Below are 220000 nucleotides of genomic sequence, written 5' to 3'. Positions count from 1 at the left end.
AATATGCCGTGACTTTTGTATGCTATGAACATATGCAACCTTTTTTTTAAATCTGAGTCAAAATTTTCAATATTTTTTGACAGACTGTACCTCAAGGGCGAGCACTACATAACGAACAATGACGTCATCACTGCCCTTGCTGACTTTCCGTTTACAAGACAAAGGCTTCTCTAGCAACGGCATCGAGGGTTTGAGGCACAGGTGCAACAAGTATGTGCAGGTCCGAGGGGTCTAAAACTAAACTTCTTCTAGTCTCGTAAGTCAGCTCCTTCCTAGTCAGGCCCGGAACTTTTCAGCCGACCCTCGTACCGTTTGAAAGCTTGTAAGTGCCTAGCAAGAAGTGGATATATATCTCACTCTAGAAAATAATGTGTATGGTTCTTGTATAGATACATGTTTGAATTATAAAGCCACGTCTGAAATTAACTTAATCTTTCTCCAAACATATCAAATAATCATTAGTCACTTGTAAAATGAGATCTTCAAATACATCTTGAATGCAAAATGCGTCTTTTCTCAAATGATTGATAGTCTTTTAATATTTCTCCACGATTCCAAACACACACACACACACACACACACACACACACACACACACACACACACACACACACACACACACACACACACACACTGACATATATATATATATATATGCACACGCAAAGAAACAAACTCAATGACATATGCAGCAATAATGACTTTTACAATGGAAGTTTTAATGCGTTTGTGTGTGATGGTTGATGAATTTTGCTTGGAACTTGCAATTAATCCCGTGCTATTTAACCATTTTCTTCAGAAAGGAGTTATACTTCAACGTGTCTCATGCTTTCTCGGGGTGGTGCCCATCTCTTCTCCCTCGCTGCCTTCACTTTCCCCGTCAGGTGTCTGTGTTATCATTTCCATAGCGCAAATTCCCCCGTTCTCCGTTCTTTTTAACGGTCTGTCTGTGAGAGACATTGAATAAACAGGCATGACTGTGAAACGATCGGTGATGGTAATTCAGTGGACAAAACTTACTTAAAAACGGAAAAGTAATTGTACCTTGTTTGGATCCGCGGTATCTATTGCGATACTACACTACCCGTCATAAAAAAGTACACAGATACATTTTGCTGTAGATCTTTGTGATGCGGGCAGTTATATTAAAACCAAGTACGTAGGCTGTTCCATAATTATTTAGAATCTCAGAAACGGAAACATGTATATCAACAATCTAACCAGGCCATTTTCTAGACCAATCCTTTCCCAGCCGACACCCAACTGGCCATCCTCTCAAATGTTCTCATTCAGGCCTGGGACCACGCGACATGAGCTATACCTGGTCTGGCCCTCGTGAAGGCTCGGACAGAGTCTTCAGGGGTCTCAACCCGTGTTTCCGCGGTTATTTCTTAAAATCCGAGAACAGGCTGAACTAGCATGGGGAGATGTCAAGAAAATAGGGTGGATGCAACCAGCAGCAGTGCTTCCTTTGGCACCAAGAAATCTGTTGTCGCAAAGGCAGTATACACAGGTGCGTTGTCATGTTACAGCATAAGCCCTCGAATACCCGTGTTTGGACGTTGTTTGTGCCAAGCCTCTAATATTTTCGACTATTAGTGGTGGACACAGCAGTCAGACGTGACGGTATGCCTGTCCTCAAGAGTCACAGTATTAAAATACCTTGATCTAGTGACGAAAGATGCACAACATTTTTTAGGGCTTCTTGTTATTTGAACTTGACAGGGGTTGGGCCACCTGGTTAAACACCCGAACAGACGACAGTTGTTTGGTTTAAAATTGGAACTAATTAACCCAGGTTTCGTCACCACTGACGATATTCCATGTTGATTTGGACAAGCCATTGTTGATTTTGTTCAAGTATTGTCAGGCAACACTCTGCCCTACCCCTCTTGTTCCCGTCACTAGGTTCACGTGGTACCCAACCGGCAAATCGCTTTGGGGCCATTAAGTATGTGTGTAAGATTCCTTCAAATGCAGAGCTTTTAATGCCAAGGGCATATTGCATCTCTCTAAATATAATTAAGTGATCTTCTCTTATTATCTGTTCAACAGCGCCAATGTTTTCGAGGATAACGGATGAAATGAGTAGACCAGGGTGGGTATCATTTTCGAGGCTCCGTCTGCCCGGCTTGAAATTGCTGTACCAGTTTAACACCACGGCTCTACAAAGAGCGTTCATCCTAAAACATTTGTCATTTCATCACACTTTCATGCAAATCGGCCTCTTTTAACCCTTAGTTTGTAGTTATTGTAAGTTATCGGTCCGAAATCGCGAATTTGAGCTTCATGACGCAATTTCATACATTGCGCGGTGAGTATCTTCCCGAGTCGACCATATGAAAACGACATAACTCTGGAACTTCATTTTTTGTGTCAAGCCTCACAAAAGTCTATTATTTGACGGCATGATTTTGTATGTAACGCCATATTGCCAGGAGCCTGGATTCTAAATAATAATGGAACAGCCCTCGTATATTGCCAGAAAGGCCATTCATTCCCCTACCGTATGACGGGTAGTGTAGAACGTGTCGCCGGTGTAATAAAAAGAAAAGAACTCCACGAAACATTTGCTCTGGCGTGAAATTCTCGTCACGCAATTTTAACACTTGTACGAGCGAAACTAAATACTCCCAACATGAAATTTGTACAAATAACGCAACGAGATTTTTGATCCGGAGTACATAAACTCGGAACACACAAAATTTTACCAATTTTCGCATCCCAACTAAAGCATTAATTCCCGTGTCAATTCATTCAAACTTTATATGCTATTAAAGGTCATTAAAGGCCTTCCATTTGGCTATCTGGGACATTTTTAGGATCAAAGATTTCATTTTCAGATGTCACGCGACCGCCGCCCAAATAAGGGTACCAACAAAATCGACCCGACAAAAACGACGTTAGGTACCAATTAAAAATCAACGACAATTCACAACTTGGCAACTTTTACATAAGAGGAGAAAGCCAAGTCAATTATCTATGCAGAACAGGTTGTTTTGTTTCGCTATCTTGCGTATTTCTTGTGTTATGTTATTTCTACTGATGCAGGCTAGGTGATGTCGATGCCGTGAGCAATCAAAAAGGGGATGTTTTGCGTCAATTTTGAGGGGTACCATCATGACAAAAGCATTGTATCTCAGCGATGACCCGGTGGATTGCCAAGTTATTTGAAGATAAAAAAAATACTCCATATTCAAGTTGAAGTGGCCGGCACATTTTGCTTCTGAATATAGAAAACACTCATGGAGACGTTTCCTACAAACACGAGAAAGGGATTCCAACTTCTGCTCTTTTCTGCCACGTTGCAGTTCTGTACATGTACTGTTGTGTCAGCTCCAACCGTTGACAGTCACAACTATACATACTTTGCCATGTCAACAGAGAGCCTACCAACAACTCATCGTACAAAGGCTCCTTGCAGTGTCTCAGCATTTCTCAGGAACACGACAGCCAACGATCCTAAAAGTTCTAAAACAGTGAGACAAATGACAAGCCAAGTCTCGGTCAACGCAGATTCAGACGCGCCAGCAACAACATTTACAGAACTAAACGGCCCTGGTGATTCTAAAACCGACAGAGCAACAAACGCACAATCAGTCAACGCCAGTTCATATATCTCGGTAACCACTCATGTGGAACTGGGGCTCAGTGATCAGACTATGTCCTCCAACCTGAGCAGGCAAACCAAAGAGTTTGTCTTATCCCTGCGATCGTGCTTCAATGACGAAAAGCCGAGGTTTTCTGGGACCAGTTTTGTGCTTCGCGGGATCGTAAACGAGCACGGTTTGGAGGGCACCCCCGATGCAAGATGTCAGTGGAGCGTCCACGCCCCCGAGAGGCATTATCTGATAGGCAGGTTACAGCTACTGCATGAAGAGTGTTCTGAATTTGATGTTATCATAACCAGTACAATAGGATTTATTAAAAGAAATTTATTTTTTGATTGCAATAAGAAGTCTATTCTGGCACCTCTCTTAGTGGAGTCAGTGCTTTATTTTCAAACAGATTCCCAATTCGCGAATGTTCTCTTTCATTTTGAGGCCACCAAGGAAGACGTTCGACAGAAACTGGAAGTGGTCTTTACGTCATTGACGACAGGCTACGTCACACCGTGGAACTATGACGGCGTGCATCAAGTCATGTGTGACGTCAACGCTTCCCACCTGTTGGTCGTGCCCCAAAACCACGTGGTCATGGTCAGTTTCCCTAGAATGGACATGGACAGGCAGTATTCAAAGTGCGAAATACAGTATGGCCTTGAACTGTACACTGTTCAGGAAAACGGCACCAGAAGCCAGGTGAGGGAATATTGTGGTACACACGTCATACCCGTGCACATTTTCAACACATCGTTGCTCATCTGGTTCGATACGAGGTACGGCGACAACTGTGATGTAACTGGTACAGGGTTTAAAATGCTTTTTTCCTTTCACCCGCGCTCTCAAAGTCCCCTCCAGCTGGACAATGGACTCTTCCAGTGCTCGACACCGCTGTACAGCACCTTTCGTCAGCACGTGCACTGCAACATGGAGAGGGAGTGTGAGGGGGGAGAGGATGAGGGTGGCCACTGTCCCTTCAGCAGCCCTGCGTGCAAGGGAATGGTGGCCTCAGGACACAAGTGCTACCAACTCACCGACTGGGGAACTAACCTGGCGTGGATAGCAGCCAAAGTGCACTGTCAGAGGCTGGGCGGACAACTGGCCATGATGAAGACGGATGCTGAGTGGAACGACTTCTCCAAGCTCTATCTCCACGGCAAGAACGTTCTTCGCGCCTTTGTTGGTCTGACATCGGCAGACCCCTATGCCCCGGACGTCTACAAACGCTCGTTGTTTTGGGTGGACAGGTCAGTGGCACAAAACATGAATATATCCCTTGATGTCCATTTAAGTTTGCGTGCTGTCTCCTTCAACATTGAGAAAAAAGCGTGCTTCAACGTTGAGTTCAAAGGGACAGTGGAGCTGGCGCTAATGGCTATGGTAGCGCCGTGTGTTCACAGCGAGATATACCGATGTTTTGCCTGTCAGTATGATGTGCGGCCTGCAGATCAGTCAAACATGACGTCAACATTCCCCACAATACCCTTTCCTTGGTCCAACCCACGTGCAACCAACATCTCGTTTTTTGCTTGTTGGAGTGGTCACGTGACCCACGACTTCCTGTCCTGTGACCTAGAGACGAAGTGCGAGCGGACTGACGACCTTCAGTTCTGTCCCGTGCAAAGCACGCATCGCAACGCAATCCTTGGTCTGACAGATGATGACGTTTCTGTCGTGAGCCAAAGCGTCACGGTGGCCATGTTTTTGTGTGATGACGTCAGGATAGTCTTGCCCTACAGCTTAGTGTGTGACTTCAGGGAGGACTGTGACGACGCGTCAGACGAGGCGTGGTGTGTGCACAGAGAGCAGTGTGGGGGCTTCACGTGCCACAATGGTCAATGTGTGTCACACGATCAACACTGCGACATGTACAAGGACTGTTGGGACGGCTCAGACGAGCAGTGCAGTACGTACAAAACGGTAGAGATCCCCGTCACCTACCGCTATCCTCCCCCTGTTCTCATTGACTTTGACAGCATGGGGTACTTATCCCAGCGACGGCAGAGCAGCCTCACCTTAGAATGTCCTGAAACCCACTTTTCCTGCTCAGACGGTTACTGCCTGCCCGTGTACCTGTTCTGTAACGGCGTGGGGGACTGCCCGGGCAAGGAGGACGAGGTGGACTGCCTGCAGCACCAGTGTCCAGGCTTCTACCGCTGCCGCTCGTCCAGCGTGTGCGTGCACCCTGACCACCTGTGTGACGGCTGGCCCCAGTGTCCGCAGCGTGACGACGAGTGGCTGTGTCAGGCCCTGTGTCCCTCCCACTGCAGCTGCCATGGACACGCCTTCGTCTGTTCCCGTCCCTTCCCCGCCCCCGCTTTCCCTCAGTTGCGCTACCTTGACGCGTCGGGGTCTGGCATGACGATGAATGACGTCAGCACCAACGTGTATCTGACGTGGCTCAGGCTAGCGTCGTGTGGGATAGTGGAGCTGCCGGTAATGGATCTGCCCAACCTGAGAGTGCTGGACCTGAGTGAAAACCGACTGACGAATCTTCGGATGGATATGTTGCACAAGCTGCAGAATCTGCGAGAGATTGTTCTGGCTGGAAATTTTCTCTTTCACATTGAAAAAACCCATTTGTTCTCGAAGAAGCAAAATAATGTGCAAACTGTAGACCTCTCGCGAAACCGTCTTCACATTTTTAACAGCAAAGTGTTTGCTACCTATCCTGGCATTCAGACATTGAACTTGTCATTCAATGACATTAACGTGGTCCATGATGACGGGTTTCAGTTTCTGCCGGGCATTGTGAACGTTGATATCAGAGGGAACCCTCTCAAAACTTATCCCAAAGACCTTTTGAAAGAATCCATCCATTTAAGATCGATCTTCTCTGATGACTACAGACTGTGCTGTCGCGAAACTCTTCACGCTACTTTCGACGCTCTCGGGACATGCAAGGCACCGGAAGACAAGGTGTCATCCTGTGAAAACCTTCTGAAATCAGAGAGTCATCGGACACTGCTGTGGTTTGTGTTGACCATGATATGTTTGGGGAATGTATTATTTCTGTCGGTTCGGGTTTTGGTGCGCAAAACGGCATTATCCACTGCGTTTAACATTATTTTGACCAACCTCAACGTGGCGGATCTGTTAATGGGGGCTTACTTGCTCATTGTTGGCACAGCCGATGCTGCCTACAGAGGGCGCTATTTGTCTGTGGAAGAGGAATGGAGGTTTAGTCCAACGTGCATCTTTGCTGGCTTTCTGGCTTTTCTGTCGTTCGAAGTGTCTCTTTTCCTCACGTTCCTTCTCTTGCTGGAGAGACTGGTCTGCCTCTTTCCTTCAGTTAGACAGGTCAAGGTGGATCGTCGCGCTGCGGTGGTGACGTCAGCCGTTGTCTGGGCTGTGGTACTCGTCATTGTTGCCGTCACCGTGTTGCCAATAACGTCACACTGGGAGTTATACAGCCAGAACGGCATCTGTGCGCCACTACCGACAACGGATGGAGATTTTCCTGGAGCAAAATATGCTTTCGGGGTCAGAACGGTGCTTAATATGACACTGAGCATCGCTTTGGCTGTAGGGCAAGGGTTTCTCTTCTGGTCGCTGCGGCCTGGTTCTGTTCTGGACAGGACAGGCAGCATGGAATCTGAAGTCGCCAGGACGCGTCGAGTAACCACCATCATCGTCACACAAATCGTCAGCCATTTTGCTATCGCGGTTCTGGGTCTGATGGGATATGGGAGTTCTTCTGGGTTCATTGACAACGAGGTGATTGTTCTTGCTGCGCTAATGGTCGTTCCTTTGAATTCAGCCCTGGACCCGTATTTGTTTTGTGCTAAGATTTTCTTTGAGAAACGACAAAAGAGGAAGAGGGAGCTTTTACTGGAAAGGTTGAAAGCTCAGTCGCTGCAAACGAAGACAACAAGCAGCTTGACGAATTAAATCGATGGCTTAAGAGATTTCATGATACATGTATTGGGAACCTAACCAAGGAAGAGATGAAACCGCAACCGCGTGCAGGTTTGTTGTTGCATATATAAAGGATATTGTCCGACTTCCATAGAAATATGGAATTATTGCCGAAATAGGGTTGTGTGAGACTACCCATGCCGATTACAACCCCTGAATTCCCCCCCCCCCCCCCCCCCCACGTGTCTATCAGAATAGCAATATTGTCTAATCAATGCTTGACGTTTACTTTTGTGTTAACCTCTTCCTACGTTTTCTTTTGTTTTTTGTTAAAGGATCTAAGGTATTGTAATACAAAAGGCCTTTCTTTTTTTCAGACCACACAATGTTCTCGCTTTCAATAGTTAGCCGAGCCTTTTTTGCACACTCAACGCACTCACAACAGTTCAAATATCATTCCACCGGTATGTGGTCTGACTCCACTCTCTCACCGACCAAAAGCCTTTGGAAGCAAGGCACCAGGCAGCTTCACACATTAAATCTACAAGGCTACTACCGTTCTTGGATTTAAAAGTAAATGTCCCTTTCCTGCCCCCCTCCCTCCCCCCTCAAAACATCCATTGTGGACACAAATGTCAAAACAGGAGCAAAATTAAAACAACGTTTTACCAAATCCGTTTGTCTCTGTGTCTTGGTACTGTCCTTGTTTTGTGGGAATGTGTTCTTCAAACATTAAGTCTTCAAAACACGCGACCGCTTCAAAACCATCACACACAAGCTGCTAGAGGAGAGGGGGTGATAACACTTCGACGGCCCAAATCCAATGCTCAGTGGTAATTTCAGTAGAGGAATATCACTTTCACCAACTTCCATACTGTCAGCGTAAACACTTTAGGGTGTCAAGTCGTCAGGATTGATCTTTGGTGTGGCATACACGTGATCTGTGCCTATATGGATCACTGCACGCCGCTTCTACGCTGCTCATAATCACAGCTACTACTGTCACCTACGTAACTTCAACAGGACCGACGACGCACTGCAGATTATCTCAGTCCGCTACACGTTGCATGAAAGGAAAACAGGCCAAGTACTCGTCATAATCCCTATCGCGGCATAGATAATAGCCCGTGCGTCGTCTGTGCCGCTGAAACTGCGCAGGTATATTTCGCCCATTAGGACTGTTGTGTTTAACTTGAGCCCGCCTCTGTTGTTTCGTCATTCGTTTTTGGCATGCCACTCCCACCTACTTCTGTACTGCAAGCGTTAGCACTGTGACCTGTTTGTGGGGTGTGACCCACTTCGGCTATCAGTCCGTGCAACCCGTTGAGGCAAGGGTGATCAGGATTGATGTCTGTTGTGGCGTTCACGCGATCTGTCCCTGGGTCACTATACGCCACCAGTACCAGGACCAGTACCTGTTGCGACTTGGGCCCGCCTCTGCTGTTTCCTCGATCGTTGTTACGTCCACCCTGCGAATCGTAGATGTTGTTGTTGTTGTTGTTGTTATTGTTGTTGTTGGGGTTACTGTGGGAACTCTGATGACTCTTCATCTTGTTCCATCCATCACGCTGTGACCTGCCTGCTGCTGCCTTGCTGGAGGGTTGCTAGGGGCAGTGTTGGGGTAGGAGGGATGTTTAGAAATAAGGGGGGGGGGGGGTAGTACTGGTTGACTATCGCTGCTGTTGCCGTTTGCTGCAGGGGACCCTGGCGGTGTAGGAATGGCCCGGTTAAAACCAGACGCTTGCCTTTAAAGTAGACGTGCTCCCCTTGCGCTGGTTGGTGTTGGATGAACGTTGTGTTGTCGTCTGGTCAGGTCGTCGGCCATCCTAATTGTGTTCCACAGTGGCTCCCTGCCGTCTTTGAGGATGTCCATCTTGTCTTGTCATTATCTCAACTGGACGCTCATCATCTTGAACACACGGCCAGTACCGTGTAACTGGCCTTGATACGGAACGATCCAAGGGGGGCAATCTCAGTCATCTGAAAGATGGAAATCCAAACGCAATCCGCTTTGTTCGATTTTATGGGCTTGGACGACAGATAGAAATAAGAAAAGCAAAAGCTGGAGTCCAGTCTGGACGAAACTGCTATCAAGAACGCAAAATTGATTTTTTTCTGAGGGTTTTTTTTAGCCATAAGCGCCATTTCTCATTTCGAATTTCTCATAACTGCTGTTCACAATGCGGCCGCAGTGAAACCAACAAAGGGGCCTCACTCTGGAAGAGTTTCCTGCTCCGATAAACATGGCGCTTACGGCTAAAAAAAAAACTCAGAAAAAATCAATTCTGCGTTCTTGATAGCAGTTTCGTCCAGACTGGACTCCAGCTTTTGCTTTTCTTATTTTTCTCTATCGTCCAAGCCCATAAAATCGAACAAAGCGGATTGCGTTTGGATTTCCCTCTTTCAGATGACTGAGATTGCCCCCCTTGGATCGTTCCGTATCAAGGCCAGTTACACGGTACTGGCCGTGTGTTCAAGATGGACGCTCATAAGCTGGTCACGCATCTCCTGTTCCGTCTGCGCGCTCCATCGGCCGCCGTCATTGTTGTCGTGTTTGCCATTGTTGCTAACACGATGAGCACTGACGATGTTGTCTTTCTTCCAGTCTCTGTGCTTGTTGCAAAGCTTGGATCACAGACCCCACACACGTACCGTTGTATTGTTTTCGCCGTCACTCGGTGCTAAGCCGAAGAATTTCAGGTTTTCACGTCTTTTCTTTATTTGATGTTTAACGTCGTTTTCAACCACGAAGGTTATATCGCGACGGTTTTCACGTCTGGAGTAGTCCACTATGTGTCAATGTTTGTGTCGAGCTCACAAAGCTGGTCATGTAGCTCATGTTAAATGTGTTCAGATTTGAATCAAGATTATTTATGGTTGGTTGGTTGGTTGGTTGGTTGGTTATTAAGGTTTATCGAGAGTATTAATGGAACGATGATTGCCCTCACACGTACACACTTCCAAAAGATTCGTTATGCACTTAATTCAGATCGTCCAGATGTCAACTGACTTGTGTTGCAGGTTAGCAATGATGAGGTCAATTTCTTCCTTTATCTTTGCAACCTGCAATCTTGACCCTTGTGACCTTTTCGGACGCTGTTTGTCAAACAGATCTCCAAATACCTGTTTCAGTGCTTTGGGCATCATCTTCACTAATTCGTCCACGTCGAGCATATCTCCAGGGACAAAGTTAGAGTTAATATCGCCACTGTGATTGATCATTAACACGATCACGAGCAGTACTTAACACGCATCTATCCTAAAAACGGCTGTGCAGTTTCTGTACGCGCAACCGCTTTGCTACGATTTCGACTTTTCTCTACAATTCTGTTCATTGTACTGCTACAGTGTGTGTGTGTGTGTGTGTGTGTGTGTGTGTGTGTGTGTGTGTGTGTGTGTGTGTGTGTGTGTGTATATGTTTGTGTGTGTGTGTGTGTGTGTACGGTGTGGGATCTGATGAGCTGTTTGTGTGTGTACGTTGTGGGATCTGATGAGCTGTTTGTGTGTGTGTTCTTCTGTGTGTCTGTGTTTGTTTGTTTTCTCCAGCATATGTTTAAGTACTAACCTGAGAATGTGAAAACGCCTCAAGGAATAATTTCTTGTGTGTGTAAGGCAAGGCTAACTGTCAGAAAAGGTTAAACCAATCATCCCTACAAAAAGGTTTACTTGTAACCAAAGAAAGTTAATCCATCACAGATGTTATTCACCGCCGACCAGATGTTCACTTTCCTCTCCCTTGACGTTGATATGTCGTAAACCTATGAATGTATATATGCAAGTGTGTACGTGTGCGAGTGTGCATACGTGTATGTACGTGCGGGTGAGTGTTTGTGTCTGTGTGTGTGTGCGTGTGTGTGTGTGTGTGGGGGGGTTATTTGGACTGAGCTGTGTTTGAAGCGCCTTGCAACTGACAGGGTTTCCTGCTTGTGATTAATGGTCAGTCCTGTTGCTCCGTTTATGATATGTTTAAAATAATGATCATAATTAGAAAGACAGAGAGATGGGCAGCCAAACAGGCCTAATTCTGATGTTTGTTCTGTCTTTGGTTTGGTTGGTTTCCTTTGGTGTTGTCTGGCGGGTTCATTAAAACAACGAAACAATGAAAAAGGCTGGAGTCCGTGGACTGAACACACACTACATGTACTTACTTCATTAAAGACACGTGTTGGTGGCGATGGTGATAGTCCTTTGACCTGTGTAGATGTATCATCTTGTATTTTATTAAAAGAATGCTTATATTGGCCAAGCAAGAAGTCTGTATCAAATAATTTTGTGTAATCCAGATGAGGGGGGGTTTATGTGTGTGTGCGTGTATGTTTTTGAATGTGTGTGTGTGTGTTTGAGTGTATGTTTTTGAGTGTGTGTGTGTGTGTGTGTGTGTGTGTGTGTGTGTGTGTACGTATGTGTATGTTTTTGAGTGTGTGTGTGTGTGTGTGTGTGTGTGTGTGTGTGTGTGTGTGTGTGTGTGTGTGTGTGTGTGTGTGTGTATGTGTGTATGTGTGTATGTGTTTAACGCGTTGTCCCAAAACACTGGTGTTTCGTTGGAATAAACAGAGTGAGTGCAAGACTTCTAAGCTTTGCCTCTGTGCTGATAGAATGCAATGGACTCGAAAGTGTTCATGTGAAAGACACAGACTCGTGTTTTGCATTTATTTTACAGAAACTTCTGTCAAAATACAATTACGTCTGTACACCATACAACAACAACAAAATAGGAGGAGAAATAATTCACTGTAAACCCCATTTTCACTTAAACTTGACGTCCAGTTGAACATATCTGGCCCGGTAGGGGTCCTGGTAGCTCAGTTGGTAGAGCACTGGACTTGTGATCCTTAGGTCGCAGGTTCGAATCCGGGCCGGGACGGACACGGGTTAACTTTATGTGCAGACCTAGAGACGGTATCCATGTTCCACCCCCGTGTGACCACTTTGGCACGTAAAAGACCTGGGTCATTCTGCCATAAGTGCAGGTGGCTGATTACACCTAAACACGCATACACCTAGGTAACGCGACTCTGTTGCTGTTAGCTTTCCACTGGGAGGAAGCGACCCGATTTTCCCAGCGATGGGACAATAAAGTAATGAACATAAAATGAAATGGAAAATGAAAATATCTTGTTTTCTTCTTTTTTGTATATCTTTTTTGCATATCCGATCCTGTCGAAAAACGAGCTCCTTATGTTTCCCAAAAGAGAATAGTAAGCAATGCAAGTGGAACACACCACAGACACGTGAAAACGTTTGCTACTTGTCGGATGCCCACTGAAGAGGTAGCTGTTCGGGGTTTGGTGAACTGTTTAGCGAACTGACGAACAACCTCCTGCTCGTTAACATCCATCTTGTTCTCTTCGTCTTTGCTGACTCTCTTCTTGATCGCAGAATCCACGGCTTCCCTCATTTCCGTGATAGGCCTCCAGTTCTTCATCAGGTCAATCACTTTTATTTTTGGCGTTCGGGCAAGGTCACCGTTTTTATGGATTTTGGAAGTCTGTGTCGCGTTCAGTACTTTGTGCTCTTTTCCGACAGTTTTTCTTACAGGTAAAAGTTGAGAGGGCTTGAGAAGACTTTGAGGTGGTTGAGAGGGCTTGAGAAGACTTTGAGGTGGTTGAGACTGAGATGATGTATGTGAAGGTTCTTCAGCCTCTGAGCTGGTGGATCTCTTCTCCAGCATGTCTTTGAGTTCCTCCCTGACTCTCTGGCGGAACCCTTTCCTTGTCAAGAGTTCCTGCGAGATGTTCTGACCGGGGAACATTTTCATCAACATCTCAGGGGGTATCGGAGGTGGAGGCGGAGGTCGCCGCGGCTGCGCCTTGCAGACGCACTTTGTTTCCGCTCCCAGTTCGACGTCACCAGAGGTCAGGGTTTCACGTGACCTAAATTCTTTGGCAGACGAGGGCATGTCCGGTGCCTCCGCCTGTTGAAGTTGTTCCACGCTAGGTGACTCGCGAACTTGCTGCGTGGTGTTGGCAGCTCTGTCTTCCTTATCTGAAAGTATTGTTTTCACTTATTTTTCATTCGCGCAAAGGTTTGCATTACAGTTTCCAACGTTTAAATCACTAACATACAAAAGTTCCGGCTTTCACCTAACGCTACATAATCACTGACCAAAAAAAATCGAGCAACAGAATTTTATGAGGGTTTTTTATGAGCCCGCTTTTGGGATCCGCGTTGAAATATAATGCCTTTAATTTGTTGTTTCACACTTTTCCTGGCCGTTATGGCTTTATGGTAATTTAATGTAAAAGTAATGACGCATTCAAAGATCGTTCATTCCTGAGACCATCTAGACTTGAAATGACTCATAGTGTTTGGTTACGCAAGACCGTATTCCTGAGATTATTTTGACCCTAAGCAACTCACAGTGAATGACTGTGATTTACAACGTCTGAGTATTTCTAGTTCTATATTAAACACATCGATGACCTCAAATTAACTTTTTATGCTTGCGTTTCGTTTATGACTTAACGTTGATAGGGCATACAATGTGTTTGTGATCAGGTTTATGATGCGCAATGAAGTAGTGGGCCATGGCCAACTTTGTTTCTACTTTTCTAAATAAAATCAGAATTACTTGGCAAGAAGTGTTAAACAGACCTTTGAGGAACAAAGTATACAGACGTTTCATGGAGCAGCCTTTGTACCAAAACTGATAAAATTATACAATAGACGAGAGTAAAGACAGTGGGTGGTGGGGTAAGAAAACGTTGATACGCAGAAACGAAAGGGTAGCTAAGTGTGGAAGCTTATTTTGCTATTTTGCTGGTGTTTTCAATTCAGGTGGCGTTTGTTTAAAAAAAAAAGGAGTACTTTGTTTCATCTAAAAAGTAACGCAGGGTTATCATTTCTGACAAATGGCACTCGGACCAAATTCATTGAGGATATTGTCTAAATTGCTTCTTATTTTGCAGACCCAATGAACTTTTTTTCTTCTTTGTTTTGTAATTAAAAACTAATGTCAACAACATATATACGTGGATATCAGCGTATGACGCGAACACTACTGGCACTCACTCAAACAAACGTTTGCATTATGTTATGAATATTAAAATGATAATGAAGAATTGATTTCCATTCAGGTGCAAATTATAGATTGACAGTAAATGCATTATACAGGTACATTAGTCGGAAAATGGTTTCACTCACATATCATAAGCTCACAATCATGTATCATATAGATATATATATATATAAACAACACAATAAAAAGTCCAAAACCAAGCCAGAATGTCGCATCTTTTTAAATCCAAATTTTCGGCCCGCAGACCTTCTTCAAGGTGCACAGACCAAGCGTCTATAGTTACAACACACATAAAATAAATAAGTAAATAGTTGTGTTGTAACTATAGACGCTTGGTCTGTGCACCTTGAAGAAGGCCTGCGGGCCGAAAATTTGGATTTAAAAAGATGCGACATTCTGGCTTGGTTTTGGACTTTTTATTGTGTTGTTTAAATAAGCTTTTTTAAGTTTTAAAAAGTTTTCCAGCCTTCATTGTGTGGAGTGGTGCAGAGGAAAAAGAGTTTCTTGAATTCTGTATATATATATATATATATATATAGATATATATATATCAAAAGTAAGAATCATTCAGAAAAGTAAAAGGTACATATGGCAGTCAGTCATAGACAGTAATGCATTTGTTCGCACATTCACAACCACGATACAGTGCTAATCAATAACAGTGTATACAATGTGCATGACTTTCCTGTAATTAATATGTAACCAATACCTATAATGCGAGACTGAATACGATAATATCATGGAAATGATCCATTCTGTGCGCAAGTGACATAACACATTACGTACCTACGATTCTCTTTTCATCCCATGACTATTCTGGGACGGGTCATGGTAAGGAAGGAGACGATTCTAAACCCTGTTTCAACGGTATACAACTAATGACTAACCTGAGATGAGCAGGTAACTTAACAGTATTATTCTGTGAACAAATAGCATCATTCCATAGTGTTGTTGACATTCTACTGCATGATTTTTAATCGATTGCGGTTCCTGTGAAACCGACCTCATAGTATTTATATTCTATATATATATATATATACGACTTGTGTCTGTCTTAGTGTGTGTGTGTGTGTCCGCGATGCACGCCCAAGGTTCTCGATGGATCTGTTTCAAATTTGGTGGGCATATTCAGGTAGACCCCGGACACAACCTGCTCGATGAGATATTTCAACACGTGCTCTCAGCGCGCAGCGCTCAACCGATTTTGCTTTTTCTCTGGATCCATTCCCAGTAACTCTTCCTTATCTTCTCCAGTATGCCGACTGCTTCCTTTTACTGAGTGAGATTTTGTTGTTGGTGGTGAATTTATTTCTGAAAAAGCCCCCCGTGTCCGTTTATACATTATGTCATTAAAAAAATCCAACTCTGCGCAAAAAGCACACAGAATTTGTCATATGTGTACACATTGAGGGATAGTCCTGTTCCAAGCAGAAGCCTGGCCACATTTGAGATGGTAAGTTGAATTGTTCGCATGGAAAGGGCTGTGCCTTAAAAAGATGGAAGCACTATGAATAAAATGTTAACAAGTAACAATTTTCTGGGAGGATTATGTTGTCAGTTGTTCGGAATACCAGACAATATACACAGTCACGATAGTAGTGTAAAATAATACTGTAAAATGTCACTAAAACATAATGTCAACGTCATTTCATTCAAAATAGCAGTGATAATATCGGTGATAAATAATGCACAATTGTCATTTCTCAAACAAGTGGTCCCCTTCCTGCAGCCCTCCAATCATCTTCTTGGTTTTCGTTTCTGCGGGGCTGTGATGTGTGACGACATGCTTGTTTTCTGCGGAGCTGTGACTGATGACTTCATGTGTCTCTTCTTTGATGCTGTGTTTTGTGACGTCATGCTATCCGTTTCCTGGCTTTGAGTGTTCTGGTCAGCCAAAGTTTCGAAGCGGGTGAAGAGAGGTGACTGTGACAAGTCAGACTCTGTGCAAAGTGACAAGCAGAAATGTGTCAGGTCATTCCCGGCATGCTAGGCAATGCAAAATAGATGGATGTTGCGTGCTCAGTGTTGTACAGTCAGTGTGTGTGTGTGTGTGTGTGTGTGTGTGTGTGTGTGTCTGTGTGTGTATGTGTGTGTGCGTGCGTGTGTGTGTGTGTTGTGTGTGTGTGTGTGTGTGTGTGTGTGTGTGTGTGTGTGTGTGTGTGTGTGTGTGTGAGCGTACGTTCGTGCGTGCGTGCGTGCGTGTGTGTGTGTGTGTGTGTGTGTGTGTTTGTCAGGCTGTCTGTCTAGATATGTGTGTATGTCTGTGTGTGCCTATGTGTGTATCTGTGTCACTGGGTGTGTATGTCTGCGTGTCCCTCTCTGTCTGTCTGTGTCTCTGTCTTTGCGTCTTGAATTTGTGTCCGTCTCCTGTCCGCTTTTCTGTATTTCTGTCTGTCTGTGTGTCTGTCTTTCTGTGTAAGTGCACCCATGCAATTGCGTACGAGCGCATACATATGTACATATATCAGTTTGCAAGCGAAACACACAGTTCTACCATGGAGGCTGAGGCTCATGCAGTCGTGCGGGTGTATATACATAATACACGGAACAACTCACACACACATACACACACACACTAAGAAACACATACACGCACACACACACAAACACACACACACACACAAACACACACACACACATAAACTAAGAAACACACACACTCACTCACTCACACACACACACACACACACACACACACACAAACACACACATGCACACACGCACTCTTCAGCGACACAGTACTCCCCACCTGATAGCCTGAGGAAGATCTCCTCAAGGAGAACGACCCGTTTCTGCAGGATGTCGAAGTGGTCCGTCAACTTGAGGGAAGCGTTGAGAACGCCTTGCAGCAACGCAAGCTCTCCCTCCAGATCCTGTGGCAGAGACGAGAAACAAGAAGAGCAAATGCTTGATCGACTCACTAACGCAGTGGAAGGATGCAGCTCGCTTGGAAGAGCATCAAAAGGCACCTTGACAGAATACACGGGTTAATTTTATCTAAACAATGTGTGAAGGTGCTGTGGGGGCCATAATTTCTGAAAGTTTCAAAGCCATGGCTTAAAAACAACATTCTGAGAAAAAAAAGATTTTTTTTATTTTTAAAGCGAACTCGAATGACACACAGCAGGGGGCCCGTCATGGAACTTTACGTACAGATTCACAGAAGACTGTGATGTTACGCTGAAGACTGTGAAGTCAAATCAAAGAGCTTAGGAGACAGAAGTAAATTTTGAGAATTAGAATGAGGACTAGATGGTTTCAGTTCAGACTTCAACGTTCGAGACTAACATTTGTCTGCTTGCTTTCATCTTTCTAACTTAATGTACAGTAGCCTATGTTTTTGCCTGTAAAAAAAGGATGGTCAGCCAAATTTATATTGTGAATTGTGTCTTGTCATTCTAAAGAGGTTCCATTAGAGGTTTCAGTTGTGTGTGTGTGTGTGTGTGTGTGTGTGTGTGTGTGTGTGTGTGTGTGTGTGTGTGTGTGTGTGTGTGTGTGTGTGTGTGTGTGTGTGTGTGTGTGTGTGTTCTCTGTGTGTGTCTCCTCTTTGTGTGTGTCCTCTGTGCGTGCGTGAGTGTGCACATGAGTGTTTGTGTGTGTGCGTGCGAGCATGCGTGCGTGTGTTTGCGTGCGAGCATGCGTGCGTCTGTTTGCGCGCGTCTGTTTGCGCGCGCGCGTGCGTGCTTGAGTGCGTGTGTGTGTGTTTGTAAATGTGTGTGCTTACTTTTGCTTAAATTTGTATGCAGATTTGGAGATGTCTTACCTGTACTCTGGACTGTAAATCAGCTATAAGTTTGTCCTGTTCTAGAGAGACAGAACAGTTTCTCATTAATATGAAAGACAAGATACAAAAGCTCAATGTAGAACTTTTCAAAGATCCGAAGAATATAGTCTATGCCATGCATCAACATGAAAATGTCGCACAACACTGACGAAAACTAAGTATTTTTGCGAGACCAGGAGCTAGAATCCCATTCATTATTATATGACTGCACAGACATAATTATGCATTCCGTTTGCAGAATCACACATTCAGAGTCGCCATTGGCAAGAAAGTCACTAACAGTTTAGCGAACGGTCTATCATGATATATCTGGGAAAATACACACAATTCAGCAAACAAACACAACCACACAAGATCACACACACCGTGCTACCTTTTTCCTTCTGCGCCTCCGCGGCAGATACTTTTCTTCGGGGTCCCCTTTTCCCACGGGGTCCCGGTAGTCCCTTATCACCGGTGTCCCCTTTCGGACCCCGAGGTCCCAAGGGCCCTGTGGGTCCTTCCCTTCCTGTGTCAGAGCCTGTAGTCCCTGAGCTGGCCCCTGGTGGGCCCTGGGGCCCGGAGGGTCCGGGAGAGCCCCTTTCCCCTTTGTGGCCTCGGGGGCAGTTGCAGTTGGCAAGGCTTAGAGGTTCAACATGCCTCAAGGATGATTTTTCGTTCTGAAACTGCACACAAAAAACAAAGAGTAGGTATTCGCGTTTAAAATGGCGCTTTAAAGGGATTTGTCATCTATATATATATATACGACTAGTGTCTGTCTGTCTGTCTGTTCGCGATGCACGGCCAAAGTTCTCGGTGGATCTTTTTCAAATTGGGACACCGTATTCAGCTACACCCCGGACACAACCTCATCGATGAGATATTTCAACACGTGCTCTCAGCGCGCAGCGCTGTGCGCGCTGAACCGATTTTTTTGTTTTTTTGTTGTTGTTGTCGGGATCCACTACCAGAAACTCTTCCTTATCTTCTCCAGTGTTTTCAGCCGCGATTATATCCCTTCCTCCGTGTGGCGTCAATCCATATTCCCGTTACTACGTTACTATTTTTAGAAGGTTACGGCACGTTACTATTTTTAGAAGGTCTCCAGTGTTTTGCGCGTTTATCTCCTTTCCTTCGTGCGCCGGCGAAGCCGGCGTACACCCAGCTTGCTGGGTCCCAGGCGCAGCCTGGTATTCGGCTCTACTTCTTCCCGGCGAAGCCGGTACCCGGCGAAGCGGGTAATCATCTAGTACATATATACATGTACGTTAGAGAGACCTCCCATGTCATAAAAAAACCAAAACACTCAGACGTTTGTATGTAAATAAGGTCGTGTCAAAGTAGTCTCATTTTCCACTCCTCATGATGACAATTTCCCCGAGAAAAACGTCAGTTTTGGGATTGCTGTTTCCCCTGGAAGAATTTTGAGATCTTACACGTCACGCTATACTTTCTAGAGTGACGTGCTTTTGCTTTGACGTCAAAGATTTCACGAGGCTTTGGAAGAGGTCGAGGTTTCAAAAGACGCGGGACGTTTGGAGCAAAATACAGGCAAGTACAGTATAGAGGATTAACATACTACCGGGTACTACATGGCTTACCGTGTCATATCAGATGACACTCGTTGCTTTTTCAAATATTTCAAATATTGAAAAGCTCGCTTTTGCTCGCATTTCAATATTTAAACAAACAGCCAGTGTAAATCTTATAATTATGGTCTTTTTGTCATTTAAAAACACCAAAACGTGTGCAGCCATTTGATTGTCATTTTAAATGGTAAATATCTGAAGCTATAGAGGGCAAAGATTGTCGTAGTCGGTCATCTTTTATCACGCACGCAAGAGTCTACCCTAATTAACAATTTTTTTTCTCTCGAAGTTTGACCAGATCTTCTGTGCGAATATTTCTTATACACCTGCATTTTCTCTATTACTAGTTGACTATTCAATCGGTGAATCAAGTAATCAATCAAGCAATCAATCAATCATTCAAACGTTCACTTAATAAAACAGTCTCTTGGATTAAAAACTGATTTATTTATGTTTAACTGCTCATGGAATTAACATTTATAAGTGTGTAAACAACAACAAACCTACGGATTATAGTGGTATCTTTACAAGAGTTATGGTCACATCAAACGTCTGTAGAAGTCTCTACGCCTTCAACGTCACCCAATTTACAGACGTTCAGCTTGTATGAAAGAAGTGGGGACAAATAATGAATATAAGAAACTTTCGCACTTGCCTTACCAAAACTGTCCCACTTACTTTTCTGACGATGTTTTCTGTTGCTGATAAACGAGACATGACGTCGTGAAGCATCGTGCAGTTAAAACACTCTGGAGAAGAAAATAAATAATTCATTATTAATTTGTTTTTGGGTTTTATCAACACCACACAAGATTCTTTGGTATAGTCCATTTCCAAATCAATGGACAGAACAATTCCAGGCGTGGGTTCAAACTCCTGACTTTTCCCCACAAGCCTACTTGTGTCATGAGGGAAAAAGTGAATGCGAAGACAGGTACTGACTTTTTGTGGAAGAGGAAATATCTTTAGTCGGTTAAGTCAACATTTTTGCACATAAGGTGCGATGTTCTTCCTTTTCAAATCGACAGTGACATCCAATGTCATTCATCTGAAAACAATGACATTTTGACAACTACGCACTAAAATATATGTCACTGAAGCCCTTCTTGGGTTGATAAAAATTGTTTTTGTTTTTGAAATTCCGTGTGCCTCGCTGAAACGAAATGCACAGACAATAATGATGTCAGTGGTGAAAAAAGGAAGTAGAATTTTTTTTTCTCTCATAGATTTCTCTTACGGTATGAAAATATATCTGTTGTTGTCTCTGTAAATTCAAAACTGCGGTGGCCACAGCTATTAAAACGCACTATACGGCTCACTAAAACTCTACTGGGCTAAAAGTGGACTGAGGTGAAATACTATAGGCTAAATATATTAAAATGCACAGAAATGATGCTCTTAAAGTACAAACATGGCACTGAGTCACTCAGACATATATCTCTAACAAGAGACTGGGCAAGAGTTGTCTTTGATGTTTCGTAAACCATGCAGTCTGTGTTTGGGGAAGATTAAATATTGTCCCTCCCTCTTGAGACATTTACACTTGATGTTCTCTTTTTTCATGTGTGTTTGCAGTAAGGAAAATATTTCTCCTTCACGCGTTAACGTACAGGTACATTCCATACAAAGAAACGTAATTTCCAGTTAAAATATGCAGGATGACTTAAAATGAAGTGTTCTCTGGCTTGTTTTGAAGGCCGTATCCTCTCTGTGTTCTGGACATATTACAACAAACCTTGGATAACCTGTGCGTCTGTTAAGACGTCTTTGTGCTCTTACTATCCTGTTTTTAATACACAATCATGTGGGGGTTTTAAGAAAAGTGAGCATATGTAGGCTTCCTTAGAAAGTTTACTTTACAAAGTATCTTCAAAGTCAGCAGGCATTTAAACTCTATTTTTAAATTCCCCGAAGTAAATCTTAAATAGATGACAGGTTGTTGGGTTCTTTAAATATGACATTCGGTTTGATCACTACAACAGCACTTTAAAGATACATGCACTATTGAAAACAAATTCAAGATGGCGGCGCCCGTAATTAATGTCAACATTCAGGCGAGAGTTCGGCTAAATATGCGTCTGATATCAAAGCTATGCAACGTACGTATATGATCATTATGTGAACTATAGATCTCAGTATATTATCTATGTCCCATTTTGACTTCATGACCCCTTGAAGTTGAACATCAAGGACTATGTTACCGGAAATGATGTACCTTGGTCACAGTTGTCCCCCTTGAAGCCAGGACAACAGCCCCATGCCACCTCCCGTTTCCATCGGAACACTCGCTTTCTGTGATGAATAGCTCTGGTGGACAGAATATTATTAGACGTGTGAAAAGAACGTTCCCGTCTGAGTAATATTCAGTTCTTGCGCTGCAAAACTGGAACTATATCAGTATTATCTTCTATGAATGTAATCTCCCACATTTTATGATAAATATATGAACTGATAACCCAAAAGTGTATGAGACAGAAACACGTGTTTTCTGAAAAATCACCGGAGCTTGAAGCTGGTGTTGGAAAGCTACAGATCGTGATAGGTGATTTGAAGACCGGTACCTTTTAAAAGGCAAAATAGATAATTCGAACTGGTAAAAATCTGTCATTTGGTCGCGGCAACCGGTCAAACTAAGTTGTAGGAACAGCGCATTAGCTTTCATTTTGATTAACACATACATACACACACGCGCGCACGCGCGCGCACGCACGCACGCACGCACACACACACACACACACACACACACACACACACACACACACACACACACACACACAAACTATTTCCTACCCCAATCCCAGTATTTTCATATAAAACTTGTAAAATAGAAAAACAATTCATATCAAAATACCAACAATCTTTAAAAAAAAAAAAAAATTAAAAAAAATACTACGGGCGCTGTTGCCTGGTGGATATGACATCGGCCTCCTAATCGGAAGGTCGTGAGTTCAAATCCCGGCTGCGGCCGCCGGGTGGGTTAAGGGTGGAGATGTTTCCGATCTTCCAGGTCAACTTAGGTGCAGACCTGCTAGTGCCTTATCCCCCTTTGTGTGTACACGCAAACACAAGACCAAGTGCGCACGGAAAAGATCCTGTAATCCATGTCAGAGTTCGGTGGGTTATAGAAACAAAAAATACCCAGCATGCCTCACCCGAAAGCAACTGCCTGAATGGCGGTGTAAAAACGGTCATACACGTAAAATCAACTTGTGCAAAAACATGAGTGAAAGTGGGAGTTTCAGCCCATGAACGAAGAAGAAGAAGAAGAAGAAGAAGAAGAAGAAGAAGAAGAAGAAGAAGAAGAAATAAAACAAGTAACGTGTAAGCAATTTCCATATAAAGCTAGCAAAGTAGCGGCAATGTTAATCTCAAACCATTAAAATACCGGAGAATTACAGTCAGCGTCTGCACTGGGTACGCCCTCCTGGCTTTGGCTAACTCACCTTCCATTGCTCCATTCCCACTGAGGCTGTAGACACGACACAAGACGGGTCGTTACGCGTGGACACCATCTCCTGAAAGATAAACCACATTCAAAACAAGGAACTTAGTCGATAAATATCGACAGGGGGCCGACTAATGGTTTAAATGTGAAATGTGTGTATAATAATGGGTGTGGGTCTGAAATGAAGTTAGGTAGTAGTTAACATTTGTTTTGAATAATTATTGGTATTTTGACAATGTGGGTAGCATGGAAATGTAAGCATTTGAATGTAAGTCTTAGGTACCATTGTACCCAGCAGGGCCGGACCCAGGGGGGGGGGTTCAAGGGGTTCCGGAACCCCACCCCTGGAAAAAGCATGTACCTTGCTTTGGGTGGGTTTTTTTTTTTTAAATAAATTTTGTGTGTGTCTCTAACAAATTTTATTCAATGTGAAATCCGATGAGAAAAAGGTACCCCCCCCCCCCACCAACTCACACTGACAGGCCTTAACCCTCAAAACAAGGCCCAGAATGCACCAGATAGCACAGATTTTAACCGTTTTTCAAAAAATTTTCGGGGGAGCATGCCCCCGGACCCCCCTTGTGGCTTCGCCACTTCGCTGATTTGCCCCCTCAAAAAAGGAGGAACCCCCCCCTTACAACTCATTTGGTCCGGCCCTGCCCAGGAAGAGAGACGAGAGATAGGAGTAGGTTGCAATAGCTTGTGTGGTCTTTGAGTTTTGTTTTTGGAAAGACATTGTTAAAGAAAAAGAAGACAAGTACAGTAATGCAATATTTATTGTGAAAACCAACGATTGTACAAAGAACATGTGAGGCAACATTATGTCTATGATGGTGTGAAGAAAATTAGTTATGATTTATACTATTATTATTTAGACTTGAGACTGAATAGCAAAAGGCGAAGTGTATGTTTTGTGGTGTGAATTGAAACAAAATGAAAAGTGTAAATATCTGGGAAATTGTGGTTAAAAGACTTCGTTATTTCTTGATTGTTATTTACTATTATATTGAAGTGAATAGCAAAACGCTGTATTTGAAAACAGCATGGGATTTATATAAATTTTTTTGGTATCAGGTAATGCCCTAGTTTTTACAAATTGTAGCAAAGTCGATTAACTTTACTATGTACGATGTTTGCTTGCAAATTACAACACAAACGCAAAAACTTAACTATTTGTAGAGTTCTAAGGCATTGCAGACAAAGCAACTGCAAGAAAGTCAGGTTTTAGCAGTGTGAAAATCCGCTGAAAACGGTCTTATATCCCTTCCGTTAACATGGCTTCGTCCGGCCATACATGTAGGCTCTAATTATGACACTGATCCTGAGCTGACCCTGAGGCACTGAAAAGGTTTTCACGGAAAAATTCTCTCGAAGAACCAAATGGGTTCGGTGCATTAGTCAGTCTGTCACATGTTGAAGGGCCCCATACGGGTTGAAAGAGATAAGGTACTGTCGTGTAATTTCCCAAACCTAGTGCACTACCGTTCTCACGAGATAAGTTACTTCTGTTTTGTTCCGGTTTTTTTTCCAATTGACACCATGTATGAGAGATGAAACAGAAAAGCCTGTTGTGAAAATGCAAAAATTTGGAGGAAAAAACGAAACAAAACAAAAGCAACTGTTCTCATGACAACGGCAAACAACGACACATGTTCACCGCCCTCAGTTAATTCAAGAAATCACCCCCCCCCCCCTCCCCCCCCCCCCTGCTAGGTACACGTGCACCCAAGTTAACCTCTGCTTTGCGACACATGTTCACCGCCCTCAGCTAATTCAAGAAATCACCCCCCTCTTGCTAGGTACACGTGCACTCAAGTTAACCTCTGCTTTGACCTGTGTGCCAAGAGTCAGATGAGAGAGAGAGAGAAAGCGAGAGCGAGAGAGAGAGAGACACACACACACACATAGACAGAGACAGACATAGAAAGACAGAAGCGGAGAGACTCAGAGGGAGACACAGACAAAGACATACATACAGACAGAGAGAGAGAGAGAGAAAATAAAATGTAACTGATCTCGTGATAACGGTTGAGGCCTTGCAAGGTTTTGACGGCAACAATAATTATTGTAGTTCTCTAAGACTTTATTTCTGTTTGATTTGTGATAGTTTGGGAAGACATATTTATCAATTGATCAACAAAATAAAACAAAATACAAAACGACACAACATTGTTAAAATCATTATTGGCCAACGTTGAACGTTTACGAAGGCCTCAATCTTCCCGCGCCGAAGACCAGATTAATAGGTGCTTGATTTTGGTATTTTGATTTACATAACATTAAACCTTTCTTGGGGTTCACGGTCATGGCAACAGCCATAATAATATTATATCATGTATAATATTACATTTCAGCATATGTGAATTACATGTCATCATACCAAACTGTCATACATTTTTATTCCCATATTATTCTGATTGATCACAACCAAACCTACTATCAGTGGACACATCCAAATGCAAGCGCCTGTTCTTGACAACTTGCCACTGATCTAAAAATATAGATCAGTGCAACTTGCTGGGTCCTTTGCCACAGACACTGTTTGGCCTGTAGGTAAAATGTACAATGTATTTTCTCATTTGTGCACAAAAGCTTTTTTTCTTTCTTTTTTTTAACATAACAATGTTTAATGTCACTGTATGTTTGAAAGACCATGGTCACATTTGTAAAACAAATGTTAAATTAGAAAATAAATAACATTTTGGTTCATGATTTTTCCTATACCTGTGCTGAAAATAAGAAATAAAATGTTGGTATATAAGTCACTCAGATGCAGTGTAGTATGAATGGTTTGAGTTTGTTGCGGTTGACCCTGCACATTTAGACCTATGATGATACTTTCGTTTTTGTTGAACAATTTTGCATAGGGTGACGTATTTCACAACTTCCTGTGTTACACAAACTCAGTGATGACCAATTTTGCCTTCACCCCTCCCATAGGGTGACGGATTTTACAACTTTCTACTGATGAACAATGTTGCCTTCACCCCTCCCAAAGGGTGACGGATGTCACAACTTCCTGTGTACACAAACTGATGACGTATTTCACAACAAAATGGCGCTGCCCATGGTCACCCTCGAAACTAACCGTATACATGGGGGCCTCCTGGCCCCCATAACAATGCCCTCCTTGTGACAACACTAGGTCTCCTAAAAATACTAATACTGGCAGTCGAACTTGTCCATAACGCCGGACCACCAACGGGAAAAAGTGTTTGATTCAGACAGGTGTTCGCTAATGGAAAGTTGAATGATATAGAAACAAGAAACTTGTCGGGGATCCTTTATGGTGGTCGTAATGGGGAGGTGGTCGTTATCAAGAGGTGGCCTCCAGGACAGGTTCGACTAAGCCGTGGTTAACTGCTGGCCAGGCTTACCATCACAGTCTAGCCTAGACCGTAGTAGTGATCGAGCGCCTCACTGTTGGGTGAACTCAGTATTACTACAGCGAAAGATTGAAAGAAGGCCATTTCGCAAATCAGACAAACTTACAGCGTAGCTCAATACGAGATTCGGGTTTTAGAATTGGTAGCAAATTACAATCAATAAGTGTGCAATAGTAATCGGGCATCCATCGCTACTAGTAATTCGGACCTACACCAAAACTCCGTATGTTACTGAAACTAGACCGTTTTAAAAAAAATGGAAGTTGAATGTGTCACGGCCCTGTCTGACCCAGTTTTTTTGTTATCACGGCCTCAAACAAACAAGAACCAATCAATTCCAGGTATGGCCTTGTTGATTTTCACACGTCTTCTGAGTATGTTCGGTACGGTCGCTTCAAACCCGCTTCTTTTTTCACGGCATCGTTTTATCGTCTAGTCTTTTCGGTACTAGGCTACTGGCTTAAACCTCTGTTCTATGATATTTTAAAGATCAAACTCTCTCTCTCTCTCTCTCTCTCTCTCTCTCTCTCTCTCTCTCTCTCTCTCTCTCTCTCTCTCTCTCTCTCTCTCTCTCTCTCTCTCTCCTTTCAGTTCTTATGAGTACATGTATATATAATACTGACTCATAATTTAAACTTGTATGACAACAATATGTTATGTACGGACGCATGCAAACACACACACACACACACACACACACACACACACACACCACCCTGCACACACAAACGCGCGCGCGTCCGCCACACACACACACACACACACACACACACATTCCTCCTTCCAGTCTTCTGGACCTAATTACCAGTAGACGCTTCCCACTCTGTTTGACACCTCCGCCTCCAAAGCGGGTGGTAACTCCCGCTCATTCACCCAAAGCTTTTCACAGTGACCTCCCCTAACCGAGCGAACGTGCTCATGAAAACACGGAACGAGATTGCAGCGAAACGAGGTCCCGTGGCCGCGGATCCCCTTCAAACAACTCTCGCCTGAATGAAAATAAACCACGAGTCTTTTCTCTCCGGCTTGTCGGGAACAGTGTAGCCCCAGGTTAGCGGGTACACGCTGTTAAGACAACACTAGCCTGGAATGCTGCAGAGTTCGAGCAGAAACTGACCCGCCTGAAAAGAACTCACCTCAGTGACTGAGGAACAAGTGCGGGGTTAGAAAAAATAAAAATAGAAATAAAAACTGAAGAATATTGAAGATATGGATTGAAGACGAAAATAAGAATGCTGAAGCGTCATTAAGAATTAAGTGAAACTAACCTACCATTTTTGTTTTTGTTTTTATTTTAAAGGTGAAAAGTTTTGAAAGAGTATAGGCCGAGCAGATAATAATATCTATGCTGAATCGGTCTCGTTTGACACCCTAGGTTCTTCAGACAAGAAACAACAATAAACAAAAAAAGCAGAAGAAAATGTAAGCTTTACGCCCTCACGGCAAAGCCATAAGGGGCATGTGAGACGGGAAAACCCGGCTTTGAAACTGAATACAACAAAAAAGCAAACAGGGTCCCATATTGTATTATTTTCGTGTGAACAGTCAACAGGATTGTCAGAGGACAGAAAACGAAATACCTTTCCACCGAACACAATCTACGCATAGGGTTAAGGGCCTACTATACTTATCTACCTAACTGTCTCTCCTTGACCTGCGAAGTGTTAATTACGGTAAGAAAAGTTAGCAGACTAGTTCACACTGCCGTGTCTACAGGCCAAACTCTTGAGACGCCCTAAAGACGATCGAGACCACTACTCAGAACGCAGGTCCCATCCGGCGCCTCTCTTGTGGTCAGGCTGTCGCTTTGATCTGGAACCCGTCAAATGTAATCAGCGTCTTCGAGTAGAGGCACGAAAAATACTCGGATTTGAATTATTACGACTGGTGTTTGGAGAGCGCGGTACCCATTACGACTGAAAGTTGAAGGACGTGTAAACATGTGAATGCGTGATGTATTGTGTAAAAAAAAATTCCATCTCACACGGCATAAATAAATCCCTGCGCGATATAAATTGCATAAAAATTTTTTTTTTAAATCCCTGCGCTTAGAACGGTACCTACGAAATACGCGCGATATAAGCCTCATATTGATTGATTGATTAATAAACTCTAGACAAGAGGGGGTAATGACGGGTACTAATAAAAGAGAGGATTAGTCATAGTGTGGGGAAGGGAAGAGAAAACCGAGTAAGAATATATGAAGCCTTTTCCGGGTCTGAGGTATAGTCTCAAGTCAGCATAGTACATTGCAGAAAATGTATTGCAATTAGGCAGGCAAAGATACAATAACAAAATAAAGAATGGACTTTATATGCTCAACAAAATTGAGGGGAAAAATTATGCCTTGGACAAAAGTGATGCTGACGTTAATCATATCACATACGTGAGAGATACCACACATGAGATAACAATATCGTTCAATTCACACGTTAGTATATCATGTAAAATAAGTTCCATGTCAAACTAGTCTGGCAGGGACAAGCATTAAGCCATGCAGTATTATTATCTCTATATCTATGATGTGTTCTAGAAAACGTAATTTACCACAAAGAAAACATACATTGTTCATTGTACGAGTTAAATTGTCCGAGCATAGGCCTAAATGTTGAGCACTAATTGCAACATGTCAAAAACAAAGGCTAAATAGTTGCCTTACTTGACAAACAAGGCAGATTTTAAGTCTATTTCATAATAAAAAAAAATGCAATTTATCTAAATTTCTGTTTCACGAATAAGGCAACTTTACATTTTACACACAACATATACGCGTCTATGTCAAATGAAACATATCTGCGTGTTGCATGTAAATTAAGACTTCACTTGAAAGTAAGGCGGAGACAAAATAATGCACATAATCTCTAACCTGACAAGGCAAATCTAAGCAGAAAGCACAGCACGACACTGATTAGCCACCCTGGCTTAGACTGGATTTGCTGTCATTAAGGGAAAGTGTTTGTGACAGGCTAAAGACAGAGAGACAACAAAATACGACACAAGCAAAGGAAAACACAAACAACAATGTAAGAAAACCGAAGGAGGAAAAGAGGAAATTTAAATACGACTTTGATCTGTCGGTCAGTTTATCTCTGTCTCTGTCTCTGTCTCTCTGTCTCTCTGTCTGTCTCTCTCTGTCTCTCTGTCTCTGTCTCTGTCTCTCTCTCTCTGTCTCTCTCTCTGTCTCTCTCTCTCTGTCATCTTTATTATCACGTTTTCCGACCTCCTTTTCTTGGTTAACTTTTTAACTTTTTAATTTTTAATTTTTTAACTATATAATTGTGTGTCTATGCGTCCCAAGGACAGATTGTAAGAAAAGGCGTAGCCTTAAATCTTAATCCTTGTTAAATAAAGTTCAATTCAATTCAATTCAATTCTCTCTCTCTCTCTCTCTCTCTCTCTCTCTCTCTCTCTCTCTCTCTCTCTCTCTCTCTCTCTCTCTCTCTCTCTCTCTCTCTCTCTCTCGTCATAAGACGTCCTTTTCTGAGGTGACATTACGAAAACAATTACTATATTAATGTTTTGTCGTGGTTAAGCCTCTCTTTCTTTACTACCGTTCGTTTTCTTCTTTTCTTTGTCTTTTTCTCTTTCTTAATGAACCAGTCCGTCCCATGACAAAAGTTGGGTTCACCATCTTCACATCTGTCCAAGACCATCCCTCTACTTTGACACATAACAAAACTCAATAGCCTCGGTGCTCCCTGAGCAGATTGAGATTTTGTGACCATTTATTTTCTTCCGTTTATTCTTCCAAACAAATCTCACTCTGCAAAGGAACCTGTCTGTCCGGATGTTGATTTTGTGTATGTGTTTAAGTCAACGGGCATTCCTATCCCGTGTCTTGGCAAGATCTGAGATGGCGATCCAAACTGATTTTAGTTAAAGGACTAGCTAGTCCAGAAGTCCAGTACCCGAACACAGCATTCAAAAACATTGTTTTCATTTTGGCGTGTGAGTGTCCTTCTCTTCCCCTTTTGTTATCGCAAGTTGACACTGAACACTTCCCTAGAACCCTCCAACGGACAGGTAGCCTACCCCGGCTTACCCTGTAAGGAACAATAAGCCCGTATCATGGAAAAGACAGGCAAGCGTGGGGTGAGTGAGATCTCACGCAAAGCATTGACCCTCAAAACCTCTATCAAAACTCAAGTGACGAATCCAGAGAAGAAAAAAAAAGCCTAATATTTTCATACAAGAATCACAAAGAAAACGACACATGCGGATGGGGTCAAGAAAACACAAGTGGACAGCCATCACCACACCCCGCCCCGCTCCCCCGCTTCCACACCCCTATTAACGTCACTGCCACCAACATGCAGAACAACCACGTGTGACCCTGCCCTCTTCCGAAGTTCCATCTCCCAACCCCAACGCCCTCCTTGTCATGTCTCAAACCAACATGCATGCGATGATGAAACTGTAAACAAAATAAAATTAAATACAAGGGAGAAAATATATAAAACCATTCAATTAAGCTAGCTACAAACAACCTCCTACAAACCCCCAACGCCCCCCCCCCCCCCCACCCTCCCTGAATCCCAACACACACCTATCTCAGCCCACACATCCCACCCCAAGAATGATGCCAACTCGAACAATCTGGTGCACTTAGGGGGCCTCCTCGGATTTGATCTTCGGAGGTTTGAAAATGCCTGCGGAATCTTATGCCTGTCCTCCCCTCAAACCATCGAGCACCATTTTACCCTTGGAATGCACAGAGAGAGGGAGAGATAGGGGAGAGAGAGAGGGGGGAGAGGAGAAAGGGGAGGGAGAACTCAGGTTTTGGGCAAAGCCTAATCTTACAACCTGTCCCTATATTACAAACAGACGCACATTTAAAGGAAGAAAAACACAAAATGAGAGAGAGAAAGAGGGAGGGAGATAGAGAGAAAGGGAGAGGGAGAGAGAAGAGAGAGACAGAGACAGAGACAGAGACAGAAACACAGAGACAGAGAGAACGGGACAGATGGACAAAACCACGCGCGGACAGTGCAAACTGTATGTCCAAGACTCTCGGGCCCCTGTGTGGTCGTCCCAGACCTTGTTGACCCATGTGGTGCTGATCACTCTGTTGTGGTCAGCCTATAAGGTGATATTTGGGAGGCTGGGTACACTTCACGGGTACAAGATGGTACGGGGGTGAGGTGGAGTCACAGTGGAAGGAGATCTGTGGATGGGACTGGGGGGGGGGGGGGGGTGGTGTAAGAAGGGAGGGGTAGAGAAGCGGTTGAAAATATGTGGAGGCACTAACATGCCACATGGGACTAATGGAAAAGTTGCTAAGATAAGTCTTGGTTTGTTTGTTTGTTTGTGTGTGTGTATGTGTGTGTGTATGTGTGCGTGCGGCCGAGTGGTAACGCACTTGCGCTCGGAAGCGAGAGGTTGCGTGTTCAGGCCTGGGTCAGGCCGCAATTTTCTCCCCCCTTTCCTAACCTAGGTGGTGGGTTCAAGTGCTAGTCTTTCGGATGAGACGAAAAACCGAGGTCCCTTCGTGTACACTACATTGGGGTGTGCACGTTAAAGATTCCACGATTGACAAAAGGGTCTTTCCTGGCAAAATTGTATAGGCATAGATAAAAATGTCCACCAAATACCCGTGTGACTTGAAATAAAGTGTAAAAAAAATTCCATCTCACACGGCATTAAGTCTCAGGGCTTGGAAACATGAATACACGCATGCAGGAAAAAATATAAAAAAAAATGGGTAGCGCCGTATACTGTATGGCAGCTCGCTTTCCCCAGGGAGAAAGCAGCCCGAATTTCTGTGAGGTTACCCTCATGGACTATATAAAATCTTATCCTTATCCTTATCCAGTGTGTGTGTGTGTGTGTGTGTGTGTGTGTGTGCGTGCGTGTGTGTGTGTTTTAAGTTTGTGTGTGTGTGTGCGTGCGTGCGTGCAGTGTGTACCAAAACTGGATCTGAACAAAAGCTCAAATAAACATATACATATATCAAAACAAGCGTGTATATCATCACTCACCCTGAGTTTGCGTTGTAGCTATGAGTAGTGCGCGGCATTTTAAGCAGGAAGATAGCCGCCAACCAGAAGAACACGCTCTGACACACCTTCCTGCATCCTGGCAAAGTCGTTGCCATGGTCACCAGAAGCAACAACGGCACCGTCAGTCAGCAACTGATGGGGGGGAAAAAAATCAAAATTCACAATGAGAGAATGATGACTTAGAATTTCAACAGAGCAGTAAAAGAATCCTTCTTTTATCAACAAAACTATTCGGTAGTTATTGCAAGTTATGATTATGGCGCTTCAAAGTCAAATCACTCAATGTATTGTACGCAGTTCAAAATGGGAATGAATAGTGTGAGAGTGGAAGAGAAAGCTCGAATCGAGGTTGTTTGCTCCGTATAGTGACTCTGCTGTACGTACAATAGGTAACCCATTCATTACTGACTGAAATAATAAGAGCGCGATTGTTCCCCGATAGAAACTGTGATAAATCAGAAATTGTTATTAAAACGTCTGTTTCTTTCACGCAATCACGCACAAACGCACACACACACACACATACACACACACACACACACACACACACACACACATACACACACACACACACACACACACACAAAGACAACAAAAAATGAAGACAGAAAGAAACAAGTCGCGTAAGGCGAAAATACAATATTTAGTCAAGTAGCTGTCGAACTCACAGAATGAAACTGAACGCAATGCAACGCAGCAAGACCGTATACTCGTGGTCCACCGCTCACGGCATAGGCAGTGAAATTGACAAGAAGAGCGGGGTAGTGGTTACGCTATGCTGCATAGCACGCTTTTCTGTACCTCTCTTCGTTTTAACTTTCTGAGCGTGTTTTTAATCCAAACATATCATATCTATATATTTTTGGAATCAGGAACCGACAAGGAATAAGATGAAAGTGTTTTTAAATTGATTTCGAAAAAAAAAATTGATAATAATTTTTATATATTTAATTTTCAGAGCTTGTTTTTAATCCGAATATAACATATTTATATGTTTTTGGAATCAGCAAATGATGGAGAATAAGATAAACGTAAATTTGGATCGTTTTATAAATTTTTATTTTTTTTTACAATTTTCCGATTTTTAATGACCAAAGTCATTAATTAATTTTTAAGCCACCAAGCTGAAATGCAATACCGAACCCCGGGCTTCGTCGAAGAGTACTTGACCAAAATTTCAACCAATTTGGTTGAAAAATGAGGGCGTGACAGTGCCGCCTCAACTTTCACGAAAAGCCGGATATGACGTCATCAAAGACATTTATCAAAAAAATGAAAAAAACGTTCCGGGATTTCATACCCAGGAACTCTCATGTCAAATTTCATAAAGATCGGTCCAGTAGTTTAGTCTGAATCGCTCTACACACACACACACACACACGCACGCACACACACACATACGCACATACACCACGACCCTCGTTTCGATTCCCCCTCGATGTTAAAATATTTAGTCAAAACTTGACTAAATATAAAAAGTGAGACGCCAAACAACAGAACAGGAGAGAGAAAAAATAATATAAATTTGAAAGAAAAACAATTATTAAAAACAAACGCGAAAGAGAAAAAGCAAACAAACAAAAAGATACACACATACACATACACGCAACACCAAAAGCGGAATAGCAATACTTCTCAATTATATGTATACCCACACGCTAACCTAACGTTGACCTAAAAGGGAACAATCTTGCAATTTTGATATCCATTTCTGAGCAGCCCTATAGTAACGCGCAAGCACCGTACACTCTTCCGGTTTCCCTATTGCCTATTTCCTTTCTACTGATTGCCAAGCATCAGCCTATTGCTGTGCTAGTGCCTGCCAAGCCCTCAAACTCTAAGTAGGTGGTCGTGTTTTTGTACAAAGCGGCAGAACATACGTATGAGCGGAACAAACTAATAAGCCTGTATAAGTATAACCTTTTTTGTGTGCTCAAAAATAACTTTGGAACAGCTGAGCTCTGAGAGGAGGAAATTATGACTTGGCATATACGTGACAATTGCACCTCAGGTTTTGTGTGTGTGATCGTACGTATGTGAGAAATGCCGAAGTAGTGTATGTGTTGTTGGCAGTTTTGGTCTGAATTCTTGTTAGCAAACCAATGCGTAGACCGCCCTTGGCCTTCATCCCGCTTCCCCACTCAGCCCCACCCACCCGGCCAAATTTGTTTTTCTCTCTGTCTAACATTTTGTGTCGTGTCGTTTTTCTTCTGTTCTGATGTTATCGCGTTGTGTTGTGCTAGCTTTTCCCTTATGAGTTTGTGTAAAAGAGTGTCACGACACGTCTTTCCCTTATTTATAGTGATTTTGTAGGTTTTCTGTCTTCTTTTTTCTTTTAATTGTTCTCTCCTTTTTCTTTTGATTTCGTTTCGTTAATTTGGTGGGGTTTTTTTTACTTGGTTATATTTGGGTGAGGGGTGGGAGTGGCCATGGCCATATATTCATCCTTTTTATTTGTGTAAATGAGCTGTTTTTCTTGTACTCGATTCGCTTGAATCATTCCTTTGTACCTTTAGGATCTGTGTATGCATGGCCCGGTATGTACTACTCTTAAAAATTACCTTCCATCAGACTGCTCTGGAAGATTAATTTCCCTTGACATGAGGGCGTCGTCTTCAGGGCTAATGTGAGAACATAATTATGCAGTGTAAAAAAAATGTCGGTGCCGCAGCATCATCAGGCTTAGCAGCATTAGGTGTTAGCATTGCTCAAACGGTGCAGTGACTGTAGTACACCCTCAAAAAATTCCTCAAATAATCTCTTTCTGTCAATTTCTCGATGATCTTATTCTTTACACTACATTGTAATTGTTTTTTTAGTCCGCGGTTTTATTGATTTTGTTGACAACATTTTATACATGTGTCTGTTTGAGTGGTTGCCTTTCTTAAGCGCAACGTGAGGATGAATTGCTAACCTTAGGTAATCAGATCCTCTGTGTTCTGTATTTGGTCTGAGAAATTAACGGGATGCAAGTCATTGATTCCTTGCAAACAAACAAACAAACAAACAAACGTAACAAACACAAGCTAAATGCTGCACACACACATAAATTATGCCCCAGCATCCACTTTTTTTCTCTCTAAAAACAATCAAATAATGTCTTGCCCGAAGAACACATACAATCGAATCCTGAACTGTCTTGGGACAATAAATATTTTAGACATCAAGCCGAGTAATCGTTTTTGACACAAAGAAAGAAAGAAGCAGAGACAAAATAAAACGTCCTTAGTACGGAAGGAAACAAAAAGTGAGATAATAAAACATAAAGAGCTAGGCTACGGCTGACGAACTTGTAAGAGGATAGAAAGCAGAAAGAAAGAAGAAATTACACATGAAAACTTTGCATGACAAACGCACTAACAAAACAGAAACAACATAGAGAGCGACGACAAAATGATGATGAATGCCACAAGATTACCAGCAGTGATGATGATGATGACCGTACACCACAAACAAGACTACGGGATGATAATAACGACAAGGACGACGATGATGATACAAACGACCAAAAAACAGAGAAATTCGACTTGCACAAAAAAAAGTTAATGAAAGACTGGCTGACAATTATAGATGATGCATAATAAGATAACCCATACATATTCCTTATACGATTTAAAGAACAGCTTACCTGCAGATTCGTTTGACACCACAGGCTGTCGTCAATGCAACACGTAGAAATTCAGCCTCATCACTGTGATTGCTTCAAATTCATGCTGCTCGTTCTGGACGTCATGCCAACGATTACATGAAAGTCAAATACGCAGGTGCCTGATAGCGATTCATTCTTCCATCCTGAGTGTAGACATCTAAATGACAAATCACCCCCAAGTGGTTGAGGTATTCTTCTTGTGTTTTTTTATGCCAGCTGCGGGCAAAGCAGCGATACTGATTCTGCCGGATCACCAAGTCTTGAACACTGAATTGCTTGTGCTGATGTTCGTTGTTTCACTGATGACACACAATTCGAACTGATAAACTACAATCCAGAAAGCGCACAACCGATTCACTTGCTGTAGAGTTCTTGGAGTCTATCACCAAGCTTCCTTTAATTGCTAAGCATAATTTCGTAGAGCTTCGTCATCAAACATCATACTACTGAAACGGCAAGCTGAAGTCCTTGTTCTGCTCTTCTTCAAAGTCGTGTACTAAGCATTCAAAACACACAAGTGTCTAAACCAGTCGTAAGGATTGCTGTCACATAGTACGTTGACACTAACTAATATAGCCTTATGATTCGGCTAATCGCATGGTGCTTTCAACGTCTTGGTGCGTACTCATCTTTAATGTAAACAATCCCCATAAAAAGATGAACGCGATTTTCTTTATTATTGTACTCAAACTATGTTCATCCGTTTTAGCATCAAACAATTTTCTTTTCGTTCTTTCTTGAAATCGCAAGTAACACGCTAGAGCGTCTGTCTGCCCCTGTTTTAGCTACAGTGACCAACGGATGCTCAATGTGAGCTAGCACTGATGCCTGTTACTTATTTACACTGCAGGCTACTTACTCTGGCCAGCCAGCCAGTCAGTCAGTCACACAGCGCTGCAGGCCAGCAAGGGTTCAAGCTGTGAGAAGGCTTCGCGTGACTGTACCAAGTGTTTTCTTGTTGCTAGCTGACCCTCTTGCTATATTATATATAAGTGGTTAAATACATACGTAGGCCCTACATACCTTTTTGCGCCCACTTCTACCAAACCGACAGTTCTTCCGGTATAATAAAGTCTCGCACTACCGCAGTCGCCAAAAGCATTCCATAGGATTATTCTGTTGCGACTGACCATTTCCAAAACTCTAATTATTGATGTAGGTGTTAAAACGCTAAGTTTTTCTTCTGAAGGTGAGCAATCTTTGTAGTGACACCAAAACCAAAAAAGAAAAAGAAAAAACACACACAAAAACACAAAAACAAGACCCCCCCCCCCCCCTCCAAAAAAAAAAAATAATAAAAAATTAAAGAGTAATTTTGAAAACCTAAAGGACAAAGCTAACAGAGTTCTTACTCTTCAAAATCTCTGGCGGCGTGTCCAGATCAAATCTATTTGTCGTAGACAAAATACCCAGAGACAGACAGAACAGGGAAGAGAGAAGGGGGTGGTGGGGGGGGGGGGGGAGAGAGAGAGAGAGAGAGAGAGGGGGGTATGTCTCTGTTCATTTTCCGACTGACTTTAATACCGATGAGTGGGATCTGTAACGGTGCACATTCGTGCACACGGGGGCGATGGAGGCCGGCAAAGTATGCACTGACACCAGGAATGTTTTAAAACAGTATCTCTGCCGACACCAACAAACAACCCGCACAAGGACGTGTGCGCAGCAAGCATGCACAGACTGACGCCGCTTGATTCTGAAAACCAGGGCCAGCGCCGAAGCCTGGGGATCGAACACACACATCCTGCCCGACTGGTGATCTCGTCATTTAGTTTCGAACTCCCAGTGCGCAAAACCACTGAGCTACATCACCGGTGTAACACGAAATTTTTACTCCACGAAAAATTTACTCCGGAGTAAATATTTCGTACGAAATTCTTACTCCGAGTACACTTTTCGTACGAGAAAAGAACTCCCCAAGGCACGAAAAAATGACTCCCTCCACGAAATTTTTACTCCCCATTTTTTTTACTTCCAGTAAAAATCTCGTACGCAAAAATGGGATGCGGGCGAAGGGATAATGCCAATAAGTGATCTCGCGCACACAAATGTCGCGCTACCCTCCTTCCACCCCTTCCACCACCAAGACTAACAGGGGACAAGGGAGTAAAAATTTCGTACACCTGGCATGGGAAGTTAAATTGCTCGTGTTGGGGTGAAGTAATTTATTCGTTATTTATTCGTCAGGGGAGTAACATTTTTGTACGAAATGTTTACTCGGAACTCACCTGTCTTGGGGAGTAATTTTCTCGTGCAATGGGGGAGTGCTTTTTTCGTAAAGGGAGTAACTTTTTCGTACGAAATGTTTACTCCGGAGTAAAAATCTCGTGGGAGTAATTTTCTCGTGTTACACCGGCGCAATGATACCCTCGGGGACACTCTAGCCGCTATCTTCACAGTAAGTTCCTAAATTGTCTTATCATTTACGAGAGCTAAATTGCCTGGGTGGTAAAGACGGCAAACAGGGATCACGTCAGCAGCGTGCCTTGTGCGAATCTGACGGTAAGGGTGTTCGCTACGATCTGCACACCTCCGTGTTTCCTGTACAGTGGAACCCATCTTTTAAGACCCCACACACACACACACAAACACACACACACACACAAACACACACACACAAACACACACACACAAACACACACACACACACACACACTCACACACACAACCCAAAAAGACTTCCGCCTTTTTCAAGACCTTGATTTTTGAGGTGTTCTGTTCATGTCATCAACAACTGTAGGGGCCGGGGATGTAGCTCAGTCAGTAGCGCGCTGGATTTGTATCCAGTTGGCCGCTGCCAGCGTGAGTTCGTCCCCACGTTCGGCGAGAGATTTATTTCTCAGAGTCAACTTTGTGTGCAGACTCTCGTCCTCGGTGTCCGAACTGGCACCCCCGTGTGTACACGCAAGCACAAGACCAACTGCGCACGAACAAGATCCTGAAATCCATGTCAGAGTTCGGTGGGTTATAGAAACACGAAAATACCCAGCATGCTTCCTACGAAAGCGGCGTATGGGCTGCCTAAATCAGTGGCGGGGTAAAAACGGTCATACACGTAAAAGCCGTGGGAGTTTCAGCCCATGAACGAACAAACAAACATCAACAACTGTACCCCTGTTTTCAGACCCCTTCTTATAGACTTGATTTTCTCAGAATGTTTGGAGGTCTTTAAAGGGTGCTTCTACTGCATCATTCGCTGTCATACTCTTGTCGCAAGCGTCGTAATTATGGGGACCATAGGCTTAATTGAATCCCCCCCCTCCTTCCTCTTCCCTCCATCCATCTTGTTATCAGAGCTTATCTTGCTTAACCCAATTGTATTTGAGATCAAGCAAAGCGTGGATACCTTATAAGTCGACTTCGATAAGTCTTCTTCACGAAGCTGGCTGAGCGAATTTTTGGCACTGACTTTTCTGTACAAGATTTCAGGCTCAATCAAGGACTGCCTGAATAGTATAGTGCTGCAGATAGTGAGGCGGGCTGTTCAGAGCAGGACACCGGGTTCTGCTGGGACATCAGACGTATTAAAGTAAACAGCATTGACAGAACAGGCGTATCTAATCCTTTAAGCCTAACATTAATTGGGCAAAGTCAACTTCGCGAAGTCTACTCCACGAAGATGGTTTCATAAAGCCGCTTCGGCATTGAATTTTTGCAGAGTCGAGTACGGACTCCATTTAGGACCGGCTTTACGAACCTCTGTACATTTCAGCAGGTCTTAAGCCTGATATTCATTGAGCGAAATCGACTTTACGAACCTCTGTACATTTCAGCAGGTCTTAAGCCTGATATTCATTGAGCGAAATCGACTTTACGAACCTCTGTACATTTCAGCAGGTCTTAAGCCTGATATTCATTGAGCGAAATCGACTGTACGAACCTCTGTACATTTCAGCAGGTCTTAAGCCTGATATTCATTGAGCGAAATCGACTGTACGAAGCTCTGTACATTTCAGCAGGTCTTAAGTCTGATATTCATTGAGCGAAATCGACTGTACGAAGCTCTGTACATTTCAGCAGGTCTTAAGTCTGATATTCATTGAGCGAAATCGACTTTGCGAAGTCGACTGTACGAAGCTCGATTCGCGAAGCTCAGTTTGACACTGAATTTTCGGTAACTGAAACATCTGAGACATCGCGAAGTGAACTTCAGACTTCATTAAGGACAGTCTTAACGGACAACCTAAGACTGACCCTCGAATGAAATTCAGTTACGCGGCAATAAGAAATGCACACGTTCACTCACCACAATCATACCTCCTCGTTATATAGTCCAACTTGTGAAGTAAGGAAATTCACATAATTATTTGACTCTGCACGCACTCCACTGATAATTGTGCTTTGTAACTTGATAGACAACAAGCTTTTTGACGAAGATTGAAACTCACACCGCCGTTAAGCTCCCTTCAAGGACTGTGACTAAGGTCCACACTCTTGTCTCCTACGATCTCTTGCAGCCCAGAAAGCCGGACAGCAAACATACATTTAGAGGCGGCCAATGAACTCTCCTCCCGTTTCATAGTTCTGGAGCGAAGGCGTAGGTTTCACTTTGTTCTGTAATGTGACTTCAGCTTTTCTTCTTCTTCACTGGTCTTAGTTGTACATCAACGTACAGACTTGGTCGTAATGCCACATCTATAGTTCTCTGTCTCAGTAAACTCTGCTACCATTCAAAGAGTTCTGGAGCGAAGTCGTGCGCTAAGTTCACTACCGCTTCTCATTCTTCTTCGTGACTCGTCTCTGTTGTACTTCAAGAATGTACCATCTTGTAAACTTTCTAATTTCAGAGTGCTGGAGCATAACCGTACATTTCGCTCAGTGTAATTTCGCTTCTAACTCAGTTCTGTATCAATTGAATTATATTTCAGCTTTCTGGAGCAAAATCGCACATTTTCGGATTTTGTTGCAATTCTCACTCTATTCTAATCTGAGAACATTTGACACCAGATTTGTGCTGTCTTTGGTGAGTAAAGATTTCTTTTGTTTATTTTTTTAACATTGTTTGTCTCACCAAAGGCAATTATTTTATTTTATTGTTTAGATTTTCAATGCTGATATATATAAACTGTCTCATGTCAGAGTTCTTAACTAATTTTAATGTCGCTTTTAACTGTCCTCTTCACCACTGAACCTTCTTGCTGAAACGCAGTGTATCAACAAAATGAGCCGGGTATCTCTCGCGAATGAATCTTTGCGAAACACAAAACTTGGTACATTCACGCGTCCAACCACAGGCGATAATAGTGGGGAAAGTGAAGTGTGGTTTCGAGAGAGAAAGAGATACGTGTTGGAGGTAAGTTAAAATGAAAGGGAGGTGGGGTTGTTGAGAGGAGGGGAGGGGAGGGGGGTGGGGGAGGTTACGGAAAGATGAAAGAGTGAAGGGAAAGGTAAGATTGAGGGGAGGAGGAGGGGAAGAGGAGGAGGAGGGGTGGTGGTGGTTGGAATGTCAATGGTAGGTTGGCGACCCGGTGCACCATTGAATACTATGCTAATGGGGAAAGGAGAGAGTGGCGCGAGAACCATTTCCATCAGTCTGACATGAAAGGTTGGCGTAATATGACTGTGTGTGTGTGTGTGTGTGTGTGTACGTGTGTGTGTGTGTGTATGTGTTAGTGTCAAGTGTGTGTGCGAGCGGCGTACGTGTGCGTGCATGCGTACGTACGTGCGTGTGTGTGTGTGTGTGTGTGTGATTGTGTGTGTGCGTTGTGTGTGTGTGTATGTGTGCTTGTGCATGTGTTTGTACGTGTGTGTATCACACTGTCTATTGTCCCAAATAGGCCAATTGGTTCTAAGAGGACGTTAAAACTAATTATCATCAACACTGTCTACTGTATGAATTGTTGTACCATCAAAGTCATCATGATTGTTTAGGTCACATTCGCTTGGTCTGCTCCTCGTTTACACTTACACTCACAGACAGACAGACAGACAGACAGACGGACACACACACACACACCATTTTTTCCTTAAAAAGAATAACGATTTGCTACAAATGTTAAAGAATCAAAATAGGCAATGTTGAAAGAGACGGGAGTTGTGGTTAAGAAAGATATAAAAAAAAAATCCTCAAAAATACCCCTCGATCAACAACAACAACAACAACTTAGTGTAAATATAGGCATGATAAAGGAAAATGCGTGCAGAAAGACACAAAGCGGTTGAGAAGGGCGGGTGGCGACAGGGAGGGAGGGAAGGAGGGAGGGAGGGAGAGAGGGGTGAATCCAAACACATTGAGTGTTTTTATTCATAAGCATGTATCGTTTTACTCAGGGGCAAACACAACGTGGCCCCCAGGCAATATTCAGAAGGGGAGGGAGGGTGAGGGTGGGAAGGGGAGGCCGGCTGAGGGGAGAGGGAGGCGGGGTGCAAGCCCTGAGGTGTGCGAAGCGGTTTCCAGTATCCAGAGGTCCTACCTGGGTGCGAAGGGCAGGTCTGATTCTTGTCACTGATAGCCTCCGGGTTGGGGGTGGGGGGGCGGGTGGGGGACCTACCCCTTGTGACACCGGTTCCTTTTCACCCTTTCTTATGCGTTCGTGTTGATACAAATACTCTTTTCCTTTTTCAGCGCATGAGGAAGAGGCGGAAAGGGAAACAGCAATTTCACAAACAATGAATTGAGACCCTCCGATCAATATGGATATTGATCCTGATCAAAACAGTAACCTTGATCAATTAACACTGGCTGTTTATCAGAAGACAGCTATCTAACGTCTAGCACCTCGATTTGTCATTGTTGTGCTGTATTCCGGCTAAAAGAAGATTCCAAACACATTTTTCTGCATGGTTAGGGTCAAACTTGACCTGCTAAAAAGGAATTATTTCAAGTGCTATTGGGTAGAGCTTGTTGCGATGCAAAACTCTTCAACTCTCTAAGACACATGCACACACACGCACACACACACACATGCGCATGCACACACATACACACAAAAACAGGCATGAAATGCACACATTCACACACAATCACCAACACATACACACACACACACACACGCACTGACAGACGCGAGAGACAGAAAGAGCTAACCCACACACCCACACCTACACCCACACCCACTGGGTTGGTTTCTTCAAAAAAATCAACATGACATCAGCTGCTGGTAAGAAATGTTTATTTCAGTCATTAAGATGAGAGACTAGAGGGATTGACTTTCACAGGACATGCACAATGATTTTGTTTGTATTTACTAGGAAACAGATGAATCATTTTGGTCTGTACACAATGGTGATTAAGTACATGCTACATACAATGATCACTACAGAACACAGAAGTATAGCAAGACCCACTTCGGAGGAGTTATCTAAGCCACACAAAAAACTACTGCCCTGAGGCTTCCTCACTGGCATCATTTCATTTTGAAAAAGACAAATGCAGCTGCTTAATTCAAATATAATTTAAGGTAAAACTTGAAGAAGAGCATCATAACATCGATTTATTTCTTGCAGTCTTTTTGTGAAAACAAGGGGAAAATATCAAATGAGACTTCTGCAAAGTATTTTATGTTTTTTCTTCTTCCTGTTTTTACTGTGAAATTCAGGTTCTAAATACATAAATAAATAAATAAATTGTAAATGAATAAATCAATGCATATATGATAAATAAATAAACACAAAAAGTTGACAACCTTACAAGAAAACAAAATTATTGCAATATTGGAAGATGATGCTAATCCAAGCGTGTATTTCTTATAGACAGTCATTGATAACAGAATCAGAAAGGACAAAAACTACAAAAGCACCCTTGATTAAAAGAACACCGCCGGCAAAAGCAAAACTTATGTGTCACTACCCACCAACAACTGATAGGAAACTAAAAGCCAGTGATCACCTAGAAAGCCTAAAAGCTAAAAGCTCTCATTTGAGTGTGTTTGGTCATGTTTATCAGAATCATAAAAGAAAGATACATATCTGACAAAACGTTTGAACAAAATGTTTGTTCAGTAGTTTGCTGAATGTCAGACAATACCTCAGCACTAAAAGTATGATGCAACAGATGTACACGGTGCTTGCAAGTTTCAAACAAAGTTTTCATTAAGAGAAGGGCTGGTTTTCAGCAAAGCAGCAATTCACTTTTATGTATAAATAAACATTGCAGAAGTTATATTAAATAACACAAGATGATCATAATCCCTAATTTTCATACACAGCGTAACACACGTACACGTGGTAAATACAAAAGTTTAAATATCTAGCTGGGCATGCAAATAAATTCATGCATTTAAGAGAAGAACGGAGGAGACACATGCAAAGAATGATATACAATGACTTTCTTCCGTTCTTTCTTTCTTTATTTGGTGTTTAACGTCGTTTTCAACCACGAAGGTTATATCGCGACGGGGAAAGGGGGGAGATGGGATAGAGCCACTTGTCAATTGTTTCTTGTTCACAAAAGCACTAATCAAAAATTTGCTCCAGGGGCTTGCAACGTAGTACAATGTATTACCTTACAGGGAGAATGCAAGTTTCCAGTACAAAGGACTTAACATTTCTTACATACTGCTTGACTAAAATCTTTACAAAAATTGACTATATTCTATACATGAAATACTTAACAAGGGTAAAAAGAGAAACAGAATCCGTTAGTCGCCTCTTACGACATGCTGGGGAGCATCGGGTAAATTCTTCCCCCTAACCCGTGGGGGGTACTTTCTTCCGTCCATAACTTTCATCTACTCTACTGTATGGTGGCATGCAGTCAAACAACCATGCAAAGAGGTTCATGCAAAAACAAGCAAACAAACAAAGTAAACAAATTCAAAGAAATCGACATGATCAGTCTTTTTCTTCTTATTCTCGTCAGGAGATAGTAATTGTTATGCAACCTTTTCATGATAGTCGGAGAGGGTTGTCCTTTGAAGCAGTACCCCCAACCTAAACCCAAACCCCCTAAAAATTGCCCTAACCCCCCTAAAAATTGCCCTAACCCCTAAAAATTGCCCTAACCCCCTAAAAATTGCCCTGCACCCAAATATCTATCTGTTTAAATGCTGCCTACCTTTTTTACAATGAGTAACTCTACGTAACCCATCTATTTCAAAACTGAGAAGCTAAACAAGTTGGACACTGCATCCAATTTTACTGACCTGGTAACTTCTAGCCTGAAACTGAGCCCCTGGTACGAACCATTTCATTTCATCAATATTTAGAACAAAGACAAAGGATTTTCCTTTCTTCATTTTCTTCCTTTAATGAATTAACAACTTGAGCAGGTAAATCATGCCCATTTCATCGAAAGTTCACTTCTTGCCAAAAAAAAGTCTTTAAGCAACAATAAATTCACTCATTTCATGCTTGGTTATTTATGCCCTACACCTCTACTATTCCATTTCTTCTGTGAGTTCACGTTATCATAATTACACGACAATCTCCAGTTCAATTTCAGGGCAATAAAAAATGTCCTCATTACTCTTGTAATGAGCAATACAGTGGTACCTGAAATGCAAGGCCCTTTCATGAAGGGTCACCTCCCAAAAAAGGACACCGACTTATCCGATTTTCTATTTGCATGGTCAAAAGATACCTGTCATGACAGGAGCCAGCTGCAATATGGGGACAATTTTGACTGATCCCCCGGGCGTAAGTTACCACTTTATTTGTCTGCAATATGAATGCTATACAGTGTCCTTGCATTGCAAGTGGCCTCTCATGGCAGGTTTATTTTTTCAAGATAATAGAAAAAGGGACAAGAGAAAGTGTCCTTTATTTGGAGGCGTCCTCTTGGCAGAGGGGCCACACATCGCAGGTACGGTTGAATTACGAAATGCTGCAAAAAGTCGCATCTGCAGTAATCATGCTCCACAGACACGCAGTCAAACACACAAGAAAATGACCTGATAATTTTCTCCCAACAAATCATAAGGTCTGTACAGTCATAATCATCTGAGTGAGTATCTACAAAAACAACTAGCTATGTATATGAACTACATACTCATAAAAATTGCACTTTGTTTTGTTTGTCAAGCGTCAAGGCAAACGCCAGCGACTTCACACAATCGATTCAACAGCCAGTCAGTCAGGAAGTCGAAGCGCAGCATGCAACAAGCAGTCAGCCATTTCATCATTTCACTCTCAATTGAACAGGTAGGCTCCATTGTCAGTTACAACAGTCATAATCGGTACATGTTAGCTCTCAAGGCATTTGCTCAGTGTCTAAATGCTGATCTTTATTGTTGAAATTTATATATGCAAGGTGTTCGCAAGCATTCATGTAATGTTCTCATGCTGAACAATTCCATCTCCAACAGAATCAGTAAGCTCCAGAATCAGTTACAACACTTTGTAGGAATTTACCCAGTGCATGCTGATGCTGAAGCTGGGTGGGTATATGCAGGTTGTTCACAAACATTCATGCCATGATTGGATGCTGAATAATCCAGCCTTACTTCACTGAACGGGTAGGAGTCAAGATCAATTCCAGTACTTTCTTTTGGCTAATTGACACAGGCTACATGCGATTGCTCCATGTCTGCAGACCGAGGCTGAAGCTCGGTGGGTATATGCTGTTAGTTCACAAACATACATGTAGTGATTAAATGCTGAATAATCCAGCCTTGCTTCACTGAATGGGTAAGCCATGATCAGTTCCAGCATTCTCATTTGACTGAATACTGGCTTAACTCTCGTGGACATTTGCTCAATCTTTGTATCCAGATGTTCATACACAGGTTCTTCACAAGCATTCATGTAATGATTTCTGAATCAGCATGCTCCATGTCAATTCATGCACTTTCGTTTGACCAGATACATGCTATCTTTGTGGGCATTTGTTCAATGACAATGTCTGTCCGCTGATGTTCAAGCTGCGTAGGTAGGTGTATGCAGGCTGATTACAATCATGCATGTCATGATTTGATGCCATTGAGTGGATTGAGTTTATTTTTTAACACACATCAACGTAAGATGATAACAATTAAGTTCTGAAAGTTGGAGCCATTTCGGTTGGGTGGTCCACATGTTAGCGACGCTGAAGGAGATGCTCCAAATGTCCACCGCGTTGAATGCGCTGTGCAAAATTGTCCACCACGCGGACACACTCTGCCCCTGGAATCCTCCTGATCTTTCTTGTTATTGCAGCTTTTAAGTCCATGATTGTCTGGGGGTTGTCCTCATAGACGTGGTCTTTCAAATAACCCCACAAATAGAAATTGGGGGGGGGGGGGGGGGGGGGTTAAGGTCAGGTGGACAATTTTGCACGGCGCATTCAGGAGTGTCTCCGTCAACGCGGTGGACATTTGGAGCATATCCTTCAACGTCGCTAACATGTGGACTACCCAATCGAAATGACTCCAACTTTCAGAACTTAATTGTTATCATCTTACGTTGATGTGTGTTAAAAATAAACTCAATCCATTCACATTTGTAGCAGTTGTGAGTACTTTTATGGGTTGCACTCATTTTGGGTCACCCTGTACTTCAACTTTTATACCCGACTTATAGCTACATTTCTTCCCATGTAAACAGGCATGTCAACCACCACAGATCTGTCTAGGCTTTTACAAGGGATAAGAGCATACTTGGACACATACCCAAAAACAACATCCTGGCTGATTCTTGTACAGCGTTTTTTTTTTATTTATTGGAATAATTTCATAACTGACACCAGTGCCAATCTGTGAAATGAATTCAACAAAAACCTCCCCCTCTGCACAGCAAGCAGCCAGGCTGCGGAGTTTTGTGGCGGATGCTTTTATCCCATGTAAATGTGGTGCTTGATATGATTGCTTAAACAAGAAGGAAGATATTTTCAATTAGGCAACATGCAAAGCTTGCTTCTGTCATTGTTCAAAACATTCTCACAAGCCATGCTGTGTCAAAACATTCTCACAAGCCATGCTGTGTCAAAACAGAGCTGATTAATAGTACCTTCATGAAACATGCAACAACAACAAAATCAACAGAAAATAAAGAAAAACAGGAAGGGGAAGGGCGCGGACAAAGAAGTATGAGAATAGAACACAGCTACGTGTATTATATTAGAAAGCAGTTAGCGCTTAAAGAATTTGAACACTTCTGCAAAGCGACAGGAATCCGTCATGATTTTAACTCCCGCTGTGACAAACTTGAATGGATTTCTCCTCCACACGGACATGACAGGTAACAAAGCAGTAAGCCTGCTCATTCACAAAGCATTTTCTCGCCAATCGTTCAGGTCAGTGCAATGAAAATGAGTCCATACTGTCTCCGTAATGCAGGTGATTTGTCTCTCATCGTCGGGGCTGGCAGTACCTGAACAAAAGTGATCCTTGGAGCTTCTTCATACACTCATGAGTGTTTGTTTTGCACTAGCTGTGCTACGGCTTTATGGACCTGATGGTAACATGTGCCGCCTAGCCATTTGGCCTTCTATTCCAATGTCGAATCAGCTTACACGACCACAAAGAGTGAAATGTTTCTAAGTTGGCAGCAGCATTATCAAGACCGCAAAAGCTTCCTTTAAAGAGCCTGTAGTGACTTGTTTTGTCTCCGCACTTTTAAGGCAATTTTTGTCCAGCGGCAAAAAGCCGCCCGTTTCTCTAAGTAAACTACACAGCATCTCAACTCCAAGTCGCCTTAAAGTTCACATTGAAAAGACAAAGAAGGCATTGTGTTCGTGAACAATTCTTCACTCACTTATATGTACGCATGCATTTGTTCAGACAAAAATCCTTCTTTCAGTTTTTGGGAAGTCATTGAAAGATGTCCACCTTCATACTGCTCTGGATGCTAAAGCCATTCCTTCGTCTGCAACTATTCAACCACTATCACACAAGCAGGAAACTGGACACAGCACATCTTGCTTTCATTCAAGCAACATGCGATATTGCTGCCTTCTTCATAGTGGTCAGGTTCACAACTTCAAGCTGAGTGGAAGATGGTGATTTGTAACATTGCCAAAGCAGGCACCTTTTCTCAAAGTTCCTCAGAAGAGGACGACTTTTCATGCGGTTTTGGCTCATCATACACAGGTGATGTTTATACATCAAAGCCTCTCAAAATGCCCCGGGTCATCAAAGAACAGCATCTTTTCATACTATTCAAATCTCATCAGCTGTGGACAACAGCAATTTTCATTTCATCTAAGCTCATTAAAAGAGGGTGACCAGTTCTTTTAGGCGGCCTCAAATGTACTAAACTTATGAAAAGGCTGCATCTTTTCATGCAAGTTCCAAGCTAATCACACGAAGACCAAAAAACAAGCTCCAAACAGTCCGAGCTCACTGGAAGAGTGTGACGAGTTTCTTGCCCAATCAAAACACACCTTCTCGTCCTTCTACTCAAAGCTCATAAACAAAAACGAGTCTCCATATGGTTCTAGCTCACTGGAAGAGGGTGACAAACTTATTGGCGGCATCGCAACGACTGAAACAGCATCGATTCATGCAACTCCAATGCTCCTCAGACAACAAACTGTTTCCAAATGGTCCTTGTCCAATGGAAGAAGGTAACAAGTTTCTTGGCAGCATCGCAACGACTGAAACAGCATCGATTCATGCAAGTCCAACGCTGATCACACGAAGACAACAAACTCTCCAAATGGTCCTTGTTTACTGGAAGAAGGTTACAAGTTTCTTGGCAGCATCGCAACGACTGAAACAGCATCGATTCATGCAAGTCCAACGCTGATCACACGAAGACAACAAACTCTCCAAATGGTCCTTGTTTACTGGAAGAAGGTTACAAGTTTCTTGGCTGCATTGCAACGACTGAAACAGCATCGATTCATGCAAGTTCAATGCTCATCAGACAACAAACTGTCTCCAAATGGTCCTTGTTCACTGGAAGAAGGTTGCAAGTTTCTTGGCAGCATCACAACGACTGAAACAGTATCGATTCATGCAAGTCCAACGCTGATCACACGAAGGCAACAAACTGTCTCCAAATGGTCCTTGTTCACTGGAAGAGGGTGACGAGTTTCTTGGCGGCCTTGGCGATGTCGTAGGCAAACTGGATGACCTGCTGGGTCTTGAGTCGAAAGTCTGGCTGCGGCTCCTGGTCAGGGGGAGGCGGCCAGTCCTTGCACTCCTCCCTTAGCCGCACGGCACTCATGGTCAGCTGGTTCAGGGCTTCTTGCACCTTGCGCGTGGAGCACTTCTGCACACAGCAAGAGAGATGTATGTGGTGACTGAGAGAGACTGGGGGAGGGACAGCGAGGGGAAAGCTAATCGGAGGCAAAAAACAAGCAAGGTTACATTTTTGGAAGATTTAATTCAAGACAGAACAACACGTCCACAAGAACCTCGACCTAACGGCCTTTCAAGTGGACAAACAAGAGACAACACCATGTTGGGCACATTCTAAGATAAGTCAAAGCAACATTTCTTTATTTTGCTGTTGTTGTAATGTCTCTTCTTTGTCCACTGCAAAGGCCGTTAGGTCGAGGTTCTTGTGAACGTGATTTTTTGTCTTGAATTAAACGTTCCAAAAATGTAACCTTTCTTGCGTTTTGATTCTTGATTTGGAACATGATCTGTTTTGGATAATTGGAGGCAGTTTTCCTTATTTATAAGGTCAACAGAATCATGAGAGTCTTGAAAAGGGAGAGGCAGGATTGAAAGGTGGTGGGAGGGTGGAGGGGGCATAAAGCTTCTTGTGTTCATGTTTTATATGTGTGTGTGTGTGTGTGTGTGTGTGTGTGTGTGTGTGTGTGTGTGTGTGTGTGTGTGTGTACATTTATGCCTATGAAGGTCTGTGGAAAATAAAATGTGTTACCCAGGTACCAAGCAACTCAAGTGTATTCTGTGTGTGTGTGTGTGTGTGTGTGTGTGTGTGTGTGTGTGTGTGTGTGTGTGTGTGTGTGTGTGTGTGTGTGTGTGTGTGTGTGTGTGTGTGTGTGTGTGTGTGTGATAGTGACTGTGTGGGCATGCTTGGGTGTCTGTCTTTGTCTGGCGTGTGTGCATGTAACAACAAATCTGTCAACATGCTGGTCTATAGCGAATGGTTTAGCATTGAGATTGGCTTATTGCCCCCTCCCCCCCCCCCAAAGCATTCTCATAAATACCATACTAATAACAGTATTCTAGAACACAACACAAAAGCAGAACAGCATTCTTCAAACAAACTAAAGGCAAAAACAAAATGTAAACTGCATTTGAGTGAAGTGTCTGACATTTAAAAATAAGAACAGAAAAGAAAGCAGGACTTCAACACTTGCTTACTCAAAACATATTTAATAAAAGTTAATACATAACTTTATACTTCAACATATCTGTAAAAATATTTCTCATTACAAACAACTTTAAAATAACAGTTTTAGTGAACAAAGGCAAAACCCGTTATAAAATGCAGTTCACATGTTCACATGTTCAAACTCTAACGATCACACATACTCGCACTCATGTCACACGTCCTTCCAAAAAGGCTTACGTTTGGAAACAGAGCAGCCATGTCGGTCACGGCGACATGAATTCTGTCCGAGCATGGAGCAAAACTGAAACGGATGCAAAGCGCAACATGTCACCTCTCTCTACTAGACAAATCATAGCTCAACAAAAATCTACGCAACAAAATCAGAACTCAACAAAATTGAACACAACATCCAGGTCTTGTCAGACAAGACAAAATCAGAACAAAGCTGGAGGCAACATGTAGGTTTCCGTGGACAACAACAAACAACAACAAAAATGACCACAACATCATAAAAGTCAAAAACCAACGCAACATCTGGATCTTGTCCCGACAAATCATGATTCAAACAAAATGATTACACAACTAAAATTAACACAACACCCAAGGCAAAAGGACATGAAAGAGAAAAGCTCATTAAGAACAGGGGAAAAAAAGTCACAGGCAAATAAATACAAAATATCAGTTTACACGAAAAGCCAAATTAAAAATGCTCAAATCAAAATGTAAATATTAAAAGCTTTTTTCCCCCAATTATCCCAGGCAATGTTTCCCTGACTATGAAGCCAAAGGTAACAGACAACACTTGCAAACCAGACTGAAGAGGACACAGTCATGCTTCAGAATACACAACACTGAAAGAATATTCATGCATCAACTGCACAGTTAGGCAGAACATGGGACTTCAGCTAGAAAACTGGCTCTAATAGCAGAGAAATGAAAAGGTCCACGTCGTGCACACATCACAAGCTAGAAGCACAAGGAAGTACAGGCTAATATATATAACAAAAGCAAGGCATTATCTCCAGAACTGGCCCCATGTGAGGTTTGTCGTCAAATTGAATAAATCTCAAAATGTTCACTCTTCTTTTAGTATGTGGCGTCACTTCCACTAGGCTAATACTGGAGATAGCCAAAAGCAAACCAAACGTATTTTCTGTTTTGGTTTTGGAGCCTTTGTGTAACTGTATACTGTCAAGTATGTGTGCTCACTATCAGTCATGTTTTTAGATGAACTAGTGACCCCTGTGTCAGTGTCTTAGCACATGAACGCTATTAAGAAATGCTGTAGTTAGTGTGAAAAAAGAGAGTTGAGCAATGTAGTTGAGCAATGTAGTTGAGCAATGTGTACGAAGGAGTAACAAAGTCAAGCTCAAGTCACACACACTTTCCACAAAGGTTTTCAGTGTCAAAATCATAATCACAGGCAAAATCCTTGTCAGTTTTAACATGGAAGGCACACTCCTCCTTCTGAAAACAGGTCGGATCACCATCATTTTTCTATCCTGCCAGGCTTTTTTTTCTTCTTTTTTTTAAAATCTTAAACATGTGATAAGACCATCCCTCCACTTGGTCGCAATGTTAGTACCATACATCAACACCCTCACTGCTTGCTGTGGTGAGTTGGAATTATTTTAAGAATTACATTTTTAGATTTTTTTTTTTATACAAAATTAACTCTTCAACAAGTCACATAAGGCGAAATTACTACATTTAGTCAAGCTGTGGAACTCACAGAATGAAACTGAACACATTGCATTTTTTCACAATGACCATAGTCCGCCGCTCGGGCAAGAGGCAGTGAAATTAACGAGCCTGTTTAGCGCGGTAGTGGTTGCGCTGTGCTGCATAGCACGCTTTTCTGTACCTCTCTTCGTTTTAACTTTTTGAGCGTGTTTTTAATCCAAACATATCATATCTATATGTTTTTGGAATCAGGAACCGACAAGGAATAAGATGAAATTGTTTTTAAATCGATTTCGGAAATTTTATTTTAATCATAATTTTTATATTTTTAATTTTCAGAGCTTGTTTTTAATTCAAATATGGCCAAGAATCTGTCAAGGAGTCCAAAAAGTGTTACAATTTTTAGACTTTTTTAAACCTCCTTAAATTTACATGAATAAACATCTCGGTATTCCTGTCCTTCAATTGCAGCATTTTATTTTCCAGTCAAGTGTTCGGTTTATCAAATATTTGCAGATAAAGCACAAATGACTATGTTACATTTACACCATAACATAATTTCAAGGTGCTGTCATTTTCCTAGGTTCAGCTTTAGGCAACTGTTTCACTATCCAATGGCTTGATGGCTGAATGTAGAGTTGATCTGTACTAAAGCAACACTTGAAAAAAGTTTCTCCTGTCTCAATATAAGCAAAATCATTTATCCGTTAGTTACTTTACACCAAAGCCCAGAATCAAAGTTACAATTCAACATTTACCTATTTACACTGTTTTTAAAACAATGAAATTCTCTATGGAAGTGCAGAAAAGGTTCCAGTAAATTTTCATGTAATTTGTTTTGCAAACCTTAACCTCAATCATCAGGTTATTGCTTAATTTGAAAAAAGCACGGTCAGCGGTGTAGAAATTATTATCAAATCACCCTCTTTAAATATTTTTACACTATTTTGGTCTGCAGTTTTTTGAGTTACAAACAAGAAATCATAACAAATCCTTTTCACGATAGAATAGTCAGGTTGGTACTCCACTACGGTACCAAATGTTAATTTTACCCATGATCTGTACGTTACTTTACACCAAACAGCAAGTACAAGGTACTGAATTTACATTTAATGGGCTATGCTCACATCAGTTAAACAGTATTTCTAACTTGTTTGTTCTAAGCTACCTGTCTCAAGTCAAAATAAAGGGTTAAATTAATGGTTGTGCCTTTTTGGTTGTGTGTAATGATCTTTACACAAAGGATGGTGTAAAGTAACATACAGGTCCATTTGAAGGGTAATTTGTCTTTTATTTAGCTCATAAACCCTCAACAGACTGTTATGTGCTGTTTTTAGCATTCTTATGTGCTGCTTATGGTCTCAGTAAAAAAACAAGGTGATGTATGTTACATTTACACCAAAATGTCCCAACAGTGGTCCTTCTGTGGTAAATTTTGTCATTCAGTGTGCTTGTTTTCATGTTGAAACAAAGGTTTGGTCTTGCTGGTTGTTCTTAAGCACTGATAAGTTATCTTCTGTCTCTAAAACAAATTCATTGTCATTTTCAAGTATTCTCAGTATGTACGTTACATTTACACCCTTGTCAGATGGCCTCACTTAAGTCTCTCTACAAGCCAACAGGTGCAAGCACTAGGAATCCTGTGACCATAGTTTAACTACCAGGTGTCTGAGGTATAAGAAAACACACACTTTTGTGTATTATGGCATTATTTAAAGACTGTGACAAAACTTGTTTGGGCAAGTAGATACAATTTCATTTACACCAAACGCATATTTTTAACTTAGAAATACAATTAAATTACATCAAACACAACTTTTTCGCTCCATTTAAAAAAAAATACAATCATCCTACCTAATGACTTTCCTCAATGATTTTTAAGTAAGTTTGACCAGAAACATTTTTTTAAGATAGTTTCCCTTTTTTCATGATTATTTACACCAAATGTAACGTACTGACCAGCTAAAAAAGACATTCAAAATCCAAAACCTATGTTCAGATCAAACTTTCATCAATCTAACATATGTTTCTCCATCCATTTCTGGACCTATTAAAAATTAGATTGAGATGATACCCTTATCAGTAACTTGGTTATTCAATGCCCAAGGTACCATGCGTTTCGCGTAATGCCTTGTGTGCCCAAAAAGGTGCTTTTTTTCTTGAACAAAGTCAATATTCTCAGCATCCAGACGACTGACAGACATAAATTTGGTATGGATAGACTCTGCATGAGGAATACTTCATAACTGTATTGTTTATATTGCAGTCATTTATAAACAGAATAAAATACAAAGTAATAAAAGTATCCAGAACAGGATTTTTGCATTTGGACACCTTGACAGATTCCTGACCATATAACATATTTATATGTTTTTGGAATCAGAAAATGATGAAGAATAAGATGAACGTACTTTTGGATCATTTTACAAAATATTTTTATCTTTATTACAATTTTCAGATTTTGAATGACCAAAGTCATTAATTAATTTTTAAGCCTCCAGGCTGAAATGCAATACCAAATTCCTTCAAGTGAAGGCACAAACAGGCATGCATTTGCCTCAAAATTAAAAACATCATGCAACGGATTGCTAACAAAATACAACGGTGGATGCCGGGGGTGGATGGGGGGTAAGAAATAGTTGGCATATGCCCGCTGCGCCGCGCTGGTAAGGACTGACCACAATGTGTTGCTCTCCCGTTCTTATAGACCCCCGCTGATGCATCACACGTGCAAGCCCCCCGGCAACATGGACATTGCGGCTGGGCTATTCTCCTTGACTTTCACAAGTCCTCCTCTCCCCTCTCTTTCTAATTACGGGCCTAAGTGTTGATATCCTGCTTTACTACCCTCTCTTCCCTACCTGCCAACACTGATCCCTTTAGGCCTACCTCAAGTATCTAACATCCTCCTCCTCCACCCGCGGCTAATCTGTCTCGTTTAAATAGAGTTTATCTGACGCTGTCCGCTCTATCTAAACTCACACTTAAACTACTCACTTATCGCCCCCCCCCCCCCCCCCCGGCGCAAATCAAGAGCACACGATAATCCCAAAGAAATGACACTCCTCTTTCTCTCCCTCTTATTACTTACAGTTATACTCACACACCTGCGCGCGCACACACTCACATACACCTGACACACACGCAATCACTCTCGTGCGCACATACATCACACATAGCGAAGTCATGTATTGATTTGGGCAAATAACGAGGGCAGTTTATTCAAGAGAATACCATCTGACAATGAGAGATATCATTGTGCAGTGATAAGTCCCAAATTAGAGGTACTACTCGTTATTCAGCCCAACTAAAGACAGTATACTAGGTTAGAGGTGGGAGGTTTAGGATTGTTGTGATGTTATACATGAAGGAGTTGCCTGGGCTACATGTGATCTGTAAGATGATCTTTTGTGGCAGCTGGTCTAAGTAGCCTAAGTACGCGTTGCTTTTCCAATCCCCCATCACCTTGACAATTTCCCCCGGCACACCACAACTCAACGCCCACGCGGCACCACCCCGCCGAAAGCTGTGGCTGGAGAAGTTTCCCCCAGCAACAGCGGTAGTCAAGCGCAGTTTCTTATTAAAGTCTGATCCTTTCATCGGGAAGACCTGCGCCTTGGGGTCCATCGGCCCCAACAAAGGTAACACAGCGGTCACGGCAGACACTGGACACAAGGGATGGAGTGACATTGCCGGGAGCTTAATTTCAACAGAGCGCTCTTTACGCTGAATCGTTTTGCTCCATTGGAGCGTTATTGACATGCCCGTACCCAGAATAACCACCTGGTCTCTTGTGAGCTGCTTACAAGGATCGAAGTTCCCGTTGTCCTGAAACAAGTTCGATCTCCGGAGAACTCCGAAAAAAAGCACCAAACACGCAGCCCAGAACACAATATCTTGCCTACACTCAAGGTCCAGCTGGCTTTTTATTATGTGTAGTAATTCAGGGGTGATTGGGGTTTTCTTATCAGTGGCACACCCCTTGCATTTTTCGATGCCCTTAAGTGTTGTCTGGACGTACCACGAGTCCCTGAATGGGTGCGGCACGCCGCTTTCAAGATGAAGAATGCGAATAATGTTGATGTATTGCTTGATGGAGGACGGTTTCAAACCTCGGGCTAGGTACGCTGCGTATTGCGCAACAGTCTGCTCGTTCACAGGCACTGACATTATGTCCATCTCCCCACAGAAACGTAAATACGAGGTAAGGTGGATGCGGTAAGTCTTCCTAGTGTTATCAGAAAAGGCACTTGCTCTGTAATCCAACACTTTGCCGTCAGTTGCGCCCCTAATGGGGGCTGCTGGTCTGAAAAACAAGGAACAACAGGGCTTGGTCAGACATATGGTCACACAGGTTGATGTCGGGGGGTCTCCCCCGGTGCCAGAATGTCAACAGACGCACTAAGTCTTCGCGCCGTCTGGGCTCATGGAGGCGGGAAATTGTGTCAGCCATGATGTTTACACTACCAGCCACATGTATCGCCGCGATTTTGCAGTTCACTTTTGCACATTCCCACGCCATTTTACGGAGCAGACTGTTCACATACTTATTAGTCGATCTGCCCTTATTAATGATAGCTTTTGCGACAGTACTATCGGTATGAATAATCACTTCTTGTCCGCACCACATCGGAGCCCATCGTGTCACTGCTTGCACCACAGCGCACACTTCTTTATAGTTAATATGTAGCTCCTTTGCTGCCTGCATGTCTTTTTCAAAGATGGTGTACTGCCAGTCACCTTGCCAAAAGGCACCCGCTGCAATATTACATGCATCTACATGAACATGCTGTTTTGCATTGTGAAAATAATATACTGTGCCGTTAAATACATGCATAAAAGAAAGCCACCATTGTACATCCTTATGAAATTCGCCAGATAGTTTCGCTTTGTGTCGCTGCTGCTGAAGGGGTTTAATCGTGTCCAGTATCCGCCGCAGAAAGAATTTTCCTCCTCTGACAGCCTGACAGGCCCAATTAAGGGACCCCGCTATGCTTTGTAGCTGAGTTTTTGTCGCGCGCTTCTTTCCTCGGATCTGGAGGAGTCGCTGCCGCAGTTGCTGCAACTTGTCACTTCCAAGTGACAGGGTGTTGTTTCGCGTGTCGATGTCGACACCGAGAAACGTGATACGTTGAGTAGGCCCCACCACCTTCTTCCAGCTAATGTTGAAACCCAGTTCCCTCAATAATCTAATTAAAGACAGTAACATGTCATTGCACTCTTGTCTGGTAGCTGCTACCAGAAGAAAATCATCAATATACGCTAACACACCTGGCATGCCTTTCCGTGCCATGCATCTGCGAATAGCTTGCGACAGGCGATGGAAGTGTGATGGCCCTACGTTGCTGCCAAAAGGCAGCCGACTGTCAAAGAGATAAGTAGGTTTCTTTTCACCTGTGAAATGCCATTTCAGCCCAGTCATACAATAATCGTCCGGACTGATGCATACTGACCGATAGGCGGACTGCAAGTCTACTTTTGCACACCAATACCCTGTCTTCGCTAGGGCGCACGCGTCAGATACGGTTTGAAATTTAGCTGACTCAGGTATAGAATAGTCGTTCATTGCCCTACCTGTGGGTTTGCTAGCGTCATGGATCAACCTGATGCTGCCATCATCCTTGGGAATCGCAGCGATAGCGCTTACCACAGTTGGTTTTCTACTAGCTACAATGTAATAACCTTTTTCTATCTGATCTAATAGCTCTTTTTCCACAGCTTTATGGTGTTCGTTCGATGACCTATGGTTTGTTTGCTCTACGTCTAGTACGCCTGCCCTACTCTCTTCTGTTACACGGAAACCGTTTCTTATGCCATCTAATAAAAAGGTTTTGTCGTGATCGCCTTCTAGCACCTTGTGCCACATTTGAGATTTAGCATTAATGGAATCACTATTTCCGAGAAATTCGCACTTATTGGAATCTAGCTGAGGGAACGGGCTGTTGAAGGTGGGGCCTACCGTTTTGTCGGCAATTCGTTGCGCTGTGTCCTAGGCTGGGGAGGTGGTAGCTGTCACTTTGTGGTCCTTGCCGGGGTGGCCCATGCCGCAGGTGTCGCAGACGTGGAGGAATCTGCAGCGGGACCCATAGGGACAGTCGCCTTTGTTGGTATACAATAAGCACACTTCCTTCCCGTTGGGTCCCGCTGGTCGCCGGGAACCGCCGCTGGCCGTCGTAGCCTTGCCGCCCTTGTTGTCTTGGACGCCATGCTGGAGCCGGTCCCGCAGGATCACCGTGGACAGGTGGGGGTTGGGGGTTCCCCACTTGAATCCGCTGGACGACTGGCGCCTTCTGTACTCGTCGTCGTACAGAAGCACCGACTGCCACAAGTATCTGGCCCCCAGCTCGCCTATCATCTCTGTGTACCGGAGGTAGGCGGTCGAGTCAAACCCGGGCTTCTCAGCACTCAACTTCGCCATGATGCGTGCGTTTGCCACAATCCAGTGGCAGGGGGAGACTTTGTCAAGTTTTGGTCTCTGGTTGAGTTTTAGGATGACACCTCCCCCGAGTGTCACCTCTTCCTCGGCCGCCATCGACCGCGGCACAAAATCCAGAATGGAGAGATAGGAGGTCTCACCTGTTGGCTGCAGTGACAAGCCGCCTAACAGTCCCTGGAGTGGTTCCACGCTTTTTTCCTCAGTCACCCGCTGGGATAGTGGCCCTCCCCCGCTTCGCTTTTGCAGGGCCGCCACTGCTACTCTCAGCGCTACGTAGTGGCCACGCTTGAGACCCAGGCCCTCCAAATCCTGGGCAGTCGCATTTCTCAGCACATTGAGGGTGTTCAACTCCTCATCCTGGAGAACTTTAACCACCGTTAAAGGCAGATCTGTTGCCCACGCTCCAAATTCGAAGTCCATTTTGCAGTAAGAAATAGTTGGCATATGCCCGCTGCGCCGCGCTGGTAAGGACTGACCACAATGTGTTGCTCTCCCGTTCTTATAGACCCCCGCTGATGCATCACACGTGCAAGCCCCCCGGCAACATGGACATTGCGGCTGGGCTATTCTCCTTGACTTTCACAAGTCCTCCTCTCCCCTCTCTTTCTAATTACGGGCCTAAGTGTTGATATCCTGCTTTACTACCCTCTCTTCCCTACCTGCCAACACTGATCCCTTTAGGCCTACCTCAAGTATCTAACATCCTCCTCCTCCACCCGCGGCTAATCTGTCTCGTTTAAATAGAGTTTATCTGACGCTGTCCGCTCTATCTAAACTCACACCTTGACTAAATGTAAAAAGGACCCCTGCTGTTCGTTTTTAGTATGTGACCAAGTGGCTGGCTGGTATTTATCCCATGTACAAGTCTAGCCAGATCAGTGACCAAGTGGCTGGCTGGTATTTATCCCATGAACAAGTCTAGCCAGATCAGTGACCAAGTGGCTGGCTGGTATTTATCCCATGTACAAGTCTAGCCAGATCAGAGACAACCAAGTGGCTGGCTGGTATTTATCCCATGTACAAGTCTAGCCAGATCAGAGACAACCAAGTGTCTGGCTGGTATTTATCCCATGTACAAGTCTAGCCAGATCAGAGACAACCAAGTGGCTGGCTGGTATTTATCCCATGTACAAGTCTAGCCAGATCAGTGACCAAGTGGCTGGCTGGTATTTATCCCATGTACAAGTCTGGCCAGGTCAGAGACAATGAGCCAAACTGTTAACACAGAAAGGAGTGTGCCTCTAAGCATCTGTTAATATGCAGGGATATGTTCATAACGTCAGCAGGACTGAAGTGAAATGGGGGTGTATGACAGTTTAGGAGAAAACAAGACAAATTCATTCTGGAAGGATCCAATCATAGGAAAACCATACATTGGAAACTTTAGGGAAATACCACACCACAGAAGGACACCTGGATCGGTTACAACCCACTACAGTGGAACGCCTCCCCCCCCTCTTCCATTTAAGACTTACCCCCTTTCAGACCTGGATTTTTCACATTTTCCATTCAAAACCTCTGTAAATTTACCTCTGTTTCAAAACTCCCCCCTTTTTCAATCTTGATTTCCTCATATTTGTTTAGGTCTTAATCAGGGGTTTCACCGTACTTAAAAGTGATCAAAAGTTCCATCAAGCATTTGACCCTTTTTTTTCTTCTCCAAAATGACCAATTCACCTGGATCCAGGTGTTCACTTGCAGTGTCACGAAGGAAACATGAAGGTGACACAGAAGTCATTCGTGGGGGAATGGAAAAGTGACATCAAAATAAAGGGAAAGTTTTCAGCTTCACCTTTCGTTGTTTGCCATCAACAGTCAGCAAAACCCTGAATTTTTTTTTATCAAATTGCTTAAAAAGTAACAACGTTGCTGTCATTTCAGCAAATCTGTCGATTTGTTTCTGAATTAAAGGACTGTCTTAAACCCTGAGAAACTGTCAAAACTTTCATAGCCTTTTGCCTACATCCAAGCAATATCCCAGTACCAGTGTAGAACTAGAGAAAACTGGCTTTGGAGAAACAGGACTACAGATACTCAGCTTTCCAAAACGACTCATTAGCTGGTGTCAATAATCTTTCTTCCTGTCAGTGTCTGTCTGTGTGTCTGGCATCTATCTCCTGGGTGTGTCAGCACCTCTCCAATGTCAGTAAAGGCTGTACTGAATTGAGCCCGAAGTCGACTTTGCAGACTTCAGTCTTTTTACCAAAAATTCAATGACAAAGCCTCGTGCAGCCAGCTTTGTGAAGTAGACTTCGTGACATCAATTTCGCCCAATTAATTTGCGGCTTTACCGTTGTGCTTTTCTGGTTTCAGTTTCAGTCATGACACTTGGCTCATGATCAGCTAAATTTGTAATTTCAGAAGAGTTTTTCGCATTTTACCTCAAAGAGCTGGAGCTCATGAATCTATTAAAACAAAAAAGGTGAAGCTGAAAGTGAACAAGGGGTTTTCAGTTTGGAAGATGAACATAATGTGCAAGAGGGAAATCAAATACAATCATTACACTGCAATAAAGATGGGATGAAATATGTTCCTTACCCATGCGTGTGAAAGAGAAAATGTGACATTTCTCAAAGAGAGTCCACTCATGTTAAAACCTCATACACATACTCATTACTGATTAGTCACACATACACAGAGAGAAATAGAGTAGAGAGACACACAGACACAAACAAGACATCAAAACCAGTCTCTGACAGTGCCAGGAAGAGTTATTAGTTATTCACAAAACATGAGAAAAGAAGGAGGCATTGAACTTCTTTTTAGCAGGGAGAAAATTGCTGGAAAAAAAACACACATCCAAACCATTCTTTTTCCGCAAGTACGATAGATTTATACTTGAAATTGTAGCAGCCACCACCCCGATCCAACCATCTACCAACTCACTCACCACCCCTCCCCCTCCCCCCCCCCCCCCACCCCTGAAAAAGCGGTGGCACCAGTCCCAAATCTGCAAAATCAAGACTGCAAGACATTTAAGCAAATCCTTCATGAAAATGATAAACTAAAATAAAAGTTTCCCTCAAAGCTTACCTGTTATGGTTGCCTTCCTGAGCAGTTTGCAAGAGCTCCTGGATTTTCTTGGTGACTTTCTCCGTCTTTTTCACCACCTCTTCTTGCGTAGGCATAGCCGGATCGTCGTCTCCCACTGCACCCTGGGAAGACACGGAGTCCTGGCCCTCACTTTCTGACGACTCGCGTATGGCTGATAGCACATCCTGTACCTGTCGCTCTCTGTGAAAGATAATGGTTTGATCAACATGAATGAGAGGTTGCTACACAAACTATTCTTCCAAATTTCCAATTTTTGCCCAAATGTGCCTGACAATAACTTCTGTTCACTTGTGTGCAAAAAATGTATAAACATGGTCAGATCTGTGAGAATGAACTGATTCAAATAAATCCAAAAAATAAACACCCTCCGGGGATGTAGCTAAGATTCATTTGTTTGAAAAAATGTGCCCCAAGTTGCCATAAAGTTCAGGCAATTTTCAGAAGTTTTGAACAGTCCTTGGTTCTAGTCCTTTCCCCTACCATGCAAAGAAGTTCGGCAAATCCACTAAATGGCGGCAAAGTTTCTGGCGTTCTGAAGTAACTGATATTTCACAATGTATTGAATAATTATAATACACTATGTCCAGACCTGTGCACACTCAAAACGCTCATCAGTAGTAAACAAACCAAATTTCAGTAGTTTTTAAAATGTTTCAGTAGTAAGCTGTAACGACAGTTCAAGACATAATTCTGCTCACAAAGCACACAAACTGAAACACTATGACGCAGTAGAATGGGAATTACTATTTACGGTATTAACAAGCCAAGGTGAAACATCAACACTGTTGCAACATTTGTTCTGACAATGTCTTTGAAGTGTGATTCGCACGCCTTACAAAAAGTGTATTGGTCTCCTTTGCTGGATTTTACGATCTCCAGGTTGTCTTGAGAATAACTGGACTTCCAGCACTGTTGTACCGTTTTCTTCTTCTTTGGTGACTGACAGAGTTGGTGTCTCCTCTTCACTATCTGAATCTCGCACTCTTTTTTTCTTTTGCATGTTTCACTTCAATCACGAGTTGCCACGCAGACGCTGGACGAACTAAGTCTAAGAACAAAGACTCAATGCTGAGAACAGAATCGGAAAATCGGAAAACGCAACGGCCAACTAATTGGTCAAAACATCTTAAAACAGAAAAAAAGTACAACCATTTTTGGGGGGAGTAAAACATCGGAATTTCGGACTTTTATTTAAAAATCCGTAGCACCGTATTCTGCATATAACAAGCGGAGAAATTACGGAGAAACCGTAGATGTGCACAGGTCTGTATGTCTAAACTATGTCTATACACTATGTCAAAACTGTCATTTGTGGGATATCATCGTTATAATTTTATGTTTTTGTGCAATATAGTTTTGTAATTGCGAGGCAGGTCTAAAGACAAGTTTCTGTTTTGTAAAGACAGACAATAAAGTATTTGTTCTTGTTCTTTTCAAGTAAGTTTTACCAACTGTTGACACAAAACCCCATCCATGGCTTCTAAAATTGATGAATTGAACATACTTTAGAGCCCCCTCCTACGTGTCATAAAAGGACAACTGCAATTTATGGTGATTGTTTGATCACCTGAAGGTGCAATCTCATCAAGTTACCACTGTAACTCTATGTGTTCCCTGTTTAATGCTTAATGCAAAGCAATGTAAAATCAAAACAAGCTAACAACAAAACAAAACAAATGTTGTACCATTTTGTCAATAATAACCTTGTTGGCTGCCATTAAATATCTGTATACAAAACATTACCTGTATTGACCTGAATTGACAACTTACAATGTGCCTTTGGTGTATAAATGAATACACCACATACATACACATTGTATGTTTGTTGTTGTTCTTCTTCTTTGTTGTTTATTGAACAATTTGTTGCCTGTAAAAGCAAGTTACCCAGGACATCAGCCGACAGCCTACATACAGCGAAAGTGTTCAAGGTTCCAACGATATACATTTAAGCTTTTTAATTCTTAAAACAAACAAACAAACGCAGCTTTTGCTGTATAATCACAATGTGTGCTGCAAATAATTGCATACCCATTAGATCCCTGAGGAAGCACTGGGTTTGGTACGTCATAGATCCCTTCGTTGGCGTTGAGACGATCTTCAAGGTTGGAGTTAGAGGAGCTCTGTTGAAAAGAAATTTTTTTTTTAAAGGTATCAGCTATTAATTTGTTGATTTGCTAGTGTGTGTGTGTGTGTGTGTCTGCTCTCGTGTGTGTGCTCTCGTGTGTGTGTGTGTGTGTGTGTGTGTGTGTGTGTGTGTGTGTGTGTGTGTGTACCTGTGTGTGTGGACACCTTGTGTATGTTTAACTCTGTGTGTGTGTTCATGTGTGTATGTGTGTGTGTGTGTGTGCATGCATGCCTGCACGTGTGCGTATGTGGGAAATGTGTGTGTGTGTGTGTTTGTCTGTATGCTAGATATGAAAGATTACACATACCTGTGCTGACCCGGCCAACATAATGTTGGACACAGAGGATGCCCCTGATATCTGACCACTAGACCCCGGGCTCTGCAACAGTTACACAAAGACTTTTATACAGGTAAAACCTCAGATATTGCACAACAAAGATGCTTGAATTCATGCAAGTGTAACTCCTTAGCTGAGGAGCAGAAACAAAAATCATTAAAGTTTTAGGGAAGTAAATCATGTCTCAATCATTGCACAATATCAGCAGCTTCTATTTTGATATGAAAACAAGTCCGCTGAAATCCAAAGTAGGACTGACCAGTAGGCAATATCCATTCTGGTATTTGCACACAAAACCAAGTAACATACTGGAACATTCTGGTTGGCGCAAGCACTGAAGTACACACTCACCGTCTGCATCAGCTGTCGGCTAGGATCCCTCATCTCGATCATGGAGGAGGGACGGATCTGCGGCTTGATCTGGCGGATCTGGATCAGCTCCGTCTCTGAGTCCTGGGCCTCATCATCAATGCCGTTGGCCATGTGTTCCACCATGGTGCTGTCACGGTGCGTCCGTAACGTCTGGTTCTCCATCAACAGCGACTCCATCTGTACAAATCAGATCATGCAATCAATTTTTTTATTTAAAGTTAAAATAAAAAAAGCCAGAGAAAGAGGAATCAACACACAAGCATACACACGCATGCATGCAAGAACACACACACACACACACACACACACACACACACACACACACACACACACACACACACACACACACTCACTCACACACACACAAAAATAAAGTAGAAACAGACTTTTCTCTAATCCAGGTTAAACACACAAAAATAAACAAAAATGACAACATATTCCTCCTAGCTCACCTCGTGATCAAACTTGTCAATAACAACAACCACACGCGTGCGCACGCACACACACACACACACACACACGAAGTAAAAACAGACTTTTCAGGTAAAAAAAAAAAATCAACTCACCTTGCTGTGCATGTCAGTCAGGTTTCTCTCCAAGTCGGACTTGACAGCCACCAGTTGCTCTATGGTGGCCTGTGACTCGGCCAGAGCGCGACGTACTGACATGAACTCTTCCGTCGTCACAGGCGCCTCGCAATGCTCTGCCGTCATACTCTGTGCAAGACAAACATTGAATAGCTGCCTTTTGAAAAACATAACACAGCCAGGGTATGAAATCTGTGTCAGTGATACTACAGTGGGAATTTAAAGGAATCCAAAAACTGAAAATAACCCGGTCTTAAAAGGGCAGTCGTGAATTAAAATGGAGGTCAATTTACTGAGGTCGTCAACAGTCATGAATTAAAATGGAGGTCAATTTACTGAGGTCGTCAACAGTCATGAATTAAAAATGGAGGTTAATTTACTGAGGTCATCAACAGTCATGAATTAAAATGGAGGTCAATTTACTGAGGTCGTCAACAGTCATGAATTAAAATGGAGGTCAATTTACTGAGGTCGTCAACAGTCATGAATTAAAATGAAGGTCAATTTACTGAGGTCGTCAACAGAAAATCTGAGAAAACAGTGTTTGAAATGGGGGGCGGGAAAGTTTTAAATTGGTGACTTTAAGAGAGGGGTTCCACCGTATCAACAAAACCAAAACCCACAAATATCAACAGCGCCATGAAAGAAAGGAGCCCAAGCGCAACGAGAATCTTTTAACCTTAAATCATAATCTTAAGTTATGAGCGTTACACTCAAAAAAGTTGAATAACTTAAGTAATTTCTGAAAATGGGAGATTTTATATGTTAGGATCAATAACTTCTGGAGATTGTACTACCTTACAACAAAAGTACAACAAATTCATGTCGCATAGAAAGAAAATTCATGACATTTAAACACATGTACATGAATGTCATGGCATGTGATTCTGACCCTGCCTCATCATAATCTGACCTAAACATGTCTTGAAAGATTTTACTGAAGTGAAAGAAAACACTGTGTTCAGATGGACACAATCACTTCCGCAAACTTAAAATCAACACTGTAAAACAAATCAGTTCTTAGAAATAAGCAAATAAAACTCAAACCAAACAAGCAATAACCAAAAATTGCACCAGAAAATCAGAACTAAAAACACTAAAACAAAAACAAACAAACAATTTAAAAAAAACTTACAACAAATAACAAACAAATTAGTATATTCTACAGAATCGAAACTTCTCAAAATTAAAACGAACTGTTACTGTTTGTCAGAACATTTCCATTAAATGTGAAGCTGGAAATGGGATTTAAAATGCACTCCGCAAACATCTGGAAAGGACAGAGGTCATAATGTGGGTACATGTAGCATGCACTTGAGTGATGGAAGCCCAGGGTTCACATCATTTCAGGCATGTACATAACACACACAGAAAGATGTGTGCTAACACACACACACATACACATGTACACACACACACACACACACAAACCCATGCATGCCCATACATATGCATGCACACACACACACACACACACACACACACACGCACAAAAGTACACAAAGAATGTACCCACATACCCACACACACAGACAGATGCGTGCACACACACACACATGTGCACTTACAGACACAGACACACATGCTCGTACGCACGCACGCACCCATCCACCCACACCACCACACACACACACAGTGGCCCTGGAGGAGAAACGAAAGTTGCAAGGATCTGCAGTGCATTGATCATACAATAATGTAAATAATGTTTAATTTTGCTTTCATAAAAACTTTTATGGACTAATGTCACTGGTCTCTTCCATTTTTGTGTCTGTGCTTACAAATAGATTTATCTTTAAAGCTTGACAAAAAAATATAACATAAAATTGAAAGGCAGCCTTTGATGGTACACAAGTTCCCAGACAGGCAGACAAACAGACAGACAAGAACACAGACACATACAGAAAGACAAAATTGAAGGACACAGAACTAACTGAACCAGTGAAGGAAGTTAACATGGGCAGGCTGAACTGTAAACTACTCGCTTAGGTTAGTTTTTGCACACAACCGATACCTTTTCTTCCCCTTATGCTGTGTTTTTTTCTCATAAACCTTGACTTCTTCTAGTTAGATTTTTGTTTTTGTTTTTGAATGCAGTAATATGAAAAAAGCTAGATTAACAAAGAAACTGTATCAGCAGATGGTAATTGCTTGAATGAATGACAGGGAAGGTGTATACATGCACAAGGCATACGTGACATTTCATGGCTTGCACCAGGACCAAAACAATGTTAGTAAACAAGCCTTAAATATCAGCCAGAGAACTCAGTATGATATCAATAAACTTACGTGAAAACACAGAGAAAAATAAAAGGTAAGATGGAAAAGAGGATGCAGGGGGGGGGGGGGGGGGGGGGGGGGGGGGGGGGGAAGAGGGACAAGAACAAACAGATGAAGAAAACAAAAACCCAATGTCTTTCAAAGGCAAGCTTCTAGGTTACATTTCCAAATGCAGATGTAGAAGATATACCCCAAGGATTCGTTACCTACTGTTAGAATGAAAGATAATTTAACAGATGCCAGAAGAAAAGCCATGCCTGATTATTTATTAGGCCATAAAAAGGAGCACTGAAAGATGCCGCCAATGGGGTCAAAGGTGGAAAAAACGCGCAATTCTCACCTCCGTAAAGGACATGATAGACGACGGCGTGGTCGACCGTTTGCTTGACAACATTGCCTAACAAACCACAGGTATTTGTCAATTAACTAACATCGCCTAACAAACCACAGGTATCTGTCAATAAACTAATGTTGCCTAACAAACCACAGGTATTTGTCAATAAACTAACAGCAATTTTAGCAGCTTTAACAGCTGTGTAAGAAACGGTCTTGATAGATCTACTGTCTGATTTATTTACATCCCAAAAGTCAGGGATCTGGCAAGCTATTACCCGACACTATTTCAAATGTTTCTAGAGTGACACTCAGTCTTTCTGTGAATTCTAACAAAAGGCAAATTTTAATTCAATTATTGAACATTGATTTTTAGCAAATTTTTAATGATTGTATACGTTAATAGTTTAGAGTATATACCTGTCATGACAGGCCACCTGCAATGTACGGACGCTTTGGGCTGTTCCCAAGTGTGTCCTTTCATCGCAGGTACCAAGGTAATAGTTTCTATACATGACCTCTTCTGATCTGAATTGTATCAAAATAGGTTTGTCCAAATACTGTCAAATAATCACCATGCATAAAATAAACACACAGAGCTAAACTGCAGTACAGGGCACATGAGATGCACAGAATTTAAACTGTTAAGATACACAAAACTTAAAATGTACTGCTAACATCCACGAAATCAAAACCAAGGGAGCTTAAAATATTGATTATGCACATAATCTAAAAAATCCAGAGTAAAGTTGCATAAAGAAAAGCTTTTCTATCAAAACAAAATCAGCAGATAGAAGCAATAAACGAGTTGAACAGTCCCAACACCCTTCTTTTCACACGCAATTCTTACCTCAGCAGTCATCTCCCCTTTGGTGTCCGTGTGCATACTGCGTATACTCTGCGAGTCGATGCTGCTGTAGTCTTCGTCTGATGGTACGCTGTCATACAGAGGTTCATCGTCGCTAATCGCACTTATCGTCTTGGATTCTCGGGGTTTCAGCAGACTCTTGCCCATAAACTTGTCTGCAAAAGCGGCAGAAGAGGATCATTATTTAGCTATCACGGTTTTGTATTGTATGTCCTGTCCTTGTATTGGTGAGTACAGAATTCTTTTGTTCTTCAAAACATAAGTTTTGTTAAAATGAACCTGCATGAAGATTATGTGTTCCTGTCTCCCTGATTCTTCCACCTCTCTCTGCAATATGTCAACTGATTTACGTGTCAGTTTAGAGGAACGATAAATTGTTTTTAAACTGAAGGTGAGGCGATGGTATTTAGGACTGGACAAGGATGGAGAGGAAGGGGGAAGGAATGGAGATAGCGGATGTGGGCGGGACCTAGAAGTAAGGAGGGAGGGGGGAGGGTGTTGTAGTGGAGGTTTTGGCGCCAAACGTTCTGGCAAGTGAGTGCCAGAGGATACACGCTCTTGCATTTAGCGGCAAAGCAGCAGCAGCAGCAGCATTGAAGTGCGCGCGTCAGCAAGTGAACATTATTTGTGATCATGTCCGAAATAGAACAATGGTGTAAGGAGTCAAACCTTCCTGCGGCGGTGATCAGCGTTCTCATCAAAGAGGGGTTCAATTCGTTGGCGGCCCTCAAATGTGTCGAGCCGGAGGATTTGGAATCTCTGAGTGCCAACATAACAAGAAGGGCAAAGCCCATACGACTCACATGCTTTACACATTTTTCCTACCAAAATACATGTGACCTTGACCCAAGGTCAAGGTCATCCAAGGTCATGCAACACAAAGCTGTTAATTCAAGACATAGGAAGTACAATGGTGCTTATTGGCTCTTTCTACCATGAGATATGGTCACTTTTAGTGGTTCACTACCTTATTTTGGTCACATTTCATAAGGGTCAAAGTGACCTTGACCTTGATCATATGTGACCAAATGTGTCTCATGATGAAAGCATAACATGTGCCCCACATAATTTTTAAGTTTGAAACAGTTATCTTCCATAGTTCAGGGTCAAGGTCACTTCAAAATATGTATACAATCCAACTTTGAAGAGCTCCTGTGACCTTGACCTTGAAGCAAGGTAAACCAAACTGGTATCAAAAGATGGGGCTTACTTTGCCCTATATATCATATATAGGCGAGGTATTAAATCTCAAAAACTTCAGAGAAAATGGGAAAAATGGGAAAAATAGCTGTTTTTTAGGCAACATTTATTGCCCCTGCGACCTTGACGCAAGGTCAAGATGCTATGTATGTTTTTTGGGGCCTTGTCATCATACACCATCTTGTCAAATTTGGTACTGATAGACTGAATAGTGTCCAAGAAATATCCAACATTAAAGTTTTCCGGACGGACGGACGGCCGGGACGGACGGACGGACGACTCGGGTGAGTACATAGACTCACTTTTGCTTCGCATGTGAGTCAAAAAGGGGGCATCTTGCCCTGCTTCGGGCAGGGATTAAAACCCTGCAAGCAAAAGATGGGGGAGGCCCCATGAGCAACGACACCGCCAGAGGTGCCAGTGGTTTGGCGGAATTGCTGGGGCGACTCAACATGGACGGTTCGCCAGTGACGCCGGCAAGACCAAAAGGTGAGGGTTTAAAGATCATCGACTTCGTTTCATCCTCGTTGGCTGTGGAGGAGGAGGTGTCTCTTGGCGGAGGGGTGACAATCAAATTACCCAATACAAAGCCGAAGTTAGATCGGGTGTCACCCTCCGCCTGGATTGTGGCAAATACCAGAATCATGGCCACACTCCTGTCCCGTGATAAAGACTTTGATGTAGCGGCCTATCTACGCTACACAAAGATGGTGGGGGAGTTAGGCTGCCGTTTCACCTGGCAGTCTGTGCTCATCTTCGATGACGAATATCGACAGCGTCAGGCGGCCGACAAATTGTCCTGGGGGACCGAAGCACCACACCTGGCGACAGTTGTGCTTCGGGAGCGGGCTACGCCAGCCACCAAGAAGTCTGGCGGCAACGGCGGAGCCGGTGGCGCGCACCGACAGCGACCGACAGGACCGGGGGGCAAAGAGGTGTGCCTGCAGTACAACAAGGGGTCATGCGCCTATGGTCCACGTTGTATCTATGAGCACGTGTGCAGCAGCTGCGGCAAGGACCATCCCACAACCCAGCACTCAGCGAACCCTGGCAGCCACCCCCTGATATAGGATCCAGCACAGCAAATTGCCTCTACGGCCAAGGTAGGCCCCAACCACTCTAGTCCTTATGCAGCACAGAACCCTGACAATCGTAACTTTCTCTGTGGTAGTTCTTCCATTAGCGCAAAACTTCATATTTGGCAAAATGAGCTTGTAGATGATAGCGATAAGACCTTTTTGTTGGATGGCATAGAACACGGTTTTCGTATTATTGAAAGAGGCAGTGTAGTAACACCAGTAGAACATAAGAACCACAGATCAGCAATACAGCATAAAGTAGCAGTAGAACAGGAACTCATAGATCAGATAAACAAAGGAAACTACGTTATTGCTTCAAAGAAGCCTACCATAGTTAGTGCCTTGGCAGCTATACCAAAAAACGATAAAGAAATTAGATTCATTCACGATGGCAGCAGACCTTATGGACAAGCAATGAACGATTACTCAATACCGGAAAGTGTTAAATTTCAAACATTAGGAGATGCCTGTAAATTAGATTATGTGTTCCTGTCTCCCTGATTCTTCCACCTCTCTCTGCAATATGTCAACTGATTTGCTTATCTTTTAAACAAAATGAATGTTGGCGACAAACCATGCTTAAAAAAACAAGACCTTTCTTAACTCACCAAGACAAAAACAGCAAAAATCCAGTATCAAATGTTTGCCTATGGAGGCTTCTTCGGATAAACATTTAGGAAAAGGAAAGTAAACCAAAAATCCAAAACAAGAGCAAACAGCAGTAAACCATCAAATGGAAAGAACGGGAAAAGATGAAACAAAATACTAGAGGGGAATAACTTATCCTTACCATCCTGATGAAGTCTGCGCTAGGCTGACCAAAAAATTGATAAAGAACTTTTCTAAACTGGTTGCTGTTGTGTTTTATTTTTGTTTTGGAAATAACTCTTAGTCTTTTTAGTGAACTCATAACCACAAATTGCAAATGAACACATGCAAATTTGCTGACCAGGATCCTTGGGCGTGTGTACAGGAGAAACAATGCCTGTTTGGCGGCGACGTGCGTCATTCAAAATGTCCATCACCAGTGTTGCAAACTCCCGAGCGTTGAACCGTGCTAACTTTTGTCTTCCCTGCAACACATGATATTTACAATGAATTATTAATCCGGACGAATTCCCAACCTTGGGTGATAAAATATTTTGTGTTATCTGTGGCAACACAACATGCGGATACTAAAACATTTCCTATAAGGCATGTTGCAATGTATTTAACAATTCATAATCAACACAGTTCACAAAAAAACTTTTCACAAGTTTTTGCTCAAAACCCACATTTACTTTTGCACAAAAAAAGAACATAACTCCATTTATGGCAAAGAACAACTGGAAAACTCTCCTGTGTAATACTTAATAGTTTCCATGTAAATTGCATGTATTCCATGCATCTCAAAACCAAAAAGGTTGGTTACAGGAGATGCAAGCACACACTAATACGGATTCTGTACCCAACTTCCAAAGGGAGATAAAACAACACACTAATACAGATTCTGTACCCAACTTCCAAAGGGAGATAAAACAACACACTAATACAGATTCTGTACCCAACTTCCAAAGGGAGATAAAACAACACACTAATACAGATTCTGTACCCAACTTCCAAAGGGAGATAAAACAACACACTAATACAGATTCTGTACCCAACTTCCAAAGGGAGATAAAACAACACACTAATACAGATTCTGTACCCAACTTCCAAAGGGAGATAAAACAACACACTAATACAGATTCTGTACCCAACTTCCAAAGGGAGATAAAACAACACACTAATACAGATTCTGTACCCAACTTCCAAAGGGAGATAAAACAACACACTAATACGGATTCTGTACCCAACTTCCAAAGGGAGATAAAACAACACACTAATACGGATTCTGTACCCAACTTCCAAAGGGAGATAAAACAACACACTAATACAGATTCTGTACCCAACTTCCAAAGGGAGATAAAACAACACACTAAAGTGGACCCCCATTTAAGACTACCTCCCCATTAAGAACCTCTTTTCTCAGACTTTCTCTTCCTAGCCTTTGCATACTGACCCCCAATTTAAGGCTCCTTACTCTTTAAGACCTGCTTTTCTCAGATTTGTGGAGGTCTTACCACATGACAACCAGAGAATAAACTATCCTGACCTGACCTCCACAGCATATCAGTGTTGCTACATCAGACGACATGACTATGCATGTGATTTTTTTAATTTATTAAGGCCCCATAATATAAGCGTTTGCTTCAAATCGTGACCTACTAGTTTGTCCTTTTAGTACTATCACTGGATTATGGTTTAGTCGGGGGCCCGGTAGCTCAGTTGGTAGAGCACTGGACTTGTGATGCACGGGTCATGGGTTGGAACCCGGGCAGGGGCGGACAACTTTATGTGCAGACTCAGAAATGTTATCCATGTTCTACCCCCATGTCACCATTGTGTGACGTTAAAGACCTGGGTTACACTGCCATAAGTGCAGGTGGCTGATTACACCTCAACATGCACACACCTGGGCAGAGCAACTCTGTTGCTACTAGTACTAGCTTTCCACTGGGACGATTTTCCAGTGATGGGACAATGAGGAAATGAAAATGAAAAAAACATGGAGAAAAAAATCTTGTTGAAACCAACTGACCTGATTGCGAGTGGTGGAGAGTTCTGGATTGACAGGTAAATGAGGGACCGTCAGTCGCTCGCTGACTATTGAGGTATGGTCATGGGTTGACAGCCAGACTGCACACAAAGAAGGTAAAATTTAAAGCCACACCCAAGCCCCTCAAAGAGATGTCATCTTAGCTTCGTGCTGCTGACCAACTGCATCAGAAAAGAAATCACAAAGGGAAACAACTGCTCAGATTGCAAGACAATGGTGTGCAAGAGTTGTGTAGAAGTATGCCCTTTGACATTTGAACAAAAAAATTCAAACAAGCAACATGACTTTCATCCTTTCCTATTTAGATTTGTTCAACTCTATCGATGAAATAATTTCAAGCGCAGTGACAAAGCTTAACAGAGAAGTCACGACTTTTGAATATGGATTATCAGAAATAATATTTGAAAACCTGTGACCTTGACCCTCTTCCCACACAACTCTACTCTGACTGTCTTCCAGAACTCCTCCCTTCTATTCCTAAAATCATCAACACTTCTCTGCAAACAGGCACTGTCCCCAACTCCTTTAAGACTGCTATTGTCAAACCTCTACTGAAGAAACCATCGCTTGACCCAAACACCCTCAGCAACTACCGCCCTGTCTCAAACCTTTCCTTCATCTCCAAACTCCTTGAAAGAGTCGTCCTGAAACAACTCAACTCTCACCTTCTTCGCAACAATCTTCTCTCTCCGCTTCAATCTGCCTATCGTCCTCACCACTCCACCGAAACTGCCCTTCTCAAAATCACTAATGATCTCCTCCTTGCCACTGACCAAGCTGAAATCTCTGCCGTCGCTCTACTTGATCTATCAGCGGCCTTTGACACAGTCGACCACAACATCCTCCTTCAACGCCTTCAGCACACCTTTGGTATCCATAGCACAGCTCTTTCTTGGTTCTCTTCTTATCTTACCGACCGCTACCAGACTGTTTCGATTGACAAACTGAACTCTGACCCCATCAGGCTTGAGTGCGGAGTCCCTCAAGGCTCAGCCCTTGGGCCTGTACTATTTACTCTCTACACTCAACCTCTTGACCACATCCTTGACCGACACAACGTTCTCCACCACTCTTTTGCCGACGACTCTCAACTTCACAACAGCTCTTCCCCTAACCAGTCTGAATCTCTTCTTTCCTCTATCTCTGACACTATCACTGACGTGCAGAATTGGATGACAGAAAACAAACTTCAGCTCAATAGCAACAAAACTGAAGCTATCCTAATAGGCACTACATCCAAACTCTCCAAAGCCACCTCCGACTCTCTTCAACTCTCTGACTCTTCTGTCCCTCTGTCTTCTGCTGTCAAAAACCTCGGAGTCACTCTAGACAACACCCTTTCCATGAAACAACACATCTCTTCTGTCTCTCGCACCTGCTACTTCCAACTCCGCCGCATCGCCACTATCCGCAAGTACCTCACCACAGATGCTACCGCCAAACTGGTCACTTCCACCATTCTCTCACGTCTTGACTATTGTAACTCTCTCTTGGCGGGTCTTCCCTCTTCTTCTATCTCTCGTCTCCAACGCATTCAAAATAGCTCTGCCCGTCTTGTCTTACGAAAGAAAAAGAGAGATCACATCACCCCCCTCCTAAATCAGCTCCACTGGTTGCCCGTTCCTGCCCGTATCACCTACAAAATCAACACTCTCACCTACAAATGCCTCCATGGTCTCGCCCCTGCCTATCTCTCCAACTCTCTCTCTCTCTATGTCCCTTCACGAGCACTCAGATCATCTGCCGACTCCCTCAAGCTCAACATCCCCCACACCAAACTCAAAACAGCAGGTCAACGCTCATTTTCTTTCCAAGCACCTAGCCAATGGAACACACTACCTCTCCCCCTCCGTCAACAACAGTCCCCCGAATCATTCAAATCTGCACTCAAGACATTCCTTTTTTCCAAATAATCCATGCATTCTACACTGCCCACCCCATCCCACCCTGAATAACTGTACATATTTTAATGGTTGATGGTGTGTGTGTGTTAGTGACTTTAAGTCTCCGTGTGTGTGAATGAGTGTATGTGCGCCTTGAGTCGCCTGTTGGTGAGATATGTGCGCGTTATAAATATTCGTATTATTATTATTATTATATGGAATAAAAGTGCCACAGAAAAGGCAAAATGCATGATCAACCTTCAAACTACCAAATTAAACACAATACACAGGTCACGCAAAAAATTGAACATACTTTTACAACCTCCATTTACATTATATAAGTAACATCTTTTAAGCAATTCCTGTCATTCAAACTGTCCCTCGTCATTTCATCTTTATCCCACAGTGACAAATGCAAGCTCAACCCAGCTTGACAGACCAGCCAAAGATTCACTTACTTGCATCATTTTCTCTTCTGTCAACTTCATCGTACACATCCATGGCCAACTCTTCAAACAGGTGATTGGGAAGCTGTTGCATGAACAAAAAGGGTTTAGACATAACTTTTTTTTAAAAAAGGAACACTTTAAACTACTTATAAATGATATACTTATAGTCGTGTCTCGCAGACCTTTTTGTCAAAGTGCAACGTAACACTTGGGTGTTGTTTTTCTTTTATTTCTTATTCTACTGATAGGTATTAAGAAATTTATAAAATTATATGTTTCTTTGTCACTGATGTGTAGAACACAACAAACAAACATAATACCAACGCGAGATGTCATTCCAGAGCAACATATTGACCTAACAACATTACAGTAATAATACAGACATTTCAAGCATATAGTGTCTTTGAGGTGAGACACAGGGGCTCACCTTTCCCCATCAGACTATGTTCTTAAAGAACTGTCAAGATTTTATGGGTTTTGGAAGAGGTGATCACCCTTGGAAATACATAAGCAACCAACACGTAACATTGTAGGCCAATCACTAGCAAGCGGCGTGTATCCCGACGTGGTCGGCAATCTCTCAAATTGAAAATTAGCTATGTTCTGTGTTTTCAGCACTGTCCGCTCAGCATAATGCTCTTTTCGTTCAAAAGTATGCATAAAGGAGCTGACAAATCGGCAATGCCTTTGTGATCGCGTCCCTCAGTGCACAGATCACCAAACAAGTGTGGAAACATGCTGCTCACTAGTGATTGGCCTACAATATCTTGTGGGTTTGTTTGCCTCGGTGTTTCCAAGAAAAAGCAACTCTTCTACAACCCACAAAGACCCGACAGTAGAACCCCCCCCCCCCCCCCCCCCGGCAAAAATCTGAGAAAATCAGATCTTAAAAAGGAGGGAGTCTTAAAATGGGGGTAAATTTACAGAGGTTATGAACAAAAAATCTGAGAAAACTGGGTCTTAAAAAGGATGGAGTCTAAAAAGGGGGGTTCCACTGTACTGGCTAATAGCAGGCTACTCACATCTTGTAGCTTTTTTTTGGCCTGCTTTGCCAGGTCAGACAAATCAGCAGTGCTGCAAGAAAGACAGACATTTTTTTCACATTTGAACAATTTCAGTCAATCCGGCAATGAAACATACAATATATATATTTCCCAAAGTGCAAATGGTTTACACAACCCAAAATTTACTCTGAACTACTGATATTTTTCGTGCTAATTCCTTCCGGTTTAATTCCCAGCGGGACGTGCTTGATTCATGTAAACCAACCACAAAAACCCATCAATACAATTTTTGTGTGTAATACACTTCTCTTACTTTACTCCAGTAACTTACTTACTGCTGGATTCAAGCAATGCCATTATTTGTGTAGTAAAAAAGAAAGTAATACATATTCATAGAAAGCCATAGAAAATTCTCTAACTGTTTTGCCCATTTCTTTTTCTGAATTGAATAAAAGAAACAAGCAAACAGACTTACTTGTCACCAATCTCAGGTATTTTGAAATGCTGTCCGATTCTGTGATCTGAAAAAAGAACCATACCCTACAGTCAAAAAAGGCAAGTTTTAGTGTATGAAACTAAGAAAAACAAACTGAACGGAAAGTACACTTGGCAATTTTAACATTGTATTTCTTGAACAAAAGTCCTCACTTTATCAATTCCCCTTTTCTTGCACTCTCCCAGAAAACTGAAAATGTAAATGACCATCTAAATAAACGAAAGTATACATAAACACTATCCGTGATCGACAAGAAGAAGAAGCAGATAAACACTATCCCATGAAACATATAGACCAAGAGATCAATACCGTTGAGCGTCTTTGGGGAGCCCTGAGGCATAACTTTTTTGTTTAAACTTTGACCCCTGTGCCGTTTTTTACCAGTTGCGCCTTGTGCTTTCATAAAATAAATCAATATCAAAAGATGGCTGGCAGAGTTGGACAGAAGAGCATACCTGGTTTGCGTCCACAGATGAAAAATGTGAGTCGGTCAGTCAGCTCGTACTGAAGTTCCACCAGTCGATCTGCCATGTCTGTGTACCCCTCCAGTCTGGATAAAACAAAAATGGTACATCAAATAAAAGTACTAATAGTAATACAGCATATATTATTGTCACCATTAGATGAGAGTCAAACTATGCTTCTTCCACTTTGAACAGAAAAAAAAATCAGAACTGAGACTGACGTTGAGCCATTGTAAAAATTATCTTTGCTGTTCAGCTCGCTGTGCATGCATCTCTGTGTGCGAGTAAGCATATCCTGGACATGATCGCAAGAAAAAGCGCAAGCTGACAACCAAGGAAAGAATAAACTCTTGCGCTGTAATAGTCAACAACAGTGTTGTTCCCAAACTCAAAGAAAAATCACACAAAAACATCTCATTTACTAACAGTTCAAAATTGCTCAGTTGGACCTGGCTTGAAAATGTCTATATGTCGGGATGTCCTGCCTACAATAAGATTGTTCATAAGAGAGCCTCATACATGTTAAACCTATCAGATGGTTGACCAGCCAGAGGTCAGACCATTGCGTCCGATCAAAACGTATGCGTCAATAACCAAAGGCCAGAGGACAACAGTGCATGAACATTGAACAACTCACTTTGCATAATCAATGGGCGTGCGTCCGTTGGCGTCCCTGGCCCCTGGGTCCGCTCCATACACGGCCAGCAACTCTACCTGTGCCGTCTGCCCTGCCTGTGCTGCTACGTGCATCGGGCAATTGCCTTTCTCCTGCAGTCACAGAAAGAAACAATTGTCTGATATGATATATAAGACATCAAACATGCTGTAAGACACTGTAGCAAACAAAGTGCTCTCGTTTCGTTCCTCTGTACGCAACTTCTGTTCTTAACCGAAATGATAATTATCTAGGCAAATAAATGCCACCAAAGAGATGAGAATGAAAAACAGCCAAAAAGGAGTAATAAGTTTGGAACCTTCAATGTAAAAAAAAAAAGTCAAGATTTGCCTAGTTTTCTCATTCCTGACTTCAGTTAAAAGCATTCCTTCTTGGCTCACTGTCTTAGCTTTTTTCAAGGCTTTTACATGGGATAAGACTTAATCACATACCAAAAATCAACACCCTGACTGCTCGAGTTGGACTTTTGTGATGAATTCACAACATTTATTTCATGAAATTAGTTCATTAAACAAATCTGACAGTGCACAGAGAGCACCCAGGCTGTTTATTGTTGTGACCAAGTAGAGGGATAGAGGGATGGTCTTATCAATCAATATGAGGCTTATATCGCGCGTATTCCGTGGGTACAGTTCTAAGCGCAGGGATTTATTTATTTTTATTTTTATTTTTATTTTTATTTTATGCCGTTTATATCGCGCATATATTCAAGGCACAGGGAATTATTTATGCCGTGTGAGATGGAATTTTTTTTTACACAATACATCACGCATTCACATCGGCCAGCAGATCGCAGCCATTTCGGCGCATATCCTACTTTTCACGGCCTATTATTCCAAGTCACACGGGTATTTTGGTGGACATTTTTATCTATGCCTATACAATTTTGCCAGGAAAGACCCTTTTGTCAATCGTGGGATCTTTAACGTGCACACCCCAATGTAGTGTACACGAAGGGACCTCGGTTTTTCGTCTCATCCGAAAGACTAGCACTTGAACCCACCACCTAGGTTAGGTTATCACAATGAGTGTACCTTCAAAATGCAAACAGTTAATGGATCACACATGACAATAGTGCTGATCACTGAAGAAACCTGTTCAAATTTCAGTTCAAACGCCAGTACCAGGAAGAGGAGATACCTTGGGGGAATTCCTCCAAAAGGGGGAAGATTCTTATGGCAAAATAAAAGTACAACCCAACTCTCCAGGTAAGATACGGACAAGCATACTTACCTTGTGGAAGTAGTTTGGGTCAGCACCTTTTGACAGCAGACGAAGGCAGGTTTCTACATTGTTTGTTCGTACACTAGAATGCAGCTCCTGAGGACAAAAGCAGAACATTTTAACACAAGTTATGTGCAATAACACCATAGAATTAACATGCACCACACACACACACACAAACACTTCAAGTTAAAAAAAAATCCAACATTGACTATTTTACTAGTTAATGCCATGACAATTTCCTCAGTAGTGAACAGTGGACATTTTTGACAATACATATAATTTGCAGAAGACTGTGAATGTTAAATAGTCTCCTCAAGCTGTATTCACTTTAAAAGATGGAAACTGGGAATAACATTACTCCTTTATTGCAACCCCTTAACTTTTTTGTCAGCAACTCAAGTTCTGCATTTCACCAGCTTCTGATTCACCCACTTAGAGTTAGAAGTACGACAGATGCCATTCAATGGCTTGTAATTGTACATGATGTATTTCTTCATTTTTACTTCCAGCACTTACTGAACTCGCCAGAAAGCAACCAAACAAACAAAATTGTGGCTATTAGTACTCAGCCTATACACACACAAGAAGGGCAAAGCCCATACGACTCACATGCTTTACACATTTTTCCTACCAAAACACATGTGACCTTGACCCAAGGTCAAGGTCATCCAAGGTCATGCAACACAAAGCTGGTAATTCAAGACATAGGAAGTACAATGGTGCTTATTGGCTCTTTCTACCATGAGATATGGTCACTTTTAGTGGTTCACTACCTTATTTTGGTCACATTTCATAAGGGTCAAAGTGACCTTGACCTTGATCATATGTGACCAAATGTGTCTCATGATGAAAGCATAACATGTGCCCCACATAATTTTTAAGTTTGAAACAGTTATCTTCCATAGTTCAGGGTCAAGGTCACTTCAAAATATGTATACAATCCAACTTTGAAGAGCTCCTGTGACCTTGACCTTGAAGCAAGGTAAACCAAACTGGTATCAAAAGATGGGGCTTACTTTGCCCTATATATCATATATAGGTGAGGTATTGAATCTCAAAAACTTCAGAGAAAATGGGAAAAATGTGAAAAATAGCTGTTTTTTAGGCAACATTTATGGCCCCTGCGACCTTGAAGCAAGGTCAAGATGCTATGTATGTTTCTTGGGGCCTTGTCATCATACACCATCTTGCCAAATTTGGTACTGATAGACTGAATAGTGTCCAAGAAATATCCAACGTTAAAGTTTTCCGGACGTCCGGACGGACGGACGGACGACTCGGGTGAGTACATAGACTCACTTTTGCTTCGCATGTGAGTCAATAAAAAGCAACAACTGCAGAATGTTTTGTACCTTGCTGACGTCATCAAGAGAGCTGGCATCACTGTCCTTCTGTTTGTTCACAAATGAGAGGAACTGGTATTTGGCGCGAATGAAGTCAGACTTGTTTGGACTGCACGAAAACAAACCATGAAATGATCAATTTGTTTTCATAAAATATACCACTGTGTCGGGTCATATGCAAAACTTTGCAGACTAAAACTCTGAGACAGTAAGATTGGTTTCCAGGGCTGGAGAAATATAATCCTACATGTACATTGTACATACTCCCTCTATGCTTGTTCTGAGGTCCCAAAGCCTTCTCCCACTTCTCCTGTACCCAGATAGCCACAATACCTAATAGTCAAGTACTGAGACAATTTCAAAAGTACAGTGGAACCCTCCTTTCAGGACCTCCACAAATCTGACAAAACCAGGTCTTAACAAGTCGCGTAAGGCGAAATTACTACATTTAGTCAAGCTGTCGAACTCACAGGATGAAACTGAACGCACTGTATTTTTTCACCAAGACAGTACAGCTTCGTCAATCCCCGCGTGAAGGAAATCGCTCACCTCCCACGTGCAAAACGTAGTGATATTGACACGCCAGATTAGAGCGGTAGCGTATTGTGCTAAGCAGGAAAGCGCGCTTTTCTGTATTCTTGTTAACTTTCTGAGCTTGTTTTGAATACAACCTATCATATCTATATGTTTTTGGAATCAGGAAATGATAAAGAATAAGATGAAATCATTTTTGGATCGATTTCTTAAATTTTAATCGTAAGACTAATTGATCTATTTTCGTTAATTGTGATCACATTTTAAGAGTAAACATAACATATGTACGTATATATTTTTAGATTCAGAATGTGATGAAGAATACGATGCAATCAATTTTAAATCTGTTTGCGAAAAATCGATTTTAATGACAACTTTAATGAGCAAACTCATTAATTAATTTTTAAGCCTCCAAGCTGAAATGCAATACCAAAGTCCGGGCTTCGTCGAAGATTACTTGACCAAAATTTCAACCAATTTGGTTGAAAAATGAGAGCGTGACAGTGCCGCCTCAACTTTCACGAAAAGCCGGATATGACGTCATCAAAGACATTTATCAAAAAAATGAAAAATATGTCTGGAGATACCATACTCAGGATCTCTCATGTCAAGTTTCATGAAGATCGGTCCAGTAGTTTTCTCTGAATCGCTCTCCACACACACACACACATACACCACGACCCTCGTCTCGATTCCCCCCTCTACGTTAAAACATTTAGTCAAAACTTGACTAAATGTAAAAAGGAGGAAGTCTTAACATGGGGGTAACTTTACGGAGGTTATGAATAGAAAGTCTCATAAAACAGGGTCTTTAAACTTAAAGGGAGGAAGTCTTAAATTGGGGGGTCTTAAAAGGGGGGTTCCACTGCACAGCAAACAATATTGGATTCTTTCACTTAAACAATGTATGTCAGTTTTGAATGAACAAGTCAATGATACAGGAACATGAACATCAACAAACAATCAATTCAGGATATTAACCGTAAATGATTGTGCTGTTCTTTGAAGATAACTACGACCAGACCCGGATCCGAAAAGCTCAGTTTCCCTGGACTGACTCATGCCACTACAAAGGGGTGAATTTTCAGGCTTAGTCAGAAACACTGACAAATGTCCTTCCTGTCAGGAAAACACGTTACTAGTGCGCTGAGCCTAAGTGTGAGTGGTGATATCTCATGGGATCTGATACACAAAGGGAAGTAAGCGCTCTATATGCATTTTTTTTTTTCATTTTCATTACTTTATTGTCTCATTGCTGGGAAATTCGGGTCGCTTCCTCCCAGTGGAAAGCTAGCAGCAACGGAGTCGCGCTACCCAGGTGTCTGCGTGTTTAGGTGTATTCAGCCACCTGCACTTATGGCAGAATGACCAAGGTCTTTTACGTGCCATTGTGATGACACGGGGGTGGGACATGGCTTCCGTCTCTGGGTCTGCACATAAAGTTGACCCGTGTCCGTCCCGGCCCGAATTCGAACCTGCGACCTTCCGATCACAAGTCCAGTGCTCTACCATCTGAGCTACCGGGCCCCCCATGCGACATGTGTAATAGTTTTGTTTTTGTTTTTTGGGTTTTAATGTCCCTTCAGCAGAGACATGTGTAATAGACAGAGTAAGTGAGATATATGCTGAACCATTCTCCTGGCACCTGAGAGAATAACAAGCATTGACATGAACAACCGACTTTCATCCTCATGGGTTCAGTTTGAAAGGCCTTGATAATGAGGAAAAATCCACAATAAATGATTGTTTTTAAAGGCCAACATGATCTTGCTTTGAGTGTAACTGACTTTTCGTCGAACTCCCAAGTACAAGCCCAAGTACCATCAGAAAAGTGTCTTTCACTATATGGAGTACGCTGGCACATGAAGGAGAAGGGGGGGGAGGGGGGAGGGAGTGCAAGAGGGGAAGGGGGAGAGGGGTGGGGGGTGGGACCACTGCACCAGCAGTAGCTTTTACCAACAAAGAACTACCCATACCACCCCAAAGTACAGCTGATGAACATGTACACATAACATATAAAACTATTACTTTCCCTGGAGTTTTCGACAGACTCTTTGTCGATAGTGTTACTGTCAGCAATACTCACTGAAGATTGTCCCGCGGACCAGGTTTCTTGCGACCATGTCTGTTCTGGGAAGGATCCAGCATGGTGTGTTCCCAGATGTTGTTGGCGCCGTTTGTGGCCAGCAAGTACACCATCTGATCAAATGCAACAATGGAAAGTCAATACATTGTCAGCGCTGAAAGTCCACAAAATGGGGCACTGGCCTTTGGCTAGTACTTCTCATAATTTACTTGCCATAGAGCAAATTTTACTTGCCAAACCAACCATTTCTTTCAGCAACTTTACTCGCATTTGGCGAGTAGATTAACATTTCTACTCGCCATTTACATGTTTGTCCTTGCCATTGCGAGTAAAATGCTCGCCACTTTCAGGCCTGATTGTATTCTTTTGTCTCAAGCAATGGCTAGGGGGAACTGTACTGATGTGAAGGAAGAACACAGAATGGGGAATAAAAAGGAAGACAGAAAGACAAGACATGCAGATGATTTTCTATTCTAACATGAACAAGAGGCGAAGCCTTCAAGGCTCCCGTAAGAAATCGACAAACAGTAACACAAACTCATTCACTCCGTCACACATACACACACACAGTAAGCATAGGTGACACGGTGCAAGAGTGGGAGACACTAGATCTAGATCTGTCTGTCTGTAGCCTACTTACGGGGACACGACTGCCAGATCGACACTGCGCTTTCGACAGCGCTTCCTCGCGCACACACTGGAAACACGCTGTGCAGATCAACCTGTAGGAAATCTCCTTTGGTATCTTCTTTATCTATTTTTCTGGGGCTACGAAACCGAACAATGTGAAATCGTCTTCCCCGAATCGGCAAACTGCAGCTGGGTGAGAACTGTATCTATACCACAATCCTTCACGCGATCTGACTTAACCTTGACCCCTGACCTGGTCTACATACCACACACGACACAAACCAGTCACCTGTTTTTACCTCCCCCCCCCCCCCCCCCAAACCCCCCACCACCCGTTTTCTTTGGATACACACTTTAACTACATACGTGCCGACGAAATGTTGATCATTGCTTCAATACTTTGAAGCTGTTGCTTGGATAATAACCAGGTAAAATTAGTATTTCGGTGTTCAGTCAAATGTTAAAGTTTCTATCACACACATACACACGCACAGACAGACAAAAGTTAGCATCGCATAGGCTACACTTACGTGAGCCAAAAATTGCTTACTTGTTTTTCTTATCTGAAAGTTAAATTCAAACTGACACAACCAAGAAGGAAGATCTTTTGCTGGGTAAAATAATCAAGGAGTAATTTGCAAGAACAATGACAGGAAGACTGTCCTTTCTTGCTAGGAGTTCATTGCGTTTTGGCTACCAAGAAAAAGAGGTTGGACTGGCAAGTAGTATGAATGGCATAGGGCGGGGATGTAGCTCAGTCGGTAGCGCGCTGGATTTGTATCCAGTTGGCCGCTGTCAGCGTGAGTTCGTCCCCACGTTCGGCGAGAGATTTATTTCTCAGCGTCAACTTTGTGTGCAGACTCTCCTCGGTGTCCGAACACCCCCATGTGTACACGCAAGCACAAGACCAAGTGCGCACGAAAAAGAACCTGTAATCCATGTCAGAGTTCGGTGGGTTATAGAAACACAAAAATACCCAGCATGCTTCCTCCGAAAACGGCGTATGGCTGCCTAAATGGCGGGGTAAAAAACGGTCATACACGTAAAATTCCACTCGTGCAAAAAAACACGAGTGTACGTGGGAGTTTCAGCCCACGAACACAGAAGAAGAAGAAGAAGAAGAATGGCATAGATCTACAAAAGTGTGGGATCCCCTGTTATTATCACAACATGCCCTCCAGCTACCCAACACATCGTGATCTTTGACATTTTAAAACTGTGGGTCACAGCTGTGATGGTATGTGTATGAGTCACACCATGCCCTTGTTTATGACACTAAATTGACTAATGCAGGAGTGTATTGACCAATGAAGAATAAGCTTGTCTGAAATACTAATGTGGTGAAAGAAGGGGTGTTGACTGAGCATGCCAGTTCGGCACACTGAGACAATAGGTTCAGAATCCAGTCAACGTAAGTTGAAAGAATCATTAATCACACTAGCTATTTCATGGACAAGTCAAAAGTAATAAAATAAGGAGTCTGACTCCCACAGTAACCATTCACTCAGTTGTGGTGATAGGTCATACTATGCAGCGATTCTGTTAAATCTGCCATTACAGTGGAACCTCCATTTTAAATTTAAAGGTCCTTGTCTACATTTTTATACCGAAATCGCCATTTGACCATTAAAATGCAGAGTCTATTATCTACAAATATCAACAATACACCCCCTTTCGATCAGGAAAGACGAAGCCAGTGTAGCCGTTTGAAAATTCATTGTAGTATTCCAGCGTAGTACTCATAGTAGGATATCCTTATTTGGAAAATGCCAAGCGCAAAACTCCTCTCAAATCCCGTGCATTTCGTGCGTTTAAAAAAAAAGCGTGGACAGCGCTCCAGTGTCAAACTGTTGCTGCACTTGTTTTGGCGTGGCTATAAGCACAGTGACATGAATTTGATTGGTCAGTATTTTTAGGCAAAGCACATGTTCTCAGCAAACAGAAAACAAAATATTGGAAGCGTGAGTCACGCTACCCAAAAATAAAATCTTTTTCTTCATATATTTTTGTTTCTATAACTTTTTTCCCCATGGTTCATTCATCATCTGACATAACTTTTTAGCGAAATCTAACCATAAGATTATTGAAAAAAAGCAAAAATGTAGACGACCACCTTTACGACCCTACGTTTTAAGACTCACAATTCTCAGACTTCCTCTCTTTTAATTTAAGACCTGATTTTCTCAGATTTTTGTTTAGGTCCTGAAATGGGAGTTTCAAAATATTTGGGAAATCATCAGTTGATGCTATCCCCAATACACTGAAACCTCCCTTTTAATACCCTTAACAAAGAGTAAGACGTCCTTTTTCGTTAGACCTTGATTTTTCTTTTCATAAAATTGGTCACCTATTTAAGACCTGGGTTTTTTTTCTCTCAGATAATTGGAGGTATTTAAAGGGAAGTTCCACTGTAGTATCAGAAATATAATACAGTGGAACCCCCCTTTTAAGACCTCAAAAAATCTAAGAAAATCAGGTCCTAAAAAAGAGGTACTGTAGTCTTAAAATAGAGTTGCATTTACACTTACAGACATCATGAACAGAAAGTCTAAAAAAGCAAGGTCTTAATTGACTTAAAAAGGGGGGAAGTCTTAAATTGGGGGTTCGTCTGTATATGTGCTTGAAAGGTGCAGTGTGTCGGTACCTGGTGTTGACTGGGACTCCATTGTCCTTTCTTCAGAGATTTAACCATTGAGATGTGCCGACCAAGACTGCGGTGAACACTACAGCACTCGTCACATATCAATACACCACGGTTGATTGACGCCCAAGTAGGATCTGCAAACAGATTTCATGGCATATCAGTTGTCACAGTACTACTAATAATACAAATAAAAAACAGATAGACTCTAAGACTGCTAACTTTCCAAAATTTGACTTGCTATGGTTCTTGTCAGCGACAGGGAAATTTTTTCTGAGCTAAGTTCAATAATCAATATCTCATTATCTGTATCAAAAGTGCTTGTATCTCGTCTTTAAAGACCCTTGGGCCAAAGTACTGTGATCGTAAAGTTTTGTTGTCACAAATCAAAAATAATACTTCCATATAATGATATATATATATATTCGATAACCGAACGTTAATTTTAAGTGAATGTCACTATCAGTATCATCACTATCAGTACACTATATTTAGCATCTAAAACTTATTCCCTGCATAGATGTATATATTTGACGAATTTGAAAATTGGTATCTTTTTCAAGCATTCATTAGCACACACAAAAATGTGCAGAAATTTGTTCTCATCTTTTTACAGTTACAACACCTTTGTTCTGACTCAACTATCAATAATGCCTAAAAATAACAAGATAGATTAGATGTAAGAATGTTGAGTTTGTGACATAAGGTCAAGGAGGTCAACACTCACAAATAATAGTGGTCTATATAGTGGGAAAAGTATATATAAGACAGTGGCCTGGCACAGATTGGAAGTACAGGCATTGCCTGACCTCAACCATTCTAATTTTTACGCAAAAACAGAGGGAAATTAACATAAAATTAAATTGAGAAAGTTGGCATGTTGGCATCAGCCTTCTCAGAGCCTGTTTTCTTTTACAATCGCTTTTTTTTTAATTTTCTAAAACATTCGATTCACAAACACAAGTGTGGAGTTTGACAACAAATGGCATTTTCTGATTTAGGTAGTAACTAGTATAGGTGTGTATTTTGTTAGTTTTCTCAGTATGCACACATTTTGCTCTGTGAAGCATTAACACCCCCCCCCCCCCCCCCCCCCCCCTTTGTTAAGTATGCCTGATGCGTTTATGTATATTTACACTACAGTCTTTGCTTGGTTCAAAGAGTGTTATATGTCTGTGTACCTGTCTTTAGCATACAGTATATATACACATCTCATATATGTTTAGTTAATATTATTGTAATTTGTAATTGTAATACTTGTATCCACTGATGAATGCAGTACACCACTTGTGGAACTTCACTATTTGACAAACTTGTAATAATTGTCCTTCATTTATCAGTCAACAGTAAATCATCCACACATGTAATCATGTTTATCTACTAATCTAGCCAACCAAAAAGGCTTGCATTGCTATTTGAAAATAACCTGGAACAAAAAGTTTATTCACAGACACCAAATTGTTCCTCATCATAAACTAAAGAATCCTTTCAGATTGTGCACATCAAATCATGGTAATATGAAATTAAGCAAACTTACCTGGAGCAGAGCAATCTGCACACACGGGTGGGGGGCGCACCCCTCCCCTTGACATAGTCATTGTGGCGTCTGCTGTTTCTGCCAAATTCGCTTGAAAACCAATCGCCAAAGTGATTCAAAATCCCTTTTCACACAGCTGCTCCAGAAATCTGCAAGGCAGTCAGAAGCGAATCCCGCGCTGCCTTTCCTATTATCACAGAGACAACCTCCTCCGAACCGTAATCTGATCCTTCGGCAGCAGCAAAGTCTGTAGGGTGCCTGCTTCAGCCGGCCAGAAGCGACTGTTCGACAGAAGTCAGTGACTGACTCATAAGCCAAGAAAGAATTCGGGATGTGAATTTCCAAACAGAAACCCAAAATACCTCATAATCGCCCCAGTATATATGAGCTGGCGTTGAACTTTGGTACCGCCAGAGTTTTGAGCTACGTGTAGCGCTCCGACGGATGAATCTTGTGCTTTTCCATCATCTGTTTTGTATCACATTTTCATCCAATTTTTGACAAGTTCCTGGACTATGTCATAAACCTTCCTCTCGATATCGTTAAAATTGTAGAGGGGTCCGTTTATCAAGGTTTAACGAGTATCTTCACATCAGTGATTATATTTAACTTAAATTAAGGAAATTCCGTTGATAACAAACAAACAGAATTAAAGAATCTGAGTCATGACACACAAAGAAAGATTTTACGACAACTTCCTGATGATGGTAATTAAGGGAGATAACACAGGAAACGTTGTGTGTCAAAAGTTATCCCCCGTGCCCAGAGAGGCGTGGCACGGAAGAGCCAGTTTGGGTTCACATTGCAAACACCAAAGGTCACAACATTTCTGTACTGCGACAGAAATTGTCTACCGTTCGGAATAAAATACATAATCTCGCTTGAGGTTATTTTGGGTTCACAATGACAATCAATCTGGCCTACTGTATAGTGTGTGTGTGTGCGTGTCTTGAGAGTCTAATTGAGACATGTAATGTATTTTGTTTTTCACTAATACATGCAATGCGCGACCGATTGTATACATTCAGGCAAATATGGCCAAATAAGGAGAAGAACATAGCCAGGAGTGGATTGTTGTTGTAGTGTTTCCTTTCCTCATTTTTCCTTAAAACAAATTAAGATCATTTCTTTTGCGCTAGAGTAGCCAGTAATAAAGTGTGTGTGTGTGTGTGTGTGTGTGTGTGTGTGTGTGATAATTTGCTATTGTCCACAGCAGCAACCCAGTTAGCAATTCTTTCTCAAAGATGCATGATAAGATCCCTATTGTCTTCTCTAATATTCAATACCTAGGCACTTGTCTTTATCTTTGTAATTACATGTAATTTGAGGTTAACACACACAAACCTACATGCACACACACACTTGACACACACACACACACACACACACACACACACACACACACACACACACACACACACTCACCCTCAGTAGAACACTTTTTCTTACATAAAGCATCAACAAACCATTTACTTGTTTTTAACAAAAATTTCAGGTACAAGCAAGTTATAAGCAAAGTAAACCAGTTGTTTAATCAAAAAAATACAAACAAAAAGTACAAACTTATCACACACAGTCAAAATATACACACTCCTCCCAACTACAATGTTCAACAAGTCACGTAAGACGAAATTACTACATTTAGTATGGAATTCACAGAATGAAACTGAACGCACTGCATTTTTTCACAATGACCGTAGTCCGCCGCAAAAGGCAGTGAAATTAACGAGCCTGTTTAGCGCGGGGGTGGTTGCGCTGTGCTGCATAGCACGCTTTTCTGTACCTCTCTTCGTTTTAACTTTCTGAGCGTGTTTGTAATCCAAACATATCATATCTATATGTTTTTGGAATTAGGAACCGACAAGGAATACGATGAAATTGTTTTTAAATCGATTTCGGAAATTTTGTTTTAATCATAATGTTTATATTTTTAATTTTCAGAGCTTGTTTTTAACCTGAATATAACATATGTATATGTTTTTGGAATCAGAAAATGATAAAGAATAAGATGAACGTAATTTTGGATCGTTTTATAAAAAAAATAATTTTAATTACAATTTTCAGATTTTTAATGACCAAAGTCATTAATTAATTTTTAAGCCTCCATTCCAAGCTGAAATGCAATACCGAAGTCTGGCCTGCGTCGAAGATTGCTTGGCCAAAATTTCAATCAATTTAATTGAAAAATGAGGGTGTGACAGTGCCGCCTCAACTTTTACAAAAAGCCGGATATGACGTCATCAAAGACATTTATCCAAAAAATGAAAAAAACGTCTGGGGATATCATACCCAGGAACTCTCATGTCAAATTTCATAAAGATCGGTCCAGTAGTTTACTCTGAATCGCTCTACACACACACACACAGACAGACAGACACACACACACACACACCACGGCCCTCGTCTCGATTCCCCCTCTATGTTAAAACATTTAGTCAAAACTTGACTAAATGTAAAAAGGACTATCAAAATAGAAATCTTGTCATGCGTAACAAAAATATCTGGTATAAGCAGCGAGAAACGAGAGGGGTAGCTAGGAGGTGAGGGTGGATATGTGGGTGTGTGTGTGTGGGAGGGGGGGGGGGGTGAGGGTAGGGAGCAGTGGTGTGGTGTCAACCGCAAGTAAACAGATTAATTACTCATCCTATATTAAAGGAATGAGCTTGATATATAGTGAACATCTACCACCTTCTACTCAAGCCCTTCACACCTCTGACCCAATAATTGTTGAAGCTAACACATTCATGATGTCTTCCTTTTTATATTTAGTCAAGTTTTGACTAAATATTTTAACATCGAGGGGGAATCGAAACGAGGGTCGTGGTGTATGTGCGTGTGTCTGTGTGTCTGTGTGTGTGTGTGTAGAGCGATTCAGACTAAACTACTGGACCGATCTTTATGAAATTTGACATGAGAGTTCCTGGGTATGAAATCCCCGAACGTTTTTTTCATTTTTTTGATAAATGTCTTTGATGACGTCATATCCGGCTTTTCGTGAAAGTTGAGGCGGCACTGTCACGCCCTCATTTTTCAACCAAATTGGTTGAAATTTTGGTCAAGTAATCTTCGACGAAGCCCGGACTTCGGTATTGCATTTCAGCTTGGTGGCTTAAAAATTAATTAATGACTTTGGTCATTAAAAATCTGAAAATTGTAAAAAAAAACAAAAATTTATAAAACGATCCAAATTTACGTTTATCTTATTCTCCATCATTTGCTGATTCCAAAAACATATAAATATGTTATATTCGGATTAAAAACAAGCTCTGAAAATTAAATATATAAAAATTATTATCAAAATTAAATTGTCGAAATCAATTTAAAAACACTTTCATCTTATTCCTTGTCGGTTCCTGATTCCAAAAACATATAGATATGATATGTTTGGATTAAAAACACGCTCAGAAAGTTAAAACAAAGAGAGGTACAGAAAAGCGTGCTATCCTTCTTAGCGCAACTGTTACCCCGCTCTTCTTGTCAATTTCACTGCCTTTGCCATGAGCGGTGGACTGACGATGCTACGAGTATACGGTCTTGCTGAAAAATGGCATTGCGTTCAGTTTCATTCTATGAGTTCGACAGCTACTTGACTAAATATTGTATTTTCGCCTTACGCGACTTGTTTAATAATAAACCTGTTCCTACAATGTACATTATAATGAAATAAAGTACTCAAAGCCATGTACATTTGCACATCTAAACCACAGCTATACTTGAACATATTATTTTTAATGAAAAAAAAGGTTAAAAAATAAAGGATACAGTAACTTTAATTCAAAACACTGTATACATTCACTTCCCCCACACCAGCGGGAGTTCATCTTTGTTCAAGTTTCCAAACTCAACAAAAACAACAACAAAAAACAGCATTTTTATGATTATTCCACATGCATGATCTTCAACACCATATTCATTCAACTCGACACACTTTTAAAAAACTGTTGCATTACACTTATTCAAACCAGAAAGCAAAGTTTACCACCAGAGTTAAAGCTTACCATATCTAAACGATCCAAACAACACAGCAACAACAACAAAAACAGATTACAGGATTCTTTTCATTTGGCGCATTTATCAAAAGGAAAAAAAAGAAAAAGAAAAAAAAACTCAACTAAAAAATTATATCAGCCACGACAAATTTAATGGTGCAGGTGTAATGGCAATTAAAAAACATCTCAAACAAAATTGATGACAGTTTTTATATCCGAATGATATGGGTTAAATAGTTAAGTCATCAGCAAAAGCATTCATACATTTAAATGGTCCCCTTCTCTCTCCACAAGCCCACTGTTCTGTAAACATAATGGTCACTCAATATATCACATTTTTTTAAGGGGAAGGTATTTAGGATTAGGCACAATTTGATTGAAGGCTATACAGAATTTTACTTCTCAAGCAGGGTTTGGATTCCTTCACTTCTTCGATCTTGCAGTAACGTAAACTGCGCACAGTAGCAATCACAATAACTTGTCTCTGAGGCACAGTGCTTATATACAGCTGCGGCATTTCTAAGCCGTAGTCAGGATTTAAGTTTGTACAACCATCAACGTAAGAATAATAAATAAAGCATACACAGAGGTCTTGAGTCTATCACTGACAAAAGCATTGGCAAAATCCTTCAAGATCTGATATCAACTTGATGATTTTTAGCAAGGAGTTAAAGCTCTCGGTTGGAAATCTGCCCGAAGTGTTTAACTTAATACTAGGTTTAGGAGGAAAATATAAATGGCATTTCAAATTTGAGCTCAGAGACAGCATTTGACAATTGTCAATGATGTTCTGGCCATTCAGGAGATACTTCAAAACTTGGTCTTTTCAAGTTTCAGGTCTCTGTTTGCTGTTGAGGCAGCATCTGAAAAGTGTGTGTCTGTTGGTAAACTGCTATCAGACACTGAAGTGATGCGTCTGGAATGCTGACACCAAGAGGCTGTTACAGCTTAGAGGTGACACTGTTTTTCACCGGAGCATTGGTGAAATCCTGCCAGTAGGATGGTCGCTCCATCACTTTCTCCCCTTGTAGCATGGCGCCGTACAGGTTCTTGTAGATCTGGGGGAGGAAGAAAGATAAAGTACATATACATACAGTACATTGGCTGCAGACAAGACCGCTCAACAGTTACAGTGGTCTAATGATCTGGGACATTATATCACTCAAATAAATTCAAAATGAAATAGGCTTATGGAATGTTACTACATTTAATTCCAAGTGAATTCCAGAAGAATTACAATTGCTTCAGTCAGCTACAAGTTTCGACTTCAGTCAATTGAATACGAACATTATTTTTAATCATCTGCTGTCCGAACTTTAACAAATGCTCACATTTGATCAAGGCTGACCCATACTGTTTGGAACGCATCTTTAACTGTTTAATTCCAATGTGTATGTTATTTTTTTTATTTATTCATTCTATTTTGTTTTGGGGGGGCCAACCGCTAGTCAAAGATGCTATAGATTGTAGGAGGATTAACATTAACAAAATTAGGAATTAAAGCTTATTCAATTGCTCAGTCACATGTGAATACTATCATTATCAAAACATATACAGCTGAAGTACTACCAAACATGAAAAAGAAACCACAAAAGCTTTTTAGGATCAACAATATGGTACACTTGTTTGTTATGACAGAATAGCTAGGGTAAACCTTCAGCGAATTCTCTCAATGCACTGCTTTTGAAACCATTATCATGCTGTGGACCATTCATGTTAAAGGCTATAAGTCTTCTTCTTATTCTTCTCATTCACTCCTGGGCGATAAGTGTTTTTTCAATGCTGAGGAGTTTAAAGTAAAATTATGCCAGGGGCAAGGGGCAAGGGGCAAGGGGCAAGGCACCCTGTGGGGATCAGAAGCTGATGGGTGTTACTAAATTAAGTGTGATTTGTCAACTTTTCCCAATAGACATTTTGCGAATATTGCACCATACATGCACAGTGTTACTTAAACTAGTTAAATGTCATACTCTGATGCGCTCAATTAGAACTTCCATCCCCGATGGGCTCATAGTATTTTTCCTATCAAGCCTGGCGTTTTTTTAATCTCCACCCATATCCCACCATGTGAGGCCAGGATCTGAACACTCAACCTACCGAAAGGGAGGCCAACGTCTTATCCACTTGGCTATTGCCCCTGTCACCTGTACAGTTTGAACCACAGCACAACCACTGAGAAAATGGTGGGTACGGAGACTTACCTCTCCGTCAGAGGCTCCGATGGGTGAGTTGAGGATGAAATCTGTGGGAGCAAGAACGTCGACCAGAGACACTGCCTGGTCCTTCAGCTCACCGCAGAGACGCAGAATAGCCTCACGAATGATGCGAGGGGCATTGCTTCCCGTGATGTAACCTCCTGTGAACAAAAGATGCATGTTGTTGTATGACGAGATCAGCTTCTCAGAGTCCTCAGACTCAAAAGAAACTGACAGGAAAAATAGTTAAATTAGAAAAAAAACACAGTAACCACCAAGTTCCAAAGACTTTCGGGCCACGCCCTTCTTCAGTGAAATGAATGTAAGCAAACAATGACGTAAAATTCTTGATTAAAAAAGAAAAAAATCGTCATGTAAAACGTCACTGCCAAACGTCATAAGTTTCGTTCTCTCTCTCTCTCTCTCTATCTCTCTCTCTAATAGGAAAAATAGTTGCATAACTTTAACACAAACTACTTTTGCTTGCTACCACTATTTCACATGTTTATTTCCAAATGAACAGTCTTTTGCAACCACATAGCAGACTCGTAGAAATGCCAAATATGTCAAACACAATTGAGTCTCCCTAACAGAACTGTGTTCCAAACAAGCCCCCACCTCTTTTCTCATCAACTTCCCCATCACACCAACACTCCAAATTTGTCCACTGTCCTATCTCGACTAAAGGGGGAAAAAATGGCATCTTTTATTTTCATGAGCCTTGTGTAGCTTATATTGTGATTTTGAACACCAGGTCACTCATATCATATAACAAAAATCCTTCTGCATAGTTCAGAAAGCAGTTGAATTCTGTGTCTCAGTTGCTGAATGCCAAGAAAGAGTAGATCAAACCAATCTGAACGAAGAAGCATTTCATACAAACCTTGGTAGAGGGAAGTGAGGTTCCTCTCCAGGCTCCACAATCCATACAAAGCACACATGCGCCTCAGAACAGGCTGAAGCTGTGCAGGGGTTGCCTCCCCATCTTTTTCCTCCAGAATGCCCATAAACCGTCGTATGACCTCATGCTACAGAAATCAGCAAAGAACAAACTGTACAGATACTATTTGACAAAGGGTCAAGGAATAAAGAAACATTGATATGCAATAATTGTACACACAAACAGATTGCATACATTCACGCATGCATACACACACGTACGCATGCACTCATGCATGCACACACACAAACACACACAAGCAAAGAAGAGCTCAGCTTGTGATCAAAATTGAAATGATTATCTACATTCCTCCGTCACAGAATAAATTTTTTCTTTGATACGACCAACTGGACCTCCGTTGATCCTTTGCTCTAAGTTTTTTGTGAAGCTAAAACTGTGGATGAAAACGAAACTCCCCAGATATGGGCGTATGGCTAAAAACCAGGATAAAAACAGTCAGAAGTGTACATTGGAGTTTCAGCCCACAAACGCAGAAAAAGAAGTAGAAGAAGACGACGAAGGAAACTGTATATGCAAAGCATCTGTCATACTCAGCTTCAACAGTAGGGCTCTAGCAACAACAATTACTGTGGCTATTTCCTCAGACAGACTGACCTCAATGTAGGCAATAGCCAGGGAGCGGCAGAAGTAAGTCTGGCTGTCGTTGCGGGCAGTGAACTGGTCTTTCCCACTGGCCAGCTGGCTCTGGAGCTTCTGGTCACTGTCTTTCAGCAGTCGGCACACTAGCCATTTGTACGCGTCAAGGCAAACTGCAGGCCAAAATGACAATGAGTAAGAAAATCAAATGACGGATGACATTTTTGACAGACTGACTCCTTAAAAAACAGAAAGGCAAGAATAAGGAACAAAACAACGTGGAAGTTAAGTACTCACGGACAGAGAGGTACTCATGAGTGCAGAAATAAACAAAGACGCTCAAGCAGTTGGACCCTCTCTTACCCTTCTACCCCCCTCTTAGCCCTCCTCTGCCTCCTTCTCCTCATACTGGTACTACTACAGTCAAACTTGTCTATAACGACCACACAAGGGACTGACCAAAAGTGGTCATTAAAGAAAGGTGAATCATAAAGAAGACAAACTAATCTGGGATCCTTGGGATGGTCGTTGTGGGCAGGCCGCCCCTTTCTAGAGGTGGTCACAAGGGTCAACTGTATCACCACAACCGCAACAACAACACAACTAACATTTTACACATGCGGTTTGAATCTTTCAATTCAAAGATGATTGGTTATAGTGTACAAACCAGTTGGGTCCATGCAGTCTTCCACAGTACGAGGACGGAATGAAGTGTTGAGCCAGGCGTCCATTTTACCCAGGAATTCCACACTGCCCAGAGGTGTCTCAATAGCTTCACCTGTCAAAATACATGTCCTCCAGCTATGATTATGAAAATCAGCAGTTTGTGTTTCCAAAACCAAATTTTGTTTTATTAGGTTTCAAAAGTGCAAAAAACAAATACCTATACACCTCCCACATCTTAAAATGGAGGAAAATGTACAGATGTCATGAACAGAAAATATGCACGAGTAGGGTCTTAAAAAAGGGGGAGGTGTTAAAAGCAGTGATCTTAAAAGGGAGGTCCCACAGTAGTTTGAAGTACAGTCAGGCGCTCAGACGATACAGATTCCATGTAATAAGAGTACATGATTGTATATTGCCACCAACTGAAGGCTGCGTTCTTGGTTTACTTGGAAACCTCCCTTTAAAAGACCTTCAAAATCTGAGAAAATCAAGTCTTAAAGGAGGGAGTCTCAAAATGGAGATACATGTAAATGAAAAGAGGTTATGAACAGAACATCTGCAAAAGCATGGTCTTAAAAAGGAGGAAGTCTTAAATCCGGGATCTTAAAAGAGGGATTCCACTGTACCGTCAGTGAACTGCCCAAAGAGTTTGCACAATTTTGCAGGGCAAGGATAAGTATTCAATGCTTTCTATTAGACTAACACTACACATTTGAAACAGCTAAACATTTTTTTAAAAAGGCCTGACTTCCCACACAGAACTGTTTCACTGACTCGGGAATAAAACAATTCATTAAACCAAAACAACAAAATCATCAACCATGTTGGGGTTGTTTTGTTTACCTGGCCTCTGCTTCACTGTGTCCAAAAAGGACAGCAAATAGTTTGACGTCTGCTGCAGAATGACGTTGTTGTCTCCCTCATAGGTCAGATTGGGGTCATGGTCATTGCGCAGGTCTCCTAGCCTATTCACTGCACACATTGAACATTTTAGCTATACAAAAACAAGAACATCTTCCACCAACCATCCGGAAAAAAGGGAACCTGTGAGCAATCGGTCCTGTAATGTGATATTTGTTATATATGCCTAGTGTGCAGGTCTTCTTTTGTATGATATACACCAATATCCTTTGTTTACACTTGAATTTACACACACAGACACACAGACACACAGACACAGACACACACAGACACAGACACAGACACACACACACACACACACACACACACAGAATGAAATAAAAGAACAAAACAAAACACCCCAGTCACCATGCATACAAATTCATTGCACATACAAATGTTACTGTGATATTTACCTTTAAAGTAGCCATGTCCTCCGCATGCCTCCCGACACTCTTGTATAGCATCACGCGCCGTCCAGCTGGAGATGGGCTTGCTAGCACATGACAGTGCATGAATCTCTCGCCCCAGGTCTCCCTGAGTGGTAGCGTTACAAATTTGAATAAAGTCAGAACAAAGTTTGAGCCATAGGTAAAGGAGGCAAATACAATGTTCCCAATAAAACTAAAAGCCTAATCAGACCTGACTGAAGACCATCCCCTCCCACCTCAACTCACACAAAAAAGCTTTCAAACAAGGAGATTCTGAACAATGGAAGAGAAGTTTTAGGTTTTAAAACAAGAAATTGTGAGAACAAAAATCTTTAAAAAAAATCTTTCCTTGGAGGTGTCAAAAATGTAAAATGATGATGATTTTTCAAGTCTCTGGTCCTATCCGTATGAAAGAGCTTGAAATTATTCAGAAAATGTCCATGAAAGCCAAGTGTATCACTACAGTACTTGCACAAACATTTTCCTGTACAGTCTCTTGAATGTGTCTCTCCCCTTCATCTCTGACTATAGTGTACATGTCTTTATCCCTGAAGACATAAAAAAGCTAGCAAGGCTCTCTTGTCTCTCTCTCTCTGATCGTGTTAAACTGCACTTCCAGGATTGTTCATAGATTCTGACATTTTGTTTATTACAAGTGATTGTTACTTTATAAGTTAGTTGTTACCTTTAGACTGTACCCTCACGGGCGAGGGCTGATAGTAAAAAAGCAGCAATTACTTACATCACTACTTTTGTAAATATAAAATTATCTTATCTTGTCTGATACAGTAGTCCCTTCCATTTCCGGCCCTTTCGTGGGCGTGAACCTGCCCGGAGCGGCCAGCTTTCCCATGACTAATGAGTTTTCCTTCTATAATTGACTCTTAATGGCCGTTAACCTGTCTGACGCGGTCAACGGTCACTGATTTTTGCCCTAAGGTGCCCCTCTTACTCGACAGGAGTGGCCACTTAACGGCCACTTGTCACTTTCGCGGGCGAGCGCCTGTGGTGTATGTGTGTGTTGTGTGCACAGACGGCACAGCACGAGCAGACGACATGAATACTTACGCATGCGCAAACTGTAAATACAGACATGCGCATACATGTACATTTACGGCAGTCACTTCCGGATCGATCACAGCTGATGTGAGTTTGAAACACTTGTTTATTTGACACTCAAATACATATATATAATAATCCAAACAACACACATAGAAACATACGAAACAATAGCTTAGCCAGGACGATCGAGTTAAACACGCAAATAATTAAGATGTATAAACGAAAGCAAAACTAACAGAGACAATGAATCGGCGGCTCGTGGATGATCGCTTTCTTTTCTTCATGAAAACTTGATCGTGTTTTTGGTTTTTTTTTGGAGGAGGAGGGGGCCTGTAATGAACGGCCACCTGATATTTGCGGTCACCTTTGCAATGACTAATGGGTGACCGGATATGGCAGGTACTACTGTATATATCTCTCTCGCATCCCCTGGTCTCTCTGACAAGCCAGTAGCCCATTGCCACATTACCAACAATAATCCAAAAATATCTTCACGTTTTTCTTACCTGTCTTTCACTTTTATCCCCCAACATCAGCCCTACCCTCAGGGACACCATATCCATGAAGAATGACATGGAGAAAATCTCCATGGCGTAGGCTGCTGCCACATACGGTATAAGTCGCCATTGCTGCACAGTAGCATTCAATTAATCAACTTATTCAAATAAGTGTAACTTATACCAATTCATCAGGTAGGTATTCTTTTCTGTTGGTAGACTCAAAATATAAACATGCCAGATTGTATCACTCACATTTATCACTGTGTGTTTTTATTGTCAAGATTTGATCAAAGGAGTAGACAGTAACATGCACGCAATCTGAAGGACAGAGGGAGCCCTTGATCAACACACTCAATCTTCATCATGGACTGGGTGGCCGAGTGGTAACACACTTGCGCTCAGAAGCAAGAGGTTGCGAGTTCGACCCTGGGTCAGGGCGTTAGCAATTTTCTCCCCCCTTTCCTAACCTTGGTGGTGGGTTCAAGTGCTAGTCTTTCGGATGAGACGAAAAATCGAGGTCCCTTCGTGTACACTACATTGGGGTGTGCACGTTAAAGATCCCACGATTGACAAAAGGGTCTTTCCTGGCAAAATTGTATAGGCATAGATAAAAATGTCCACCAAAATACCCGTGTGACTTGGAATAATAGGCCGTGAAAAGTAGGATATGCGCCGAAATGGCTGCGATCTGCTGGCCGATGTGAATGCGTGATGTATTGTGTGAAAAAAATTCCATCTCACACAGCATACATAAATCCCTGCGCCTTGAATATGTGCGCGATATAAATTGCATAAAAAATTTTTTTTTAAATAAATAAATAAAAATCCCTGCGCTTAGAACTGTACCCACGGAATACGTGCGATATAAGCCTCATATTGATTGATTGATTGATCATCATGTGAGAAAATACACCAAGGAAACCCTCACCTATGTGATAAGCGACACCAAGGTTATCACTGCAGTGTGACAATATGGATCCACATGCACCCCTAGTCAAGATAACATCAGATATGATAAGCACAACACGCCTCTTTTCATTTTCACTAAGGACCTAAGTGCATGAGTACCAAGTTCAAGGCAAATGCTCCTAAAAGAACCTTAACAGAACAGATTCATCACCTGAAATGTCAATATTTGTCTCTCTTACCTGGAGCTGGTACTCAATGACAGGTATCTCCTCGTCACTGGGTCCAAACTGCCGTCGCACTGCAGAATAGCGGATGGCAATGGTGATGGCATTCCTCAGGTTTGTGGCACACATGCCAGTAATGCCAACTCTGCCCCCTGACAAGGCCCCCAGAGAGGCCCCGAAACGTTTGTTGGGATCCTGAGAACCAGAAAGAAGATTCAAATGTTTTATGCTACACAGACAGCAATGGAAAGGAATTAGTTTGAAATGAACTTGCGAATGGATAAAATAAAAAGTCCCTGTTTCTATTTGTCTGCTCTCCCATCTGTGTTTGTGTGTGTGTGTGTGTGTGTGTGTGTGTGCGCATGCATGTGTGTGTGTCTGCATGCCTACATGCATGTGTGTGTGTGTGCAATTATTGTAATTTCTGAAAGATTTGTGTATAATTTTTACGGATGAAAGGAAGGATGAGTGGTGGAGGCAGGGGGGATAGTTGGTAGAATGATGGTATGTTTAAAAAAAATCAGTTCGCGGTCTGAGTTTATTTTCTTTCTTAAAATGTATTGTTTAGAGTCCTGGTCACAATGAAAAGTGTAAAGTGTAAACAGTCTCAACAGAACCATGCAAACAACGGTACCTTGAAAGGTGAGATGTATCTGCCATCCGGTGAGACGTCTCCAAACTTATCAAGCAGGTTCTCACGGGGGATGCGGAAATTGTTGAAAGCCACAAATCTGAAAGAAAACAGTTCAAGTTTACTGTAAAAAGTAAACTGTATCAAAATACATCAGTGTTTCAGATTCAAAATAACACATGCTGAGCAGTTAATACCCATTTCATGCATTGTCTGACCTAACATGCTATAACAAAACACTTAATTGTTTTGGTCCCAGACTCAGAAGACAATAGGTCAAGTGGACGTATAGGTCCAAATGCCCTGCCTACAGAAACATTGTTATGTCAGAAGGGCTCCTACATGTCAAAACTAGTGGTCAGTCGACCGGCAAGGAGTCACAACAATGCATCAGATCAAAAAAGAATGCATCAATGATCAAAGACAAAGGCCTGAGAACAACACTGACAAAATGCAACAGCTGATAAGAAGAGAAGAGAAGAAAACAGAATAACTGACATCTAGTGATAATGTTGTTTTACTGAGGTCTTTGGGACATGGATACCGTCTCTGTGTCTGCTCATTAAGTTGACCCGTGCCCGTCTTGGCCTGGATTCGAACCCGTGACCCTAGGATAACAAGTCCAGTGCTCTACCACCTGAGCTACCCGGCCCCCCCAAACTGACATCTAACAGCACACAGGTTACACATTTCTCACCCGTTGTCCAAGCCATTCAGACCAAGTTTCTCTCCCATGTCACCGACCATGACCCCTGGCAAGGCCGTCAGCGAGTGGGGGTCGCGAATCGGTGTGACAAAGCTGTGCAGTCCGTGACATGCTCCGTCTGGCGTGTAGAGTTGTGCGTACACGATAGCGTGTGTTGCCACTTTCCCCAGGTTCCCCACCCAGATTTTGGTGGCCTCAAAGTCCGGTGTGTTCAGCACAAACTCCTGAAGAAAAGAAAGTGATGATCCTTTTACTAACATGACTGAAAAATCTTATACACCTCTATTATCACTATCACTACAGATTTATAAATAATAATTAGGGTATTTGAATTATACTGATCCTTATAATAAAAAATTAACCTATTTGAGCTTTACGAAGACTAGGAGAGCTTGCAATGTAGAAGCCAAAAAGGCAGTGCATCAAAGCTTGTTAGTCTTAAATAATTTATCAGGTGTAGCCTGGCAGAATTTCTGTAGCACCTTAGCATTTCTTGAATATGAAGCATAGCTAGAATGGGCATGATTTAATTGAGGAAAGACACAGAAGAACACAAAAAGCAAGGCTTGTTTATAATTGTCTCTTGTCTGGATAACCCAGGGATCATGGGAGACAGATTCAAGCAACATCGATCTTATTCTCTGTTTTGTTGAGAAATCAGGTAAGACTTTATGATGGTGAAACTGACCTGAGTTTGTGGATCATACTTGGCTGTTGTTCTCATGGCTTTCGTGTTGCTCCCGTGAGACAACTCTGTCAGGGCAAAGCAGCCGAAGTTCTGCACAACAGACATAACATGGAATGAATTCTGGCTAAATTCTGCATTAAAGTACACACTTAAATAATTTCTGCTTTTGATGTGTTTAGGCCACAATGGCAATCTGTTGAATAGTGATGAGGCAGATCCATTCATCTTTCAGCCATTCTCATCCTAGCTGTTGCCATCTCAACATTAATTGCAGGTGGACTAATTGGTGTGTTACTTCGTGAAGATAGAAAGGTCACAAAAGGACGAGGTATGTTCGTGGGCAGTAGAGAGAAGCAGAAGTACAGTGTAGACTTGGTTCTTCTATCATAAGCAGGCAGACAACATGTTTAATGTCTGCAAAGGCTGTAACTAAATGAGTACCAGGCACCCATGTCTACTCAGAACCAGAGACTAAACTTGTGTATGTTGTGACTCTGCCACTAAGTCACTACTGTTTTGAGCCAATGTCCACATTTTTTCAGACCAAGAGCAATAAAAGTATGATGATTTCTTTTTCTCATTTTTTTATTACTTTATTGTCCCATCGCTTGGAAATTCGGGTCGCTTTCTTCCAGTGGAAAGCTTTGTAGCATCAGAGTCACGTTACACAGGTGTCTGCGTGTTTCGGTGTATTCAGCCACCTGCACTTATGGCAGAATGACCGAGGTCTTTTACATGCCACAATGGTGACACGGGGGTGGAACATGGATACCGTCTCTGAGTGCACATACATTTAACCCGTGTCTGTTCCGGCCTGGATTCGAACCTGCGACCATAGGATTAGGATCATAAGTCAAGTGCTCTACCAACTGAGCTACCGGGCCCCCGGTGAGAGACATTAGCTCACCTTAAAGTTACTGTTTTTGTCCACAAAATGTGAATGTCGCTCTGAGCCTGTTGACTGAATGGTGCCCGCAAACATCTGAAACATGTAAATGATAGTTATAATCACATTTTATTGCATATGCATGACAGTCAACCAACACAAACAACCAAAGAAGTGCATGAGCAAATGTTTATAAACACTGTGAGTATTAGCATTTGACCTGCCTGTGAATGATAATGACATAGTCGGTTCTGGTCCTAACAATCACGTGACAGTGGGAATTACATGCTTTCATGCTTTATGTGGGCGGCACCTATCTCCTCTTCCCTAGCTTGTGCCTTCACCTTCTCCAGCCCTGAATAGGGTCAGGTACGAATTTCCAGGTGGGTGGACTGTAGAGCACTAAGGCAAGTGCTCTAACCACTCTGCCACTCCGGACTGCAGTGCTATGCAAAAGTCAAAAACAGCTAGCTGTGCTTGGCGATGAAGCGATGACATGCACTTTGTTTAGCTCATAGTTCGTGCGTTGTTTTGACAGATTTGTTTGGAATTCGGCACATGAACTTCCAATAGATACGTCCAAGTTCAAGTGAAATTTGAGGCGAATTCGTACCAAAATGCCTGAGCTGTAAGCAAAAGAAACCAAGCATGAGTGCTTCTTCACTTTTAGTTCAAGCGTTTGCACATTATGCAGGGGTCGACACTAACTTATTTGGGCTGGGGCCACACTGGCCCCAGAGATGGAAATTGCTGGGGCGGAAAACAAAAATCTGGGGCCCACTCTTATTCATGCTAAGTATATATACCTTCAGAATCCCCACTTTTTCCAAGTGGTTCTCCGCTATAAGATCTGCACGGGCGGCAATGCATTCATTGTCTGTTTTACTTCATCGTACCAGAGACGTACTGAAGCCAGGGAAATTCTTTCAACCTTTATTTTGACATTGAAATTACGACAGCGCTTCGCGCTTTTGGCTGCATCGGTCTCCTTTTTTCGTTTCCACCCTGTTCTTCATCTTCATTTCCATGTCTTTTTACACCTGGGATGTGTCGCCACATTTTGCGTTTGGCATTTGAAGGCGATACTTATCTCTCACGCTAAAGAGCGCAATCTGGAAGTTATTTCCCTTGCGGCATTGTCCTTCGACGATTTCAATGTTTTTTTCTCTTGACTGCGGCATTGATCGTAACGCAAATTTCAGTGACGACTTTGACTGGCGATTTTTAGTGATTGGCTCTGGCATTAGAATTTTCGGTTTGTCATTGTTGGAATTTATCCTGGGGCGGAGTGGGCCCCAAGCTTCGGCAATGTTTGGGGCGGAACACAAAACTCTGGGGCGTTCCGTCCCCCGCCCCCGCTAGTGTCGAACCCTGTTATGATTGGCAAGACATTTTCCCCATAGATTTGCCATATATATGTTATTCAATTTCCAGTCTTCAGGCGAATTGGCCAATAAACGCCAGAGATAGAAGTGATCAAAAGTGTGACGGATGGGCAGATGGATGGACAGATGCCTTTTAGTAAGATAGATATTATATATGCTTCTGTGTACTTATTGCATGTGTGAAAGCATGGACAAATGTATGTAAATGGGTGTATATATATGTGTCAGTAAGGCTGATGGGGTCTGTGTTGACCAAAAGAGTGAGATTCGCTGTAGGTGGAGTTCCTGTAGGTGGATTCCCTGTATACAGGGAATACCACAGGGTGTAGTTCTTGTAGCGTTTCGCTGATATCGCTGAAAGTCACGTGATGCTTAGCGACATCGGTAGAATTTGATGTTTTTCGATCTTTTTTGATATTTCTTAAAAATTCGAGTATGGTTTGCAAGTTTTATTAAAAAACTCCACCCTGTGGGATTCCCTGTATAAATCCCCCTACAGGAAATCCACCTACAGGGAATCCCACTCTTTGGGTCGACATAGACCCCATCAGCGTCAGTAAGCTGACAAATCTGTCAAATTAAAATATTTTAGCTGGCCTTAGTTAACAGCCTGCGTCTTTTCACATTTTTAACTCAACAAAATTTAATTTGGATTTTTCGTTGACCTTCATTCACACAACCTCTGAAACAATCCAGACGCCACACCAAAGTCAAAGAAAACATACCTCAGAATTTAAACTAATTTTTCCAGCAACGGTCCAGTCATAACTTCCCAGACAGTTTGTGAGGACTTGGTGTTTCACTGGATTACTGAACAGTTCATCCTCGGGTAGAAAATCATACTCAAATAGCCTGCAAACTCTTTGAAATGAAAGTTTCCTTTGTTCTTCTAAAGATGGTGTTCCAAATCCACGGGAAAACAAGGGATCGTTTTCAAGAGTTGACCACACTTTATCCTGAAAAGGAAAAAAATTCAAGTTTGTACAGTCGTACTACAATCCTAATGATAGAAAATGACTGGGGTCAAATTAGGCAATTAAAGTTAAACTAATGTAAAACCCATACTGACCAGTGTGTTTTTGTTAAATGCAGAACTGGTGCACAGCTCAGATGGTAAGAATGCTGAGAAAACCAGTACAGTTAAGATAGGAACACGCAGTTTAGGTACAGTCATCAGATGTATTCTCTGTCTCACTTGACACACACACACACACACACACACACACACACACACACAAATGAGTATACATGCACATTACATGTGTACATATTAGACGGCTAAGACCTAAGGGTAATACTAATAGTACATGTAGAGTGAGAAAGAAAGAAAGAGAGAGAGAGAGAGAGAAAGAGAGAGAGAGAGAGAGCTCTGAGAGAGACTCAGATAGACTGAGTATAGTACTCTGAGTACCTTGTATCTCAAAACATCTTCTCCGTCCAGGAACAAGCGCATCACTTTCCAGTCAAACGATGCTTTTTTTCTGTAGACATCGAGCGGACCGGCTTTTGGATCTCTCATATAGTCCAGGGAAAAAACATCAGCCTGTTGGCCTGATGGTTCTGTAGCAGACGATTTTTGGTCGGGCAGGCTCATGCTCGCCATGCCTGATGCAGACTTGGGATTAATATTCCGCTTCATGACAGACTGATGAGTTGACAAATAAAAAGTCTCTGAAGACAAAACAAAATAAGGTGTGTGTACACTCACATACACACGTTGATTTTAAGTAAATGGCCTGTGTACGTGATCATGCGAGTGTGTTCAAAGTTCGTCGGGTCACGTTTCTTGTGTAAAGTTCGGTGTAACATTGAATTTGCCCCCTCCTTCTTAGCAGCAGCGGTGCTGCACACCATATATCTTACACTTTCTTTCTTTTTGTTCCGTACCCATTCATGGTCTTCTGTTACATATTGGAGTCAAAATGCAAGTATGTGAACATAAAGGCAAACACTTTGCAAATGGTGGTTATATGATCTGCATAAACAAAACAATGTCTTGCATGACTGGGTTACTAAAGTTTGTTTGACACCGGCAATATTGAAGTCAACTATAAAATACCAATATAGTTATCTGTTAAAACATTTTCTACCGGTGCTTAATGGGTTAATTTGGTCGAAGTAGCTGATAAACAAAATTATTCTGTCTGCCATAACATTTTAGAAATTGAGTTTTTATTTTCTCGCCAGTCTGTAGTTTGGGTGACGTCACAAAGCACGCAGTTATTCCTCCCGGTATCGAAAATGGCTGACGCTCGTAAGTATTGTTTGCTACACAATTAGACTAATAACTTTAGATCAAGAGAAGCTGTTGACCAGCAGGCACATACGAAGCATTACGGCTTCGTTTTTGTATATATTTGCCGAGGATGAGTCAGGACTGGATAGTATCTGCAACGTGTTTTGGCTTGGTGTCGATTTGTTGTACAGACGCCATCTTTGCGGGGACCGGTGCTTATCCACAGCAGTCAAAAAATACTGTCAAATGTAGTGGGAAAAAATAACAAACCTAAACCATGCACAATATTGTTGACCAAAGAGGCGCTAATCGTTCAGTGGAAGTGTTCTGCGGTTAAGGATTTTTTTTTGTTACCGTGAATCAAAAACGGAGCGCTCAGATCATTTACTGAAGAAGCGATAGATAGGCTATGTGAAAAGAACAAGATTTAGGTCTTCCTTGCTTAGTGTTACTGCTTGTGCTTTATTTTGACTGAAGTCAGGTCGCGTCTGTTCTCTGTTAAGTACTTTATTAATTTTGTAATTGCACAGCCATAGAGATTAATCAAGAACATTTTGGGAGTGGGACATTTTGATTTGGCTTTACTTTGTTATCCGGGTACTTCCAAAAAAAACCAGAAAACCTAGGAAAACCCCATCTAAAATTACTAAATCTAACTTCAAATAGAAACGTTTGACATGTCTATTAGAAGTCATGCCTGATTCATGCTATGTGCACCCTTATTTTTTGTGTTCAGAGCCTTTCGACAAAGTCGATGCATCGATTTCAATGCATTGCAATGGAGGTAACTCTTGTTAAGGCCCCCCCCAAAAAATAGGTGTGGTTACGGTAACATAGCCAAAAAAAATAGGGTAGGTAGGTAGGCAATCACTTTTTTTTTTTTTTACTTTTTTTTCTAATGTGTACAAATTAAACCTACTTGACAGGGAAATAAGTGTGCGACACGGGCGCTTTCGCTTTCATTGCGTTTATTGCGCTCGGTTTTTTTTTTTTTTTTTTTTTTTTGACAAATGTAATAAAAAGTTATAGGATCGGCCCCTAAAAATAGGGTAGGTCGGGTTACCGTAACCACACCTATTTTTTTTTTAGGCCTAATCGAAAATACAAGTATTGATGACGTTCATGTGATTAGTGCTTCCGCTCCTCACACAACACGAAAATAAAGCCATGAACGGTGAAAGTTGCAGATATATGTAATGATTTTAAACCAATATCATATGTAACAAAACATGATCTAAGGGCCAAATTCTGATGAGGTTTTCGGGTTTTTTTGGAGGCAAGTAGTACAGTGTTATCCCAGTGCTGTGAAATTTGGACGAGTGTTCTTAATGGCGAGACATGCTAGGAAGGAAGAGTGTATATGAAACAGTTTGATAGCTACTAGGCTAGCTACGCAAGAATTAAATACAATTGGTTGATACCATTAAAGGTCGTCTGCACTGGTCGGTAAACAGCCATGGACAGCCAATCGGATTGGCGGCTGCCATTTTCTTGCGTAGCGAGCATGTCCAATATCCGTGGCTACCTGCCACTGTGGTGGGTCATTGATGCCATCTCTGAATTTGCGCCTAAAGTTTGACCCATATCCGACCCAGTCTGGATTCAAACCCATTTTCCTAGGATCGCAAGTCCAGTGCTCTTATCAACTGACTTACTGAACTACCTGGCCCGCAATGGATTTCAATTTTCAGTCCCACACCAAACCATTACTCAATTAACTGACTCGGTGACTTGGTCCTCGTACCAAGTGGCATTTATCTTCAACTATTAGAAACAGCACTCTTTGTGAATCTGCAGCAGTCTGTTGTCTTTTTTTTTCACAGTAAGGTTTATAGAGAATCTTAATGCTTATTCTTACAAGACGAAAATAACTTTGTCGGGTTTGTGTGTTGTGGGAGTGTGGCATTTTCTTGCAAAACCTCTGCCAAACATTGGAGGGGCCAATCAGGGAATCACTAGCAAGGGTAGTGTGAAAAACAAATGGAATTTTGGTTGGCTTAAGGAGAGAGTGAAGACTTCGATCTGGTTGACGAAAGGCAAAGTCTTAAACGAACACACAGTGGAGCTCTCTGTTAAAGATTTTGAACACATTGGTGAGAAATTACTGCAGCTTCAAGTGCACTGTTTTGTAAAGTTATGGTGTCTCCTGGTGCACGTTTTAGGTGTGGAAAATGCCAAAAACCCTCAGCTTCAGGGGGCGTTCGGCCCCCGCACCCCCGCATTATTTTCAGTGATGTTCCCAGGGCTCGGCCCTGGGCCGGATACCTTGGTCTAATGACCGGTACCTTGTGTCTCTGGCGGACAAATGTCCGATAAGTTTATGTCAGAGACGGACACTGACCGATCGTTTTATTGCCACGTCAGACATGGCAACATTGATCCGTTTATTGGATCAGGCATCAGATGATACGTCTCCCAATCTCCGAATCGGCAACGTCTTCTGTTGTTTGGTTTAGTAACTTCGCCGTTTGAAGACCGCGCAGTTTAAGAATTTCCGAAAGTTCAACCTCAGGTACTGCGAATGCGATCATGCCGCCTGCGAAGAAATTGAAACCGGACACTATATGCTGTTTTGATTTAATTTGTGTTTCATGTGTCTTTGCTTTGTTTTAGTATGATGTGTGTAAGAGAGTGCTGATTCCAGGTTCATTTTGGCATATTTCCCTAAGTTCCAGTAAATCGGTATGCACTCAATTTAATTTTTGGCCTTGACTTCTTCTTTACCTGAGATCTTTTGCTTTCTGTTAAACAAACAAACTCACACACACACACACACACACAGAGACACACACACACAAGAACTAGAAGAAGGCAAGTTTGGAATACAATTACATTATATTTCTCTCTCTGGTGTGTGTCACAGTGTGTGTGTACCAAAGGAGGATGTGGACGGCTTATTTCTTTCCACGTGAAATGACCGATTGTTTTTTACAGTTCAGGACAAATGTCCTATACTTTCAGCAAGGCTAGGACATTTGTCCTATAAGGACAAAATCCAAGGAACATCCCTGTATTTTCCTCCTTTTTGATGATTTCCTGTTCCCATGCCTGAACTTAAACCAATCCAGTATTTGGGAGCTTTGAATGATGTGTGGAGTACACTCATTTTTCTGAAAATACGCCAAGTTTCTTCGAGAATGCTACAAGTGCAAAACAGGGGTTCCCAGGTCTGAGTTCTTTAGAGTTAAACTTGCACCTCAGCAAAATATTACAAGTACTGTAGTTAATGCCTTGCCATAGTATCTGAATGGTTAGTAGCTCCTTAGTCACATTTGTTCCTTTCATTTTTCAGAATATGGATACGGTGGCCAAGCAGGCCAGCAAGGGTAAGTTTGAATTTCCATATCTGTTTGATCCGTTGCTATTTTCCATTTCAACTTTTTTAAGTGACAGTGATACTTAGTACCAGGAGATTGCTTTGTTTGTGTCCCTACTTTTCAAATGGTTTTGTTTTGTTTTCTGTCTCACATGATTAACTGTATTTTAATCCTATTTGTGTTTACTGTTATGGCGTTTTAATAAAAAGCGCTTGGTGGTATTGTTGCAATCTGCTCCTTGTTATCTTTAGCACTCAAAACCAACAAGTTCTATTTTTAGATATTAAAAAATGATTTGTCTGTGCAGTTACAACTACTCAGGCTATGGAGGAGCTGATGCAAGCTCCTATGGACAGGGTGGTTACCAACAGCAACCACCCCCAGCAGCAGTAAGTTAAAGTGCCTGTCTCGGGCATGTATTGGAATTGTACGCCTTTTTGTGCTAAATACACCAAACTCAGGTGTATTTGATGTACATGTCAGATTATCTTTACATGTCTTTCTTGGCTAAAATTAAAAACTACTTTGGTCGTAGTGTTGATAAGGTTGTGAATTACTCTGCTACGTGTATTTGAAGGATATAAGGTGGTGTACTTTTATATAATTTAACATGCCATGGTCAAAAAGACTAACTGTAAGTGTAAGTCTTTTTTGCTTTCCTTAGTGTCATTTTCTCTGTTTGGTTCTTGTGAACTTAGATAAGGCTTCTTCCTTTTCAGTTTTGTTCCTGTTTTTCTTCCTTTTCAGTTTTGTTCCTGTTAAGTGAACTGAAAAGTCAATCGATTGTTTTTGTAATGAGGACTGGTGGCTGGTTTTTACAGTGAAGTTAGTAGGCTTACTACTAGTAGTACTAGCATGTTCTTTTCTTCCTTCCATGTGACTAACAATAGTACATTGCCTCAGCAGCAGCAGCCAGGTTCTTATGACCAGCAGGGAGGGTACAGCGGCTATGACCAGAGTGCCTATGCTCAGCCTGCAGCGGCCCCTGCCCCAGCTGCCCCACAGTATGGCCAGCAGCAGTCCTATGGTGAGTTAGCCTAATCCTTTTTAACGTGTCCAAGCTGATTTACTTTATATAGGCGCAAATGTGCTGCTGTCTTTCATCTTTTTCTCTGCTGACCATTTCCTTGTATGGTCAGGTTCTCTCGAGTTCACATTATCCACAGAGGGGTTTTCCCCTGTATCACACGTCCCGAATGGCTCAGCTGTGAGGGTGCAAAACATAAGAGAAGATTGCAATTTCTTGAACATTTTTGAAACTGGAGCTTTTGGTGACCTGACATGAAGTTAGGTCGACCTTTGTCAAATTTCAAGGTCAGAGTCTATCGCTTTTGGGGTTTGATGACCTCTGGACATGACCAGTCTGGTTGAGTGGTCATATTTCAAGGTCACAGTAGGGTCAAGTTCGGGTCAAGAAGTAGAAAACTGACATAGATGGAGCTAACAGCAGCAAATAGTTGATTCTGATTTTACTTGCATGTAATTGTTAGGTTGCGAAGACGTTTCATTTTGTGTTTGGTAGTCCTTCTCTCTTAGTTTAACCGTTAGGCCTAATTAGAGTGAAATAGCTTTGATAGACATTCAGCAAAAATTAAATACAGAAAAAATCACAAATGGTCCATATTAGGAGCCTGGGCGCCTAATATGGACCAGTGAAGCGGTCTTCACAAATCACTGTAATAAGCCCCCTATACTTCATAATAACATCATACAACTTAGTGTACAAGTCAGACTAATTAAAATATGCTTTTGACTTATCTGTTTCGGGTTGATGAGAGCATTATTTCAAGCACACCAGGAAACTAAAGAAGCTTATCAAAAACAGAGTGAAAATAAATGAAATTATCAACTTCCACAAAAAGAAAACTTGTTTTCATATTTTTTTTAAATCTCGAGGGCTAGTTATAGGTTATTTCCAGTAAGCTTCTAAATAAATTCATGAAAATAGCCTTTAGCTTTTATTTTCTTCGATTTGCTGAAGGTGGTCCATATTAGGGGACTCGTACATACTTTGAGATTTTGCTGTTATTTTTTGTTTGCAGTAGAAAATCGGTGTCAACCCTGCTAAAATGTAACAAATACGGTCTTAGCTGTCATATATAGCAATTTTTGTTTGATAAAAGCTTTGGCTTTGCACAGAAACGAGTCCGTTTTAGGCGGCAAATTTAGAGTGAATGCTGCCAAAAGTGAAAAAAAGCCTAACGGTTTTGAGATTTGTGTTTCTGCAACAGTTTTGACATATGCAAGTTATCCAGAGAGGGTGAATACAGCGAACAAAACTTTTGTGAGCGCTCTAGCGCCGTTAGTTTGTCAGAACAGGAGGTGGTCCATATTAGGAGCCGGTCCATATTAGGAGCCCTTCCCCTACATCAACACAGTGTGCGTATAATGTTGTATTTGTTTAGTTTCAAAGAAACCACAAAAAAGAAACCAACATGAACAACTTCAGAGCTCTTACTTTGATTACAAACTGCATGATTTGGATAAAAGTTGAAAAACAAAATGATCGGTTTGATCTAATGCTGATCTTTTGCAGGCTTTAGGTGTTTTTTTCAGCGGCATAATTCAGTGCTTCGTCTCGTATCGAGAAAAAAAGCAGACTACAAATGTAGTCAGTTGGAGTTGTCTCCCGTACTCCTGTGGCGTGCACTGATCTAAAAATAATCCACTATTTTTAGATCAGTGCGCTGCACCGAGACGGTTATACTCAAACGGCGCATACCGCAAACGGTTCGGGAATTCCCGACAAAAGAAAGGATCCGCACGCGGCACTGGCAACTTCAGTGTCAGCTGAACACGAGAGCGTTCGGTCTTTTAGAAGATTTGTATCTTGAAATGAAAATTAACGAATATCGCGCTGTCCGAAGGAATGGAGTACATATCGGACAATGACCACGCTCAGGCTAAAAACGATAGGACATCTGACCGACACGCGGCAATGTGAATCGGACATTTGGGGATTTTCATCGTTAGGCCAAAAAAAAACAAGGTCTGAAAATTAAAAATATAACAAGAGGCGAAGCCTTCAAGGCTCACGTAAGAAATCGACAAACAGTAACACAAACTCAATCACTCCGTCACACATACACACACACACACACACAGTAAGCATAGGTGACACTGTGCAAGAAAGCGAGACACTAGATCTAGATCTGTCTGTCTGCATGTAGCCTGTAACTTACAGGGACACGACTGCCAACTAGTCTCGGCCCGCTCAAAATAACAATGACCGAGACTTTCAGTAATTCCTTCGCGTGACGTCTAACCCTCTTACGCCATAATGTGACGTCTTCAAATGTTTAAGTTTCTACCACAGACATACACACGCACACACACACACACACGCACAGACAGACAAAGTTACGATCGCATAGGCTACACTTACATGAGCCAAAAATTATGATCAAAATTAAATTTTTGAAATCAATTTAAAAACACTTTCATCTTATTCCTTGTCGGTTCCTGATTCCAAAAACATATAGATATGATATGTTTGGATTAAAAACACGCTCAGAAAGTTAAAACGAAGAGAGGTACAGAAAAGCGTGCTATCCTTCTCAGCGCAACTACTACCCCGCTCTTCTTGTCAATTTCACTGCCTTTGCCACGAGCGGTGGACTGACGATGCTACGAGTATACGGTCTTGCTGAAAAATTGCATTGCGTTCAGTTTCATTCTGTGAGTTGTACAGCTTGACTAAATGTGGTATTTTCGCCTAATGCGACTTGTTTCTTTTTTGGTTGCGACATGATGTTCAAATCTAAATCGAAAGCACTGCCTGATTGATAAACTATCGCGAACCGGCGAACGCAAACGCTGAGAGTGTGGTTTCCCTTGTACAAGGGAAACCACTCTGGCATCTATATTTTTTGGCACTGGCTTCCGTTCAAAACATTGATGTTTCGTTTTTGGTATTCGCGAAGGAAATAAACGTCAGTCAGTGGACTAAGTACATCGGCAGCAGTTTTAGCAATCAAAACCTGACCAATACAAAAAAAATGGACAAACTTTGGCCGACCCAAACGACACCCCTGGTATAGCTCAGATTTTTTGCTCCCACCTCTGCAAACTTAACAGTGGTCTTGTCTGTGTGTGTGTAGGTGACTACAGTCAGACTTCTCAAGCCACGTCAAGTTACGGTCAGGGTGCTACTGCAGGGGGTTACAGTCAGCCCAGCTCCTACACCCAACCTCCTGCCAGCAGCACTAGCTACAGCCAGGGAGGCAGTGCAAGCAGTGGTGGCTATGATCAAAGTGAGTTTTATTTGGCTGGAATCTATTTTTTCCGTTTGGATACTTCCCCCTGTCCAGTGTTTGTTTTCTTCATCAGTATACAGCAGTCTTTTTCTGTACTGACAACCCTTCAACCAACGCAAATCTGTCCGTACAGCGCAGGTGGTCGTCTTGGGGGCTCACCCACCTCCACCCCCATTAGGCCAAAAAAAAAATAGGTCTGTTTACGGTAACATAGGGTGAAAGAATAGGGTCGGTAGGTCGGCTTTTTTTTTTTTTTTTCCCCATTTTTTTTTTTTTTTTTTTTCTCTCCCCTCTCTATGATGTTTCACAGTTCATTTCTTCTCATCAATCCCTGTTTTTGCCCAACATAACTATAAACAGTACTTTGAGTTTACGTCTGCTGTTTGAGCGCAAACAGCTCTATTTTGGATGCGGTTTTTTGACTCACATGCGAAGCAAAAGTGAGTATGTACTCGCCCGAGTAGTCCGGACGTCTGGAAAACTTTAACGTTGGATATTTCTTGGACACTATTCAGTCTATCAGTACCAAATTTGGCAAGATGGTGTATGATGACAAGGCCCCAAAAAACATACATAGCATCTTGACCTTGCTTCAAGGTCAAGGTCGCAGGGGTCATAAATGTTGCCTAAAAAACAGCTATTTTTCCCATTTTCTCTGAAGTTTTTGAGATTCAATACCTCACCTATATATGATATATAGGGCAAAGTAAGCCCCATCTTTTGATACCAGTTTGGTTTACCTTGCTTCAAGGTCAAGGTCACAGGAGCTCTTCAAAGTTGGATTGTATACATATTTTGAAGTGACCTTGACCCTGAACTATGGAAGATAACTGTTTCAAACTTAAATTATGTGGGGCACATGTTATGCTTTCATCATGAGACACATTTGGTCACATATGGTCAAGGTCACTTTGACCCTTATGAAATGTGACCAAAATAAGGTAGTGAACCACTAAAAGTGACCATATCTCATGGTAGAAAGAGCCAATAAGCACCATTGTACTTCCTATGTCTTGAATTAACAGCTTTGTGTTGCATGACCTTGGATGACCTTGACCTTGGGTCAAGGTCACATGTATTTTGGTAGGAAAAATGTGTAAAGCAGTTCTTAGTGTATGATGTCATTGCTATGTCAAGGTCAAGCATGTGAGTCGTATGGGCTTTTTTTTTTTTCAGACGATCCAAAAAAAAGATTAGGGTCGGGCCTAAAAACTAGGGTCGGTCGGGTTACCGTAAACAGACCTTTTTTTTCTTTTTTTTTTGGCCTTACACAAAAACAGATCGTGTCAATGATACCACAGCACCAAGTTCTCAAACTCGTAGTTATGTCCCTTTACTTTTTACTTCAATTGGCTACCATTTCCTGACCAAGACTGCCTCCATTACATTTTGGGGATCTTGGTTGTGAAATAATAATTGTGTTACAACAGCTTTGCTACTTGATAAAAAGGCCGAAACTTTCTGGTTTTACCATAACGAAAAATGTAAGCAAGCCATTGCAGGGACTGCTGTAGCAGCAAACCGCATCTCTAATCAGTTCCATGTTTTAGAATTCAAAGATCGTATGTCCGCCCATTGTAGGTGGCCGCTTAAGAGGGTGCAATTATTGTTGAAACAACACTTGGCAGTGTAAATCTGTCTACATGGCAGGTGGCTGCTGACGCCGTTGACACCCCTTCGGTCAACGCAAATCTGTCCGTACAGTGCAGGTGGTCAGTCGTTGCAAGGGCTACTGTACATCTTTCTGACTGCACTGAAATAGTAGTTTCTAGTGTTCTGTGTGGTGGTGTTGGTGGTGGTGGTGGTAGTTGGTGTGAATTTAGATGTAATTGATTTTGTTGTATTATTTTGGTTTTTTGTCAGTGTTTTCTTCGATCTCTTGGCATTACTTTAATATCTTGTGTCCAGGTGACCTTGTTATGTTAAGGTTGTAACCGTATAAGCCAAACTTTCAGCTGGCGGCTATGGTGGTTCACAGTCCGGTGGATATAGTGGAGGTTCACAGAGTTACGGTGGAGACAGCGGGTCTTCGCGCTACAGTGGTGATAGCCGCGGTGGAAGCGGCGGCAGCTATGGTGGCAGCAGATCCGGTGGTGGCGGCGGCTATGGTGGTAGTGGCGGCGGCAGAGATGGAGGATATGGTACGTGGTGAACAGTTTTTGAAACTGTTAAAAAAATGGAGGCCTTGGTCAAAAGTGTTCAAGGATTTCCAATGAGGGCTGAATTTCAATTGTCAACCAGTAGGTCTGCAGGTAGGTGAGAAACGATATAAAGTGGTAGATTGTGTGTTTTTCAGATTTTTTCTGAACATTGTTGAGCCTTCTTGAAGGTGTTTGCTGTAATGCATAACATGCCAGTTTCAGTTTCTTTGAATTGAAGGGCTGTATCATAAGTGAGTAGCATTAAACGTTGGTTGCATGAAACTCTGCTACAGGCAGGGGCAGAGAAAGCAAGTTGTGTTGATCAACGCTTCACCAAGATTGTGGAGGTTGATGATAATGGATTGTTTGGTTGCAGCAAACTTTTGATTTTCTCTTTTGCTTTGTTGTGCAGGTGGTGGTCGAGGTGGAGGCGGTGGAGACTATGGGTAAGCATCACATTTTTTTCCATGTCAGGTTTCCTTATCTGGTGCTCACATAAAAAGGGGACATATGAGTTAAAAACAAGTTAAAGGATGGTTAAAACAAAAGAGAAAAGTGTGTAGGACATAGCTCAGGAAATAAGTAGTACCTGAAAAGTTTTAAAAACAAATTACCATGAAAAGTTGAATAAAATAAAGGTTATGAGAAGCGTTCATTTCTGATCAGTTTGTAATCGGTAGTCACGCACACACAAACTACAGGTTTTATTTGAAGCTTTTCATCAGTGACTGAATGACAAAAAGGTGTCATTGTAAAGTTTTGCACATGAAAGTCTTTTGAGAAGAAATGGAAGCAGTTGGATCATCGTTATGATTGGGTAAATAATAGGGTGTTCAAAGTTCGAAAAATAGGACAATGAATGTTTAAAGAAAAAATTAAAAGTGTTTATGGTTGAAAAACAGAGTTGAAAGTTGCATAATAGGAGTTCAAGATTTAAAAAAAAAAAACCGGGGTGTTGAAGGTATAACAATTTTTTATTTTTTTTTAAGCATTAAAAGTATATTGATTGCAAGGATTCATTGAGTGATTTTGCACACAGACGAGAGAGAGTGTGTGTGTTTAAATCTGAATGCAGCGCGAGGTTGTGCATGCTCCTCATGGGAGTCTCTGGTCCAAAACCCCAAAGGGGGGAAAGGTGCGTCTTTAAACCGCGGGGAAAAAATCAAAGTGAACGGAAACAAATTCTCCATCCCCTCCCCTTTCCCCTAATAAGGTGCAAAAAACCCACAGTTGAACACACGAAAATCTGACATATGGTCAGATTCAACATTGACACAGACAAAGGAAACCCGGGGGTGCATTCTGCTTCAGATTGGACAGATTATAATATGCGTACAGGTTGTTATTGTATTAATTATTTTTCAGTTCTCCTTGTTCAAGGAACGATGTCCTAGAATATAAGCAAAAGAATTTAAAATAAGTAAGATTAGGAGAGAATGTCCCCTTTGTGAGCACCAGCTTTCTCAAGCTTTGGATCACGACAGAGAGGTCTTGAAAAGGTATTTTTGTTACGGTATAGACTTCAGTCAAACAACTACGAGAGGAAAAACTGGGGTGTTACATATAAGCTATTTACACTACGTGGTACATTGGGTACAGAATACCAACATTGAAAACTTGGTGAAACACTGAAAGTGAAAGGGATGTCAGAAGGCAAACGGGTCTATGCTTATAAACTTTATAATTATTTGCTGTTTGTGCTGTGGTAAAAACCGATTATGGTGGTAAAAATCAAGTTCGCACACTCCGAAAGGGTCTCCGTCTTGTGTGATTATTGGGGTATCAATTTTGGGCTTGGTATATGGTTCAACCAGACATTTAATTACTCGAAGGGTGTGTATGCATCCCCAGAACTTCTTTAGAAAGTGTGATTCGCCCTTGGGTCAGGTCAAAGGATATCTTTATTGCTGACTTTTTTTTTTATTATTAAAACAGTACTTTAAGGATTGCCTGATGTGTTTATTTAACCATGCTTGTTATTCACACAGGTGTCTCATTGCTTGCGTTGTGTAGGGGTTTACACACAAACAAGAAATCGTTATAAAGATCAAATTACGCTGTCAACACGACATGGTTTAGCTTGGGGCTCACTGGACTTACTCTGATTGAAAGAAGTGCATTGATGGTTGTGGTGGCAAGTGCCATTTTTGGTGGTGTGATTCTTTGTAATAAAGTGTAATGTGGTGTTCAGAAATAAAAGGAATACATAGTTGCAGTTATATTGTGTATCTCCCATTGGTTCAACTTTTCCACTGCTAATTTACTGACTCATGGAGTCCGTAATGAAACGTATACGCCAGTCAGCATCATGAGGAAGGTGAATGTGAACTTGGTTGCACAGAGAGGGAAAGTCCTGCTCCTCACCTGAATCGGATTGCCATGGAAAGACATGTGCAGTGTGCGGAGCTGACAAACCAACTCATTGGTGTTAAATGGTGTACGCTGCATTTCTATTTGGGAGTTGGATCTCTCTCTCTCTCTCTCTCTCTCTCTCTCTCTCTCTCTCTCTCTCTCTCTCTCTCTCTCTCTCTCTCTCTCTCTCTCTCTCTCTCTCTCTCTCTCTCTCTCTCTTTCTCTCTCTCTCTCTCTCTCTCTCTCTCTCTCTCTCTCTTTCCCCACCCCCCCCCCCCCCCCCTGTTGTTCCTTCTCTTTCTCCATCTCATATTTTGAAATTTCTGTCCCCTCTTCTTTCTTTTGCTTAGTCTCCATGGGATGTACATTTAGTGCTGTATCGTAGTTGATGATTTGTGCATCCTTTGAAAGTTTGTGTTACATTTTGACCTGATGTTATGGGTATTAGTCCAGTGAGCTCCTGATGCTAACATTATGGTTCGATTTAATATGGAAGTCATGTGATTTACCAAAAAATGGATTTGATGATATGTCTTAAAAGGTTTAAATCTTGGAAAAGGTACAGCTGTTTAACCAAAAGAGAAAAGGTTGAAACTCGAGATTGTTTTTCAAAAGCCCTTGGTGTAAGGTTACTTGAAGCATGTGGCTCGGCCTAATGTATACGCGTGTTTGTGCTTGAAGGCACATTGGCAATATGTTGCTTTTCCCTGGAGATAAAGACAGCTGTTATCGGCTTAGCCATTTAGTGTAGTGGTCGGTAATTTAAAACTTGAGCATTGATGTCATCTAGAATTTGTTTGATTGTGTGAACAGTTTTGGGGCATGGATTGCCTTTTTTTCTCAAGCACAATAATAATCTTAGACTTCACTATAGATATAAAGTGAAATAATTGTAACACAAGGATATTCCTGTAAGTGTCTGGTCTTGTACGAGAGCGCGCATGTTATGTGTGAGTGTGTGAAACTGAAAAAGAGAGAGAAATGTATAAATATGATAATTTGATGTAAAGTATGCTTTGTGTTTGAATGTGTATCTTATTTCTGTGTTCCAGTGAAGTAGATCTTGTCCATGTAATGATTTGCTGCTATAGTGTTACTGTTAGTGAAAGATCTCTGTACATCCTCTTTCTTTTGAAAAGAATTGTTTTCTGTGCTGGTATTCATTAGTCTGAGCCACATGCTAAGTGAGGAGCTGAAAATTTGCCGGGTTGGATTCATCCAATAATTAACAAAATATCAAAAGAAAGAGAAAAAAGGAAAAAAAAAGATGGTTGGTAACTGCAACGGGTTACCCTCACCAGCGACAAGAGACACCCGTCCTTTGGTTGCCCACGAGGAGTACTGATGCAGAATTATGTTTTCAGCGGAGGCCGAGGGGGTGGTGGTTACAACAAATTTGGTGGTGGTAAGTGCGACTGGAGGAGATGCAACATTCAGTTTGCTCTCTCTCATTGGTCATCTTGTTTCTCCATGTCATATTTTGGTATTGGGTACCGGTGCTGTATGGCACATATACATTATTGTAAAGGGGTTGCGTGTGGTGTGAGAGACTTAAGATACAGGAAAATGGTCAAACATCAGTACATCTGCTTGCTGGTGTTCTTTTTTTTTATGTTAAACAAAACAGAAACGGCAAAAAACAACAACAATGTGATCCGTTACATTAAAGAGGTGTCTTTGGGAGAGAAATAAGTGGGAGGCGTTCATATATGTAGTACGTGCACGTCTGTAATAGTGTCTAAATGAGTGTCTAAAACAGTCATTATGTTTCAAATAAAACATCGTTGTTTGGCCTGTTGCACATTTAATTTCTGGTATTTTGACATTTTCTCTCCGGTAAAATACTTGGAAAATGTCAGTTAACGTAATCCCTGGGTCACTGATTTCTGCTGCAAAGGAAGACCTGACTGAGTTCAAAAGAAACTGTTAAAGGCGCAGAAATGTGAACATAAATAAAAAATAAATGCTTCTAAATAATGAATTCTGTAAATCGATCACATCAAAGTATAGTAAGTGAAACCTGTTTTGATTTTTCCCACATCATTGGCACTGGCATTGAATAAAAGGAACCAAGTGCCAAAGCCCTTGCCGAAGTTTTGTTTAAATTCCATTTGGAAAAGGTATTCTTGCGTTATGTCAATAGTGATATTCAAGACAAAATAGAAGTGCTTTATTTCATGTGGGTGAAAGTTTTCTCATAATAAACAACTAATTTGGTATAAGTCACGTATAAAAATTAGAATGAAGAGTGCATTTCAGAAAGATTTTTTGCACATCTTCACCTGGCTTTCATGGTTACAGACTGAAGAGCAGCATTTGCAGGTTAAAAATCTTCTTTGAGACAAAATACAAAATGGACTGGTGTGCCTCAAAACATTAATAAAAATCTTGTTGAAGTAGAAAATAATACTGGCTAACATTTTAAGAACGTAAACATGAAAGGTGTGCCACTATGGGTTCAATGGTTTGTTGAAACAACATGATTTATTTAGTAGAACAAAATATTTGTCAAATTGGCAGTAAATGCACATTGAGGTCTGTCATTTACTTACTTGAGTAGCAACTCTCAAGTGTCGCGTGGTGACTGGTGGGCAATTGCACATGCTTAGCCTGGTGTTCTGACAAAAACAGCCTCGACACTTTTTGGAAACCTATCTGGCAGTCATGGGTCCGCTATTTTTACTGCCAAGATTGGGTATGCGTGAACTGTGACGGGGAACGGCGGACCTTCTTACATTTCCTGACACTTAACTGTGAAGGGTATTAGGTACACATGTATAAAAAGGATGACGGTCCTTCTTACATTACGGACACGTGACTTTGAAGGTTATTTGGTTCACATGTATCAAAAGGCAGAGTTGAGTATAGCATGGTTTCCATGGATGAAGAAATAACACCCATGGGACGATGTTTACAAAATGCAAACAATTAACCTGTACAAGGTATAAGGATGACAGTGATGCTCACAAATGATGTATGTTTAGGTATGTTGCTAGGCAATTTTGGACGAAACGGACGCCATGGTTCTAGCAGTGGTCCTGAGGATAAGACCATTCTTGGTGTCGCCTTTTTTCCATCATGACAAATGTTTGGCAGCTCTGCCAACATGATGACAAACTTTACAATGATTTGAAGAAAGTGGGCGTTTTGCCGACTGGTGATGTCAAACGACATCTCTGATGTTCCTCAGCCCTATGTACATCCGTAACGTGTGTGGTGGTTTGTTGTTAAAGTGTGAATTGTTATGCTATGTCAAAAATTAGTGCTTTTGTGAACAATTGACAAGTGGCTCTATCCCATCTCCCCCCTTCCCCCGTCGCGATATAACCTTCGTGGTTGAAAACAACGTTAAACACCAAATAAAGAAAGTATGCTATGTCAAAAGGAAAAACCGGAAGATGTTACCAAACAATTATGTACCTGAATACATATTTCCTTGAAAAGAATGAGATTTAAACTTGGTCAATTGCGAACCTTGGTCTTCTGCATGTAGAGGGTTTAAAGATGGAAAGTAGCCTCTAGATCTGGTGAAACGACATTGACAAGGTGTTAACTTTGATGGTAAACCTGATCTTTTTAGTTGGTGGTTCTGGTTGTCTGATTCGTCCAGGTCTGTGGAACAGAAAGCTGTTCCAGGCGTTGGTACACATTAGTATACATGTTGTTAACATGTATACCTTGCGGCAGCGGTCGGGAGTGATGAGCTCATCACTGATCAGTGCTCCACCAATTTGTGGTCGAAACGCAAGAGTTAATTTGTTGAGTACCAAGGCTTTGTCTTGCACATACATGCCTTCATAATGATAATGTAACACAGGTACAGTAATTGGCTGAAGTAGAACTATTTGGTATCCGTATGGAACGGACTAAGTTCCTCTTCATTGTGTGAGAAACATGGTAATAACAAAAAAACAGAACAGACACACAAAAGAAAAATGACATAGAATCGTTACCTTTTGAATTTGAGAGTTTGGTTATGGTTGTTGTTGTTTAGTTATAGTTGATATCTAAAATCATATTACATGGTTTACCAAATAGCAAGTGTTCTGGCTCTCGGGGTACACGTATGAAATGGTCATATTGCTGTAAGACTGCAAAAAGAGCTCTGGAATCGCATGAAACGGGAAATAAAAGGGTGAAAATGAAAAGCTTAGGTACTTTTGTCTCCTGGAATTTACTTTTGTTGTACGACTTGTTTTTTATGACGGCATTGTGAGCCTTCTACGTTCATGAGCAATAAGCCAAAAGAAATTACTACAGTTTAATACCTTTGGTGTTCTTTTGCAATAAGAGGTCAGATGAAAAAAAGTAGTGATCATACCATTACCTGACAATCAAAACCAACAGTGTCAAATTCAATCAAAACCTGGGCTGGTTGACGCTTTTTACTGATTTTTTTCTTTTTTTTTCCTGGATCTGTGGGGGAAAAGCGGCATTCGAATTTCTGTCATGCTGTTGGTATGGTTCTGTGTTTTCTTCTGAGTAATCAAGTTAATGATGGTTGCCGATACTGTGGTTTGTGACAGCATTGAGTGACAGGGTCCTGCAATGTGTACATAGGCCTGTGATCACCATTGCACTGAGAAAATACAGAAAGAAGAAAAAATGCAAATCTACCAATTCCTGTGGAGGGTGCGATTGTCTTGGAGATTTGAAGTTCAGATCAAAAAAGGGAGTCACTAGTGTGTTAAAAAACCAACTACAAAATGTTAAGTGTCAGCAGTCTTAATGTGTGTGTGGAAAGGGTCATCCAAAAGAAGTGTCTGAAACTTGCTGTGCTTTGAGTTTGAAAGAAAAAGGATTGAAACCAGGTGCTGAAAACATTGGTAGACGCAGTTCCTTGTGTCGGTGTACTGCACCGATCATGTACTGCATTTATGCAACTGGATGAGATTATTGTGCTTCTGGTGCTTTCAGAACTGGGATGGAATTGTGATTCCACTGGTTCAGTATAATAAAACTAATTGTTTGGAATTAAGCATGCACTGCAAAGGTGTTACTATATACTGATCTGTGTGGACAGCTAGATGTCAACAATAGGCAGAGTGCCAACTTCTTCCAATTTAGTATAGTGGAACTGCCCTTTTAAGACTGACTGCTTTTTGGCTCACGTAAATGTAGCCTATGCGATCGTAACTTTGTCTGTCTGTGCGTGCGTGCGTATGTGCGTGCGTGTGTATGTCTGTGGTAGAAACTCTAACATTTGAAGACGTCACATTACATTGACGTCACATTATGACGTAAGAGGGTTAGACGTCACGCGAAGGAAGTACTGAAAGTCTCGGTCATTATTATTTTGAGCGGGCCGAGACTAGCTGGCAGTCGTGTCCCTGTAAGTAGGCTACATGCAGACAGATCTAGATCTAGTGTCTCGCTTTCTTGCACAGTTTCACCTATGCTCTTTCTGTGTGTGTGTGTGTGTGTGTATGTATGTGTGACGGAGTGATTGAGTTTGTGTTACTGTTTGTCGATTTCTTACGTGAGCCTTGATGGCTTCGCCTCTTGTTTGGATTTTGCTTTTTCAGATTTTCTGTTCATTAGCTTTGTTGATCTACATCTATTTTTAAACTCCCTTCTGTGTAAGACTTGATTTTCTGTTCATTAGCTCTGTTGATCTACATCTATTTTTCACCTCCCTTCTGTGTAAGACTTGATTTTCTGTTCATTAGCTCTGTTGATCTACATCTATTTTTCACCTCCCTTCTGTGTAAGACTTGATTTTCTGTTCATTAGCTCTGTTGATCTACATCTATTTTTCGCCTCCCTTCAGTGTAAGACTTGATTTTCTGTTCATTAGCTCTGTTGATCTACATCTATTTTTCACCTCCCTTCTGTGTAAGACTTGATTTTCTGTTCATTAGCTCTGTTGATCTACATCTATTTTTCACCTCCCTTCTGTGTAAGACTTGATTTTCTGTTCATTAGCTCTGTTGATCTACATCTATTTTTCACCTCCCTTCTGTGTAAGACTTGATTTTCTGTTCATTAGCTCTGTTGATCTACATCTATTTTTCACCTCCCTTCTGTGTAAGACTTGATTTTCTGTTCATTAGCTCTGTTGATCTACATCTATTTTTCACCTCCCTTCTGTGTAAGACTTGATTTTCTCACGTTTTTGGAGGTCTTAAAAGGGGAGTTCCACTGTATGCACACAAAGTAAAATATTAGAAGCTTGAATTAATTGGCAATATCGTTACTTGGAAAAGGTTGTATTCATCTTGAAAGAGGAACGGTTATATCAGGTTGAAGTTAAACTTTAAAGGGTCCGACTGAATAAACTAAGACACTTTTTTTAAATATTAAAAATGTGAAGTGACTGTAACGCAACAAACCTTGAAGTTTGACATGGTTGCTTGAAGCAGATATGTAAATCACTGTCGACTGAGAAAGTGAAAAACCATTTTGAAGCAAAGAAGGGAAGAAGAAAATAATTAATGGGCATGCTAAATTTGCTTCAATGTTACAGTGTGGTAGAAATCAGAGAATTTGTATTTCAGGCATGCATGTACACAGAAAAACAAACAAACTAAAAATAATGTGATTATTAGGTCTTACTGTGGCTGAAGGTAAAAACTGGCTAACAGTCTTGTTCAAGTGAAAAATATGAGGTCGTTGAGCCCTGGAGCAAATTTTTGATTAGTGCTTTTGTGAACAAGAAACAATTGACAAGTGGCTCTATCCCATCTCCCCCCTTCCCCCGTCGCGATATAACCTTCGTGGTTGAAAACGACGTTAAACACCAAATAAAGAAAGAAAGAAAGAGGTCGTTGAGTAGGGCTGCGACCACAATTTTAGGATGGGTGTATTTCTTATATTCTAATAGTAATGTAATTGTCATTCTGACCTAAACATGTCATACATTAATTTTCTTGAATTTGAGTGATGTTAAAACATTTTACTCCTGTCTGAATGGACCTGGGACGAGGGATGGGGGATGGTACTAAAGAGTTTTGAACTTTAAATGTTTTGAAAACAAACAAATTTGGGTTAGAGGTGAGGGATGTTTACAACTGTTATGCGTTTGCAACAAAGGGTAATGTTACAAAACAGCCGATTTCCTTCCTCTGATTCTCATTGTTCGGTTTTAAAAAAAAAATGCAGTGTGTCTGGCTTTTTTTATTTTATTATTTTCATTAATGAATAAAGATGAATAAAATGTGACTTTTGAAAAGAGAGATCATTTTTGCAGATGACCGTGGAAGCAGTGGTGGTGGATTTGGCAAAAGTGACCGCGGTGGTGGTGGTAGTGGCGGCAGTAGTTATGGCGGTGGTGACATGGAGATCCAGCAAGACACCATCTTCGTGTCTGGCTGTGGGGAAGACTGCAGCGAAGAGGCAATGGTGCAACACTTTGGCAGCATTGGCGTCATCAAGGTATGTGATTGGCTATTGGAGATGTGTAATTTCCTCGCTCTTAGTCTGGCTGTAACATTAGTGATGTATGGTTACACAAATGTGGACAGTGCTCTTAACGGTGGAAAAGATGTTTTCATAAATGAAATGGGGGACAGAAGCATATGAGGGGGGTGGGGTGCCCACACAGTGTAGAGAACCTTGGAATAGATACAGAACCAAGGCGTTCTTTCTGTTTATCGAAAGGTCTTCTCTTTAAATGTCTGTGTGTGCATAAATGGGTGAGCAGGCTTCCATTGCAGTCAGTTTTAAAAAAACAACACTGCCTTTTCCTTTGCACTCTCAGACAGACAAGCGCACAGGCTTGCCAAAGGTGTGGATCTACAAGGACAAGAATACGGGCGTCCCTAAAGGAGAGGCTACCATCACCTTTGACGACCCAGAGACGGCTAAAGCCGCTATCAACTGGTTTGATGGTAGGTGTTTTGAAACTTCTCACAGAATAGTACCTGTAAATTATTATAGGATTGGACGTCACATCGAGCAATTTTCTTATGCAGGGCATTTGGACTGATCACAAGTGTATCACTGTCAGTTACACATTAATATGACTCCACTTGAAGCTGAATTAAGGTTTGGAGATAGACAATGTTTCAAAGCTTGTTGAAACCTCAAAGGGCAAAACAGAAAAAAGATGTTGGTAGATTATGGTGTTCGAAGGGGAGATTTTCTGTTTCCTTGCCTTACGACACAGTATTCAACATTTTTTAATGTTTGGCTCGCATTGCTTTTTGACTTACATGCGAAGCAAAAGTGAGTCTATGTACTCACCCGAGTCGTCCGTCCGTCCGTCCGTCCCGGCGTCTGTCCGTCCGGAAAACTTTAACGTTGGATATTTCTTCGACACTATTAAGTCTGTCAACACCTGATGTGGCCTGATGGTGTATGGTTACAAGATCTCAAAAAACATGTGCGGCAACTTGACCTCACTTCAAGTTCAAGGTCACAGGGGCCGTAATTGTTGTCTTAAAAACGACCATTTTCGCATTTTTTTCTGAAGTTATCGAGAATGGCAACCTTAGCTATGTATGCTATACAGGGCAATGTAAGCCCTATCTTTGGACACCAGTTTGGTTGACCTTGCTTCAAGGTCAAGGTCGCAAGGGTCCTTTAAAGTTGGATTGTATACATATTTTGAAGTGACCTTGACCCTGAACTATGGAAGATAACTGTTTCAAACTTAAAAATTATGTGGGGCACATGTTATGCTTTCATCATGAGACACATTTGGTCACATATGGTCAAGGTCACTTTGACCCTTATGAAATGTGACCAAAATAAGGTAGTGAACCACTAAAAGTGACCATATCTCATGGTAGAAAGAGCCAATAAGCACCATTGTACTTCCTATGTCTTGAATTAACAGCTTTGTGTTGCATGACCTTGGATGACCTTGACCTTGGGTCAAGGTCACATGTATTTTGGTAGGAAAAATGTGTAAAGCAGTTCTTAGTGTATTACAGCAGTCCCTGCAATGTACGGCCCCCGGCGTGAGCGGACACCTGACATGTACGGACACATTTGCTCGGCACGGAGTGTTTTCCTTCTATATTTGCCCCCCCTTAAACGGACACCTGCAAAACGTGGACACGGACACTCATTTTCGGTCCCAACAGCAGGTCATACCTCCAATGTACGGACAGACCATCGTCAAATTTTCACCACAACAAAATCGATAACAGAGCAGTCCGGCTCTTGGTGCAAAGATCACAGCCGCAATGGCGTGACGACAGTCACTGGTAACTTGAGTGCACCTGTACCCATCAGGAGGGGGGGTAGTTTTGGTCAGGAGTGGAGTACATGCGAAGATGCCAACATGAAACTGCACTGTGCTCTTTATTCTTGTCTGTTGGACGTAAACAACAGAAAACACAGTCGATGAAGGTCCTGAGCGAAAGAGAGTGAAAAACCGGCCACAGTTCTCAGCATCGTGTGTCTGTGTGTAACCTCTTTCATTGACAAGATACTCTTGTTTCCCCTCAGCCTTGACCAGTGAGTCGGTTGCCTAATCTGTGAACCCTTCAGTTGTCTTGCTGTGTCAAAAGTTACGACACAGTCAACTGGTTTTGCTCTGAGTGAACAGTTGGAGCTGACCTCTCTGGCCACAGCCCAACAGTACATGGCTGGAGGGAGTGAGAGAGCGAGGGAGGCGGGGGGGGGGGGGGGGTTGGGGGTGGAGGGGTAGCTGGCTAAACTCTGTGGGGTGTCCGGTGTCACTGCATGTCAGCAGGAAGAGCATTGAAGAGAAATAGAGAGGTGTACTCTTCCACACAATTTCCAAGCATCAGTTGTCACGGCTTGGGGTAGGCATTAGTGAGGGAGAGTGGGAGCTGTGTTATGTACAGTGTATTTCCGACTGAAGAGTGAAAAGTCACTGCCATGCCACATGATCGGCATGCAGTCAATAAAGCCAGACAAGATGAAAATAAATTACATGATTATGACATGCAGCTCTATCTGCTGCTATTTATTCAAACTGGGTTTCAAGCTTATTCTTGCAAAGCATCTGCACACGCTCCTCTGTGCTGTGTTTGTGTGGCTGCTTTCTTATGTCAGTGCATGGTGAGTGTGTTCACTGCCTTAATTTATTTTATCTCTTCTTTTCAACACTTTTCATACAAATCATTTTTACAGAACGTTTAAAGAAGTATTAGGAGTTTATTGTTTAGTAGCCACAAGAAGTGGTTAGCATAGACTCAATTCTGTTGTTTGTGTGTCTCTGTGTGAGTGTATGGGGGAGGGGGTGGTGTGGTCACCCCTCCCGTGACCGGACACCTGCAATGTACGGACAGTTTTGCTATGGCCCAAGGGTGTCCGTTCATGAGAGGGACTGCTGTATGTCATTGTTAGGTTTAGTTATTTGACCTTGACCCTGAAGGTCAAGGTCATGTCAAGGTCAAGCATGTGAGTCGTATGGGCTTTGCCCTTCTTGTTATTTACTTTGTTCCATGTTTGGTCTGATAAGCTTGATAGCCGATGGTGCTTGGCACATACATTTTAATTAAGCCTGTTGTCATGTTTTGTATGTGAAGTCGGTTTCAACTGTTAATGTTTTTTCAGGCAAAGACTTCAACGGACGCCTCATAAAGGTGGAGCTGGCACAGCGTCCTGCCTCCAACTTCACACGTGGTCGAGGTAGAGGTATGTTAATTATTTTTAGCTAAAGCGTTCATTATCAGCATAGCATTGGATCTCTGACTTGCCATAAAGATAGCCTGAAAACATGTGTATCAACTTCTTTAGCTGAAGATCATGGGACAACAACTCAAACCTTTGAGTTTGTTTGCAATGCAGACTTGTGACATGAGAAAATTGGTTTTAGATGCTAAAAGATGAAATCATGATCGCAGAAATCCTCTTTATAGCATCTGTACGCTTAGCCCAGTTGTAAGAGTACTGTTTGTTTAGGACCTACTTATTTAAGTTGTGTATGTGTGTAGATACGGAGATTCAACTATGGAATATTTGACCTTACCTGGTGTCTATCAACAGGAGGACCACGTGGTGGTGACCGAGGGGGTCGGGGTGGTGGTGGTTTCGGTGGTGGCGGCCGTGGGGGTGACAGAGGAGGTGGCCGTGGAGGTGGTGAGTACTTTTCTTGTCAATGTAATTGTATTCATCCTCAGGCTTTTAATGGGATATTGTCCTTGAAGGACCCATAGTTACCTGAAACAATTTATTTTGTTTTGTATTTGACACAAGTTGCTACTTGACGTAGAGAAAATGGAAAAAAGTAACTGTTCATTATCATAACTTGTTCAATGCGGTTCTGTATAATTGCAAAATCGCCCCTTAGTAGTACTAACAAAAGATATGCGCAAAATTCAAAAATGCATTGAAATAAAGAATGTTCCTACACATGGCCGTAATGACAAAACTCAATTTTGCAGACTTTACATGGAAAGTTGCTCTTCTATGACAAAAAAGACTAAAAATAAACGTTAAGAGTCAGCAACCTACCAACCCCAATTGATGTGGTCTTGTCATCAAACTAGATATTTTTCGCCTAAATATTTGTTGTTTTGCAGGCATGGGTGGAAGTGGAAGTGGTGGTCCCAGCAGAGATGGAGACTGGACCTGTGGCAATCCGTAAGTTTTTATCCCTTCTATCGCCCCAACTTCATTTTCTGGGTACGGTTTCTGAGACGCAGAAAGACAATGACTATAGTGGTACAACAGGAAAACTGTTGATGCTCTCTGTCAATGTCATTGATTTCTGTGGATTCATTCCACCAAGCAGAGACACTGTTGTCGACTATAGAGATATATACCTATGATGTTTTTGAAGGAATTTTTTGTAGCATAAAAAAAATCAAAGAATTAGATTTGAATGTACAATTTGTTGCAGCTGTGAAGAAAACACATATGATAATAGACTTTGAATCCCTGTTTGAATAGTTGCAATAAAGTGTGTAATACTGCTTGTTTTTCAGGGACTGTGGCAACACGAACTTCAGGTGGCGTAACGAGTGTAACTTGTGTAACACAGCACGCCCTGATGGCGCCGGAGGAGACGGAGGAGGTACTTGGTTTTTCTGTTTTTGTTTGCCTGTGTTATCTATTGATAGGTTGATGATTAAATGTCAATCTTTTGGCCAACATTCTGGCCCCCCTCCCCTCAAAAAAGAAGAGAAAACTTGTCAACAACACTCAAGTTGCTTAAAACGTTTCATGGTTAGAGTTGTGTTATGGCTACGCAAGTATAACTTGAACTAATATATAGAAGAAGAAAAACAAGCTTTTTGTACCTCATACGGTTAACAAACAGCGACTACATACTCGCCTGAAGAGATTTGAAATGCCGTGGACTAATGATCATGATGATTGACCCCTACTTATTCAACCCAATTGGGAATTTCCTGTCATAATGATAAGCATGAATTCCTCACTAATCCCTCTACCCTATGTTGGCATAATATAGATGATCCAAATGTGACACAGGTAAAAACTGATCTGATGTATTGTTCACAGGTCGCGGCGGTCGAGGGGGCTTCGGGGGAAGAGGAGGGGGTGGCTATGGTGGTCGTGGAGGCCGTGACTTCGGTGGCGACCGTGGTGGCTTTGGGGGCCGAGGCGGTCGCGGAGGTAGCTTCGGAGACCGAGGGGGCCGTGGTGGCTTCGGTGGTGGCCGTGGCGACCGCGGCGGTGGCTTCAGAGGCCGTGGCGACCGCGGGGGTGGCAGAGACTTTGGCGGGTGAGTTTACAAATTGCTAAACTTAATTTGTGTAGATTTCCTTGCCCCAAAGGATCAGTGGAAGATTATGTCCTTGTTTTGTGTATTATGTAGTAGTTCGGTTTTTGACTCCCCTGAGCAATCAGGAGAGTCTCAGGAATGAGCAGTGTAAGGCGGCAGCCAGCCGTAGACAAAAAAACTTCACTTTGAGGTTATCTCAGATGTTCTTGAAGCTAGAGCTTTGAAACTTTGCACACCTCTTGGGTTTGGTAATTTTGGAGTTACAGCAGGGTCATTGTTTGGTCCCATCTATTTAGATGCAACTTGGTCCAAAAAAAAAGAATGATGATGATGATGTTTGTGTTGCTGGAGAGTGTGAGGTTAGTGATGGTGGAGAGAAGGGGGTGGGGCAGGTTTGTGTTGCTGTTGAGTATGAGGTTAGTGATGGTTTTGAGAAGGGGGTGGGGCAGGTTTGTGTTGCTGTTGAGTATGAGGTTAGTGATGGTGGAGAGAAGGGGGTGGGGCAGGTTTGTGTTGCTGTTGAGTATGAGGTTAGTGATGGTGGAGAGAAGGGGGTGGGGCAGGTTTGTGTTGCTGTTGAGTATGAGGTTAGTGATGATGGAGAGAAGGGGGTGTGGCAGGTTTGTGTTGCTGTTGAGTATGAGGTTAGTGATGATGGAGAGAAGGGGGTGTGGCAGGTTTGTGTTGCTGTTGAGTATGAGGTTAGTGATGGTGGTGAGAAGGGGGTGGGGCAGGTTTGTGTTGCTGTTGAGTATGAGGTTAGTGATGGTGGAGAGAAGGGGGTGGGGCAGGTTTGTGTTGCTGTTGAGTATGAGGTTAGTGATGGTGGTGAGAAGGGGGTGGGGCAGGTTTGTGTTGCTGTTGAGTATGAGGTTAGTGATGGTGGAGAGAAGGGGGTGGGGCAGGTTTGTGTTGCTGTTGAGTATGAGGTTAGTGATGGTGGAGAGAAGGGGGTGGGGCAGGTTTGTGTTGCTGTTGAGTATGAGGTTAGTGATGGTGGTGAGAAGGGGGTGGGGCAGGTTTGTGTTGCTGTTGAGTATGAGGTTAGTGATGGTGGAGAGAAGGGGGTGGGGCAGGTTTGTGTTGCTGTTGAGTATGAGGTTAGTGATGGTGGTGAGAAGGGGGTGGGGCAGGTTTGTGTTGCTGTTGAGTATGAGGTTAGTGATGGTGGAGAGAAGGGGGTGGGGCAGGTTTGTGTTGCTGTTGAGTATGAGGTTAGTGATGATGGAGAGAAGGGGGTGTGGCAGGTTTGTGTTGCTGTTGAGTATGAGGTTAGTGATGGTGGAGAGAAGGGGGTGGGGCAGGTTTGTGTTGCTGTTGAGTATGAGGTTAGTGATGGTGGTGAGAAGGGGGTGGGGCAGGTTTGTGTTGCGGTTGAGTATGAGGTTAGTGATGATGGAGAGAAGGGGGTGGGGCAGGTTTGTGTTGCTGTTGAGTATGAGGTTAGTGATGGTGGAGAGAAGGGGGTGGGGCAGGTTTGTGTTGCTGTTGAGTATGAGGTTAGTGATGGTGGTTAGAAGGGAGTGGGGCAGGTTTGTGTTGCTGTTGAGTATGAGGTTAGTTATTGTGGAGAGAAGGGGGTGGGGCAGGTTTGTGTTGCTGTTGAGTATGAGGTTAGTGATGATGGAGAGAAGGGGGTGTGGCAGGTTTGTGTTGCTGTTGAGTATGAGGTTAGTGATGATGGAGAGAAGGGGGTGTGGCAGGTTTGTGTTGCTGTTGAGTATGAGGTTAGTGATGGTGGAGAGAAGGGGGTGGGGCAGGTTTGTTTGGGGATATTCTTAGGATTGAAACACTCAAAGAATTAAGTCAGGTCGCATTAGGAGCAAGTTTTGGGACATTTTTAGGAAATCAATGTCTTCTGTTGGAGGAGGGGGGGGGGGAGGGTTGGTTGGGGTCCCACTGTAAACGGACATGACGAAGGGGTGTTGTAGAAAGCATATGCTTTTCTTGTTTAATTACTGTTGTGTTCTGTTGTGGTGTTAAAGGTCGTTTATATTACAATGTAAGCTATACAGAACATTCTTGACACCTTTTTCTCACTGTCTCATCAGGGATCGCGGTGACAGGAGATCCAAGCCATACTGAGCTTGAAAAAGGCACTGGGGGGCCAGTTTCCGACACAAAATCTCGACCATCATCAGCAGAATGCTAAATCACCCACCTGCAAGGCATCCATTCACCAAGCTCTGCAGCTTTGTCATGGTTCATCTCTTCATTGATCATCTTGTCTGTGGATGTTACGCAGTTCATGTTTTTAATACCACCCTGATGGTGCGATTTCCTTGTCTTTTTTTTTTAATATCTGTTTTATTGGACTGCCCAGATTAAGTTTTTGTGAATTTTTAGGTGTTTGTAGAAACAAAATTGTCTTGGCATCTTTTTTAAATGCATTGAAGATGTGGGGGCGAAGACTGCTGCAGATTAAAAAAAAAGTTTGATTTTATTGTTGTAATAATGTGAAAATAAAATGTGAACATAAATTAAGATTTTGGCTGTTTGTAATCTGTGGATTTAGGCTTGAGTTTGTTTGTGGTTCCTATGGATTGGTTGTTAATTCACACAGAAATATGCACACTGGCTTTCTTTACGCAAGCTAGCTTTGATAAACTGAGTGATTATGTTATTATTATTTTTTTTAAACTACTTGCCAAGTTTACATGTGGGGGGAAAAAATCAAAACAATATTGCAGGCAAGTACGCAAACGTACATGGTCACAAGAACGCATTGTGAGTGAAAATATGTCGCACAAGTAAACACAAATACCAATTCTGTACCAACACTAACATTTTATAGGAACATCTGTCCACCCAGTAGCACACTGCCTTGTTCCTTATTTTCACAGTATAGTTGAGAATCAGGAATTTCCTTTATTTCTTCCAGTCCAGCCTGTGCAAAACCACTGTTTCCAGGAATAAAATTGACTTGTATGGATAGCTTAGGACTGCAATTGTTCATTCCTTAACACATCTTGGCGGATCTCTTGCTCAAGGCTGTTCATGCTGTTGCACACCAGTGACACATTGTTTCACACACACACACATTTTCTCCTCGCACACATACGTTTGCAGACACATAGAAGACCAAACTGGCAAACGGAACATGAATCCTGAAACAAGCATAATCACAAGAAGCTTTCTATCATTTATTGGCATGAACAGCAGATGCACATAACAATCACAATAATGAAAGGTCGTTGGAAGGGAAATAACATCGTATGCTTACTGGTTTTAGCGTATCTATCGCACGTTTGTCAATCGCTTTACTGCAGGCATCGTGTTTATCTGCAGGAAATGCTAATTTTTCGCTGTTGAATGTGCACAGACGCATCACACTAAGCACAAATAATTCGGAAGTCTCTCTGTTTTCAATTCAACCATTGAACAGGTGCTATCATACGCGTTAACACACACAGACAAAGAATTAAACAGTCGTAGAATACGAGATGCTCCCCCGTAAAACTCACCCTCCACATTCCTGTGGAACTTCCAGTCACTAAACATAGCCAGAGGAACCCCTAAGGTCATCTAATTTGCTATAATTGCGCGCTGCTGTTTCTGTCCGGTCAAAATGATAGATGCACGCAAGTGGTAGCTTTTGCTTTTGGTTACATTCACTGCACTGTCTGCGGCGTCCATCGAGCTCAGATCAAGTGTTTGTGTGTTAGAGTGTGTGTGTGTGTTCCAGAATGTGACTGAAGAAGACGAGATGATGATGACGACGATGATGTTGATGATGATAGACGGGCGCAGTGGCGCTGCTCCATGTAGCTAGTCTGTGCTTGCGAAAAGTTGGCTGTTTTAATTGGATATAAACACGGTAAAAGACCGTGCCCCGAATGCTATTTTCTTGTGAAACTTGGCGCCAGGTCCAGCCAGTCTGACCTCTGCATTTCCTGTGTATGTTATGTTTCGCATGCATTGTTTAGAACCCCCCGCGGGTTAGGGGAAAGAATTTACCCGATGCTCCCCATCATGTCGTAAGAGGCGACTAACGGATTCTGTTTCTCCTTTTACCCTTGTTAAGTGTTTCTTGTATAGAATATAGTCAATTTTTGTAAAGATTTTAGTCAAGCAGTATGTAAGAAATGTTAAGTCCTTTGTACTGGAAATTTGCATTCTCCCAGTAAGGTCATATATTGTACTACGTTGCAAGCCCCTGGAGCAAATGTTTGATTAGTGCTTTTGTGAACAAGAAACGAAACAATTAACAAGTGGCTCTATCCCCCCCCCCCCCCCCCCCCCCCCCCTTTCCCCGTCGGGATATAACCTTGAACAGTTGAAAACAGCTTTTGTGAACAAGAAACAATTGACAAGTGGCTCTATCCCATCTCCCCCCTTCCCCCGTCGCAATATAACCTTCGTGGTTGAAAACGACGTTAAACACCAAATAAAGAAAGAAAGCGACGTTAAACACCAAGTAAAGAAAAGAAAAAGCATTGTTTAGACAATCAAATCGTCTTTGCCCCAGATACTCAGTCAGACTGCACTGTGGTAACAAAAAAAGTGGGACAGTCCGTTCCTGCCCTCCCTCCCTCCCTTCGAACTTTGCTGAAGGGTAAGTGCGGTAGGAATTCCCTTAGTTTTGGTATTTGCAAGTTAAAATACCTGCAGCTAGTCGGTTCACACACGTTATGTGCAGTCGGAATTTTGTGTTCGAATTAATTTAGCTGATTGACATGGGTGCCACTTGCAAATGTGCAAATTGAATCCAACACAGAATTGCCTCCCGCAGTGGGGCACTGCGGTTATGAAATTAAAAGCCCCTCCTGTTTTTGGAACCGCAGGAGCTTTCTAGTTTGCTGTTAGGTAGATTTTTGGTTCCTCTTTCCTGTCATGCTCTCTTTTTCTTCATGAATTCTTTTCCTTTTTCTGCCTTCTTGCTCATTCACCTGTATTTTTTCCAAAAATCTCTTCTCTTGCCGCTTGTCTCGCGATTCATGTATAGTTTAATCTGTTAGTGTTCTGATGTAAGTCCAGCAGTAGATAGGTTAAGCCTATTTTAACATACTGGAAACTGGTAATCTTCCAGTAGGTATTAATTTAGTTTTACTAAAGCCTGCTGGGACACAAGTAATGGGTTAGTGCATTTGTAAACAGGAATCGCTTGACAAGTGGCCCCCTTCATCCCCTCCTTCCTCGTCCTGATATGGCTCTGCGTAGTCGGCTGGACGTTAAGCAACAAATAAACAAACAAACAAACAAACAAACAGAATTGCCACTCTTAAGAGGGAGCAGCTACTGAAAGGTGTGCAGTGAAGGCCTTTAATGAATAAGGGGTGTTGGGAAAGATCAAACACCGGAGAAGGACTGCGCCTTCAAACAGCAAAATCATCAACCTCACGAGTCCTGTGTGATTTGATCAGGCATACGTACACACCCATCAGCTGCTTGAATGGGCAAGCTTTTACAATTCCGAGGCTTCTTCTGTTTGCTCTCACTGAAAAAAATAGATAACCTGAGGTAAAAAAAAAATTTTTAAACAGCCTTTATAGCAACGATCACTTCTGTGTCTCTTTCTTGTGTAACTAGGTTGGAGAAAACAGATCTTCTCTTCTTTCTTCCATTTGTGAAGGAAGTTCGGACAACTTGGATTGAATAGCTGATCATGTTTCTCTTTGATGTGTTTGCGGACTCACTCACTTGACTATCACTCAGTCACGGTCACACAGACATACTCGTCTTTCTCTCCCCATTCCGTACACAACATATGTGACAACAGCAGATAAAAATACTGGCATGGCAAACTTTATTCCTGTGATTCCCTATGCGGCATCTTCTCTCCTCCACTTCACCAACCCGACCGAAGCCGGTGGCTACAGCCAAAACGTACAAACGGTAGACTGCACTCTTCAGTTAGTGGAGCACACTTCAAAAACACGTCCACACTCTAACAGGTACACAGATAATCCACTGGACTTTAGCTGGGGTATCAGAAATCATTTCAAACAACCAATCAATATCTTAGTAACCACGCGCAGGGACCTATGGTCTATGTCACAGTCTAGGTCTATGCCACGCGTAACCACGACACTCAGTCTAGGCAGGTTCCTTGTTTCATTAGTGAAAGACAAGAAGAAGGGGGGGGGGGGGGGGGGGGGATAGGTAACATCTAGACAACTGACCACCTCTCAACCGTGAGCTGGAACGCTTGATCCCCCCGTATCAAATGAAATGACACCCACTCGACAATCCCCCGACTGGCCCAGAGATCCAGTCGGCCAGGCGGCATATTACATAACAACACCGGTAGACTCCTATAGTCGGGCCTGTCCCTCCGACCCAAGGTGTCGGCCTGCCTCAAAGAGATTCAACTTGCTTCACCCACAGGGAGACTGTTAATTACTTGCAGCTGGACACGGCGAGTGCCGCATACCAGTACTTTTAGTTGAAAGTCTCGAATAATGAATTGACACAAAACACAAATCGATGGGCAACAACAACCGAGTAAGAACAGCTTTACTCTTATTTACCAAAACGAAACGCAAATTAAGATTCGGCCACGCTCTCTTCTACTTCCCTTCAATACAAAACTTACACTGGTGACAGTTTACCCTGTCACACTTGCATAGTTAATGCTTTCTTACCGACATCGACCGCATTGTTTTAGAATGCCGTGCATGACATACGCATAATCCGAAGGGCTAGGATGCTGACAATCTCCAAACTTTCACTCCTTTTTATTTCCGCCTATGTTTTCTGTTCGCTCGGTTGGTCCGCAGGCACGTTTTTTTACATTTAGTCAAGTTATGACTAAATGTTTTAACATCGAGGGGGGAATCGAGACGAGGGTCGTGGTGTATGTGTGTGTGTCTGTGTGTGTGTGTGTGTGTGTGTGTGTGTAGAGCGATTCAGACTAAACTACTGGACCGATCTTTATGAAATTTTACATGAGAGTTCCTGGGTATGATATCCCCGGACGTTTTTTTCATTTTTTCGATAAATGTCTTTGATGACGTCATATCCGGCTTTTCGTGAAAGTTGAGGCGGCACTGTCACGCCCTCATTTTTCAACCAAATTGGTTGAAATTTTGGTCAAGTAATCTTCGACGAAGCCCGGACTTCGGTATTGCATTTCCGCTTGGTGGCGTGAAAATAAATTAATGACTTTGGTCATTAAAAATCTGAAAATTGTAAAAAAAATTATTTTTTTTATAAAACGATCCAAATTTACGTTCATCTTATTCTCCATCATTTGCTGATTCCAAAAACATATAAATATGTTATATTTGGATTAACAAGCTCTGAAAATTAAATATATAAAAATTATTATCAAAAATTTTTTTCGAAATCAATTTAAAAACACTTTCATCTTATTCCTTGTCGGTTCCTGATTCCAAAAACATATAGATATGATATGTTTGGATTAAAAACACGCTCAGAAAGTTAAAACGAAGAGAGGTACAGAAAAGCGTGCTATCCTTCTCAGCGCAACGAATACCCCGCTCTTCTTGTCAATTCCACTGGCACTGCCTTTGCCACGGGCGGTGGAGTGACGATGCTACGAGCATACGGTCTTGCTGCGTTGCGTTGCCTTCAGTTTCATTCTGTGAGTTCGACAGCTACTTGACTAAATGTTGTATTTTCGCCTTACGCGACTTGTTTTATTTTGCCCTTTAAATAATTATAATAACACTGAATAATGACAAAACATTCTTCTATAGCGCTGTTCACCGCCAGGTAACAGTCTCATGGCGCTTTACAAAATAATTGTTGCAAACTTTGTGTGTGTGGAGAATTAAGACTAAATCAATGTAGCTGTGACTATTTTCAGGCAGTCTGACGCAATTTTCTGACGATGATGCGTACGTAATGCGTGGTTGCCAAAACTGCCAAGCGCGATCCCTGAATAAGCATAAAGATGCTAAATAAATCCAACAAATAAAACAAGTCGCGTAAGGCGAAATTACTACATTTAGTCAAGCTGTGGAACTCACAGAATGAAACTGAACGCACTGCATTTTTTCACAATGACCGTAGTCCGCCGCTCGTGCAAAAGGCAGTGAAATTAACGAGCCTGTTTAGCGCGGTAGTGGTTGCGCTGTGCTGTATAGCACGCTTTTCTGTACCTCTCTTCGTTTTAACTTTCTGAGCGTGATTTTAATTCAAACATATCATATCTATATGTTTTTGGAATCGGGAACCGACAAGGAATAAAATGAAATTGTTTTTAATTCGATTTCGGAAATTTAATTTTAATCATAGTTTTTTATATTTTTAATTTTCAGAGCTTGTTTTTAATCCGAATATAACATATTTATATGTTTTTGGAATCAGAAAATGATGAAAAATAAGATGAACGTAATTTTGGATCATTTTATAAAAATAATAATTTTAATTACAATTTTCAGATTTTTAATGACCAAAATCATTAATTAATTTTTAAGCCTCCAAGCTGACATGCAATACCAAAGTCCGGCCTTCGTCGAAGATTGCTTTGCCAAAATTTCAATCAATTTGATTGAAAAATGAGGGTGTGACAGTGCCGCCTCAACTATTACAAAAAGCCGGATATGACGTCATCAAAGACATTTATCCAAAAAATGAAAAAAAGGTCTGGGGATATCATACCCAGGAACTTTCATGTAAAATGTCATAAAGATCGGTCCAGTAGTTTACTCTGAATTGCTCTACACACACACAGACGCACAGACACACACAGACACACAGACACACATACACCGCGACCCTCGTCTCGATTCCCCCTCTATGTTAAAACATTTAGTCAAAACTTGACTAAATGTAATGAAATATTACTTAAATAAATAAACAAAAGTGATGACAGCACTATCAGACTTGCACTTAGAAATCAGCTTCCCAAGAGGCACACATATTCCTTGTAAACATTTTAATCTTTTAATCTTCCTTCAAACTTCCTGTCAGCTGATTAAAACCGTTGCAAGAGGCACATTTGGAATTCAGTTGTCACTTTACAACAGAAGCCTCCAACAGTTTTGCCATGTTGAAGAGTTCACCCCCTGCGCCCCAAAGCCAGTGGTGTTCTTTTTTAACGTATCTTTTAAGATATGACAAGAACCATTTCACCAACTTGAACAAAACTACCACACCGAGAAAAAAAGAAGAAAAAAATACTACCATTGAAGACAGATTGTTTTAAAGTGTCAAGAACCCCTGTCACCAAAGATGTTAACTGAACATTAATGTACCTGAAAAAAGGTAAAGGAATAAACCAAAACTGAAGTACTTTCAAACTCAAAAGTTACCACCCTGATACCAACAACAATGTATCGCCCCCCCCACCCCCCTCTTCCAAAAAATGTGGAAATAACTCAAATCGGACACCTGAAGAATGATCCAAACCTTCTTTCGATCTGATAAACAAAGGGAAGTAAGCGCTCTAAATGCATACGACATGTGTAATCGAGTCAGTGACATTTATGCGGAACCAGTCGCCTGGTACCTGAGAGAATGACAAGCATCGAAATGAACTTTCACCCTCATTTTTTAAGATGCTGTCTTTTATCACTACACTGTCACGCTTACAACACACCACTTGCGTTGAAATGAACCCAAGAGTGTCCAGCTTCCTCCATAGCTGGTGAAGAGGTCAGTCCCTGTTCCTGCATGAACTGGTCCCTGCAGGCCACGCTGGGCTGTGAAAACGTCATGGCTTCCAGGAAACAAGGCTCGGCGAAGCGGGTTCGAAGATCGGTGCCGGTGATTTGGTCCAGGAAGCGTCTTAGCGGTGTTACGTGGGACTTCAGTCCGTCCCAGTCAGTGAGAAAGTCCTCCACAATGTGATGAGTAGCTGCGGGACGGGGCAACACCTCTTTGGCCGTGCGACTTGACATCCGTTTTTCTGACAAACGGAGTAAAACAGTAGACCTTTAATTTTAAAGACCCCCCAATTTAAGACTTTTTCCTATTTAATAACAAAAGAACAAGAATCAGTTTAATCCGCCGTATAGCCAGATGCGTATAGCACAACAGCCATTGATATTTGTCCTGGTGTGGAAACAATGACTAAATGTTTTAATATATGGAGTGAGAATCGAGACGAGGGTTACGTAGTGGTGTGAGTGTGTGTGTGTGTTTGTACGTTCGTCCGTCCGTGCTTGCGTGTCTGTGTGTGTCCATCTTTGATGGGTCATTTTCTGCTTTTTACAAAAGTTGAGGTGACACGTACTGTCACGCCTTCCAATTTTCCATCAAATTGATTACAATTTTGGTCAAACATGCTCTGACTCGAGCCATTTCAGCTCGGAAGCTTAAACATTAGTTAATTAGTTTTTTGAGTCACTTGAGAAAAAGTGACTCTATGTAATCGGTCAGTGTTAGTCTGTCCGGCCGGCCGTCCGGCCGGCCGTCCGTAGACACCACCTTAACGTTGGACTTTTCTCGGAAACTATCAAAGCGATCGGGCTCATATTTTGTTTAGTCGTGACCTCCAATGACCTCTACACTTTAACGATGGTTTCGTTGACCTTTGACCTTTTTCAAGGTCACAGGTCAGCGTCAAAGGAAAAATTAGACATTTTATATCTTTGACAAAGTTCATCGGATGTGATTGAAACTTTGTAGGATTATTCTTTACATCAAAGTATTTACATCTGTAGCCTTTTACGAACGTTATCAGAAAAACAAGGGAGATAATTAGCCTTTTCTGTTCGGCAACACACAACTTAACGTTGGGCTTTTCTCGGAAACTATAAAAGTGACCAGGCTCAAATTTTATGTGAACGTGACTCCCAGTGACCTCTACACTTTGACGTCTGCTTTGGTGACCTTTGACCTTTTTCAAGGTCATAATATTCAGAACTGCGAAAGTGACTCGATCGAGCGTTTGCTCTTCTTGTTTAAATTTATGTTGTCATAAAAATCAATTTTTCACAAACAAACTCATTTCTCATCAACTCCTGAATCTAAAAATATATAGATATATGCTAAGTTTACTCTAAAAAAGTGCTCAGAATTTAAGAAAATCTGTTTGTACGTGTATTATGTACGCTTGCTTCGCCAAGACGAGCTCGACCCGTCTCGATTAACCGGCTTCGGCTAGCCTGAATTCAGTAGTCTTGGATCTTTTAGTTTCAAGCCGACAGGTAGACTAAATATTTTGAAATCGCTTGACGCGACATGTTTTTTTCTTAATGTTTCTACAACCCACCTAACTCTGATACGCATGGATTACGGTTTTTTTTTTTAGAATGGTCTTAGTCCTGTGTTTGCGTGTACACAGAAAAGGATATGAGGCACCACTGGGCAGGTCTGCGTATAAGTTAAAAGCCCCAAATGGTTTACAGAACGATTTAAATCTTCTCATGAAAAAAAGTAGTTCTAACCTTATCGAACACACTTGCAATAGCATTTAATAGCATTAAATGACACAGGAGTTCGTTTGAATGGCTATTTAGCTCGCGTAAACCACACACCAGTTTTCGTGTTTTATCTAACCCCTAAGCCATCGTAAACCCGTGTGATCCACTTTCCCTTTTTTCAACAATTTCAGTCCTCAGTTTGTGATTTTAATGCGACTCGCTGTATCTGCAATATCACGTTATTGTGTACCTCTGAATCTAAAACGCAACAAACGGCTGCGAGTCACACGAACTTATCGGCGGCGGTTTTAAAACTTTCAAAACTTCGAATTGTACTGATCTTGTCTTGATGAAAAAATAATTCTTTTATGATTTAAGAATGTTTGTGTAACAAGCTGTCAATTTAAAAGTTAGTTATAGTGCCAAAACGAGGCGTCCGATTGTGGTACGGAACAATCCGGCTGGCCACGCAAAAATAAATTCTTTGAAAAATGCTCGCTCTTTACGGAGGGGACATAGGATGTTCTCAAGCGGTGAGTGTTTAACAAAAGGGTGTTTATACTGAGTGTAAAAGCCTGACAGTGTCTGTGACCAGAAACTGATGGTTTATGGGAAGCTGACTGTGCCTTTAAGCTGGGAGATTAAAAAAAAAAATTCGCAATGCTAAATCTACCACTGAGGCGCAGCCGGTGTCACGAACTGAAAACTCTGCTGAACAATCCCTCTCAATGCGGTCAATGCGCATGCGCCAATCTTGGACTTAAAAAAATGTGACCCTTTGACCGAACGAACCATGGGTTAGGATTAGGTTAGGGTAAGGGTTAGGTTGTTCACGACCTGATTAATCTCCCCATGTTAGCGCTTGCGCATTGACCGCTTTGAAAGGGATTGTTCAGGCAGAGTTTTTAGTTCGTGACACCGGCATTCGACCCCCAGACCTTCCACACAGAAGGCTAATGATGATGATAAGTTTTACGCCCTCACGGTAAAACCATAATCACGGGTATAATGTTCCCGGATGTGATCTCAACTTTAGATGATAAAAATGAAAACCCACTCAAACCACTTTAATACGTCCCCGTCTTTACCCCCCGCGGGTTAGGGGGAAGAATTTACCCGATGCTCCCTAGCATGTCGTAAGAGGCGACTAACGGATTCTGTTTCTCCTTTTACCCTTGTTAAGTGCTTTTTTGTATAGAATATAGTCAATGTTTGTAAAGATTTTAGTCAAGCAGTATGTAAGAAATGTTAAGTCCTTTGTACTGGAAACTTGCATTCTCCCAGTAAGGTCATATATTGTACTACGTTGCAAGCCCCTGGAGCAATTTTTTGATTAGTGCTTTTGTGAACAAGAAACAATTAACAAGTGGCTCTATCCCATCCCCCCCCCCCCCCCCCCCCCCCTTTCCCCGTCGCGATATAACCTTCGTGGTTGAAAACGACGTTAAACACCAAATAAAGAAAAGACAGAAAAGTCCCCGTCTTTCAACAGGTCTTAACTCTGATCTGCAAAGAATTAGTTATCACTCACTTGTTGGTGGAGTTTTATAGTAATACAAAACAGGATGTAAGAAGTTGGATCTGTGGGCCCTGGAGGCTGACTGTGTTGCTCGCCCTTTGCGGAGGGGATCTTTGCCAGGTCCAGAGAAATCTGCACCGTATTCCATCACCACTGCGAGAATGCGGTGGGCCTTGTGGCCAGTGTGTTCAGGTAGGCTATGTATCAGGTTGATGGGAAACTCCTCCAGGTATTCCACCGATTGACCATCTCTGTAAAATGAGTGAAGTAAAGTTTGGTTATAAAAATCTGGATTCAAATCAAAATTTTGGTAACAAATTTAGAAATGAGTGCATCGTATTTGTTATCATGTTATATGTTATATGAAGTCTTATATCGCGCGCGTATCTTCGGACTCAAGGCGCAGGGATCTATTTATGCCGTGTGAGATGGAATTTTTTACACAATACATCACGCATTCACATCGACCAGCAGATCGCAGCCATTTCGGCGCATATCCTACTTTTCACGGCCTATTATTCCAAGTCACACGGGTATTTTGGTGGACATTTTTTTTTATCTATGCCTATACAATTTTGCCAGGAAAGACCCTTTTGTCAATCGTGGGATCTTTAATGTGCACACCCCAATGTAGTGTACACGAAGGGACCTCGGTTTTTCGTCTCATCCGAAAGACTAGCACTTGAACCCACCACCTAGTTTAGGAAAGGGGGGAGAAAATTGCTAACGCCCTGAACCAGGGTCGAACTCGCAACCTCTCGCTTCCGAGCGCAAGTGCGTTACCACTCGGCCACCCAGATCATCTCCTGAATCCAAAAGTATATAGATTATGTTGTGTTTGACTGAACTGACAGCAAGGTTTTGAATAAAGTTGCAGATATATACTTCCTGGATCTATATAAAGTGACACGATTATTTGTACGGTTGTGCTGTGTATTCAGTTTCAGTTGTTGCACCGTGTGTGTGTGCGGTGTGTGTGTGGGGGGGGGGATATGAACAACAAATTCCACACACAAAAACAAAACAAGAACGTACTCGGAGAAGACGGCGACATCTCCAAGCACCTGGAACATCTGGTAGATACCGGACGCCTCGTTGAAACGTTTGAGCACGTGCGTCAGCAGCTGTGTGACAGGCACTGTCTTCGAAGGCCAGGGGACTCCCTCGTAACGCCATTCTAACAGACTAGCCAAGGCACGTGCTGGTAAAGAGAGCACACACACACACACACACACAAGCACCATGGTCTCGATTATCAGTTTGTCAAAACATGACGAAATGAAAAATAATGTTGTTGGCCCTCCTCATCATGAGTGTCTACTTAAAGGTGTTGATAACGATAACGTTGAATGCACGCTGTCAGTCCTTGTGGAAGTAAAGCTTCGACAGCTAATGAAAACTCGGACAATTCAAGAAAAACATTTATGTTTATATGGTTAAAGAGAAATTTAAAAAAAAAGACACGCAGACCACTGACACAGAAATATACCTGTGTATCTGAATCCGTGAATAAATCCGCCCGCAGATTTTCTCCAGTCCAAGGAATGCGAAGAGGTTCCAGCGAGAAAGACTCCAGGCATTGTCTTTGACTCGTAGTTATGCTGGATAGACAAATATTTCTTGGCTCCGCCTTTTTCTGTTGTGATGTCTGAGTAATTTCTGTAAGGCAAAATATTATTCATTACTAAATGAACAGAGAGAAAGTTTAGTATAAGAATAAACGTGAGGTAAGTGAACAATATGGAACAAACCTTGCGTCTCTACTGACAACAATACCTGTGTCAGCCATTACTGAAAAACTCATTCCATTTCAACGACAAGTAAGGGAACAGTTTTGCAAACATGCATATCTTCAAACGCATTTTTATAACTGACAGGGCTCAAGCACATGCAGCGACAAATGAACAAAGACACACACCTAGATTGACACTGGTAAGTCTGACAATCAGACAGCTAGACTATTGACAGACAAACGGTGACACGGATAAAAACATACTTTCTATTTAAAGACACACACACAGAGGCACACCGTGCCATCTCTCTCTCTCTCTCTCTCTCTCTCTCTCTCTCTCTCTCTTGCAAACATTCGCATACCGTGCACACACCGGCACATAGTCACACATGGAATCCCCTCACCCCCCCCCCCCCACACACACACACACACAATCACTAGCCTCCTTACGCAAAAATGCTGGTGTCGAACTTGAAACCCAAGCATCGGATGACTTTGTCGTAGGGATCCCGTGCAGCAAAGTTATCCGATTTATTGTAGACATCCCCTGCAAGCCACAGCTTCCCATCTTCTGTCTTCCACAGGGTTTCGTGCTCAATGTTGTTTTCCAGGAGACCGTCGAGTGACTTGAGCTGGTACGTGTCCAGCAAGCCATTGTTGACGGCTCTGTGACAGACACAGATTAACAGTGATCGAGCTGGGTGCTGTGTGAAGCGCTACAGCGGAACCCTCATTTAATGTCCAGCAAGCCATTTTTGACGGCTCTATGACAGACACAAATTAACAGTGATCCGAGCAGGGTGCTGTGTGAAGCGCTACAGCGGAACCCTCATTTAATGTCCAGCAAGCCATTTTTGACGGCTCTGTGACAGACACAGATTAACAGTGATCGAGCTGGGTGCTGTGTGAAGCGCTACAGCGGAACCCTCATTTAATGTCCAGCAAGCCATTTTTGACGGCTCTGTGACAGACACAGATTAACAGTGATCGAGCTGGGTGCTGTGTGAAGCGCTACAGCGGAACCCTCATTTAATGTCCAGCAAGCCATTTTTGACGGCTCTGTGACAGACACAGATTAACAGTGATCGAGCTGGGTGCTGAGTGAAGCGCTACAGCGGAACCCTCATTTAATGTCCAGCAAGCCATTTTTGACGGCTCTGTGACAGACACAGATTAACAGTGATCGAGCTGGGTGCTGTGTGAAGCGCTACAGCGGAACCCTCATTTAATGTCCAGCAAGCCATTTTCAGTTGACGGCTCCTGTGACAGACACAGATTAACAGTGATCGAGCTGGGTGCTGTGTGAAGCGCTACAGCGGAACCCTCATTTAATGTCCAGCAAGCCATTTTTGACGGCTCTGTGACAGACACAGATTAACAGTGATCGAGCTAGGTGCTGTGTGAAGCGATTCAGCGGAACCCTCATTTAATGTCCAGCAAGCCATTTTTGACGGCTCTGTGACAGACACAGATTAACAGTGATCGAGCTGGGTGCTGTGTGAAGCGATTCAGCGGAACCCTCATTTAATGTCCAGCAAGCCATTTTTGACGGCTCTGTGACAGACACAGATTAACAGTGATCGAGCTGGGTGCTGTGTGAAGCGATTCAGCGGAACCCTCATTTAATGTCCAGCAAGCCATTTTTGACGGCTCTGTGACAGACACAGATTAACAGTGATCGAGCTGGGTGCTGTGTGAAGCGATTCAGCGGAACCCTCATTTAATGTCCAGCAAGCCATTGTTGACGGCTCTGTGACAGACACAGATTAACAGTGATCGAGCTAGGTGCTGTGTGAAGCGATTCAGCGGAACCCTCATTTAATGTCCAGCAAGCCATTTTTGACGGCTCTGTGACAGACACAGATTAACAGTGATCGAGCTAGGTGCTGTGTGAAGCGATTCAGCGGAACCCTCATTTAATGTCCAGCAAGCCATTTTTGACGGCTCTGTGACAGACACAGAATAACAGTGATCGAGCTGGGTGCTGTGTGAAGCGATTCAGCGGAACCCTCATTTAATGTCCAGCAAGCCATTTTTGACGGCTCTGTGACAGACACAGATTAACAGTGATCGAGCTAGGTGCTGTGTGAAGCGATTCAGCGGAACCCTCATTTAATGTCCAGCAAGCCATTTTTGACGGCTATGTGACAGACACAGATTAACAGTGATCGAGCTAGGTGCTGTGTGAAGCGCTACAGCGGAACCCTCATTTAATGAGAAACGACACCGACTCAACAAACCAAGACGTCTCGTTTTGATGCTCTGTTCCAAAGACAACTCTGTTAGTGACGTCAAAAGCGAAACAAAGTTCGAGAAAACACGGAATAATAGGCCGTGAAAAGTAGGATATGCGCCGAAATGGCTGCGATCTGCTGGCCAATGTGAATGCGTGATGTATTGTGTAAAAAAAAAAATCCATCTCGCACGGCATAAATAAATCCCTGCGCCTTGAATATGTGCGCGATATAAATTGCATAAAATAAAAATTAAAATAAATAAAAAAAGAAATCCCTGCGCTTAGAACTGTACCCACGGAATACGCGCGATATAAGCCTCATATTGATTGATTGATTGATTGATCTTTGTCATACGTAATATGAAATGGAAGTTAGTCATCTGCCGCTCTTGCTCGATAAAAGATTAATTACCTATATTTCGACCAGACCTCCATCCCCCGCCTGACCTTGACATTTGCTCTGGATCAATTAGACTTGAATTATGTCTAGAGGTCACCACATGTATTTGTTCGTTTGTCAACTTTCTCTAGAGTGTACATGTTCATTGTTGTCAAGTTTAGCAGTAGCCCCGGTTGACTCATCGTTTTCTGGAGAGGAAGGCTGAAAACAATTAGGAATCTTTCTAGCCAAATATAAACTTTGTTTAAAACTCTGTGAGAAGAAACAAATATATGTGGGAACTTACCATACTTCTTGTGAATTTGTTTCCAATGACATTTTAGTTACAAATCCAAAAACAAATTCATCATTTTCTAACATAAACACAAAATGTGATTTCAAACGTTTTCAAAACTAATGTGCTTGTTATTGTGAACTCATGTCACTGGAGTGTAACACACACACACACACACACACACACACACACACACACACACACATGCGCGCGCGCGCACACACACATACACACACACCCATAAGTACTTGAGTAATTGTGAAACCGTATTTATTCTTGCGGCTTCTTTTCTTACGATACCTCAAGTCTCCCACGTAGTGCGTTTGCCAGGAGAGGCGAGCACGCGAACGTGAGACCATGTGGATAAAGTTAGTCACGCTGTAAATGCCATCAGCAACTTCAAAGGCAGCGTTCCCCCGACCTTTGAAAAAGAGAGGAATAAAAAGACCTCGTTTTTGGTGACAATGACATCATAAATTAAGAATTAGAATGGTTGAAACAAGAAACGTTCGTCTGTCTTTTTGCCCATCTTTCAATCCATTCATTCATCCAATTATTTACCCACAATTTCCCTTTGAACCTAGTTCCAACCGTACCTCTACCCCCCCCCCCCCCCCCTTCCGCACTTAACATTGACCACATCTTTTCCTAAAGCCCTCCTTTCGTCGATTTATCTGATATCCAATGGACTTATGTGCAAACCTGATGCGTGTTTCTTTAAGGCGAAACATCCTTGCGGCTAGCCGCTCGCAGAACTAGGAGGCGAGAGTGTATACATATGAAACGGGTTGATAGCCAACTACGCAAGAATTTTAACACCATTCGGGTTGATACCGAAAAGGTCGTCTGCGCTCCACCCATGGACAGCCAAACAGACTGGCAGCTGCGCGGCCTCCATTTGTTTCTCGCGGCGTAGCGAACAAAGCGACCTCGTCTTCGTTAACGAATTCCTATAGCGTCCCTCGCGGCGAGAATTGCCAAAGAAATGGTACTTCCTCGCCCCACTCGCTTCACTCGCCAATTCTCGCATTAAAGAAACGGGGGACTGTTGGTGCCGAAACCCCCTTCCTATATGTTAGCACAAGACAAAATCCTGTAATCCACGACAGAAGCGTTGGGAAAATGGCACGGTAATATACGTCAAACCCCACTCGTACAAGTATAGATGGGCGTTGCAGCCTGTGAATACAGATGCAGAAAATAGATCGTCAGGAACAAACCTAAAATTAAAACGGTCTTGCCCTCGTAATCATCGGGATTGAGAGACATTGTCTCGTAGCCCACTGCCATTTCGATGCCTACCATGCCTGGAATGTTAGGTTTCCACATGCCTGTCGCTACCACCATAACTCTGCACGAAAAGAAAGAGGATTTAAAAAGACAGTCAAAATGCGTATATGAATTGTGCAAAACTAGCTACAATTTTTGGGGAAAGAAAACGTTCAGATACACGCGGAGGGAGAGAGAGAGAGAGAGAGAGAGAGAGAGAGAGAGAGAGAGAGAGAGAGAGAGAGAGAGAGAGAGAGAGAGAGAGAGAGAGAGAGAGAGAGACAGACAGACAGACAGACAGACAGACAGACAGACAGACAGACAGATAGATTGACAGACAAAGACAGAATGCAGAATAAGGAATATTTTCTGAAACTGGCATGAGGATCCTTTTCAAATTTGTACACATTACTTAATATCAGAGACATAGTTAGAATATGCATGTCGCTTTTAATATCAACAAACAAATTGGTAGTCTATATAACCAGTTCCTTTTTACATTTAGTCAAGTTTTGACTAAATGTTTTAACATAGAGGGGGGAATCGAGACGAGGGTCGTGGTGTATGTGTGTGTGTGTGTGTGTGTGTTTGGGTGTGTGTGTAGAGCGATTCAGACAAACTACTGGATCGACCTTTATGAAATTTGATATGAGAGTTCCTGGGTATGATATCCCCGGACGTTTTCTTCATTTTTTCGATAAATACCTTTCATGACGTCATATCCGGCTTTTTGTAAAAGTTGAGGCGGCACTGTCACACCCTCATTTTTCAATAAAATTGATTGAAATGTTGGCCAAGCAATCTTCGACAAAGGCCGGGGTTTGGTATTGCATTTCAGCTTGGTGGCTTAAAAACTAATGAGTGAGTTTGGTCATTAAAAATTGGAAACTTGTAATTAAAATTATTTTTATATTAAACGATCCAAAAACAATTTCATTTTATTCTTCGTCATTTTCTGATTCCAAAAACATATACAAATGTTATATTTGGATTAAAAACAATCTCTGAAAATTATAAATATAACAATTATGATCAAAATTAAATTTCCGAAATCAGTCGATTTAAAAACAATTTCATCTTATTCCTTGTCGGTTCCCGATTCCAAAAACATATAGATATGATATGTTTGGATTAAAAACACGCTCAGAAAGTTAAAACAAGCTAAGAGAGGCACAGAAAAGCGTGCTATGCAGCACAGCGAAACCACTACCGCGATAAACAGGCTCGTCAGTTTCACTCCGTTTTGCACAAGCGGCGGACTACGGTCATTGTAAAAAAAATGCAGTGCGTTCAGTTTCATTCTGTGAGTTCCACAGCTTGACTAAATGTAGTAATTTCGCCTTACGCGACTTGTTTTGTATTATTTTCTTTCATGACATCATATCCGTTCAAGTGAAAGTTGAGGCGGCACTGTAACGACTTTTTCGTGAAAGCAATACTTGAACTATGGCATCGCCTTTTAGCTTGGAAGTTTTTTGTTTTTTTGTTTTGTTTGTCCATGATATTAGGGCGGTGCTGCTTTGACATTTAACGTGCGCCACACACAAGACAGAACTCGCAGCACAGGCTTCATGTCTCACCTAATCACATTATTCTGACACCGGACCAACCAGTCCTAGCACTAACCCCATAATGCCAGACGCCAGGCGGAGCAGCCACTAGATTGCCAATTTTAAAGTCTTAGGTATGACCCGGCCGGGGTTCGAACCCACGACCTCCCGCTCACTGGGCGGACGCCTTACCACTAGGCCACCGTGTTGCGGTAGCTTGGAAGTTAAAAAAAATAACTAATTATTTGCTCGTTAAAGTTGGGGGTACTCTTTCTGGTTGGCGGTAACGTGACCCCTACCTGCACAAGAAATATTCAACTCGAAAAAAGTGCCAGATTGAGTGCCTTTAACGGCATAGAAACGTTAAATATAAATGACACAACACGGGAATGAATGTGCTTTTGTTGTTTGTGTTTTAACTGAGTTAAGTTCAGCAGACAGGACAGGAATGGTTCAACTTGCGAATGAACTGGAGAAGATCAGCGCCCGTACTAACTTGCATGCGTAAGTGTTGCCATGCTGATCATCCAGAAGGTGAAGAAGGCCGTCTGGCGCGGAATCGTTGTGGACGGTTCGGATGTTGTTCACCTCCGTGTTGAACTGGACTTTGATTCCCAGCTTCTGCTGGTAGTCCCGCAGATAGTCCAGCATTCGGTCAGCGTGTGGAAACATCTCCTTGGAATACTCCCTGAAGCAGAGAACGATATGGCCTCAGTAAAACAAATGACTAGGGTACAAGTGCAACAAAGAATCAGTTTCGGCTTTGAAAGGCCAGTTTTCCCCATTTTCCTGTCCACAGAAATATCTTACATGTAATACCCTTGAAGCAGAGAACGACGTGGCATCAGTACAAAGAATGAGGGTACAAGATCAGCAATTACAGAATCAAGTTTGGCTTTGAAAGGCCATTTTTCCCCAAATTTCCTTTCCACGGTAATAATTATATTCCACGTAATACCCTTACAATGAAAAGAATCTTCCAATGATGGACACCTTGCGTTTTTCCGTTGGTGCATTACCTTAACCAAGCTTCGCTGTCGAAACATTAAAAGATCGCTGGGTCGAAGATTAGTGACATTAACGTTTTGTGTTGTCACAATTAAACGTTCCTATAACATAGGCTACCTTGCTTGTTTTTTGATGTCGAAACATTGTTATGGGGTTTCAGTTATAGAGGTTCTTAGTTTGTCCATTTTGATTTTGTGTGGTTATTTCTTCATCTTGTTCACTATTTGTGACAGAACACATGTGATGCATGGACGTTTCTTCGTCTTGTCCGAAAAAGTGATCTCGCATAACAGGTACCCTTGTATTCTACATTCTGGCAGCATCACTAGTGAAGCAAATGTCAAACATATTTCAATGAGTCAATGGGAAGACATCAAATATGAAACCAACGATCAAATCCACAATTATGTAGACATAACAACAACTATGACAGTGGATTTTCCCAGATTCTTATCAGAGCAGTATACAATACCTTAAAATGTCAAACAGATTTCTTTTAGTTGGTTTAAACATAAGTTTATTTTAACAAAGGTTACAATCATGACATGTATACAAAGTTCACAGAAACAGCAACAAGCTAGAAGCTTATAGTGGTGTTCCTGCATGACAGTACAACATAAGGCGGTAACGGCTGAAAAATTTGTCTCAATAAACCAAATCTATTAATAACGTAAAGAACGTTGCATAATGATTATGAAAGACAGTAAAGGAAGGAAGGAGGGAAAGAAGACGAATAAAAGAAGAGGGATGGGTAGGAGATGTGCAGAAGTTAAAGTTGTTGTCCGGCTTGTAGAGCATTTATTCTGATTTACCCAAAGCGGCCTGAACGTTCAATGAACGTGGAAAAAAATTTCCTGTTCAAATCTAAAGAATAATGTCTGTCTCCGTTTAAAAGGTGGGGGGGGGGGGGGGGGGGTGAATTACGTGATATTTCTTTTAGTTAATGGTAAGACATAAAATATTAATTCAACAATCAAATCCACAATTCTGCAGACACTACTACATTATGACAATGGATTTCCCAAGATTCTAATCAGAACAGTATACAATGACTCAAAATATCAGTTTTCTATCAGGCAATGGAAAGATAAAATATCTGTTCAAATATCAAATCCACAATTCTGTAGATACCACTACATTATGACAACGGATTTCCACAGATTTGATGAGAGCAGTATAAAATAACCTACAATGCTTACGAACTAACAGACACTTGTGCAGTACCCCTCGGAACAACGGACAGTTGGACAGACAGTCATACCCCCCGCGGGTTAGGGGGAAGAATTTACCCGATGCTCCCCAGCATGTCGTAAGAGGCGACTTACGGATTCTGTTTCTCTTTTTACCCTTGTTAAGTGTTTCTTGTATAGAATATAGTCAATTTTTGTAAAGATTTTAGTCAAGCAGTATGTAAGAAATGTTAAGTCCTTTGTACTGGAAACTTGCATTCTCCCAGTAAGGTAATACATTGTACTATTGTACGTTGCAAGCCCCTGGAGCAAATGTTTGATTAGTGCTTTTGTGAACAAGAAACAATTGACAAGTGGCTCTATCCCATCTCCCTCCCCCCTTTCCCCGTCGCAATATAACCTTCGTGGTTGAAAACGACGTTAAACACCAAATAAAGAAAGAAAGAACAGACAGTCATGATAAAATAAAAGTGTCGTTCTAACCTAAAGAGCAGGGCCTCGTCATCAGAAAGCAGAGAATTCCAATCATGGCGGAGATTGAATTCTTTGTTTCTTTGTCCTGTGAAACGCTTGTTAATGCTGATAAGCTTTCGATGGCGAGGGAAATCCACAAAGAAGTGACCTGTCAAACAAGTAGAAATACAAAATGCATATCAACTGTAATAAATTCAAAAGTTCAAAGTATAATAAAACCGTGGACACTCCCCCACCCCCCCCCCCCCCGCCCCCCTCTGCCAACCCACCCACATTTTTTTTTTTTTAAGGAAATTTGTGTCCTACAGGCATTGTTTGTCAGCCTCTTAAGGACAGGACTGGGTTGATATGATATTGAGACCCACCCACACAAACACACACTTCTTTAAATACCCCCGTTTTTAGACGACACCCGTTTCATGACCGTACAGTTTTCCATATTTTCTTTTAACAATGTCAAAGACTACCTCCTGTTTTGGACCTGCCTTATTTGACATTTAGTCAAGTTTGGACTGAATGTTTTCAGATAGAGTCTGAATCTAGACGAGATGTTGGTGTCTATGTGTGTTTGTGTATGTGTGTCAGGGGCGGATCACATCATTTTTAAGGGGGGAGGGGGGGAGGGAGGGGGGAGGGAGGGGGGGGAGGGAGGGGGGAGGAGGGGGGGTTCCAATTTTTTTTTTTAGGGACAATTCGACGACGCGAAGCGATTATAGTTGAGGGTGTGAAGTGTTCGAAGCTCCTAGGGGGGTCCGGGGGCATGCCCCCCCCCCCCTCCCGAACATTTTTGTTACTAACAAGGAAAATGGAGCAAATTGGTGCAATCTGAGCCAAGAAACGTCCCCAACTACACCTTCCAAAAATTAAATTTAAGAAGACAAATTTAGATGAAGAACAATTGACCGATCTGGTGTAACCTGAGCCAACAAATTACCCAACCTTTCTGAAATCGCCACTTAGAAAAGAAAGGCCGGCTCCCAGGAAAATGTTTTGATAAAAATCACGGAAAATGGAGCAATCTGGTGCAATCTGAGCCATAAGTTTTTCTTTATTTTCAATTGTTTTACATGTTTTTGTTCTCTTCTCTTTTTTAATTTTTTTTAAGGCTACCGGGGGGGGGGGGGGGGGGGGTCCGGAAAAGCCCGGAACCCCCCCTAGATCCGCCCCTGTGTGTGTAGAGCGCTTCCCTGAAAACAACCAGGCAGATTATTATGTAACTTTACAAATAGGTTCTTCCAGACAATAGCCCGACAATTTCTCTCTCTCCATTTTTTCGACAAGTATCTTTGATGCCGCTATATCCTGCTTTTGGCAAAAGTAGTGGCCGCTTGAAACTTAGGTCAAACATTCTTTGACACAGTCCGGACTATGGGATTGCATTTCAGCTACGAAGCTTAAACATCAACTAATTAAATTGCTCTTTAAAGATATTTATATATATTACTGAAAATTCGATTCTAATGACAACTTTAAAGAGCAATTTAATTAGTTGATGTTATATTAGTTAATCATATATATATACTGTTCAAAAAAAGAAACGCATAGTTGCTACTTGCCAAATTTGTTTTATTTTTCGAAAAAATTAACAGAAAATCCAATATTTAGATTATTTGTTTGAAATTTGGTATGGACACAGTTGAATGCACACACAGTTCATTTGCATCTTCAAATCAATCAGTCAATCAATACGATTGGGTGCCGAGGCTGTCAAGTCAGTAGGGGGTGTGACTGCCTTGAGCAGCAACAACTGCCCGGCACCTTCTGGGCATGGACTGGATCAGATGCCGGATATCTTGCTGTGGGATGGTGTCCCACTCCTCCTGAAGTGCCTGCAATAGATCGCGGTGATTTGCCGGCGCTTCTTCTCGCCTGCGCACACGTCTGTCCAATTCATCCCAGAGGTGTTCTATCGGGTTCATGTCTGGCGACATGGATGGCCAGGGAAGCACCTGGACATGGTGGTCGGTGAGGAACTGGGTGGTGAGTCGTGCTGTGTGCGGGCGAGCGTTGTCCTGCTGGAATATGGCATCCTGGTCAGCCAGAAGAGGAAGGGCGTGTGGGCGCAGAATTTCCTCCACGTATCGCTGGGCAGTTATGCGCCCTTGGACGTGCACCAGGGTGCTCCTTCCAGCGGTATTGATCGCCCCCCACACCATGACGCCTCCACCACCATGAACGGGTGCCTCATCCACACAGTTGGGCGCGTAACGTTCGTTTACTCTCCGGTAGACCCTCCTCCGACCATCATGTCGCTGGAGCAGGAAGTAGGACTCGTCGCTGAACCACACGTGTCTCCAGTGATTCCGGACGGTCCAGCGAAGGTGCTGGTTGCCCCACTGCACTCGGTTCTGGCGATGGCGGCGGGTGAGGACAGCTCCTCTGTGAGGTCTGCGAGCTCTCAAACCAGCTTCATGCAGGCGGTTCCGCACGGTCTGGTCCGATAATCGGTGTGGCCCGGGGAGAGCCTGGACAGAAGATGAGGCCGACAGGAAACGATTCCGGAGGTGGCGGAGCCGTATGAAGCGGTCGTGAGCAGCAGTTGTCGCCCTTGGTCTTCCCGCTCGTGGCAAGTCAGCAACGGAGCCAGTGGCTTGAAACCTGACCCACAGTCTACTGATGGTGCTCTGGGACACGTGGAAGTGCCTGGCGATTGCACTTTGACTTTGGCCTGCTTGTAAACGACCCAATGCAATTTGGCGGTCTTCTCTGCTCAATCGGGCCATCTTTCGTCGCTGAATTGTCGTCTGATTTCTTTGTGGCGAACAATCCGCTTTTATGGGTTTTGGAAGACATGGTGAGAGCTCAATATTCCCCGAGTTTCACGAGATTACACTGAAGCATGACGAGTGGTCATGCCAAATGAGCAATTTTGACATTGTAGCCACTGATAACGCATGCGTCACGTGCAGAGCTCACTTGTGGCAATGGACGAAAGGTCGACGACCAGATAAACATTTTCTGCAGTTTGGTGGATATCCTTGTAGCCATATAACTAAATTAACCAAATATTACAAGCTATGCGTTTCTTTTTTTGAACAGTATATATACAAATAATTGAATTGTATTTCTCAGGATTTCCTGAATCCAAACATGAATAGATATGGTATGTTTACCCTGAAAATATGCTCAGAATGAAAGAAAATCGGTTTATGCAAATTAGTTCTTATGTTGGCATGCTTTACCGAGACTTGATTCGTCTTGGATAACGGGTTTCGGTCAAGCAGGTTTTAGTAGTCTCGACGATGACTGCTCCTGGTTTTCGGTGTTGATCTTTTAATAGTTTCAGGCCAAATGTTCTGCTATCGCAGGTACCATTCTCAGCGCACACATTTTTGTCAGATCTATTCACTCACCAGATACATTAGAACGTTCAAAAACGATGTAATCCCGGTTGGCTTTCTCCAGAAAATGTCCTATTTGGAGCCCACCGGGGCCAGCACCAATAACACAGTAGTCATGGTAGCGGTCAGGGTCAGGGGTCAAGGCCAAGGTCAAAGAGGTCAGCAGCAGCACACAGTACGAGGTCAACTGAAAGACTAAGGTCAAGGCTACAGCCCTGGACGTCAGGGTTTTGGAAAGACACCGGCTCAGTGTCATGTTTCTTCAGCCTGCAGCAAGCAAAGTAAAAACAAATGCGACAAGTTTAATTTTTGTGTCTGGATATAGTAATGGTTGAATCAGATGAACAGGGATACTATCTGATTATTTAGCCATTCACCACTGAACGAAAAAAACAACTTCTGAGGAAAGAAAAACAAAACAACCCAAAACAGCAACACAAAGGAGGAAATGATAAGGGCTTAGGTGTAGGAAAGGAGGGGGGCTGACGAGACCTGAGTGACGCAAGTGTAACCCTGGAACCCTAGATTTCGTCCGGATAAAAAACCACAAAAGCAAAAAAACAAAAACAAAAACAAGTCGCGTAAGGCGAAAATACAACATTTTGTCATGCTCAGTCGAACTCACAGAATGAAACTGAACGCATTGCATTTTTTCCGCAAGACCGTACACTCGTAGCTTCGTCTGTCTACCGCTCGTGGCAAAGGCAGTGAAATTAACAATCCAGAAAAGCGCGGTAGCGGTTGCGCTGAGGAGGATAGCACGCTTTTCTATATATCTATTCTTTTTAACTCTCTGAACGTGTTTTTAATCCAAACATATCATATCTATATGTTTTTGGAATCAGGAACGGACAAGGAATAAGATGAATTGGTTTTAAATCGATTTCGGAAATTTAATTTTAATCATAATTTTTATATTTTCAATTTTTAGAGCTTGTTTTCTAATCCGAATATAACATATTTATATGTTTTTGGAATCAGAAAATGATGAAGAATACGATTAACGTAATTTTGGATCGTTTTATAAAAAAATAATTTCCATTACAATTTTCAGATTTTTAATGACCAAAGTCATTAATTATTTTTTAAGCCTCCAAGCTGAAATGCAATACCAAAGTCCGGCGTTCGTCGAAGATTGCTTGGCCAAAATTTCAATCAATTTTATTGAAAAATGAGGGTGTGACAATACCGCCTCAACTTTTACAAAATGCCGGATATGACGTCATCAAAGACATTTATCGAAAAAATGAAAAAAAAACATCTGGGGATATCATACCCAGGAACTCTCATGAAAAGTTTCATAAAGATCAGTCCAGTAGTTTACTCTGAATCGCTCTACACACACACACAGACACACACACATACACCACTGAACGTATTGCATTTTTTCCGCAAGACCGTACACTCGTAGCTTCGTCTGTCCACCCCTTTACGTTAAAACATTTAGTAAAAACTTGACTAAATGTAAAAACGAACAAAAATGCATGATTGCAATTGCGTTGGTTTGTACTCGAATGCTGGAACCAACAACACATAATCATCAAATAAAACATATAACGCGAAGCTGTCTTCACTTCAGTTGTAAGGACATTGTATTGTGCACAAGTTTTCGGAACCCTGGTGCCTCATGCGGTCATTGTAAAACTGAGAATATAGAAGACAAGATACAGAGCCTATGTCATTTGATTGTTTAAGTAGAGGAAATAGTCTTCTTTCATTTCATATACCAGAAACATCTCTGTGCTATTAATTTTAACGTTACAACAAGCGGAATACTAATTCATAATAGTTATAAGTCATTCGAATTAAACTGTGCGAAGATACATTGTGTTATTTTTTCTCTCACTGGTCACTCACTCTGATTACTCACTCTGGTGTGAAGGGACAGTAGCGGTAGATAGAAATATAGTTCAGCCGGAGTTAATCTGGAAAACACAAATTGCAAAGAATGCGAACCCACGGGGCAGGCTTTTTGAAAGCTTCGGAGGTAGCGGCTTCGTGAGACACAGCAAATCACATCTGTCGTTTAGTTGTGATCCTTCCACGTGCGTATATGCTATTGGCGTGATTGCTGGCTTGTATCACAAACTCTGGATTTGACAGGTTATGTATCTGGGAAAGGGATGTTTGGGGTGGGGTTTGGCTAGGAGGTTGAGGAGTGCGTGTGTGTGTGTGTGTGTGTGTGTGTGTGTGTGTGTGTGTGAACAGAACACAGAACCTTGTGGAACACCTGCCTGAATACGTTTTAATGCAGACTTAACACCCTCAATTACAACAGTCTGATAGCGATTTGTGAAATAATCCCGAAACCATTTTAACAATCTTCCTCTTATACCAACTAATTCTGATTTCGACAATAACCCTTTGTGCCAGACTTGTTCAAATGCCGCCGGCTGACCCAGCTTGTGTGGTCATTCCCATATCATAACTTGAACACAACTCTTCGTTGACAAATGGTAGAATCGCCAGAAACTGTAAACATGGCTTTGGACACAATGCTCCATGACCCTCGCTACACAAGTTAATGAGGATATTGATAGATAATTATTACTGTGTCGGCTTTATAAACAGGAGTTATATGTGCCATCTTCCACAAGCTTGGATATAATCGTAAACCTTTTTTGAAGCTCTTGTAAAACACCTGCGTCACAGGTTCTGCAATAACATCAACAACAGCCATCAAAAGCCTATTGTGAATAAGATCAGGAAAAGTGGCTTTACCTTTATCAAGGCCTTTAATGGCTTCTTTGACCTCATCAACTGTAAGAAAAACTTAGTTTAATTCGCAATGGAAAACATCAGCTTGAGGTTTTCAACAGTGGAATTTTCAAGGATTAATTGCCACAGACGAACTTATGTAAAGGTTGTGCTTCAGGGAGGAGCGGGAAGGGCGGACAAGAGAGATAGAGATAATTCAGAACTTTATTACGAAAGGATGAAGGTTTTAGGCTTAGCCTAATCTATGTGCAGAGAAAGAAAGAGAGAGAGAGAGAGAGAGAGAGAGAGAGAGAGAGAGAGAGAGAGAGAGAGAGAGAGAGGGTTATTTGCAACAGAAGTATATTTATGTAAAAGTAGAGTTTGGGGGAGGAGAAATCTGCCACACGGATGTGGTCATGCTTTGTGGTCATAGAACAGACATGACAGAGGTTTTCGGGGAGAAAATACAATGTATATGACGTTTATCCCAGAGGATGGATGTATGATCTTGATTTGCGGACAATAATCTGGTGATGATGGTGCGACAGAGAACAAGAGGCTGCGGGTCCGGACATTCGGAATAATTATATTAAGTTACCGAAAGAGAGACAAGTTGGAAGGAAGGGGTTGTGCAAAACCAGTACGTTTCCTGGAATGAAAATGACTTGGATTTTTAGCTTAGAACTACCATTGTTTAGTCTTGAACACAATCTCTTGCTCAGAGCTTTTCATGCTGTTGCACACACAGTGACAAACATTGTTTCACACACACACACACACACACACACACATTTTCTCCTCGCACACACACATTTGCAGACACACAGAAGCAGACCAAACTGGCAAACAGAACATGAATCCAAAAACAAGAATAATCACAGGGAGCTTTTTTTTCTTTTATTGGCAGGATGCCAGATCATGAGGTGCACATGACATTAGCTGTGTTGACACTGACAGTTCAGCTCACCCATCTCAGTTCTGGCCAGGCTTTTATGTCGGGTAAGATGATCCCTCCACTTGGTCATACACCAACATTAACAGCCTGGGTGCTCTGTGAATTATTTTATGACTTGATTTAGCAAAACCATCCGTGTTTTTTTCAGAAACAAATTCTAGCTCACCACAGCAGGCAGTGAGGGTGTTGATTTTTGGTATGTTGCTAAGTGGAGGGATTTGATTGTCTTAACCCATATAAAAACCAGGCAAGATCTGATAGTTAGCTGAATTGTTTACAGGATATTGAAGAAATGAGTGTGCCTTTAAGCTTTCGGAAGCTTACAGTTACAACCATCTATTGAACACATGACTTGACACAAAAACTTGCGAATGAATGGCTATTTGTTTTGTCCTGTCAATTTGCAAGTATCAAAATACAAAAACGTAGTGTGTTTTGTTCTATGAATTACGCCCATGAAGCTGAGCCTGGTGATGTTTCAGGTTCTTGAGGTCCTTGTAGGCTTTACCACACTGCTGGCACACGTGAGGTTTGTGGTGTGTGTGCGTCAGCAGATGCCTCTTGTAGCACGTGTAGTCTTTGAACGTCTTGCCACACTCCCCACACTGGAACGGCCGCACCCCTGAGTGCAGGCGACGGTGGGAGATAAGCCCGCTCAGATGTTTGTAACAAGCTGAGCACTGCGAGCACTGAAACGGGCGCTGATCCGAGTGTGAGCGAGCGTGCTCCTTGAGCGTCTTGGCATTGAAGAAAGCTTTTCCACAGATCTCGCAGACAAACGACCTAATACCCGTATGCACTTGCATGTGGTCTCTCAGAGTGTGCGAATCGGCATAGGCCTTTCCACAGGTAGCACACACGAAAGGTTTCTCCCCGCTGTGGGATAGGAGATGGCGCTTCAGGTGGGACGAGTCTCCAAACATGCGACTGCACTGTGAGCACTGGTAGCGAGCGCTACGCCCCTCCGCTGCCTCATGCAGGCGCTGGTGTCGAACCAGAGAGCTGGCTCGCAAGTATGCCGCACCACACTGATGGCACACGTGCGACTTCTCCCCTGGACAGCTGGAACTTTTCACGCACATCACATGGTGCTGCAGGTGCAGTCTCAGTGTCCACGTAGTGAAGAAACGTTTTGCGCACTGCTTGCAACGGTGAGGCCGGACACCTGCGTGGGTCTGCAGGTGATGTTTCAGCGACTTGGAATCAGCGTAGCTTTTCGGGCACTTGGGACAAACGTGGGGCTTGAGACCGCTGTGCGACAGCAAATGCCGCTTGTAGCCTGAAACGTCTCCGAACGCTCTGGAGCACTGCCCGCAACTGTAAGGCGTTAGTCCACTGTGGGTCCTACCGTGCTTCCTCAGTTCGTACTTATCCCTGAAAGTCTTCCCGCACTGGGAGCAAGAGTGAGATGTGGCCCCCACCTGGTGGAGCTTCTTGTGGCGTGAGAGCGAGCTGGCCTGCTGATACGCGGCACCGCACACCTGACACGCAAAGCGTCTCTGTGCGACGTTCCGTGTCCCGCTCCCCTTGCCCTTGATGGTGTGCGTCTTGAGGTGAACCTTGAGCTTCTTGGAGTTGGCGAAAGCTTTGCCGCACTGGTGACACACCCAGCCCTTGGGGGAGGAGGAGTGTGACAGCATGTGTTCCTTCAGGGAGGTGGCGTGCACGTAGGCCTTGCCGCACAGTCTGCACCGGTGGGGTCGCTCTCCGCTGTCATGTGCACACACAAAGTGGAGACATTAGAAATCAAACAACAAACGTGTGAAAAAGTGGGGTACAGGTAGTACACTAGTACTGCACCTGTCAAGAGAGCACCCTTGGTACTAGCCACAAATGTCTCTTCATTACAAGGGTCTTTTTATGTCTAGGATGATTTAACAGATGGATGAACATTACAATCAGCAGTGTTGCACCATGGGCCACAAGGATATAGCAACCTTCTTCATTGCTACAATAGGGGCGCAGTGGCGTGGTGGTAAGATGTCGGCCTCCTAACCGGGAGGTCGTGAGTTCGAATCCCGGTCGCTGCCGCCTGGTGGGTCAAGAATGGAGATTTTTCCGATCTCCCAGGTCAACTTATGTGCAGACCTGCTAGTGACTTAACCCCCTTCGTGTGTACACGCAAGCACAAGACCAAGTGCGCACGGAAAAGATCCTGTAATCCATGTCGGAGTTCGGTGGGTTATGGAAACACGAAAATACCCAGCATGCCTACTCAACGAAAGCGGAGTGAGCTGACTATGCTCTCATAGTACAGTGTGGGGAACCCATATGGGCAAACGAGCTCACATGTAACCAGAACATTCTGGAACGCTGAAGAAGAAGAAGAAGCTACAATAGGAAGGGGGTGTGCATTTTTTGGATTGTATTACTGAAGGGATCTCACACTGGATGTTCAAGCTGTGTTACTTAGTTTAACTGCTGTTCTCACCCTGTCAAATGAACAGGATAACCACAGGTGGAGAATAAATAAGACTTTTTTTCTACACTTGTATGATTCTGTTTGCGCATCTAACTTGCCAATGTTAAAGCTTTTGACTTCACAAAGTTCAAAGGCAACTAAAACCTGAATGAAATAAATACAAAATGTCTTCCAGAAATGTCCCAGCTGATCCACATATCAACAAGTCGCGTAAGGCGAAAATACAACATTTAGTCAAGTAGCTGTCGAACTCACAGAATGAAACTGAACGCAATGCAACGCAGCAAGACCGTATACTCGTAACATCGTCAGTCCACCGCTCACGGCATAGGCAGTGAAATTGACAAGAAGAGCGGGGTAGCATTTGCGCTGAGAAGGATAGCACACTTTTCTGTACCTCTCTTTGTTTTAACTTCCTGAGCGTGTTTTTAATCCAAACATATCATATCTATATGTTTTTGGAATCAGGAACCGACAAGGAATAAGATGAAAGTGTTTTTAATTTGATTTGGAAAACTTAATTTTGATAATAATTTTTATATATTTAATTTTCAGAGCTTGTTTTTAATCCAAATATAACATATTTATATGTTTTTGGAATCAGAAAATGATGGAGAATAAGATAAACGTAAATTTGGATCGTTTGATAAAAAACAATTTTTTTTTACAATTTTCAGATTTTTAATGACCAAAGTCATTAATTAATTTTTAAGCCACCACGCTGAAATGCAATACCAAAGTCCGGGCTTCGTCGAAGATTACTTGACCAAAATTTCAACCAATTTGGTTGAAAAATGAGGGCGTGACAGTGCCGCCTCAACTTTCACGAAAAGCCGGATATGACGTCATCAAAGACATTTATCAAAAAAATGAAAAAAACGTATGGGGATATCATACCCAGGAACTCTCATGTCAAATTTCATAAAGATCGGTCCAGTAGTTTAGTCTGAATCGCTCTACACACACACACACACAGACACACACACGCACATACACCACGACCCTCGTCTCGATTCCCCCCTCTACGTTAAAACATTTAGTCAAAACTTGACTAAATGTAAAAAGATAACAGATATTGAAGATTTTCTTGTATACGTCTTAAGCTACCTGACCAGCAATACTAGGTGTTATACTAATACACAAAGGCCATGAGAAAAAAACCAATGTTTTCTATTCCCTGACCGACCCTATTTTTTTCTCTTGTTTTGATCGTTAAAAAATAAAAAAAGCAAAACTCAATTTTGAAGATTTTTCAATGAAAGATACTCTTTTCTGGCATTCAGGGGACACAACTTGCATGATTTTCAGCAAATAAAAAGCCACATGTGCCTGTGCCAAAAAAAAGATAAAAACCGACTTTAATTCTCCCTACCACCCCCCCAAAAAAGTAACCGACCTACTGAACCTATTTTTTTTGGCATCTGTCATCTCAAACAAACAGTTTAGTGTGTGTGTTATTTTGGCTAACATACCTGTGTGACACAAGGTGCCTCTTGAGGTGAGTGATTTCCTTGAAGCCTCGACCACACTGGGGGCACAGGTAAGGAGTGTGGCCGCTGTGCGTACGCAGGTGGGCTCTCAGGTTGCTGTTGCTGCGAAAGGCTGAGGAACACTGCGGGCACTGAAATGGTTTTGCACCTGTAGGAAAAAAAAGATTTGGTTAAAATTGAGAATTAACTGCTCAAGAAATTAAAACTTGGCTGCTAAAGAGTTCAAGTTTTGATCAAGTCTTGCGTTATGTGAATGGAAAGTTTACCACAGCAAGCTAGTGAGAGCCAATTAATTCTTGTGTTGGTACAGTACGTGCATATTCAGAGTCGTAGGTGACCATTTCAAGTGTGCCAGTCAACAACAAAAACTTTGTCAATAAATCTGTCATTAAAACAAGATAATTATAACGGCAACTTGAAACACCAAGAGGAACTGGTAAGATTACAAAACCAAACACACGAAAGTTTCTGAACAGTCCATTAAAACATCTCAAATAAAAGCAAAGAGTACAGGGATGAGGTGCACAATGCGAAGGTGGGTGCCACCCAAGTGGGTGGGAATCAGCCTCGGGGTCTGATAGGTTGAAATCACCATCAATCTTAAGTTAATGACAACAAATCAGACCCCGCAGCTGGCTCCCACCCACTTTTGCTTTGTGCACCTGGGACCAGGTTAATATACCTCTCCAGTGAACAGTACCTGCTATTCAGACTTGGTCGTGTGACAGATGTTTTCTTCCACACGAGATTACGTTGATTGTCTTCGTTAGACATCAGCTAATCGAGTGTGGAAGAAAATTCTGTCACACGCTTTCCTTCTTTGCCACTACTAAAGCAAACGTGTGCAAGATTGTATGTTTAGGAGCATGGCAAGAACGGATTCAAACTCAAAATCGTCCCTCCAAAAGCCAAAAAATGCACACACGACTTTTATTTCTCCTGCTGTTATCGTTTCTTCTCTTTACACATTCGTCAACGCTCAGAATACTGAAAACCAATCAATCAATCAATATGAGGCTTATATCGCGCGTATTCCGTGGGTAAAGTTCTAAGCGCAGAGATTTATTTTTTCATTTTTTTTATTTTTATTTTATTTTATGCAATTGATATCGCGCACATATTCAAGGCGCAGGGATTTATTTATGCTGTGTGAGATGGAATTTTTTTACACAATACATCACGCATTCACATCGGCCAGCAGATCGCAGCCATTTCGGCGCATATCCTACTTTTCACGGCCTATTATTTCAAGTCACACGGGTATTTGAGTGGACATTTTTATCTATGCCTATTCAATTTTGCCAGGAAAGACCCTTTTGTCAATCGTGGGATCTTTAACGTGCACACCCCAATGTAGTGTACATGAAGGGACCTCGGTTTTTCGTCTCATCCGAAAGACTAGCACTTGAACCCACCACCTAGGTTAGGAAAGGGGGGAGAAAATTGCTAACGCCCTGACCCAGGGTCGAACTCGCATCCTCTCGCTTCCGAGCGCAAGTGTGTTACCACTCGGCCACCCAGTCCTCAAACGGCATCCCAGACGACAGTACTGTTTCCATACGCGAATGTAGCTTCCCTTGGAAAGTGGCTCGCTCAGGAGGCCTGTTTGTCTGACACTAGTATAAGGACAGAGTTCTGAACATAGATGACAAAGATTCCGGAATGAACAAACATTTCGCGGATGCAGACACAGAAAGACGTCATGAAGAATGCGATGCTTCAAAAGATACAGTCTGTGACGATGACTGTGACGTCATTCACATATATACCGAGACGTCATTCACAGTTGTTCGGTCACTTCCGTCAAAAAGTAGATCTCTCCACAATGGCTGCTCCTGTGTTTAGGTTTGTCAAGCTTGAGCCACTTTCCAAGGGGAGCTAAATTCGGGTATGGAAACAGTACTGTCGCCTGGGATGCCGTTCGCAATATTCTTAGCGTTGAAAAATTTGTAAAGAGAAGAAACGATAACAACGGGAGAAATGAAAGCCGTGTGTGCATGTGTGGGCTTTGTGATGGACGATTGCGAGTTTGACTCCGTTCTTGCCATGCTCCAAAGCGTGTAACATACAATCTTGCACACATTTGCTTTAGTAGTGACAAAAAAGGAAAGCGTGTGACATTACTATCTTTTGCTTACCTGTGTGAGTTCTCTCATGAGCAGTCAGTGTTTGTCTGTTGCACAGTTCTTTCCCACAGAGTCCGCACTGAAACTTGTGATGCTGTTTTCTGCTTGCTGTCTTCTGGGGAAGCTGGAGCTCCTGGACGGCTGTAGGAACGTTTGTTGGACACACACCACAAGGAAGCTGATCTTTGGTATCAAGTTCTGAATCTATCACAGTATTATTTGAGAGCACTCTGCGCGAAAGAGCTGTCTTTTTGCGTTCTCTGAGTTTCTTTGTATGTGTCTGAACATGCTGAAGAACTTCTAAAGCTGGGGACTTACTGCGCTGATCGTTCTGCTTCAAAAGGGAGGCCTTACACCTCAAGCCCAGACACTGATGCATTTTTAGCAAACTTGGCGTATCAAAGGTTTTGTGGCAAGCCCTGCACTCGTCTACTTTAGTCCTGCAGTGGGAGCGAGCATGTGTCCCAAGGTTGTCCAGAGACCTGAAACTTACACCACACTGCTGACATCCGAACCAGTCTGTGCTAATCAAGCTAGAGCTTTCTGCAACATTCTCAGTCAGTTTCTGTATTCTTGAGGTTTTCTCCAGGTTTGCATCAGTGCTTTTGCAATCAATCACAGAACCATTTGCCTGGCACTGTTCATTGTCTGGCTGAGACGGTTTTTGTTCATTTCCTTGCTCAGAAGCAATGTCAGTGTTTTGTTGCTGGTGTACAGCAAGCAAACTGTTGCTGAGGTCATGTTCAGTGTCTGTATCCCCCTCATAAATGCCTGATTCTTCATCATCACAGTTGGACTCTGCCAAAAGTGTTAATTCTACTTTCCTGTGATCTTCTTGACTGTCTGAAATAGCAAATCTACTACTCTTCTGGACTCCCATGCTGTGGCCTGTGCCAATTTCCAGTACTTCTACATTAGTCCAAGATGGTATTACTTGTGTGGAAGCAGTTTGTTTTGAAGTAGAGCGAATCACAGATGTCGATTTGGATTTATTTTCTGACGTATGATGTGGATGGGTCTTTTGGTGAAGTTGAAAGATGTCTGGCAGTAAAAACACTGCTCCACATGCGTCACACTTGTTCCTCATTTCTGCACTGTGACCTTGCATGTGAACTGCAAGCTGATCTAGTTCTTCAAACAACCGCGAGCATGCAAGACATTTGAGCTCTGCTTGAACACCTGAACTCTTGTTACGCCAAGTATTTGATTCTGCATCACTCGTAGATGTGTCCTGACTGTTGTTGTCTAGCGTTCCTGAATCATCTAATCTTACCTCACCATTGTCATCATCACACTCATCCTTGCTTCTTTCAACCGTTTCCTTGCCGGAGTGGTATCCCAGATTCAAGCTGGTCTGAGCAAGGGTATTTGTGCACTCAGAACCTGCTGCGTTGTCCCCATGGCTGTAAGGCATTGGTCCATGCTGATCATCCACAGCTCTACGCTGATCACCTCTTTCTCCACGACCACTCTCTCCAACATTTCCATCACCGGTGATAACTGTTGAAGTCTCTGACAGGCCACAGCACTCATCAAGAGCTGCTGGCTTTTCTTCCACCCACAAAGGAGACGGAGTGACAGTGGTGTGATGGGTGAAAGATGAAGCGGTGCTGGTGGCGGAGCGGGAGTTTGGTGGTGTCGTGGTGCTGGGAGAACACCTGAGGCAGCAGAGGGTGAGCGGTGTGTGGCACTGGAGACATAGTGCTGCCGACTGCTGGCCTCGCCATGTGTCTTCATAACTGGCAAAGTAGAACAAAATGGAAGTCATGAGTGGGGAAAAAACCAAGAACAGAGACATGAATAGAACAAATATAAGACATGACTGACTGTCACTTGCAAGCCATAACAAAAGTTGTGGAAAAGTGTTATAAAAAAGAAGTGAAAATGACTGTCATTTGCAACTCACACTGACAACTTGTTCTTGTAAGGATAATCTTAGGTCCTTATTCCAAACTTCCAGGTGGAAGGTGCTGAAAGTTTTTAAAGAATGTTTTTTGTTCACTACTGCACATAAAAAGTTTGAAACCTACGTAAGAAATGCAAAGATCTGGTCATGTGCTTTTGTGTGTACAAATGAACACACCAAAGATTGGCTTTTTGGGGGGTTAAAACTGTGCAAGAAGCCTAGCTTTACTATACAGTGGATCCCCCCCCCCCTCCCCCACTACTTTGTGACCATTAAAATATTTCAAAAAAATCAGGTATGAAAAAGAAGGGAGTCTTAAAATGGGGGTTAATATACAGAGGTCATGAACAGCACATCTGACAAAACTGGGTCTTAAAACGGAGGGCATCATAATTGGGAGGGGGGAGGGATTTCCACTGAATATGTATATATGGGTTCATAAGTGTATGCATGTCATGAATGTGCACATTCATTTTGTGCACATTCAAATGAATGTGTGTGCCTCTGTATTCCGTGTGTGTCAGTGTTGTTGTGTGCAACCATGAACTCTTGTGAAATGTACAGACTTTCCTGGCAGTAAATATCTGGCAACTGAAAAGCTCACATACTATCGCAGTAAGAAGGTGGCAATGTCAGCATCAGACGGCAAGCCACGGACAGCCCCAACGGCGCGCCATGGGTCCAATGCTTCTCCAATGTCCACACCGCCATCTCTTGACCCCTGCAACACACACATCAGAGTGTCATAATACAGTTTCTCATGAAAAAACATGAATGCATTTGCTGCACACACCAAGTTTTCTGTCGATGCTTATTCACCTTTAGAACTGTAATCATTTTACTATTATCTCCTACTTTCTCTTCTTTCTTTTCTCTTCTGTATTTGTTGCACGCACCGAAAGTTTAGCTTGTGCTTCCTAACCTGAAGAACTGTAATTATTTTACTCTTATTTCCTTCTTTTTCTTCTTTCTCTCCACTTCTGCATTTGCTGCACCCACCAAAAGTGTTGCTTGTGCAGCTTCCTAACCTGAGGCTGAAGAACTGTGATCCTGGGATCTTCTTTCTCTTCTTTTTTTCTCAAAATGTCACTCTTCGATTGCATTGCATGTCTGTCAAGTTGCAATATCTATCACAAATAGGACTTATACTTAGATCTGCCATCCAAGGGTGAAAGTCTAGATAGTCTTTCTTTATTTGGTGTTTAACGTCGTTTTCAACCGTTCAAGGTTATATCGCGACGGGGAAAGGGGGGGGGATGGGATAGAGCCACTTGTTAATTGTTTCTTGTTCACAAAAGCACTAATCAAAAAATTGCTCCAGGGGCTTGCAACGTAGCACAATATATGACCTTACTGGGAGAATGCAAGTTTCCAGTACAAAGGACTTAACATTTCTAATCTTTACAAACATTGACTATATTCTATACAAGAAACACTTAACAAGGGTAAAAGGAGAAACAGAATCCGTTAGTCGCCTCTTACGACATGCTGGGGAGCATCGGGTAAATTCTTCCCCCTAACCCGCGGGGGGAAGTCTAGATAGTAAAATATATGATTGTTATAGACAGGTTTGACTGTACATGTACCTCAGAGCATGCATGGTAAGAATGAACCCAAAACAGAGTGGGTGAAATGATACCAAAACATACCCTGGAGATCAACTGATGAGTTCCTTTAATTGACAAAATATCGGCCGCCATCGTCACTGCAACATCAGTTCTTCAAGTGCTTGCCCTCCTGGCTTTGTAAAATCCAGCATGCTCCATGGCCCGCGCATCTTCAACGTTCAGTCTGCAAACAAATTGTAATGCAACTTGAATACATTTCTGTTTGTTGATAAATTCTAGCATGTACAAACTACAAGCTGACTCCATCACTGAATGTGGCAAAAATAAATTAACCATGACACCTGTGCAAATTTGAAATGAGGTTTCCAAGGTCAGAAAGTCTGAAAGTGTCTATGAAAGTGAGAGGGAAAGAGAGAGAGAAAGATTCAGATTCTTTTTCATTTGCAATAGTACTGTGCTGGTGGGAGACGTCGCAGGAACGAACAGTGGGAGGTAATATGCATGCAATTGCAAGGGCAGATCTGAGCAATCCGAGGACATAAATAGCCCTTTAAAAGTGACTTCACATGTTGAAAGTAGAGTGAACATATGAGATTCACTCATGCACTGACTCAGTGTGCTATGACGGTTAACATCACAGGGGCAATAATTATACACAATTAAAGCTGTGTTGGGACTCTCCCAGTCACTGCATATAACCATGCTCTTCTTGAGGTTCCGAATTTTTAATTCAACGCTTAAAGATTCGTTCACACACGCACATGCAAACAGTAACAGTACACACTCTCTCTCTCCTCCTTATCTCTCTCTGCCAGTGTCAGTTAGTGTAAACTTGTAGTGTCGTTCCCACATCTCTGTAAGTCCCTGTCATTAAATTAACACCGATTGATGACCCTGCGGCCTTATAAGTCAGGCATAAAACAGCTGTCACCTTCCTACGTTTGACTTTGATTGACTAAAACGGTTAATAAGATAATTGACCTTTTAGACACAAAAGTGGAGATATTCGTCCAGTTTCATTGCTGTACAGGCACTGCCATGATTTCTCGGCTCGGAAGCTTGCACATTGAGTTCGTGTAGACTCGGCATTTTCCGTATCTGAGCATTATCTACTAAAGACCCAACAAAAGCGTGGACAGCGAATACAATTCTAAACGTACAATTCATTATCGTGTTTGCCAACCAAACAGTTCTTTTTGTTTGGGATTAACTTCACGGGACGGAAATCGTCGACAGCAATCGGAAATTACCGAACCGATCTAAAAAGCGTCGTCTGCTACACAAACACAGGACAGAAAGTGTGTGCTTGACCTAGGAGTCGAATCCAAGCGGCTGGATAAAAGAAAAAAGAAAAAAAAAACACAACATAATTTGGTACACTTTAACATTTCTGTTTTGTTATCATCCACGTTTCTTTTTAAAATCCATGCCCAGTTAAAGTTCATCATTTTCAGTTAAATGTTACCGGCAATTCATCAGTGTCGGAACACAATCAAGCGCAGAACTGACATTCATAGAAAAAAGCTTACAGAAATCGAGAAACTAGTTATTACGTAGTAGGCTACACCGGGGAACTGAACAAGGTTACCATGACATCACGGCCTGTAGTTTGTATACGCTTTGAAAGTCCATTTAAACTGGGTCTCATTCAGTTTTTGAAGCTTATTCAAAAGTATTTTGCTCGTCTTTTCATGAGTATGAATGGAGTGCAGTCGTGCGTGCGCACACAGAGCCCCAGTTTGTGTCCACATCGCCGCCTTTAAAAAGAGCCTTCGAAACCTAAGCAAGGTACAGGCTCTTGATATCATCATCGCCGTCATCGTCAATTGTTATCATCGCTGTGGTGAGTCTGTCGGTACCTCTCCTTCTGTCCCCTCGTTCTTCAGACACACCCATTCTGGCAACTTGAAAACACTTCGACTCACAATCTCAGACTATCTGGCCATGAGATAAGACAATCCCTCCACTTGGTCACATACCCAAAATTAACAGCCTGGGTACTCTCTGTGCACAGCGTGGCCGGGTTTTTTCTCATGAATACATTTTGTGATTTATGTTTAAAAGAAATAAACTTGATTCATTAAGAAAATCAAGTTCCAACTTACCCCAGCAAGCGAGGCATGATCTGTATGTCTGTGTGTGGGTGGCTCGAGTAGGAGATTGCAGAGAACACATTTCGTTCCAGTTCTGTGTGGGTGCAAAATGAACAAATACATAAACAGATAAGAAAAAAATAAGTTGGAACTTGGATAATAAATAAATACATATCTGAATTTGTTAGGCCTGTGGACAGCCCACTCAAATCTTGCTGCTTCACTGCATTCAACATGGCCGTCGATCTGAACAAGCTTTCCAAACTTAGTTAAAAAAAAATCCAAAAAATCATTGCGTAGCAATAGGCTTAGAGGTTTGTGAGCCGTCGATTTAATTTCATATTAACACTCATCATTTTGGCTTTGGGAGATAAACTCCCTCCCACGGCTACCGACAAGAACTACCACTAACAAGGTAAGATCATCGTACTTGCTCTATTCACACGTAGATATTTTTGTCAAGGGACTAGACGAAGGCTGTTTTTCACACAATAGAACAGAGTTCTACCCCTGTTTGCCCAAACATGATTGTCAGTAATCTTTCGTCAAACTTTCAGTTTGTACTGAGGTGACATCTAACCGAATGTATTTCTGCACACTGGAAATCAAGATGGAGGCTATACGGTGTGTTTGGGTATAAATGTGTGTGTGTGTGTGTGTGTGTGTGTGTGTGTGTGTGTATGTATGTGTCAGGGTGTATCAGATGTGTGTGTGTGTGTGTGTGTGTATGTGTGTATGTGTGTGTGTGTGTGTGTCAGGGTGTATCAGATGTGTGTGTGTGTGTGTGTGTGTGTGCGTGTATGTGTGTGTGTGTGTCAGGGCCGTATCAGATGTGTGTGTGTGCCGGTGTGTGTGTGTGTGCCTTTGTGTGTGTGTGTGTGTGTGGTGTGTGTGTGTTTATGTAAGTATGTTTGTGTGTGTGTGTGTGTGTGTGTGTGTGTGTGTGTGTGTGTGTGTTTATGTAAGTATGTTTGTGTGCGTGCATGCATGCGTGTGTTCGCGCGCGCGCGCGAGCGTGTGTATGTGAGTGAAGAGCGAAAGCTACTAGAGATATGTTTTTGAAACTCTACATACGATGTTGTCTGAATGATAATGTCCCCACACGTGGTGTTATTTCTTTCTCGTACACATAGCGACCGCATTTTCTCATCAAATCTATCAAATCTGTTGTTATACAGTCTTAGAACCAGTCCGGATTATGAGATTGCATTCTGCTTAGAAGCTTAAAGAATAATTAACGAATTCGCGAATTAAAATTCTGCTTGAAAATGAAATTACAATTACAGATGTTTTCAAAATGTTCTTTCCTGAATAAAAAATATATACAAGTTTTGATTTTGAATTGAAAATGTGCCAAAAAAATAAAGAACATCCATTGTATGCAAGTTCGGTTCATTGTTAGTTTCTCTGAGAAGGGTCAGCTTCAAATCTATCCTTGTTAAACTTGCTAAAAACTACTGGGAGTGTAAAGCCCACAGCACCAGCCGTTCGTCTTCTTCCAGATTTCTATCAAAGTACTAGGGGGTCCTTGACGTCGTCACAGGACATTTCCCTTTAGGGACATGAGTTGATGATACGCTACAACAACAGATTTCTAGCAGACTATCAATACTGTTATCAACCACTCCCCCGAAATCGGCGTATGGCTGCCTGAATGGCGGGTTAAAAAAACGGTCATACACGTAAAAATCCACTCGTGCTAAAAACATGAGTGAACGTGGGAGTCTAAGCCCATGAACGAAGAAGAAGAAGAAGAAGTTATCAACCACACAGAGTTTTGGTTTTGGTGTTCAAATACTGATCTCTTTTGAACCAGTGGAGCGGTTGATTGTTTTGTTGTTGCGGTATTGAAAGCTTAATTGCTATGTACAGCTTTTATTTGGCAAGTTAATCAAGTGAGGTCAGGTCGGCACATTGCGACGTTGGAGCTGTAAGGGTTTCAAGCCAAAGTTTGCAAAACAACGTTTGTCATTTCAGGCTAAATAGCTCAAGTGCATGCTGTTGAGTAGCGATGTGGGCAGCTTCTTCTCTCATTTATCGAAAGTATATTTTACACATAATTATATTTATGCTACATTAAGCTAATTCTTTGAACAGCTTTTATACAATCTACTTTGTGCCAATAAACGTTTACACTTAATGTGTAATAAATGTGAAAATACATTAATTTACCATTGTATATTTGTTTTATTCTCTCCTCCTTTTAGGATCTTCTAAAACAGGACGGAAGGACCCGTGAAACCATGATCCAGTCTACCGCTATGCAGTTTCCCTTAAGATATGTGACTGGCACTGAGCGGCCGCTGAGACCAGTGCGTTAGAGTTGGTACAGATCTCAAGCGTGCTGTATTAAAGCGTGATCTACAGGAGAACTTTGCAAAGTAAAAAGGAACAAAGAAAGAAGAAGAAAACAACGAAAAAGAGAGAAAACGTTGAAGCATTGACAATGAAACGCTGGTCGTTCAGTGCGGCCCCTTTTTGTGTGTGCTGTGATGTGATTTTCTTTGACAACGACTTGACTAGTGGTATTCCAGACTAAGTTGTTTCCTAAGACTAAGTTTCTTCCTAATCACAAAACTTCATCTTGCACTTCAAAAAGAGGCTATAGGTACGCCAGACTGAGCTGAAGATCTCGTCATTACCAGAAACCGTCCGCCTGTGCACGAGACATTATTTTAGTTATTGCTACGCTAGATTGAGCTGAAGATTTCTTCATTGCCAGCAAGTAACCGCTTGTGCTTGAACCAGAATTTGAAAGTAACCAATACTCCATTGCTATGGCGACGAGACGTGGCAGAATTTCCGATGTGTTATCGGAAAGGGAGGACCGTATGACGTGCAAGATCTGTCTGGACATTTTCCGGGATCCCAAGCTGCTTCCTTGCTCGCACTCGTTCTGCAAGAGCTGTCTTGATGACGTCATCACACGTCACCGCGGGGAGCACTTTCCTTGTCCAGTATGTCGCGAGAAGATTCGCCTGCCTCCTGGTGGCGCCACCGCCCTCAAGAACAACCACTACCTGGATGCTGCTGATCTGGAACGAGCAAGAGACAGAAGCCTGTGCAAAGACAATCACTCCAAGCCTCTGTATTACTGCACACAGTGTCAGATCCCCGTGTGCCTTATCTGCAGGTCAACCAGCCATGACGACCACAAAACTGAGGATCTTCGCGGTGCAGTGATCCGGGCAAAAGCCCAGCTGACGCAAGACAAAGCTCGCCTCCATAACAGCTGCACAGAGCTGAAACAGTGTGCGGCAACGACACGGAGGGAGCAGCAGACTTTACAAGACGAGAAGACAGCCATGGAGACGGCAATCCACGACAGACACGCCAAGCTCGTGGCTCTGGTCAACCAGATCCGGGACGAGCAGCTGTCTTCGTTGCAAGAAATTTACTTGGATTCGAAAAAAGGACTAGCCTCGGACCTGGACTGTATCAACAAAAACCTGGATGAGGTCCACAAGCTGGATGTGATGGTTGAAGAGGCAGTCAGCAGCGGGTCTGGATGCGAGCTTCTGTCTGTTTCTAAGCAGATATTAGTTGGTGTAGGAGGCGAGCGGCGTTTAGGGGAACTGACGTCATTGAAGCCCCGCGTTATCTGTCGTCCCTTTCTCCGCTGTGACGTCGAACATGACGTCATGAAGGACTACGTTCGTCATTTCGTGGGTTGTGTGGACCTCACGTGGATGGAGCTTGCAGGGCGGTGGGTGACGATGGTGGAGCGGTTCCGCTGTGGGGAAGAGGAGGACATCGAGGTGTTCAGTCTCAGTCCACTTGGCAACGGTCAGGTCTATGTGTCGTTAGCCCAGCATGCTGCTTCAGGAAAAGATTCCACCTTGGCAAAACTCGACCAGAAAGAGAAACACGGGCAACAAGCCACCACTAAATGCCTGGAGAAAAGTGGCTCTAAAAGTGAGAAAAATCAAGCCGGGTGTGCTGACAAAAGTAGGGACAAGGACAAGATGCTTGCACATGTTGTAAGCAAGCTAACGGCTGAAGACGAGAAAGCAGGTATGCTGCAGTCACACACTGACAGGTTCATCACCTACGATAAGTCCCAGAAGAAGACCAACTTCAGACTCCACAACAACATGGCGGGGAAGGCTTATGTCAAGAAAGAGCGAGTCATATCCGAGGACCCGTTGAAAACTAAAACTACAACGGAGTTTATCATCCAGGTGGGAGCCCACCGCGCGTTGGACGTGGACAGCAGCGAGCAGCTGTTCGTTGTGGTGGAGGAGGCCCAAGCCCCCGACGGTCAGCGTAAGGTCCATTTGTACCGTCGTGGTCAGCAAGCCGCCGTGGCCACCTACAGTCCCCCCACTGCCCGCTGCCGCCCGTCCGACGTGTGTTTCTACAAGGTGGCTGGCCAAGAGCGCCTGGTGGTGGCGGACGAGGCCACGGACAGTCTGCACGTGGTGAGCGTGCAGGGCGGGGAGATGCGCTTTGAGCGCTACCTGGCCCCGGGCTGTCCGCTCTTGGTGCAACCCACAGCACTCAACACAGACACTCAGGGTCGCCTGTGGGTGGCCTGTAGAGGGGGCGGCATCCTCACCATCTCTCCTATTGCGTGACATTAGTGTTTCACAGGGAAGCTCTGGATGTGTGGAACCTGCTCACCCCACATTCTTAGAACTTATACGTTTTATTCTAAACTTTTCTTTTTGCCCTTTTTAGCCGCCCCTGCCTCCGGTCTAGAAGAAAAGATTTTTCATATATATTTGACGATGCAGTCACGATGATCTGTATTGTAAAGCAACACAATCATTACATCAAGAGTAGACGGCGACAATAACAGCTACTATTCGTACAGTCCTTTTAAAGATAAGCTTTTTGACATACATTTACCATCTGAACAGATTCGGGCTTCCATGCAAGACGCATTTGCCACTCTGAAACAGGAACTCAATACGATGTTTTAGTCATGTCTTCAAGAAACAGACGCGGACCTTCACTGATCCACCCTCATATTTAAATCCTGAACTATCATCAAATGAGAGGATGTCAGCCTGGGGCGGATTCCTAAAACACAAAATGATTGATGAACACGCAAGCACAAGACCAATTGCGCACGGAAAAGATTCTGTAATCCATGTCAGAGTTCGGTGGGTTATAGAAACACGAAAATACCCAGCATGCTTCCTCCGAAAGCGGCGTATGGCTGCCTTAATGGCGGGGTAAAAACGGTCATACACGTAAAATTCCACACGTGCAAAAACACGAGTGTACGTGGGAGTTTCAGTCCACGAACGCAGAAGAAGAAGAAGAAGGTGGCTTAAAATATAATTAATGAATTTGGTCATTAAAAATCGGAAACTTATTAAATTTTTTTTTTAAACGATCCAAAAATAATTTCATCTTATTCTTCGTCATTTTCTGATTCCAAAACATATACATATGTTATATTTGGATTACAAACAAACTCTGAAAATTATAAATATGAAAATTATGATTAAAATTAATTGTCCGAAATCGATTTAGAAACAATTTCATCTTATTCCTTGTCGGTCCCTGATTCCAAAAACATATAGATATGATATGTTTGGATTAAAAACAAACTCAGTACGCTAAAAAGAATAGAGATACAGAAAAGCGTGTTATCCTGCTCAGCGCGACCATTACCGCACTATTCTGGCTTGTCGATTTCACTGCCTTTGCCACGAGCGGTGGACTGACGAAACTACGAGTATGCGGTCTTGGTGAAAAAATGCAGTGCGTTCAGTTTCATTCTGTGAGTTCGACAGCTTGACTAAATGTTGTTATTTCGCCTTACGCGACTTGTTTTACTTTTGTTTGTTTGTTATACATATCTTCCCTTTTTGATAAACCGTCATAATAAATATTAGTTTTCCAGTCTAATATTTACATTTGTACATATATGCAGAATGAACATACTTTCAAAACTCCTCTGAGGATTTGACTCCGAGTTTGTGACTCAGTTCGTTCATTTAAAATTTTGTGTAATCGATGTTTCGGTTGAAAGCCCTTCAGTATATTCTGTTTTTGTTTTCAGATGTTTATTAAAAAGAGATTTTATGTTAAAGGGTGACCACCCAAAAATTTTTACTCTCTAAAATTCTAATACTTCCCACATGTCACATTGTGTTATGCGAATAATTTCATGTTTGGTGTACATTATCTTGAAATGTAGGATGATAATTTTAAACATTTTGAAGCATGTAAGTCAAGTGCTTTGATATTTATGCTTTAAAACAATTATTTTTCAAATTCGGAGATTACCGCAACATTAATTTTGAAGGTTTGACAATGAGCAGTACCCACACTCATCCGACTTGAACCCCTCGGACTCCTTGAAAGTGCTATTTCAACTCATGTTTCTGAGGGTGGTTTGTGTATGCAAGGCACTTTAGAAAAACCAACAGGTAAAACTCTGGAGTGCTAAAATCGGGTAAGTGTGGCAACCACTTAGTGCCATATCTCGTACTTTTAAGTTTCCCCGAATTTGGACTTTTTTTCTCCCGAAAGAACATAAAAGTCAAAACATTTAACTTACAAACTTGAAACTGTTAGCAAATATTATCCCGTATCTCAAGCCAGTGTACACCACACATGAAGTAAATCGCTGAAGTAATTAAGGAGTTATTAGTTTATGAACTGGTTGCATTTTTTGGTTTAAACAAGGTTTTATTACAACGGGAAATAATAGGACACGAACTCAAGCGAACGCTTATATTACGTGTCCTACGCAGTTGTTTTGGGGGGTCACTCTGTATTTAAAAGATTTATCTTGCTCAAAACGTTTGTTGTTGTGAAAACTTATTTTCAATTAGTTGGCACAGAATATGATAATTGTATTTATACACTTTGGACCACTGAATCACAGAATCTGGGAACAGTATAATTTATGAAAATGAAATGCAATTCTTTGCAGTGAAAAGAATCTGAAGTTAAATGCATTAAAAGCTTTCACGTTAAAAGTAAACCAATGTTTTTCACTGATTTCACATGAAAGCGTGTACTATACTCCAGCTGTGTGAGTGTGTGTGTGTGTGTGTGTGTGTGTGTGTGTGTGTGTGAATCGATAACTTCAAAGGAATTTTCTGCTGTAAGTTTTTTTCACAGAGACATGACGGCGGCTGGTTGAACTGTGCTCTCTGTGCGGAGCTAGTGGATCAGTCGTTGCACCAACATACTCACACCGAGTGGGTGGCCGAGTGGTAAACGCACTTGCCTCGGAAGCGAGAGGTTGCGAGTTCGACCCTGGGTCAGGGCGTTAGCAATTTTATCCCCCCTTTCCTAACCTAGGTGGTGGGTTCAAGTGCTAGTCTTTCGGATGAGACGAAAAACCGAGGTCCCTTCGTGTGCACTACATTGGGGTGTGCACGTTAAAGATCCCACGATTGACAAAAGGGTCTTTCCTGGCAAAATTGTATAGGCATAGATAAAAATGTCCACCAAATACCCGTGTGACTTGGAATAAAGGCCGTGAAAGGTGAATGCTCGCCCTAATAGGCTTGAGGTTTGCTGGCCGATGTGAATGCGTGATATATTGTGTAAAAAATTCCATCTCACACGGCAGAAATTAATATGTAAAGCGCATTGAGCATATATATGATTATGCGCTATATCAAATGTCCATTATTATTATTATTATTATTATTATTATTATTACACACACACACACACACACACACACACACACACACACACACATACACACACATACACACCATACACACAGACAGACAGACAGACACACACACACACATACACACACACATATACACACACACACACACATAAACGCGCGCGCCCACACACACACACGCACACATACACACACACACACACACACACACACACACACACACACACACACACACACACACATACCTTCCCCCGATTCAGCCGAGTAATAGTAACAGGAGATCATCGAACTTGACAACGAGCTGACAATGAATCATGAAAACGTCTGCCTCTCACCGCTTCTGTGATAAAGGGCAACTAAATGATTAAAAAAAAAGTGTACTGGATAGGGCGCCTGTGGTAGAACCACCATAAGGCATTGCGTCTGTCTGGATCGCACGCCGGAGAATCGCCGGAAACGCCAACGGTGCGTACTCACCTCGCGCGTGCATCCGGTGGCGATTCCGATCGCGTGTGGTTGGAAAGTGTTCTCGTTTGAGGTCAGTTTGACGTTTATAAGTCTGATTTTACTTTAAGCAAGCGTATTTTTTTCTTCTTCTTCTTCTGCGTTCGTGGGCTGAAACTCCCACGTACACTACGTGTATTTTTTGCACGAGTGGAATTTTACGTGTATGACCGTTTTGACCCCGCCATTTAGGCAGCCATACGCCGCTTTCGGGGGAAAGCAAGCGTATGAAACATTAGGCTCGTATGTTACATCAACCGTTAGGTTGTTTCATGCAGATTATCTAACATACAACTAGTCAAACGCCGTTTTTTGTCTCTCTGTCCCGATTTTTTCCGTTTTGATGGTCGTCAGTTTCTCCGTACTGATTCTTTGTGGAACAAAAGAGTATGTTTTAAATCGCACTTTAATGTCTACTTATACAGGTCGTGAAGTGTTGTGACCCTAAGTTGCGTCTAAGTTGTTTTAAAATAATTTGAAAGAACTGATACTGCAGTTCGATGACAACGGTGCGGACTGTAAGGGCGGATCTGGGGGGGGGGGTTACACGGGTTACGTAACCCCCCCACCCCCCACCCCCCCAAAAAAGAGGTAATTTATTGGCTCAGGATGCACCAGATAGCTCTATTTTGCTTCTTTGGATAAAAAAAATTTCCGGGGGGGCATGCCCCCGGACTCCCCTACAGGCTTAGGCGCCTTCGGCGCCGTCAACTTGTATCTTCGCAGTCATTTTGTAACCCCCCCTCCAAAGTGAATTGATCCGCCCTTGGTCCGACATGTACCACTGAAACAACGGTGCGAAGCAGAGTCTGTGCAAGGGATACAACGGTGTTGACAGGCAATATTTCTACACAAAAATATTAAAATGACATGATATTGATTTTAACTCTGAACAATATTTTCTTAATTCATATATTTGCACAGATAGTTATTATGATACTTGACTATGCATCCGTTGTTTATGTTTGTTAACATTGAAAGCATTCCAGTGCTTGTTAAGTTGTGAAGTGATTCAGTGATTTTGTCGGATGTAAATTCCCACTAGTAATTAATACACTGGCATGTCAAGGGGCTTTCAGAGCAAACATGTATATATATATGCAAACAAAACGTACATACGCATTCACATACCTTTCATTTCATTTTGGTCGCATTACAGAAAATGGGCCGGAATGGAAAATTACGTATTTTCCCATCAGGTAACATTTCTCTGTTTGTAAAAAGAAAAGCTGTTTGCAGTGATCACGTTTAATCATTTTTCTGTTGTTTGGATTCCAGTGAAATATTATGGATTCGAATTAATCTAAGTGCTGGTACTGTGACTACACTTTTGAGACCTTCACATTGATAGTCAATCACATTCAAAATGAACACTTCGAGGAGAAACTGCAGTACCGAGTGCTCCAAATACACCCAGCATCGGGCAAAAAGGGTTATCTTACAAGGAAATTTAACCAAATCCGTAGCAAACGCCCAGTATCTAGCAAACGCCCACCCCCCACTTGTGACCAAAAGTTGTGCAGAGGGGTCACTACCTAGCAAACGCCCACCCCGGTTTATTTTAATAGAATAAGGTACCTGAATCTATTGTTATAGTGGGTTTGTTTATTTACAAAATATATACAGTCCCAAAAGAAACCAACAGTGATTTAAAATGTGTCCATATCACAAACCAACAAGTCGCGTAAGGCGAAAATACAACATTTAGTCGAGTAGCTGTCGAACTCACAGAATGAAACTAAACGCAATGCAACGCAGCAAGACCGTATACTCGTAACATCGTCAGTCCACCGCTCACGGCAAAGGCAGTGAAATTGACAAGAAGAGCGGGGTAGTAGTTGCGCTGAGAACGATAGCACGCTTTTCTGTACCTCTCTTCGTTTTAACTTTCTGAGCGTGTTTTTAATCCAAACATATCATATCTATATGTTTTTGGAATCAGGAACCGACAAGGAATAAGATGAAAGTGTTTTTAAATTGATTTCGACAATTTAATTTTGATAATAATTTTTATATATTTAATTTTCAGAGCTTGTTTTTAATCCAAATATAACATATTTATATGTTTTTGGAATCAGCAAATGATGGAGAATAAGATGAACGTAAATTTGGATCGTTTTATAAAAGAAATATTTTTTTTACAATTTTCAGATATTTAATGACCAAAGTCATCAATTAATTTTTAAGCCACCACGCTGAAATGCAATACCGAAGTCCGGGCTTCGTCGAACAATACTTGACCAAAATTTCAACCAATTTGGTTGAAAAATGAGGGCGTGACAGTGCCGCCTCAACTTTCACGAAAAGCCGGATATGACGTCATCAAAGACATTTATCAAAAAAATGAAAAAAACGTCTGGGGATATCATACCCAGGAACTTTCATGTCAAATTTCATAAAGATCGGTCCAGTAGTTTGGTCTGAATCGCTCTACACGCATGCACACACACACACACACACACACACACACGCACAAACACACATACACACACACACACACACACACACACACACACACACACATACACACACACATACACCACGACCCTCGTCTCGATTCCCCCCTCGATGTTAAAACATTTAGTCATAACTTGACTAAATGTAAAAATCATCACCATCGCTGGGAAGATCAGGTTTATTTACGAAAATAATTGATATCTGAAGGGAAAAAACATTTAGGTTTTGTTTTTATTATTGTGACATTGGATTTTTTTTCTTCAGTGAAAACAAAGTGATCCCAGCCTCAACATCTGTCAAAGTATGTGTGTGTGTGTGTGTATGTGTGTGTGTGTGTGTTTATTCTTCCGAATCAGTTTCACTTTGCGGCGGAAACATCTGCTGCCTCAAAGATATCAACGTTGAAACTGCCAGTCAGAAATATCATTTGGAGGCTTTTTGTGTGTTTTAATTGTTTTATTAAGTGTGTGTGTGTTGAAAGAATGGCCCATATCTGTGCTTTTGAAGTTGCAGGCTACAATGTCAGGACATAAAGTTTGCAAATGAGCAGAATTGTTTGTAGAATATATTACTTTAGCAATGAAAAGGTTTTCCTAATGGATGCTTACTGCTTTCATATATGTCAGACGGCTGTCGCCAGAAAAGCTCACGATCCATTTAATCTTGCCTGTACTTCTCTGTGATATCCATAGATCAAAAAGCACATCTTTAGTGTGTGCGTGCGTGTGCGCGTGTGTGTGTAAAATGAACACGGGCGTAGTTTAGCGTGCAATCGAATGGTTAATCACGCCTCAGCGTTCTTGTTTCTTCTTCATTTATTGGTGTGTGTGTGTGTGTGTGTGTGTGTGTGTGTGTGTGTGTTTGTCCCACTGTATTTCTCTGACATTGTTGTATCAATTATTTTCTTGTGAATATGCGATGACACTTTATCTTGCAAGGGGGTGTTAACCTAGCAACCGCCCACCCCCTACTTTTAGCCGAACTGTGCAGAGGGGTGGTGGGGGGGGGGGGGGGCGTTTGCTAGGGGTTTTACGGTACCACACATCCATGACAAGGGATTGAAAATCACAGTTAGTGATGACAAGCTTCAAAATAATAAACTAGAAGTTGTCCAAACACCTTCATGTTCATTTGAAAATCAGCTCAAAATCAAGGAACAGTCTTCAGGATCATTTCATCTTGAGGAGTGGCGACAACACTTTAAGCAGCTTGCTGAGCAACCAGTACCCAGCACAAGTTAAGAAATGGAAGACATAGCATTGCTGAGGTCACTTGCCCCATATGTTGCTGAATGCATGAAATCCTTTGGGTGCTTGAAACCATGGATACAGTTTCACCAAATGGTCTCAGAAGGAACGTTTCCAATGAACAATATTTGCTTTTAGTTATTTCTCGATGTGGTCAGATTTTTTGGAACACAAAGTACAATCGAAATGAGATACAGCAATGAAGTCAAGTGATTTTGGATGACTGGTTTTCGTCTGTTTCATGGACGTTTTCTGAGGTTCATGGGAGGACCAAAAAATGCAGGACAGCTTATTTAAAGGGTGTGCAGAAAGAGGTCGGTACAATCCGCTTGAAGCAAACATCAACTTTGCTGTTCCATCAGCAAAATGCCTTCAAAGTTCTTCCCTCACACAACAGAAACAAGTGCGCCCTGGTGTTCGTGAAGATACACTGAAAGCGGCTATTGCACAGAACAAAACCCAGATTAAGATCTGCTTTGATGTTGTTTCGACCTCAACAAAACTGTCCACCCACTCTCCGGAAATCTCAACATCCATCTGAAATCAAACTCAATCCACATTTCTGTATACTATTGAACAATGAAATACCCTAGTTACTCAATACAACGCTGTTTTTATGACTAAATCAACAACAGTCTTCCTGGTAAGCGACTCAGCACTGTTGTCCATACCAAATCAGCACCGTTGCCATGCTTTCGTCTCCACGTAGCGGCACCGTTGTTTGAAAAAGTGAACATCTGATCTTCTAAATCGATTCTACTAAACATTTCCTCCATTCTCAACAACAGAAATTAGTAGCTTCAGAGAGAACATATTCAAGTTTGTTATGGCAGTTACATTTTTCACTCAAAAGGATTCAGTGTGAAGAAGCAAGCATTTAAAGTCAAAAGTTTACCGCGGGAAGACAAAAATCAGCGTTCAATTAACCATACAAAAGAAATTCTGCATTAATCAACTCCTTGGTACCTTTGTTGTACAAGTCTAAGGTCTTATGCACTCGTATAAACAAGAACCAGTCAGATAAGCGTTCGATTTACCTCAAATCAAGGCTCCGCTGCAAGATCTGTCGCTGCGCGAAGCGAGTACGCGCCGTTGTTTGTTTCCGGCGATTCTCCGGCGTGCAGAGGTCGTTTCCGAAAAACGGAAATAAAAATCTTGTGCAATAAGTTTAGACGAAAAGTCTAGTCATTCTGCTTTCGGTTAGCTCTGGATACACATCCTGCGTGTTTACTTCGACGGTATACAGCGGGTTTTCTCGTGAATATATTTCTTGAAAGGTAATGATCAATATATTTTGCCTTTTATTGACGTTTGAGTTCATTGACTGTTGTTTTAGTTGATGTTTTTGTCATATTGAGTGTGACTCAATGTGTGCTTGTGTGAGGTTTTGTGTACTGGGGAAAGAGTCAGGTTAGTTGCGTTTTTTGAGGCCACCGCCTGCGTTTGCTTGGCTCGTTTTATTGTTAAATGACTGCTCTCTCTCTCTCTTTCTCTCTCTCTCTCTCTCTCTCTCTCTCTCTCTCTCTCTCTCTCTCTCTCTCTCTCTCTCTCTCTCTCTGCCTTTTTAAAAAAAAAAAAAATTTAATTTAAAAAAAAAAAAATTTTTTTTACTGTCATGCTTATCTTTTGTAATTGTTTTACGTACATATATATATGTATTCAAGATTAGAATAGTCCCTCTCTGGGCGAGGGCTGGTTGAAAAGAAGCTCGTTTATATTGCTTATGCCACAACCCTCGTAAAATAAAATTTGATTTGATTTGATTTGATCTCTCTCTCTCTCTCTCTCTCTCTCTCTCTCTCTCTCTCTCTCTCTCTCTCTCTCTCTCTCTCTCTCTCTCTCTCTTTTCCTCTCCGAGGACAGATTGTAAGAAAAGGCGAAGCCTTAAAGGCACAGCAGGGTTCCACACAGGCTCTGAGGTCAAGGGTATTCATACCCTTTCACCAAAACCGTAAAGGGTTTTCATACCCTTTCCTGATTGATCAAAGGGTATGGCATGTTGTCGGCGACTCGGTGTATTGCTTTGCTGTTTTACCAGGTTCTTGCATGTGCATGATGTCAATGTGTGCAAATTGCATTGTCAATTTGAGAGTGCTTTGAATAAAGGAAATAATTTATGACCATTGGGAAATGTCATATGTGTAAATTCTTGCTTGTAGCATTACAATAAGTGAATAAAAAACGCTGGCGCTGGACCCGAGTACTCTTCAGACTGGCTCGCTCCCCCAGAATGAAAGTTTTTGTCTTGTGCACGTGGATTTAAAAAAAAAGTTATTTATTATTTTACACAATTAAAAAAACTATTAGAGTAAAATTAAACATTAAAACGTTCATAATAAACAATAGTAAACAAGAATTAAAAAAAAAAAAAATAGACCGCCCATGCCGGGAATCGAACCCGGATCATTTTGGCCATAGACTCTCTTGTGCTCTCTGTCTCTCTTTCACCGAGACCAAACCCTGCATTGTAATTTCTTTGCCGAGACCATTTCCCCACCCGTTGTCTGGCTTGCAAATCATGCTTTTCTCGTCACTGCGTGACGTGTTCGCCGTTCAAGTCTCCCCTTTAGTTCAGGCTGTTCGCAAAGCGACCAGCCTCCCACCGCAAAAACTCCCACCGTTAAGAGTGGCTTTTGTGATTTATTTCACATTTAGGTCCCAGGTAACATTATGAAGTTTTAATACGATCAATCGGACCTATTATCAAGTTAGTGTATCAACTTTTGAACGAACTGCGCCCAGTAGTTTCCCAGCAATAAGCTGTTACAGATACACACACAGACACACAATTAAAGTCTGCTGGACCCTAGTACTGCGTACTCGGGGATAACACTTACACATTTACAGCAATTACCGTGGTTTCAAAACACTAGTCAGAGGCTGAGAGCTTTCACAAAATGAACAAGTAAACTGGCTTGAAATTCTGAACAGTAAACTTTTATTAATAACCCAGAACCCAGCCACCAACTGACAATTATGAGTTCAACAGTGCAGTGCCACACAGTTTTTTCCCCCACAAATTCAGGGTAATGCTATGAAAAGTCAGTTCAGTTCCACAACAACAAGAACATTATTATGAGTATCAATAAGTTTGAAATTATTTGCCTGTTCAGTTGTTGGTTACAAATTAACAACACACCTATCAAGTGCCTGTTGAAATTCACATCTGCAACACACTTGTGACTGTGTCTCTCCACAACAACAGTTCAATCTAAGTTCCAACACACTAAAGCGTGGCATAATTGAAAGGGCGTTGCAACGGCTACATGTCAATACGTCCCAATACCATTACGTCCCAGTACCATTACGTCCCAGTACCATTACGTCCCAGTACCATTGCGTCCCAGTACCATTGCGTCCCAATACCATTGGGTCCCAGTACCATTGCGTCCTAGTACCATTAGGTCCCAATACAATTACGTGCCATTGCGTCCCCGTACCATTAGGTCCCAATACTAGTGAATTTAATTTCTGAGATGTTACTGTGGCAGTGTAGCGACACGTTTTGTAATAAAAGTGCGTTTTGTAAAAAACATATTACAAATCGTGTTCGGATGACACAATTTTTATTACAAATCGCGTTCAACACGATTTGTAATACATTTATTACAAAACGCACTTTTATTACAAAACGTGTCGCTACATAGCAGTATTTCACAAATAAAAATAAAATAAAAAGATGTGTACCGGTGATGTCGGACAAACATGTGGACGGACATTGACCAAAAAAATGTATCGATAGGTTCCAGATGACACAAGAAGCAAAAGCGATAATATGTTTTCAATTTGCATGAAAATAAATTTATTTCACCACTTTAAAGCACTCAAAACGTATCCAATATCAAACTTACATGAAATGAATGAATCAGACATCTTATAGGAATTGGCCAGTTATCTGTATCTGTGGGTTACGTCGCTAGCATCCAGATTGCTGGCTTTGGCGCGACGGGTGGGTGTGCGCAGCGTCGTCGTTTATCGGCGGCTGGTAGTCAGCGCCGCCTTGAATGCCTCAGTAGAGGCTGAGTGGACAACTGTGTTGTCCAGGTGATTCCACTCTATTGTGGATCGTGGGAAGAACGACTGTTTGTATTGTTCAGTGTTGCAGCGTGGTACACCTGTTGTTGTTTTTTATGTAATTGTCTATGGGGTTGCTACCAACGTAGTCTGCTGTTTGTCTTCTGGGTCGGATCATGCGGCCAGCACGTTGAGGGGTCAGGAATTTGTCTGGAGGCATTGCCGGCACCAGCCCCTCAACCACCTCATGACAAGTTTTTAGCTAAACATCTCAACTCAATAGATCAGTCTCGTCACATCAGATTTGACTCAATTCGTTCTTAGTCTTCCGGGGTGCATAAGAATATAGACCCCCCGCGGGTTAGGGGGAGTCCCATATTGGTTGGGACGAGAAAGAATTTGCCCGATGCTCCCCAGCATGTCGTGGGAGGCGACTAACGGATTCTGTTTCTCCTTTTGCCCTTGTTGTGTAGAATATGGTCAATGTTTGTAAGGATTTTGGTCAAGCAGTGTGTAGGAAGTGTTGGGTCCTTTGTACTGGAAACTTGCATTCTCCCAGTAGGGTAATGTATTGTACTACGTTGCAGGCCCCTGGAGCAAATTTTTGATTGGTGCTTTTGTGAACAAGAAACAATTGACAAGTGGCTCTATCCCATCTCCCCCCTTCCCCCGTCGCGATATAGCCTTCGTGGTTGAAAACGACGTTGAACACCAAATAAAGAAAGATAAGAATATAGAACAATAAACTTAACATTCATTATTATCACAAAATTTGTGATTGACATTAATCTTTTTCAAATTATTAAGGTCATTAAAACATTCATTATTGTTGCAACATTGTGATGGGCATTAATCCTTTTCAACTATTTAACGTAAAGAAAACAATCGTTATCGTGACATGCTTGAAATTTTCTTCGCTTACATATCTTATTGATCTTCAGACTTTCGTCCCGAGATTTCAGTTGAAAGAAGAAACAATCCTTCTTCACTTATATTGAAGACTGCTGTATTTAGCTTCAGAACGAAACACAACTTTTAGTAAGCATGTCATGTTCAATAGCAAGCAAGTGCAATATCTTTCAATATCCTTCAATTCCCCGAGAAAAAAATCATTCAAAAGGGTGATCTGTTAAAGGTATTGCGGAAAGAATGAAAATTGTCTGACCAACGAAATATCTCACAAATCAATGTGTTTAACAGATTGTGTGTATGTATATTTATATATTTATTTATTTATCTCTTCTCCATCCTTAATCACTGCTCACACCCACCCATCCCTTCTCTCCCCTAGTCTGACCATGATGATCACGTACCCCATCCCCCCTTCCGCGGGTCCCCCCCTTCCGCGGCCCACACCTCACTGTGCTCACCTCACCTCCCCATTCACCCCCCACACACACACACACACACACCCACACACACTGCCCACCGCAGCGTTCAAGCATTGCTCAAGTAACAATTGTGTTGGGACGTAATGGTACGGGGACGTAATGGGATTCCTTTATGGGACGTATCGAGATGCAATTTTCTTGGGACCTATCGACACGCAATTTTGTTGGGACGCAATGGTACGGGACGCAATGGCACTGGGACCCAATGGTATTGGGACCCAATGGGATTGCTTAATGGGACGCAATGAGACGGCATTTTGGGGGGACGCAATGGTACTGGGACACAATGGTACTGGGACGTATTGGCATGACCCCGTTGCAACTGTATGGCTCTAATATTACTCTGTAACTCATGTCTTTGGGTGAAGTCTTGGTGTTTTGCTTTGCAAGTCACAACCGCACTGTCAACAGATTTCCTTTTCCTCATGGCTCCGTGCACTTGCAATGCCCTTCCAGTGATGTCACGCTTTAGGTCAGTGCCTACGTGTTTAATCATCATTTTGTTGGCCAGTCTCTCCACTGAGAGTCGGTTCCTTAGCTTTGACTTCCCCCGGTTCTGTTGACTAAAGCCTCTCAGTCTCACAGGGTACAGAAGTGATTGGAATATGGTCAAGAGAATTTCACCAAGCATGCTAAAATCAGGTATCGCAAACGTCAAAGTTCGTTGTTTTGGATCAACTGCAGCAGGCTTTCTTGGTCGTGGCATTTTCAAACACAAAGTCAGTGACAAAACTGATCGTCTGCAAACTTGCGCTCGCGGTCTTCGCGGAACCAACAGAACCGAAAATAGCGATGGGGAAGTAACTCTAGTCACACTGACAGCGCCAACTTCCTGGAGACAGTAAACACGTGTCGAGATCGCCGGTGAAGCTTTCCGAAATTAGTCTCCCGCGAAAATAAACCAAAAGAAACCCAAGCGTCGCATAACCAGTCGTACCGTTTGTAAAACGATCAAAGTCATACCCTTTTGCCTTTCAAGTCGTACGTTATTATACCTCTTGGCAAAATAATTGTTACTTACCGACACCCTTTCAAAGAGCGTCTCGTACGTGATTTGGGGGGTCAGAGGGTATAATACCTCCAATTTTACGTGATGTGGAACCCTGGCACAGTAAGCCTCCCGTAAACCATCACAGATACTGTCAGGCTTTGACACACAGTACAAACACCCTTCCATTTGAACGCTCACCAAACGGGAACATCCTAGGTGCCCTACGTAAAGCGCGAGCAATTAATTTTGTGCCGATTGCTCAGAGACAATCGGACCGTGGTGCGTTTTGGCGCTGGACCTAACTTTTAAAATCTAAATGATAAATTGACAGCTTGTTACACAAACATTCTTAAATCATAAAAGAATTCTTTTTTCATCAAGACAAGATCAGTACAATTCGAAGTTTTGAAAGTTTGAAAAAAAAAGCACGGAAGCAGGGTCACGCAAGGTCGTGGTTTTTGTAGCAGACGACGGTTTATGCATATCGCCAGTTCCTCTGAACAGTCAAAAGCCATCGCTAGAGTTCTTGTGAACCACAGCCGTTTGTTTCGTGCATAGTCAGAGGTACATAATAAAGTGCTATTGCAGATAAGCTCACATCGAATCGCATTTAAATTACAAACTGATGACTACATTGTGAAAAAGGGAAACTGGATCACACGGGTTCACGATGGCTCAGTGGTAAGATAAACCACGCAAAAATAAATTCTTTGAAAATTGCTCGCTCTTTACGGAGGGCACCTAGGATGTTCTCAAGCGGTGAGTGTTTAAATGAAAGGGTGTTTGTACTGTGTGTAAAAGCCTGACAGTATCTTTGATGGTTTACGGGAGGCTTACTGTGCCTTTAAATCTTAATCCTTGTAAAATAAAGTTCAATTCAATTCAATTCAATTCTCTCTCTCTCTCTCTCTCTCTCTCTCTCTCTCTCTTCGTAATTTTAATTGTGTAATCACACACACACACACACACACACACACACACACACACACACACACACACACACACACACAGAGTGTGTGTTGTCATGCTGCTTTAGCTTCACTTCAACACATAGGCAATACCACCAACCTTCACCGTCAAAGCTTTACGCAAAGTGGGACTGGATACACCGACGGAATAAAGTGTGTCGTTCGACGCAAGACCATACTATTCACAGTGTGGGTGAATGTTAAGTCCAAACATAGGCGCGTGCTGTGACTCTGGTCCTAGATAATTGTCGTCATGTGCAACCTAATTAATTATCAGTTTACTCCAAGTGTCAGATTTTATCAACCTGTTCAAGATTTGTTTCTTGTTCTCTCTCTCTTTCTCTCTCTCTCTCTCTCTCTCTAGGTCACAAGTTAAACTAGTGATCGATTGTCCGGTAAAAGGCTTTCTAATGTTTAATCACTTAGTAAAGAAAAGGCACGTCATTCAAACATCTATTTTGTTTGTTTGTTTGCTTAACGCCCAGCCGACCACGAAGGGCCATATCAGGGCAGTGCTGCTTTGACATATAACGTGCGCCACACAAGACAGAAGTCGCAGCACAGGCTTCATGTCTCACCCAGTCACATTATTCTGACACCGGACCAACCAGTCCTAGCACTAACCCCATAATGCCAGACGCCAGGCGGAGCAGCCACTAGATTGCCAATTTAAAAGTCTTAGGTATGACCCGGCCGGGGTTCGAACCCACGACCTCCCGATCACGGGGCGGACGCCTTACCACTAGGCCAACCGTGCCGGTTCAAACATCTATACTTTACAGTATGATCGTTTGCTTATGATCATCAACATTGTTCTAGTGTTACGGGCAGAAGAGGTACTTCTCTACTTGAACAGTGTCCCTTTATAATTTTATGAAACGTGCAGGAGAAGATCTTTGCGGGTAAACGAGAAGCAATTTTACACACACACACACACACACACACACAAACACACACACTCACTGACAAACACACACACACTAATACCAAACACACACACACACACACACACACACACACACACACACACACACACACACACACACACACACACCTACACACAAACATATTTGCAGAATGGACATTGCCGGATTCAGCATTCACTGAGTTAAAATCATGGTTCTATTTCAGGTCGCTGTTTCGGAACGAGTTGTGCGAAACCATGGCAACGGGAGCACCACCCACTCCAAGAACCAGCGAGGAAAGAAAAGAATCCCTTACGTGTTCTTTGTGCCTTGAAATCTTCACCTCCCCGAAGTTACTTCCGTGCTCTCATTCTTATTGTCTGAAATGTCTTGAAGATCTGACGTCACGCACTTCCTCGTCTTCCTTCCTGTGTCCCCAGTGTCGTCATAACGTCACCATCCCTCCTGGCGGAGTGTAGGCCTTTCAGAACAACTACTACCTCCACGCCGAGGACCTGGACAGAGCGCGAGACGGAACCCTGTGTCTGACCCATCCCAAGCAAGACCTGGACCTTTACTGTCAGGACTGCCAGGTCGCGGTGTGTCTCAAGTGCGTGCTGACCAAACACAAGCAGCACGACACCACGGATGTGTGTGAAGCGGCCAGCCAGGTCCAGGCTCAGCTGAAGCGAGACGAGGTCCGTGTGCAGGAGGCAGTGTCCCTCATGATAAAGCGAGTGACGGCAGACGAGGCAGAGCGGCAAACCGTGCAGGACGAGAAGGCGGCAGTGGAGAGCGCCATCAGGAGGAAACACGCCACGCTGGTGGCCATGGCGGACAAGTTCCGTGATGACTCGCTGGCCTCCCTCAACACAGTCACCACTCAGCTGGACACTCGGCTCACCAACGACCTGCACTGCCAGCGGGACAACCTGCGGCAACTAAGTCAACTGCAACAACGACTGCAAGAGTCCGTCAGCGGCGGGAAGGGCTGTCAACTGCTGACGGTTGCCAAGGAGATGAGAGAGGGGCGGGGCAGCCCTCAGGCTGTCAGCAAGCTGACGTCAGTAGAGAGAAGCTCCGTAGGTCGGCCTGTACTGAGCTGTAAGTTCACAGAGGATGACGTCACGCAGAACGTCCAGGGTTTCTTTGGCAGCGTGGAGACAGCGTGGATGGAGAAGACAGCGCCTGAAGTGAAGGTCGTGGAGCAGTTCCGCTGGTGGGGAGGAGCCAGATATTGAGGTCTTCAGTCTCTGTCCCTATGATGACGGTACAGTGTGGATGTCGTTTGCACGGCGAGGTCTGAAGGAGGATGCTCCCAGTGAGAAGTTTGACGAGAAGGGGAAACATGTAAACACACACAAAGATGCAACTGGTAAGACTTCGTGGAAAAGTAGGGTTGGTGGGAAAGGAATGCTCACATCACCGGCAACAGGATGGTTGTACACTTATAACAAATCACAGAGAGAAGCTATTTTTAGAGTAAACAACAACTCGTCAGGAAAGGCTGACATCAAAATAGAGAGAGTAACATCAGAAGACCCATTTAAAACAGAACGAAAAACGGAGTTCATCATCCATGTGGGAGCCCACCGCGCGTTGGACGTGGACAGCAGCGAGCAGCTGTTCGTTGTGGTGGAGGAGGCCCAAGCCCCCGACGGTCAGCGTAAGGTCCATTTGTACCATCGTGGTCACCAAGCCGCCGTGGCCACCTACAGTCCCCCCACAGCCCGCTGCCGCCCGTCCGACGTGTGTTTCTACAAGGTGGCTGGCCAAGAGCGCCTGGTGGTGGCGGACGAGGCCACGGACAGTCTGCACGTGGTGAGCGTGCAGGGCGGGGAGATGCGCTTTGAACGCTACCTGGCCCCGGGCTGTCCGCTCTTGGTGCAACCCACAGCACTCAACACAGACACTCAGGGTCGCCTGTGGGTGGCCTGTAGAGGGGGCGCCATCCTCGCCATCACTCCCATCGCTTGAAGGAACATCTGTGGACTGCCGGCATGACTGTTGTTGGTTAATATATGCGGACACATAGGATTACACGCTTGTGAAAATTCGGAAGCCGGAACATTTATTTCACAGTAGCAATGCGATTCTACCGGAAATTTATTTCTAGAGTATATTGCTTCATTTCAAGGTTGGAGGCCTTTTTTCGGCAGACCAGTTTCTTCTAGATTCTAGAGTAAACGTGGAGGGACACTTAGGCAGGCTTATTGATGCTGTAATTCTGTCTTGATTGACATTTGAAAACATTGTCCCCATAAGAACCCATTGTAACTGTATTGAGACATCGCTGCTTACACGTTATTTCAAAAAATTAAAAAGATTATTAGACAGCTACGTGACCATTGTTGTCAAGAATGATACTTCGGATCAAAATGGAACACATGCTATATTTATAATCGTGTATTTGTGGTTCAAAGTGATAGTATGCTTTTTGCGTCTTCTCCGATTTAACGGCATGGAATATTATTTCATACGGGAAAAATATATCAAGCTGATTTTAAATACGGCGTGGGTACCTTACTGGTAAGAAAGTATGAGACAGTCACCCACATCGCTCAGTGGTGATATTTCCTTGTCAGTAAATCTTAACGTTAGAGTTGGAGTTAACCAACGGCATTTCATGTACACTATCATAATCAGAATAAGACTGTAAAAAAAGTGACGTACATTATTATAATTGGACTGACTCGTCTGCCGATCCTGATGTACATTTGCATTGAGTTAGTCTAACTAGTGACCTTGAAATGTTTGAATGAATGTAGAGCAATTAACCGCAAACTTTGGTTAAATGATAGATATTCGATCAGTATTGATGAGTATTCCGTAAAACAGCACGTGCGCACATATGCTGCAAGTCGTTACAACATTTGCATGGAGTTTCAAGAAATAATGATTCATAGAGAATACTACATGGCTCGTTGTGTGATATCAGATTTACAGCTGTTGCCTTTAGAAAATGAAGCTTACTTTTCTATATTTGAAAAAAAGCACGTGATTGTAATTGTAAGCCTGGTATCACACACAGCAAGCCACGTAGAATACTGTTTATCCTTCATTCTGTAATTGCATGGGAGCCTCAAACTTCGTGTGGGACTCGTCGGACTGTCTAAATTGTAGACGCGTCTTTTGGAACCTCTCTTCCGACATTGACATTTCTGACATGAAAAGTGATACCAGCGTCCCAAAATATGCCACGTGCACAATAAGATATAAAGTGTCACGCGTTATCAAAATTCTTATTGAGAAAACAAAAACAAATTTCGAAGATAAAGTTTGTCTCGGTGACTTGGGCATCGTGAGCAGTGGAAAATAACTTCTCTTTTTTCTGCATTCATGGGCTGCAACTCTCACGTACATTCTTGTTTAGTTTTGCACGGGTGGGCTTTTCGTGTATGACTGTTTTTACCCTGTCATTTAGGCAGCCATACGCCGCCGCTTTCGGGGGAAGCATGCTAGGGTATTTTCGTGTTTCTATAAACCACCGACCTCTGACATGGATTATAGGATCTTTTCTATGCGCACTTGACATGTGCTTGCGTGGTAAGTTAATTAAGTTATCGAAAAGGCTTTGCAAAAGACCGGCAAACAAATTTATGTTTAAAATATGATAATAATTGATTTAGTTACTGAAATTGTAATAAATGATCCGTTTAAAATGTCTCACATATATAATTTCTGCAAATCTGTGTGTGTGTGTGTGTGTGTGTGTGTGTGTGTGTGTGTGTGTGTGTGTGTGTGTGTGTGTGTGTGTGTTTAATTTTTCTCGTGTTTTCACTTTACCCCTCTTTTTCAACGTCTTTTCTGTTTCCCGACCCCTCTCTTTTATTTGGAGCCACAGGGATACACAATTCGCAGTTTTCCGCTTGTTACTTCTCTTACCTAACAGAAAAGCACCCAGTTATCTTTCAGCATTTCCGCTTTTTACGCAAGGCCTTATAATTAAATAGTATGATTTGAAACAACTGTACAATTTGACTTTATTCGGCAAAGAAGGAATTTGGTCAACAAATAATAAGCAAAGTAACATGGCATTGCGTCATGCACTCGACAACACCTGGACACAATCTGTGCACAGACGGATGCTCCAATCGATCTCATTCGTAACTGCACGACATAGGAACTTATATAATGTGTGCGACGCGGTTCAATCAATATACAAAGATAAGCACCATATGTTACTTACAAAATGGGAGAATGACTTTAATTCACCCGCATAACAATGCCTCAAATCGATTAGTCAGCGTGATAATTATGCAGCATTCTAACAAGCACACACCCCAAACGCCACCACAACAACCGACGATAGAAAAGTCACTTCTGTGACAAAGACCTTTCCTACCTACCTGGCTTTGCACCGATTCTTCAATTAAGGACACTTGCAGGTAGGTGTCTTGTTTTGTAATGCATCATTGCAGCTGGTGCCCTAATAATCTAATGTTACTTGCGTCAACCTTTCGATTGTTGCTTTGAAAAGACGAACAAAGGCTCAGCAGTGATATTTGCTAGCTGCAGACTAAATGGACTAATATGAAAACTCAAACACTATTAATTGTAAGCCGCCTGCCAGTAAAGAGAACAAGTCTGACTGGGCCATCTTCTATACTTTTCGGATTGAAGATTTCTTTCATGGAGGTCATGTGACAGCCGTTCAACCGATGGTGCACCCAAAATCAATCGAACCAAAACATATTGTGACAAGTCCAGAATCGTAACAAATCAAAACGGTGCATAATTCATCAATTTATACGAAGGCAACGACATAATTATCAGTAATCATTTCATAAAAGTGAGTTTCGTTAGGCGAACTTGCTTATTTCCGGTGTAACGACAATCCGACAATTGGCGGTAAACGTTATAGACGAGAGCCTGAAAAGGTTACACGAAAGACATGATGAGAACTCACTACCAAATTCGTCGCCACATTTGTATCGTTTATTTTCTTAAAATAAGTCTTGTTTCACAATAACTAAACGCTCGTTCAACCATTCCCTGTGTGCAGTTCCTGTTCCTGTTCTTGTGTGCAGTTTTGTCCCTGAGGGATCACGTACATTGTAGATATCACAAGTCGCTTTTGCCAATAAAGTAGCACAGCTTCTTGTCATTATCAAATTCTACAGCATAGTCACTTTTCTCTCATTTCTGTTCTTGAGGCATCTGCTCAGTGCGAGGGGAAAACATGAAGCTACAACTTCTTTTTTCAGGACCAATTTTCGTTCTACTACCCCCCCCCCCCCCACTCCCATTTCCTCTCCTTACTCCGAGTACTGATCGAAATTAAAAACGAACTGTAAAGATATCGATGCACACAGTTTTAAACTTGTTGTGCTCCTTTGCAAACTTGTTGTTATATTATCATGTGTGTGTTTATGAATAAAATACTGTTTACACCAAAGATGCACAAAAAAGGTTCATTATCTCATTACTTTATTGTGCCAATACAAGGGGATGTCTCTAGTACGGTCGCAGTATGTTTTCTCTCAGGTATTTCTGCGACTTACTATTTCTTTAACTTTGATTATCTTTTCTGTTCTATTTCTCGGGTTGAAAGTATTTTCTTCCGTTGTGATTTCTGATGCTGCTGGTACTGTAAGTTAGCTTCTTCTTCGAAGAAAAGTGTATGTTGCGAGTGAACCAAAAATAGACTGATCCGAACAAATAAGTCGTTGGGGGAAGGTTCTGGGTGGCCGAGTGGTAACGCACTTGCGCTCGGAAGCGAGAGGTTGCGAGTTCGACCCTGGGTCAGGGCGTCAGCAATTTTCTCCCCCCTTTCCTAACCTAGGTGGTGGGTTCAAGTGCTAGTCTTTCGGATGAGACGAAACACCGAGGTCCCTTCGTGTACACTACATTGGGGTGTGCACGTTAAAGATCCCACGATTGACAAAAGGGTCTTTTCTGGCAAAATTGTATAGGCATAGATAAAAATGTCCACCAAAATACCCGTGTGACTTGGAATAATAGGCCGTGAAAAGTAGGATATGCGCCGAAATGGCTGTGATCTGCTGGCCGATGTGAATGCGTGATGTACTGTGTAAAACAATTCCATCTCACACGGCATAAATAAATCCCTGCGCCTTGAATATGTGCGCGATATAAATTGCATACAATTTTTTTAAAAATAAATAAATCCCTGCGCTTAGAAGACACTAGTACCCACGGAATACGCGCGATATAAGCATCATATTGATTGATTGATTGAGGTTCTCAGTTAGGACAGGAAGCGCACACCTCGACACCTCATTACCTCCAGTCCACACGAAGACACTAGTGTAAATAAATTCACTCAAAACTTAAGAATAAAATCCGCATAAAATAAAGTGTTCATTAAGTTTCTTTAGGCTGAAGTCGATCCTTTGTGTGACAGGGGAGGCTACCGCTCCTTTCACAGCAGATTCTGCACCCGGGTTGTTGGCCTTTAAAGTCAACACCTGTGGTTTGTAGAGTTCTGTTTGTGATGGGGTCTGGTGGTTTCCGATTGTCTGTATGTTCATGGAAACCTTCGGGTTTGCATAACAGTATTTATAGGGCTAAGAAATTAGCCCTAATATTTTCAAACCTGTTTGATTGCACTTCGCTTCCCGAGGTGATCGTGGTGTTTCGGCACTCGGTTACATCTGGCGCTGCGAGCAGGATGGGACTCGGCATGATATGTTCAGGTAATGGCATAATATGACCACTGAACATTTTCGTGCTGTTCCCATTCTGCGAACTTGGGATGGACAGTGGTCTCCCGGTTCGGAACTTCGGGACGAAGTTCATTTCAAACGGGGGCGATTGTGACAGGGGAGGCTACCGCTCCTTTCACAGCAGACTCTGCACCCGAGTTGTTGGCCTTTAAAGTCAACACCTGTGGTTTGTAGAGTTCTGTTTGTGATGGGGTCTGGTGGTTTCCGATTGTCTGTATGTTCATGGAAACCTTCGGGTTTGCATAACAGTTTTTATAGGGCTGAGAAATTAGCCCTAACATTTTCAATCCTGTTTGATTGCACTTCGCTTCCCGAGGTGATCGTAGTGTTTCGGCACACGGTTGCATTTGCAAAAGCGATTACCATTTTTTTAAATAAACTTTTCTGTTAACTCAAGTAGTCATGAGACCAGAAATAAAAATAATGAAATAGGGCTCAACATGCTTATGTTCGAAATAACGACTGAAACTTCAGTATGCGGTATTAGGCTTTTCCGCCAAAACCACTACTGGTGAAATTTATAAGATTCTATTGTGTGCATCTAAACAAATCAACAACTCAATTATAGCATCTGAAGAAGAGTGAAATAGGAACAATATAAAACACCAAAAAACTTTCCTGGTTAGTTGGAAAATACACCCACACAACATCTTTGTACCAATTTTTGAAACTGGAAGTCAAGCAAGAAACACAAACAAACATAAGATTAAACGGGGGAAAAATGATGACTTTTCTAAACCTTTGTCACATCAAAGTTAGGTATCCCTTTTACCACAGAAAAAAATGAATACCCTTTAATGTGCTAAATTTTGAGCTATGGTCCTCCTACTACCCCTACCCACTATATTTACAGAAAACATGCTTCCAGTCTTCACCAGACAAAGAAGGAATTAAAGGTGGCCGTCTACATTTTTTTCAATAATGTTATTGTTAGATTTCGCTAAAAAGTTATGTCAGATGATGAATGAACCATGAGGAAAAAAGTTAGAAAAAAAAAGAGTAAAATGTTTATCTTATTGGCTCACGTAAGTGTAGCCTATGCGATCGTAACTTTGTCTGTCTGTGCGTTTGTGCGTGTGTGCGTGTGTGTGTGTGTTTGTTTGTGCGTGTGTATGTCTGTGGTAGAAACTTTAACATTTCGTCATTTGAAGACGTCACATTATGACGTAAGAGGGTTAGACGTCACGCGAAGGAATTACTGAAAGTCTCGGTCATTGTTATTTTGAGCGGGCCGAGACTAGTTGGCAGTCGTGTCCCTGTAAGTAGGCTACATGCAGACAGACAGATCTAGATCTAGTGTCTCGCTTTCTTGCACAGTGTCACCTATGCTTACTGTGTGTGTATGTGTGACGGAGTGATTGAGTTTGTGTTACTGTTTGTCGATTTCTTACGTGAGCCTTGAAGGCTTCGCCTCTTGTTTTTGGGAAGTGTTAGTAACACTTCAAATATTTTGTTTTTCATGTGCAGAGACCATGTGCTTTGCCTATAAATATCGAAAAATCAAATTCATGTCACTATGCTGACAGCCACACCCACGCAATCACAGTTTGACACTGGGTATTGGAGCGCTGTCCAAAATTTTTTTTAAACGAACGAAATGCACGGTATTTGAGAGGAGTTTTGCCCTCGGCATTTTCCAAATCAGGATATCCTACTACGCTGGAATACTACCATGAATTTTCAAACGGCTACCCTGGCTTCGTCCTTCCTGATCGAAGGGGGGTGTATTGTTGATATTTGTAGGTAATAGACTCAGCATTTTAATGGTCAAATGTCGATTTCTGTATAAAAATGTAGACAAGGACCTTTAAAAGGGACATGACAATTTTAAAAGTCAGAGCTCTTTGCCATTTACATGGCTTGCTCCCTGATCAATGACTTGCCCAGCCCTCCTCTAGGGGTCGTCATCCTGACTGACTGACTCAAAGTCCTCCTTACAAGCTCTTGCAGGAGAAACCCAAAACAGAGGATAGATGCAAAACGAAATCCTCTTTCTTGCACACCAAATTATGACAAACGGGACTGCGCTGTCCTTCATGTGGCTTCCTTCCTACACGGGAAGGCGGCAAGAGAAGCAGCTATGTCAAACTTGCCAGTGCCTGACATCCGGCTCTCCTCCTCACAGCTGCTTACCAAACTGAAAAAAAGAAGAACGAGAAAGAGCACTCTCAAACGAGTGCGAGGTGAAAGGCTGGGTCTACCTTCCCTTCAAAAGGAAAGGTCACCACCTGCCACTCCCCCTCAGCTCTCCATGAGGCTGCTGCGTCGCTTACGCACAGTCAGCAGCCGCATATACTGGGACCATGTGACCTGCCAATGTGGTGCAGTTGGCCACATCACACACGTGTTTGAAAGCTGCAGTGCGCTTAAACAGGAGATGGCTGACCTTGTTCAATACAGAACGGAGAAAGCTGCAGGGCCCTTAACCAGGAGATGGCTGACCTTGTTCAATACAGAACGGAGAAAGCTCTTAACACCCTTGACTTTCTCCGACCCCACCCATCACTCGGAAACAAACCGATGATGATCCTGGCTACCACCCAGAGCAGTTCATCTGTCGCCAGTTGGTTCTAGACCGCTTCCTAGCACGCCCAGCTTGGAAACAATACAGACACCCTCGCCTGGCCGAGGCAACCGCCCGCGACGGAAACCAATCCAAATGTGCCTCCAGGAAAGAGAGAATGCTTAATGACCTACAAGCTAAATATTTCGCCGACAGGATATACATTTTAATGATGGGGTGATTATGTTTGATTATAGTTTTGGTGCGAATACGGTTAGGGTCCGGTTGGCCGTATCTCGTTTGACCGTATGATTGATGTAGCCGCTGCCCAGTTAACCGTGACAGTAACTGAAGCGTTGTAGTGGTTGACGCGTATTGGACAGTCTCGTTTGATCGTATGATTTTACCTGATCGTGTGCCGGTGTGTGTGTGTGTGTGTATGTGAGTATGTGTGTGTGTGTGTGTGTGTGTGTGTGTGTGTGTGTGTGTGTGTGTGTGTGTGTGTGTGTGTGTGTGTAATAATAATGTAATAATAACTAGACATTTTCAAGGCCCTTTAGAAAAGAACATATACAAAATAGAACAATTAAATGTACGACCTACATAAAATAATTAACCATACGGACACAAATCACCACGTGTACTGTTCACACAATATTCTTAAATGCTAAACACACTATATATACACACATACCCAGCGAACCCTTTCATCAATCGTGCCAACATTGTGGGAGAGGAGTACGTGTAGAAATGGAATGGAAAATACATTAGGCCGGGTTGGTGTAGTATTGTGTAAAAAAGAAAGTTTTCAACTGTTGCTTGAAAGAGCTGAGAGAGGTGCAGTGTCCGACAGAGAAAGGAAGAGAGTCCCAGAGTGGTGGTGCAGCACAACAGAAGGTTCTTGCTGCGTGCTCAGGGCTCTCTACGGACGCCCATCCTAGTGCGTCCCGGGACCCCCACTTTTAAATCTTAGATGGTCCATTGACCCCCACTGCAGTATTTTAGAGGGTCCCTGGCACGTTTCATGGTCAAATGAATGACTATGAACGGTCAATTACTACTAACTGACTAACCACACCACGATCCACTCTCGCAGTCATACAAAAGAGATCAATCCAACGAAAGTAAACAGTTTCAAGTGCCTGTTTATACGCAAACTCGCCACCTCCCTTCTCACAACTGGAATCAAATAATAACGACGGCGTCTTCCAAACCTGACTCTGGCTATAAGAGTCAGCCACTGTTTGCAAATTAAAATAGCACGCTGACCGTGCAAAGCTGGAAGTACCTAGTTGCAAATCTACAATACTATTTCGCTCAGATATCTTCACGTTGCCTCGGCTACACGTTCATCACAAGGGAAAACAACGCTGATAGACGACAGGTGAGAGGGTGTTACCGCATGGATGCACTTAACTCAGTGTCAGTGTTTTTCACGGAGCATGGGACTGTGGTGTAGCCATGCCGCTCCTCCTTTTCTGTGAAGCGTAGCTCGGCCGTAGAAAAGACCCCCTCAGATCACCACGTGCTGTCTTGCCCGGTCATTCATCCAGTCTTCGTGACGACCAAAGCCCAATGCGAAGAGCCCAAGGTGAAGAAGCCCCCAAGGTGAACGCCCCAAGGTGAACGGAACAGGGTGAAATCCCGAGGTGAACGACTCAGGGTGAAAAGGAACGCCTCAGTGTGGAAAAGCTGGAAACAAAGAGTTTAGGTGCAGTTACCATGTCACAACTACCCCCTTCATCCAGTAAAGTAAAGGGTTAAGAGTTATTTCTGATATGCTGACTGTTAGCAAATGGTTACTGACATGTCGAGAACATGGATAGCAGCATGCTAATATATATTTCCTCGACATGTCTTTTATTATTTGCTAACAGTCAGCATATTAGAAATAATTCATACTGCAGCCAAGAGAAGCTCGAGTGCAACAGGAACATGACGACACTGTAGTGCAAATAAATTCCCTCAGAATGCATTAAGAAAATCCACATAAAATAAAGTGTTAAAATAAGTCTCTTTGGGTTGGAGTCTACCCCTTTAAAAAGCTATAAACAAAAAATGAGTGAATTGTTTGTTAATTCAAGGAGACCTGAGACCAGGAATAAAAAAATAATAGTGCTTACCGTGCTAATTAAAATAACGACTGAACTTGAGAATGGGGTATCTGGCTTTTCCAGCAAAACCACAACTGGTGAAATTTATAAACATCTAAACAAATCAACAATTCAATGATCGCACCTGAAGAAGGGTAATTTATGAACATAATTATACACAAAAACACCTGCTCTGTTGGTTGGTTGGAAAATATCCCCCCCCCCCCCCCCCACAACATCTTTGTACCAAGTTTTGAAAGTAGAAGTCAAGCATGAAACTGAATCACGAACAAACATAAAAATCAACGTGACAAAAGGGATTAGACATTTCTACAACTTTGTCACAATCAAATTAAGATTAATATCCGTTTAACTACAGAAAGAAAAAAACATCGTTTAATTTGTTTGTTTGTTTATTTGTTGCTTAACGTCCAGCCGACTACGCAGAGCCATATCAGGACGAGGAAGGGGGGGGATGAAGGGGGCCACTTGTCAAGCGATTCCTGTTTACAAATGCACTAACCCATTACTTGTGTCCCAGCAGGCTTTAGTAAAACTAAATTAATACCTACTGGAAGATTACCAGTTTCCAGTATGTTAAAATAGGCTTAACCTATCTACTGCTGGACTTACATCAGAACACTAACAGATTAAACTATACATGAATCGCGAGACAAGCGGCAAGAGAAGAGATTTTTGGAAAAAATACAGGTGAATGAGCAAGAAGGCAGAAAAAAGAAAAGAATTCATGAAGAAAAAGAGAGCATGACAGGAAAGAGGAACCAAAAATCTACCTAACAGCAAACTAGAAAGCTCCTGCGGTTCCAAAAACAGGAGGGGCCTTTAATTTCATAACCGCAGTGCCCCACTGCGGGAACATCGTTTAATGTGCTAAATGTTGAACTGTGGTCCTTTTACTACCCCATCCCCTATTTATGTTCACAGAAAAAATGTATTTTCTTCTAGTCTAAGCCTGTAGAAAAAAGAATTAAAGGAGAATGTTTCATATACCCTAAGTACACCGAATGTTCAGGTTAGGAATAAAAAACAAAGGAAGCGTTCAGCCCTTATTAATAAGATAATGTATGGACTATGAGACTATCAGATTTTGCACAATAATCACCACTGAATAAATGAGAAAAATGGAAAATAACAACGATTTATAGCTTTAATACCGGGTTTACATCAGTTGTTTTACCATTGCTGTCTATTTTCACATTTAGCCAAGTGTTGACAAAATGTTTTCACATAGACAGGAAATGGAGATGAGGGTGGTGGTCTATGTGTGTCTGTCTGTGTATATGTGAGTGAAGAGCGTTTCAGAGAAAACTACTTGACCTATCTTCATGAAACTTTACATCTGAGTTCCTGCAAATGATATCCCCGGATTTTTTCTCATTTTTAAAAATAAATGTCTTTGGTGATGTCATATCCGGCTTTTGTCCAACCATTATTTTTTGATCAGATTGATTGACATTTTGGTCAAGCAATCTTCGACGAAGCCCGGACAATGGGATTGCCTTTCAGCTTGGAAGTTTAAATATGAACTAATGGTTTACTGGCTTGTCACTTTCTGCACGCTTTTTTTCGTGAACGTGTCCGAGCTTGTTTGGCTTATGGTGAACAAAGCCATAATGTTTTGGTAAAAAAAATGCAGTCTCTTAATTTTATTCTGTGAGTTTTACAGATTAACTAAATGTAGTAATTTCGCTTTATGCAACTTGTTTTTAATTTTGGGATACGTCAATTGGGCGTAAGATCTATTTTAATTCTGGCTTAACGTCAACTGTTGTGCTTCATTTCAGATTTTGGGATCTAACATATCACCATGGCAACAGGAGGAACTCCAAACCCTATTGTACAAAGGAGGGAAGCTCTAACTTGTTCCCTCTGCCTTGAGATATTAACCTCCCCGAAGTTACTGCCATGCTCTCACACCTACTGCTTAAAATGCCTTGAGGATCTGACGTCACGCCGTGGTTCTGGTTCCTTCCTGTGTCCCCAGTGTCGTGGTGACGTCACCATCCCTGTTGGCGGCGTGTCGGCCTTTCAGAACAACTACTACCTCCACGCCGACGACCTGGACAGAGCGCGAGACGGAACCCTGTGTCTGACCCATCCCAAGCAAGACCTGGACCTTTACTGTCAGGACTGCCAGGTAGCGGTGTGTCTCAAGTGCGTGCTGACCAAACACAAGCAGCACGACACCAAGGATGTGTGTGAAGCGGCCAGCCAGGCCCAGGCTCAGCTGAAGCGAGACGAGGTCCGTGTGCAGGAGGCAGTGTCCCGCATGACTGAGCGAGTGACGGCAGACGAGGCAGAGCGGCAAGCCGTGCAGGACAAGAAGGCGGCAGTGAAGAGCACCATCAGGGGGAAACACGCCACGCTGGTGGCCATGGCGGACAAGTTCCGTGATGACTCGCTGGCCTCCCTCAACACAGTCACCACTCAGCTGGACACTCGGCTCACCAACGACCTGCACTGCCAGCGGGACAAGCTGCAGCAACTAAGTCAGCTGCAACAACGACTGCAAGAGGCCGTCAGCGCCGGGAAGGGCTGTCAACAGCTGACGGTTGCCAAGGAGATGAGAGAGGGGCGGGGCAGCCCTCAGGCTGTCAGCAAGCTGACGTCAGCAGAGAGAAGCTCCGTGGGTCGGCCTGTGCTCAGCTTTAAGGTCACGGAGGATGATGTCATGCTGAACCTCCAGGATTGCTTTGGCAGCGTGGAGACAGCGTGGATAGAGGAGACAGCTCCTGGAGTGAAGGTTGTGGAGCAGTTCCGCTGTGGGGAGGAGCCAGACATTGAGGTCTTCAGTCTCTGTCCCTATGATGACGGTAGTTATGTGTGGATGTCGTTTGCACGGCGAGGTCTGAAGGAGGATGCTCCCAGTGAGAAGTTTGATGAAAAGGGGAAACATATAAATTCACAAACAAATGCAATGGGGAAGAGGTCGTGGAAAAGTATAGGGGTGGCGAGAAAGGAATGTTTACAACACCAACAGGAATGCCGTACACATATGACAAGTCACAGAGAGAAACTGTTTTCAGGTTAGACAACAACTCGTCTGGAAAAGCTACCATCAAAACAACCAAAGTGGTACCTGAGAACCCACTCAAAACAGAAGTCATAACAGAGTTCAGCATCCAGGTGGGAGCCCACAGCGCGTTGGACGTGGACAGCAGCGAGCAGCTGTTCGTTGTGGTGGAGGAGGCCCAAGCCCCCGACGGTCAGCGTAAGGTCCATTTGTACTGTCGTGGTCAGCAAGCCGCCGTGGCCACCTACAGTCCCCCCACAGCCCGCTGCCGCCCGTCCGACGTGTGTTTCTACAAGGTGGCTGGCCAAGAGCGCCTGGTGGTGGCGGACGAGGCCACGGACAGTCTGCACGTGGTGAGCGTGCAGGGCAGGGAGATGGGCTTTGAGCACTACCTGGCCCCGGGCTGTCCGCTCTTGGTGCAACCCACAGCACTCAACACAGCCACTCAGGGTCGCCTGTGGGTGGCCTGTAGAGGGGGCGCCATCCTCACCATCACTCCCATCGCTTGACAAGCATGTTTTCTGCCTGCTCGAGGTGGATCCGTTATTGAGTCCATAGTAGAGTAGAGACAATTGCGATTTTGTCGTGACTGCCACCACCATCTGGCACTCTATTTTTTTTATGAAAAACTGTGCCGTTTTCTGTAGGTTGTGAATTCCTGTGGTAGCTGTATAATGTTTCAGGTACAATATGCTTCGCTTGGGGTGTACGTGCCGTGCTTTGAAGCCAGCTATGTTTTGTTTCATGATATTTATACAAGTGACGTTGAAGTGTGTCTGAGACAACGTTAGGATCTAAAATTCTGAAAGTAATATTGGTGTTCGTATTTCCAAATAAAGATTAAGTGTGAACCACAACTTAAACATATTTGTTGAAAACCTATTATCCAAGCTTCCTGGGAAGACTCATACATAGGTTAAATTTCTTTTTCCTCCCAAATTTTCTTCGACAATATTGTGTTAAACGTTTAGAAGGAGTATTGAAGAGATCTATTCTCCCAAATCCAAATTTTGTGTGTGTGTGTGTGTGTGTGTGTGTGTGTGTGTGTGTGTGTGTGTGTGTGTGTGTGTGTGTGAATATTTGTTTGTCTGTTCACTTAAAAGACCGTTGGGTCGAAATATCTGTGAATGTATCGTTTTGTCAATAACAAACGTTCCAACAACCTACCTTTCTTTTTTTTTTATTCTTTATTCTCCCAAACCCAACATTGTCAACACCTATTTTTCGACCGCATCGGTTGCATGCACGCAACAATTTTACATGAGGGACTTTGACATGGTACATGTACCATTCAGAAAACTTGTTGAATCTTTTGTAAATCGTACTGAGCTGCAAGGGGTATGTTAAACTAGCGAAACGGTCATTTTGGCTGTCCACTTTCAAATCAAACCAGGATTGAAAGCTCAGAGAATTGCAATGAGGTATATCTCACACGAACCGCTGTGGCTCTTATTAGGTATATCGGTAGTATTCTAAGGGCTTTGATTTGTCTAAAACGCAATTTTTGTGGAAGTACAGAAAATTGTACCAAGTTTTTACAAAGCTCAAAATCGTTAGCTTATCGTATTAAAAAAAGTTTAACAGGCTTTTTGTGTGTGCGAAGCAAGCTCCTTTATTACAGCGGATAACCGAAGCATGTTTGACATCCTCACTGGGTGAGACTTTGAACCAGCTTTGCAGTAAATAAATCTAATGTTGACGATTAAGTCAGACACTCGAGAAACGTGTTTTGATTTGGCATGTCTGTTTGATTGTTTTCCACACACAAAAAAACACTGTTACATCCAAAGAAACATGGTGGTGCATCGGTGCAAACACACACAGCCTGAGAGCTGCTGTGTTACACACACACACACAAACACACACACACACATGCACGCACGCACGCACGCACAAACACACGCACACATACGCACACGCACACACACACACATTGGAGTCCAAACTAAGCCTATTTTGGTATAGGTTATTGACACACACAAAAACACATGATAATAATTATGACACCGACTGAGTGGATCGTAAACATCTTTGTTTCACATGACTATTGAGATAAAGCAAGATAACAAAAACACGTTTACTAGATTAGTGAATTTTACATCTGCGAGTAACACGGTAAGCTTTCAGTTGTACTGTATGTAAAAGCCTGGCGGTGTCTGTGGTCAGAAACTGATCCTTTACTGACACAGACAGACACACACAAACAAACACACAGACACACAGACACACACACACACAAATACACACACACACACACACACACACACACCTACACACACACACATACACACACACGCGCGCGCGCACGTACGCTCACAAACACAGACACACACAGACACACACACACACACACACACACACACACACACACACACACACACACACACACACACTCAGAGCAAGACCCCGGAGTATAGATATAGCTTATAAAAAATAAAGAGGAAAAAAATGATAATATGATGCAGGCGAATATGGTCGTGAACACTTCGGTCTCACGTGATTTCTAAGATAAAGCCATATTCAAAAAGGAGTTGGTTGACGACATCAGTCCGCTTCACACAGTGTCCATGGCCTATCTGGCGTTCCACAGTGTCAGGCCCGTATCCGTAAAAAGATTGCATGAACACCGCAGCAGAAAAGTTGGCCTCGCTGTTTTACTATTTTGCACTGGACACGCCCCCCGCTTTTTGATTTCGCTTCCTCTGAAACATCGCGGTGTGAATTGACCTTGCAGGTAATTAGTAGCACCTGGTGCTTTTTTTACGAGTTTATTTTTCTTTCGGTCTTATTTTTGTAGACGATCTGTTTGGATTTTTGTTTTATGAGGTGAATGTTTGAACAAATAATCCTACTACGTTTAATTCTGTATTACAATAAGTTTATTATCCCCAACAAAACATAACTGTTGCCCCCGGTATTGTGGCTCCGTGCCGGTACGACCATTAACAGAATACGATCTGTATTCCTGTATTTACATAATTATTGTGGCTCTGTGCCGGCACGACCATTAACAGAATACGATCTGTATTCCCGTATTTACATAATTATTGTGGCTCTGTGCCGGCACGACCATTAACAGAATACGATCTGTATTCCTGTATTTACATAATTATTGGGGCTCTGTGCCGGTACGACCATTAACAGAATACGATCTGTATTCCTGTATTTACATAATTATTGTGGCTCTGCGTCGGTACGACCATTAACAGTGTAACAACTATCTCTCCTTTATTTGTATACTGTTGTTCTGTGTCGGTACGAACACGAAATGAACGCGATCTGTCTCTCCCTTATTTGCATAGTGTTGTTCTGTGTCGGCACGACCACTCACAGAACATGATCTTTCTCTCCCGTATTTTGCATTTAGGTTCTGTGTCTGCGAGACTACGAACAGAACTGATCTGTCTCTCGTGAATTGGGAGTAAGCTTTAATCTGCTGCGTTCCTCTGTGTATGGTTGAGCATTACCCCCCCCCCCCTCTCTCTCTCTCTCTCTCTCTCTCTCTCTCTCTCTCTCTCTCTCGCCCCTTCCCTTCTTACCCTCTCTCGCTCGCTCTGTAATAACATTACGTCCACAGAGATATCTCTGTGATCACGTCACGTTTGCACAATTGTTGTCATTTTCTTTTGAATTCAAATTTAATGATCACGGAGAGGAATTCGTGAAAATGGAATGTGCTCTACTGTTAAAGAAAGTGTGTCAGGTAATATTTTTAGCCACAGTTAATGCTAGTACGACTGTGTATCAAAATGTTTCTAATTGAGGAGAACACTTGCAGAAACAAAAAATAGTGCGCCCTGTCGTCTCTTCCCTCGTATTCTACTAAAAGCTTTAAGGGCACACACTACACATATATCTCAAACTAGAATGAATACCCGCTTCGCCGGGTAGCCGGCTTCGCCGGGAAGAAGTACTTAGAGCCGTACGCCGGCTTCGCCGGGTCCGAACAATGGACCCGCCAAGCTTAGGTCTCTCCCAGATTCGTGGAATGGGAACAGCACGAAAATGATTCAGTGGGCATAATGCCATTCCTGACCATATCGAGTCCCATCCTTGTCGACGAATGTAACCGTGTTAATCACCTTTGGAGGCGAACTCCACTCAAACAGGATTGAGCAATTTATAGCTTATCTGTAAGCCCTTTTGAACTGTTATGGCTTCTCAAAGGAAGGCCAGTACATACAAATACACAAAAGCCGCCAGACCACATCACAAACAGAACTGAACAATCCCCAGGTGTTGCTCACATAGAGAGACACACACACACACACACACACACACACACACACACACACAAACACAGAGAAGCCGTATATATAGAGAGATAGATGACAGTGTATTTTTCGCGTGGCTATAAATTGATTCGACCTTTGCACTTTTATAGTGAGGATAATTTACGGGTCCAATTTACGTTCTGGACACTGCGGTGACCTTCTAAAAATAGTAACAGAACGCCGGGAATATCCGAAGACGCACCACTCATACTATAGTGCACCATACGAAGGAAGGGAGGTAAACGCTGAAAACCTGGAGAAGATGAGAAGATAAGGAAGGGTTACTTATAATGGTGAAATGAACACAAAAACCAAAATCGGTTCTGCGCTGCGCGCTGAGAGCACGTGTTGAAATATCTCATCGATGATATTGTGTCCGGGGTGTAGCTGAATACGGTGTCCAAATTTGAAAAAGATCCACCGAGAACTTTGGCTTTGGTGTGTCGGTATGGGGGCCCGGGTAGCTGAGGTGGAACCAAAATAGCTGAGGTGGAACCAAAATCGGTTCAGCGCTGCGCGCTGAGAGCACGTGTTGAAATATCGACCAGGTTGTGTCCTGTCCCGGGTCTACCTGAATATGCCCACCAAATTTGAAGCAGATCCATCGAGAACTTTGGCCGTGCATCGCGAACTCACAGACAGACACACACACACACACACAGACAGACAGACAGACAGACACAAGTCGTATATATATATATAGATGATGGGTTCTAGCAATTCCTTGTAAAATGAAAAGAATTGTGTGTTTGGCGATCAAATACATGGTTATGACAGAGAATACAACAGCTTGGAAGCGGGCACAGGCAGACTGCGCTTGTGATCACATTATAATTCTTCGTTGAGACTTCGGACTATGAATCAATATTGTGTTGCATTACATTCGCACGACTATGATACGGTAACCTTGAGTGCTGATAAAATGATGCATTGATCAGATAAAGTGCTTGAACCGTCTGTTGTTCGACAAAAGATAATATGGACACTGACACACAACACGCACACACACACACGCACGCACGCACGTTCGCACGCACGCACGCACGCACACACGCACGCACGCAAGCACACACACGCACGCACGCGCACGCACGCACAAACACACACACACACACATACGCACGCACGCACGCACGCACAAACACACACACACACACACACACACACACACACACACACACACACACACACACTAACACACATGTTTACACACAATGAGAGGAGACAATTGACCGGACATATTCATATTCATATGATATAGATCTAGTAAAAATATTAACAAGTAGCGTAAGGCGAAATTACTACATTTAGTCAAACTGTCGAACTCACAAATGAAAGTGAACGTACTGCATTTTTTTTACCAAGACAATACAGCTTCGTCAACCCCCACGACAAGGAAATCGTTCACTTTTCGCGTGCAAAATGAAGTTAAATTGACAAGCCAGTACAGCGCGGTAGCGTATTGCGCTAAGCTGGAACACGCGCTTTTCTGTATTCTGTTCACTTTTCTGGTCTTTTTTTAAATTTGGTATCCATTAGTCTCTTTCTCTCTCTCTCTCCCTCTCCCTGAAACGGAACGACTAGAAACTGCCCTTGCTGTGCAGGTGAGGAAAAAGATGAACGCCATGTTGTCCTTTTATGTACTTTTAATAAAGATCTTTGAGCGAAATACTTAAAAATCCCCAACCCTTAGCCTCTGTACCAGCAGCTTGTGTATTTCTGTGGTAGACATGATGAACAAAGGAAAGAGAAAATGCTTTATGTCCTACAGGCTAAATATTTCGCCTCTCAAGGTCAAGATATGGGTTATATTATTGGAGTTTTACGCCATCACGGCTTTTGACGAAATACACAAGTGTATGCGTGTTTGGATGTTATCAGCCATCTGCCACAAACGCACGCACACACGCATACGAACGCACGCACGCACGCACACACACACGCACGCACACACGCATACGCACACACACATACACACAAGCACACACACACTATCACACACACACACACACACACACACACACACACACACACACACACACAATCACACACACACACACTGAGAGAGAGAGAGAGAGAGAGAGAGAGAGAGAGAGAGAGAGAGAGAGAGAGAGAGAGAGAGAGAGAGAGAGAGAGAGAGACAAGACAAGACAAGACAAGACAAGACAAAATCTTTATTATCGAGGGTAATAGATAAGCAAGAATATTGCTTTTTTACATCCAGCCCTCGCCCTAATATAGGGTCAACAAGAACAGAAAACAATATAATCAAAGAACTATCACATCAAACTTAATACATTATAACTGTATATACAGATACAAATTTAAAAAATAAATTGTCATGCTGCATTTTAAGTACAATTTCCAATGATAAAAAGTGTCAATTTTTAACATAACTTAATTTAGATATGCATATTATTATAATTCTGTTTAACATGCACTTACATTTTAAATGAATTGATGAACCATTCAGCACATGTTTAGTTGCATTATGTGCGACATATAATTTTTTTTGAAGCTGTCTGTGTTTGTTTTATGCTTAAGAGAGAGAGAGAGAGAGAGAGAGAGAGAGAGAGAGAGAGAGAGAGAGAGAGAGAGAGAGAGAGAGAGAGAGAGAGAGAGAGAGAGAGAGAGAGAGAGAGAGAGAGAGAGAGAGAGAGAGAGAGAGCGATAGAGAGAGATAGAGAGAGACAGTGATTCTAGGCGCACAACTCTAGTGCTCTTCATAGGCAACCGCTTAGATCAATCCCGACAACAAAATCCTGATTCAAAATCCTGAGCGACGAAATAAGAATTAAACTAAAACAGTATGCTTACAGTTTTGTTCATTAATTTTGCTATCGCTTTTAGAGCATCGATTGCTAAATCTGGTTCAACAGAACAAGGCTGTCCCATCTGTCGTCTGCTGCAGATCTGTCGTCTGCTAAAAAAGTTGACCAACAACATGGAAATTGCCACTTACAAAGTTAGAGATACGGTTAAAATAAAAGGTGGCGAAGAAGGTCGGATCTTGCGTGTGTTATTTTTCAATTTTAAAGTAAACAACGATGTCTAGGTTCAGGTCATGCATGCAGATAGATTTACAAGTTTTGACCTAGGCTACATTGAAAAAAACAGCAGAACAAAACTATATAGAGAATACTACATGGCTTGCTGTGTCGTACCAGATTTATACGAGTTGTTTTTTTAAATATTGAACTGCGAGCGAAAGCGAGCTGTTCACTATTTGAAAAAGCAACGAGTGTAAATCTGGTACGACACAGCAAGCCATGTAGTATTCTGTTTATCCTACATACTGTACTTACGTGTATTTTACTGAAAATGTCCTGCATTCGAGGCAGCTAAATTGAAGACGCTTGTTTTGGAACCTCGATCTCTTCTAAAGTCTCGTGCAATCTATTACGTCAAAGCAAAGAAACGTCACTCTGAAAGTGTGGCGTGACGTGTTAGTTCTAAAGATTCATCGAGGGTAATTAGCGAGCGCAATTTTTTTTCTTCTATAATGACGTTTGTCTCGGTGACTTTGGCATCATAAGCAGTGGAAAAAAAGGTCCCTACCAGACTTGCTTGACATGACCTCATTTACATGATAATTTTATACACACGTGTGATTTGAACGATTATTATCTCACGGGTGTCTCTCTCACGTGTGTAGGATAAACTGCAGTACAGTAGCGATAACTGCGGGCCTAAGACTGAACGACAGACATTAAAGTAAGGCTCACCTAAAATTAATGACGATTGAAGAAGTAAGTAACCCAAATTTGAACACTGAAGCACAACAGCTCGAATAAGCACAAATTCAGCAATCATCCTCATCGCTTGTAAAATCACACACGCAGTCTTTTTGGCGAATGCCTCAGACAACCGACTTGTCTCTTGACGGTCACCGACTGAAACCGGCCAGTAACTGCACAGTATCAAACTTCATTTCAACACTCTAGAAATAACTGTTATTCGTTTTCTTAAGCAGTATAAATGACTGAATACAAAAGCAGATGTTTTAAGGCGCGTTTACTAAAAAGACAAAAGGGGACTCGTTTCCACATGAATTTGATGACACGATTTGCTGTCGCAGAAGGTTTGAGTAAGCAGACAACAGGCACTTGCCGAGTTTGTGTCAAAAAGTGGTGTTTTTTTTTTAATGAAAACGTCGTAGTAATGGGATAAAAAGCTTACACACCTCGTCCTGAATATCGTGCATATTTTTCCTCGGGTAGATTTTCAGGTATTACCTCGCCAGGTGATACCAGAAAATCGACCCTAGGGAAAATATGCACGATATTCAGAACTCAGACTGTGTAACCTATATTTATATTCATGTTTTTGTTTTAGTTCGCTGTATCAGAGCAAGTTCTGCGAAACCATGGCAACGGGAACGCCACCCACTAAAGGAACCACTGAGGAAAGGAAAAAATCCCTGACTTGTTCTTTGTGCCTTGAAGTCTTCACCTCCCCGAAGTTACTTCCGTGCTCTCATTCTTATTGTCTGAAATGTCTTGAAGATCTGACGTCACGCACTTCCTCGTCTTCCTTCATGTGTCCCCAGTGTCGTCATAACGTCACCATCCCTGCTGGCGGCGTGTCGGCCTTTCAGAACAACTACTACCTCCACGCCGAGGACCTGGACAGAGCGCGAGACGGAACCCTGTGTCTGACCCATCCCAAGCTGGATCTTGACCTTTACTGTGTCGATTGCCAGCTTCCGCTGTGCGCGAAATGTGTACTGGCAGACCACAGACAGCACGACACCACGGATGTGTGTGAAGCGGCCAGCCAGGTCCAGGCTCAGCTGAAGCGAGACGAGGTCCGTGTGCAGGAGGAAGTGTCCCGCATGATTAAGCGAGTGACGGCAGACGAGGCAGAGCGGCAAGCCGTGCAGGACAAGAAGGCAGCAGTTGAGAGCGCCATCAGGAGGAAACACGCCACGCTGGTGGCCATGGGGAACAAGTTCCGTGATGACTCGCTGGCCTCCCTCAACACAGTCACCACTCAGCTGGACACTCGGCTCACCAACGACCTGCACTGCCAGCGGGACAACCTGCGGCAACTCTGTCAGCTACAACAACAACTCCAAGACGCCGTCAGCGGCGGGAAGGGCTGTCAACAGCTGACGGTTGCCAAGGAGATGAGAGAGGGGCGGGGCAGCCCTCAGGCTGTCAGCAAGCTAACGTTATCAAAGAGAAGCTCCGTGGGTCGGCCAGTGCTGATCTGTAAAATCACGGAGGATGACGTCATGCAGAACGTCCAGGATTTCTTTGGCAGCGTGGAGACTGCTTGGATGGAGGAGACAGCGCCTGATGTGAAGGTCGTGGAGCAGTTCCGCTGTGGGGAGGTGCCAGACATTGAGGTCTTCAGTCTCTGTCCCTTTGATAACGGTACTGTGTGGATGTCGTTTGCACGGCGAGGTCTAAATAAGGATGCGCCCGGTGAGTGCTTTGATGAGAAGGGGAAACATTTAAACACACAGAAAGATGGAACTGGTAAGACGTCGTTGAAAAGTTTGGTTGGGGGAAAGGGAATCTTCATTAAACAAGCGTTGTCCACCTATGTCAAGTCACAGACACAAACAAATTTCAAGTTAGACAACAGCTCATCAGGTAAGGCGTACATAAAAACAGACAAAGTGACATCAGAAGACCCATATAAAGTAGAAGACACAACGGAGTTCATCATCCAGGTGGGAGCCCACCGCGCGTTGGACGTGGACAGCAGCGAGCAGCTGTTCGTTGTGGTGGAGGAGGCCCAAGCCCCCGACGGTCAGCGTAAGGTCCATTTGTACCGTCGTGGTCAGCAAGCCGCCGTGGCCACCTACAGTCCCCCCACTGCCCGCTGCCGCCCGTCCGACGTGTGTTTCTACAAGGTGGCTGGCCAAGAGCGCCTGGTGGTGGCGGACGAGGCCACGGACAGTCTGCACGTGGTGAGCGTGCAGGGCGGGGAGATGCGTTTTGAGCGCTACCTGGCCCCGGGCTGTCCGCTCTTGGTGCAACCCACAGCACTCAACACAGACACTCAGGGTCGCCTGTGGGTGGCCTGTAGAGGGGGCGCCATCCTTACCTTCACTCCTATTGCGTGACATTAACGGTTTACCGGGAAGCAGTGGAAAAGTGTATCAGCACATGTATTTGTAAAAGTGGAACATGTATACTCACCAAATAGACATACCAGGACATTCACGTTTTATTCCACACTTTGCTTTGTGCGCTTTCTGGGCGCCCCTCCCTTCTTCCGGCTCCGAAGAAAAGATGTCATATTTATCTGACATTGGACTGTTGCCGTCAAGATAATGTATTGTTCAGTATTCCAAAACAGCACAACAATAAAATACATTGTAACTGGTGACACTAACTACTATTCATACAGATATTTTTCAAATAAGCGTTTGCGTGTACATGCATATATATAGATGTATATTTGATTTTGCATAAATTAATATCATTGCACCATATAAGCCCATTTCAACTTCTATTACACATACAGTTTGATACTCTGAAACAGGAACTTCGTGCGATTTTGTTTAGCTGTGTCTGGGCACGAAGCCAGATTGAGAGGGCGATATTAATTAAGCTGATTTCCGGACACGTTTAAAAACTAGACAATTATGAGGTGATCAAATGTCAGACTGGGACGGATGCAGAAGCATGACGTTTGGTGAAAGCATTTTTAGGTTAACAACTGCATGCGAAGAATATTTAATTCCGGTTTCAGGATCATGTTACTTTACTTTCTTGTTTTGTTTTGTTGTTATTGCACACACACACACAAAAACACAAAAAACAACCGCTTTTGTTGTTTTTTAAC

At 42.4% G+C, this 220000-nt stretch overlaps 10 protein-coding genes across 19 annotated transcripts in view; 5 read left to right on the top strand and 5 right to left on the bottom strand.

The window, feature by feature from the left end:
• Window positions 1–12076: 12076 nt before the first annotated feature.
• Window positions 12077–41511, bottom strand: LOC138975872 (uncharacterized). Of its 2 annotated transcripts, XM_070348642.1 has the most exons (10): window positions 40556–41511; window positions 36289–36805; window positions 32640–32792; window positions 23274–23345; window positions 22046–22137; window positions 20509–20579; window positions 18636–18927; window positions 18242–18282; window positions 17228–17351; window positions 12077–13445 (listed from the first exon to the last, which is right to left on the bottom strand). In XM_070348642.1, exons 3-10 carry the CDS (start codon window positions 32753–32755, stop codon window positions 12637–12639), a joined length of 1617 nt encoding a protein of 538 aa, XP_070204743.1. In that variant the 5' UTR covers window positions 32756–32792; window positions 36289–36805; window positions 40556–41511; the 3' UTR covers window positions 12077–12636. The 2 variants fall into 2 exon arrangements, with proteins under 2 accessions (XP_070204743.1, XP_070204742.1); XM_070348641.1 differs by lacking the exon at window positions 40556–41511 and having other exon boundaries at window positions 36289–37190.
• A 1893-nt stretch (window positions 41512–43404) lies between these two features.
• Window positions 43405–90024, bottom strand: LOC138975869 (ARF GTPase-activating protein GIT2-like). 2 transcript variants are annotated; one of them, XM_070348638.1, is made up of 21 exons: window positions 89374–90024; window positions 87840–87973; window positions 84566–84678; window positions 81955–82054; window positions 80609–80695; window positions 79337–79467; window positions 78691–78785; window positions 78215–78260; window positions 77758–77809; window positions 76745–76817; window positions 74386–74483; window positions 72715–72838; window positions 69469–69641; window positions 68626–68682; window positions 65988–66137; window positions 65401–65598; window positions 65020–65091; window positions 64616–64707; window positions 62567–62767; window positions 51652–51715; window positions 43405–50379 (listed from the first exon to the last, which is right to left on the bottom strand). In XM_070348638.1, exons 1-21 carry the CDS (start codon window positions 89432–89434, stop codon window positions 50179–50181), a joined length of 2322 nt encoding a protein of 773 aa, XP_070204739.1. In that variant the 5' UTR covers window positions 89435–90024; the 3' UTR covers window positions 43405–50178. The 2 variants fall into 2 exon arrangements, with proteins under 2 accessions (XP_070204739.1, XP_070204740.1); XM_070348639.1 differs by lacking the exon at window positions 68626–68682 and having other exon boundaries at window positions 89374–90023.
• An 812-nt stretch (window positions 90025–90836) lies between these two features.
• LOC138975870 (peroxisomal acyl-coenzyme A oxidase 3-like) lies at window positions 90837–107865 on the bottom strand. Its single transcript, XM_070348640.1, has 15 exons — window positions 107494–107865; window positions 106808–107038; window positions 104719–104793; window positions 103812–103901; window positions 103115–103347; window positions 102421–102517; window positions 101802–101981; window positions 100660–100782; window positions 99077–99197; window positions 98604–98732; window positions 97762–97872; window positions 97113–97267; window positions 96441–96585; window positions 95564–95718; window positions 90837–94420 (listed from the first exon to the last, which is right to left on the bottom strand). Exons 1-15 carry the CDS (start codon window positions 107719–107721, stop codon window positions 94304–94306), a joined length of 2190 nt encoding a protein of 729 aa, XP_070204741.1. The 5' UTR covers window positions 107722–107865; the 3' UTR covers window positions 90837–94303.
• Window positions 107866–108275: 410 nt separating this feature from the next.
• LOC138975873 (RNA-binding protein cabeza-like) lies at window positions 108276–135475 on the top strand. Of its 7 annotated transcripts, none has more exons than XM_070348644.1 (16): window positions 108282–108336; window positions 111611–111644; window positions 111943–112024; window positions 112542–112662; window positions 115736–115888; window positions 117847–118032; window positions 118445–118478; window positions 121749–121789; window positions 127574–127758; window positions 128084–128213; window positions 130858–130938; window positions 131290–131382; window positions 131826–131886; window positions 132231–132319; window positions 132769–132991; window positions 135043–135475. In XM_070348644.1, the coding sequence occupies exons 1-16, from the start codon at window positions 108324–108326 to the stop codon at window positions 135074–135076; spliced, it is 1560 nt and encodes a 519-aa protein (XP_070204745.1). In that variant the 5' UTR covers window positions 108282–108323; the 3' UTR covers window positions 135077–135475. The 7 variants fall into 7 exon arrangements, with proteins under 7 accessions (XP_070204748.1, XP_070204747.1, XP_070204750.1 ...); XM_070348645.1 differs by having other exon boundaries at window positions 112539–112662; window positions 130858–130932; XM_070348643.1 differs by having other exon boundaries at window positions 112539–112662.
• A 5888-nt stretch (window positions 135476–141363) lies between these two features.
• Window positions 141364–161318, bottom strand: LOC138975868 (FAD-dependent oxidoreductase domain-containing protein 2-like). The gene is made up of 11 exons (XM_070348637.1): window positions 161131–161318; window positions 159273–159527; window positions 155929–156067; window positions 153744–153935; window positions 151649–151779; window positions 150729–150849; window positions 147969–148184; window positions 147276–147445; window positions 146822–146987; window positions 145799–146037; window positions 141364–142808 (listed from the first exon to the last, which is right to left on the bottom strand). The coding sequence occupies exons 2-11, from the start codon at window positions 159514–159516 to the stop codon at window positions 142489–142491; spliced, it is 1938 nt and encodes a 645-aa protein (XP_070204738.1). The 5' UTR covers window positions 159517–159527; window positions 161131–161318; the 3' UTR covers window positions 141364–142488.
• Window positions 161319–162839: 1521 nt separating this feature from the next.
• LOC138975867 (zinc finger protein 11-like) lies at window positions 162840–173556 on the bottom strand. Its single transcript, XM_070348636.1, has 6 exons — window positions 173406–173556; window positions 172506–172647; window positions 171465–171577; window positions 168963–170689; window positions 166807–166972; window positions 162840–164622 (listed from the first exon to the last, which is right to left on the bottom strand). Exons 2-6 carry the CDS (start codon window positions 172554–172556, stop codon window positions 163353–163355), a joined length of 3327 nt encoding a protein of 1108 aa, XP_070204737.1. The 5' UTR covers window positions 172557–172647; window positions 173406–173556; the 3' UTR covers window positions 162840–163352.
• A 1162-nt stretch (window positions 173557–174718) lies between these two features.
• LOC138975866 (uncharacterized) lies at window positions 174719–181463 on the top strand. The gene is made up of 2 exons (XM_070348635.1): window positions 174719–174932; window positions 176725–181463. The coding sequence occupies exon 2, from the start codon at window positions 177295–177297 to the stop codon at window positions 179092–179094; it is 1800 nt and encodes a 599-aa protein (XP_070204736.1). The 5' UTR covers window positions 174719–174932; window positions 176725–177294; the 3' UTR covers window positions 179095–181463.
• Window positions 181464–187484: 6021 nt separating this feature from the next.
• On the top strand, window positions 187485–198268 carry LOC138975865 (uncharacterized). Of its 2 annotated transcripts, none has more exons than XM_070348634.1 (2): window positions 187485–187614; window positions 194833–198268. In XM_070348634.1, exon 2 carries the CDS (start codon window positions 195332–195334, stop codon window positions 195845–195847), a length of 516 nt encoding a protein of 171 aa, XP_070204735.1. In that variant the 5' UTR covers window positions 187485–187614; window positions 194833–195331; the 3' UTR covers window positions 195848–198268. The 2 variants fall into 2 exon arrangements, with proteins under 2 accessions (XP_070204735.1, XP_070204734.1); XM_070348633.1 differs by lacking the exon at window positions 187485–187614 and adding an exon at window positions 187677–187747.
• A 263-nt stretch (window positions 198269–198531) lies between these two features.
• On the top strand, window positions 198532–208945 carry LOC138975864 (tripartite motif-containing protein 3-like). The gene is made up of 2 exons (XM_070348632.1): window positions 198532–198994; window positions 207697–208945. Exon 2 carries the CDS (start codon window positions 207720–207722, stop codon window positions 208941–208943), a length of 1224 nt encoding a protein of 407 aa, XP_070204733.1. The 5' UTR covers window positions 198532–198994; window positions 207697–207719; the 3' UTR covers window positions 208944–208945.
• An 8605-nt stretch (window positions 208946–217550) lies between these two features.
• The window catches only part of LOC138975863 (tripartite motif-containing protein 55-like), a 5531-nt gene continuing 3081 nt past the window's right edge, over window positions 217551–220000 (top strand). Inside the window, exon 1 of the mRNA XM_070348631.1 lies at window positions 217551–220000. This exon is cut by the window's right edge and continues 3081 nt beyond it. Within this exon, the coding sequence (XP_070204732.1) occupies window positions 217566–219275 (1710 nt within the window). The 5' untranslated portion in view covers window positions 217551–217565 and the 3' untranslated portion in view covers window positions 219276–220000.

The sequence above is a fragment of the Littorina saxatilis genome, linkage group LG9 (genome assembly GCF_037325665.1).
Source record: "Littorina saxatilis isolate snail1 linkage group LG9, US_GU_Lsax_2.0, whole genome shotgun sequence".
Taxonomy (NCBI): Eukaryota; Metazoa; Mollusca; class Gastropoda; order Littorinimorpha; family Littorinidae; genus Littorina; species Littorina saxatilis.
This window is presented reverse-complemented; position numbering and strand designations above follow the sequence as displayed.

Excerpts from the sequence above, each read along its gene's own strand:
- LOC138975872 (XM_070348642.1), bottom strand. The coding sequence starts at position 32,755 with ATGGCAACGACTTTGCCAGGATGCAGGAAGGTGTGTCAGAGCGTGTTC. Across the intron at positions 22,138-23,273 it reads TGGGAATGGAGCAATGGAAG|AGCTATTCATCACAGAAAGC; the intron begins GTGAGTTAGCCA and ends TCTGTCCACCAG. Across the intron at positions 20,580-22,045 it reads GGGGGACAACTGTGACCAAG|AGTGTTTTAACTGCACGATG; the intron begins GTACATCATTTC and ends TTTCTTCTCCAG.
- LOC138975869 (XM_070348638.1), bottom strand. The coding sequence starts at position 89,434 with ATGACTATGTCAAGGGGAGGGGTGCGCCCCCCACCCGTGTGTGCAGAT. Across the intron at positions 78,786-79,336 it reads ACGCCCATTGATTATGCAAA|ACTGGAGGGGTACACAGACA; the intron begins GTGAGTTGTTCA and ends TGTTTTATCCAG. Across the intron at positions 77,810-78,214 it reads ATACCTGAGATTGGTGACAA|CACTGCTGATTTGTCTGACC; the intron begins GTAAGTCTGTTT and ends TCTTTCTTGCAG.
- LOC138975870 (XM_070348640.1), bottom strand. The coding sequence starts at position 107,721 with ATGAAGCGGAATATTAATCCCAAGTCTGCATCAGGCATGGCGAGCATG. Across the intron at positions 107,039-107,493 it reads AAGATGTTTTGAGATACAAG|GATAAAGTGTGGTCAACTCT; the intron begins GTACTCAGAGTA and ends TTTCCTTTTCAG. Across the intron at positions 101,982-102,420 it reads GATACATCTCACCTTTCAAG|GATCCCAACAAACGTTTCGG; the intron begins GTACCGTTGTTT and ends TCTGGTTCTCAG.
- LOC138975873 (XM_070348643.1), top strand. Across the intron at positions 112,025-112,538 it reads AGCAACCACCCCCAGCAGCA|CAGCAGCAGCCAGGTTCTTA; the intron begins GTAAGTTAAAGT and ends ACATTGCCTCAG. Across the intron at positions 131,383-131,825 it reads AGGAGGTGGCCGTGGAGGTG|GCATGGGTGGAAGTGGAAGT; the intron begins GTGAGTACTTTT and ends GTTGTTTTGCAG.
- LOC138975868 (XM_070348637.1), bottom strand. The coding sequence starts at position 159,516 with ATGACACTGAGCCGGTGTCTTTCCAAAACCCTGACGTCCAGGGCTGTA. Across the intron at positions 147,446-147,968 it reads TTCGACACCAGCATTTTTGC|AAATTACTCAGACATCACAA; the intron begins GTAAGGAGGCTA and ends TTTGCCTTACAG. Across the intron at positions 146,988-147,275 it reads TCACGGATTCAGATACACAG|CACGTGCCTTGGCTAGTCTG; the intron begins GTATATTTCTGT and ends TCTCTTTACCAG.
- LOC138975867 (XM_070348636.1), bottom strand. The coding sequence starts at position 172,556 with ATGGCGGCCGATATTTTGTCAATTAAAGGAACTCATCAGTTGATCTCC. Across the intron at positions 166,973-168,962 it reads TCATGAGAGAACTCACACAG|GTGCAAAACCATTTCAGTGC; the intron begins GTAAGCAAAAGA and ends TTTTTCCTACAG. Across the intron at positions 164,623-166,806 it reads AGGCACCTTGTGTCACACAG|CGGAGAGCGACCCCACCGGT; the intron begins GTATGTTAGCCA and ends TGCACATGACAG.
- LOC138975866 (XM_070348635.1), top strand. The coding sequence starts at position 177,295 with ATGGCGACGAGACGTGGCAGAATTTCCGATGTGTTATCGGAAAGGGAG.
- LOC138975865 (XM_070348634.1), top strand. The coding sequence starts at position 195,332 with ATGATAAAGCGAGTGACGGCAGACGAGGCAGAGCGGCAAACCGTGCAG.
- LOC138975864 (XM_070348632.1), top strand. The coding sequence starts at position 207,720 with ATGGCAACAGGAGGAACTCCAAACCCTATTGTACAAAGGAGGGAAGCT.